Genomic DNA, 279,961 nt, shown 5'->3' with positions numbered 1-279,961 from the left:
CGTCTGAGCCAGGCATAGTGGCACACACCTGTAATCCCAGTGACTCTGGGAAGCTGAAGCAGGAGGATCACAAGTTCCAGGACAGCCTCAGCATTTAGCAAGACCCTGTCTGAAAAATATGGGTTCAAGCCTCAGTACTGCATATAAATAAATAAATAAATAAATAAATAAATAAATAAAATAGGGGGCTGGGAATTGCGACTAGGCGGTAGACCACTTCCGTGGCAGGCATGAGGCCCTGGGTTCAACTCCCAGCACTACAAAAATAAATAAATAAAGTAAATACAGTCACATCTCCCACCCTCTTCTGTATCCAGGGCTGGTTATATGATATAGTTCAGGCCAATGAAATGAAAGCAGAAGTTGCTGAACAGGGTTTACTAAAAGTTCTCTAAAGCCTCGTTACTCAAGTAGAGTATGGGGTACCTTTTTAGAAATTAATGTGAATCTTGGGTTCTAGCCCTTGTCTGGTGAATCCAAACCTGTATTTTAACAAGATGCCCTATTGATTGACACATGCACTAAAATTTGTTAAGTGTTGCTTAAGAGGGAACTGATATAGCTTCCCTTTTTTTTTTATGGTAAATGAACCTTTAATTTTATGTGGTGCTGAGAATCGAACCCAGTGCTTCACACATGCTAGACAGATGCTCTATCACTGAGCCACAACCCCAGCCTCTAGCTTCCTTTCTTTCTGTCTGGAATACAGATGTGATGGCTGGAGGTGTGGTTATCATTTTATTTTTTTTTTAAATATTTATTTCTTAGTTTTTTGGTGGACACAACATCTTTGTTGGTATGTGGTGCTGAGGATTGAACCCGGGACGCACGCATGCCAGGCGAGTGCGCTACCACTTGAGCCACATCCCCAGCCCCTGGTTATCATTTTCTGACTATGATGTGACCTTGAAGAACACATGCTGTGGGTGTGGTGCACGCCTGTAACCCTAGTGGCTTAGAAGAAGGAAGATGAAGAGTTCAAAGCCAGCCTCAGCAATGTAGCAAGGCTGTAAGCAACTCAGCAAGACCCTGTCTCTAAATAAAATATTAGAGAAAAGGGCTGGAATGTAGCTTAGTGGTTAAGTGGCCCTGGGTTTAAAAAAAAAAAAAAAAGACACATGGTAGGGTTGGAAGTGGGGAAAAAAGAGGGAGCCTGGAGCCACTATACTGTTTGGAACTGCTCACCTCTAGGCTTCTTTAACATAAGAGAACTTCTACCATGTCCATTACTACCAGATTTACAGACTCAGGAAGAAATCAGAAAGTCCAAAGCAGGAGCTGATGAACCTGCTGGTTACCAGGGTACACGCATGTAATTCCAGAGATTTGGAGACTAAGGCAGGAGGCCAGCTGTAGCAATTTAGAAAGACCCTGTTTTTGTTTTTTGGTACCAGGGATTGAACCCAAAGGCACTTAATTACTGAGCCCCGTCCCCAACTCTATCTATCTATCTACCTATCTATCTATCTATCATCTATTTATCTATCTATCTATCTATTACTTTGAGACAGGGTATCACTACATGGCTTACAGCCTCGCTAAATTGCCGAGGCTGGCTTCAAACCTGAGATTCTCCTGTCTCAGCCTTCAGAGCTGTGGGGATTACAGGTGTGTGTCACCATACCTAAGACCCTGCTTTAAAATAAAAAATAAAAAGGACTGGGGAGGTGGTTCTGTGGTAAAGCACGCTGGGTTCAGTCCCCAGAACCAAACACAAAAATAAAACACAACAAAAGAGAATCCTGCGGAGTTAACTGTGGCTCTACTTACTCCTTGGGTTGCAGCCAATGTGAAATATGATCTTTCCTCCCACTCCTGTATCATACCAGAGAGTAAGCCAGTAAAGGAAAATTCAGATGCCATTTTATTACTCCCAGCTGTGTTTCCCAATATGAGAATTGATATTAAGTAAAACATATTATTTTTAAACTATTAAATATTCCCACTTTATGTAACATTATTTTTTTCTAATTTTAGGTAAACCTGGACATATTTTTCATCTATACAGAATGTCAGCTATTTAAAATGTCCTAATGAGTCACACATACTTATATAAAGTTTTCTGGAGACATTATGCTTTTAAAATTTGTTTATTTCCAACAGTACCTTATGTCCCAAATTATAAACTTTACATATATCCCAAAATATGTAAATTTTTTTAATCACTGCATTCCTTTTGGAGTTCAGATAGCTAAGCCCTGGAGGTAATCTGCAATAGGTCAGATCCCAGACATACTGAATAAACAATGTGCTGCTCTATTTTTAGAAATGCTCCCAAAGATTTGTCACATAAAAAGTTAGCAAACTAAGATCAGAAGAAAATTTCCTTTACTTAGCAAGGATTACCTATCAAAAATCTTCAGAAAATATATTTCATGGAAAAACTCTAGACATACTTCTTTAAGATCAGGAACAAGGGCTATGGTGCAGCTCAGAGGTATAGCTCATTTTAGCATTCATGAGGCTCTAAATTCCATCCCCAACACACACACACACACACACACACACACAGGCACGCACGCACAACAATAAAATTAAAAAAGATCAGGCCAGGTGCGGTGAAAGCTGTCAAAATGTATATTTTCTGGCCAGACGTGGTAGTGCATACCTGTAATCCCAGTGGCTTGGGAAGCTGAGACAGGGGGATCAAGTTCAAAGTCAGCCTCAGCAAAAGCGAGGTGCTAAGCGACTCAGTGAGACTCTGTCTCTAAATAAAATACAAAATAGGACTGGGGATGTGGTTCAGGGGTCAAGTGCCCCTGAGTTCAATCTCTGATACCAGAAAAAAAAAAAAAAAAGATTAGGAGGTGCTGGTGATGTATTTGCCTAATATAATGAGGCCCTGGGTTCAATCCTTAGTGCTGCAAAAAAAGAAAAAGAAAAATCAGGAACAAAAGGTAACCTCTACGACTGTTACTAGTTAATATACTACTAGAAATCCTGGTCAGTAGTATTAGGAAAGAAAACAAATAAAAGGCATAAAGTTTTTTTTTTTTAATTGTTGATGGACTTTTACTTCATTTATTAATTTATATGTGGTGTTGACGATTGAACCCAGGGCCTCACACATGCCAGGCAAGTGCTCTACCACTGAGCCACAACCCCTGCCTAAACGGCATAAAGTTTTGGAAGGAAGAGGTAAATTTCACTATTTGTAGATGATTTAATTATCCACATGGATGGGGCTGGGATGTGGCTCAAGCGGTAGCAAGATCGCCTGGCATGCGTGCGGCCCGGGTTCGATCCTCAGCACCACATACAAAGATGTTGTGTCCGGCTGAAAACTAAAAAATAAACATTAAAATTCTTTTTTTTTTTTTTAATTTTTTTTTTTATTTTTAAGAGAGAGTGAGAGGGGGACAGAGAGAGAGAGAGAGAGAGAGAGAGAATTTTAACATTTATTTATTTTTTCTTAGTTCTCGGCAGGCACAACATCTTTGTTGGTATGTGGTGCTGAGGATCGAACCCGGGCCGCACGCACGCTAGGCGAGCGCGCTACCGCTTGAGCCACATCCCCAGCCCTATTAAAATTCTTGAAAAAAAAAAAAAAGAATACACTGATAAACTGATAATCATCAAAAGTAACACACTTGGGATTGGGAATTTTGGGTCAATGGTAGAGCGCTTGCCTAACACGTGTGAGGCCCTGGGTATTCAATCCTCAACACCACATTAAAAACTAAATAAATAAGTAAAATAAAGTTATAAAAAATATTTTTAAAAAATTATCCACATGGAAAAATCAACTAGAATCAATCAAAAAACTATTAAAGAAAACACTCTGTTATTGCTAATAAGAGACTTCACCAAATAAGCTAGATATAATATCAACCAATAGCACTTCTTTCCAGTTCAGCAATAAATAAAAAATCTTAAAAACAATATATGTAGCCAGGCATGGTGGTGCATGCCTGTAATCCCAGCAACTCAGGAGGCTGAGGGCAAGAGGATTGCAAGTTCAAGGCCAGGCTCAGCAACTCAGTGAGGCCCTAAGCAACTTAGCAAGACCTTGTCTCAAAATAAAAATTAAAAAGGACTGGAGATAGAGCTCAGTGGTAGTATACTTACCTAACATGTGTGAGGTCCTGGGTTCAATCCCCAGCATCACAAAATAAAAGAAAACAAGAACAACAAAAGAACTTAAATAAAGAAGAAGGCATATCATGTTTTGGCTGGACAACTTTCTAAGATGTCAATTTCCTCAAAAAAAAAAAAAAAAACAAAACCAAACCTATGCAGTTCCAATAGAAACTGATATATATTTATCAGTTTCAAAGGCAACTCTGCAAACATTTTAAACAAGTACAGCAAAATTCAATCAAGTTTATAGGATTCCAGGATCCTATCTTTGAAAGGAAAATGTTCAATACACATTTGTTTTCTCTCATATTTATGAAATACTGCTGCAGCCTGTCAACACACTACTCTCTCCTTTTCCTATTTACTCTACTTTCACACTCTTCACATGTTATAAGAAAAAAATTTTAAGTAAAACAAAACAAAACACCACTATTTAATCTGTCTCTCCCCCACCACCCAGTACTAGGTACTGAACTCACGACACTCTACCACTGAGCTATGTCCCCAGCCCTTATTATTTCATTTTGAAACAGTATCTCACTAAGATACCCAGTTGGCCCAGAACTTGTGATCCTCCTGCATTAGCTACATAAATTGCTGGGATTACAGGTGTGTGTCATCCCACCCAGCTTAAACTATCTTTTGAATCCAGCTATCATAATTCGTATCTTTTTTTTTTTTTTGGTACTAGGGATTTAACTCAGAGGTGCTTTACCACAGAGCCACATCTCCAGCCCTTTTTACTCTGAGATAAGGTCTCACTAGGTTGCTTAGGGCCTTGCTGAATTGCTGAGGCTGAGGCTGGAGGTGTGGCTCAGAGGTAGAGCACTTGCCTAGCGTGTGTGAGGCACTTGGTTCGATCCTCATCACTACATAAAAATAAAATTAAAATATTGTGTTCACCTACAACTAAAAAATAAATGTTTAAGGAGGTGTTCCAGTCCTTGGAGCTATGTCCTTAAAGTAGGACACTGGCTGGCCACCTCGCTCTCTTTTTTGGCAGTCCTGAGGATTAAACTCAGGGTCTCAGACATGGCAGGCAAGTACTCTACCACTGAGCTATATCTCCAACCCCTTTTTTCTTTTTTTGCTTATTCACCACGAGGTGACCAACTTTGCTCATCTATATGCTCCCCACTGTAATGTACTGTCTTAACACAGGGCCAAAGGGCATGGGCTGAACCTCCAAAACTATAAGCCAAAAATAAAACTTTTTACTTCATAAGTTGATTGTCTTTGGTATTTTGTTACAGTAATGGAAAGCTGACCAACACACCAGCTAAGTTAATGTCTATTAAATTATCTAAACCAGGAGATCTTTCTGGGAGCAATGGTGCATGCCTGTAATCCTAGCAACTCAAGAGACAGGTAGATCATAAGTTTAGGGCCAGCCTGGGAAATTTAGTAAGAACCTGTCTCAAAATACAATTTAAAAAATGGGCTTGGGATGTAGTTCAGTGGTATAGTAACCCTGGGTTCAATTCCCAAACCAAAAGAAGAAGAAAGAGGGCTGGGGATATAGCTCAGTGGTGGAACATCCTTGGGTTCAATTCCTAGTACCACAAACAACAACAACAATTGAAAAAACCCAAAACAAAACTGGCAGAATTCACACTAAATCTGAAACAAGAGAGATAAGTACATAGTAGTAATTGATGCTATACTGTAAAATTAAACAGTATTCATGTCACCAGAACATAAACTCATGAGAGAAAAAATTTTGTTTTGTTCACTGATGATCCCAAGCATCTAGAACAGTAACTAGCACATACAGGTGTGCAAGGAAAAAATGTTAAACAAACAAGTATATATATAGCAAAAAAAAAAAAAAAAGACTGTGCATAGTTTTAAAAAAATAACACATAACAAGGGCATGCAGTAGCATGCACCTACAGTCTCAGCCACTTGGGAGGCTGAGACAGGAGGATCATTTGATCCTAGAAGTTGGAGACCAGCCTGGACAACATAGTGAGACTCCATCTCAAAACAAAATGAAAGTAAGAAAAAATAACACATGTTAAATAAATTTGCAAATGTCTTCCCAAAAAAGGAGTACTGAACAGGTTTTCACTTAGCTATGTATTCATCCATAAGTGCACAAAGTCACTACACGGTTTGTCAATTGACTACTGAGATGATACAGGATAGGGATTCTTTCCATACAAGGAAATGAGATGTAAGTCATGGTGAGGAGTCTGCAGGGCAGTATGTACTCAGGAAGGTCAACCATGGGAGGTATTCAATGCCAGTCCATGGGATGATGGTAAAGGGCATTCAGCACTCTGAAAGTGGGAGGGAAGAGAAGATTAATCATCTGTAGAACCATTCACCTCAAGGGATCTCTAGATGTATGGTTGAGGAGATCTGGCATGTGATTCAGGGATTGTCTCTAATGTAACTTGGAAAGCTGCAATGTAGACAATCTTATTGAAATAGTCCAGATACATCAACATGCTGTCATATAGCTTGCTGATTTCAGTTGCTGAGCTCAATCAATACCCCTTTTTTGAATTCTATACACTTTGATTTCCTACATACTCTCATAGAGAAAAGAAGTGTGACAAATTTGCAGAATAGTCTTATTTGCTTGTCAGATATATGATCGTAAATTGGCATGCTGGTTAATCAGAACAGCTTGGAAGTTACATAAATGTCCAACAATAGGGAATGGTTAAGAACAAAATTCATTATAGTGCTCATGTATAATGTAAGACTATACAGCCATTAAAAAACTATGTAAATGAGTAGAAAATGCCATGGGAAAATGTTCACAATAGGCTTTTCCTTCTTTCTTTTCTTTTTTCAGAGCTAGAAATGGGATCCAGGGCCTTGCAAATGCTAGGCAAGTGCTCTACCACTGAGCTACACCCCAGCCCTCACAAGAAGACATTTTAAAAATCAGGTTGCAAAACAGATGTATCAAGTGATCCCAGCTAAGTTTAAATATACGCTTAGGGAAAAAAAAAATACTGACAGAACTCTTACAAAACATGGGGTTACAGCTCAGGATGGTATTAGAGATGACATGTTTCATTTTGTAATTCTGTGAAAATCATGTCTTTTCTATATTTCCCAAATTTTCTATAATGAACAATAATTATAATTACTTCTGTGGTTAGAAAATAAAAAGCAAGTTATAAAACATACATTAAAAAAGGGGCTGGGGATGTGGCTCAGTGGTCGAGTGCCCCTCAGTTCAATCCCTGGTACAAAAAATAAAACAAAACTTATTACTGATAAGCATGGTGGTGCACATCTATAATCCTAGAGACTCAGGAAGCTGAGGTAGGAGGATCACAAGTTCAAAGCTAGCCTCAGAAATTTAGCAAGACCCTCCCAACAACTTAGCAAGACCCTATCTCAAAAAAAAAAAAAGACTGCAGAAAGTTCAGTGGTAAAGTGCCCCATGGATTCAATACTCAGTATCAAAAAAAGAAGGTGGGGCAGGGGATGTAACTCAGTTGGTAGAGTACTTGACTCCAATGCACAAGGCCCTGGGTTCAATCCCCAGCACCACCAAAAAAAACCAAAAAAAAACAAAAGGTGGGGGGATGGGAGGTGGGCACTGAGGATGTAGCTTTGTAGCTCAGTGGTAGAACCCTTGCTTGGCATATATGAGACCCTGGGTTAAATCCCCAACACTGAAAAAATTTTAAAAAAGAAAGAAAGAAAAAAGAAAGAACACCTTCACAGTAATCCTAAATCAGAGCAAGATCTAAGATAAAAATCAAGAGGAAAAAAATAATTAAAATTAGTTTATGGGGCTGGGGATGTGGCTCAAGCGGTATCGCGCTCGCCTGGCATGCGTGCGGCCTGGGTTCGATCCCCAGCACCACATACCAAACAAAGATGTTGTGTCCACCGATAACTAAAAAAAAAAAAAAAAAAAAAAAAATTAGTTTATAATCTTAGCAAATAAATATATAACTCAGAACCTTTAGAATTATTCATTCCTGGCTGGGGTTTGTGGCTGAGTGGTAGAATGTGTGCCTAGCGCATGTGAGGCCCTGGATTCAATCCTCAGCATCACATAAAAATAAATAAAATAAAGGTATATGTCCAACTACAACTAAAAAATAAATATTAAAAAAAAATAGAATTATTCATTTCCCACCCCCAGAACTGGCGGTGGAACCCAGAAGCACTTTACCACTGACTTACAGCTCCACCCCTTTTAATTTTTTTGAGACAGGGTCTCACTAAATTGGCCTCAAACTGTGATCCTCCTCTGGACCTGCTGGGATTATAGGCATGCGCCAGTGCACTCAGCTAGAATTATTCACTTTAAATTCCACGTGAAAGCAGAGCAAACAGGAGCCCCAAATCCTTTCTACACTCACCTGCCTGGCTCTCTTGGTGCAACTAGTTGCAGTTTTGTCCAGCATGGATACATAAGAACTCTCTCCAACCAGCTGACCGCCACGTTTATAAGTGTTAACAAATTGGGTATTGAGCAAACTGCCTGCTCATTAATCCCTCTAATATGGCTCCACAAAAACTAGCCCCTCTGATTCCTACCCCTGGGCTCCTTCCCAGGGGCTTTAGATACCTAATTTGTTTCCTTCTGTGACAGAGCTCTCCCAGTAGATAATCTTGTAACATACTCTCTCCATGACTACTTACACAGTCCCCAGCACTCCATTTTCTTCCTAAGAGTCTAAGCTCACTTGAAAAGGCTTCTCACATCAAGGTGTTTATTTATTTATTTATATGTGGTGCTGGGGATTGAACCCAAGGCCTTATGCATGCAAGGCAAGCACTCTACCAACTGAGCTATATCCCCCTGTCCTTCAGATCAAGGTTTTTTGCTAGTCACTAAATGGGTACCTACAGCCTGGTCTGTACTTCTTGGGAATCTCCTTTCTACCCACTTCCATATCAAGTATTGAATTAAACTGTACACCATCCTTTCATAATTGTCTCCAACACTTAAACACTTGTCACTTTGGTTGGGGTACCTTTTTTTTTGGTACTGGGGATTGAACCCAAGGACACTTTATCACTGAACTATATTCCCAGCCATTTAAATTTTTTTATTTTGAGACAGGCTCTTGCTAAGTTGTTGAGGGTCTTACTAAGTCACCTGAAATTGGCCTTGAACATGAGATCCTCCTGTCTCAGCCTCCAGTCAGTGGGATTGATATTAAAAGCTTGGTTCTTGTCTCCATTGCCAAACTTGGTAAAGAGGAAAAGGTTTTGAGAAAAAGGAAAAACAGATTTATTGATTTGTCAGCAAAAGAGAAACATGCGAATTCTGTCCTAGAGGTTGTGATTCTCCCTGCCAGGGGGAAGAGAGGAATACAGCTGAGTGCAGTGGTGCACACCTGTAATCTCAGCAGCTTGGGGAGGCTGAGGCAGGAGTTCAAAGCCAGCTTCAGTAACTCAGGGAGGTGCTAAGCAACTCAGACTCTAAAATAAAAATACAAAATAGGGCTGGGGATGGGGATGTGGTCAAGTACCCCTGAATTCATTCCCGGTACCAAAAAAAAAAAAAAAGCAATACAAAGGCTGGAATCCAAATATTATCAATAGATATAATTAATTAGTGTCCACTGGATGTCCTTCAGACAGTCATTGCTCCAGTTTCCGGTTTTGTTTTGTTTTGTTGGGCAATGACACTCTTCCAGGCAATGGTATAAAGGTCAGTCATGTCTCTGGTTGAGAGGGAGAAGGAAAAAGGGAAGAAGAAAAAAAATGTCAGTTTTATAATCAGTCACTTGGCTGGGTGCATGCCTGTAAACCCAATGGCTCAGGAGGCTAAGGTAGGAGAATGGCAAGTTCAAAGCCAGCCTCGGCAAATTAGCCAGGCACTAAGCAATTTGGCAAGACCCTGTCTGTAATATAAAAACACAAAAGGAGGACTGGGGTTGTAGCTCAGTGGCAGAGTGCTAGTGTTGCATGTATGAGACACTGGGTTTGATCCTCAGTATTACATAAATAAAATAAAGGTATTGTATCCATCTACAACTAAATTTTTTTTAAAAAAAAACACATGCACAGGGGGCTGGGGATGTGGCTCAAGTGGGAGCGCGCTCGCCTCGCATGCGTGCGGCCTGGGTTCAATCCTCAGCACCACATACAAATAAAGATGTTGTGTCCACTGAAAAATATAAAAAATAAATATTAAAAAAAAAAAAACCACACATGCTCAGGGCTGGAGATATAGCTCAGTTGGTAGAGTGCTTGCCTTGCATGCACAAAGTCCTGGGTTCAATCCCCAGCACCACAAATAAAAAAAAAAAAACACCCACAGAAGGAAGAGTTGGGGGTGGCTCAGTAGTTAAGTGTCCTGGGTTCAATCCCTAATACCTAAATTAATTAATTAAATAAAACAAGTCATCTGGCTGGGCATGGTGGCACACACCTATAAATCCAGTGGAGATTGAGGCAGGAGGATTCCAAGTTTGAAGCCAGCCTCAGCAATTTAGAGAGACCTTGAGCAACTTAGTGAGACATTGTCTTAATGTAAAAAATACAAAGGATGGGCTGCAGTCCAGCAGTAGAGCCCCCAAGTTAAATCCTCAGTATATAAACAAGTCAGTCACTTGCAGTGGAGCAGCAAGGTTTGTACTCAGAGCATGAAGTGGACCAGCTTACAGGACCACAGGTATGCTCCACCTGGTGTGGCTTGGAGAGAAGGGGACTTCCTTTTTGTAACTATAAGAGTACAAAGAACTAGCAAACACTAAGTGGAAGTTTGCCACCCCAATGTCCCCCCCCCCATTTAAATCTAACTAAGTCATTCTAACACAAGATTATCATGATAAAAGAGCAAAAAAAAATCACATTTCACATATTTGAGGAAGTTAGAGAAATATGCTTTCTCGGTGGTGGGTGTATACTCTGAGGCCTGGAAAGCAATATGGTCCTAGTAGAAACTCCTCCTGTGTGTTGGTCATGGGCTGGCCACCCTAGAACTATAGATCAGCCCCAGGTCTGGAATCCTGCTGTGGGACCAGCTCCCCTTAGAACTGACTTTTTTTTTTTTTCCTGCCAGGGATTGAACTCAGGGGCATTCAACCACTGAGCCACATCCCTAGCTCTATTTTGTATTTTACTAGAGACAAAGGCTCACTGAGTTGCTTAGTGCCTCCCTAAATTGCTGAGGCTGGCTTTGAACTCGCAATCCTCCTGCCTCCGCCTTCCTAGCCACAGGGATTACAGGCGTGGGCCACCACCGCGCAGGGACTCATCCTGATTCTTATCAAAATACCCAGTTCCAGCTGGGCGCGGTGGCACACGCCTATATTACCAGCGGCTGGGGAGACCGAGGCAGGAGGATCTCGAGTTCAAAGCCAGGCTCAGCAATTATCGAGGCGCTAAGCAACTCAGTGAGACCTTGTCTCTAATAAAATACAAAATAGGGCTAGGGAAGTGTCTCAGTGGTCGATTGCCCCCGAGTTCAATAGCGGATGCAAAAAAAAAAAAATCAGGATGAGTCTGAGAGCAGAAGTATCTTGCCTCAGAGTCCGCTAGACCTCAAGGGGATCTGCAATTCCAGCTCTACTCAGCAGTGCCCTGCCAAGAGGACTTGCCCTATCAATAGGGGACACGGGCAAATTCCAAGCCTTCTGTCTGACATAAAAATAGTTTTAAATAACAAATAAATACTGAGAAGGTGGAGGAGTAGAGCTGGGGATACAGTTCATTGAGTGCTTGCCTCGAAGGCACACGGCCCTGGGTTCAACCCCCAGCACCACAAAAAAAAAAAAAAAAAAAAAAGAAAAAAAAAGAAAAGAAAAAAGAAAAGAAAAGAAAAAGAAAGAAAGAATACAAGGTGGAGACAAACTGCTTACTACGATAGACAGCTCAGGATCTATTCTGACACTCTGGAAGTTCTCCAGATCCTGACACTCCTCACCAAAAGCGAGATGGGGTATGGGAGAACCGCTTCCTAGGTTAGTAAGAAATGGTGAGCCTTCCGGTCCGAGCCGCTCGGGGTCATCATCCCTCGGTGGCGGTGCGATGACATTTCCACAATTCTACAGCACCGATCCCTGTCAGGACCCGTCCCGAAGCTTCCACCCTTCGTATCCGAAGCCCAAGGTGCAGACTCGAGGTAACCGGCCCCTGGGACACGAGGCTTGTCCGCTATGATTGGTGTCACGCCCCCTTGCTCTTCCAAAGACACACAGGGCTGGGGGCTTAGCGCGGTACACAAGGGCGGACCAGAGGCGGTCAAGCGGCACCGAGGTTCTCAGGGCCCCGACGGCACCGAGCGTCGGGAGAAGCACCGGCGGCTGGCGCTCGGGCGCGAGCGACTTAGCTAGGAGAGGAGGAAAGGACAGGCATGAGGTACAGCGCCGGACGACCTCTCTCCACTGCACAGCTTCCCACCAACCGCGCTGGAGCGGTGAAACTTCGCGGTAGCTGCCAACTCCGCCCCAGAGGCGCAGGCCCCGCCCCAGAGCCGCAGGCCCCGCCCCCGCCGCCGTCCTTGTCCCCTCTAGGCTCGCGGAGGACCTGCGTCTCTGTGCGCCGCTCCCTGCGAAGCTGGGTATAGCCGTCTAAGCGCATGGAACGCGGGGGGGGGGGGCCCCCCCCCGGACTTCGGGCCTCAGTCCCCGACCAAAATGAGCACCTTCTCTGCGGCTGAGGAGGCGCCATCTCCTCGGTGCTCAGGTTATGTGTGAACTGTCAAAATACCTTTTCCCCAAGCATCTCCCAGTGTTTTCTGTAAGGCGTCAAAAGAAAAGAAAGCAATTCTCCCAGTAGAATGGAAATCATTACTTCTACAGTTTAGTGAATCTTCTTCCAGTGTCAAAGGACAAAATGACACATTTAAAGTGGCTACTGGGCTTTATTATCCGTTTTAGAATGGGGCAAAAACCTCATCGCATAGAAATGTTCTAATGAGCCCAGCTGAAGTTGTTTTATAAGACAGAAGGCTAAATAAAATAAAATAAATAAATAAAATGAAAGCAGAAACATAAACACAAAACAGATGGGTCATTTCAAAGTTACTTTTCTTTGAAGGAGGGAACAGAGAAAACAACAAAAAAAATAGCAAAATGGTTAACATCAGATTACTTCAGGTTAGCTTTTTTGGTAAGGATTAAGGCAGAGGAAACTTCATCATCATGCCAATTGAAACTAGCCTTTTGACGAACTTTGGCTGTTATCACTCCTGATTTCCTTAAGGTCAAGTAAGAATTTAGAGTGCTTGGCACGGTGGCAGTGGAGCACACCGGTAATCCCAGGGGCCCCGAAGCTAAGGCAGGAGGATCACAAGTTCAATGACAGCCTCAGAAATTTAGTGAGGCTGTGAACGTTGAGTTCAGTCCCCATAACCAAAACAAACAAACAAAAACCTTAGTTTAGGTTTGGGGTTGTGACAGTGGACTCTTTGCCTTCTGAATATAATCATTGCTCTAATGTTTTTTTTCTCTCTTCTCTCTTTTTTCTCTCTCTAACAAGATTAGGAAGACAATCTTATCATGTTATCTTTTCTTCCAAAAGTTTATTGCCCTTGATAAACACCCACTATGAGAAGGAGAAGCCTGCAGAGGATCTTCGAAGTGAATTTCTCCCAAATTAACAAGTGAATTCTAACAGGCCATCAAGGTGCCCTGGGACCCCTTACCAGAGCACACCTGGAATGTAAACTTTGAAGAGTTCCTTTAAACACTCCACCACCACCACCACCCCCTCCCTGTCCCTCCAGATTGGGAGAGTCACAGCCTTTGGGACTGGAGTCCCCTGTGTTTCTCCTTTGCTAGCAAAGCAACAATTTTTCTTTTTTCCTTTTTCTCAAATCTGAATCCTCATTATTGTCATTGATTCTCTTTAGGGACAGGAACCCAGCTTTCAGTTACAGGGACAGGAAATTTTAGCATGATTTTGATTTTCAGCCTAGTTTATAGGGCCCTGTGCAGGAGCCCAGTCCAAAACCAATTTTTCCTGAAATGTTATTTAACATGATAAAAGACAGAGCCAGGTGAAAAGAGTTCTCAGGAAGGAAAACATTTGACAACAGAATAGTCATGTCTAGGTGGGTGAACATCCTAGGACAGATATTTGAGAGCAAAAAGGACTATTCACAGTTGCTTATGTTGAAATCAATTTTCAATTTCTTAAGTTTGTAAATTTTAAAGCGGATTTTCCTAAATTCTTTTTTTTTTTGAGAGAGAGAGAGATAGAGAGAGAGAAAAAAATTTTTTAATATTTATTTTTTTAGTTTTCGGCGGACACAACATCTTTGTATGTGGTGCTGAGGATCAAACCCGGGCCGCATGCATGCCAGGCGAGCTTGCTACCGCTTGAGCCACATCCCCAGCCCAGATTTTCCTAAATTCTTAAGGTTAATTTGCATACCCTGATTTATTTAGAAATCTTATAAATTTTGTATAAAAATAAGAGCAATAACTTGTTCCCTGATTAATGTTCAATTAGCCCATGGGCTTGACATATTAAATTTGGCTGAACATTTTTCATACTATTTACAAACCTAGTTAATTAAATTCTCTTAAATATTTAAGCTACATTTACAAATTTAACATACTTGATTTTTTTCCCAAGCACTTCAAATTCCTCAAAGGACAGATTTACAAGTCAAACGAGAAACAAAAAAATGTTAAACGTGTAAATAATTCTCATAAACCTAATAATTCAAGCTTTCAGATGTGGCAAACCAAGTCATCTTAAAGATTCCAATATTGTTTACAAACATAATCAAAATATCTTCAATGTTCAGCTTCCAGTCACAAGTCTAAAATAAATTACTAAATTCAATTTGATATCACAAGACTTACCTGTCAGATTCTTCAATATACCAGATTCTCTTGAGTATTATAACAAATTAAGAAATAGACACCTTAAGCTGGGTCATGGTGGTGCATGCCTGTAATCCTATGAATTCTGGAAGCTGAGGCACGAGGACTGCAAATTCAAGGGTAGCCTTAGCAATTTAGCAAGGCCCTAAGTTAGCAAGACCTTATCTCAAAATAAAAAATAAGTGTTCCCTCCAGCAGCACATATACTAAAATTGGAATGATACAGAGACGATTGGCATAGCCCCTGCCCAAGGATGACATGCAAATTCTACTGGTCTGGTGGGGTGAGCTGAGTTGGGTGGGCCCATTACCAAAATCTGGAACACTGAGAATACACCTCTGGGTTGGGGTATTGGGGTATAGTTTAGTAGAAGAGCATTTGCTTAGCATGTGTGAGGACCTGGGTTCTATTCCTAGTATTATTTAAAAAAAAATTAAAAAATAAAAAAGCTTTTTTTTTTTTTGCTGCTGAGGATTGAACCCAGGGGTACTTGAACACTGAATTACATCCTTTTTATTTTCTGTTTTGATACACATCTCACTAAATTGCTGAGGCTGGCTTTGAACTTGCAATCCTCTTACCTTAGCCCTGTGAGTAGCTGGTATTAGAATTGTGTGCCACTGCACCCAGACAGGTATAACTTATTTTGTAATACAGAGGATTGAACCTAGGGTTTAACCAGGGCCTGGTAGATGTTAGGCAAGAGCTCTACAGTTGAGCTACATCCCCAGCCCAGGCTGGAATTGAACTCATGGTTTCAAGTGACCCTCCTGTCTCAGCCTCCTGCATAGCTGGGGTTATAGGTATGCTCCACCACACCCGGCATAAAACAGGCATAAAACATTTAACTTAAAAGCCAGGTGTGGTGGCACAGGCTAAACATGCCTGTGGTTCCAGCTACTCAGGAGGATCATTTGAGTCTACAGGTCTAAGATCAGCTGGGGCAACAGAGTAAAATCCCCTTCTCCAAAAAAATAAAATAAAATAAAATAAAAAAACAGAGAATACACCCCAAGGCCTTTGCAGTAGAAAAGTGGAAATGAGAAGTCAGAGATAGAAAGATGAGTAAGGAACATACATCTGCCTCAGGGAGTCCAGAAGCAGAAGAGACACAATGACAAGAAACCTTGGTGCCAGGGCGGCCCCCAAGAAGCTAGGAGTCCAATGCAATAGGAGATCCCATCCTCCCCCTGACCCCCTTTGCTCCAGCTCTCTCCATCATCTTCTACAAGTTACTTTTCACTTAGAATAAACTGTTCTAGGTCTCTCCCTGTCCCACACTGGATTTGAGACAAATTATGCAGCATCACACAACCTGGTAATAGGCTATATTGGGTAAAGAGAAAACAAGTGGTCAGCCAAGCGTGGTGATTGCAGGCCTGCAATCCCAGCAACTCTGGAGGCTGAGGCAGGAGGATCACAAGTTCACACCAGCTTCAGCAATTTGGTGAGACCCATCTCAAAATAAAGAAAAAAAAAGGGCTGGGAATGTAGCTTAGTGGTACAGTGCCCCTGGGTTTAATCCTCTGAGATACACACACACACACACACACACACACACACACACACACACACACACACACGGTGTCAGGAGGAAGGGGGGCTGCATGGGTCCCTGACATGCTCTCTTCTTGTGGGAGGCCACCAACACAGCAGCAGCTGGGCCCACAAAGGGCCTTCCTACCATCCCTCTACCTGTGCATAGGGCCAGCCTGAGAGAGTGACCTTGTAAACCTAGGAACATCAGGCTGCTTGGCACTCCCCCCATAGTCTGGGGTAGGGTGCCAGCCCACTATGAGAACTGTCTGAGGCTATTGTCATTGAGCAAGGCTCACTGTCAGATGCATACAGGAGTCAATACCATGGCACACTGGTTTTTCTTTTTCGCAAAAATGTTTTTTTTTTTTTTTTTTTTATCCAGGGCCTTTTTTTTTTAAAGAGAGCGTGAGAGAGAGAGAGAGAGAGAGAGAGAGAGAGAGAGAGAGAGAGAGAACTTTTTAATATTTATTTTTTAGTTCTCGGCGAACACAACATCTTTGTTGGTATGTGGTGCTGAGGATCGAGCCCGGGCCTCACGCATGCCAGGCGAGCGCGCTACCGCTTGAGCCACATCCCCAGCCCCTATCCAGGGGCTTGTACATACTAGGTAGGTGCTGTATGTCCAGCCCAAAGAGGGATTGTGTGGCTTACTGGCAAGGAGAGCAGGAGCTATAAACTCAACTCTCCCTCCTAGATTGGATTAGTCAGTAGTGGGGGAATTTATAGGAAGGGAGGGAGGATAAGCAGCTTATTGGTTGAATGACAAGAAGGTACATATTTCTTGGGAAGGTTATGTTCAGCATGAAGGATTTCTTTTTTTTTTTTTCACCTTTTTGTGGTGCTGGGGATTGAACCCAGGGCCTTGTGCATGCAAGGCAAGCACTCTACCAACTGAGCTGTATCCCCAACCCTGCACGAGGGATTTTGAGTTTGTGATGTCATTAAATAGGACAAACTGGCATCTGCTCATGTCCATTTTTGAAAGACTAATTTCAAACCCCTAAGAATCTTTTTTTTTTTTTTTTTCCTTTGCAGTGCTGGAGACTTAACCCAGAACCTTGTACTTGCTAGGTAAGCACTCTATCACTGTACTACATCCCTAGCCTCAAATCCTAAGAATCCTTAGTAAGAGCCTGGAGGCTTTTCCTGGAAGACAGCTTAAGAACTTTTTAAGAACTTTGTTATTGAAGGAATTTATGTCAAATGTGTCTAGGCCTCAGCTGATTTCCATGCCAGCCTGGACACTGTAGGCCTGTGTTCAATGAGGGTAGGGATGATGCTCAGAGAAGGCAAAGCCATGTGTGGGATACTCAGAACAGTTCCCAGTCCTGTGGTAAGCTGAGTTTGGGAGCCTAGGTGTGGCTCCTCTCACCAGGAGAGTTAGGCCCTTGTTCAGGCCATCCAGAATGAAAGTCCAAGGTCATGTTAAGACAGTCTTGCTGGGTGTGATGGGGCACACCTGTAATTCCAGTGGCTCAGGAGGCTGAGGCAGGAGGATTGTAAATTCAAGGCCAGCCTCACACATTAAGCAAGGCCCTAAGCAACTTAATTCAAAATTTAAAAAAATGAAAAGGGCTGGGGATGTGGGTTCAGTGGTTAAATGCCCTTGGCTTCAGGCCCTAGTACCAAAAAAAAAAAAAAAAAAAAAAAAAAAAAAAAAAAAATTCCCATTACACATTATACTACATACACATATCACCAGGGGAATTCTCATAGTCCCTTACTAGGGAATCACTTGGGATTTAGTGCTGCCTATAGCCCTTCTTTACATTTTGTTGTTGTTTTCTTTTTGCAGTACTGGGGATTGAACTGAGGGGTGAATTACCACTGAGCTACAACCCTAGTCCTTTTTTTTATGTTGAGGTTATCCTAAGTTGCCAAATTGGTTTCAAACTTGAGATCTTCCTTGCCTCAGCCTCTGGAGTTGCTGGGATTACAGGTATGTGCCATAACACCAGGCTCTTGTGTTTGTGTATGAGAGAGAGAGAGAGAGAGAGAGAGAGAGAGAGAGAGATATTGAACCCAGGGCCTTGTGAATGTTAGATAAGTGCTCTACCACAGAGCTACATGCCCAGTCCACTGTTCATATTCTTAAGGAAGCCCAACCATCCACTAGAAATAAATTGGAAAAGATGCCTTCTTCTGGGTTTTCTTCGTGACTAAAACATGCAGGGGTTACTCCAGGGGAACTGGGCTAACTGGGCTGCACGAAATAACCACACAAGAGACACAAATACCTGTTTCTTTGGGGTTGCTGTAACAGCTCCTCGGCTCCTCTGACCTTAAGGGTCCTCAGAAAGAGAGAGAGCCTGTACGTGTTGACCCCTTTTATTGAGCAGAAGCCATTCAAATGAGGTAAGGGGTCAGGTTTCAGGGGGCTGAGTCTAGATGATGTCCACTGTCAGCAGGTTGACTGACATCTAGGTAGGCCACACCCAAGGGCACAGTAAGAGAAGGGGACACTCAAAGGGTGTTTTCATGGAACATTGTATCCCGAACAGGGAAAGGGGGTGATATTACAAAGGAACAGGTGAGCGTAGCTCCACCCATGGGGCTGTAGGAAGGCACGCCCACCATGCACAAGACACTGTCACTGGAATCCAAGAAGGGCAGGGCAGTCTAGCAGCAGCTGCTGCCTGAAGCCTCATCACCCAGGCAGGGAGTGACTCAGTCACGTTAAAGTTTGGTCTCCCAGGGGCTGGGGATGTGGCTCAAGCGGTAGCGCGCTCGCCTGGAATGCGTGCGGCCCGGGTTCGATCCTCAGCACCACATACCAACAAAGATGTTGTGTCCGCCCAGAACTAAAAAATAAATATTAAAAATTCTCTCTCTTTCTCTCCTCTCTCACTCTCTCTTTAAAAAAAAAAAGCCTTCAGTGGGATCAGAGGTCAGGTTAGAGAAAATTAAGTCAAAACATGAGAAGGTTGGTGAGTCCAGCTTCCATGTAGCCAGCTATCACATAAGTCTGTGCCATGAACTTCACAGAATAGGTTCACCTGGTGATGTCTTGGAGCACACAGCTTTGAGCTGTCTTTATGCTGTGTCCTTAGCCAAAGCTGACTGGAAAAGGTGGAGGCAAAGAAAGTGTTGAGAAAAATGGGGCTAAGAGTTGAATTGATTCCTATGTTGATTCTAACCATCAATCCCTATTCCTGTTACTCACCAAATGTCACACACTCACTTTCACGACCTCACATGCATACTCTTGGTGCCTACCCCATCCATTGCAAAGTCACATACTCCAGGTGTAGCAAGATTCTGTGGTTTCAATATTTGTGTCAACCATTATACCACTTCATTTTGATATGATTGAAGCTATCTTGAGTCATAGCCATCAATCCCCCAAGTAACCCTACCTGGTTTTTCCTGCATAGTTTCTCAGCAAACAATAAATAGATAAAACCATTTGGGTCATATGTGGGACTTGATAATCGGACCCTAGCTCTAGGTATGAGACTGCTTAAGATACACCAGGTTCATTCCAACCTAGATGAAGTTACCTTTTGTCCTAATGCAAATATGCCCCTCTTTCTAACCCAAATTGTGTGGCTCCAACTAGTCTCTCTGCTGCTCAGGGCCACACTTTCATCAGTAAGTCCTCCAAGAACTATGCAATCCAGGAACTGTCTGCCTTTCTTGGTCTCAGAGCACTCTGAGGCCAGTCCTCATAGTTATGAAGGGACTTTTCTCAAGTCTTGGTTTTGCCTGTTGTTCTCCATCACCTGATCTTGGTCATGCGAAATCCCCCCTCTAATGCATCATTCATCAAAATTTCCTGGGGATCTGCTTCTAATCACAGCTCTCTCAGTAGGTTAGTCCATTACTTTTTGTTCTATTACCCGGTGAACTGAATCCTCCTGGTGTCCACATCTTACTTTTATATCCCAGGAGCCTTGTGTTCATCTTTCCCCCTTATGTTTATTTTTAACATGTCCCAGCAGTTGGTGAGCACACCCCAGAAACTGGATTTTGCTGATCTTCTGATCCCTGACTTTGAACACCTCCAGCAATCTTTGGTAACTCCATATACACACATCACATCTCACACACACACACATCAGATGATGAGTATCTGTTTTGCTCAAACTGAATTAAATATGCATTTTACAAGTGTCTGGAATCAGGGGCCTCTGCATTTGATGTGTGTATAATTGGAACAGGATGTGGTGTTTCCATTTATTTTAATTAACTAAATAATTCATTTTAGTTTATTTTTATGGTATCCAGGTGGCTAGGACAAAAACTTGTTCAAATAAACTGAGTGGTTTTAGAAAAAGGATTTTTTCAAATAAAAGGATTTGAATGGACATTCAGTGACCTAAAATCTACTTTCTTCAGAGCAGATAAAATAAATACATGCCTGGCGCAGTGGCATGAGGATCCCAAGTTCAAAGCCAGCCTTAGCAGTTTAGTGAGGCTCTAAGCAACTCAGCAAGACTGTTTCTTTTTTTTTTTTTAAAGAGAATTTTATTTTTAATATTTATTTTTTAGTTCTCGGTGGACACAACATCTTTGTTGGTATGTGGTGCTGAGGATCGAACCCAGGCCGCACGCACTCCAGGCGAGCGCGCTACCAGTTGAGCCACATCCCCAGCCCCGTCAGCAAGACTGTTTCTAAATAAAATATATAAAAAGCTGGAGATGTTGCTCAGTGGTTAAGCACCCCTGGGTTCAATCCCTGGTACAAAAAACAAAAACAAACAAACAAACAAAAAAAACACATGAAGGTGCAACTTTGGGGGTAGGAGTTAGGAGAATGCAAGGCTGCTGTCAACAAGGAGAGATATTTATACTGAAACTGTAGAACTGAGCAGATGACAGCTAAACACTGCTCCTTTCCCATGGCTTTCCTGTGAGCTCAAGGGTACCAAACTACAAGGAATCAGACATATTGGTGGAAATAAGTCCCAATTTCAGAACAACTACAACTTTTGAGGAATAAAGTTCTACCACGCGGCCTGCGCAGTGGTTTCATTAATGAGGTTCTAGGCATAAAGTTAGTTAGACGAGATCGAAATAAAAACACAAGACTCAATTACCTTAATTCTATTGCTAGGTCCGAGACGGCTCCCCTCTCTGGTTCGCTCCTCTAGCCGCCCAGCAGGGCAGCAAGGATTACTCAGGGCTAGCAGGAGAGAGAGAGTGAGCACGCTGGGGAGTAGCCTTTTATTAGGGAACCAGAGATTCAGGGGAGAATTCCATCCAATGAAGGTTGAGGGGGGGCTGCACTCCAAGGTCAGGGTCAGCGATTGGGTCCCCGGGGTCAGTGGTCAGGCACACCCCCACACGGATGGGCTCTCTCATCAGGAGAGGGACGGGAAAAACTTCGACATTTGCCAAAGTGCCTCAGACCCTCAACGGGAGGCACCCGATCACGTGTGAGAATGGCGTCCCACATAAAGTAAGTTCACTTGTTCTTTTTTTTTTTTTGAGGGGGGTGGGGGGTTATTGTTGCTATGTTGACTGAACATCCCCAGATTTTTTTCATTTTTAATTTGGAGACAGGTCTCGCTAAGTTACCCAGGTGGCCTCAAACTTGTGATTTTCCTGCCTCAGTCTCCTGAGTCACTCAGATCACAGTCGTGCCTCACTGGGTTCCCGACCCACAAGTTTCGTTGATTCAATAGCCTTAATTCCTGCTCCCTTCTGTTCCCTAGCCCTTGGCTTATTCTGGCTAACCTAACTTTAATCCCCTTGGTTTTCACAACTCCAGAATGCATTGGATTTATGTTTTTGAAACTTTATCTTGGTAGCAGAATAAAGGGTGTGGAGGGTGCCAGGCTAGGCAAAGACAAAATAAAGAAAGAAAAGAAAAGAAAAAAGAAAGAAAGAAGAATGAAAGAAAGAAAGATGGATGCAACTCAGAGGAAGAGTCCCAAGAAGCATGAACATGGTTTTCGCTCACCAGCACCGCAGGAAAAAAAATCCAACCCAATTAGGTGAAGGCCAAAAGGCAAAAATCTTTTGAGGCTCTCCACGCCTTTCAGGATAGTGTTCCAAGTCCTTTCTTAAAGAAGCAGAGAAGATCACACAGTTCCTGCCACTGCCCACCTCGCTACATTCCCACCGGAAGTCATCCGCAGCTGTTCCCTCAGTGCCTCACGCTGTTACCATCCCTCAAACCGCAAAAGTTAGCGGAAAGGGACACGTCTTCGGAGACCCCGCCCACAAAAGGGTACGCTTGCGTGCTCGACGCAGCGGCGGCCATTTTGGTCTTGGGCAGCCGCGCACCCTGAGGCTCACTCTGTGAGATTGAGGGTGGCTCCAGCGCTGCACAGGGATAGCTAGAGGCCACCTGACACCCTTTGCCATGGCGGGTGCATGGCCGCGAGACCATGGGCTTCCTTGCCCTTCTGTCTCCAAGTACCATCCTTCCTGCCACTACTGCCCCAGCCTCTGCTTTTTCCTTTTCACCACTGATAGTGAAACAGACTATTAAAGCCCTCGAGGAGAGGAAAGGGGCTTGGCAAGTGAAACAAGTGAAGGTCACGGTCACGGGTCCTCTTGGACTCACATGTGACAGTTTTGGAAGGGTGTCAGAAACACAGACCAGGGTGCCCAGGACTGAAAAGACTTGGTAGATTTTGGAACATTTCAACGCCCCCATGCTTGTTATTTTTATCACCTCTGACTGCCTCCCTTTAGGGACTCCCATGCAGAATCAAGACTCCTAGAATGAAAAAAGCCGTGTGTGTGTGTGTGTGTGTGTGTGTGTGTGTGTGGTGTGTGCCTGTGGCGACATCAGGAAGGGGGAGCTGGGACATTGTGTCCCAGGCAGAACTAACGTGGGGGAGAAGAGCCTTTTGAGCCTGCATAGGCAGCAGGTCCAGGGAGGGAGAGGAATTCAGGCCAGACTTGGGGTGGCCTAGGGAGTCCTCAGTCTTGTGTAGCTGCTATACCTACTCAGTAGTCAAAGGGTGCCTGGCTTCTTAAAGGGGTGAGAAATAACCTGGAACCCAAAGGAATGGGAAGTCCATGGAGAAGGGCCTAGAGTTGGTGGGGAGGGACCAAGGTCTTCTAGTCAACGGGGTGGAGAATAACACCCAATCTCAGAATTCTGGAGGCTTACTGAGATCTTTTTCAATAATAAGACAGGTACCTGTCAGCATGCTCAGCTTCCTGCACCCCAGCCTGATGGAGAGAGGTAGCAGAGGATACAGAAATACCAGGTGGGGGATTGCACAGTTTATTTCCAAACACAGTCAGAGGACAGGGTGTCAGGTGGCCAGCAGTCTCCATCTGCATCCCCTCTCTGCATTTGGCTTAATCAACAACTTCCCTCCCCTTGTCCCCAAGTCCCTAGGCTGTGCAAGATAGAGAAGGTACTGCCACTGCCTCCAGGAGGAGCCTAGGCAGGCGGGGAGCATGGAGTGTGGGGTGGGGGTGGAGTTCAAGTATTCACAGTTCTCCCATTCAGATTACACTATGCCCAGGCCAGGAGGCAATTCCAGCTTCAGGATGGCTCCTGATGATAAAGACCCCCTCCCACTCAGACACTGACTGCCTCTGAGCTCTCCTTTTTCTTAAAATAAACCAAGCCCTAGGTCCTGCAACTGGCAAGCAGGGGGCCTCAGCACACCTGCTTACCCAAGAACCCAAGGGAGGGTCTTTACCTGTAGTGACTGGATTAGAAACAAGTGGTTTCAGGTGAGGGGAAGGGGAAGAACTGAGAGGACCTGGGGGTGGGTGGGTGGCAGGCTTGGAGGGTCCTGATGGATATGTTCAGAACATTCTAGTCTGCACTGCCACCTCCAATCCCACCTCTGCCTCACACCCCAGGCCCAGAATCCCTGAGAGTCCAACCACAAGGCCAACATGGAGTGGGGAGTGGGGGAGTGGGAGCAGGAGGGGAGCTGAGCAGGTCCTTGACCCCCTACACCAACCAGTCCTGTTATGGGAGCCATGTTTAGGGAGGGCCAGGACTGTACTCCAGTCCCACCTCTCAGGCTCTGATTTTCCAAAAGAGCTGAGTCTGGGGGGCACAGTGTTGACCCACTGACCAGCATACCCTAGATATCCTGACCCTGGACAGAGTGGTGGGAAAGGGGATGGGTCCTCCCAAGGGTATATAAAAAGCTAAAACCATTAGAACTTCCTGGGAAGAAGTGGTTCCCAGCCTCTTGCCTCCCTAAGGTATCAATCTCCCCAGCCCCCTAAAGACAGGACTAAGGGGGTCCCAGAGAACTGAGGAAAGAGGCTACAGCCTCTCTCTGACAGGATAGTGCCCAGAGAAGGGGCCCATTAGCACCATGCAATGTTGGGGCACCTGTGTGGCCTGAATGACCCCTGGACGGGGTCCACTGCTGGAATGCCCACTTGCTAAAGCTTCTGTACTCTTGGGGGGAACCCCTGCAGGGGAGAGGGGAGGGAGTTTTGGCTAAAATCCAGTCAGGGGTCCCCACTTGAACCCCAAAGGGCCCCCCAGGAGTCATGACTTGAAGAATCTTCGTACCACAAACTGGCCCAGCAGAACCACAGCCAGAACCACCAGCACATTCCGGATTGGGCCGTTGCCCAAGTCCAGGGCTGCCACCTGCCAGAAGAGACAAGGTGGTCAAAGAAAGGCTGATACCGGGCCCCAGGGCAACCCCAGCAGCAGGAAGGATTGGGTGACCCCCAGGCACTCACCCAGCCTCCTCTCTGTGCGATCCACCGGGCAATGCAGCGATGCAACATGAAGTCGACCACAAAGCGGGTCACCTGGCTCAGGAAGCCTGTCAGGCCATGCCGGTAGACGTGTAAGGCCAGGCGATAGCCAAAGCCCAGGAGAGCCACCACACGGCCCCAGTTGATGCCACTCTCAAACAGGCTGTGAGCAGAGCATGCCACAGGTCAGTGGAGAGCTCCTGGGGGCCCCTTCCACCTGCCCTCCCTCTCCTGCCTCCTTGTACCCCACCCCTCTCCCAGATGGGAAGCTAAATGGCTTAGCTGCGAATCAGGGCCGCAGAGGCTGCCTTAGTCTGGCCTTGATTTGGGAAAGGAGAAATCTCAGAGGGCATAGGAGCTACTACTGGAGTGTAGCTTCCCAAGGCCACAGGCCAACAAGGTACAGAAAGGGCAGAGGGTAGATGAGCGGACAGAGGAAGCAGGGAGATTACCTGTGGGTGTTGCTGCTGGCCTGGCAGCCCGAGGGGACAGCAGAGAGAAAACGACAGAAGAGAGATTAGGACAGGTCCCAGAATTACAGCAGCTTGGGGGCATGGTGACTAGACATTTTAGCTCTGAGCACTAATTGTAAGTCTATGACCTACTCGCACCTTTACCACCTTTACATTTCCCTGACACTCCAGGTGCGGTGATGCACTCCTGTAATCCCAGCGGCTTGGGAGGCTGAGACAGAAGGATTGCAAATTCAAAGCCAGCTTAGGCAACAGTGAGGTTCTAAGCAACTCAGTGAGACCCTGTCTCTAAATAAAATATAAAGTAGGGCTGGGGATATGGCTCAGTGGTTGAGTTTCCCCGAATTCAATCTCCGGTACTAAAAACAAAACAAAACAAAACAAAAAACCAAATTTCCTTGACACTGTTTCCCTAACTCATGTGGAAATGATGGCTGACACTTTGTAAAAGAGGACACTGTTCTAAGTGTATTTTTCCTACTTCAAAGATCAAGAGACCAAGGGGTAGAAGTTTCACAACTGCAGTTAGAGACAAAGCTAGGATGAGGCTGGGTGTGGTGGCACATGCCTGTGATCCTATCAACTCAGGAGGCTGATGTTGGAGAATCACAAGTTCAAGGCCAGCCTTAGCAATTTAGTGAGGCCCTCAGCAACTTAGCAAGACCCTGCTTCAAAATAAAAAATAAAAAAGGGCTGGGATGTGGCCCAGTGGTAAAGCTTCCTGGGTTCAATCCCCAGCACCAAAACCAAACCAAACCAAACCAAAACAAACAAACAAAAAACCACCACCAACAACAAAAAAACTGAGTGTTGAATCAGGATTTTTGTTTTTCTTTTTTTGAGGTTCTAGGAATTGAACCCAGGGCCTCACACATACTAAGCAAGCACTCTTCCACTGAGCTTTTGGTGGCTTTGTTCCCTACATGAGATTGCCTCTTAGGTACCAGATTATCGGGAGCCATTATGGGGGGGTTTAGTACCTTTAGCATCTCTGGGCCATCCTTAGATGGCCCATCTTACCCTCCCAACCCAGGGCCCCCCACAGTGTCCTGATCTAACCGGTCAAGTCCTTGGTGTCAGAACTCATAAGAGCTGTGAGCTTATGCCCAAAAGACAAATCTGGAACTGAGAGAGAGAGAGAGAGAGAGAGAGAGAGAGAGAGAGAGAGAGACGCCAAGACCACATGTGAGCTAACAGACACCAGGGACTGCACACATGTCCCCTGACACTGACAAGAAAGAGTGTGCCTGTCCATGCTGGGGAGACCATCACATAGGCAGGGTGCAGCACATTGGTGACAGGACGGCACAACAGAGTGACAGCCGGGTACCTGGAGGCGATCTTGGTGAAGAGTTCATAGGCATTCGCAGCTGTAGGTTGTAGTTGTTCAAGCATGCTCTGGAACTCAGAGTCGTAGCGCCGGTTGATGTCGTCACCAATCACAGCGAGCTGCCGACCCACCTGCCCCATGGTACTGCAGGAGTCGGAGGCAGTGGGAAATGGGCTTATAGCAGAGAGGTTCTGCCCAAGGGACCCCGGCCTTGTGTACCTCTCCTTGAAGGTCCCTGACAGTGTTAGCTGACATGAAGGCGGGGCTCAGGGACAAGGGGAAGGCATGTGTCAAAAAGGGTGCATGATCTTTTATGGGAGTGGGAACCCAAATGAGAAAGGCGTGGTAATGGGAGGAGAGAAGCCCCCCAGGCCTCCCTGGCTCCCAGGACCCACACATAGCCCCATATGAGCCTCTGTCCCCTTAAAGATGTCCCTACAGGGCTAGGGCTTACCTGGTAGGTTCTAGGGCCAAGACCATCTCTGGGTCAGCAGGGGCAGCTGCTCCCTCAGCCTCCTGCTCCTGCCGGTGACGGTAATAAACGTAGCTACGGAAAACCTCCTCCGTGTCCCGGACTACCTGCCGCTCTGAGATCAAAGCTGGGAGTCAGCAAGGGAAGACTGGACCCTAGCAGTGCATCCTTTGTGGGGGGCTCTGTGTTCCTCAAAGCCATGACTGTCCTCACCCGAGATAGAAATGTTCCCACTCCGGCCCCGTGGTGGACACCTAGTGCTCACTCTGGGGTCCTCTGCTGGGATATTCACTCAGTCCTCACAATCAACTGGGAAGGGGGAAGAGTTCCAGTTTATAGAAACCACAGCAGAGGGTGACCAAGTAATGTGCACAGGGTCACACAACTGGAACCAGCAGTGGAGCCAGGGAGTAATTCCAGGCATGTGGGCTCCCGAGTTTACCTGTGTGGGCATGAGGCACCCAGGCCTTGGGGAGAAACAGAATTCCAAGTGGTAGCTTTGGGCCAAGAAAAGTCACAAAGGGAGATAGAGTCATGAGCCCTGAACCCCAAGTCCAAGGAACAGCCTCTAGTGAACCTTCAGCTTGGCCTCCCTGCCATCCACTTGGAAGAGAGAAGGCAGGCAGCCATCTTACTTCCTCCCCCAAGTCACAACAAATGCGTTTTCGGCGGACTCCGCTCAGTGATAAGCCAGTTCACTTCCTTATTTCTCCTACTACAGGGATACAACAGCCAGGCCCCATCCTCCTGCCCTCCTTCCTCACCTTCAATCCCGCCCTCTGCGCAGGGAGGGCACTGTGCCCTCTTGCACGCTGGCTCCTGGGCCTCTCCCAACCTCTGGACCTTCCCAGCCCAGGCTCCGCCCACTCAAGCTTGACTCCAGCTCCAACTCCAGCTCCCATTTCTGAGCCCAAGGGGCCACCAGCCTTGGGCTGGGAGATACATTCCTCCTTTATTCAAGGAGCTGAGCTGAGGTAGGACCTCAGCCCTTAGTCCTCTCGGCCCTGCCCACATGGGCTCCCTCCAGCCTCCAGATAACCCTTGTGTCTATGGGAGTTCATGGTCAAGAAGACCCTTACCAGAATCGGAGGTTGGCTCTCCACATTCCTCACTGGGAGGACCTGGTCCTTGCCCGGATGCCATTTTTCAGGTCTTAGTAGAGGACAGTGTCAGCCTGTGGGAATGAGTGAGAAAAAGCAGAGATAGGGATGGGCTCTGACCAGGGACCCGAGAGAGGCTGCCTCTACCTTGGGTCCCAGCGGTATCTTCCAAGAGGAAAGAGAACTCACTGAATGACTCACTGGCCATCTTTCTAAGGAGATGGGGTCAGAAAGGTGAGGCAGTTGGGGCTGGGAATACAGCTCAACTGGTAGAGTGTCTGCCTCACATGCCCAAGGCCCGGGGTCCAACCTCCAGCACCACCAAGAAAAAAACAAGAAGAAAAGAAAGGTGAGGCATTAGGGAGAGACCGAGGGATCTAGGTATCTGTACTGGCAATCAGGACCTTTTGGAGGGGTAAGGTCACAGCCATGCCCTGGTGGCTCTTGTGTCCCATTTCACATCACTAGTTTCAGAGGTTGAGGTTTCTTTCAGTTACTCCTAGGGCCACCTGCAGGCTCTCTAGCCCACACTACCACATTTGACTCCTCCCAGCCAGTGACCCTTGAAGGCCCTCCTCAAGGGCCCACTTCCCCCTGGCTGGCAGAAACATACTTTTTTTCCAACTTAGGCCTTTCAGCAAACACCTCCTAAGAGCCTGCTGTGTACTCCTAAGTATTGAAAACCCACCTACCCCAGTGAGATAAAGCATCACCACCCTCAGGGGCAGGTGGGAAAAGGAAGGCGAGGTGCAGTTAGTGCCTGAGGCCATACAGCTAGTGGGGCAGGTCAGGATGGTTATCTGATCTCCAGGAGTGCACACACCGTGTATCTTCTCTTCCAGTTTGTGGATTTGGGATTTCAGAGGGTGTCCTTTTTCCCCCGGGGCAGCTCTCTCCATCCGGCAACTCCCCGTCTGTGCCCTCCCCACTCCTGCCCTCAGGAGGACCTCAGGAGTCAGCGTGACACAGCCCCCAACCTGCCTCACACCACGCAGCTCTGCCATACACCTGTGCTCCGGCTCCCAGCCCCAGTTTTCCTCTTTGCCCAGTCCGGGCATGGCCTCGATTCCGGCAGAGGGAGTATTTCCTGATTTCAACGGTTTCACTTTCAGTTTGCGCCCCTTCCAGAGTCCCACTTCTTTCCAAGTGTCCTCCATCACCCAGGCAGGAAGCGCCCCTCCTCCCGTCCTTGAAGAGGACTCAGCCCCACCCTGTACCCAGGGCTGCAGACCCCTACCTGGCCCCAGGCCCACATGCCCACACTCACCCTCCTTCCGCTTAGGCCTGGGATCATTTTTGAGTTACCTAAGAGCTCCCTGAGAAGAGGTAGCGGAGCGCTGACCCACCTGTACACTCAGTTTTTCCTACCTCTACCCTCTTAGGGACAAGGATGAGGCAAAGGCAGACCCTCCCCTCCCCCACCCCTGGGCGCCAGGCCTTGTACAGCTCTTTGCCTGCACACCTCACGCCCCAGCCTCTTCCTAAGATGCCCTTTCCTCTTCTCTGGTCTCCAAAATCTGGTCCCCCTGGGACAGCACTGCCAGGGGATGCTGACGGAATCGCCAGCTCCCTCTAACTCCTTCCTCCCCAGGGGCTCACTGCTGGAGAGCAGACGGAGTCTCAGAACAGCCCCCAAAGCCGGTGGCCTGTGCTCACCAGGGCCTCCGCCTACCCCCACCATCCCAGTGGCCTAACTTCCCATTCCACCCCCATCTCCTTGGCTTGCTGGGCCTACGAAGGATGTTCCCCAGGAAGATACGCCTGGCCTGGCCCCAGACCCAGTCTAGAGATCCCGGGGCAGCAGAAAGCTCTGTGAAAGTATTATTCCCTACCCTTGACCTTGGCTCTGACCTCCTCTCCCAACCTCCCAGATTGCTAAATTGCCTGGTTCTCTGGCATTCAGGGCCATCCAGGGCCGAGGCTAGAGGGGGAGCTATCTGGGAGAGGGGAGCCAGAGGTAGCCTGTCGAGATCAGACCCCCAGCGGGGCATGGGGACCTGCCTGGGCAAGTCTCGAGACTTCTCCTCCCTACCCGGCTCTCGGTGGGCTCTCTGCCCCACGCTGGGGCTGAAACTTGCAGGATTAGGGAAGATGGAGGGAACTGCCGGCTTACCTGTCCAGTCTCTGGTCCAGAGCCGGAAAGCTCGGCAGGGCCAAGGCCGAAGATCCCCAAGGGCTGGTGGCTGCTCCCAGCGGCAGGGTTTTGGGCTCAGCTTCCAGGAACCGGCGTCAGTGCATTCCTGGTGTCAGGATGCAGCCCTTGCTTGTCCTGGTGCGGCCTCAGGGACCCGCGCGGCTCCACCGATCCTAGAGGTGCCGGCAGCACCCAGCTGCAATCAGCTCCCTCTAGAGGAAGTTGCTTGGTGGCCACCGGATGCGGATGCACAGGCCTATAGCCTGGAGGCACGGGCTGGGCGGGCTGTGGGGGGAAGCTGGTCCTCACTCTCTCCCCCTCCTCTCTCTCCCCCTCCCCCTGCCCACTTCCCAGCCAGGCGGAGAGGCTTCCTGGGGCTCACTGCTTTTCCCTGTCCCTTATTCCAGTCCTACTTGATTTTCCCTCTCTTCCCTCAGTCAACACTAATAAAAAAACGCGATTGAGAAGTTTCTTAAGCACCTCAGCTTAGCAATGCAGTTCAGAAATCATTCTTTCCTCGTATCTTCTCCACACCTTTGGAAGTCGGGATGGTTGACTAGGCCCATTTTACAAATGGACCAAGTGAGGCTGGCTCTACTGGTTTGAGGAACTCTCCCAAGGTCACCGACCTGGGTTCATGGTCAGATTCGTGGGTGCTGCGGGGAATACCACTCCTAAACTGGGATTCAATATACATTCAAATCTGGGCAACGAGGCACCTTGGAAGTCTCTGGGATCCCAAATCTTGAAAGTGACCAGCAGGGAAGCAGAGATGTAGACCCTGGAGTCTGTGCTACCACCTAAACCTGCGCAGGCCAGTGGGGACAAGAGGGAGGACAGAAACTGTGTGGCTTCAGGAATGTTCCCAAGCACAGAATAAACTACAGAAGGACAGAAGTGTGTGCAGAGTCCCCAGCAGCCCCCGCCTCCTCCTTAGGGTCCCTTCCCTCACAGTCTTCCTGTCCATCCCCTGCCAGGCCTTCTGGGCTCTCAAAAACCTCTTCTCCGTCCAGTCTTGACCTGGACTCCAGCCCCAGGGCCACCCCCAGCTTGTCCCCCATGCTCCCTGGAGCCTCGTCAACCTGGAGCCCAGCTAGACTGCGCCCTCTCCTCTGCTCCGTCACCCGGTCCTCTCTGTCTCATCCCCCTTTGTGTCCCCCACCCCATACTGAGCCCCCACCCCCGCCTCATCTTTGCCTTCTAGAACTCCTGGAAGTCTCCAACTGGAGGTTTTCATTTGAAAACTCCCTGTTCTTAAGCAGTTGGTCCTGGGCTGCTGCGACTCTTCCTTGAGTCAGGGTCCCTCTCAGGATGGAGGCCCCGGCTCGAACCTCCAGATCACGGTCACGAATTTTGGGCCGTTCTCCTATGTTCCGCTTTTTCCGAAGCTTGGTGGGCAGCAAGGGCAACCCAAAGAGCTCGGACAAGGCCCTGGCCAGGGGCCAGTTGTGCCTGCTACAAGAACAGGACACCACCTCCCTGAAGACGGGCCTCCAGGGGGACTCCGGGTGGAGGGAGCCAGGGCCCCTTGCCTCGCTGCCCTGTACCTTCTCAGTGGCCGTGCCCAGGGGCTCCGCACACCTGTTACAGCACGAGGCCTTTGGGCTGGGCATGGGGGACATGGGCTCCCAGACCACTAACCCCAAGGAGGTCCTGAGGCTGACAGCCCAGTCCGTAGAAGTGAAGCCATTCCTTCCCGGAAGAAGCCTGGAGGTGCTGGGCAACACGTCAGAGAAGAAAGAGAACCCAGAGAAGGAAGAGGAGCCAGCAGGGGAGGCCTCGGGGGACTCAGGGGATAGGTGAGGTGCTGGGGTCAAGGAGGGTGGTTGTGTTGGGGACCCGGATGGGGCGGGAGCCTGAGGTAGAGGTACTGGGAAGAGGCCTGAACATGGGACACAGGTGGGCCAAAGAAGTAATCTGGGCAGGAAGGACTTCATTAACACTTCTTTGGGATGGGCTATCTTCAAATCTGCTGGGGCTGTTCATTAATATTTCTTTTTTGAACTGAATATCACATTTTATTTATTTAAAAAAATTTTTTTGTTATTATTAGTTGTTCAAAACATTACAAAGCTCTTGACATATCATATTTCATTATTAATATTTCTTTGGGATGGACTTTGGGCCTAGGGCTTTTCTGGGGACTTCATTAACATTTCAAGAGTTGCTCAACTCTTCCGGAAATTCATTCCCAGCATGGCCTCCATTTTAGATTTCACTGGATATTAGATCCGATTTACCTAACTACACTGACTACCTAACTTTAAATCTGGCTTCAGAGGCACATGCCTGTGATCCCAGCCACTCAGGAGACTGAGGAGGGAGGATCGCCAGTTGGAGACCAGCCTCAGAAATGTACGGAGGCCCTAAGTAACTTAGTGAGACCCTGTCTCAAAATAAAAAATAAAAGGGGCTGAGGATGAACTCAGTGGTAAATGAGTTCCATCCCTGGTACCAAAAAAAAAAAAAAAGAAAGAAAGAGTGGGGAGGTCTATAGATGACGGTTTGGAGGGGAGACCCATGGGGTCCTCCACAAGTACAGAGTTGTGGATGAAAGGGTGATGAAGGGTGCGGTTGGGGGTGTGGCTTTGTGGTGGAGGGCTTGCCTAAGCCCTTGAGGCCTGGATTTGGAGCCCAGCATTGGTAGGGAAACCAGGAGAGAGGGGGATGGGCTAAGGGCTGGAGGGAGTACACAGGGTGGGCTCCCTCAGCCTCCCTCTCCCGCTGCCTGCCCTCCAGACTCTCTCCTTCTGGTTCCCCACTCCCCCTGGGCCTGGGCCTTCTGAGTGAGAAAGGGGGACCACCTCTCTCAGTCTCCTTCTTTCCTCCACACTGACTTTCTTGGGGTGGGGGTAGCCCCTTCCATGACGAAGACCCCGGGGGGCCCACAGGAGAGGACTAATGGAGGGGGCCAGGCAGGCCTGTGGGAAAGCCTTGCCTGGGAGGTTTGGGGTGGGAAGGTCACTGCCCCTTCTCTGGGCCCACCTGCCTCCCCTAGCTGACTGTGCTTTGGGATTAGGAGCCACCTGGCCCAGGCCCTGGAGGAGGAGCAAGAAGGCCTGAAGTACACGGAGCTGCTGGAAGTCAGCAGGGAGGAGGAGGAGGAGGAGGAGGAGGCGCGCCTACTTGATGGTGAGTAATGGTGGCCCTAGGCAGAGGGGTGCAGGGCCTGGCAGCCCACAGGACCCATTCTGAGGAATGCTGAAGTCAGACTGCCTGGGTTCGGAGCCCCCTTCCGTCAGGCTGTGTGGTGGTGGTGTGTTGTTAACCTCAGCAGTTTCCTCATCTGTAAAATGAGAGCAAATCAGTTGCAAGGATTGACCAAGGTGGCTTCCTCGGGGGCCTAAAACGGGGCCTGGCGCACAGCAAGGGTTTGGTAAAGAACCCTTTGGTAACCCTGCCCTCAGCTCAGCCTGCCCCACCTCCTTGGCCCGGGACCCCTCCTTCCTCCCAGCCACCTGCTCATCAGTGACTGCTGTCCTTCCACAGGAGACCCCAGGCTGGCCTCTTCCAAGGCAGGAACTCCCTGGAACCGCCTCCTCGGTTTGTACAAGCAGCTCCAGAAATCAGCCATTGTCAAGGTCTGTGGTGGTGGGGGGTGGGGTCCTGGCTGAGCCCAGGCTGTGTGGCTCGGTCCCTTGGGAACAGTCTCCTTTCTTCACCTTCGGGGACTGTTGTTCTCTCCTACTTTCTGTTTTCTTGAGGGAGGGTGAGGGCTGCAGGCTCGGGGTCCTAGCCCTCCGCACCTGCTCAGAGACTTTCCTCTCAAGGAAGGCTTGCCCCTCCAGGAGAAAGGGGAGGAAGAGGAAATGGAGGAAGAGGACAATTCATTCAAGCTCTGTGTCCCAAGAATTATTGGCTTCCAGTCACCACTGCACAAGACTTTTAGGTCCACAGATACAGTGGGTAAGACTCTCCACCCCACCCCTCGCCTCCCAGATTGTTCCCAGACCCAGGAAGCCCCCCTTATATTGCACGAGGTCCAAGAGTACAATATAAGCATTGACCACCAGATGGCATCAGAGGACCTAAGATGACCAACAGGGATGGGGGACCTGTGTGTGATGGGGCTGGAGGTCTCTAGGTCCAGCAAGGGTCCCTCAGGGTTTCTGAGGCTGCAGGGTGGGGGTGAGGCCATTCGAGCACCATACTTTCTCCAGCCCAGAGGTTTTATTTTTTGGGAGGAGTCCCTGGTTCATGCACTGCTGTGTCTGAGCCCTGGAGAGTCCTCTCTCCTAGTACAGCCCCAAACATGAAGGACAGTTGGATCAGAATTGGTAAGAATGTATGACAGGGGCTGGGGATCTACTCAGTTGGTAGAGTACTTGCCTTGCATGCCCAAGGCCCTGGGTTCAATCCCCAGCACCAGAACCAAAAAAGAATATATGACAGAAATCACTGTTGGCCTGTAATCCCAGCTGCTTGGAAGCCTGAGGGAGGAGGATCGACTGAAAGAAGGATTGACCACAAGTTCAAGGCCGTCCTGGACAACTTATGGAGCCCCTTTCTCAAAATAAAATTTAAACAAAGCACTGGGATTAGAGATACAGCTCAATGGTAGAGGAAGCCCTGCGTTCAACACCCAGGACCACAAAAAGAAAACAAATGAAAGAAAAAAATTATTGAGCCAGGGTGTAGCTCAGTGGTAGGGGGTGTACTTAGCATTATGAGGCCCCTGGGTTCAATTTCCAGCACCAACGTTCACCTCCCAACCCCCCCCCCAAAACCCCCAAAAGTCATTGTTGACATTTACTTAGCCATTACTGGGTGACCAGACCCTCACATAAGCACTTTCATAAAATGGTAGATTACAACTCTGAAGTAGATCCTGTTATCATCACCACTTACAGAAGGAAAGCACAGAGACATTAGATAATATGTCCAAGGTCACACAGCTAGTAATGAGCAGAGCTGGAATTGAACTAACAGATCCAGGCTTTTGTGTGTGTGTGTGTGTGTGTGTGTGTGTGTGTGTGTGTGTGTGTGTGGGGTACCTGGGCACTTGACCACTGAGCCACATCCCCAGACCTTTTTATTTTATTTTATTTTATTTATTTTTAAAGAGAGAGAGAGAGAGAGAATTTTAATATTTATTATTTCTTAGTTTTCGGCGGACACAACATCTTTGTTTGTATGTGGTGCTGAGGATCGAACCCGGGCCGCACGCATGCCAGGCGAGCGCGCTACCGCTTGAGCCACATCCCCAGCCCCCCCAGCCCTTTTTAATATTTTATTTAGAGACAGGGTCTCACTAAATTGCTTAGGGCCTTATTAAGTTGCTGAGGCTGGCTTTGAACTTGGGATCCTTCTGCCTCAGCCTCCTGAGCCTCTGGGATTACAGGCTCCTGTCGCAGGGGCTGGGTCCAAGCTCTTTAGTTTGTGGGTGAAGAGATCTGCCCCCCTATGCTCTGCCCAGGAGCAGCCTCACATCTGGGCTTTGCAGGAGGAGCCCCCCTTCTTGGGGTAGGAGGGCCTGGCTGGCTCCCGGTAACTGAAGAGCTTTGAGGGGGCGTTCTTGGGTGGCCGAGCTGGAGTGAGGTTAGAAAAGCAGCCTCCCCCTCTTGGTCCTTGGGTCCCTGGCACCTGGTTCCACTCTGCTCCTGCGTTCTCACGCTCTGGGAATATTGGAATAGCAAACTCGGTTTCTCCTATGCTGTCATAACACAAAATACTGTGATACAGATGTGTGGCAGTACATCCCCACGCTCGAAGCCATGGAGCAGCTCCCCAGGTTCTGCAGAGGAAACCACCCAGGGTCCTCCAGTCTATTCGACTCTGACACTGTTTACCTAGAGAGAGTATCAGATCCCACGGGTTGAGGACTTAGTGCCACAAGACTGTCCTCCACATTATTTGCCATACTGGAGATCGAACCCAGGGGTACTCTACCACTGCACTGTACCCCTGGCTCTTTTGATTTTTTTACTTCAGCCACTGGCTAAATTGCCAAGGCTGGCCTGGAACCTCTAATCCTCCTGCCTTAGGCTCCTGGGTTGCTAGAATTATAGGCACAGGCCACCGTACCTGGCATGTCCCCCACTTTAAATGCCAATCTCAAGTGCCAGGTTGTTTTATCCATGCTTCTGACCAACCAGCTACCAGTCAGGGTTCCTGTGACCCCCTCCCCAAGCTCAACTTGCTTGAGCAGCTCACAGGACAGAGGAGACATTTGACTTACCTTTACCCGTTTATTATGAAAGATATCAATAAGGGTACAGATGAAGCCTAGGGCAGGGCATGGGGGTTTCTCACCCTCTCCTGGCCACCGGCCACTGCACCCCAGCTACCCAGCAGTTCAGCCACCCGGAAGTTCTCCAAGATCCATCCTTTTGCTTTTTCATAGGTATGACTGACTAAATCTTTGGCCACTGGTGATCCATTTAACCCTCATCCCCTCTCCCCTCCCTGGAGGCTGGATTTGCAGAGGTCAAAGTCCCAACCCTCTGAAACCACCTTGGTCTCTCAGGTGACAGCTGTCATCCCCAAGCTGCAGAAGGGCTGTCAGCTCTCAGTCATCCATCCGCATACCCAAAGACACTTACCACTTTGAAGATGCCAAGGATTTCAGGAGTTGCATGCCAGGAAACAGGATGAAGACCAAATATATATTTCACAATCTCACATATGCCCATCTCTCTGGCTCTCAGGTTTTGTGGAGTCGGAGTTGAAGAAACTTCTGGCAGTTCAGCGAGAGGCTCGCCTCTGGAAGATGGGCAGCCTAGAGGGCCGGGAGCTGCTGACCCGGCCGGAGATCACCCTGGAGGAGGCTGGCATGGTGGATGGCCAGGTATGCCTGGCCACCCCAGACCACCAAGGCCCCTGCCTGAGGGCGTTGGTGAAAGAGGCTTCCTACCTCCTCAGGGCTCAGCCCCCACTGCCTGGGTAGGGTTGGGGAAGACCCCTTTTTAGTTGTAGCATTTCTGAATTCAGGATCCTGCGACCTTGAACTCACATGCACAGGCACAGACACACATATGTGTGCATCCTCACCCACCCCCACACACTTCCTCAGTCATCTCTCACTTGAACCAGAGTCATGAACACTGAGGGGATTTGTCTAGACAGGCTGAAATCATGTTAGAGCACGATATTGCTCTTCTTCTATTCTCTCCCCTGTTCTCACCCACTCTCACAAGCACCCAGAGGCTCTAGGGAGCAACCCCACTAGGCAGACCAAGGACCATGAAAGCTTAGGCCTGTCTCAGCTCCTCTGCGAGCCTGGATGGATCTCTTGTTGGAACACGTGTCAGCGCTATTTTGAGTTGATTTCTCCCCTGCCATGTCCATGTGGCTTCCAGAAGGAATGAGCCCAAGGTTGAGAGGCCAACGTCTCTTAAGCAAAGTCTCAACTCGGGCATTGACTTGCTCAATGACATTGACTCTAAGCCTTCAAGGGTCTACAGTTAAAGGCCCTGCCGCACTGGGGACAGTGGCATATGCCTCGCCTCCTGGGGTGGTGGTTACCATAAACACTGGGCACTGGGGTCACTCTCCCATTGTCCTGAACCTCCCTGAATGCCTAGGTCATGGAGGCCCCATGTCCCCTCATCCATAACACACGAGTTTGCCAGGAGCGTTGGCTCACGTCTGTAATCCCAGTGGCTTGGGAGACTGAGGCAGGAGGATCATGCATTCAAAGCCAGCCTCAGCAATGGCGAGGCACTAAGCAACTCAGTGAGACCCTGTCTCTAAATAAAATACGAAATAGGGCTGGGGATGGGGCTCAGTGCTTGAGTGTCCCGGGTTCAATCCCTGGTACCCCCCCCCAAAAAAAAACAAAGAACACACAAGTTCCCCTTTTAAGGGGCAGGCCCCTCATTTTTTCCCCTTTCATGCTAAAGGGTTCTAATCTTGGGACTCCCCCTCACCTTCCTTCTCTCTTCTTCTGAACTGTCCCTTGAGCCAGGCTGTCCTGTCCCAGGGCTCCCAGTCCTGGGGCAGCCTGAGCAGCAGAGCAGTATGGAAGGACCCTGAGGAGATTCTGGGTGATACAAGTGGGGTCCTATCCAGTCCTTGCTTTGGGGCCAGAGTTGCATCCACAATGTTTCAGGGTCTCATCCTCATTACCACCCCCACTTTCTCCTTCTCTGCCCTTAGGGACACCAAGCTGAGGGGGAACGAATCACTTCCTGGCCTTTGGAGAATGCTGGGGGCCTGGGGGAGGGAAGGGTGCAGAGTACCTGGGTCCTGGGGTTTGCAGGAGAATGGAGTCTCCATTTTATGGCAAGGAGGTATAGCTCGGGTTGGTGGCACCCAGCCAGCCTTGGGATTCTGGAACAGGTGGCTCCGGGGTGCTTCTTTCCTGAGCAGGGGAGGGTCTTGGCGTGCAGAGCAGGGAAGGGAAGGAGCCCACAGGTGCAGAGGCATCTCCTTTTCTCCGTTTCTGCCCCTCAGCATCTGCTGCTCGAGGAGATCGATGAGATGGGAAACTGGCCTCCTCCGGAGTGAGGCCCCTGCTGGCCAGAGTCTGTCCCGTCCCACCCCCTGGGCCCACATGTAGTAGGAACACATCCGAGAGGCCCCTAGAGCCTGGGGGGCTTTGGAATGAACAGTGTCCTCGCATCTGGAGGGTGGTCCAACATACTGTCCCCACCCATAAGACTCGGGCCTACGATGTTATTAATAAAAACCTGGTTTGCCTTTGGCCTCCGTGGCTTTTGTCTTTGGACCTTGCCCCCTCATCTCTGACCAGTCTATTGGGGTCTCACTTGAGTCCTCAGTCTGTGCCCAGAGATGCTAGCACAGGGCTGGCTGCAGAGCCTCTGAGTGGGGAGAGCAAGGAGGCCTGACCTAGGGTGGGGAAGGACCCCCAGCCCTGGGCTCCCCGCTGCCTGCAAGTTCTGCCCGGTTAGGAGGAACATCTCTGAATTCCCTCCCTTGCTGCTCCCAGCCATGCTGTGGCCTCACAGGGAGGATCCGGGAATTCTCCAACAGGAAGTTCCTGCCCAGCCAGCTCAGGGACAAAGCCAGGAAAGGGGCCCTGGAACTGCGGGGACCAGCCTTAGGAGGACTGGGCTGGGGGGCAGGCGAGGGAGGGGGTCCCTGGGTTTGGTGTTTTTTTTTTTTTTTGTCCTGGGGATTGAACCCAGGGGCACTTAACCACTGAGCCATGTCTGCAGCCCCCTTTTGTGTTTCATTTAGAGACAGGGTCTCACTGAGTTGCTTAGGGCCTCACTGAGTTGCCAAGGCTGGCTTTGAACTCTCGATCCTCCTGCCTCCACCTCATGAGCTTCTGGGATTACAGGCGTGCGCCCACTGCACCTGGCTAGTCCCTGGGTTTGATATAGGAGGGTGACTCCTCAGGCTGGGGCACCCATCCCCTGCAAGTCCATGGTATGGGGTTAGGGTAGGTCCCACGCTGTGCCATGCTCACAGCTGGGCACCTCTGGGTATTCCAGGCAGGACAGGTCAAAGGGGTGTGGCATGGCCTCAGGAGAGGTCCAGATTGCTGGAGGGCCCAGTGCTGCCTAATTCCAGAAGTGAGGGGAGGCTTGGGATGAGGGTGCATCATCATGCGTCCTAATGGTCTATGGAAGGGTCAGGCTGGCTTCCCAGGATCCCATGGGCAGGAAGGCCAGGCCTTTTTTGGACACCAGGGGGTGCTGTTCTCCAGGAGGTCTTGCTGATCCCAGAGGGGCCCCAACTCTTCCTTTTCCACAGTCCCAGGCTCTGAGCATCCCCAATATATGCATAAGAAAGCTCAGTTGCCTGCATTCTTCCCAGAGTGACAGCTATCCAAGGAAGCTGGTCTGACGTTTCCTGTGTGTCCCCACTGTGTCCAGTCTGGGGCCTGGTGTGGAACTGAAGTTCAACACAGAACGAGGTGACCATTCTTTTTTTTTTTTTGTACTGGGGATTGAGTCCAGGGATGTTCTACCACCGAGCTGTATCGCCAGTCCTTTTTATTTTGGGGACCGCATTCACTAAATTGCTGTGGCTGGCCTTGAATTTGTCATCCTCCTGACTCAGCCTCCTGAGTTGCTGAGATTATAGGCCTGTGCCACTGCTTCAGGCCACCCTTAATAATCACTGTGATTGAGAACAACAGCTGTTAGGTGACTGGCCCTGTGGCCACATGTTAGGGTGGAGGGAAGGAAACTGCAGCAGCTGATGTCCTGGCCCAACCCAACCTGCTGAGGGTCCAAAATCCCACTTCCCATCCGCAGCCTGCAGGGGGCTGGGGATGTTAGCCAGGGTTAGTTTCTCATGGGTTGCAGTGTGTGGGGGTCTCTCTCCTGGGCTTCCTGGCCAGGAACCCTGGAGCCCTTGACTCAGAGTGGAGCAGGGCTGGTGGAAGGGCATCTGCAGCCTCTGAGTCAGCCAGGAGGCTGCCTTGTGACCAGATGACTCACCTGTGCCCTAATGGCCCTGCTAATCATTTCCTCCCAGAGTGCAGGCTCTCGGGAAGGGTGGAGGCCTGGAGGGCAGATGGTGGGTCCTCTGGAACCTTGAAGCCCTTTTCCTCTCTGCTCCTTGTTTCCCAGTCTGAGGTGCAGACTGTGGCACATCCTCTCAGTTCCTGAGATTCCCAGCTGTGGGCTGGGCCTTGTGGCACGCTGCGCTAGTGCTGTCCCTGCCGCAGGACAAGGATCTGTGTGCTGGTGCAGGAGCGAGGGCCTCCTCCCAGCCCCACAGGTCCTGGGCAGTTTTCTGTGAATGACCTGGCTTGGCACTCGTGGGGACCATGGCAGGGGTGACCTGGTGCAAGGACTTACTCTGGGGGAAGACCCCATGGGTGAGTGCAGAGGTTCAAGGTCAGTTTCAAAGTTGCCTTCCCCCGGTGTGCAGATAGCAGGGATGTCTTCTAGGCACACCATGTAGGTTGGGCCCTGGGCCAGGGTCTTGGCTGAAGGTCCAGGGGGCTCTGAAACCCAGTCCTCCAGGCTCAGCTCACCACGCCCTGCTCCCTGGCACAGGGCGGTGTCCTCCAGAGTGGTGCCTTTCTGATTTGCTCACCAGGGCCAACTGGGTTGGCAGTGGCCCTGGCCAGGTCCATGAGGACAGGAGTGTCCTCCTCGCTCTCCGGGTTCCTCCCTTCTCTCTCATCGTCCCCTACTCTCTCTGTTGGTCTACGTGAATCTGTGTGTTCCTGACTGTTTCTCTCTGTTGCCAAATGTCGCCCTCTCTCACGGCCTCACCCGCTGACATATTATGGAATGAGGGCAGAAAAGCCGCCCCCCACCCCAGTCCACTCAGAGGATATTTTGGGGACTCAGTGGAAGCTGAAAGAAAGGCTGAAAGGATTTTTGGAATGCATTTGGAATCGAGGGCCAGGGTGGGTCTTACTGGGGAAATATGGGTGGGATCAAAGGCGGGGCTGTTCACCCCAGGAGATGCACGAGACCTCTCTCTGTGGACGCCTGGCCAGGATCTACAAGGGAGACGGTGCCTCCTGCCCTGTGTGGGAGCCCAGCCAACGGTCAGCCTTGCCTGTCCTGGAGTGAGGGAGGGCATAGCCACCTGCATTATTCCACAGCTGGACAATGAGTTAGATGGACAGTAGAAAGGCAGGGGAGAGACTCAGTGGAGGCTCTAGACCAGTCTCTGAATCTGTTTCCACATCTGCGAAATGGGTGAATCACAGGCTTCTCATGTGGGCTGAATAAAGACTTCTTGGCTCTTTAATCCCCAGCACCAAAACCAAACAAATCAAAAATAAAACAAACAAAAATTGTTGCTTGGCTCAGAATGTTCCCAAAGAATCCATGGAACCAAAAAAAAAATGTTTTTCCTTAAGCGTCTGCTATATCTGATCTTATTCTGGGCACTAAACAAAGCATAAGAAACCTCTACTTTTGAGGTTGGAGATTTAGCTTCGTGGCAAAGAGCTTGCCTAGCACGCCTGAGTTGGGTCCCCAGCCCTGTGGTGGGGGGAACCTCCACTTTTCAGGGCCTTCAGTTATTGCTGGTGGGACAAACAATAAACTAATATGTCAGGGGGTGACTAGGAGGAAAGACAGGTGACTAGGGGGAAAGATGAGGTGGGGTAGTGGGATAGGGCTTTAGAGATGGTGTTTTAGAGAGGGTGATGGGATGGGAGGGTTTCTTTGAGGAGGTTGTATGTAGGGAGGGATCTGCAGGAAACAATGGAGGGAGCCCTGGGAATATCCAGGAGAAGGGCATTACAAGTAAAGGGGGGGGGAAGCAAGTGCAAATGCCCTGAGGCAGGAGGGGGGAATGGATGTCTTGGAGAAGCCTGAAGGAGATCCCAGTGGCTAAAAGGGAGTGAGTGGGAGAGGGAGGAATCAGGGGGGAGGTTGGAAGGAAAGTGAGGAGATGATTGATGTATTTTGCTAATCAGTGATTTGGGGGTTTCTTTGTTATCAGAGTAGGGCGATGTGGTTTACACTTCGAAAGCCTCCCTTGCCAGAGGCGGGGCCTGGATAGGGAAGCCAGTTAGGGTGGCATGGCTGGCCCTCTCCTCTGTGGTTGCTACTGTATGGAAAGGGGTTGGGGGTGCAGGGCCGTCCCTGAGGTCTTCATCGCTAGGGGGCAGCCCTGGGTCCGCACCTCGCAAGTGACGATCTGGTCCCCTCCGCGGTGGTACCTCCCACCCAGAGGGTGGGGCGGGGAGGTCCGGGGCGTGGAGTCCAGGAAGGGCTGGTTCAAGGCCTGTGGGCTGCCGGGTCACGCGTGGGTGCCCGCGGTGGGAGGCCGGGACCAGGCGGTTGGCACCCGCAGGCGGGCGGGGTATGTGTGCGCCCAAGCGCAGCAAATGAGTCCTGGCCACGCCAGTCTGGCGGCGAGGCTCCCACGGAGTGTGCGCACCTGGGACTCGCTGAACTGTGCGCAGTTTCCGCTCCCCCGGCCTCGTTCTCCGCCCGCGGCGGGGCTCCGCGCCTCCGCGGCTTAATGGAACCTGCCGGGATCCCAGGGAGGAGATCCGGGAGGGACGGTGCAGGGGACACCAGCCCGGGATGTTGCTGGAGCATAAGTTGGGGGAGCGCAGAGGAGGGAGCAGGGAGGAATCCAGACGGCTTCAAGGAGGAGGCGCCTTTGCCATGTGGACTTGCAGCAGATCCTTTGACAGGCGAAGCCCAGGGGAGCAGGGCCTGCCAGCCAGGGGAGCTGTATGATATGGAAAAGCCCCCAGTCTGCACCAGGACCCCACTTCGCACCTTCTTGGCCAAGGCAGAGCCAGCCCTGAGTCGGCTCTCAACCCGGGCCTCCTTGCTTGGTCCACCTATTTGTTTACCAATCCCGCTCCACACCCCACTCCGTGCCCTCGCTGGGGCCTTAAATCACCTGCAGAGCTTCCCTGTCCTCCCATACATCCGCCCTGTCCGGTGCCAGGATGCCCTTTGCTCTCTTCCGGGCTCCCCCTCCATCACCCCATCCTATGCAGCTCGGCTGCAGCAGCGCCCCCACCCTGGGTGTCCTTAAGCTCCCTGGCACCAGGGCTAACAGGACCCACAGCATGTGTTTACTTGCTCTCCCCCGGTGTGGACAAACAGCAGGAAGGCAGGTTTGTCTCCGTGCATGGTCCTGTCCAGCACAGTGGCAGGTCCAATGGATGGTACTAGAATGAGGGAGCAGAGTGGCTAGCAGGAGGAGGGGGCTCAAGGAAAAGGGTGAGTGGTGAGAATTAGGCAGGGACTGGATTTCATGGGGCCACTTCCGCCCATCTAGGTGGCTTGGCAGTTATCCTCAGGGCAGTGGGAGCCACAGAGGGCTGTAGATCAGAGCATGGTATGGTAAGGTGTTGGGTGGAAGACGGAGGAGCCTGACTTGAGACAGTGGCAGATGGGGTGGACAGGACACTTGAACAGTGGTTTTCAAATGGTGGGGGGAGGGACACTTTGTCTCTTGGGAAACATTTAGCATTGTCTAGGGACATGTTTGGGGTCACAGCTAGGAGAGTCCTGCTGACATTTACTGGTGGAGGCCTGGGATGTGGCTCACCATCCTACAATGCACAGGACAGCCCCCCCACCCCTCCACAAAGGGTCATCTAGCTCAACATGTCAACAGTGATGAGACATGCCACCCTGGAGGAAACCTGGTCCTCTGACTCTCCCTACCCCTTCAACCCTGTCTCCTGTTGGCACTCCTTCTTACTCCTCGCGCTCTGTGCACACTGGTTTCTGGGCTGTCTCCTGGGCATACTTCGCTCACTCCTGCCTCTGGGCCTTTGCACTTGCTCTTCTCTCTGCCTTGGAGACTCTTCCTGTAGGAATCAGTGTCACCCACTACCACCCCCCTGGATTGCTCAGCTGTCACCTTCTCAGGAGGATATTTCTTTTCTTTATTCTTTCTTTCCTTTTTTTTTTTTTTGGTACTGGGGATTGATCCCAGGAGTGCTTTATCACTGAGCTATATTGCCAGCTCTTTTTGTTTTTTATTTTGAGACAGGGTCTTGCTACGTTGCTGGGGCTGACCTGGAACCTGCGATTCCCTTGCCTTAGCCTCCTCAATTGCTGGGATTACAGGTGTGCACCACCACGCCCAGCTAGGATATTTCTTAACCACTTTTGAGGAAGGAAAGCAAGCAAGCACCTGTTTTTTTTTTTTTTTCTGCTCTATTTTTAATTTTAATTAATTTATTTTTGAGGTAGTGGCGATTCATTTTGGAATCCAGGGGCACTCTACCACTGAGTTAGATCCCAAGCCCTTTAAATTTTTTTTTTTTTTTTTTTTGAGACAGGGTCTCACTAAGTTGCCCAGGCTGGATTCAAACTTGCCATCCTCCTGCCTTGGCCTCCTGAGTTCCTGGGGTAACCAGAGGAGCTCCACTGTGCCCTGCAATTTTTATTTTTGTATTTTTTTCCCTGCTTTATTGTTCCTTGGATCACTTTTGTCATCTCACATGGTGTTTGTTACTCATGTGCTTTCTTTCTGTCTCTCTCAACTGGAACGAAAGCTTCCTGGGGGCAAGTGTTGTGCCCTGCTTTGTTTGCTACCGTGGGCCCAGAGCCAAGAGCTTTACCTGGCACCTACAAGACATTCCTTAAACATTGCTTGAATGGCTGGGCATAGTGGGGCACGCCTGTAAACCCACCTACTCAGGAGGTTGAGGCAGGAGGATGACAAGTTTGGGAGAATGCATGTTTATGTGTCTTGAAAAGCTCTACCAGGAGTCCCAGGTGGGAGGGGGATGGAGAAGGTGGGATTGTAGAAAGGAGGGGCAGGGTCCTCATGTGGCCTGGGGCACAGCCTTGCTCATCTCCCCCCCAGGGGCTCTGTTCCCTGGGGTTCCCTTGCCAGGGCCTGGACATGACACCTCCACCAGAGGCAGTGGCCGGGCCTGAACAAAGTGTCCTTTTCTCTTTGATAAGTTGCTCCTTTCAGGGGCTTGAAGGACAGGATGTGTTCTGCTGCTCAGGAAGTACCCAGAGGGCCTGGGTGGGCCTCGGGAACGGGCTTGGAGCTGGGCATTTGTCACCTTGGCAGCTACTCTGCATGGAGGCCAGTCACAAGGAAGCCAGGGGCAGGGGCTGGAACACATCCTGCCCCCACCCCCATTCATAAACAAATCTTTCTTGAGAGCTCTTGTGTGTACCTGAACAGGTCACTGCTTGTGGGAGGGCTGGAGGGTCAGGGGTCACTGGCTGCCGCCCACTGGGACACTGGCCTGCCTTGGGCTCTTTGGCCCTGGGCTAATGTGGTTGGGGGTTGGGCTGGCTGGGAGGTTAGAGCAGTTGGGAGTCAGCTGGGCAGGCTGAATTCTGTGAAGGGCTTGCAAAATGCCCCGGACCTCAAGGAGGGGACTGCAGACCATGTGTTACCAGGCCTTTCTGGTCCTCCAAGTCCCCCACGGGAAGTCTCTAAGGGTGCTTCCATGCCCACCACGGGCTGCCAGGAAGCCGCCAGTGTTCCTGGAGGTTGGCTGTGGCTTGGCCTCCCTTGAACCCGAGACCAGGTGCAGAGTCCCAGTCCCTCCCCTCACTTCCTTCCAGACACACGCTTCCGATTCTCCATGGCCCTCACTGTCCCCGACAGGTAGGGCAGGGCAGGGACAGGTGCTGGGGCCAGGCCTGGCCCTGTGGGCTCTGGCACCCAAATTGGAACCTGGAAGGACCTTGGAGGGAGACCTAAGGTCTCTTAGTGTCCTCCAAGCCACCAGGAAGGCTGTTTGCCAATGTGTTTGGCAATCTCTGCCTGAAGGCCTTTGATCTGGCTATGGCAAGTCCATTGGTCACAGCCATTAGCCTTGATGAGGGATGAGGGATGAGTTAAATATCTAGAAGCAGCCCTCGAGCAGTGACCGGTCACCAGGAGCTGGTGAACAAGCACCTGGGCTGGCTGGCTGTCGTAACCCTGCTCCCAGGTCCCAGAGAAGCGGGCTCTCTTGGCCACCATGATGGCGGCTTAGACAGCAAGCCTGTTCTGGTGTCTTCCCTCCGTTTCCTCCACCTTTGCATCTGGGGAAACTTAAACCAAGACCGAGCTAATGAGGTTAAGTCTTCAGTGCACTTATAATCGGGTGGGGAGGGGAAATCCATACAGCTATGATAAGGAAGGACCCATGAGAGTATATGTAAGGGGCTGGGGCTTAGAGACAGAGCACTTGCCTTGCATAGGTGAGGCCCTGGGTTCGATCCTCAGCAACACATAAAAATAAATAAAGATACTAGGCCCATGTACAAATAAAAAAAATATTTTTAAAAAAAGAATATATGTAAGAAATTAGCAATGGTGACCCTCTGTGAAGGGCCAGCCCTGTGCAACGGTGGGGTTTGATGTCTGCTGTCTCACTGAATATGCACCACATCTCCACACTTGCTACTTCCTCTCCCCACCTGGTAGATAAGGAAGCTGAGGTTTAAGGAAGTTATGTGTTCAAGATTAGGAGGTAGGAAGTGGCAGGGTGATCTCTTGGTTCCTGTGCTAACCATCTTGTGGGGAACAGAAAAGAGGTAGGCCAGAGGTCCTTGACCTCTCAGGAGTTGGGGCATTAAACCAAGCATCAGGGAGATGGAGAGTCTTGGAAGACTCTTGGGCCTCAGTTTTCTCATCTGTGAAGTGGGTATAACAGCACCCCTCCCATAGGGCATTTGGGGAGTAATTGAGTTGATACAGACATAAAGAACCTGTGGTAACTGTTCAATAAATGCTCATTGTTGCTGGGCATGGTGGTGCATCTATATTCCCAGCAACTTGGATTGTGAGCTAAGGCCAGCCTGGGTAATTTAGAACTGATCTCTAAAAAAAAAAAAAAAAAAAGACCCAAAACAAAACAAAGTAATTGTTATTGACCTTGAATGGGAACAGCTTGAGCTGTGGGGTGTGGTCCTGATTGGAGGTCTAAACAAGTTCTACAGGTGACCTTGCAGCTTGTGTTCCCACACCAAGGCTCTGAAAGCAGAGATCTGAAAAAAACAAAAGTTATAGTCTGGAGCCCCTAAATTTGGGATTTTACACAGGCAGCCGGGCATAGTCCTCTTTTAAAGAACTGCACAACTTCTGCCGCCCAAGCCTTCATCTCCGTTTCTGACAACTTGAAAGAACTTCTTGCTGTCTAACCTCCTTTCCTACTGCTGTGCATTTTGTCTCTGGGGATAAAAGAAGAAATATAAACTGCAGGGATTGGTGTTGGAATCTGCTGGAATCGTGCAGGTAGAACCTGTGTGTGGTTCCCAGACTGTGCCCAGAGAGCCCACCGCTGAGTGCAGAGGCCAAGAGTGTGCCAGGCACCCCCCTGGGAGGTGGAGCCTGAGGAAAAATCTAGATGGCTGTAGCTGGAGGATGGAGACACAGGCCTTGACTGAATCCCTGTCCCAACTTTGGGGCTCCTCCCAGCCACTGATAAGGAGGTGTTTGGAGCAGGATCTTGAAGGGCAGGAGAACCATGCTCTGCCTTGTCTTTGGGTATAACCCCTGAGTGTGTGAGACTCTCTCCTCGATTTCCTATCTGCCACCCTTCTGCAATGTGGAGATGAAACCTGCGGGCTCTGCCATCAGGCGGATCCAAGTTTGATTCCCACTTCTGTCACTAATTAATTTGAAACATTGAATGAATCCCTTTACCTCAGTGAGCTTTCCTTATGTGAAAAGCAAGAACACCTTACGAGCTGCCCAAACTTCACCAACCCGTTAAGTAGCTGAGTTCCCACCCCCATCTATGGAATGTAATGATTCATTAGCTGGTTTGGAGTGACTCTGAGTGCCTCAGTTTCCTCATCTGTAAAATAGGACTAGGGTGAGTGAAGACTGGTGCTCTAACATAGCCATAGGGGTGGCCACAGGGCTGGCCATGGGTGGTTCCTCCTTTCTGAATCCCTGCAGGCACCTGGCCTTGGGCAGCCTCCCTCTGCTCCTCAGGCAACCCTGGACAACTCCAGAGAGCCCACTGATGTGCCTGGGGCCACTCCTGGGAGTAGCTCTGCTTAGCAATAGAGCACAGGACCAGGGCAGTGCCACCCAAAGGAAGGAGCCATTGAGGTTCACTGGGTGCCCACCCCAGGTCTGTGAAAGGCCTTCAGGGGGTCAGGAGCTGAGTGGGGACTAGGGGCCAAGCAACCAGGGGCACGTAGGTCCTTGGGAAGACCTCATCTTCATGCCTTTGCTTTAGCTGGGAAGAAGTGGGGAGATGTGGCAAGAGGGTCCCAATGTCCTTTAGGGATTGGTTCATCCCTGGTCACACCTGAGCAGGGCAGTACTTGGTGGGAATCCACCTCCAGGAACATACCCCTTGGGCCTCGAGGAGGCTGATCACAGGTCCTCCCAGCCTCAGGACTCTCCTTCTGGGGACCCTGGGGTTCTACGCTCTAGAGTTTTCTGTAGCAGCATGTTGCCTGTCACACACTGGGCTGGCACCCAGCAAGCACCCAAAAGGGTTTGAAGGATGAATGATTGAGGAAAAAGCAGAGGACCTAGGCTGCCCTCGCCTACCTCTGACTTCTGCAGGCCCTTGCAGCACTCTGTGCTCCGGGCCTCCTCACTCTCCCGAGCCACAGAGAGGGCAGGAGTCAGTGGGTAAATACCTGCTCCCCACAGAGTGTCGCCAGCAGGTAAGTCACAGGTACCCGTGGGGCTTTCACTTGTTGGGATCTCCCCCTAAGCCCTGGCCTCAGGGTCTGCTTTAAGGAAACCCAAAGGAAGCCAGGGTCTCAGCTTGGTCACTACCCTCATGTGACCTTGAGCAGATTAAATGACTAATCTCTCTGAGACTTGATTTCCTCATCCATCAAGTGTCTCCATGGTGACCATTCTCAACGGTGGTGAGGATAACATCTCCCAAGAGGTGAAGAGCGCTCTGTGGGCTGGAGAGCACTGGCTGGAACTTGCTTTGGAGTCGCTCTCCCCGGGCGATGAAACCCTTCTGTGGGATACTGTGATGGCAGGACGCACGGCCTTCAGCATTTGTCCTGACCCCTGGAAATGTGCACCATTCAGAGGGGAGCCTGAGGATGGATGAAGTCCAAATCTAGAATTTTATTTTTATTTTTTTTTCTAAAATTAAGACAAGAGGGGCTGGGGCTGGGGCTCAGTGGCAGAGTGCTTGCCTAGCATGTGCGAGGCACTGGCTTCGATTCTCAGCACCTCATATAAATAAATAAAACAAAAGTCCATCAACAACTAAAAAATAAAAATTTAAAGCAAGAGTAATCTACACAATGCCTTTATTTTTATGTGGTGCTGAGGATCGAACCCAGGTCCTGCCTGTGCTAGGTGAGTGCTCTACCACTGAGCCACAATCCCAGCCTCAAAGCAAGGGTAATCTGTAGAAGTAATATATATAATAAGCAATTGACTTTTCCCATGCATGTAATGGAATAAAACTCTAAAAAGAGGGGTACCTGATGTAAATTATGAGCTTCAGTGAGTTAGTAATCTATCAATATTGGTTCATCACTGTAACCACTGTGCCACACGCATGCAGGATGGCAACAATAGGGAAAACCGAGAGCTGAGGTATATGGGAAACTTCTACATTATCTGCGCAATTATTCTATAAACAAACCGTTCTCCCAAAATGAACTCCATTAATGGAAAAAGAAAAGGAGCAACCTATGGGCTAGAAAGCAGAGCTGGAACTTTCTGTGGAATTGCCCGCCCAGGGCTCCACCCACCGTGGGATGAGGTCAGGACTGAGGAGGACGTCAGCAGGGCAATGATTCAACCCCTGGACTCTCCCCACCCCCGGGGCTCAGGATTCCAGAAGAGTTGAGTTGGGCCAAAGCAGGGACCCAGAAGCTTAGAATCTTCCTGTGAAGCAGGTGGACACCCTGTGAGATCCCAGGCCCCCGGAGGCTGGAGGAGGGAAAGTGAATGTGGAAGGGGATGGAAGCTCCCTCCCCCACTCACAATAGCCTGTCTGGTTGTCAGCTCCCATGTTGAGACATGTCCCACGACACCCTCAGGTTGGGGGACCCTGAGGGCAGAGAAGTCATCCTCATCTTCCATAACTTGTTAAATCCAAGGACAGCTGTCACTTACTCTGGACTCTTGCTGCTGTTTCTCTCTATTCTTGTTTCCCTCCCTCCTACCCAGCACCCAGCACCTCCTGCCTGGACCCCGCTGCAGCTCCTGTAAGCAGTGCTGCATTCAGATGCTGAGCGGTGGGTTCAAAACCCAGGTGCCAGTCTGTCAGCTAGCCCTCCCAGGGAAAGCCTCAACGGTGTCTTGCTTCTTTTTCTTTTCTTTTTTGTGGTGCTAGGGATCAATGCCTCACATGTTCCAGGCAAATCCCTCTATCACTGAACTACATCCCAGGCCCTTTTTATTTGATTTTGAGACAGGGTCTTGCTAAGTTGCCCAGGTTGGCCTCGACTTCCCATCTTCCTGCCTCAGTCTCCCAAGTAACTGGGGTCACAGGTTTGCACCACCATGCCCAGCCCCCAAAGTCTGAGGCCAGACAGTACCTTCTAAAAAAAAAAAAGCTGGTGCAGACCTGGAGAGGTTTTGCAGCATCTGGGCCTAGCAAGGCAGCACTTGGCTGAGCACATAGAGATGCCTGAGCACCTGGCTGCCCCAGCCGTCCTGGTAGGCTGAGGTGGGGGCTGCACTCCACCAGGCCTCAGGAAGGCCCCCTCTGTTCCTCTTAGACTGTCCCAAGAGCCGGTGGGGGTGTGGGAGGAAGAAGCAGACTCTCAATCCAGGCCGGCTGCTCTCCATCTGGCCAGCAGCCTCCCCTGCTGCCCCAGGACAAGGGCCCCAGTGTCTGCTCCACTCCTGTGCAAACAGCAGTCCTTTCTCTCCCTCCCTGCTCCAGAGTGCCTCAGCTGTGACCCCGTCGTGCCCCCTGAGAAGGGCATGGCACACCCTTCCATGCACAACCTCTTCCTTCTGAATGATCCAGAAACAGCCTGACCCACCCAGCGTGAGAGCTGGTCACGCTTGGTGGGTGAACCCCCATGTTTTAGCTGTTCCAAGCTCCGGCCAGGCAGCCTGGGCAAGGACTGGCTGTCCAGGCTTCAGGCCTGCCAAGGTGGGTGTGGGTGTGACTGGAGGCCAAGGTCCCGCCCAGGTAGACTTGACGTCATCCTCTTCATCTCCCATCAGACAGCCGGCTCCCTCCCGCCTGGCCCTGCCCGGGGGAGGTTTTTCACACTCTCCCTCTTTCCCACAAAATTGCGGGGTTGTGCTCCCCACCTTCTAACCCATCCTTCTTGTTAATAGGTGAGGCACCGGCCTGGGCACACACGTAGAGGCCTGCACGGCTTTCCCCCAGGGGCAAGGCCTTCCTGAGTCGGGAGCCCCCTGTCCTGCAGCTCCTGCCAAGCTGCTGACCTGGGCATCTGGCTGAGGTGACCTCAGAGGGGAACAGAGCAGCACTCAGCCTTCACTGCAGCCTGTGCCCCTCCCCCTCTGGATATTGGGGGTGGGGATTCAGCTCAACCCATCCTCCCAGCCAGTGATGGGAAAGCCTCTCAGGAACTGATCGTGGGGAGGGGACTTGGAGGCCTGATTTGTGGAAAAACTTGATAATCTTCTGCCTGGGCGGATTGCTTGAGCCCAAGGGTTCAAGGCCAGAATGAGTAATATCTTGAGACCCCATCTTAAAAAAAAAATCTTGTTATACATGCCCTATCCATGGTCATCCATATAAACCCAAATCCCACCATTAGATTGCCATTTCTTCAGATCTACTAGTACTTAGTACTTCTTCAGAAGTACTCAGGACCAGGCAATAAGGACAATCATGGAGAATATTTACTGACCGAGCCAAGTGCTTTGCAAAGTAGTTCCTTAGGCCACGTGTTTCCATTCTGCCCTGCAGCCCCACTGCCCTCTTCTGTTCTTGTACCTCAGGAGGCTGGCCTATGTGGCCTGAGTCACAGAGCTCCTTTGCCACGGGTTTCCCATTAGATTTTGCCAACCAGAGGCACTGGCAAGAAACCAGAGGGCTGGAGGAGAGAGGTAGTGACGTTGGTTCCATGAGTGTCCTCACCAGGGTGGCAGTGGGTGGGGCTGGCTCTTTGGAGACCTTACTGCCCTTTTTGACCTTTCCAGGCCTGAGTGGGGACGTCTCCCTACAGTTGCCAGCTCTGGGCACTGCACCATCCTTGCTGGTTCTGACCCTGCCCACACCACTCCAAGTTGGGCCGGTCCTTGGCCTGGCCCTCTTCATCACTCACTAGGGAGGTGTGGCCAGTTTCCTGCCAGGACCTGACAGGGCTGCTCTGTATTCTCATTTCACACATAATAAAACTGAGACCCAGAGAGGTTGGGAGCTTTTCCATCCAATCAGTAAGTGGTCAGAGCCGGGTCTCCAGAGGTTCTGCTCCGGGACTTGGGAAGGTGTGCTGGGTGGGAAAAGTCACGGGGTACCTACCAGCTCCTCAGCGGAGGGGAGGAGGTGATGCCTGGTGATGGGATGTCATCTGGAGAAGCCCCGGGGTAGAGTCCCCTTAGTTTCAGGCCCCTTGTTTCCAGAACCAGGGGCTTCACTCCAAGAAGGCCCACGTTTGAAGGCGAGGAAGCCAGGCCTTTTTCTGTGAGCCGTGGAATCTCAGTGGCAGATTGCTTTCATCTCTTGCTTTACTAGACCAGGACCATGTGGTCGGGTGGTCTGGCTGCTTGCCAACAGTCTGTTTCCCCTCCTTGCATATGGTAGGTGGTCAACAAATGTCTGAAATAAATAGATACGGCATCGCCGATGGGTGGGTGTGGGTGCGGGCCTCAAAGAAAACATGGCAGTTCCGGCTCCTTTTTAGGCTTCCCAGAGGCTGAGAGGGCGTCTCAGTGTGTGGTAAGAGGACAAGGGAAAGTGTCTGCGCTGAGCCGGGCGTGTGTGAGGGAGGGTGTGAGAGGGCTCCTGGGCCAGGCATCCCTGCTGCCTTCCTGGCTGAGGCTAAGTGGCTGCTGTGGGCTGGGGTGCCCGCCCAGGGCAGCTGATGGCATGGGGAAGGAATTCACTGGGAACCCCAGCGGGCCTGGGCTGGCACCCCACCCACAGTAGTGACCCGGCTGGGTGGCGGTGGCACTGAGTCAGCCTTTCTGCCTGACTCCACCCCACCCATCCTGGTCCTGTTGTCATCAGGAGTGAGGGGCAGAGGAAGCCCTTGGGAACTGTCTCTCTCTCCTCTGCCCCCAAGCACAAGACTGTCACAGCTAACATGAGGAGATGTTCCTGCCCTTCCCAGTCCCAGTCCGAGAGGGTCCGTGGAGAGGGTCAGTCAGAGCCTAAAGAACACTCAGAGCCAATGGTGAACTAGGACTGTGATGTGAACCCCACTTATAAGGAGGGCCCTGAGACCCAGAGAGGTCTGTGCTTTGTGCAAGTCACACAGCAGACCTGTCCCCAGGTTGAGGCTGAGGCAGTAGAGGAAGCCTAGGGTTCAGAGCTGGTGGCCCTTCTGCTTATATTACCCTCCCATCCCCGTGTACCCTTCCAAGTCCAGGGAGAAGTCTGAGCCCTACCACTCCTCCTTCCCTTGCCTCCCTAGGCCTGGGCTGGGTGCAGAGTGCAGGGCTGGTTTCTTGGGGGGTCTTTCTGATGGTATTTAGAGCTTGGGGTTGATACTTTGAACATCTTTATTTTTATAGTTATATATCACATTGTCTGAATTCAAAATTTGAATAAAGATATGGTGAGCTGGGCATGGTGACCCACACCAGTAATCCTAGCTACTTGGGAGGCTGAGGCAGGAGGATTCTGACTTGGAGGCCAGCCTGGGAAATCGAGTGTCTCAAAATAAAAAAGGGCTGGTTAGTGGTAGACTGCTTGCCTAGCATGTGCGAATCCTAGGGTTCAACCCCTAGGACTGAGCTAGAAGGAGAGAGAGAAAGTGAACAGTAATCTCTTCATGCAGTCACTGCCCCTCAGTTCCCCTACTGAGAAGTCCCTGAAGCCTCTGTTTTCTGGGGGATCTTGAGTTGGGGGTTTCTGGTCTGAGCTTTCCATCCTCTGTTCTCTCTCTGGGAGAGGCTTCCCTGGAGATGGGGTTAGTGGGTTCGAGGAGACACCCTCCCATTGAGGTTAGGGCCTGGGCCAGGCACACCAGTTGCTACAGGGAGGGTGGTGACCTCCTTCTTGGGCCTGAACTTGGCCTCAGCCTAACAGTGTCCCATTCAAGCCCCTCAGGAGAGGTGGGTCCTGTTGGTTCTCCTTCCAACTCCTTAGAGCATCCTCAGAAGCTCTTCATTTCCTGCCTGGGGGACTCAGGCACCTGACACCTCAAGCTGGGGCTCCCGCAGTCTCCCTGTGTATTTATTTCCTGGTGGAATGCATATACTTTCCCACTCTTTCTTCTTCACAATTTAATTTCACATAGATTTACTAAACACTTACTATGTGCCTGGCCTGGTCTGGGGATACAGTGAAGTAGACACAACCTCCTTCATCCAGGAGCTCACAGTCAACCGAAGTGTGGGAAAGCCATGATGATCCACAACTTGTACTCTAATAGTGGGGGAATAAAGAAATTGCATGTTCAGCTGGTCACAGTGGCACATGTCTATAACCCCAGTGGCTCAGGAGGCTGAAACAGGAGGATCTTAAGTTCAAAGCCAGCCTCAGCAATTTAGCAAGACCCTGTCTCTAAATAAAATATAAAAAGGGCTGGGGATGTGGCTCAGTGGTTAAGTGGATTCAAATCTCTGGTACCAGGGGAAAAAAAATAAAAATAAAAAAAGAAATTGCATGTTCAAAAACTGGAAAATATCCAGGTAGAGTGGTGGACACTGTAATCCCAGAAACTGGGAAAGCTGAGAAGGAGGATTGCAAGTTTGAGGCCAGCTTCAAATTTGCCATCAAGGTAGTTGACAATACTCTGTCCTTATGACCCAATAGTTCCGTTCTCTAAGATTTTACTCTAGATTAGGGGTTTTTGAACTTTTTGACAGGTATCCTCGGTAAGATATAATAACTGTGACCCAGAATATACACACAATACACCCGTGACAGACAACTTTCACCTTAATAGTGACTCTAATAATGCCTGACACATGTTGATATTTTCTAATGAATTTTGAGTTTTAAAAATGCTGATCTTCGGGGCTGGGGATGTGGCTCAAGCGGTAGCGCGCTCGCCTGGCATGCGTGCAGCCCTGGTTCGATCCTCCAGCACCACATACAAACAAAGATGTTGTGTCCGCCAATAACTAATAAATAAATAAATATTTTTTAAAAATGCTGATCTTCACCCACTCAATTAATTTCATAACCTATAAACTAGGCTTCAGTCCATAGTTTGAACAAAAGGACCCTTGGGACACTTATGAATGTACACAAGGACAAAAGAATGTTTACTCCAACATTGTCGAGTAGCAAAAACTTGAATAGGTCTTTTTTTCTTTTGGGGGTGTTGGGGACTGAACCCAGGGCCTTGAGCATGCTGGGCAAATGCTCTACCACTGAGATACATCTGCAGCCCTTAAATAAGTCTTTACCACCAGTGGAACTAATAAACAATAATGTGGTCAGGAAAGGGACTATCACATGGAGAGACACGTATCAAAGGCCGTACACAGAGTGATAGTGTTTATGTGAAATGTAGCCACTATAAAGTGATAGCAAGCATTGTTTCTAGTACATTGGTATGCTGGACAAGCATAAAAACCTACACCAACGGCTACTCAGCCAAATCAGGACAATGGCTATCTCTGGGGGGAGAGGGAGGGGAGGGAATGTAGCTGGAGAAGGGTATGCAAGGAACTGCAGCTGAACTGCAAAGGTTTAGTTCTTAAAAAAAAAAAAAATTGGAACTAAATTCTGCAAAATGCAAGCATTTGGACAAAGTTGGAGGAAAGGTACCAGAATATATATTCATGCAACACATATACATATGCACATACATATATACATATATGGCTATACATATATATAATATTTATTTATTTATTTTTGAGGTTTTGGGGAGTTGAACCCAGGGTCTCACACATATTAGGCAAGTGCTCTACCGGTGAGTTATACCCTCAGCCCAATTTATATATTTAAATTTTTTTTCCTACTGTACCCATCCTGGGGACTGGACCCAAGATGTCATAGATGATAGGCAAGTGCTCTGCCACTGAGGTACATTCCCAGCCCCCAATGTATTGTATCTTAAAATATTTATGATAATACTTACAGATTGGTGTCCAGCGCTTCAGGAAAGGAGGCTTTGTTCTGACCATGGGGAGTAGAAAGGGGTGATGGTAGAGAGAGAACAGGAGCCCAGGGCAGAGGTATGTGTGCAACTTGAGCCGTTCCTTCCTGGGGCTGTTGTGCTGATCTCTAGAACCTCCTAAGTGTTGGTGTGATGCTCTCCCCATTCAACAGGGGGGGAAGCCTGGGTTCAAAGAACTACCACTAGAACACAGCAGGACTTGCCTGCACTTTTTTGTTTTGTTTTGTTTTGTTTTTTTAACTGTGCATTATTGGGGATCAAACCCAGGGCACTCCACCACTGAGCTACATGTCCAGCCCTTTTTATTTTGAAACAGACTCTTACTAAGTTGTACAGGTTGGCCTTGAACTTGAGATCCTCGCTTCAGCTTCCTGAAGAGCTGGGATTACAGGCGTGTGCCACTGTGCCTGGCTTCATGCCTGTACTCTTGATCTGCCCACAGCATGGTTCTTCCTGAGGGAAAGACTTGTTATCTGCAGAGGGGAGAGGGGTGGGAGGGGTGGGGACAGACAGGCAGGCTGTGAGGGTCTGGCCTGCTGGGGTAGGGCCTGCAGACTCCTTCTGTGGGCAGCAAGGAGATGCAGGAGATCTTCAAGTAGCAGAGCAAGAGAATGAACTCACTAGAGTTGTACCATCTGTTTCTTTCTTTTAAAAATCCTTTTGGTTTTGGGATTGAACCTAGGGCTTCGCACATGCTAAGCACGCGCTACACCCCCAGCCTTACCATCTGTTTCTTAAACTTTTTTTTTTTTTTAACCAACTAAACTTTTCTTTAAACAAACTCTAACTCAGAACCCAGATATATAAAGAGCTTACAGTGGAGTTGACTTGGCAGAAGTAGGTGACTGGGACCTAGAACACAAGGGTGGCTTCTTGTGTTTCTGAAAAATTCCTAGAAGAAGGAGGCTGGCTTCTCAGTCGGCAAGGAGGGAAGCCATGCTCTCCATCTCTGAGTCCTTTTGATGGGCCTGGTGGGCACAAACACAGAGGCTGGGGTGGGAAGAACCAGGGAAGGTGCTTTGGGCACATACACCCAGAGTGGCGTGACCTCTGCTTCCTGGCTTGAGACCTTGAGTGAATATGGAAGCATCTACTTGAATCTTAGGAGAGAAAGGACATGGACCCAGGAGACATGGGGAAACAAAGGAGGCACAAGTCTGAGTATGGCTACTGAGTGTTTTTGACTCATCTCTCTTCATCTCATTGTGAAGGAGATAAGGCAATTAGGCTCAGGCTGGCACCTTGATCAGAGCCTGGTGCCCAAGAGAGGTCTGACACGTGGAAGGCCTTCAATAGATGCTGACTTGAGTGAATGCATACTTTCCCTTTCTAACCCCAGGGAAAGAAGGGGTGGCTTGAATCCTGGGAGCAAGGGAAACCACCTTCCCAGTGAGGCAGCTCAATCAGTGTTGGGTAGTGGAGAGTCCTGGGCCAAGAGAGGAACTTGGCTTCTGCCTCCAGTTGGGAGGAACCTTCTGTGAACTCCATAGTTGACACTCCTTCTCTGGGCTTTGGTCATCCCTTTTTGGTAGAGTAGAATGTGTAAAGTTTTTAAAACTGCAGTTTGCAGCTCTTTGAAACATTTTATTTTGTAAGTTTTTGCCCTATTGGGGATTGAACCCAGAGGTGCTCTGCCACTGAGTCTTATCCCCAGCCCTTTTTATTTTTTCATGTTGAGACAGGGTCTCCCTAAGTTGCTCAGGCTGGCCTCAAACCTGCTGTTCTCCTTACTCAGCCTCCAGAATCATTGGGATTACAGGCCTGGGACACTTGGCTTGCTTCTTTGATACATTTTTTTTTAATAAAAAGCAATTTAGCGGATTACAACCAACATTTAAAACAATTGAAAAAGAGTAGAAAATATGGGACTGCATCACAGGTCATAAGGGTAAGTATTGTTTTGTGAAACTATTGTTTTTCATATACATAGATTTGTTATTGTGGGCCCTGGTGGAAAAGCTATGAAACACCGGACTCAGCGATTCTGGAGTTGTGCTGCCTGCCTACATTTTAAGTTTTTTTTTATTAGAAAAAATACACACCCAAGGGGCTTTTCTCCTCCAGCCAGGGTCAGCAGCGGGTTCTTGGCTCTGAGTTGTCTCCACCCCTCCCTGGGTCTCTGTTCTTCCTGCTTCAGTCTCCGAGTTCCCACCTCCCTTTCTCCCAGGGATAAACGCCCCCCCCCCCACACCCCTCAGGAAATGGGGGGAGGGTCGGAAGGGAGTAAATGTGATCGAATGGGGGTGGCAGTGGGCACTCTATCTCGGGAGTTCAGATAAAAGCACTAGGAAGCAAACACCCCAGCATCCGCACGCACCACAGAACAGAAAGTAGGCGAGCTGGGGACGACAGTTTGAGGGCAGGACCTCTGGCGGAGGCGCCGCAGCCGGTCACTTCCAGAGGGCCGGCAGCCGGACTTGTCAGTTCAGCGCTTGGGTGCGCTATTAACTAGCCAAGGTAATTTTCTCCCCCTCAACTCCATTTTTTTTTTTTTTTTTTTTTTTTTTTAAGGAAAGAAGAAGCCAACAGTTTTGGAGCCAACTCCTGGAGAGGGAGCGGCTGAACTGATTCGGAAGTTGGATCCCTTTGTACACAGGAATGCGGAGAGAAAAAAACAAAACCCACCCCATTGCTTCATTTCCCCTCCAAGTCCGAGCACTTTCTATTGTGCAATGAAAAGTCTGTTCACGTTGAGAAAAACGAATCCCGATTTTCGCTTCAAAGGGATGAGCGCACCCGTAGGCGCTAGACGCCCCTCAGCTGGGCGCTCTGCGGCGCGTCCTCCGCGAGCCACTCGCTGCAGCGCCCGCGGGGGCGCTGGACTCCCCCTCCCGGGGGCGCCTGCACTGGTTCTGCGCTACCCGCGGGCCGAAGAGTAGTCAGTTCGGGAAACTCCGAGGGCGGAGAGCCCCCTACAACTGCTAGGCTTCCCGGGGACGGAGGTTCCTCGAGCCTGCAGGAGCTCCGGGACTCCCCAGAGTCTCTGGAGCGTCTTTGGGGGTCAGGAGGCAGGCGGTGCGGTCCTGGAGGCCGGGCCCGGACGCGCGAGGGACGCGGAGCCCGGGAGGCGGGCCGGTGCACATGGGTGCTGGCGGGCGGGCCGCGGCGGGGCGCGGGGGGGCCGGGGTGTGGCCTCCCCGCCTCCCGGGCGGGATTTGCATGTGTGTGTGACGGCCCTAGACTTCCTGCTCCTTCTACGCCGCAGGTACGAGCGGGCCGGGCCGGGCTGGCGGGCGGCGGGCGCGCCAAGACGCGGGCACCTCCTCACCCGGACCCGGGGCCGCGCGGCGCCTCCTCCCGCTCCCGTGGCCCCCAGCCCGCCCCGGCCGCCCGGAGTGCCGGGCTCTGAGGTGGGAGTGCGCCCCTGGTAGCTCCCCGGACGCCTCCGTCCTCGGCACCCAGCCTGGCCGCACGCCCCTGGGCAGTCCTGCTGCCCCGGGCCCCGGAGGGCCGCAGCCATGAGCGAAATGTCCAGCTTTCTCCACATCGGGGACATCGTCTCTCTGTACGCCGAGGGCTCGGTCAATGGCTTCATCAGCACTTTGGGGTGAGTGAGCTGAGCTGAAGTGGGGCGCGGGCAGGGAGGGGACGCCGAGGGCCCGGGTGCCAGCTGCGAGTGTCCTGCCGCCGCGGCCCGCTACCTCTCAACAGAGGACCTGGACTCCCCCAGCCTTAAGGAGCGAGGGAAGGGCTCGCCTCCTTTTACAGAAAGGAAGTGAAATGTTTGTTCAGGTAGGAGTCGGGCGCCCGGCGGGAGTTGGCAGGAGGCGGCCGGTCGGCGGAGCTTCCACCCGCGGGCGCACGCCTTTCTTCCAAGGGGCCAAGGTTTGCTCTCAGGTGGACCCGCTGGCGAGCAGGTGGGTGGCTGGGACGGGAGGTGGGGAAGGAATCGGGCCTGGACGTGCTCGGCTCGGGGGTGGGGCCCAGCTGTGGGGGGTGCGCCGGCTCCCCCTGGAAACCGGAATCCTCTAGCTACCCACCCAGTGGCGCCTTTGAGGGGTCGCACCTTCTGCTCCCCGCGCTCTCCCGTCCCGCCTCTTTCAGTAGGACCGTTCTCAGCCCTCCCCTTCCAGGCGACCCAGGTTCTGGCCGGCTGCCCACCTTCTCCCCGCCTCTACTCGTCAATTTCCTGTTCGGCTCATCTGGCGCCCCTGGGTCCCTGATCCCAGGTTCTCTAGAGAGCTTTACAAACATTAATTAATTCTGGTCGCCACCCCCTAGGGTCCCGGATAAACAGGGAATCAATTCTTGCCCCTGGAGACCTGTAGCAGGGATGATGCAGGGGCAGAATTAGGCAGAGAGAATGGGTTTATCTTTAGAGCAGTTGGTCCACTGTAACCTTGGGTGGGGTAGAGCAGTTTGTCCCCCTCTCCTGCCAGGCTCCAGGGCAGGGCCTGCTCCTTTTGTCCCATTTGCAGTCTGGGGGCCTGTGTTCAATTCTGTCGTCCTACCAGCCACACCCACCTATCCTTTACAGTCAACCCATTCTACTCTGCTGACCCCACTCTGCTGGACACCAGCCAGCCTCCCAGGAGGTGCCTCCTCTTTGTGCCCCTCTCTTTGGGGGCTTTGAAGTCAGTGTTGGCACCCTCAGTCCAGGGCTGGCTCTGGACTGGGCTTGGGTCAACCTGATGTTGGGAGGTGGGAGGCACCTAGCTCCCTTGGTATTTTCCAGGGTTGTTGGGAATTTAGCTTTAGCTCCTGGAAAGGGAATCCTCGAGGGCCTGCCCTGCCCGCAGTGAATTCTGACTGGGAATTCCAGCACATCCTGCTCCTTTATCTCTACATTACCCAGGCTCTCCTAGTCCCCTCCTGGGTCAGGTGTGATCTACCCACTTCCCACTCAGTTGGATTCCTCCAGTTCAATTCCATGGAGAATAGGGGTGGAGCCACATCTGGGCCAGCATTTGTGCAGGCCTCCCCCAAAGAGCATGACCAGGCCCTGGCTGCCCCTAGGCCAGGGCCTACACATATTAGGTACACAGTCGACACCTCAGAGAATGCTGAGGGAAGGACAGTGCATGGGAGGTGAGGGGGAGAGTGGTTGCCAGAGGTGGAAGACTCCCCCCTCCTAGCATCTGAAGGACTCTGGGGACCTCTGGAGACTTTTGGGAATTCACTGTCTCTTCTGTTGCTTAGTGCCTAACTCAGGGCGGACCACATAATGGGTGTTTTTAAAGTTTCTTGAGGATACCCTCCCCTTATGTATTTTGCAGTACTGGGGCCTGCATGAACAGTACATGAATCTACAGGCTCATGCATGCTGGGTAGGAGCTCTACCACTGGGCTACATTCCCCAACTCTTTTTATTTTGAGACAGGGTATCACCAAGTAGTTCAGGTTGGGCTTGAACTCACAATCCACTTGCCTCAGCCTCCTGAGGGATTACATGTGCACCACTGAGCCCAATACCCATGAGACTTAACAGAGACAAAGAAAACATCTTATTTTCCTCTCATATGGGGTTCCCTCTGTTATCTCTGTTACCCTCTGTTACCTCCTGATTTAACTTCCTCCTACCGTGACCCTTCATGCACCAGGAACAGCTTTTTCCAGTCCGCCTCTATCCCAAGGCAGGTACTGTGACCTGAGAGCCCTTCAACCCCAGGACCCCTCCCTCTGCAAACACCTCCAACATTGATGGACATCCACCCGACCAGCCTGGCCCTCTATCACCAGAACGTGCAGGCCCCAACTTACTCTGGGTTTTTCCTCTTCTCCCTCTACATATACCTGAGAGTCCAGGTGAAGTTCCTGGAACCTGTCCCTGTACTCTCTCTTTACCTTTGCTCCTGTGATGCTCTGCCATGCCATTCAGCTGCTAGTTTCCACCTGAGTAAGTCTTTCCCACCCTCTAAGACCTACTGCAAAGTGGCCTCTTGAAAGATCAGCTTCCTCACCCATTCCAGGGAAGAATTAACCCTTTTTCCTCTATGTTTTCAAACTGTTCTGTACAAACTGCTCTCTGGTGTTATTCAGATTGTGTCTGAGGGTTCCCTGTAGGCTCATCTAATGATGGGCACTTTGCCAGAATTAACTTATTAATTACACCATCCATTTGGCACCTGTTATGGGACAGGCAGCGTACTGGGTGCCAGAGACTTGGTGGTGAATAGGAAGCTGTGCTTCCCACCTTTTTCAAACTTAGAGTCAATGAAGGAATGGTTTGTAAGTGGTGTAAATCATGGATACCTTGCAGTTTTACCATCACTGAGAAACTTGGGAAATACTGAATCTCAGACCCTGCGCTCAGTCCTACTGAATCAAAGCCTGCATTTTAATAAGATTCCCAGGGGACTGGTGGGCCACAGTGTGAAGAGCATGCTGTAGATGATTCTTTGCTCCGTTCTCTCCACAATCTTTCTGCCTCCATTCCTAACTCTGGCCCCTGCTGCCTTTACTGGGGCTATTCATGGGTCTTGAACCTGGGAAACTGATATGACTGAGGTCCTGGGCTGGTGTGGTGCCCAGTGCCTGCTGTCTGGGAGATTGCATAAGAGTTGGGTGAGATGGATTTGTTGAGGACAGGGGTGACCTTAGTGGGTAGAGGGCTGGGTCAATTGGTGACCTTCGGTGGGGTAGGGAAGTTGAGGCAGCCTTCAGATTTCCACCAGAACTCTTCAGGGCAAAGTGAAGGTGACCAGTTACATTCTCCTGGATAATTTGAGCTCCGTGAAGATTGTACATTAACTCTGGAGGGAGGATGGGAGGGGTCTGGGGAGTGGATCCTGCAGTGGGCTGATACTGCTGGCCAGCAGGGAAAGCAGGCCCACACCTGTTCTTGGCAGGAACGTGTGGTCAGGGCTCTGCCTCGTCCCTCACCTAGGTGGAGGCAGTGGAGGCAGGGCTGGAATAGCTAATCAGGTCCAGCAAGTGGTGAAGGATTTGATGTGGCTCCAGGCCAGCAGCTAAGGAGAACTGGTCATAGGAATATAGGGTGGACCCTCTGTTGAGTGGCTAGAGGGGTAGCCACAGACCCTCAAGGAGTGAGCTGGGGGAGTGCAGGTGAACTTGGTCTTGAAGGTGAGTGCCCAGCACTTATCAAGGAGCTTCTGCCCACCCAGGGCTGGCCTAGAGCACCGCTGGGGCACTCTCGGGGCCTCTGGACCTGGATCACCTAGACTGGGCGACTAATGCGTAGGGTCAGAAGGGTCCCTGCCTCCTCCCATGGGGTTCCCTGTCCCTCTTCCATCCTGATCTGCTTCCTAGGAAGGTGGGTGCTGGAGATCAGGACCCAAGAAATGTGGGAGTAAATGTGGAGGAGCCCCAGGGTCCCCAGGGTTAGGATACTCACATAGGGAGCCCCAGGGCTTGGCTCTCAGCAAGGGGGTCTATTTCAGTTCTATCACTAACTTTTGCTGGATGTTTTTGACAAGGCCCTGCCTCCTCAGAGTATGTTTCTGTCATCCTGCATATCCTCTAGGGTGTTCCAGCTGTACCTGAGAAACTGCTGGGGATCTTTCAGAAAATTTTAGTTTCCAAGTCCCATGCCATATCAGCTGTATCAGCATCTCTAGGGGTAGGATCTGGGTGTTGGATTCTTTAAAAATTCCCCAGGTGATTTTAATGTGTACCCAGGTCTTGGATCCCTGAATGGAAAGTCTTCCCAGACTGACAGGCTATGATGAAGCCAGCCTGCTGGGTCTCTTGCCCTTTGAGTCCAGAGAGCCACTTCTGTCCTCATCAGATTTCATGAAGCTATTCAGTGATCAGTTATGGAGCATCTACTATTGCCAGACATTGTTTTAGGCACTGGGGAATCAGTAGTAATCAACCTGAGTGCCAGATTGTTGCATTCTGTGCAGTGGGGAGAGTTAGAGGATTCACAAGGGCCTTTGAGCCTAAAGTCTCTGAGACACATGTAATTCCACGAGGAGGGACTGCCCCTCCCAAGCTGACCGCATTCCCCAGGCAGATTTCAGACCTGCCTTGGCTTTCATTTAATTGTGATTTCACTGGAACAAGATGTTAGACTTCTGTTCTATAGCTTGAGGCAGGGGCTTGGCCTTGGCTAGCCCGATCCATGCAACTCGTTTTTTGAAAATATGTATTTTTTTCTGATTAAAAAATAATTCATGTTTCATGGAGAAAACTTGAAAAGCTCAAATAAAAAAATTACCTAGAATACCACTGTGACTTACACTAATATCCTATATAGATCTTCTAGTCTTTTATATACCCAAATAAACATTTGCAAACTTATCAAGCTGCACATACGGCTTCGTATCCTGATTTTTTTTGGATACAGCAATCTGTCTCTTCCCATGCCAACTCACCATTGTATGGCTGCGTACCATCCATGATATGACGTTCCTTAATTGATTTAAGCAACTCTCGCATTCAGAGTAGGTTTTCGCTGTTGTAGACAATTCGCCCTGAACATCCAGGTGCACATGTGTCTAGACACTGTTCAGTTATCCTCTGAGGGTAACATCTCAGGATGGAGATCAAGGAGGAGGCACATCTTTTGCCTCACAGGCTTCCGAGCTGCGTGTTTCTCTGGTGGTGGAGGGGGGCGGAGAAGGAACTCTGTGCCACCGAGGGTCTGACCCATTTCATGTCAGCGTTTGTGAGTGTTGCACTAGGGGGTGGGGAGAGAGACCAGCCTTGGCCCTAGGGGTTGGGTGTGGTGGAGGTTCTAGACAGCAGGATGGAGAGATGGGGAGAAGGAGAGCATGGGGTTGGCCGAGGATAAAAATGGTCCCAAGCTTTTACCTTGGACTCCTTGCCTTAAAGAATCCTGTTCTAGTCACTTGCCCACACTCTGCCCTGCCCTACATTCCTGACCCCACATCCCTTCCCTGGTTTGGCCTATGGGGCGGTGGCTTGGGTTGGGGGTGGGGAGAAACATGCTGGGTTAGGGTGGGGACACACCAGCTTTTGGCTCTCAGCTTGAGGGGAGGTTTCAGGGTTTCACAGTGCTCTCGCACACTCTGGAATCCTTGCATGGCCACCTCCAGCCCTGCTCTCTACACCTTATCGCAGGTTAGGGTTAGGGTGGGAGTGGGGCTGAGAGGGGAGGGGAGGAGTCCTGGGGAAAGGAGCAGAGCAAAGCCTGACTCTTCACTAAGTTCATCTCAAGCCTCTGAATAATGGAGCTCTGAGGCCCCCTCCCTCCCGCCAGCCCCCAGGGGTGCTTGACCACTGAGCCATACCCTCAGCCCTTTTTTGTATTTTATTTAGAGACAGGGGCTCACTGAGTTGCTTAGGGTCTTATTAAGTTGCTGAGGCTGTCTTTTCCTCCTGCCTCAGCCTCCTGAGTTGCTGGGATTACAGCACGCACCACCGTGCCTGGCCCTTCTGAGCTTTAAGCTTTCTGAGGTCAATGGTACCCAGCATCAGTGCTTGAAGTCACACTTCCCTGCAGTCAGGACCCCTGGGGTTACACAGCAGGGGTTCAGGGAGAGGAGGTTGTAGGGTCTTTCAGATCAGGGCAGGTGGGAGAGAAATGGTCTGAGCAGAAATGAGACTGGGCTTCACCACAGCTAGCCCCAGATGTGGGGTGGGGATGGGATCAGGTGGTGCCACATTGCAGAGGGGTTTCTCTTGGGGAGACCGGCAGGAGGAACTCATTGCAGGTGCTTCATTGAGGAAATCAGATGGTCACAGGGAGCACGGTGCTGGCTTTTTTTTTTTTTTTTTTTTTGGCCAGCAGGTGGGCAGGGCCAGAATGGGCAGCAAACATAAATCTCAGCTCAGGGCCAGCTGCAGGTGCTGGAGGCAGACACCTGTGCATATTTGGTTAGCAAATACCTTTCCTAGCCTCCGTCAGCCAGCCCATGGCCCTTCCTCCAGCCTGCAGGAAAGCCAGCATCTGAGTCTCCAGCATCTGAGTCCAGACCTTGATGACAAGAGTGATATGGGTCATGGCAAGGAGAATTAAGTCCATCTCAGAGAAGATAACGATGATGATGATGGTGATGACTGCCGTTGGAGTTTACAGATCATTTACAGGTGTCTCTGGCCTTCACCTATGCTGTCCCTTGGACTTCTCACCACCAGCTGAGGCCTAAGTATAATTCAGGAAAAGGACAGAGACCCACTTAGAACACTCATTTTTCCACCACCTAGTCTTAATAATTGTCCCCATATAGTTGCTACATTTTTTTTTTTGTAGTACTGGGGATTGAACCCAGAATATTCTACCACTGAGCTTTATCACTAGCCCTTTATATTTTCAATTTTGAGACAAAATAAGTTGCTAAGTTGCTCAGACTTGTGATCCTTTTGGCACTATGCGTGCACCACCACGGTTGTTATACCATTTTTTGCTGAAGTATTTTATAGTAAATTATATACATTCCATCTTTTCACCTCCAAATACTTCATTCAAAGGTATGCTCCTGTTTAACCACAGTGCTGTGACTATACTAGTCATTTCCTAATAGCATCTGGTGTACAATCTATGGTAAAATTGTCCCCAGTCTGTTTTTGATCACTGGTTTCTTTAAATCAGCGCCCTGTCAAGGTCCATTTGTTACATTTGGCACTTAAAACCTCTAGAGTCTCCTTTCATATAAAACAGCTCCCCCCACCAGCTCCCCCACCATGATTCTGAGTTCCTGATGAGGCGGGAACTACCCAGGCTGCTTCACTCTCTGGATCTGTCAGGTCACTTTGCTGCTCTGCTTCCCAGAGAGCTCTGTGGAGGTCTACAGCCAGGTGGCCTGGGCCAGAGGGTCTGCTCTGCTGAGGCTCATACAGTCTTGGTTCATCCATCAAGTGGCACAGGTTGAGTGTCCAGTCCTGGGTGGAGAGGCCTGGGCCAAGTAGGCCAGTATGTGAGGCAAGGGCAGGCTGAGTGGCTGAGTGCACCACCATGCCTGGCCCTTCTAAGCTTTAAGCTTTCTGAAAGCATGAGCCATGCCTTTGTTTAATTTCCATATATTCCCTCTGGTGGCACAGGGTGGATGCTGGGTAAAGATTCGTAGAGGTAAAGGGTGCTTTTATTGGGATGTAGAAATTAATTTCTTTTCTCTTGTGATCCAGAGAGAGACACCAGCCAGTGCATATGTTTCCTTTTCCCAGTATTCTGAGTATCTGGAGAGAGTCCCTTGGGCCCCCCCCCTATCTACCACCAGCCCATTAGTGCACTTCTGTTGGAAGTGAGTACCTTCCTCAGGGCTGGTCTAGATGTGTGGGAGGTGGCTGGTATCTCTGGGAAGTGGCCAGTGGCCCAGGCTGGTAGTCAGGAGACCTGGGATCTGGAATAGCTATTCCATCAACCCATATGACCACAGCTGGTCAGTACCTCCATGTCCCAGTTTCTACAGCTAGATGGAGGAGGGGGCTTTTCAGGGTCCCTCTGGATTTCCCCAGTCTGTGATTTCCCCTCCTTTGGCTGCTGTGATGGTGGCCAAGCTGGTAGGTGCAGGTTTTGAGTCAGGCTCTGTGATAGTCACCTATCCCACTTCTATATGGCTCCCTTCTTCCTCCTCCTTATCTAATCTTTCCAGACACACTGACCTGCCCCACCTCCTTTCCCAGGCTTTTACCTGGATATCAAAGTCCACTCTGGGTGGAATGGGGCCGCCCAGGTTCTGGGATGCATTTGTCTTCCTTTCTTCCTTCAGATCAAGGTCTTGGGGAGTGGACCATTTCAGGGACAGCACCCTCTTCCACATCCTTCTAGAGCATGCTATCAGCCAGCTCCTCTCCTTACCATTAGACTGGTCCTGCTCCCAGGTGATCTTCCAGGACCTCACTCACACCCCACCTCCATGCCCTAGCAGGGCCTGGACAGGTCAGACTCCAACTGGTCTTGTGCTTCCCAGTAGATGAAGGACTCACAATAGGGACTATCCTCAGGATTCTGAGTGGCTGATGTCCCCGAGTAGGGAAAACCTGATGCACAGATATAAACTTGTGGCTCATGTTCTCTGAGCACTCAGCCTGGTGGGCATTAGCTTTCTGAGGGTGGGAACCCCACCCAGCGCCCCAGGATCGCTGACTTGGAATAAAGTTTTATTGAATAGATGGAGTCTGGGTTGTTTAAGTGCCATCATCCAGTCCTCTGTGTGGCCCAGGTGGATCTTTCCACTTTGTGGGATTCACATGGGACTACAGTAAGAATAAAATGAGATATTGGATGTAAAATTGATTTATAGGGTTCCACACATAAGGGCGTGGGTTTTTCCTAAGCAATCTTGGTGGGGTGCCTGCGGCCAGTAAACAGGAGCATACCTGTGGAGGGAATGGCCAGAAAACCCTGCAGGAACCTAGCGGCAGTCGTTGAAGAGAGCTGGATGCATCTGGGGTTCCCAGCATGAGTGAAAGGCGAGAGGCAGAGGGTGAGACTGATGGGCGTTGGCCTTCTCTGGGACTTTGAGCCTAGGGACCCTGCAGGGGTGAATAAAGCATGTGCCACTTCACCCAGGAGATCTGGGCTCTGGTTACAGCCCCAGCGCCAGGTGCGCGCCTGTGGCAGGGCTATTTTAATAAACACAGATGCTCCCTAGGAGGCGAAATGTCGGGGGGATTACGACGGGAGGGGTTGTGCCCCCCCGTGGGTAGGGGTCCCCTGGGGCCTCCCTCCGCGAGTATCCGGGTATCCGAGGAAAGCGCGGGCGCGGGCAGCTAGACACCGCCCCTCTCGGGCGCGCCTGGCGGAGGCCCAGCGTCCCGGCGGCGGCTGGCAGTCGGAGGCAGGCCGGGGCGAGGCCGCGCTCGCCCTCCCTCGGCGGCGGCTACACGTGGGGCGGCGAGTTTCGCTCCGCCGCGGGGGCGAGGGCGGGCCGGGAAGAGCGCGCGAGGGCAGCGCGGGGCGCGGGCTGGAGGGACGCCCGGCCCGACTAGGGCTCCGCCACCGGCGGGGCCCCGGGCCGCTCTGACCGCGACCTTGCCCTCCCAGGCCCCCTCCATCAGAACTCACCTGGTCCGGGGTCTGGCAGCCCAACTGAAGAGGGCTTCCCTGTTTATCTGCCTTTGGCTTTATGCGAGTCCCTTTCCACCCTCGCTCACCAGGGCGCACCTACAGGGGATGCATTGGTCTTAATGAGTGCACAGAAGAATGAGTGCAAGGCTTGTGGAGGGCGCTTGGGCCACTCTGGGACCCTGCAAGCATCTCTTGAATGGCCACCTTCTTTGGCCATAACTAGGTGGGGGTAGGAGGACTGTGCCAAGTCCCACGTGGAGAATAAAAATAGGAAGGCAAGGTGCCACTCTAAGAGGGTCTTGGGAGGAGTACAGATTGGAGTCCCATGTGGCCAGGTGGTGGTGACTTTGCTCAGAGGCAGCTCTGATGGCTAGGTGGTCCTTTCTCTGGCCTCTCAAGTCTTCACTACTGGGCTCAGGGTAGAATGCTTGCCTAGCATGTATGAGACCCTGGGTTCCAGCCCTGGCACTGCAAAGAAGAAGAAGAAGAAAAAAAAAAAAAGAATCAAGAAATCAAGTCTTCACTACTGACCTCCGTACTCTTGGGGTCCTATCTACCCCTGTGCATTGCTTGCAGCTTGCTTTGCTTTTTGACCCTGCTCTCTCATACAGCCATGCCTGACTCTTGCAGCTGCAAGCTTGGCATTTTTCTTCCAAGCCTTGTCTGCACACTCTGGAGGCCTCACTCCTCTTTCCACACCTTCCCCTTCTCTAATTGAGTTCACTTTGCACTGTGGCACTGGATATGGAAGAGGGGACTTCAGAAGCTCTGCCAATCTGGGCAGTGGCAGATGAACATCCACCTAACCACCAGGTGGGTTTGTGCCAGGGAGGTAGGAAAAGCAGGTGAATATCCACATTTGCATGTCTTTTTTCCCAGGAGGAGTGATCCAGACAAAGGGCAACAGGAGCAGGCATGGAGGGGTCCTGGATTAGGATGGGTTTTCCAAAGACAGAACATCTCTGTGGAAGAAGACTACGGCCTCTTTCTCTTTTCCTCCTCCACAAGACCTAGTGTACTGGCCAGGTGGGGGGCTTGTGGGGTTACCCCTGTCTCCCCTCAGAGACAGGATTTCCACCCCTGGCAGGGCTCAGTCCCAGGCCCTGGGTCAGTGCTTTCTCTCCTCCCCACCAAGATGGATTCATCTTGTGTCCTCTCCTCTTAGATTTTGCCAAGAGAAAACTGATTCACTAATGTCTTACAGGAAATTCTATGCATTATTCAAGGCCCTGAGCTGCTGCTGCCTCTGTGCCTTGTCTGATTGGCCATACTCTGACCTCTCCCATCCCCAAATCTGGACAAAACCTACAGCGGTACTGCCAGTTGGCACCAATGCATATTCCTGATATCATTATTCTTCTGAGTATGTGACTTGTCTTCCCAATGAGATTTTCGGCTCCCTGAGGCAGGGACCTTATCTTTTGCTTCTCATGTACTTCCCTCCACAGCTAATAAAATGAATTAATTTACTCACTCAATATGTATTTCGTGTTGGCCGCTTGGCTCTGCTGGTCTGGGTGCTGCGGATACAGCAGGGAGCAAAACACACATCCCTGTCCTTGTGGAACTTACATCCCATGGGGCGGGAGTGAGGGACAGTAAGCCAAATAAGGACAATTCTATAGAGCTGGCTGAGTGGTGATGTAGATGCGGTGGGAGAACAAGGGAGCAAGAGGGGCCTGAGGAATGTGGAGGAAGGAGAGCACAATTTTAAAAGGGATGGAGAGGGAGTGTCCACATGGGTAGGGGTATCTGAGCTGAGATGTGCAAGAAGTGAGGGGGTCTAGAGGAAGAGGTTCCAAGCAGAGGAAAGAGCCACTCCAAGCCACCTGGGAGGTTTGAGGAGCCTGGGGGAAGCTGTGGGGCTAGGGCATGGTGGACCGGGGAGGGGAGGAGATGAGGTCACTGAGATGAGTGGGAGGATCATGTGCCATCTTTGGTGTCACTCTCAGATGGGTGGATTCTGAGCAGAGTGCTGTCCTTATTTTTTTTTTTTTTTAATTTTTATTTTTTGGAGCTGGGGATCAAATCCCAGTCTTTGCACTTGTTTAGGCAAGTGCTTCACCACTGGGTGCTTACTATGACTTATCATTTTTTTTTTTTTTTTTTTGGTCCTGGGAATTCAACCCAGGGGTTCTTTAACACTGAGTTACATCCCCAGCCCTTTTTATTTATTTATTTATTTTTATTTTGAGACAGGGTCTCACTAATTTGTTTAGGGCCTCACTACATTACTGCCTCAGCCTCCTGAATTGCTGGGATTACAGGCGTGTGCCACTTTAAAATTTGCCTTTTAAAGGGACCCCTGTGTTACTTTGTAGAGTTCAGGGTTACGGGGCAAAGAGGAAGCCCAGAGACCAGTGAGGAGGCAGTTACTTGAGTGCAGGTGAGAGTGTGGGGCCTGGCCCAGGAGGGTGGTGGAAGTGATGAGAAGTTGTTCTCATGTATTTTGAAGCCAGAGCCCACAGGGTTTCCCAGCAGCTTGAACGTGAGATGTGGGTGATAGAGGATTGGTCTGAGGTTTCTGACCCAAGCCCTTGGAGGGATGAAATTGCCAGACAGAGATGGGGACATCTTCAGGAGAAACACTTTTAGGTGGAAGATTAGGAGTTTGGTTTTGAGCTGCTAGTGGATTCCTGAGCAGAGATGTCCAGTAGGCAGTTTAGGGGAGGATGGACTTGGGAGTCATCAATGGGAATATTAGTAATACTTCTGAGCCCGTGAGTGTGGCCAAGATGTGCTGGAATGTGAGTGCAGATGAAGGGAAGAGTGCTGGAAGGGGAAAGGAGGTTGAGGACCCTCACCTCCCACCCTCCTCCTGAGGTCCCCACAGTACCTGCTGTCGCTGGCTAGCCTGGCTTCAGAGCCCAGCTCTGCAGTCTATCCTTTAACCTCTCCATGCTCTACTTTCCCTGCCTTTAAAATGAAAGTAATAACTAAGTAGATTTAGAAAATTAAACAGCAATATATGAAAACATTAGGTAACTTTCCAGTTCTTCGCAGACACCAACTGGATGTTCCACATTCAATTTAATTCTGACACTGTCTGCCAGGAGTTGGTGCCAGATCCCAACTGCATCCCAGGATGCCACTCAGGTCAGCCAGATGGAGGAGGTGCCTAGGATGAGGCAAGGGGAGGGGTAGAGCTTCCACCTCCTCTGGGCCTTACCACCCTCTGGAATTTCTCTGTGGTCATTGGGAAGTGCTCTGAACTGGTCTTGTGGATTTTCCTGGAGCTTCATTGCCCGTTGGTGATGAAGTCAACCTCCTGTCAATCTCCAGCTCCTTCTTCCACTTCAGAGGAGGTTGTAATGGCTGGTGGGGCTGAAGTTTCCACCTCTCCAATCATGTGGTTAGTTCCACTGGCAATCAGCACCTCACCCCCATCCTTAGGGGCTTTCCAAAAGGCCCCTCATTAACATAAATTTAGGTGTAGTTGAAAGAGACTTGAGATGAACAAAATTTATACCATTTCACCCTTATTGCTCTGGAACTATTCCAAGAATGGGAAACAGAAAATCCAAATATTATAACAAAAGATAATCTTATCTGTCTTATCACTTAAGAAGTTAAAAGGGTCTTAGGAGCTGTGGCCAGGAGCTGGGATGAAGCCCAAATGTCTATTTTTTATTGTATCATTATTTCCCAGGACTTTATTGTGCAAAAGATTCCAGATGGAAAAATACAGTGGTTCCAGCTGCATGGAACTCAGTAGCCAGTGTAGAAAAGTAGAGAGGCCAGGACCAAGTGCCGAGGGAACAGGAGAGCAAGTGGTGTCCCCCAGGAGGGGAAAGGACACCTTCACATAGTAGGAGGGAGGAATTGAGGGGGAAGGAAGGAGATCTTCTAGACTTAGGCTCTGGGGTTAGAGGGTTGGGGTGGGCATGAAGGCCTTGTAGGCTGTCAGAACTGCCTGTGGAGACATGAGAGCTCCCAGGAAGGGGACTTGGGATGACCTGGAGGTTTAGTACAGCTGCCTCAGGAAGTAGAACTAATAAGACCAGCTAAGAAGTGGAAGGAGGTTAGATCAGAAAAGACCTTGTTAGCCAGCCCAAGGGGGAGGTGTGGGAGGAACATGGGCTATCAGCCTGGTCTCAGCTCTGTGACTTCAGGCAAATTATTTTATATATATAAGTTTTTTTTTTTTTTTGGTACTGGGAATTGAACCCAATACAGGCCGTCCTGACACCCTACAAAGCCTTCAAGTAAAATGGTGCTAATGACTAGCCCCTTGCTGGGAAGTTGCTGAGAATTCAGGGGCAATGGGTATGAAGTGCTGAGATAGAGTGGGCCTTGGAGATGACTATCACATTATCCTGGAGACGCATTGAAGAATTTTAAATGCAGAAGTGGAGTAGATGAATGGGTAGATGGAGGGAAGGATGGATAGAAGGATGCAGAGGTGGGTGCGTGGATGGACGGATAGAGGGATGGATAAGTTCTTGGATGGATGGGCGCCCTCAGGGGCTGTGGGATTAACCCCAGCCACAGCTGTAAGGGGGAAATTTCGGGCCTTAGGGTAGGTCGAAGAGGACAGTCTGGAAAGGGACCCTGGGCTGGGGAGGCATGAGGCTCCTTGTCCTGTCTTGGAGACTGCAAGGCTCATGCTCCTGGCTTGGAGTCTTGTAGACTTCTCTCATTGGTTGTCTCCGGTCCCTTGCAGCTCCTGGGTCTTGTCTCTGTTTCTCTCTGTCTTGCTCTAATTCTCCTTCCTGTCTCCCTTCGCCTTTGTCTCCCCGTCCTTTTGGTCAGGGCAGTAGGGTCTCAGAGATAAGGTCTGCAGTGTGTGACAGCCCAGACAGGTGGCAGATCCTCACAGGAAAGCTCCAGTGCCAGTCAGGGAGCTGGGGTGGGCTGGGGTCTCTGAGTGCTTCCTGGAGGGTCTCTGTTCCAACCCAGGGGATCTTGCCTTTTAATAGTGGTTCCAGACAGGGTATGTCATGGTGCAGGGCAAGGTTTGTCAGGGATGGAGGGAGTTTCAAGGAGCCCTCACTGTTGCCCTGGAATCCCCCATTCCCAAGGGAAGGGTGCTGTGGAACCTCTTCTTTCCCACTGACTGAGCTGCCTTGTCCCCCAGGCTGGTGGATGACCGCTGTGTGGTGGAACCTGCAGCTGGGGACCTGGACAACCCCCCTAAGAAGTTCCGAGGTAAGACCACCTCTCCCACTGTCCTTGTCCCTCCAGGCTCCTGAGTCCTGGACCTGGGTTTGAATTTATTCAGCCGTATTTGGACCCTTTGCTCTGGGGAGTCCCCCTCGGCCTGCATGCTGCCAGCTTGGCCCAGTACCTTCTCCCTTTCTGCGGCCACGCCCCCTTCTCAGGCACACCCACTTCTGGATAGGGGCCCATTCTTTCCCCAAGTCCCTGCCAGCCACAGGGCTTTCTTTGTCTATGTGAGTGAACTTTTTCTGAGGGATTAGAGGTGGAAGAGAGTCGCCTGAGGCTGTAGGAGATCCGGGAGACGGCCCTTCCCTGTGCCTCAGTTTCCCATCTGCGTGGTAAAGGGATTAGACCTGATGGTTTCCAGGAAATTCTGACCCTGACTGTATCCTCCGGCCTTGGCCCTGAGCTCTGGGTGACTCCTGCTGGAGGGGCCTCCAGAACCCAGACCTGGCTCAGTGCTGTGACTGCCTGGGGCCTCCATGTCCTTCACCGTCAGTGGTCTTCTCAGGCCAGCCCAGCAGGCCCGGGGCTTTGTGAGGATGGAAGGATGTCCTGGCTGTCCTCGTGCCAAACTGTTATTGTGGTGATTACCTGTGAGTTGGGACAGACAGAGAGACAGACAGACAAATCCTGGGCGTGGTGGGCAGGGTGGGAGCAGGCAAGAACACGCCTGCCGGTTGGTTGCTCCTCTCCCCTTGGGGGAGGCTAGCTGGGATGCCCTCAAGGGGACTGCAGGGGATGGAGGGGACAGGGGTGAGACAATCGTGTTGCAGCCTTGGCTGGCGACTGCTGGGGGCTTTGCCCATCTGTTGGGGTGTAGGGACAGATGGAGGGGCTCCTCCAGCTCGCAGTGGGCCCCCATATCTGCTCTTCTGTTCCTACCATCATGGGATTCTGAGCGGGGGCTGTGCCTCGGGGTGGGGTCCTGGGTCGAGATGTGGCTGGACCGAGTATGTGGGAACCGCTGCAGGCTCGGCTCACTCCTCACCATCCGGCCCCGCTGCCCCCCACATCTGGCTCCACTGCCTTCTGCCTCACCCCCCACACCTGCCCCTGTCCCTCCAGCTGTGCCAGGCTCCTGCAGCCTTGCACTCCGTTCCCCACCTCTCCCACGGGGCTCTCTGTCAGCGGCCTCAGGTCTCATGGCTTCAGCGAGGCCTTCCCCGACCAGCCGCAGGAGGCTGCGCCCCGACCCGTCTTTTTCACCTGCTCTGTTTTGGTCCATAGCTTGACTCTGACCTGCTGCATGTACTTGACTAATTTTTAAGTCAGGGGTCTTCCTCGCTGGAGTGGAGCTCCACGGGGCAGGGATCTCTGAGCTTTTCTTGTTCCCAGTTTCATTCAGGGGCTGCTGCCTCGTTCTCTCTGAAGAACTCAGAGGCTGTGTGGTGAGGGTCCCCAGGGGGCCTCTGCCAGTCTGGAGGGGACTGGGGCTGAGAGGGGCAGGTGGTGCGTGAGTTGAGGAGTGACAGGCTGGTGGCAGGGAGGTGGGTGTGGCAGGGGAAGATTTGCCCTAGGCTTCCAGTGGGCAGAGTTTGGGGCCAATTTTTGACAACAAAAAGCCACTTAGCAGAACAAATGCTCCTTTGATTTCTTGCTTTTCTCCCTTGTTGCTTCTTCCCACACCCCCTGTCTCTTCCTCTCCATTTTCTCAAAGCCTGAGAGGTTCTCCCCACCCCCAGCCCCTGCCAAGGATCCCTGGGCCGTGTGAAGGTCTCCGTGGCCTCTGTGGGCCCATCCCTCAGAGTGAGGTAGAAGAGATGGATTCATACTGTCCCCGCCTCCCTCTTGTCTGCCCCAGGCTTTGGTGTCTTGATGAGGTGCAGAGGCCACTCCAGACTCCCCGAGGTCCTCTTTGGTCCTGAGAGGAGCTGAGGTTGGGCAGGTTCCTGTCCTAGCCCTTACACCTGGTGGGTACAAGTTCTAGTGCCTGAACTTGGGGCCAGAGAGAGACACGGATCCCAACCTCCTGTTCCGAGCCTGGAGGCCTCACTTTCATTGTTTCCGTGTCTTTCCCATAAATACCCTGACCCTGGAGGGGAGGACCCAGAAAGGGTTTGGGGGCTGAGCAGGCATTTTAGAAGTTGGCTGGAGATCATCAAAGATGGCCTTGCCCTGAGACCCCCCCAAGAAGTTCTGTCCCTGCTGTCTTGGGGGTAAGTCTGCCATTGCAGGGGACTCCACAGCTCACCATTCAATGCCCTGCCAGCTCCCCCTGTACCTGCTCTCCCTGGAGGTCCCCAGCAGGGCTGGCAAAGCTTCCATCAGCCAGCCCTTATTTAGTTTCTGGCATGTGGTTTCAGTTCTGTCCCTTTCTGATACCACCCCAAGCCCCAGCATGTTCAGGGAGTTCTTTCCAGACCTGGCAAGATCCTGGGAAGCCCAGGCTGCTGGTGCCTGAGTGTGTGGCACCCCATGCCAGCCCAGCCTCCTAACTCTGCTTTGCTGCAGGTTTTGGGGTATGGCTGCTGTGAGTCCTGCATGCTGACTGGGCCTGGGGTGGGGGCACACTGCCTTCTTTGGCCCTTTCTCTTCTCCTCCATGCTGGGGCAAGGGGAGACCCAGTGTGGAGGGACTTGGCAGCCCTCACCTCCAAATGTACCTTGGGGAAGGTGATGAGGTGGCCTCCCTCTGTTTGCACAGCTGGGCACCTCTTCTCCAGCCTCCTCCTCTGCTTAACCGAGCATCTTCCAAACCCAGCTTATTGCTGTTATAATTATTATTAAGACACGTTCCAACTGCATACAAAAATAAAGAGGGACTGGGGTTGTAGCTCAATGCTAGAGGGCTTGCCTAGCACGTGGGAAGCATTGGGTTCGATCCTGAGCACCACATAAAAATAAATAGATGAAATAAAGGTATTGTGTCCATCTACAACTAAAAAATATTTTTATTTATTTATTTAAATTTTTAATATTTATTTTTTAGTTCTCGGCAGACACAACATCTTTGTTGGTATGTGGTGCTGAGGATCGAACCCGGGCTGCACGCATGCCAGGCGAGCGCGCTACCGCTTGAGCCACATCCCCAGCCCCACTAAAAAATATTTGAAAAAAAAAGTAAAGAGAAAAATAACACACACCCATGGCCCCACTACCGAGCCACGTAAACCCTTTTTTGCTACATTTATTTCAGATCTTTTTACTTTTAAAGAAATAACATAGCTATAGTGGAAGTGCACCGTGCCTTGCTCCTTCCCCTTCTCCCTCACCCTCTCCAGAGGAAAGTAATGCTCAGGAATCGTGGGCCTGTTTCAAGGCATTTGCCATTAGCACAGAGGGAAATACCCATGAACAATGTAGGGTAGTTTCCGTTTTTCGAACTCTGCCTGTTAAAGATAGTCTTCTGTCTACACTGGTTTTTGAGATTTATCATGTTGATACATGCGGCTGTGGTTCATCTGTTTAATTGCTGGGTGACTCTCCACTGGGTGAGTCAACTTCAGTCCATGGATAGGTGCTCCTGGTGATGATGGACGTTTAGCACATTTCCAGTTCTTGGCAATCGCCCACGTTGCTGCATGGAGTGTTCTTGTACGAGGCTCCTGAGGCTTGTTTCTCTGGTATGTTCCCATGAGGGTCGTGCTGGGTGGGAGGAAGGCCCCTCCATCTAGTGAGAAATGACCTCATTGCCTTGTGCAGGGGCTGTCACCTTCACACCCCGCAGGCCATGGGTGCGGTTCCCAGGCTCCACCTGCACCCTCGGCAGGATTGCTTTTGTCCCACCCGACTTTCTTTCAGCCTGCTGGGTATGAAATGGCATCTTATTGTGGGTTTTTAAAAAAATAGTTTAATTTTTTTTCAGTGCTGGGGATGGAAGTTTCATGTATTTTAATGGCTAACTTATGGGAATAACCCAGAAATCAGACAAAACAAGTACTTGTCCTGTACTTGTCCTTAGGACAAGGCAGAAAAATCTGTAGCGTGGATGGAATCTCCTGTGGGGTAAAAGAGCTACAGACGCCCTCCAGTTGCCATCAGTAAGAAATTTACTTGTTAAAAAAAAAAAAAAAAATCCAGGCACTGACATTGTCCAGAAAAATCTAACAGATTAATTTACAGTTGTTATAAAGTTGAACTGCTGAAACTTGTTCATGGAAACATTTTGGCTTGCATGAATGGTTTACGTCCCTGCATTTATAGTTTTTAAAAATTCACATATGGTCGTCCAGGGAGGCGGTAGCAGCCTGTGCTCCAAGCTACTTTGAGGCAGGAGGATCACTTGAGCCCAGGAGTTTGAGGACAGCCTGGGCAATACAGTGAGACCTGTCTCACCCCCACCCCACCCCCCAAAAGAAAAATTCGCCCATGAAGGAAAAATGGAAAAAATGCCAACACCTGAATTTTTAAAAATATTTGTTTTTCAGTTATAGTTGGACACAAGAGATTTATTTATTTTCTTTTTTTAATTTTTATGTGGTGCTGAGGATTGAACCTAGGGCCTCGCACGTGGTAGGCGAGTGCTCTACCACTGAGCCACGACCCCAGTCCCTCCCAACACCTGCTTTCTGTCACTTATTTGATTTGTTCACTCATATCATACATTTAGGTATCTTTAGGCTCCATGGAGTGGCGGGGGGCTATGAATCTAATGTTCAGAACTATCAAGAAGAGCAAGAAGAGAATTTGTTAATTTTTTGAGAATGAAATATTTCCCATCATAGTGAATTTTTGTGTGTGTATTGGGAATTGAACCCAGGGCTTCACGCTTGCTAAGCAAGAGCTCTACCACTGGGCCACACCTCTGGTCTGATAGTGCGTTCTTTTTTGTTATTGTTGCTGGAGATTGAACCCAGGGGCACTTTACCACTGAGCTATATCTCCAGCCCTTCCCCTTAAAAAAATTATATTTATATATATATATAATTTTTACAGTGCTGAGGATAGAACCCAGTGCCTCACACATGCTCACACATGCTAGGCAAGTGCTTTACCACTGAGCCCCAGCTCTAGCCCCAGCCCCAGCTGTTTTCATTTTAATACAGGGTCCTGCTAAGTTGCTAAGGCTGGCTTCCAACTTTGGATTCTCCTGCCTCAGACTTCAAGTTGCTGGGATTACAGGTGTGCGCCACGGTGCCCAGTCAAACATAATTCCTATTGTGGTTTAATTTGAATTTATGAGGCCAATAGTGAGGTTGAGCATCTTTTTATACGTGTACTGGCCACTTAAATTTTTGTTCTCTGGTTGGGATTGTAGGCTCAGTGGTGGAGCATATGCTTTGCATATGTGATCCCAGCTCTGCAAGACAAAAACAGAAAAACAAAACAAAAGCCCTGTTTTGATTCGTTTTCTAAAAGCCATATTAACATATGCTGTAAGATCAAGATGAAAGCATTGTCCCCCACCTCACCCTGTTCCCATCCTCAGGGGCCCCCTATTAGAAAATGTGACAAGGTAGTTTATTTATATGATTAAAACATCAAAATGTTATGCAGCCAGGCATAGTGGTACATGCCTATAATTCCAGCGACTCAGGAAGCTGAGGCAGGAGGATCACAGGTTCAAGGCCAGCCTGGGAAACTTAGTGAGCTCTTGTCTTGAAATAAAACAATAAAAAAATAAAAATGGCTGGGGATGTGGCTTCATGGTAGAGCACTTGCCCTGCATATGTGAGGTCCTAGTTCCAATCCCCAATACCACAAAAGAACAAAAGCATTTATATAAATATACATTGAAAATCTTGTTCCCGCTCTGTCCCTGCCCACCCCACTGCCCCTTCAGGGAATTATTTTAGTTTCTTATGTGTCTTCTAGTGTTTATTTTCCCTTTTTGGTACTGGGGATTGAAACCAGAGGTGCTTCCACTGAGCTACATCCCCAACCCTTTTTTATTTCTTTTTAAATTTTGAAACAGGGTTTCACCAAGCTGTTTAGGGCCTTGATAAATTGTGGAGGCTGGTCTTGAACTTGCATTCTTCTTGCCTCAGCCTCCCAAGTTGCTGGGATTACAGCTTCGTGCCACCGTGCCCCGCTTCTGTATTTCACATTTCTTCTCTTTCTCGCACAAAGGCCCTGTTCTGTATCACTGTCCGGTTCTTCACTGCTTTTCCTTTGTCTGTCATACTATGACTAGAAGGCGGGAGCGGATATTCAAGATTCCCATCAGTACTACCACTAGCTGCCCCCACCTCCGCCCAAAGAGCTTGTGCCATCTTATCCCCTGACAGCTTTGCAACAGAACAACTCCTCTGAACTCTTTCATTGTTCTGCTAGCTAACCCCATATCTTCAAATGTTACGCTCATTCCACTGTTTCTTGATTTATCAATTTTAAATAGCATCCATCCATTCTTGTCTTTTTTTTTTTTTTTTTTTTTTGGTACCAGAAATTGAACCCAGGAGTGCTTAACCACATCTCCAGCAGGCCCCAATATATATATATATATTTGAATCAGGGTCTCACTAAGTTGCTTAGGGCCTTGCTAAGACCCTGAGGCTGGCTTTGAACTCTCGATCCTCCTGCCTCAGCCTTCTGAGTGGCTGGGATTACAGGTGTGCACCAGCATGCATGGCCTATTTGTGTCCTTCTAAGATAGATGAAGATTTAGCTTGTGTGCTTGTGTGGCCCACTCCTCTGTCCCCACTCCTGCATCCTCCCAACAGTATCCTGATTCATCCTTGTTACCTTTATAAATCCAAGTATCCCATTTACCCCCCTTTAAAATGGCCTGTTCCCAAAGGCTGGGAATGTATATAGCTCTGTAGTCGAGAGCCTATGGCATGCCCAAGGCCCTGGCTTCAATCCCAGCACAGGAAGAGAGAGAAGAACATGGCTAGCCACTCAGCTACGCCTAGCCAGTCCCCCACACTAGGGAGTTTGCGTTGTTTGCTGCTCCCCAGCCCAGGGATGGTTCTATGTGGTAGGCATGGGCTTTTGGAGTTGAACGCGTCTTGTTCAGTTTCGGGTGATTGTGGATCCTGCCACAGCCTCACAAGCTGTGCCTCTCACTCACAGGCACACGCAGTCCTCAGCCGTTTCTCTTGGCCTGATGCTGAGGCTCCTGCCTGCCCAGTCTCCTGGCTTCCCTTCCCCCTTTCCTCTGTCTGCCCTTCAGCCCTGCAGTTTGATGAGAAAGAAGCTTCTGGGGTTCTGACAGAGCTGCCTGTGGGCAAAGCACACAGCCCAGTAGAAGAGTGGAGATATTCGTTTGCTTATTTATTCCATAAGCATCTTCTGACATGTACCGTGGGAGGGCAGGGCTCTGAGCGAGGACCTGTGCAGAGGCCAAGATGGAGCTGACAGCTATCAGGCAGTGAATTTCCATGCGAGTGCAGAGAGGTGGGGAGCAGGAGGGGTCCCTTCTGGCCTCAGCCCTCTCCCTGGCATGCTGTGGGGCAAGTCTCTGCGTGCAGACACAGGCTCTGACCCTTCAGAGGCTTATCAAGTCCCTTTAATGGGGCTCAACTGGCCTTTAAAGAATCGGGTAGGATGGATTTAGAATGTACAGATCATACTCGGCTTTGCTGTTGCTTCATTAATTGTTCTCTTCATCTCTGGCTATTCTCCTTAAATATGTCCAGCGAGTTTCCAATCTTGGTTATTGGAGCTTTTTTATTTCTAGAAACTCCATTTGGTTCTTTTTTAGTCTGTGGTGTTACTTTTACAGTGCCCTGTGCTCTGCAGGGATCTTCAAGCTCTTCATTTATTGATGGAGTGGAGAAGGCCTCTCTGCTCCACAGGATGTCTTGTCTGAAGTCTCTGCACGTCTGTTTCTGGGTCTACTTTGCCAATTGTCTCCCTGATGGAGTCGGCTTCCAGGGGCTCTGGTTGTCTGATTGTTGTTATTGCATTTGAAGTCGGCTGTGGGTGGTGGTGGACCAGGACAAGGGAGCTGTCCTCCAGGGAGGTCTATCAGGCTGCCCACTACCACACCAGGAGGCATCACGGATCTGAGTCCACCTGAAACATAGCTTCAGTGTGGGGTTTCTTGAGCCATCCAGGGGATTCCACCTGGGCTGGTAGAGGCTGTTGGACTCTGGGCTCAGCCTGCTTATGAGCACAGCCCCCTAGGGTCTTGGTCTCCTGTTAGAACCTGGTCGTTCTCCCTGATGAGAGCTGTCAAAATGTGTGTTTTCTGGCCGGGTGTGGTGGAGCATGCCTGTAATCCCAGTGTCCTGGGAGGCTGAGGCAGGAGGATTGCGAGTTTGAAGCCAGCCTCAGCAAGGGTGAGGCACTAAGCAACTCAGTGAGACCCTGTCTCTAAATAAAATACAAAATAGGGCTGGGGATGGGGCTCAGTGGTCGAGTGCCCCTGAGTTAAATCCCTGGTACCAAAAAAAAAAAAAAAAAAAAAAAAAAAGTATGTTTTCTGGAATCTGCAGGTATCCTCAGGGTGTTTTCTCTGTCTGGTTTCCTACTTCCACCCCCTGCCCTCCATACTGAGGATTGAACCCAGGGGTGCCCTCCCACTGAGCTACTTCCCCAGCCCTTTTTACTTTTATTTTGAGACAGGGTCTTGCTATGTTGTCCAGGCTGGCCTTGGACTTGGGATTCTCCTGCCTCAGCTCTGGAGTGGCTGGATTTTGGTGTGTGCCACTGCTCCTGGTTTTGGTTCCCTTTTGATCATCGCTTCTGTCTGGAGAGTTCTCCACTAACTTGTCAATCCAGGAATTCTTAAAATAATATATATTTGAAAAATCCAGTGGTTTTAGTGATCTGGTTGGGTTGGTCCAGACAGATCGTGACCATGGATCTTAGCCCTTTCAGACTCTGACCCCATGCAACCAGGACAGGGAATCTGCATGCTGTTCTGTGGCACAGTGATCTCAAGTGTGTTTCTTAGGTGGGACAAAGTCAAAGAGCTTGAGACCCCTGCTGTGGAGCCTCACCTGTCTCTGCCCCTTCTCTCCTCTCTGGATCAGAGGTGATGGGGGGATGCGTGTGTACAGACCAAGGAGTGATGATTGACGGTCAAGGCCTTGGGCTCCTGGCTGTGCCTTCCCCTGGCTCCAGGTTCACCCAGACTCAGGGCCTGGACCTCTCCCACCGCCTTAGCCCAGGTCATCAATCTGATGGATGACCAGCAGGAGTTTCACAGTTTCTGCCACCTCCCCTGCCTGACCCCTGTTCCCATATGTGCTCCCTGCTCCTGCCAGGAGGGGCCTGTCCTGTTCCTAGACACGCCATGTTCTTCCCTACCTTTGGCCCTTATTCCAGTTGTAAAATCCATCCCTCTTCCTGTCTCTCTCTCTCTCTTTCTCTCTCTCTTTTTTTTTTTTTTTTGGTACCAGGGATTGAACCCAGTGGCACTTGACTGCTGAGCCACATGCCCAGCCCTTTTGTATATTTTATTTAGAGACAGGGTCTCACTGAGTTGTTTAGGACCTTGCTAACTTGCTGAGTCTGGCTTTGAACTCTCAATCCTCCTGTCTCAGCCTCCTCAGCTGCTGGGATTACAGGCATGCACCACCGTGCCCAGCCCATCTTTCTCTCTTAAAAGCTAACTTCAAGCCAGGTCCAGTGGTACATGTCTGTAATCCCAGCACCTTGGGAGGTGAGGCAGGAGGATCTCGAGTTCAAACCTAGCCTCAGCTACTTAGTGAATCCCTAAGCAACTAAGCAAGACCCTGCCTCTAAATAAAATGTAAAAAAAAAGGGCTGGGAATGTGGCTCAGTGGTTAAGTGCCCCTTGGTTCAATTCCCACTACAAAAAAAGGAAAAAAAAAAAAAAGCTTACTTCAGGATTGCCTCATCCATGAGGGCATCGTTTCTAGATTTATCTATTAATCTGGCAGACAATTGCTGAGCCCCAGGCTCAGCAGTTCAGTAAGGACCTGTCTGGCTGCCCCTGAGTCTGATGAGGGCATCAAAGAACACAGATCAGCCTGTCAGAACCAGAGCTCCCTTTAAAATTATGGAGTGGAATTCATAAATGATAAAAGATGTCCATGCTTATGTAATATGAAATGATATCAGTCCAGGGCCAGTGAGCTTAGAGCCAGAGGAGAAATGAGGCCAGAATAATGCCCTAGATGTGACAAAAGAGGAGAAAAATAAAATAAAGAAAAAGCAATTTATAATAAGATAACATTCCCCCCATCCCAGGTACTGGGGATTGAACCCAGGGGCACTCTACCACATTCCCAAGGTCTCACTAAGTTGCCGAGGGTCTGGCTAAGTTGCTCAGGCTGACCTTGCCCAGGCTGACCTTAAACTTTCCATCTTCCTGCCATGGTGCCTGGTAGGATAACATTTATTTAAAAAATAAATGTTGAAGGGCTGGGGCTACTGCACAGTGGTGAGAGCCCTGGGTTCAATCCCCAGCATTGGAGGGAAAACAAAACCAAAGAAGTAAATGCTGGGCACAACTAGAAGCCCCAGCGAAGCAGTCACACCCCTGCCTGAGTCATGAATGTGGGTGGCACCCACAATTGCACATGTATAAAAATGTTCTAAACAGCAAAAAACGACTGGTAACGCTCAAACAACGCAAAGGACAGTCTTCCCTGGTTTATAGTCTAGCCACCTTCCTGGAAAATTCAGTGTTTGTTTCTGTGTATCACTCCAGCCCAGAGCCCCGCCCACGGGTACCCCCCTGCAGGTGTCTGGGGCAGGACATTCATAGGCAGGACAACCTCGTGGCGCAGGTGTGCAGCATCCTCATCCTGCCCATTAGGTGCCAGCTGTGACCATTGTTAGGACAACCAAAATCCCTCTGCACAATTACCAGGGACCTGCTCACAGCCGAGCCGGGCTGCGTCAGGTCTGCGTATGGCCTGGGCCAGCTCGTCACCAGCACCCAGAGTCCTTCCTCTCTCCCACCACACTTGGCGATTGTCCAACTCGTGCTTCCTTTTGATGAGCAGGAAAATCTGACATCCTTTCTGGAGGTTGGGATTATGAAAATGATATGCATTTCGTCCCTTGGCCAAAATAAAAGTTGTCAGAGTGAATGAGTTTCTGGAATTTTGATTTGCCCTGCTGTGGTCAAGAGCCTAAGAAGCTGAGTTGCTGCAGGGTCTGGAGACCAGAGTGGAGAAGCGTCTTATTCTCTCATGTAGGGCAGGGGAAGAACAGAGCCGGGATCTGGTTCAGGGGAGGACAAGCCCTGTCTGACCCCACAGGGAGCTCTGGAGTGTGACCTGTCCTTCAGAGAGTCCCCTCCAGGGGCTGGGCTGTTATATTCAGCAGAATCCAGGATGCTCCATATTCTATGGGATTCTCCCAACCACTTGTCTAGTCCCGGGGGCAGGAGGGTGGGAAGGGCTGGGAGAACAGGGCTGCAGGCTGGGGGTTCTTCAGGGAGGCTTGAGCCCCAGATGAACCCTGTGACCCCCATCCCCGCAGACTGCCTCTTCAAGGTGTGCCCCATGAACCGCTACTCGGCCCAGAAGCAGTACTGGAAGGCCAAGCAGACCAAGCAGGACAAGGAGAAGATCGCCGACGTGGTGTTGCTGCAGAAGCTGCAGGTGTGTGCGCCCCTGTGGCACCAGGAGTCTGGGTGCGCATGTAGGGCCTTTGATTGTCAGAGCCAGTGGGGGCCCTGGGGCTGCAGAGTGGCTTTTAAAACCCCAGTGAAAGAGACTGGTGTGTATGAGGGAAGGCTGGGGAGCGGAGTGTCCTTCTGGTGACCAGTAGTGTGTATAGCTCCTTTGTACCAATTAGAAGGTGCCCTTTCCTCCAGGCTGGCGTAGTCCTATGCCAGGGCACATGGCTCAGGTAGTGGGTGCGGAGACCACAGCGCAGTGAGCAACATGTACAGCTGTACATGGACTTACCAGTGGCTCCTGGAGATGTAGCTCCAGAGAATCCTGTGTCTGGTCTTAACCTCCCACTATGTTTTATACAGCTGGATCCTGGCCCTTAGATGGGACCTGGCTGTCCTCAGCCATCTATGAATTTTCAGTAGATCCAAGAGTGTCTCCAGGTCTCTGACTCACCTTGGGTTTCTTGGACGCATGGACAGTGTCACCGTGCTGGGTCCTGATGGGCTCAGTTCACACCCTGGGCAGGCTTCTTGGGACCATGCTCAGTCCCCAGCCCCCCAAGTGCTGATGGCTGTGATTGGAGCTTTGTGGCTCTCCTGAGACCCTCCCTTGGCCTGGTGTCACGTAGACCTTGTTTTCCTCTGTCCCTTTCTCCTGAGCCCCCTGCTCCTGGCTCCTCAAGCAGCCCTTCTGTGACCTGGGCTGGCAAGAGGGACACAGAGGGGCTGCCTGAGCTCTGGTCCAAGTGACCCATCTCTCTTCTGGGAGCAGGACTGTCACAGACGCTGGTGCAGGCTGGGGCTGGCCCCGGGGTCTGGCCAGGGCAGGACATTCACACCTGCACAGCCACATACTCAGTCACACGTGCTCGAAGGCACACCTCGGCTCTGTGCAATGTCACAGGGTGTGTGGTGTGGCTCCCACTGATGGGAGGAGGGGACAGAGGGACTCTGCTCTCAGAGAGTGCCAGTCTGATGGAGACGGGCACCTATCCTCAGGCAGCTTTCCCTTTAATGGGATAGAAGTGCTTAAAAAGGCATCCCTAGGGCTGGGGACACGGCTCAGCTTGTAGAGAGCTCGCCTCCCATGCACAGAGCTGGGTTTAATCCCAGCACCACAAAAAAGAAAAAGAAAAAAAAAGAAAGAAAGAAAAAAGAAAAAAAGAACAAAAAAGGCATCTCTAATGGAAGGTCAGACAAATCCCTCCGGCCACCAGAGCTGAACGCATTGGAGTTGCATGTGGCCAGTTGGGGACACTCCCTGGAGGCAATGGCCTGGGAGCCACTCAGCCTCCAGGGCCTTGGTGGAGTGGAAATGGGGGGGGGGTCAGGAAATGGCACCAAACACGCCCCTGCCAGGGTCAAGTCTGGTGAGACGGGGGTGGTGGTGAGGTATAGTTTAAGTTGCTGGGGGTGTCAGGGGACATGAGGGGATCAAGGGCTTGCTGGCGTGGCCCCTTCAGGGGTGGCACAGGTGAGGGCTGTGGCTCCTGAGCTGGGTGCGCTCTGGGGCCTCGGGCTACCCTCCCAAGCCCTCATCAATCGTGAGTTAGGGGAGGAGTCTCTAGGGGCCCCGGGACCTGGGTGAACGTGCCCCCTTCACCTCCCTGTGTGTCTGTCCAGCACGCGGCCCAGATGGAGCAGAAGCAAAACGACACTGAGAACAAGAAGGTGCACGGGGACGTGGTGAAGTACGGCAGCGTGATCCAGGTGCGGCTGCGGGGGGCCTCCCTCCCTCCGAGCTCAAGAGGCAGGGCTGGGGCTGGGGACTGGTGCCAGCAGACAGTGTCCTCTGGGTGTGTGTGTACCCTAGTGGGTGGCTCCGGGACTGCACCTGAGACTGTGTGTGGCCTGAGCTCTGTGCCCAGGGAGCACATCTGGGGCTCCCTTGACTTCAAATCTTGGCTCTGCCACCTTAGTGGTGTGACCTCAGGCAAGTGGCTTATCCTCCTGGTGCCTCTGTTTCCCCGTCTGCTTGGGGCTGCTGTTAGACTGCATGTGCTATTGCCTGTCAGCTTTCCAGAACAGCGGCTTTTCTGTGCTCACCTGGCTGCACTGCGAGATGCGCACGTTTGTGGCCTCGGTCTGTGTTAGTGACAGTGTGTCTGACTCTATGTGCATTGAGGCTGTGACCCAGGGTCCAGTGGCCCCCCAGTGCCCTCCTTTCTGAGGGGCTGGCCTCCTGGGGCCTGGTGGCCTCACTGCTGCTCACCTGTCCCCAGCTCCTGCACATGAAGAGCAACAAGTACCTGACCGTGAACAAGCGGCTGCCTGCCCTGCTGGAGAAGAACGCCATGCGCGTGACCCTGGACGCCACGGGCAACGAGGGCTCCTGGCTGTTCATCCAGCCCTTCTGGAAGCTGCGGAGCAATGGGGACAATGTGAGCACAGCCTTGGGACAGCAGGATTCTGGGCCACCCCAGAGGGGCTGAGGAGGCTGTGCCCATTTCTTAGAAGGACAGACTGAGGCCCGGAGGGAGGTCTGGGGGCCTGGCCTTGAGAGATGCCCCTGTCCTTTCCACCCTCACCCTGCTTTGCCTGTCCCCCAAAGGTGGTCGTGGGGGACAAGGTGATCCTGAATCCTGTCAACGCCGGGCAACCTCTGCACGCCAGCAATTATGAGCTCAGTGACAATGCAGGCTGCAAGGAGGTGAGTGGGGCAGGGCGGGAGGGACCCCGCAACCCTGGGCTCTCCACCCCTCCCACCTCCACTCTGCCTCCTGGCTGTCCGCTGGAGGGGCCTCACTGCACCCCCAGTCTTGGCTCTGTCCTCCACCCCACAGGCTGGGCCCTGGGGGACTCTGGCTGGAGAAGCCACCCTGTCCTTGTGCTGTAGAGGAGGCTGGCTTGTTCCCCCTGCAGCCTGGCTGGGTTCTCAGCATTGGCCATTGCTGGCGGCGGGGTCTGGCCTGCTGTCATGCGCCTCTGTGCTCCCCAGGTCAACTCCGTGAACTGCAACACCAGCTGGAAGATCAACCTGTTCATGCAGTTCCGGGACCACCTGGAGGAGGTGTTGAAGGGGGTAAGGATGCGGACCCCCACATCCTGCTCCCCGGCCCCTCCCTGTCCGTCCCCCTCTTCCTTCTTCCTGCACCCACAGGCCCCAGGCCCCTGGCCACCCTGACTCTGCACCCCTCCAGCCTCCCTGCACCCACACAGCGTCCCAGCTGAAGCCCTTCCTTGGTCTCTGGCCACAGCTCTCCTCCCCTCCTCTCCTCCCTGGCTGACCTCAGTCTTCTGTTAAAGCTGAGTCAGTGGACTGCAGTCCCTCTCCCCCACCTTGGGGCAGCCCAGATCCTTTGTCCCCTCCTCTTCCCTTGCTCCACTATTCAGTCGGGTTCCCACCTGTGTCCCTCTTTGGCAAGGAGGAGAGGCTGCTGGTCCCCTGGTCCCAGACAGGCTGGTTGGGCTCTAGGAGAGGAGGGACTTGCCAGGCCCGAGGGGGATGGGCCTGCAGGGTCAGGGTGACCCAGGACATTCAGCATACAAAGACCAGGTGGGGCCAGCTCTGAGGGCGCAGAAACCCTGAAAATGAGACCTGGGGGAGGGAGGGGAGTGCACAGGGTCTCAGTAGCTGCAGGGGTGTAGCCAACCTGTGGGCGGCAGTTGGGAGGAGCTGATTTGGGGAACAGCAGAGTGTGGGGGCCCCAGCTAGGGAGTCAGACGGGTACTTCTGGCTGACACCTGGTAAAGGGACAAGTGACAGTCTTGAGAGCATGCCCATGGTGGCTCCCCTCTCCCTCCTCTGCTGGGATGCTCTTTTGGACTTCCACTTGCCCGCCCTCCTCACCCTCCCAGGCTGTCCCTGTCCACCTGTGCTCTGCCCAGATGCTGCCTCCCTCCCTCCCTCCCTTGAGTCTGCACACAGTCTGCCCTTCAGTCAGAGCCTGTCCCCTGCACCCCTCTCCCCAGAGCCCCTCTGCTGACCCCTCCAGCCCTGACCGCAGCCTCAGGAGGTGGAGCAGTGCTCAGCCTCACCTCATCCGAGCCCCTTCCGGGGGCAGGGGGGGGGTTGTTAGGACCCTGTGACTAGTTTCCAGGCAACTCAGAGACTTTCCCACCCCTGCACTCACCCTGCGCTCAACCTGGGCAAGGGTGTCACTAGATTCAGCCCCAGTGACTGTCACCATTCACTCACTCTACCCTCCCATGGCCACTCACAGGGTTTCACTGAGTATTTTGTGTTTAGTGCCACCTTCAGTGGAGGGGAGGCTGCTAATGCCATGGTGGCCATCATCCAGAACCTTGGGTGGCAGGCTCACGGGAAGAGAAAGTGTGCAGGAGGATGGAGGTGTGAGCCCTGGAACCCAGGAGGGACTCATGTCCCATTTGCCACTAGCTAGGGGGTCCTTGGCAGGACACTTATCTTCTCTGAACCAAATTTCCCTACCCATAAAATGGGGAGAATGATGTATTACTACCCAGTAGTTGGTATAGACTCAGGTGAGGAAGTGTTTGTACAGGGACTGCATGGTAAGGGACAGTGCTATTTCATTAACATCTAATCCTCATAAGGATTACTCTGCAAGGAGGGCAGAATAATCCTATTTTACACAAGAGGCAGGTGAGGTTCAGAGAGGTTAAGCTGCTGGGTGCAGTTGGTACACGCGTGAAATCCCAGCAACTCAGGGAGGCTGAGGCAGGAGGATTACAAGTTTGAGGCCAGCCTGGGCAACTTAGTGAGACCCTGTCTCAAAATAAAAAATAAAAAGTATTGGGGGGGCGGGGGCTAGGGAAGTGGCTCAAGCGGTAGCGCGCTCGCCTGGCATGCGTGCGGCCTGGGTTCGATCCTTAGCACCACATACCAACAAAGATGTTGTGTCTCTGTCGATAACTGAAAAATAAATATTAAAAAAAAATGTACTGGGGGTGTAGCTCAGAGATAGAGCATCCTGGGTTCAATCCTCAGTACTTAGGAAAAAAACAAAACAGAGGTTTAAGGAGGTCACACAGCTTTTATAAAAACAGAGCCAGGGTCTAAGCTTTGGTCTCTTTCCAAAGCTATTGAGATGAACAGGCCACACCCCCTGCCTTCTAGCTGCTCAGGGGAGGAGGAAACAATGGGCATGAACTGCCCAGATGCTGCCTCTCTCCCTCCCTTGAGTCTGCACACAGTCCACACTTCAGTCAGAGCCCGTCCCCTGCACCCCTCTCCCCAGAGCCTCTCTGATGACATGGCTGCCCTCTCCTAGGGCAGCAAAGGCCCTAGAAGGGGGCAGCCAATGGCCTGGGGTCACCAGGGGGTGGGATTCCGCCTGCCTTCTTGGAGAGGTGACTGGAGATGGCTGTTAGAGGCGAGGCAGGGCGTCTAGGGGGACAGATAGGGAGGGATGTGGTCAGGGATGAGTTTGAACATGGCTTGGGGGTCTGTGGGGGCTGTGGACAGTGCTGGCTGTGTGGCGCTGGGCTCAGGCGGTCTGGTGCTGGCCCTGGGAGCAGGAAAAGGGGCCCTGTGTCACTGAGAAGGCAGGGGCTGTGTCTATCCTAAAGCCACACCGCTCCGCCTGCAGGGAGACGTGGTGCGGCTGTTCCATGCAGAGCAGGAGAAGTTCCTGACGTGTGACGAGTACAAGGGCAAGCTGCAGGTGTTCCTGCGCACCACCCTGCGCCAGTCCGCCACCTCGGCCACCAGCTCCAACGCCCTCTGGGAGGTGGAGGTCAGAGCCCTGCACCCTCCCCTCCCCTCCCCTCTGCATGCTGGAGGCTGGGCTGCTCACCCCACCCCTCCTCTGAGCCCCTCTGGAGCAAGAGGCACCCACTTACCCAGCAACCTCCAGGCCTCCTGGGGTCTGGGCTCCCCTCCCTGGTCAGCCTCTCATCCCTGCATGTCCCCAGGTGGTCCACCACGACCCCTGCCGAGGAGGAGCTGGCCACTGGAACGGCCTGTATCGCTTCAAGCATCTGGCCACCGGCAACTACCTGGCTGCTGAGGTGAGAGGGGAGGCAGGGGCATTCTGGGAGCTCTGGCTGCGTGTGTGCCCTGGGTGCATGCCGGAGTGCATGTGCACACCTCTGCATGCACAGATGCCTGTGCCTGTGGGCCCTGGCGTGGCTGCATCATGCATTTATTTATCAAATATGATCAAAGAGATGTACAACTACAGGTGAGCCGGTGTGCGCCGGCCACGAACCAGGCACCATTCTAGACCTGGGGCTACCACAGGGAGCAAAAGTAACTGTCTGTCCATATGCTTGTGTGTAGGGGACACTGGTGTGTGCTGGTGTGTCTGTGTGTGTTCACATGTGTCTGTGGAGAGGGGCCATGAAGAGATCCCAGGGTGGCTCCTCAGGAGTGACATGGGCTTTGGGGCTGCGGTGGGCATTGTCTGCCCTCTGGGGATGACCTTGTTTTGGGTGGGGTCCTGGGAGTATAGCCTGGTGACCAGTAGCTCCCCGATCTTGTACTTGTGTCCAGGAGAACCCCAGCTACAAAGGCGATGCCTCAGACCCCAAGGCAGCAGGAATGGTGAGGACCAAGACGGGGCTGCCGAGCCGGGCAAGCGTGAGCCTGCCTGGGGGTGGACGGGGGCAGGAGAGGCCATGGTGCCTGGGCGACAGGCTGCAGGGAGGTCTCTCAGGTGGGTTCCCAGGTGACACGGAGTCCTCACCCCAGGGGCCCCAGGGTCGAGCAGGCCGCAGGAATGCGGGGGAGAAGATCAAGTACCGCCTGGTAGCTGTCCCCCACGGCAACGACATCGCCTCGCTCTTTGAGCTGGACCCCACCACGTTGCAGAAAACTGACTCCTTTGTGCCCCGGTGGGTGCGCGCCATGTGCTTGGGGGCTGGCTGGGCCATCCTGTCCCTAGGTCTTTGGGGCCTCTGGGGTCCCGGCAGGTCGTGCCTCTCTGGGGGTGCAGCTCTGACAGCCATTGCTTGCCATGTGCCCAACCCTGGGCTCTGCACACAGTGGGTGCTGCCCTGGGCTGGTTCCATTATCACCAAGCCTCCTCTCCAGTGTCACTTATCCATGGCCTGCCCCAGCCAGTCTGGGTGATCAATCACAGGCTGCACCATAGTTCATCCGAGGCCCAGAAGCACCGGAAACCCAAACACTGTCTGGGGAGGCCAGGCTTCCGACCTGCAAGATTCTGCCACCCCTGAGATAACAGGACATAACATTAAGAAACTTCCAGAGCACCAGATCAGGCCTTAGTATTTCCTAGCTCTATGCCCTCAGGCAGCTGACACATCACTCTGCCTCAGTCTTCTCATCTGTGAAGTGGGACTATCAGGTCTACCTGTCAATCAGGCTGCTGAGAGAATTAATTAATCACTTAATTAATCAAGTCACAATTAAGTAGACTCACATCCTTTACCTGAAACTTTTGGGGCTTGGTGCATTTTGAAATTCAAGTTATTTTTCATCTCAGAAGCATGACCTTATATATTTCATAATCAGAGACATGAGTAGTTGTATGAATCAAATGCATCTTACATTAAATGGGATAAATAGTCTCAATAGCCTCATTTGTCCAAGTGAGTTCCGGTCCCAGGTTTACCAGAAGGCTTTGGTTGGGGAGTGCAGTGAGGCCTGCGGGTCTGGGGGTGGACAGGGGCAGGAGAGGCTGTTAGCTTGCTCCTCTCTCCCCGGGGCCTCAGGCGCCCCCAGGGTCACTGGTGGGACCTGCCCCATGGCTGTTGAGGTGTGGAGTGAGGCGGGAGGTGACTGTCACACACTCCCGCCCTCCCCCCTTCCTGCAGGAACTCCTACGTGCGCCTGCGGCACCTCTGCACCAACACGTGGATCCAGAGCACCAACGTGCCCATCGACATCAAGGAGGAGCGGCCCATCAGGCTCATGGTGCGGGCCGCCCGGGGCGGGGGGGATGGGGACAGGGCTGGAGCTTGTCCCCAGCTGCCCTGCTGATCCCTGTCCTTGCAGCTTGGCACCTGCCCCACCAAGGAGGACAAGGAGGCTTTTGCCATCGTGTCAGTGCCCGTGTCTGAGATCCGAGACCTGGACTTTGCCAATGACGCCAGCTCCATGCTGGCCAGCGCCGTGGAGAAGCTCAACGAGGGCTTCATCAGCCAGAATGACCGCAGGTGGGCCACAGGGGAGGGTCTGGGAGCAGCTGGGAGTCCAGGGTGGGTGGGGCCTGGGGTGTTGGGGAGAGCTGGGGAGACAGGCAGCAGGCTGTACTTGGGACAGCAGGGCTGGCAGGTGACTCCAGGCCTTGGGAAGGGCTGGTTGCTGCAGGTGGGCCCTGGGAAGGCTGCCTAGACTCCCCACAGCACTTGTCATCCCTCTTGTCTCTCACCAGGTTTGTCATCCAGCTGCTGGAGGACCTGGTGTTTTTTGTTAGCGACGTCCCCAACAATGGGCAGAATGTCCTGGATATAATGGTCACCAAGCCCAACCGGGAACGGCAGAAGCTGATGAGAGAGCAGAACATCCTCAAACAGGTGCTGTGTGCATGCGACCGACAGGGAGGGGCTGGGTGGTGGGGACAGGATGCCTGCTTCATGCTGAGTGTGCCTTTTCCTGTTTCCACCTGTGGTTTCTCAGCCCCCACTTTTAAAACTGATTATCAGGCCGGAGATGTGGCTCAGTGGTGGAGCACTTGCCTGGCCTGCACAAGGCTTGGGGCCTGCACAAGGCGTGGGGCCTGCTTGAGGCACCAGGCACATGCCAGATGCTTCGCCGAGTGCCCTCCTGTATGGACTCACTTGGTCCTCCCTGCCTGGAGGAGGCGCTATTTTCATCATTCCCATTTTACTGATAAGGAATCTGAAGCACACAGGCTGTAACTTGACCTGAGCCCACAGCTTGGCAGCAGGGTCAGGATTTGAGCTTAATGGATGTTGGATCCAGAACTTTTAATATTTTTCTAAATTTTTACTATGAGAATTTTTAAATACTGAGGAAGTATAGTACAAAGTACAATATAACGAGCACATAGTACATAGTACAATGAGCACGGTACGTCCACTCCTGGCTCTCGTTGCATTTCCAGTTTGACTTTATGTGCCTCTGCTGTGCATCCTGCCCCCTTTCCATCCATGCATTTCCAGATAGATTGCTCTTTACCCCAAAATTGTGCACCGTGCATCTCCTGATGAGGAAGAACATGGTTCTCCATCACAGAACCATCATCACACCTGAGACAATTAGCAGCGATTTCTAGTCCACATCAAATGTCTTGTCTTTCCCAAAAGCTTGTTGTTTTACCCAGGATCCAACTATGGCCTTTTGCATTCCCTTTAGCTGCGTTGTCTCCTTCATTTCTCTTCTAGAAATGGTTTTCACCCATCCAGCCCCCAACTTTTAAAAACTTTTATAATTGCATTAATTTTCTTTTTGGCAAGGAGCGGGGGGCTGATGTTGGCAGTGGGATCTGGCCAGGAGGAGGGAGAGTTAGGGTGAAAATGGGGGTGATGGAGGGGGGATGGGATTGTGGTTCAGCTTGGAATCATTTGGGGTTAAAGTCAAGGGTGCCTTTGAGGACTGTCTGTTGGGGTTCGGGGTTCTTGGGGTGACTACGGGTGTGAGCCCATGTGGGAGAATCCCTCCTCATATTCTGTGTCCCCCAGATCTTTGGTATCCTGAAGGCCCCTTTCCGTGACAAGGGGGGTGAGGGGCCCCTGGTGCGGCTGGAAGAGCTGTCAGACCAGAAGAATGCCCCCTACCAGCACATGTTCCGCCTCTGCTACCGCGTGCTGCGGCACTCCCAGGAGGACTACCGCAAGAACCAGGTGCGCCCCGCCCTCACCTGGGTGCTCATTCATTCTGTGTTCACCTGGTGCACACATGTGTGCCAGGCAGGGCTGGCTTCATGGGCACATGACTTGGCAGGTGATCGAAGGGCTTTGCTCTGGCTTTAGTGATTTGTTTTCTCGAAATTCTTCTTCTTTTTAGAATTTTTTAGTTGCCAGTGGCTCTCTTATTTTGTTCACTTATTTATATGCATCGCTGAGGATTGAACCCAGGGCCTCATGCATGCCAGGCAAGCGCTCTACCACTGAGCCACAACTCCCATCTTGAGATTCTTAATTTTTGAACAGAGTTAGTACATTTTGCACTGGGCTCCACAAATTGTGTGCTGGTCCTGCCCTCCCGGAGGTTTCCCTCTGGCTGGGAGACAGACGATGAGCTGAATAACGGTACAGTAGAAAGCCACCCTTCTGCCTGGGCTGGCTGTTTCCGTCACACCTCCCCCTCCTGAGGTACAGGTCCCCTGCCTGTTGGGTCCCTCTATCTGGGTCCAGCAGTGTTCTTACCCCATGCCTTGTTGGTGGCTCCCCGTGACCCCTAGCTCATCTGTCCCCAGGAGCACATCGCCAAGCAGTTTGGGATGATGCAGTCCCAGATTGGCTATGACATCCTGGCGGAGGACACCATCACGGCCCTGCTGCACAACAACCGCAAGCTGCTGGAGAAGCACATCACCAAGACCGAGGTGGAGACCTTTGTCAGCCTTGTGCGGAAGAACCGGGAGCCCAGGTGGGACCCCTCCCCTCCGCTCCTGCTGCCCTCTCTCCCTTCCCCGCCCAGTGTGGAAAGTCGGCTGGTGCTGGTTGTTAAAATACTGAAACACTCCTGCAGTGTCGGTAAATCGCGACCTCCCCAGCCCCTCTCTGGGATCCTCCCAAATTTGGCCCAATCTAGCCACAGGAGGAGTGCCTCCTGGTGCAGCAGGAGGCTCCAGTGACACCAGTGCCTATACTGAGCTAATGGTTAAACATTTTGAATATTGCCACTGCCTTTGTGCCTCCCCCTGCCCCTCTAGACCCCCAAGTCATCTTCCCTCTGCCCCAGGGTGGTGCTCATGGGCTGTGGTCAGCTGGCTCCAGAGAGGCTGCTGCTTCCAGCTGGGGAAGGGGAAGGTTTTCTCCCTGTGACTGCTGAGTCCCCTCCCTCGTCCTGCTGTCACCACCCCAGGTTCCTGGACTACCTCTCAGACCTGTGTGTGTCCAACCACATCGCTATCCCCGTCACCCAGGAGCTCATCTGTAAGTGCGTGCTGGACCCCAAGAACAGCGACATTCTCATCCAGACTGAGTGAGTGGCTGCGCTGCCCTGTCCACAGCCCTGCAGCCCACCCAGCGGCCTTAGAGCTTGGGCCCCGCTGGGGTGCAGGCGAGAGCTGGCACCTTGCTCTCTGTGGCTCTGCCACACCCAGCTCTGTGCCTGGCACTGTGGGAGGTGGAATTCAGGCACAGAGGCGAACGAGCCACGGTCCCTGCCCTTGAGGAGCTCACAGGCTGTGCTGGGCATGGAGGTGGCATGGGCGCCTAAGCTGGTACTCAGGGGAGCAAGCTCCGTGTGGCTCAGGAGCCCTGCTTGGCTCCGTCTACATGACGGTGCTGTTGGTCTGCAGGCTCCGGCCCGTGAAGGAGATGGCCCAGTCGCACGAGTACCTGAGCATCGAGTACTCTGAGGAGGAAGTGTGGCTCACGTGGACCGACAAGAACAACGAGCACCACGAGAAGAGCGTGAGGCAGCTGGCACAGGAGGCGCGGGCCGGCAACGCCCATGACGAGAACGTGCTCAGTTACTACAGGTGCCCTGGCCCCTCCTCTGTCCTGCACCCGTGGGCGACGGCTGTGGGGGGTGGTGGGGTTCTCCTGCCTCCACAGCAGTGCCCTCACTGCTCACTACCCTCATGCCCCTGCCCTGCACACAGCCTTCCTCCCAGGACGGTGACAGAAGGACCGCTGTCTTCTTGAGTAGCCCTGGGTGGCCTCGAGGCCAGGCTTGGCACAGCGGCCAGGCTTCAGGGAAACCACATCTGTCTCCAAACATATGCACTTCATTATTATTATTTATAATTTTTTGTGTAGTTGTAGATGGACAGCATGCCTTTATTTTATTTGTGCTGAGGATCAAACCCAGTGCCTCATGTGCATGCTAGGCAAGCGCTCTACCACCCAGCTACAGCCCCAGCCCATGTACTTCATTATTTTTTAAAAATATTTTTAGTTGTATCAATACTTTTATTTATTTTATCGAACCCAGTGCCTCACACATGCTAGGCAGTCGCTCTACCACTGAGCCACATCCCCAGCCCACACATGTGGACTTTAAGTCATGGTGCTGGTGGCCCTCTGAGTGGCTGTTTGCAGCCCAGGCACTGTTCTGAGCACTTCCCTGAGCTCACATTTATGCCTCACAGCACAGGAAGTAGGTGCCGTCATTGCGCTCCGTGTACAATGGGGAAATGAAAGAGCAGAGAGGTAAAGGAACTCTCCAGAGCTTACATAGCTGTTAAGTGGGGAGCCTCGGTTCACACCAGGCTGCTGCCTCCACGGGAGGCAGTGTGGTCTCTGAGGAGGATGCAGAGGCCATGACCTCGCCCACTGCAGGGCAGAGCCAAGCCTCCTACAGTGCTGCCCTGATCTCTCCCCAGCTGGTTCCTCCCACTGCACTTCCCCACCCTCTCCAGCCTTCCCCCATCTCTCAGCCACTCACTTCCTGTAAGCACTGCTCCTGGCTGAGCCAGAAAGTCTTTTTCTTCCTTAGCCAAGAAGGAATTGCAATCCTCATCATCACAGATGGGGTTCCTTCCATCTTAAGTTGTGTCCTTTCTATACAGTGGCCAATGTCCCTTAGCCACTTTACGGAGTCCTCACCAAGCCCAAGTGCTAGCAGCCCCGGTCCCCACTGTCCTCACCATCTTCCCTATCCTGCAGGTACCAGCTGAAGCTCTTTGCTCGCATGTGCCTGGACCGGCAGTACCTGGCCATTGACGAAATCTCCCAGCAGCTGGGTGTGGACCTGATCTTCCTGTGCATGGCTGATGAGATGCTGCCCTTCGACCTGCGCGCCTCCTTCTGTCATCTGATGCTGCACGTGCACGTGGACCGGGACCCCCAGGAGCTGGTCACGCCTGTCAAGTTTGCCCGCCTCTGGACCGAGATCCCCACAGCCATCACCATCAAGGAGTGAGAGAGAGTGGCTGGGGCAGACCAGGGCAGAGGCCGGGGTGGGCGGGTCAGGGATCCTGATGCCTCTGCCCCTCCACCCCCAGCTACGATTCCAACCTCAACGCTTCCCGGGACGACAAGAAGAACAAGTTCGCCAGCACCATGGAGTTCGTGGAGGACTACCTCAACAACGTGGTCAGCGAGGCTGTGCCCTTTGCCAACGAGGAGAAGAACAAGCTGACCTATGAGGTGGGCTGGGGGCGCCCAGGGTTGGGGGTTACTGGGTCTCCGTCTGCACCCAGGGGTGGGTTGTAGAATCTTGGATCCCACTTTCCTCAGTGCCCCAGTAGATGGCTGGGACTCCCACAGCGGGAGCCTTCCGCGCTGATGCCTGGGGGAGGGCTGCCTCTTCCTGGTCCACTCACCTCATCAGCTTAGGGTCTGCCTTTCTGGAGAACCCACCCTCCTGAGGACCCGACCCTCATTATAACCTTTTCCTGTCTTGGCCACACCCTCCGTGAAACCACGCCTCTGCATGCATTGGCCCCGCCCACCCTCACCTCAGCCCCGCCCCTTCACAGGTGGTCAGCCTGGCGCACAATCTCATCTACTTCGGCTTCTATAGCTTCAGCGAGCTGCTGAGGCTCACACGCACGCTGCTCGGCATCATCGACTGTGTGCAGGGGCCGCCGGCCATGCTGCAGGCCTACGAGGACTCAGGCGGTGAGGCTTTGCCTGCGGGCCACCCGCTGCCCTTGGGTTCCTCAGCCCCCTCTGAGCGTGGGAAGTTCTCTCCAATCACCCTCAGCTGCCACCTGCTTCCTGTCTTTGCCAGGGGTGTCATAAACAGTGTGTGTGCTCTGCCTCTCCTGTCACGTGGGGACCCTGCTGTGCACACCCTGTGACTCCCTCCTGGGCACCCTCTGTAACCCACAGGCAAGAATGTGCGGAGGTCCATTCAGGGCGTGGGACACATGATGTCCACCATGGTGCTGAGCCGGAAGCAGTCTGTCTTTGGCACTCCCAACCTGCCTGCTGGGGCCGGGGCCACTGAACCTCTGGACAGAAGCAAGTTTGAGGAGAATGAAGACATTGTGGTGATGGAGACCAAGCTGAAGATTCTGGAAATCCTGCAGGTGGCTGAGCCAAGACCATGGTGGGAGGTGTTGGGAATAGGGACAGATGCAAGGAGATGCAGGGGAACCCTTTTGATCTCAGTATTTCATGCTGGAAGGTTCTACAGTGATTGCTGTCTAGCCTGGTGGTCCTCAGGGTTAGTCCCCTGGACCAGCAGCATCACCATCAGCAGGGGACTTGCTAGAAGTGCACGTTCTTAGGCCCCACTCCAGACCTACGGAATCAGGGACACTGGAGGTGTGGCCATGGTCTATTGTGACAAGCCCTTCAGGCGACTCCAATGGGCCCTAAGTCTAGGTTAATCCTCCCATATTATGGACGAGGAAAGTAAAGGGGAAGGCGACCTTCCCAAGGTCACAGGGATTTTGGAGCAGAGTAGAGGTGGGAGAGTCCGTTTCTCTGTGAGGTAGATATGGTCATGCCTGTTCTGGGTCTTGCCTGAGACTCCCCAACCACCCCAGGGGAAGGGGCTTATGGGTTTCTGAGGTCTTGTGGCCCCCGGAGGACAGGAGGGTAATGCAGTCATCGGCATGGGGGACCTATTCTAGCCAGGATCTGATTGGGGGAGTCAGAGGAGGGACTTCTGACTCATTCTGGAAGCTGGGGCTGTCTGCATCAGGGGTGTGGCCAGAGACTCTTCATCTTGGGGATAGAGTCCAGTCAGGTGAACCTTCAAATCTTGTCTTTGTGCCTCAGTTTCTCCTCTGCTTGGGAGCCCCAGGTCTGCTTGGCTGAGCAGGATGGGAGTGCAGGAGTCGGCCCTGGAGCTGGGGGGCTTCATTCTCTTTCCCGTCAGTGTCCAGCCTGGCAGGAGGCCCTGGGTGGGCTGGTCGGGCACTCGCTGCCTCTTGCTGGGGAGACACCAACCCTCTCACTTGGGCAAGAGCATCCCTGGGAGAGGGATCTTGATTTTTTTGTTGTGACATCCGAGAAGCCCTGGAGTGCCAGAGGCCAGTCAGGGTCGCCCTCACCCCTCACGGAGCAGGCAGGCCTCCTGACCCCAGGCTGACCCTCTCTCCGTCCTCTGCCTGTCTGCAGTTCATCCTCAACGTGCGCCTGGATTACCGCATCTCCTACCTGCTGTCGGTCTTCAAGAAGGAGTTCGTGGAGGTGTTTCCCATGCAGGACAGTGGCGCCGATGGCACAGCACCAGCCTTCGACTCCACCAGTGCGTACCTGGCTTCCGCCCCACCAGCAGGCAGTGGCCCAGGGACACATGGGGTAGCGCAGTGGACACCTGGGCAGCTTCCCTTCCCCGCCCTTTCCCAGCCTGAACAGGTGGTTCCTCTCCATTGTCCCATTTGATTGCCACCTGAGGGGAAGGGCAGGGATCCTTCCCTATTCCTAGGTGGGGAAACCGAGGGCTGTGGGGGGCAGGATTTGCCTAAAGTCACAGTTGACCGGACTGAGCCCAGTCAGATCCCAGTCTCCTCACTCCGTGGGCGACAAGCTGCTGTGGTCCTCCCCTGCGTGATTTCCATCCCTGGAACTGCACCTGTGCCTGGGAAGGGGCAGGCGGGGAGCCGCCAGCCAGCCAGTGCAGCCAGGGGGTGATTCTGCTCCCCACCCCTGTGCCCTGTGCCCCACCTGCTCCTCTTACTCCCCTCAGCTGCCAACATGAACCTGGACCGCATTGGGGAGCAGGCGGAGGCCATGTTTGGAGTAGGGTGAGGCGAGGGTTGAGTGGGGGGCTGGGTGGGAGTCGGGTGGGTGATGAGGACTCAGGCCTGATGCCTGCTCCTGGGGCAGTCAGGGTTTCTGGGGCTGGGTGCTGGCTGCTCCCTCTTCCTTTGCAGACCCTCACCAGTGTGCACCCTCTGACCCTCCCCTGCCTGCCCAGCCCCAGCCATGTAGGGACCACCTGGGTCTCAGTCATCCTGGTCATTCCCCTGCCTCCAATCAGGGCTGCTGTGCCTCTACTTGTGCATCAGGGATTGGGCCGGGTGACTGGCAAATGTCCTCCTGTCGCACAGCAGGGAGGGCCTCTGGGGGTTTTGCAGCCTGCCCCACCCCCATGCTGGTGGTCTGGGATGGGCCGAGACTCGGGGAGCTCCTGCCATTTGTGAGCCCCGCCCTCCTTGAGGTCTAGTGTAGCCCACGGGCCCCTTCTCAGGACAGTGTTTTACATTCATGAAATAAAGCACATTAAATTACAAAGGAAACCTATGGCAGTTGAGAAGCAGTTATCAAAATATTGAAGCAAACCAAGTTGAAGTGACAGTTATATATGGGCCTCTTTATTAACACATTAAATAGCACGCTGCGCCGGTGGGTGTAATTAGCGCCGTCACTTCGAAGCAGTGGTGAATGTAAACAATATTTCACAATTTCTGTTAACAACTCTGAGGTGATGTGAAAACATCTGTTGATTTTCATTGGTGACAAACTCACGAAATACGGCTAGTATTTCCTCATGGAAGGAAGTGTTCCATTTTGGTTAGAGATTGGTAAAAATCACGTTTTCCCACTTCTGTTCCATCTAAGTCCTCTTAGGTGGGGTGGTGAGGTCTGTGGGTCCCATTAGAAGGGTTCCCGGCTTAATCCAGGGAGGGCCTGAGGGTGCCCAGGGGACACAGATCCCTTGAGGGCCTCAGGCGGGGGGCTGTTTGCACACAGGCGGGAAAAACATCAGTATCTTGAACAAATGTCACACTGGGTGCTGCCTCTGCTGAATGGGGGTAGAGAGCGTGTTGTGCCAGGCCTGGGTCCCTCGGGAGGCAGGTGTGTGCCAGCACACTGACGCCCCGGCACCCTGGTGTCCGCAGGAAGACCAGCAGCATGCTGGAGGTGGACGACGAGGGCGGCCGCATGTTCCTGCGTGTGCTCATCCACCTGACCATGCATGACTATGCACCGCTGGTCTCGGGAGCCCTCCAGCTGCTCTTCAAGCACTTCAGCCAGCGACAGGAGGCCATGCACACCTTCAAGCAGGTGAGGGAGGATCCCCTGGCGCTGCCTGAACTGTGCCCTGGGCCGACCTGGGCAACTGGGGGTTCAGTGATTAAGGAGCTCACAGCTCAGGGGAACTTGGGGTGCACATTTGGGTTTCCAGCCTTGCTGAGCTCCTTCAACACAAGGACCGAGTTGTGGCCACCTTTGTCCCTCCCGGCCTGGCTCAGTGTCTGCCCCTTCTTATGCTGTGGGCAGTGCTTGACAGTGTGCAAACTCTATTACACACATAAGTGCTGATTCTCTGAACCCTGCCTGGCTCCCAGGCAGCCCTAGCCAAGTAAGTGCCTGGTGTTTGTGACTGACGTCACGGCCCCTTGACAGCTCCCCGTGAGATACCTGTGCCAGGTGGGGTTGGTGGTTGACAAGTGCTCACTTGACGTCTCATTATGTCCTGGAATTCTCACAGTAGCCTAATAGTATGGCACCACTGTCATCCCTTTTTTCGAGGGGGGTGGAAGTCCAGGCTCAGGGAGTCTTTCATCCTGGCCTCCTGGCCCAGAGTGAGAGGGGCGGGAGTTAGACGCAGGCCCCCCTCTTTCAGCCAGTGATCATCGATACGGATACACTTTGCCCTGCCTGTGGAAGGTCTGGTGAGCTAATGACAGGCCACAGTAATAGTGACATGAGTCAGAGCAGCTGAAGCCAGGTGACGTGCCAGTGCAGGCAGAGTGCCCTTGGCTCCAGAGAAGGCTTCCTGGAGGTGGTGGGCTTTGGCAGGGTGGCAAACAGGAGTAGGATTTGGCTTGATGGAGAAGAACAGGTGGTGGTGGGTGGCACTGGGAGAGGCATCACTAGGTGGGTGACACTAGGGAAGGCCCTGGGGTTCTCCAGGTGGACCTGGAGGTGCCCATCCACCAGCCAAGACCACCCCCCACCTTCAGGTGCAGCTGCTGATCTCGGCCCAGGACGTGGAGAACTACAAGGTGATCAAATCAGAGCTGGACCGGCTGCGGACGATGGTGGAGAAATCGGAGCTGTGGGTGGACAAGAAAGGCAGTGGCAAGGGCGAGGAGGGGGAGGCAGGCACCGCCAAGGACAAGAAGGAGGTGAGCCTGGTGGCGGGAAGCTGGGGCGGGGAGCCCGGGAGAGCCGGGCCTGGCTGACCCCGATCCTGTCTGTGTCCCCAGCGGCCCACGGACGAGGAGGGCTTTCTGCATCCACCAGGGGAGAAGAGCAGTGAGAACTATCAGATCGTCAAGGGCGTGAGTGGCAGAGGGTCCCTGAGGATCTGGGCTCTGCAGACCTCTGTGCCCCGAGGCTTCAGCTGGTTGGCTCTTCCGCCTCCGCCCTCCTGGCCCTCCAGATAGATATCTTCCAGCTTTTCTGGCATGTTCAAAACAACCCTGCCAAGGTCCAGATGGAATTATTTTAAAGCCGAAGGAATTTAATGAAATTCCATTTCACAGTCATATTGTTCTATTTACTTTTATGGGTGGAATTGGGTTTTTTAGTGCTTCCCTGGCTTGTTGTGATGGACTGATTCAACAGCTGTGACCTCCTTCCCCCTTCCTGTCCTGGATGAGGCTGGGACTTGGTCATGGAGGGCTGGGCAGAGGGGTCCTGGGGAGGGGCGAAGGGCTTTGGGCCCACTCGTCTCCCCCTACCCCAGATCCTGGAGAGGCTGAACAAGATGTGTGGGGTCGGGGAGCAGATGAGGAAGAAGCAGCAGCGGCTCCTCAAGAACATGGATGCCCACAAGGTCATGCTGGACCTGCTGCAGATCCCCTACGACAAGGTGACCCTGACCTCTGACCTCTGGCTCCAGGGGCAGCTCCATCCCGAACCCTGACCCAGTCTAAGTCGTGCGCTGGTCCTTACTGCTGACCTAACTCAGCCTCACCCTGACCTTTGACTCTGTCTTGTACCCTGACTTACCTTGACCCTGAGTCCACTCTTAGTATCCTCTCACCTTTGCCTTTCCACCCCTCATCCTGATCCACCTTGATGTTGATTTGACCCAGCCTCATCCCACTTCTTAATCTGACCCTGATTTCCTTCCCCTCTTCTAGGCTAACCCTGATTATCACAGTTCCATCTCAACCTTTGACCTTTAGCTCCTTAACTTCACTATATTGACCCTGGTTTGACCCATCCTCTCCTTGATCTGTGATATTAGCTCTGGTCTTGTCCCAAACCCTGCTTTTGATTTCCTACCCCAGCATCATCTGGACATCTTCCCCTGACCTGTCTCCAGGCCCACTGGGCCCCTGACCCCAGTCTTAGCCTCATCCTGAGTTCTGACCCTCACCTTAGCTGCTGTTGATCTTGATGGGTTCCTAGCTCCATCCTGATTCTGAGTATGACACCACCCGGCTCTTCTTGACCTTGACCCCTTTGCCCTCTCCCTGACCTCCAGCGGCACCTCCCCCTCTGCTCCTCAGCCCCTCACTCTTTTCCATCCTGGCCTCCTCGTGAGCCCCATCCCAAACCCTGACCACACTGTGCCTGTCCAGCTTGGGCTCAGGCTCCCTTGCTCCTTGGTGGGCCCAGCACCCTCTCCCCTTCCCACGCTCAGAATGACACCAAGATGCTGGAGATCCTGCGCTACACACACCAGTTCCTGCAGAAGTTCTGCGCGGGGAACCCCGGCAACCAGGCCCTGCTACACAAGAACCTGCACCTCTTCCTCACGCCGGGGGTGAGGGCACGGGGGGAGCACCAGGGCAGGTGGGGCACGGTGCCCAGACCCTTCCTGACCCCTGCCCATCCTGGCACAGCTCCTGGAGGCGGAGACCATGCAGCACATCTTCCTCAACAACTACCAGCTGTGCTCCGAGATCAGCGAGCCTGTGCTGCAGCACTTCGTGCACCTGCTGGCCACCCACGGGCGCCACGTGCAGTACCTGGACTTCCTGCACACCGTCATCAAGGCCGAGGGCAAGTACGTCAAGAAGTGCCAGGACATGATCATGACCGAGGTGAGGGCGGGCGCGGGGAGGTGCCAGGAAATGGGGTGGCGGGCTGCAGAGTTGGGAGTCTGACAGGGTTGGGAGGTGCTGGAGGGAGAACTAAGGCTGCGGGTCTGGTAGAACTCAGGCGTTTGATGCACAGTGGGTACTCAACAAATACCTGCTCACTGAAGGCATGCACCTTCGGGGCTGAGTCTACACCTGGGACAGCAGTGGTCTCCGCCCTGGAGCATCTTGCAGTGTGGGATGGGGAAGAAGGGAGTCACCGCAGCAAGAGTAGAGATGTCAGAAATGAGGCTGGGGGGCTGGAAGTGTTTGCAGTGCTAACTGCTAATTGCCATTATTATTTCACATAATTGTGTGCTCTGTGAGGGTTTTGATTACCCGCTGTGGGAGCCCAGGGGAGGGAGGGGTCAGCCCAGGGTGAGAGTAGAGGGGTGGTCTCTGAGACCAGCGTGGGTGGGGCATCTTTCCCACAGTGGGGAGGGGGGCTTTCTGGTCCTGGTGAGTGTTTCTGATGACCGAGGGCCTGAGCTGTCAGTCAGAGCTTCCAGAACGCAGGCAGGGGAGGGTTTTCCTGGTGCTGGGCAAATGCTGGGTCTGGGTCCCCGGCTCTCCCTGGAAAGCGCAGAGCGGGGCAGGGCCAGGGCCTGCTGGACTGAGGGGTCTGATGCCCACCCACCTCCCATCCACAGCTGACGAATGCAGGCGACGACGTGGTCGTGTTCTACAATGACAAGGCCTCACTGGCCCACCTGTTGGACATGATGAAGGCCGCCCGAGATGGCGTGGAGGACCACAGCCCCCTCATGTACCACATCTCCCTGGTGGACCTGCTGGCCGCCTGCGCTGAGGGCAAGAACGTCTACACTGAGATCAAGTGCACCTCCCTGCTGCCGCTGGAGGATGTGGTGTCCGTGGTGACCCATGAGGACTGCATCACCGAGGTGGGGAGGAAGGGGGCGAGGTAGACAGCCACCGAGAGGCCAGGGGTGGAGCGGGCATCGCACAGGCCGGAGGACCTGGGCCCGGCCTGCTCGCTCCTGACCCCTCCCCGCCCACTGCCCAGGTGAAGATGGCCTACGTGAACTTCGTGAACCACTGCTACGTGGACACGGAGGTGGAGATGAAGGAGATCTACACCAGCAACCACATCTGGACACTCTTTGAGAGCTTCACCCTGGACATGGCGCGGGTGTGTGGGGGCCAGGGGGCAGGGGCAGCCTCCCACCAGGGAGTGGAGGGACCCCCGTGAGGACCGTTGGGACCCCTCTCTCCTCCCCCAGGTCTGCAGCAAGCGTGAGAAGCGCCTGGCAGACCCCACCCTGGAGAAGTACGTGCTGACCGTGGTGCTGGATACCATCAACGCCTTCTTCAGCTCCCCGTTCTCGGAGAACAGCACTTCGCTGCAGGTGAGCCTCTTAGCGCCAGGTGGACGGGGCTGCCCTGGTGTAGGGAAGTGGGGATGAGAATGGAGGGTTTGGCGCATGCCTGTAATCTGTATAACTTGGGAGGCTGAGGCAGGAGGATCCTGAGTTCAAAGCCAGCCTCAGCAACTTAGTGAGGCCTTAGGTAACTCAGGGAGACCCTGTCTCCAAATAAAATATAAAATACGGCTGGGGATGTGGCTCAGTGGTTCAGTGCCCTTGGATTCAATCCCCAGTATAAAAAAACAAAAGAAAGAAAAAAAAAAGAAAGTGTGCCTTCTAAAGACCTTTAGCTTTTAAACTATGTAAATACATCATTTTTCCCCTTTAATTAACTTTTTAAAATTTTTTTTGTGGGGGGCTGGGGTTATAGCTCAGTAGTACAGTGCTTGTCTAACATGTGCAAAGCCCTGAGTTCAGTCCTCAGAATCACCAAAAAACAAATTAGTAAAAAATGAGTAAAAAAAAAAAGGAAATTAGTTAAAAAAAGGAACAAAAGAGTAAGTGATTCGACTGTGATCCTAGATTTGGACCTTATGGAGTAACTCAGCTGCTGTGTACGTTGGCCAGGTTGTGCACTGCTGAAGGGATTGGGGATGACTCTGTTTGGTATAGAAGTAGGTGGTGGCTAATGAAGGCCCTGTCCTTGGACCCTGGCCACTGGACAGGGGCTTTCCCAGGGGAGGGTGGCTGAGCGAGGGGTCGTGTGGCCTCTTGCAGACACACCAGACGATCGTGGTGCAGCTGCTGCAGTCCACCACGCGGCTGCTCGAGTGTCCATGGCTGCAGCAGCAGCACAAGGGCTCCGTGGAGGCCTGCATCCGCACCCTCGCCATGGTGGGTGAGTGTGCCAGGCGCGGGCCAGCTCCAGGCCACTGCTCCCTCCTTTTACCACAGGGGCACCTGCCTCACAGCACCTCACCCTAACCTCTCCCATCACCTGCTCCCAGGTGATTCTGTAAGTCCTTCTGGGTGTCTACCTGGCATCCCAGCAATTAAGAGAAGCTGTTTTCTCCTTGAGTCAGCTCCCCAGAGGAACAGCGCAGTGACATTCCCCAACTTGAGCTGTGTGTGTGCGCATGTGCAAACGATCTCAGGCAGAGGGAGCCAGTCTGTGGTTAGGAATAGGTGGAGAAGAGGCAGTAGTGGGCAGAATCAGAGACACTCGGGTGGGAGCCAGGGCGGGATCCTTGCACCTTGGTCTGGTTTGTCCTGTCCCACCATGTGGCAGCCCCTGGCAGCCCGAGCCTGGCCTCCAGCCCCTCCCCTCCCCCAGCTAAGGGCCGGGCCATCTTGCTGCCCATGGACCTGGACGCCCACATCAGCTCCCTGCTCAGCAGCGGAGCCAGCTGTGCTGCCGCCGCCCAGCGGAACGCCTCCAACTACAAGTCGGCCACGCGGGCCTTCCCCCGGGTCACCCCCACCGCCAACCAGTGGGACTACAAGAACATCATCGAGAAGCTGCAGGTGGGAGTGGGTGCCTGGCCTCCTATGAAGGGCCGCACCCTGTGGCCAGGACTGAGGTGTCAGCAGAGCCCAGAGACGAGTGGGTGGGGCCAGAGCTCCTGGAGGGTCGGGACCACCTCTCGACAGCACCTTCCTGTGTGTCCACAGTTCTCTCTTATTGTCTGCAGAGGGAGCACGGGGAGTGGGGTGGGGGTGGGGCTACTGTTTCCACATGGAGGGAGACTGAGGCTCAGAGAGGGCAAGGAGTTGATGCAAGGCCACACAGAACTAGAAGGAGATAAGCCAGGTCTTGGGGATCTCAGCCAGGCGCTCAGGGAATCTGGGGGTGCAGGGCCCTCCGACAGGCACAGGCCCATCTGCAGGGCTGTTTGGTGTTTGGGTGGGGGAGTAGTGGTCAGGCCCTGACCCTCTCTTGAGCAACAGTGACCCTGCCTGGCTCTTCCAGGACATCATCACGGCCCTGGAGGAGAGGCTGAAGCCGCTGGTGCAGGCAGAGCTGTCTGTGCTGGTCGACGTCCTGCACTGGCCCGAGCTGCTCTTCCTGGAGGGCAGTGAGGCCTATCAGCGCTGTGAGAGCGGGGGCTTTCTGTCCAAGTGAGTGGGACTCTGGGACACCGTGGCATGGTGGCCTGGGCCAGGGTAGGGTCTGGTGGGGACCGGATGGGCCCTGGTTGGGGAGGTGGCTGGAGGGAGGGAGGCCCCCTGAGCTGCCCTCACTGGTCCAGGCTGATCCAGCACACAAAGGACCTCATGGAGCCCGAGGAGAAGCTGTGCATCAAGGTGCTGCGGACCCTGCAGCAGATGCTGCTCAAGAAGAGCAAGTACGGGGACCGGGTGAGTGCCTGGCTGGGGCACCCCGGGGGGCTGGACACCGGCAGGCCAGGCCCAGGGTGCAGGGGTGCGGGAGGACCCTCGGGCAACCTCACTCCCGTCCTCCCCCAGGGCAACCAGCTACGCAAGATGCTGCTACAAAACTACCTCCAGAACCGGAAGTCCAGCTCTCGGGGGGACCTTCCAGACCCCATGGGCACTGGTCAGTGCTGCCTTCTCCTCCTGTGTCTCTGGGTGGCCTGTTCTCCCTTCCCCCACCACCCCCTGCCCACCAGCTTTCCCTCAAGTGAGTCCCCACCCCAGGCCTGGACCAAGACTGGTCAGCAATCGCTGCCACCCAGTGCCGGCTGGACAAGGAGGGGGCCACCAAGCTGGTGTGTGACCTCATCACCAGCACCAAGAATGAGAAGATCTTCCAGGAGAGCATTGGTCTGGCCATCCGCCTGCTGGATGGGGGCAACACCGAGATCCAGGTGTGCAGTGGGCGGGGACCGCACCTCTACCTCCTCTGGGTGGCACGTGCTGTTGGGGAGGCGGGTCACTGAGGCTTGGGGACTTGGCTGCAGGACTGGGTGCTGGTGGCCACCCAGGATGTCTCCACCTCCCCCATGTGCACCCCTTTCTCCCTGAACCAGGCCTGAGCACTCTCCTCACTGCCCACCCCCACGGTGTCCCCCCATCCTGACCTCTCAGCCTCTCCCAGGCCTCCTTGCCTCCCTCCTCTCCCACAGCCTCCAGGTCTGGCTCCTCCACAGGCCCTCCCCACTTAGCCTCACCATCCAAACACTCACCATTTGATACATCACTGGTGAGCGCCATCTGTGTGCCTGGCAGTGGTCTAGAACCGAGGGTTTATCAGCAAAGAGACAAAATCTGCATTCTCTTGGTGCTCGTGTCCTAGAGAGGCCACGGGTGATGAGTTAACTGCATGCAGGATGGAGGGCGTGGCTCAGGCCAGGGGCTCTGGGGTGCAGGCATGGGGTTGTGTTAAAAGGAGTGGCAGGCCAGGCCCCAGAGGGCACGGGAATGGGACCTAAGGTGAGCATGTGCAACCTGGGGAGACTCTGGGTGGAGGAGCACCTGTGCAAGGGTGGAAGAGGAGGAGGAGGGTGGGGCCATTACATGGGGAGGCCATGACTTTTCTTAGGGGGACATGGAGCCTCTGCTGGGTTTCAAGCACAGCAGGAACTTTACTTAGACTTCAAAGGGGAGCCCTCTGGCTGGCTGGTGTGGGGGTGGGAAACGAAGGAGCCACAGGCACTGCAGGACTGAGGAGGGGGTGTAGGCCTCCAGCAGAGCAGCCGTGGGGCCCTTCCCTGTCCCCCTCTGATGCCCCTACCTGCTCTGCGGGCCTCAGTCCCAGGGCAGGAGCGTCTCTGCTTCCCCGGCTTCAGTGTGCTGGAACTGGGCCTGGCTCTCAGTGGCCCTGGGTCTGGCCTCTGAGAGCCAGGCCTAGTGCTGAGGCTGCTCCCCTCCACTGTCCACCTCCAGAAGTCCTTCTACAACCTGATGACAAGCGACAAGAAATCAGAGCGCTTCTTTAAGGTCCTGCATGACCGCATGAAGCGGGCCCAGCAGGAGACCAAATCCACAGTAGCCGTCAACATGAATGACCTGGGCAGCCAGTCCCGTGAGGACCGTGAGCCGACAGACCCCACTGCCAAAGGTCAGGGGTGCAAAGCAGGGGCACAGGGTGCATTGTGGCGGGGGGCCCAGGCAAGGGACAGAGGTGAGGGCGAGGGGTTGGCAGCTCCCAGAGGCCCAGCCCCACCTGGTCTCCCCCGCAGGCCGCGTGGCCTCCTTCTCCATGCCTGGCTCCTCGTACCGCTATTCCCTGGGCCCCAGCATGGGCCGGGGGCATGAGGCGGGTGAGCGCGTGCAGAGCAGCGAGATGGGCCTGTCTGTGCTCATCATGCAGCCCATCCTGCGCTTTCTGCAGCTGCTGTGCGAGAACCACAACCGCGACCTGCAGGTGAGCGCCTGACCTGCACTTGCCCCGGTCCTCTGTCCAGCCAGCCCTTGGGCCCTGCCTGCTCCCTGGCCGTGCCCTGTGGCTGGTGCCCATCGTCTGGCTGGCCACCCTACTCTGTGCTGGCAATTCCCCTGCCCCTGTGGCACACAGGACCATGGTCCTCAGATGGGCCTCCCCCAGCAGCTGGAGCCCCGCTGTGCCCATCTGTGTTCTGCAGAATTTCCTGCGCTGTCAGAACAACAAGACCAACTACAACCTGGTGTGCGAGACGCTGCAGTTCCTGGACATCATGTGTGGCAGCACCACTGGGGGCCTGGGGCTGCTGGGGCTCTACATCAATGAGGACAATGTGGGCCTTGTCATCCAGACCTTGGAGACCCTCACAGAGTACTGCCAGGGCCCCTGCCACGAGAATCAAGTGAGCTGCCTGGCCGGGTGGGCGGCAGTTGGGGTGGCAGGTGAACGTGTAGGTGGGCGGAGTCGGTGGGGTAGGGAAAGAGGCTGAGGCCACTGAAGCCACCACAGTTCCTAGAGGTCTGGACCCTGTGTCTCCCACTGCTTCCTTTAGACCTGCATCGTGACCCATGAGTCCAATGGCATAGACATCATCACAGCACTGATTCTCAATGACATCAGCCCCCTGTGCAAGTACCGGATGGATCTGGTGCTGCAACTCAAGGTGAGGCCCGTGGCAGGCTCACATGAGCATGCCCAGGTGGATGCCTGTGCATATGTGTGTGTGGCTTAGCATTGAGTGTGCATAGTGGAGTGGAGTGGGGGCATTGTGTGTGTGTGTGAGCGTGTCATGATGTGCACACACATGCCTATAATATGTGCATGTTTACATTCCTCAAGAGTACTCGTGAGCAAACATGCTGGGTTCACACTTAAGAGGCAAGCGCATTCTTGGTTCACCCAAGGACTTCCTATGTGCTGGCTATTTGGGGGTTGGTGTGCATTTTTCACAGGGTGGGGTGAGCACAGGCCTGGGTGGGGGATTGGAAGGGCATGGCACATCTTGGGGATTGGCTAGTGTGAGGAAAGGTTTTGGGGGTGTGGAGGGTGCTCTCAGACTGGGGCCTGCTTCCCTGGCCTTTCCCACCCAGGACAATGCGTCCAAGCTGCTCCTGGCTCTGATGGAGAGCCGCCATGACAGTGAAAATGCCGAGCGCATCCTCATCAGCCTGCGGCCCCAGGAGCTGGTGAGGGGGGCAGGTGGGATAACAGCCCTGGGCAGGGTGTGCTGGGCAGGAGGAGGGCCTTCAAGTGGATGCTGCCTCTCCAGGTGGACGTCATCAAGAAGGCCTACCTGCAGGAAGAGGAGCGGGAGAATTCGGAGGTGAGCCCACGTGAAGTGGGCCACAACATCTACATCCTGGCCCTACAGGTACTGACTCCACCTGGCCCCACCCCTGCGGCCAAGCCCCCATAGACCCTGCCAATAACCATGCTGCCCTCTGCTTAGCTTTCCAGGCACAACAAACAGCTGCAGCATCTGCTGAGACCCGTGAGGCGCATCCAAGAAGAGGAGGCTGAGGGCATCTCTTCAATGGTGGGTGTACTGGGAAAGTAGGGATGAGTAGGCTTAGGCCTAGGAATTGGGACTCAGGCCTAGCAGGTTGGCCTGGCGGGAGATTGGATGGCCTCTCTCTGGGGGCCTGGTTGGGGTGAGGGCAGAGGTGGGAATTTGGGAAGAGCAAGGTATAGGGCCTGGAACCAAGAGGAGAGGCTTGGTACTAGGGAGGAGCTTGGAGCCGAGTTGGGCTACAACTTGGGGTCAAGGCTTGGGATGGGAGTTGGCCAGATAAAACCTGGATTTAAAAGTAGAAGCAAGCTAACACCATGGAGCACCAGTGTAATCCAGTGACTTGGAAGGCTGAGGCAGGAGGATTGCAAAATCAAGGCCAGCCTCAGAAATTTATAAATAAAAAATAGAAATGTCTGGAGATGTAGCTCAGTGGAATAGCACCCCTGGGTTCAATCCCAGAGCTGGAAAAAAAAAATTTGCATGCAATACCAGGGTGGATCTGGGGTGGGTCTGGTCACACCTGGACATGACTGAAGGTGCCCATTGTCCTGTAGGAGTCTCTGGCTGTGGTTCTTTTACCTCTAGATGCTCTGAGCTGGATCCTAGTTGGGAAGGCCTGGTCTGGGCTGCTGCAGGGGCAGGGGGCATTCCTTGGGGTTTAGTTGGAACTGGGACTCAGGCCTAGCAGGTTGGGGTTGGTGCCAGGCCTGGCTGTGGGAGCTTTGGGGCCTGACCAGGGCACCCTCCCTGACCTCAGCTCAGCCTCAACAACAAGCAGCTGTCACAGATGCTCAAGTCCTCAGCGCCTGCTCAGGAGGAGGAGGAGGACCCCCTGGCCTATTACGAGAACCATACCTCACAGATTGAGGTGAGCCCAGAGGGCACTGGGGCTGGGCTGAGGGAGGGCCTCGCTCAGGTGTGACTCGGGGCCTGTGTGCACCCAGATTGTGAGGCAGGACCGCAGCATGGAGCAGATCGTGTTCCCAGTGCCCGGCATCTGCCAGTTCCTGACGGAGGAGACCAAGCATCGGCTCTTCACCACCACAGAGCAGGACGAGCAGGGCAGCAAAGTGAGCGACTTCTTCGACCAGTCCTCCTTCCTGCACAACGAGATGGAGTGGCAGCGCAAGCTCCGCAGTAAGGACCTGGCGGGGCAGAGCAGGGCAGGTGGCCCCCGCGCCCCTTGCTGAGGCTCCCTAGGCCCCCCTGGCACCCCACCCCCACCCTGGAGAGGGGCTCTTCCAATCACAGCTCTCTCCAGAGTGGGGCCTGGAGCTTGGAGGGCTCCACGTGGAACGGGGTGGGCAGGTGTCAGTGAGAGACCCCCTTCCACCAGCGTGCTGCACCCTCCCCAGGCATGCCGCTGATCTACTGGTTCTCCCGCCGCATGACCCTGTGGGGCAGCATTTCCTTCAACCTGGCGGTGTTCATCAACATCATCATCGCCTTCTTCTACCCTTATGTGGAGGGGGCATCCACAGGTGAGGACCGGGGTCAGTCAGCAGGGCCTGGGAGTCCACCGTGGCCCTCCTCGGGCTAGACCAGAGCCTCAGGGCCAGCCAGGCTCTGAGGGGACCAGGTGCAGACCGGGAGGAAACGCCCTGCACTGCCCTCTGGGCTCCTGGGCCATCCTGGGGAGTCAGGTGTGGCCCGAGGGACAGGCAGCATCTTTGGTCTTCTGGGAGGTGGCACATGGACATGCAGGCATACACACAACCATGTGAGCCTGATGTGGAGGCTGCAGCTGGATAGGGCACCTCCCCTGGGCCCAGAGATGCAGGAGTAAAGGAGGCTAAAACCAGGCAATGGGAACTTAAAAGGAAAGGCTTTCAGAACCGGGAGAGCCTTGGGTTCCTGGGACCTGCGTCGGGCCGGAGTGGGCGTGCGCGAGCCCTGTTCACCCCTGCTGCGCCCCCAGGTGTGCTGGGTTCCCCGCTCATCTCGCTGCTCTTCTGGATCCTCATCTGCTTCTCCATCGCGGCTCTGTTCACCAAGCGCTACAGCGTCCGTCCCCTGATTGTGGCGCTCATCCTGCGCTCCATCTACTACCTGGGCATTGGGCCTACGCTCAACATCCTGGGTGCCCTCAACGTGAGTGCCCGAGGGAGCCCCTCCCTGAGTCAGACCCGGGGCTGGCCTGCTGTTCCCAGGCATGCTCTGCTCCACACCCCTTCTCTGTTGGAGTCCCAGGCTCACTGCAGACCAGTGGTTGGGTCCATTCTGTACCTTTTCTCTCTCCCTCAGCAGCTGGGGGAATCTGGTACTCAGAGACAGACAGACAGACAGGAAGCACTTTGGAGCAGTGGCTTCAGGGCTGTCATGCATTGTGCTGGCTCTGCACAGCCCAAAGCCACTGCTCACAGATAGCCATCAAAATTTATATATTATGTCAATTTCCTGACATACATACAGAAAGAGAGAGAGAGAGAGAGAGAGAGAGAGAGAGAGAGAGAGAGAGAGAGAGAGAGAGAGAAAGAAAGAAAGAAAGAAAGAAAGAAAGAAAGAAAGAAAGAAAGAAAGAAAGAAAGAAAGAGTCTTAAGCAAGGCACTAACCCAGTCCCTGTAAAGGCCAGGGAGATCTTCTCTGCCCCTATCCTCCTTTACCTGAACCTCAGTTTCCTCCTGGAGCTGGAGCACCCAGGGGCTTGTCTTCTGCTCTGAGTCCCAGGATCCCATCATTTTTGGAAACAGTTCCATTAATGCCATGCCTCCCATGCTGAGCAGGGTCAGCTCCTGTTCACCACGCTGGAGGCCCAGCCTTTGATTTGAGCATGGGGTGAGCTGGGGGCAGGGGTAGAGAGTTCAGGTAAGTGGTGGGCACTGATCTTCATCCCCTGCACTTGTCCCCAGCTGACCAACAAGATCGTGTTTGTGGTGAGCTTCGTGGGCAACCGTGGCACCTTCATCCGGGGCTATAAGGCCATGGTCATGGACATGGAGTTCCTCTACCACGTGGGCTACATCCTGACTAGTGTCCTTGGCCTCTTCGCCCATGAGCTCTTCTATAGCATCCTGGTGAGCCTGCTGGGTGGGCGGGGACTGGACAGCGGTGGGGAGCAGTTGAGGGGCTTCTCATGAGCTGCTAGGGGGTCCCCAGCACTCATCTCTCTGTCAGCCGTTTTGCTTCTGGGCTGGGAGGATTTTCAGAGTCTTCCGCACCCGACTCCAGCCTGGCCCCCATCTGCCCCCACTCTCCTGGACAAGGAGGGTCAAGCCTGGACTTGGGAGCCAGACCATGGGTCTGCATGCCAGCTTGGCTGCTCCTAGCTGTGTAATTTTGGATAAGTTTCTTATCTGCCCATAGCTCAGTTTCCCTATCTGTAAAATGGAGGTGATAGCCTCTACTTTCTAGAATTACTGTGAGAATGCACGAAAACAAATTAATCCTTGAAAAGCACTTAGAGTATTTCCTAGTGCATGGCGAATGTATTCTGTGTGGCTGTCCTTCTCCCTCTCTGGCTGGCATCTGCCTGCCTGTGCCACCTTCACAGTGTCCTTGGGCCACTATACTTTCATGGTCTTAGGACTCCAGGTTCCTTCCAGAAGCCTCCCCTGACAAGGCCACTCAGCTCAGTTACTCCTGCCTGAGCCCAGGCCCCACTGGCAGGGCCGGTGGGAAATCATCCAGAGCCCAGGCAGCCCTTGGGGGTCTGGCAAGGTCCCCAGGGAGATTCTCCCTGCCCTGCAGCTCTTTGACCTCATCTACCGAGAGGAGACGCTGTTCAACGTCATCAAGAGTGTGACCCGTAATGGCCGCTCCATCCTGCTGACTGCCCTGCTGGCCCTCATCCTTGTCTACCTCTTCTCCATTGTGGGCTTCCTCTTCCTCAAGGATGACTTCATCCTCGAGGTGGACCGGCTGCCAGGCAACCACTCCAGAGGTTTCAGGGGCTTCCTCTGAGGGCAGGGATGTGTGAAGGGACTGGGCCATCCAGGGCAGGACAGACCTGAGGTGCTTATGCCCACCAGGCTCCCTGCCTTTTCCTGCTGATGGATTCTGGGAAGGTCTAGCTCACACCAATCTGATCGATGGGGGGGGGGGATAGCCTTAGGAGGCACTTGGTTGAGTGCTGAAGCCCCTTATGACCTGTCATTTGTGTTAGGCCTGTATGCAGGGGCTCCCTGTGTGCTAGGCTCAGGGGTACAGAGATGCCTCCCTGCCCTTAGTGAACAGCCCAGTCGGGGCAGAGGCATGAGGACCCTGCAGCGTGGCCAGACATAGTAGGGAGCACACAGAAACAAGGGAGGTCTTCTGGAGGAAGTAATGCTGGGGACAGACCCAAGTGGCTAAGGCTGGGCATTTGGACTTCCTTATGACGTTGTCCTTATCCCCTATAGCCAGTCCCCTAGGGATGCCACATGGATCGGCTGCATTTATGGGCACGTGTCACGCGGACCAGGTGGACTGTGTCTCTGGGGTGGCAATGCCTGAGGCCCTCAAAGGTGAGGGAGGTATGTTTGTGGAGTCTGGGTGGGGGCTGGGCAGAGGCAGGTGGCCTGGGTCTGAGCATGCTCTCCATTCACAGAGGATGAGGAGCTGGATAGCACGGAGCGGGCCTGTGACACTCTGCTGATGTGCATTGTCACTGTCATGAACCACGGGCTACGCAATGGTGGTGGCGTGGGTGACATTCTCCGCAAGCCCTCCAAAGATGTGAGTACCCTCTGTCCCACTCCTGAATTCATGAGGCCCAAACCCTGTCCAGATCACCATCTGTGAAGAGTCCTGCCTTTGGGTTACAGCCAGTCAGCAGCCTGGCTCTGCTGGAACCGCCAGTGGTGGCCGCCCCCCCAACCCCGCCCAGTTCTGTGCCAGTTTCTCTGCTTTCTGTGACCGCCAACTCCAGCTACGCTGTTCCTGAGCTGTCCAGTTCCCACCTCTGCCCCGCTCCCAGCTCACTGTAGATGCCACAAGGAAAGACCTTGGCAAACAAACTTCGCCCCAGGGCTAGGGAAGGTGTGAGTCAGGCTGTGGCCTCTGCTGGGCACACTGCAGGCCGGCAGCAGGGGTGGGGGCGGGCGGGGACACAGGGAAGCTGAGTCGGCTTCATCAGGAGGCCTCATGATTTGGCTCAGGCAGTCAGCCTTGAATGCAGTCCACCCCCAGCTGCTTGGGAGTGAGAAGCTACCTCCCAGCCAGAAAGAGCTTTCTAGAATGTGTGAGGCCAGGCATCCTGAGGGTGGGGCAGAGAAGTGCAGAGCTGATATTTTTCTTTTTTGCAGTGCTGGGGATGGAACCCAGGGCCCTGCACATGTAGGCAAGCACTTTATCACTGAGCCCCAGCCCCAGCCCTGCGGAGCTGCTTCTTTCCCTCACTAAAAGTTAGGGGCAGAAACAAGCCTAGACCTGCAGCCCCCGCTCCCTATGCCAGCCTCCTTCTGCAGGGCTCCCTCCTGCTGTCTTGTCTGGGCCCGCTCTTCCCAACTCCAGACTCAGGGCTTCTACTTGCAGTTCTCACTCCACAGAGCGGGATGGGGGTCCACTGCCATCCATCCAGCCTCTGGGAGCCAGAGACCTTCATTTCCCCTGTCGGTCCCCCACTACCACAGCCCTGACCTGGTGAACTTGGGGACTACTGCCCCAGCCTCGCTGTCTCGCCTCTGCAGGAGTCTCTCTTCCCAGCCCGGGTGGTGTACGACCTCCTGTTTTTCTTCATTGTCATCATCATCGTGCTGAACCTCATCTTTGGGGTGATCATCGACACATTTGCTGACCTGCGCAGCGAGAAACAGAAGAAGGAGGAGATTCTCAAGACCACATGCTTCATCTGTGGTGAGGCCTGCTTCCTGCTGCGGTGTTGCGCAGCTGGTGGCCCAGGGGCTGGGTTGTCTTCTGAGGCTGCTGGCAGCCTCAGTTCTACCCCTCCTGTAGCCACTGGAGAGCTTGTCACAAGCGGATGGCCTGAGGCTGCCTCTTAATCCTGAAACTGAGAGCTGGCCTTGTCTGCATTAGGAGTGATAGAAAGGAATGAAAAGGGGCCCTAGGAGCCATTGCTTTAAACCTTAGTTAACAGATGAGGAACCTGAAGCCATCAGTGACCTTGATCTTCTGATTTCAGTCCAGTGCTTTTCCCCTCCCCAGCCACCTGAGACTGAGGGGCAGAACACCTGCAGGACACATCCCTTACCCAGCTATTTCTGCTTCCCCTGGGCTCAGGGATTCTGGCATTGGCTCCGAATCTCCAGCGGCCACTGCTGGAGGGCTGCAGCTGGGCAGGGGAGGATCTCCATGGATAAGTGGCTGGTGCTTTAAATAGAGTGACCTAAATAGTCCAGAGTGGGCTGCTGGAAGTGTTTATCACAAGAACTAATGTCCCCACTGCCTCGAGAGGCCCTGTCCCCTCCACAAGGTGACCCCACCATGGCTCTTGGAGGATGATGGCTTCATTCTCACTCTCTGCACCCTCCCTCAGGTCTGGAGAGGGACAAGTTTGACAATAAGACAGTGTCCTTTGAGGAGCACATCAAGCTGGAGCACAACATGTGGAACTACCTGTACTTCATCGTGCTGGTCCGTGTGAAGAACAGGACGGACTACACGGGCCCTGAGAGCTACGTGGCCCAGATGATCAAGGTGAGAAGGAAGGCTGTGTGGGGCAGAGAGGTCTCTGCCCCAGGGCTCCAAGCCAGGCTTTCTAGAGTCAAAATGGCTATGCACCAGAGGCCCTCCTGGCCACACGGCTTCCCATGGCCCCCAGGCCCTGGAGAGGAGTGGCCACGTCTGATTGCACTGTGCTGGGAGGCCTGGAGGGTGACAGCTGTAGACACTTGTTGGAAGGCCAGCAGGGAGCAAGGAGCAGCTGGAGCCAGCCCTTGGCTGCACAGAGCCCTGCCAGCTGCCCACTGCTGTGAGGGACCTTCTCACTCTCTGGTGTCAGGAGAAAGCACTCCACGGCAAACCTGTCCACCCAAACAAGGACAAGTGTTGCCCTAGGCCCGGGGTTTGGTGATACTGAGCAGCTGTGGGAGTGGGAAGACTTCCTGGGGCTACTGCTTTGTGGGTCACTCTGAGGAGGACTTTTTTCTTTTTTTTATGGGTGGTCCTGGAGGCTGAACCCAGAGGTGCTCTATCACTGAGCTTCATCCTAGCCCTTTTTTTTCTTTTTTGAGATAGGATTTTGCTAAGTTGCCCAGGCTGGCCTCAAATTTGTGATTCTGCTTCAGCCATCGGGAGTTGCTGGGATTATGAGTGGGCCTTTTCTAGCTTGGCAAGAGGGAGGGCAGCTTCCTTGGCCCCAGGTCATGAAGGAGTAGGGGAAAAGCTCAAAATAGCAGGCTTGGAGGAATCCAATATTGTTCAATTTCCACAGTCACAGGGGAGTGCAGACAGCAAAGATGGGAGTTCTATTTGTCTCTTGCGTCCATGGTGTGAAGGGGGCTTGGAGTACAGGTTTATCTGTTAGGCTGAGAATTCACAGCTCGAAACAAGAGCCAGAAAACTGGCTTGCTCCCCTCCCTCCCCTTTCTCCTGTCCTGGACGTGGCTTTGCCTGGCACGTGTCTGATGCCAGCCCTTCTTAGCAGAGCCATTTGCTCCCTCAGTTGGCCATTTGTCTGACTCGAATCTTCCTGGGGCCTGGGGTGTGTATGTCAGGAAGGAAGGAAGGAGATTCGGGCTCTGGGTGCAGAGGCCTTTGCTGTACCCTCGGGTAACAGATGGCACCGATATCAGCAAAGGACTCAGACTGTCAACATGGCTAATGGAAGGCCGACTGTCATGGTGGCAGAGGTTCACTGCTGGCTCCCTCTGGCTGGGGAGGACCGAGGTCAATTCATATTTTCCCGTGACACATCCCTGGCAAACAATTTGTCCAGGGTGTGGCAAAAGCCTCCTGTGGAAACACTGTTTTCCTAGGCGAGGCCTCGGCACCAGGCTCTAGCCTGCTCACCCCAGTGGTGGTCTCTTCCAGAACAAGAACTTGGACTGGTTCCCTCGGATGCGGGCCATGTCCTTGGTGAGCAACGAGGGCGAGGGGGAGCAGAATGAGATCCGGATTCTCCAGGACAAGCTCACCTCCACCATGAAACTGGTGTCCCACCTCACAGCCCAGCTCAATGAGCTCAAGGAGCAGGTGTGTATCTGCCCTACCCAGCTCTGGGGTCTGATGGAAGTCCAGCCATAAAGTGGGTGGGGAGCCAAGTGTCGCAGCGCCTCCCCAACTTGGGATGTGAAGGTAGATCCCAAATATTCCTTTGTGAATTGGCTTGGGGTCACCCTTGCCCCACGACCCTGGAAGACAAAGCCAAGTGGAAGCTTGGGGCCCTTCCTGGTCCGTCCTCCTCCTCCAGCAGCCAGTTCCTCCCAGGGTCAGCTGGTGAAGGGGTCTGAAGCACCTTAGATGTCCCCTCGCCCAGAGCTTTCTCCTCTGCACCTGGCAGTGACTGCACGATAAGGCAACGCCTCCTCCAGTGTGGGGTGGTCTCCCAGCTGCACCAAATCAGGGGTTTGTGACACACTAATTGAGAACGAGGGTTTGAAAGCTGACATCTGTGCAGCACCCTGAGCGGCCCTGGCCTGTCACCAGTGTTGAACAGCAGCTGGGCCCACAGTGGGAGGGGCGTTGGGCGGCCTGACCAGGCATCTGTTTAACCCCAGATGACAGAGCAGCGGAAACGCAGGCAGCGCCTGGGCTTCGTGGACGTCCAGAACTGCATGAGCCGCTGAGAAGAGCCGTGGAAGCCCCAACAGGGGATCTTTGTCACTGGAGACTGTGTCTGGGAACAACACTGCCCCTTCCCTTGGGTCAGGTGCCTGATGGGCCCACCAACCTCTCGAGGCGAGGTGCCCACCCAGCCTCCTGCTCCTTCTCCGCCAGTTGCCCCCTCTCTAGCCCAGGCTTTGACCAGCAGGAGGGGAGCCTAGAGCTGACAGTCCTGCCTAGAGCCCATAAGAGACTCGGAAATTCACCGGGACTCAGTTTACCTTAATGCCTTAGGGGAAGTCCTTGAGACCTCTGTTCCTCAAAGCAATAACTGACATTCCTTTGTAGTCCTCTTTGCGGGTTAGCAGTGGGGTCACCTCTTTATCTCCAAGCACTACATTTTGGTTGCTGCCTGCCTGTGCGGGCAGTGATAGCAATGCTGTTCCTAGCAATTTTAGGGCTTTGTTATTTAACTTATTCCAGGTGTGTGTCCAGCCCAAGTGGCTGCACGGCTCCCCCTGTGCCTTGATTTGCTGGGACAGTGTGCAGACCTCACAACCCTGTCTGGGCGGCCTGATGACTCAAGGATGGACGGCCTTCCTCCTGGGCCTCACCCTGAGCTTCCTAGGGAAGTTGTGTGCAGGGGACAAGGTCGGACCTGTGTGAGTGGCTGTTTTTTGACTGCTTGTTTTTTCTCCTTTTGGTGTAATGTTTTACAAAGCCTTTATCCCAAGAACTAATATGTTAATTTCCTTAAATAAATTAATAGAAATCTAGTCAATTGAAAAGGATGTGTTTGTTGTACTCACTTGGGGACTATGGGGATTAATTGGCAGAGGACAGGAACATGATCTGTTCTCTTGGGCTTCTAGGAGATGCTCTGAGCGACATCTGTGATTTCTAAAAGGGCTCCCCGGACAAAACTATATTTCTGGTTTCCACTGGGATTCTTTGTAACTTACTCTGTGTATTTCAAAACACCCCAAGGTCTCTAGGAGCCCAGTCCTGTTTTGTACCTAGAGGGGTGCTACTCCCTGCCTCGCCCCTCCTCTCAGCAATGGGAATGGGAATGTCTACTAGTACAAGCCAAGATACCCTGGGGTAGTACAGCCTTCTGTCCATAGCCTGCAGGGCCTCTTCCTGTGGCCTTCCACAGAACCTGTCCTGTACTGAATCACAACCTGAGGCTCCACCTGGCCATGGCGTGTCGAGACTTTGCTGTCCCTTATGACGACTGAGTATGTGGGCCAGGGGCAGAGGTTTGTGCTCCGTCCTTCTCTGAGCCAGCGGGTACACACAGGATTCACATCTCTTGGCTGTCCCCCTCCCAGCTGCTGTGTCTGCAGCACGATGCCCTTTTAGATATTTGCTGCTGGTTTTGGCTTCCTCCCAGCAGCTCCTATAACAACAGGGAAACTGAGAACCCTACTGGGGCCACCAGACCCTGCTGGCAAGTTGCAGCTCCCAGGGCTGTCAAGAAGCACCTATGTGGAGGCCTTGCCAGCCCCCTCCCAGGCCAACGAGGGACCTGCACTTCCTCTCCCCAGGAGCCCTCCCTCCCCGTCCCCTTCTGGTGGACACTCACACAGCGTTTCTGCTTGGGCAGAAACCTGCCTTACTATGGAGGGGTCTTCCTTTTCGTGACAGCTGAGTGAGAGTTCCAAATTGTGGGTCGGGGGAAGTTGGGTGGTTTTATTAACAATGGTGACATATGAAACTCCACTTAGGTACGTGGGCGAGATAAGACCCGGGCCCAGGTCTTGTGCTTCTCCTCAGGACTCTTGGGGGCAAACTTCTCCTGCAGTTTCTTCCACATGCCCTTATTCATCTCCTTAAACTCTTCCAAAGTGTCTGCACAAGGAGGTAAAGAGAGAGAGAGATGCTGAAGTCTACAACTTGATTATGTGGATGGCCCCTCGTGCTTTCCTCGAAAAGCACACACTGCTTCCACAGAGTGTGTTCCTAAAAAGAGAAGTGTGGACCAGCCTCTGAAGGCCAGGTTACATGGGATTAAGAAGGAAATGACTGCTCATGGTGACTGAGCATAGCACACACAGTGGCCACCTGTGCCTCTTCACCCTCAGAATCTAAGCAGGGCATGCCTGTTCCACAGGAGGCAAAGAAATGGTACCGTAGTGTCAGCTATGCAGCCCGTGACTTTATTGCCACACCTGCCTACTCCACATAGACCTTGCTATCGCCATACTTCAGATTGGAAACTGAGGCAGAGGGAGGATAAGTAACTCGCTCAGGTCACACAGCTAGGAAGTTGGGCAGCTGAATCCAGCCCTGGAGGTGTGGGTCCACTGCATGCTGTGGAGTGAGCAACATGGGGAGGGAAGTGGACTTGGACCCGAATCCCTGACTGTCATTGACCTCCGGGGCCCTCAAGCAAATCCCTGAACCCTCTGAGGCTCGGGTTCCTGATCTATAAAATGAGGACAAAGCACAAATATCAAAAGTTGTAAGGATTAAAGAAATACTGGAGGCAACGACTCTAAAAGCAGGAGGGCTGGCGAGAGCTGGGGGGACCCTTGTTTGAGAAGACCCCCCCACACTCACACCTAGCAGGGTCTCAGCCTTCATACTGTTGACTTTTTGAACCGGGTAATTTTTTGTGTGTGGCTGGCTGTCCTTATGTTGTAGGATGTGTAGCAGCATCCTGACCTCTACTCACTAGACGCCATTGTATCCCTGCTCTCACCAGCTGTGACAACTATTCTCCCCCAGCAGAAGGTCCCTGGTCTATGGTGTCTTCAGGACTGTTTCATGATAACTAGTTTCACCTGTATTTTAGATTTAGGTACCCTAATTCCCATAGTATGCTTTGACTCTCACAGTCCAAATTTTCATCTGTTAACAAAGCTTCCAGAGAAAAATAATTTCTTTTTTGAACAAAAGAGGCAACATAAATATTCATTACCATTTGTGGTCAGTGGGCTCTTGACTAAACTGGGACATGCACTATGCTTCAGCTGTGAGTACAAACTGTCCCCCCGGGACTTTTGGTGACACTGCAGGATCCCTGACCACCTACATGGCTGCTGGGCCCTCAAAGTCTATCACTATTCGATGCTACAGGTCTCTTCTTGTCCCATCAGAAGAAACATCTGATAAACTTACTCTAAAAAGTTGCAACAAAAATATGAGGCTTGCCTGAAAACAAATTATCAGCAAATTTCCTAGGGCCGAATTCCCCGCCAGAACAGGCTACAGCTCAGCGGGAAGCGGCATCTCCCAGGCCTTGTTTCTGCCTGTGGCCCACTCGGAGGCCTCCTGAAGGCTAACGGGCAGAGGCAGGGCCTCTGGAACTTATTCCCATCCTAATTTCAAGCTCAAACTTTGCTTAAGCTCTCTGGGCCTTCACAGTGACAGTGGGCACCTGGTAATTATATGGACAGGGACATAGAAGTAAATTTAGAAATTAAGGGAAAAAATGCCAATAAAGAGATTCTGCCTGGTCAAAATTACCCTGATTTTTCTGAGAGTCAACACACAACAAACAGCAGGTGACACCGCCAAATTTTAATCTGCTGCAAAGGGTAAGAGTTTTCTAGAAGGTCAAATCCCCAAAACTTAGTTTCTGAAAGCTGCCAGAAGAGAAGGAAAAAGAAATTTCTAGAGTACCAGATGGCAAATGTTTCAGGGCCATGCCCTCCCAGAAAAGGTTAGCCTATTTTTGTATATAATATCCTTGGCAATAAAAATAGTAATTTTCCAGTACCTGCCTACTTTGACCCTGGCTCCCCCGCCCCCACCTCCTTTCAGTGACAATGGATATGGGGAAGTAGGGAGGGGCTGGGCTGGGCAGGGGGTTTCCTTTCTTGTTAACTGGGGTCTATCAATAACTCCAAAACATACAGTCGGACCCCTATCTAACCCACAGATTGTGTCCCCTGGGTCAGATAACTCATAAGCGGATATCCCCATACACGTTTATTGAATGGCTTTTTGTTTTAATTAAAACCCTCATTGTTTATAAGACCCCCTTAGGACCATAAAAATAAAATTATTTTCCTTCCATCCTGATTTCAATGACTTCCATTTGGCAAATAAGTATTCCCCTGCTCTCTGCTGCCCAGCTTTGAAATTAACAGCACTAAAGATAGATTTTCTTTTCCAAATCATGTCTTTGACCTTCTTTACATTCTATAGCCAAAAAGCGTGGGCCCTGTAGCTTCAGAATTTCCTCTGGGCTATTCCACAAAGGCTTTCCATCACCTTGGCTTTGTCTTATAAATAATTCCTCTAGGCATCTCAAACTCAAAAAGAATCACTTATAAACCAACCAGAAAGGGTAACTGTGCTTTCAATACCTGTGGACAGGATCAGTTTGTACTCTTCCACGGACAGGCCACTGAAGGTAGTGTCTCTGGGGCGGGGATACTGGCACAGGGGCAGGAGAAAGAATGGAGGGAGAAGATTAGTTCGGCAGCACACCAGCTTTGCTCTCTGACCACAGTTCATCAGGGCCCTGGACATCCAGAGGCAAGAAGAGCAGCGCCACCTTGAGGTCAACACTAGTTCTTGCTAGAACCAGAAGGGTCCTGAGCAGGCAGCTTGAATGTACAAACAAATCCCCTAGAAAATGCATTCAACTCTTTGGGTGAGGCCCAGGGTTCTGGGTGGGGCCCCTGAATCTGCTTTTCTAACTCATTCCCAGGTGATGCTCAAGTTGCTGCTAACGGATCACATTTTGAGTAGAGAGGATTTAGAGAAGAATGTAGGCTTTCCATTTGGCCATGTCTATTTGTGGAGTTACTGAACATATTTTTCAAGTCTGGGAAAACCGTACTAAGTAGAATTCGACAGTAGTCACATCAGGGCTGAGCAAAAGCACAGCTCTGTCTGCTGGGGCTTTCCCAGCCACCCCATCTTCATCACAGAGTGTGAAGTATCAGTTCCATCAACGTGGATGGGAAAATACGTAAGAGATCCAATGGCTGTCACATACTCCCAGGAGCACACAATGGCATATAAAATATATGGCTGTTATTCATAATTTTAAAAAGCTTTTATTTAGGTGACCTAAAACCTCTACTAGGCACCTTTGTTAGCCTGGTTGAAATTGCTGGTTACATTTGAAAGTAGGAAAACCACCATTCTTTACAAAACATTGTATAATCAGATTTTCAATGTTCTTGGCCCACCAACAGAGGCTGGGATGTAAAAGCCCGCAGCCCACTCACCTTGTGTTTGTAGTAGTTTGAATGGAGTCGTGCTAAGCTCTCGTACATCTGATCACAGGCCTCAGGCTCTGCAATCTGAAAGACAAAGAGGCCCAGAGAAGTGAGCACAGGAGTCCAGCCCCACACAGGTCTGTACCTGGAAGGAGGGCCATAGGTAATGAGGTATTCATAGGAAGCTGCCTGCAGTTGGCACAGCCTCTCTGCTCTGTGGGGAGCACAACTGGCCTATAGCTCCTGTTGTTCGGAGTCACCTTTCTGGAAGAAGGGCTCCACCTCATCAACTTCCCAACCTCAGAAAACCCCCATCAATCGACCAGCAAACAAACATGTGCTGAACATCTGTGGCTAGTGACCCCCTAGGCCAGCACAACAAAAACCCTAGGCTTGGAAAGACAAACTTAACAAAGGGAATGCCAGGGGCAGTGTGGACTCCGGGAATCCTGAAGAGAGCCTAGCAGGAATGAGGGAGGCCTCATTGATGGAGGGGAGGAGGTTAGGGAGGCAGGATGCTGGGTACACCGCAGACCAGTCCAGTCTACCTGAGGTCTAGGCTGAAAAAAGAAAGCTTTTTGCATTAAACCTTCAATATGAAATGTAGTAAACAGAGATTCTTTAATAAAGAAGAAAATAGAGATTCTTTAATGAAAGACAAAAAAAAAAAAAAATCACCTTTACTTCCATTGGTGGTAAGTGGAGCTCCTGAAACTATGAGGGAAACCTGCAGGAGGCAGGATTTCAGATGGGACAGTTGAGCTGAGGGGGCCCAAGATGGAGACTCCAGCTGGGCTCTGCCAGAAAGGATATGGTCCAGGACAAAGGCCTTGAGGACAGAGGGGAGAAATTACAGGTCCTCTGGGTGCCTGAGGCAGCGGTGCCCCTGCTGGAAATTCCTGGAAAGATAGGCAATGTACTCAGGAAAAGATGGTTCTCCCCTCATACCTCTTTTAATCTTCCCATTCCTCTACCTTTGCTCCTATTTATCTATATAGTTCCTTACATTTTTTTTTTTTGGTCAAGAATTGTGAAAGCTCCCTAAAATAAAACTTTCTTTTATATTTTTTCCCAGAATTCAAATGATGGATTTTTCCTAACTTGCATTCTTTCTTGAAGACGACAGTATATGAATAAGTCAGGAATTAAGTGTTTTAATAAGGCCGCTTTGCTTCTGCCTCTGTGTGCATGTCAAATGAGGTTCCACTTTACAGCAAATAAAGACAGCCCATCATTTCGTTCCGCCCGACCCACCCTTGGTTCAGGCTACTCAGTCAGGAGAAAGCCCAGGAAGTTGCATGACAAGAAGGATGATGGCTGCGCACTGGACAGTGTCTATTGAATAACAATCAAAGGCAGGATCTGGGTGTACAAAACTGAGCGAGGTGTGAGGCCAGTGTCTGCCAGTAGGCATCTGGGTGGGAAGGGCCAAGAAGACAGAAGTGGGCAGCCACACCTTGGAGGAACACCTTTGGCACATTAATTCTTCAGGAAGCACACACAGCCAAGGGCCTCTACAGACAACAGAACTCCAGGTTTGGTGCACACCTGTAGCCAGCTGCTTGGGAAGTATAAGCAGACAAGGTTGCAAGTTTGAGGCCAGACAGGGCAATTTAACAGCCCTGTCTCAAAATTTAAAACAGCGCTGGTACTGTAGCTCAGTGGAATGAGCTTGCCTGGCATGGCAGGACCTGGGTTCAATCACTAGCACCACTTTCTCAACACCAACATGTACTTTAAAAATAATAATTGCCACATTCCCTTTATTGCTCTCTATCTGAATACATGTATTTTTCTTTGGCAAATCCATTAAGAGTAAAAGCATAAGGCCAATTGGCCCCATGATATCTTCTAAGAACAAGGACATTCTCTTATGTGACCACAGCTGGATGATCATACTGAGGACACCTGACACTATTATCTAATCCTCTGTCCACATTCCAATTGTGGCCAACAACTCCATCCACCTCTTGCAGAGCAGAGGGCCCCCTACTGCATTCCACTGTCATGCGCCTCCAGCTTCCTTTCATCCGGGACAGGTCCTCAGTCCTTCTTTGTCCCCATTTGTTGCCATTTTTGAGGTAGGCTGGTTGACTTAACCTTTCTTTTTAAAGAAAAGATAATAATAGCCCCTACTTTCCAGTGTGGTGTGGGGGTAAATGAGGTAATGCCTGGACTGTTCCGAATTCCAGGCCTGGAACGCTGGTGATGGGGTAGTGTTTGTTACCATCATTAGCAGTAAACAGCTGTAGTAGCAGACACAGGTCCCTACCTCACAAACTAAAAGGGGAAAGAGGCTGTTCAGAACAACCCTGGTGGTGGTGCATAAAGGGGGGGGGTGTATGGGGTGCCGTGGGCCTGTGCAGGGGGCACCAATCCTGCTGGAGAGCCAAGGGAGAGGTGCTAGAGAATGGCCAAAAGGTACCAAGAAGAAAGGGTGCACTCCAGGCAGGGACCAGGTGAAGCAGGAGGCAGCAGTCAAGGGTCAAGGCAGCAGGGCGTGGGTCAGAGTGGCTGGTGCACACTAGAGTACTGCACTGGAAGAGGGAGTGAAGATGGAGGAACCATGGAGGCCTTGTATGGACCTGACCCAGACAACTCCTGGTGGGCCACTGGGTACTCCATGGTCAGACCCGAGAGGCTCATGACCCCTGCTGTCTGAATGAGCAACTGTCAGCTGCTCTCTGATGGCCACTCATATGCACCTTCCTATCACTGTCCCAGCCCAGTACTCAGGAAAGGCATCCCTTGCTGCCTGCCTTCTTCCAGCACTTCCGGGGTTCCCATCCCCCGCTTCCTGATCAAACTCATGTTCCACCAGATCTGTGCCTCAGCAATCTTGACCGCGGAGGTGCCCCTCTGCTCCTCCTTCAACTGCTCTGCTGGTGAGGTGCCAGAGGGCTGCCTAGCTCCTTCCCTCCACACTTTCAAGATGCTGAAGAAGGTGTCATCCTTCCCACTTCTAACTGGTGGCAGTGCAGACAAGAGGGACGCAAGGGGGGAGGGTGCACCCTTACAGATAGCTGTTCCTGTGAGAGAAAACTGCAAGAAGGTCTAAGTGCAAAAATAGAGGACCCTCTGGACTCCCTCAACCTCTTAAAGGTCATCAGTGTCTTCTTGACAGTTGACATAATGCCTGGAGCTCAACTCATTATCTGAGAAGGAGCTAAACACCTCCGAGTCCTAAAAATGGACTTGTCATCCAATGTACCATTTGAGGTTAGAAAGTGCCTACATGAAGCTTTAAAAGTAGCTCAGAGGAGATGATGGGACTTTGAGGTATACCAATTTCTAGAAGTTCTTGTTGCCTAAGGAGAGATGGAGCCATGGCCACACTAGCCCCAGGTCAGCAACTAAACAAGTCTCGTTTCCTACTTAAAAGGCTATCAATGGAGACACCTGATTCCAGAAGCCTTGCCACACACATACATCTTACACTTTATTCAGACTCTAGCACAAACACTCCTGAATTTTGAAATATACAGTTTTCTGATATATTCTGTACTCTTATTGACAAGGTTTAAATTACCTGGTTTTGCATTCACACCTAATGAGATTACAGACATTTTTAGGACTAATAGCAGTGCTGGGTCTGAAAAAGGTAGCAGTAGGAACATTATGAAAAATTCAGCACTGCTCCCTAAATGTGAATAAAATAGATGTTCAACTGACAAAGTGTCCTTTATAGCTCTATTTTTGCTCCTTTTGCATTTCCCCTGCTCAGTCGTCAGTAAATTTCTCTTTACCATATTAAACTTTTATACATACAAATCTACATCAGTGCCGCAGGCACTGATTTCGATTTTCAAAATTGAATTTTGGGTGGTGACAGCAATTGGTACAGCAGACCCTATTCTAGTCACACAAAGGGACACATAAGCACTTTTGGGAAAGGGTGTTGCAAATTGCTTTGCTAATTAAGGTAGAGCTGGATTTGGTCCAGGAGGATCTATGAAAAAAAGGTTTTCATGACTTGGTAATGAACTTCTGAAATGAGTTCATTCTGTTATGGAGCTTACTCCTTTCAATTCAATTGAATTATCTATTTCTTGAGTACCTACTATGGAGAAAATATTCTGCTTGGGGACTGTAGGGGACACAAAAAAGACCTAGCCTTGGCTCTAGAGAAAGCCGAGAGTCAAGTTGAGGATAGAAGATGCATATACATAAAAAAATCAGCCATGCCCTGGTTATGTGGAACTAAGTGGTACAGCTACACAACACTGGCACTGCATATCTGGGGGTGGGACAGGAGCTGTCGCCAGGCCAGGCTGACTGGGCAGGTGGGTGGGAGGGATGGAGTTTGATCACAGCATAGAATAAGGGGTATGCAGTCCTTATCTCTGGACTTCAGCCTGAGTGACCTGTGGATCAGAGAAGTGACTGGGAAGACAAGGCACAAAGAGGCTCAGGACAAGGGCCAAGGTAGGCAGGGCTCTTAAGTGGAATCCAGGGAGGACTTCAAGGGCCTGAGATGCCACAAAATTCTTCTTAAACTTTGTGTGTTTGGGTTTTGGGCGTGTGGGGTAGAGTGGCTCACAGGTACGAGTCTCCAAGGTTAAGAACCACTTGTGTTACAGCCAGTTTAGGAGACAATGAGGACACCTTTGCTGGGGCTTCTGGTGGGGTGGTGAGAAGCAGGGCTGGAAACAGTCTGGACCCTTGGACATTAAGGATCAGAGGGCACTGAAGGCTCACAAAGTTGCCTGCCACTTGTCTGGGAGGCAGCAAGCAGATGCTAAAGCTCTTTTGAGTAAAGTAGTGACCACTAGAAGCGGTCAAGAATTCACCCCTTTAGGAGGTGCACCTGCATCTTTAAAGATGCACAGATGAACAGAGCTTCTTGGTCTGAATATTATCTTACTCATTCTGCCCCCAGAGTTGGAAGAGAAAAATGATGGAAATGGTTCCATTCATTCCTAGAGATGACTCTTCTCACAATCCTACTTTGTAGTGGCCTCAAGATCTAACTACAAACAGTATAACCTGTTCTTAGGCCACTCCTCAAAAACCTGACTTCAGGGGCCAATATATAGGAGTGAGCAACACTGAGATGGCTTCACTACAGCCAGCACGTGCCAAGCAGCTGGGGGATAAGTTCCCTGCCACTTTGAGATGTCAAAGACTAGGCTTCCATTGGATAGCTACAGAAAAACCTTTAAATTCTCCTTTGAAAAGGTGGAAGTATCATTTATATTGCTAGAAACTCAAGACAAAGTTTAACTTCTTTCAAACAGCACCAATTATTTAATCCTGGATATAATACAACTGCAATGGCTCCACGCCCTCTCTGGACAGCAGTATTTCCGGGCTGTCTCCAGAGCTGGCCTGTGCTGAGGTTGGTGTGCAGTAAAGATCTTTCAGGAAGCTGCTTGTGCGCATAATAAACTCATTAGAAAGATCTGCTCCTTTCCCTGTTGTTAAATCAACAATCACAGTTGTTCTGCCACCTTCCCCCATGTTGTGATTCTTTTATGATGCTCTCAGTGCTACAGGGAACATGTATTCTTTTAAGGAAATTGTATTTAAAGGGGGCAAAACCCATAAGCATGCACTTTAAAAACTGAACAATAAGACAAAGGGTGTAAGAGGTGTTACATGTGCTCCAGCTTCCCACTGCTACCCCCCTTCCTGGTGGGTCAGGGTGGACCATGAGACTCCCCAAAGGGCATTCTGAGGTGGAATAAATGGAGGCAGCGGTATTCGTGCATTATTGTATTCTAGTAGGCCTGTCTTTTCTTCACTGGTGTCCCACTGAGGTCCATCTTTCTTCTCATCCACATTGGGGAGGTAGTAGGTGTGGCAAAGAAAAGCAGGTGGGCAAGGGCAGGGAGTTGTTGAATTTTGTCTAAACTAACCGTGGTCCAAAATGGTTTGAGCAGGGAATGAGGGGAAGGCAGAGGCCTGCTGCTCATGGAACAAGAGACTGTTCTAGCAAGATATAACTCAGGAGAAGTGGCAGCTGAAGAATGGCCAAGCTCAATGGAGACACTGCCAGATCAGTGCTAGGACACCTGGCCCGTTTCTTACTTGACCAGCTACAGGGGGACCCCAAGTGGTTTATTTTTCTGATTTTGTTCCCTTCTCTATAGAATGGGAATAGTAGTAGCTACCTCAGATGGCTACACGAAGGATTAAATTAAATCTTTTTCCATGTCTGCACCTCTGAGTTATGCAGGAAGTCAGGGCACCAAGAAGAGGCCTGCCTGCTTCTTTCCTCAAAAAGATTGCTTCAACAGAGCTGCCCTCCCCAGGTGCAGTCTTCTTCTTGGCAAGTGGCATAACCAAGGTGGGGGGGACACATACCTCCACTTCCTACCAGTTTCACGAAGAGTCAACCAGAACCACCTTTCTTTCTCAAGGTCTTTATATATGACCTGGGGGGTGTCAGTGAGTGTGTCTCACAGTACTGTTCTCAACTCCAGCAAGGGGCTGTTTTCTCCAAAAATGATCACAAAGATTTACTAAGCCCAGGCGCATTTTTCAGGTGACATCAGGATGAGGTACTATGACAGCAGTTCTGAGTAATGTGCCTGCTGCCATCATGATGCACTGGTTCACTCTACCAGGAACGCATTCATCAACTGCTAAGGAACTATCAGCGGAGCCATGACTTGCATCTAGAGCTATGACTCAAATCTGTGTGGGCCTTCAACTGATCAGGAACTGTCTTCCTGGGTGATGTTTAACTCCTGAAGAGAAAGCTCTCCCCTCCTTGCTGGCTGCTCTTACACTAACAATCAAATAGATGACTGTTATACTCTTGCTTCCCCAGGAATCTAGCCTCTGACTGCCCATCTATAAGATCTTTGTTCCTAAGGATTAGGTTGTCCCTCTTATGTAGTTCCTGCAGTTCCACATGAAAGTTCCAAACTGATTCTTTTTTTTTTTGGGGGGGGGGGTGTAACAGGAATTGAACTCAGGGGCACTCAAGCACTGAGCCACATCCCCAGCACTATTTTGTATTTTATTTAACGACAGGGTCTCACTGAGTTGCCTTGCTTTTGCTGAGGCTGGCTTTGAACTCACAATCCTCTTACCTCACCCTCCCCTGCTACTGGGATCATAGGTGTGCACCACCACACCCATCCCAAACTGATTCTTAATACTCATGACACAGAAATAAATATTCCTTCTCACTCTTCACTATTTCTTTCCATCTAGTTTTGAGCCATAATCAATTATTTATTTATTCAGACATTTAATGATTTTTTTTTTTAATGTACCAAAAACCATACTACACATTGAGGGTAAGGGAGATAAAAATGGCATCCTGGGGCTCGGGATGTGGCTCAAGTGGTAGCAGTGTGCTGGCCTGGCATGTGTGAAGCACCGGGTTTGATCCTCAGCACCACATAAAAATAAAGATATTGGGTACACCCAAAACTAAAAAATAAACATTAAAAAAAATGGCATCCTTTCTATTCTCAGGAAGTTCACACAAAAAATATATACGGAGCCAGTGAAACCTAGATGGTGTAAGGATCCTGAGTGCAACATGACCCTCTCTACCTCCCAGAAGTCCTGGGCTAAACGTTCCATCCATGCCACAATTCAAGCAGTGTGCTCTTGCTTCATTAGGTGGCTGGTTTGGTTCTGTATAGGGCTAAGGTGCAGAAAATCATGTCCTGTTTTGACAGGCCAAGCTCCACAAGTCATTTCTTCCAATTATATGTGTTATATATCTCACTTCATACCTCTGACCTCTTGCCTGAGTCCAGGCTCAAGTATCCCATGGCCTACTTGACATTTCCAATTGGAAGTCAATCCACTTGGCATCTCAAGTTTTATGTTCTAACGTCAAACTGGTGATGTTCTTGCCACACCCCACATGTTCCTCATCTAGTCTTTCCCACTTTAGTAAACGACACCCAGATGCTCAGTCCAAAAAAAAAAAAAAAATCTAGATGTTGACCCTTGTCCTCTCTTTCCTTTTATCTCACATGGGATAAGATAAACAAGTGAATAAGTCCCATTGACATGATTTGCACATTACAACCCAAATCCTCCTACTTCCATTTCCTGGGCTGCCATCTTCATCTAAGCCACCTCCATCTCTTGCCTAGGGTCCCAAAGTGAGTTTCCCTCCAGCCTCAGTGTTTTAGTCCTTGCTCTCTATAATCCCATACAACCAAATCAACCTTTTAAAAAAATGAGTAAATTAAGATCCAGGTATGGTGGTATACGTTCACAATCCCAGCAACTTGGGAGACTGAGGCAGGAGTATTGCCAAATTCAAGGCCAGATTCATCAAGTTAGCCAGGGCATGGCTCAAAAGATTATTTAAAAAAAAAAAAAAAGGGGGGGGGGGCGCTGGACTAGGGAATGTATGTAGTTCGGTGGTAGAGCACCCCTGGTTCAATCCCCAGTACTGGAAGAAAAAAAAGTAAATTAGGTCAAATCAATTCCAGACTAAATGTCCCCAATGATTTTCCCTTCCCTGTGATAAGACCTAACTCCTAATCAGAGCCTTTAAGAAGCTCTAGTGCCTGGCTCCTGATCACTTTGGACCTCAAAATCTTACCCAAGTCCACCTCACTCACCACTCTCCAGTCATCTGGGCTTTCTTTCTGTTAACATGCCCGTCTAATTTCCTTCTTCCCAGTGCCTAGAACGCCATTCCCTCCCAAGTGCACACCATGGCTCATCCTCCTTCCTTAGATCTCACCCATGTGCCACCTCCTCAGAAAGACCTATGGAGGCTAATATTACCTTTATCATGCTACCTTATTTTATATCCATCACAGTACTTGTCTGAACTGTTTTATTTAGGTCTACTTGTTCACTGTGTGCTGAACTAGATTGTAAAATCATGAGGGTAAGATCCTACCTAATTCACTGTTGTCTCCCCAGCACTCAGGATAGTTTCTGGCACATGGTAGGTGCTCAATGCTGTATTAATGAATGAATGAATGAAATCCAGAGCACAGCACCAACCTGGATGAGAGCAAGAAGGCCTACTACTCACAGACAAGGTCCTGAGTAGAGAACCCAAACCTGCTGCACAGGCGTACAAGGGCTCAGGAAGGCAGCAAAGGTCTAGTGGAGATCATTGGGGATCGGCTAAAAAATGTACACATTACGAAGTAACCGCACCATATTATGAAAACTGCATCACCACCTGAGACAGGTGCTGTGGGGTTTCAAACCTGATAGCATCTTGAATCACGTGGGGGGCTTTTGAAAAATACCAAGGCCTTACCCCCAACTATTCTGATTCAATAAGGGCATCTGAATTTTTAAAATCCTCCCTCGGTAATTCCAAAGTGCAGCTAGGTGGGAGCGCTGAGTGGAAAGAGGGGGCGCTTTACTCCTAATTCCAGGGCTTCAGTGGACCGCACGTGTGCTCAGTGGGAGGAACGCGCATGCGCAGGACCGCCACTCTCCCGCCCCTGGCTCGTCCTTTCCTCCCCTCGCCCCAACCGTCTCCCGACCGGTCACCTGAGTGTTTTCTCCCTCCCGAAAGGCCTGTGCTACCCGCTGCCGCAGGTAAGCGCCCAAGTCCCGGCCCCGTTTGGTCTCGTCCACTGGCCATTCCTCACAGAGCTTAAGGAAACGGCGATAGCGGCTAGCCGCCATTTTGGGCGCCGCTTGTCCCCGCCCCTAGGGGAGGAGTCAGCAGGCCGGTTGGCGCTTGCGCACTAAAACTCGCCGGTCTGCCCCGGTGGGCATGCGCAGCTCTGCGGTGGCTCGCCGCTCTCCGGGAAGGGGCGCTGCTTCCCTGTTATCTGCAAACTCAACCAATTCAGTCTTCGTTCTCCTGGAACTCGCCCAGCTCCCAGGGGCGAGGCAGACGCGGAGTACCCTAGGGACAGCTTTTCTTTTCTTTTTCAATGACTGCACAAGCTTGAGACTAAAGAACTGTCCTCAGAGACCTCTGCTGTTTTGCATAAGCGAATACATTTGCATGTAAATACAGGTTGTTATTGGATGAAGATGTGTTTGAACTTAATCTCGTAGCGCACACATGCTGTTCGTCCCCCTTCCCTTCTCCTCACTGCCCCCTCATCGGTCAATACCACTTGGAACTCTGCCACAGTTCCTTCTTCTGCGAATCTCAGCTACCGCCCCCACACCGCCCCATTAGTAGCCTTTGTAAAACGCCGCCAGCCCCATCTCCCAAGCCAGGCGCTTTTTCCTGGAATGAACAAGTTTCCTAACAGCAATGTAAGCTAAGTTGCTTAGGTCTGGACAAACTTTTTTTTTTTTTTTAATAGTCTATTATTTTGATTGTGGTGAAATACCTATAACATAAAATTTACCATCTTATACATTTTAAATATATAGTTCAACGGTATTAAGTAGATTCCTAATATTGTGCAACCATTACACCGTCCATCTCCACAATTCTTTATCTTGTGAGTTGAAGCCCTATACTGATTAAACAATAACTCTCTATATTTCCTCCCTCCCCCCACCCCACCCGGCCCCTGGCAGCTACCATTCTATTTTGTGTCTATGATTCTGACCACCCTGGGTACCTTATGTAAATGGAATCATGTATTATTTGTCTTATTTTTGTGTCAGGATTATTTCATTTGGCATAATGCCCTCAAAGTTCATCTATGATGTATCATATGTCAGAATTCCCCTCATTTTTAAGGCTGAATAATATTTCATTTGTAGATGTGGATATGTGTTTGCTTGTCATATTGCTTGGATAATTCATTTGTCCATAGATACTTGGATTGCTTTCATATTTTAGCTGTTGTGAATTATACTATTGTGAATGTAGATCTACGAATATCTTGTGGAGTTCCTACTTTCACTTCTTTTGAGACTATATCCAGAAGTGGAATTGCTGGATGATATAGTAGTTCTATTTTTTTATTTGTTGAGAAACTTCTGTGTTGTTTTCCACAGTGGTTTCACCCTTTTACATTGTCACCAGCAATAGTCCACAAAGGTTCCAATTTTTCCACATCCTTACCAACATTGCTTATTTTGGGTTTGTTTGTTTGTTTGTTTGTTTTGGGTAGTAGCCATCCTTTTGGGTATGAGTTGGTATCTTTTTTTAAAAAAATTTTTGATTGTTGATAAATGCATATTTTATTCATTTATTTATATGTGGTGCTGAGAATCGAAGCCAGTGCCTCACACATGTCAGGCAAGCGCTCTACCACTGAGCCACAATCCCAGCCCTGAGTTGGTATCTTATTGTAGCTTTGATTTGTATTTCTATAATGATTAGTGATATTGAGCATGATTTCATATGCCTATATGTCATTCGTGTATCTTCTTTGGAGAAATGTCTCTTCAAGTCCTTTGTCCATTTTTTTGTTTGTTTGTTGTGGTACTGGAGATGGAATCCAGGGGTGTTCTATCACTGAGCTGCATTCCCATCCCATTTTATTTTTTTGTCTGAGACAGGATCTCACTTAATTGCCCAGGGTAGCCTCAAACTTACCATTCTCTTGCCTCAGCCTCCTAAGCAACTGAGTTTATAGGCACACACCACCCTGACCAACCCTTTATCCTTTTTTTTTTTAATACTTGGAATTTAACCCAGGGGCACTTCACCACTGAGCTACATCTCAGCCCTTTTTTATTTTTTATTATTATTTTTTTTAATTTTAAGATAGGGTCTCACTGAGTTGCTTAGGGTCTTGCTAAGTTGCTGAACTTATAGTTCTCCTGTCTCAGCCTTTCAAGTTTCCGGGGTTCCTGGCATGTGCCACTGCACCTTGCTTGTCCATTTTTTAAATTGGATTTGTTGTTGTTATTCAGTTTTAGTAATTCTTATCTTCTGGATATTAAACCCTTTCAGATATATGATTTGCAAATGCTTTTTCCCATTAAGATTTGTTTTACTAAGTCTTATACATCTCTCGATTCATCACCCACATGGGCTGATTTTTCTTTTCAAAAGATTGCCCCACCATCCAGATTTTCCTCAGGAAAGTGGGCAGGTACTGAATCTTCACTGTCCTCCAGTGAGCCAAGACCATGCATTCAACACTTTGCCTCCCCCAGGCCTCTCCCTTCTTGCCCCTGAATCTCTGTACAGGTGAATCTAGGAGATTCCTGCTTCCAAAGAGTTGGCTGTTAGCTGAGTGCGGTGGTGCATGCCTGTAATCCTGTGGCTTGGAGGGCTGATGCAGGACGATGGAGAGTTCAAGGCCAACCTCAGCCATTTATCAAGGCTCTAAGCAACTTAGTGACACCCTCTCTCTAAATAAAATACAAAAAGCCTAGGGATGCAGCTCACTCAGTGGTTAAGCACACCTGGGTTTAATCCCAGGGACCAGGGGGAAAAAATGAGTTAACTGTTGAATCTTTGCATAAGCAAAATGCAAAGTTAAAGGGACAGTTTCTCTTTAGTACAGTCATGGTCTGTATAATGATGTTTCAATACCACATATACAAGGGTGGTCCTGTAAGGTGCTATTGCCTGGTGATGTCACAGCTTTCTTAGTTCGTGAACCTGCACTGTATGATGTTGACACTATGAAATCACTGTGTGATCCACAGAATGCATCTCGGTTATGAAGTAGCACATTTGGGCACATGGAATTTGGAGAAAGAAATATTACTGCTAGCTATTCAGGGAAATAGGGGGACAAAGATCAGGGGTGGCTTCAGGAGCATCAAGAGGCTGGCCTGGATGTGGAGGACTGGGAGAGAGGACAAGGGAGGAGTTTATGGGTGTTTGTAACAGGGAAGGACTTCTCACTGATCTGAAGGTGTTAGGAGGGAAGGCAGTACAAAGAGAACCTGCAGGCCTTAGGGTGTTCAATGCCCACCTAAGGCGAGGGAGTTCTGGGATGGAAAATGAGGTGCTGAGGGGTGGGGGAAAGGCCTCCCAGGAAGCTGCCCTGCTCACCCAGCGAGATTCCCAGCCCAATCACAGCCTTACTTCAGCTCTATTTATAGCCACAAAGTTTTGGTGGCTTTCTTGAGGCCCAGAGGGAAAGGATTTGTCTATCTGCTGTTAGACCAGACACCTAGGGCTGTGTTGGGGTCCCCTGAGTCCTTACGCTGCCTGAGGCCTCACCACAACTGTGGCTTTGAAGAGCATCCAGCTGTTTGCCAGCTGTCCTGGGAGGTAGGGACAGTTTCCTCTGTCTTAGGCAACAGGAAGAGAAATGCGAGGTGTCAGCAAGTGGTTTTCACTCCACTTGAGATACAAGTGCAAGAGAAGTTGAAGAGAATGACTGGAAGCCAGGGAAGCTCTTCCTCCTTCCAGCTCTTCCTCCCCCACCCAGCTTCAGCTTGTGTTTATTTTGTCTCAGGTTCAGACCACCCTGTCCACCTGTCTTTCCCCATCAGGAGGCTTGTTTGGCTTTGGAATCTGACAAGCCTGGGTTGGAATGTGGGCTTGCTCCCTCACTCACCCATTCATCCATCCATCCATCCATCCATCTAGGACCATCCATATAATTTCTGAAGCATGGGGAGAAAGTCAACCACCAAGCAAACATACAATAACAATAGTGCACTCTACATATCAACTCACTTACTGAGTGAAGAAGGTAATTTCAGATGGGATAGGTGCCAGGGGAAGATCAAGACAGGGGGCCGGGTCCACACAGATGGGAATGGGGTCTGGAAGTCATCCCAGAAGGGCCTGTGGTTGACAGAGACCTGAGTCACCAAGGAGACAGCCACGTGAAGGTAGGCCAGGGAGGTTGTCCAGGTGGAGGGCAGCCGAGGCCCTCAGAGCAGCCAGCCTTGGGTGGGTGGGCGTCTCAGTCACTCTGAGCTCCATCTTGCTTCATCTTAAAACCCATTAAATCCCATTGTCCTACATATAGGACACCTATAAAAACTTAATTTGAACAATTTTATAGGTCTCCCGTAAAATGTAATAGGTCTTTATAGGTGTCCTATATATAGGCCAATGGGCCATAATGGGTTTTTTAAATGGGACTTATAATGATAAATTAAAACCGGGTATTCGCTCCATGCCAGTTAGTGTTATAAATGCCTTACACAAATTGACTCATTTAGTCCTCACGATGGCTCAAGGACCACTATTACTCCCATTTTTATAGAGGTGGAAAAGGTAGGACTTGTCAGGGTCACCAGCTGGGGGGAGGTGGCAGGGCCAGGATTTGAACCCAGGCTGGGTGGCTCCAGAGCCTGCACCCTTACCTCCTCCTGTCTTGCCGTGTTCCCTTGCAAACCATCAGCATGTGTCTCTAAGCCTGTTACAGGGCTTAGCCACTGCTGGCCAGGAGTAGGTCAACAAATTATAACGGCTCTTATTTGTCATTTCCAAGGGGCCCTGGGTTCCTCCTGGCCTTGTTTTACCCAGGCCCCCTCTTCCCCTCACTGTGCTGTGGGTGGTTTGAGCCAGAGTCTGGGCTCACTAGCTTGTCAATCACCCAGTGCCATTCTGGGCACATTAATAGGCACTGCCTGGAATGCTGCTCAGTGGTGCCAGCCCCTCGGGGAGTTGATGACCATTTTAACGCCCACCTGCAGGCTGTCACTCATTCCACTCTGAATGCAGCCTCCTCTGGCTTATTGAAAACCCCCACCAGGGCTGCCCCTCCCTAGCCATTTGGAATGGGTATTTGGGCTTTCTGGAGCCCTGATTATTCTTTAGAGAAAGGAGGCATTCGCAGGGAGAGGAGACAGGAGGGAGGCGCTGCTTCTGTTTTTTAAGTTATAATGATCCTAGTAATTGAGACACTAAATTGCACATTTAAATCGCTCGAAAGTAAAAATATCGTTTTGTAATGCTGGTGTTAATAATGTAAACATTAAAAGGGAATTAAATACTTAGCTTCATTGTGGGGCACGATTTCCTGATTTTTCCTCTTTCAACTTATTCAACTGGAGAGACTCATTGGCTCCAATACCTGGATATGTTACCAAAAAGTGTGGGCCTGGACTTGAATCAGGATAGTTAGTCATTTAATGACCTGGGGGCAAAGGTAGCCAAGAGGGTAACACTGAACACTAGACCACTGCCTTATTGTGGGGTGAACTTTTTAAAAAAGACATGTAAGGGTTTGAGGTAAAAAAGACATGTAAGGGTTTGGACAGGCTTTGTGGGGTCTTTTTTATGTTTTGGGTACTGGGGATTGAAGTCAGGGGCATTCGACCCCTGAGCCACATCCCCAGCCCTATTTTGTATTTTATTTAGAGACAGGGTCTCACTGAGTTGCTTAGTGCCTTGCTTTTGCTGAGGCTGGCTTTGAACTTGCAATTCTCCTGCCTCAGCCTCCCCAGCCGCTGGGATTATAAGCGTGCACCACTGCACCCAGTTTGTGGGATCTTTAAGTGGCTTCATATATCTGAAGACCCTCAGCTGTCTTGAGATACTGAGTCCATCTGCCCCAGGGATCTGCCTTCCTCTCTGCACTTCATCTGCCTTGATGTCACTGCAGAGAGGCTCCCTGACCCCACTGGAGGCAGCAGCAGGGACAAGCAGTCACTTGTCCTCTTTTGCATCGAAGCACTATTGGACAGCAGGGCCTGGTGCACAGTAACCTCTCATGAAATGTTTGTTGAGCAAATGAATCTGAAGAGAAAGACATTAGAACATAAAGCCAGGTCTCCTGGCCACCTGTCCCTGCCATAGCCCTGCCTCTCTAGCTGACTCATCTTGGACGACTGAGGGAGAAAGGTTTAGGGCAAACCAGGAGCAGAGAGCTTCCTGGAGCCTGTTGCTGGGTTAGCAGTCCAACTCTCTATCCCATTTCTGGGCAGCTTAGCAACAGAAGGGGAGGTTCTGAGAAGAGCCTGATGAGAGGCCTGGAGCCTGGCTGCGAGTCAGCCCGCTGGGCTGGGCTCTGCTGTCTGTCCCAGGGCTGCCCTTCCACCCCCGCCCTCCCCTCTACTTCTTGGCACCCGTACTTTCATTTCAGTTCTCTCCCTCATCTTCTGTTTTATGTTTTTGGCCACAGAGGATGCAGATTTAAATCAAAAGTCAGAAGTTTAGATCATTTTGAAGAGCTGCTGATGAGCGGTCTCGCCTTGCCATTTGTTTTATTAGACTGCCGCCTGCCCTTTCCTCCGTGGTCTAAAAGCTCTGTGCAGCTGGGAAGAGTGATGGCGCTGCCAGGGCGCTGCCCAGAGGCCCAGGGCTTGCTGATGACATTGCATTATGGAAAAGCTGTAATAACATTCCACTCTTTAGCCTCCTCTTTAATCACACAGGGGACACCAGAGGGTCGGGGACGGGGCGATGACAGTCTCCCAGGCTGCCCTGTTCCTCTGCTGACTCTGGTGGTGGTGGTGGCAATAGATGAGAAGGAGAGGTCAGGCCAGGAGCAGGCTGCTTCATTGGGGGGTGGGCAATGACCCCTGTTTGCTCTTCCACGTCACCTGTCTTAAGGACAGGTGTAAGATTCCCATGGGACTGATGAGGGGCTGAAGGGGGAGACTCCAAGCCCATCTCCCCGCACTCCCCAGCTCACTGCCTGTCAGAGGACACGGCCAGAGGGAGGATCTGGTCAGAACCTGCAGCAAAGACGCTGCCAGGCCCCTGCCGCCCCCTCATGCTCACTGTTTATTTCTCTCTTTCCCCCTCCTGAAGCCAGGTGTCATATTGACATGAGGATTATAGAGACATGTTATTGCAGAGGCTGACTAGGTTCTCATCAAACTCATTTCCTCTTTCCGGGCCCGTCATTACATTCCATGTCAGCCCCTTGACATCTGGGGAAGGGCCACATGACTAATTCTTGCTCGTAGGGCGTGGGTGTGCCTTATCCATGCTGTCTAACTTTTACGTGTCACCAGCAGCTGTCAGGATGGCGTGGCCTCTGAAGATGGAAGGAGTCAGGGTCCTGGTGACAGTGTGGGGAAGAGGCTCTCTGTTGACCGCGTTGGATTGTAATGCTCTGCTACTGATACTTGGGGATTATTTATTATAGCAGTTAGCATCCTCTAATAGCTGTGTGTTCCTCAATTCAGGAGGAGAGCTACCCAGTGTGGGTAAGGGAGGCCGCCATCAGGCTCCTACAGTCTCCTGGGCAAGAGACAGCAGCAGGAAGAAGGTCCAGAGGCCCTTTCTAGTTCTCTGGTTCATTGTCATTTCCCTTGGTGCCCATGCACACCCTCCCCCTGTGGCCCCCAGATCATTCCCTGTCGCCATGGTTATCCATCCACCTGGAACACCTGCCCTCCTTCATCATCGTTAGACCTGACTCCCTTTCTAGGCACAGCCTAGCATCACTTCTGGGACATGCCATGCCACCCTCGCTATGTCCGCTCTGCTGGGTGGCACTGTGCACATCTGATCACATGGCCCCCCCTGCCCTATTAAAGCACCTATGATACTTTTGTCTGGGATCTTAACTCTCTTGTGGCATCTTGGTGATGACGTCATGATCCTCACACTTCCTCGTTTCCCATTCAGGCCTGAGCATGGTGCTGTGTGTACCAGGAACTCAGTCAATGGGAGAAGGAAGGAAGGAAGGGAGGAGGGAAGGGAGGGAGGGAAGGACAAATTAATGAAATTACAAACACATGAATGAGCTCCTTGGCCAGATTTTCAAATATCTCTACCATCTGGGCTCTTTTCATTTCTCCATTCTTCATTTCTACTCTTCCCAACCATGGCAACCTCATTCTGAATGGGTGTGTCTGTCCACAGGCACATGAGTTTGCTGGACTCTTACTCTCTCCTACTTCCCCTCCCTCACCTAGCCCTAGTCCCTTCTCCATTCCTATTACCTTTCAGGACCCAGATGAAGCCGTTTCCTCCAACAATCTCTGTGGTGACTACGCTAACAGCAAACTCCTATTTTTTTTTTTTTTTTTTGGTACCAGGAATCAAACCCAGGGGCATTGAATCACTGGGCCACATCCCCAGCCCTTTTAAAAAATATTTTATTTAGAGATAGGGTTTTGATAAGTTGCTTAGGCACTCCTTAAGTTGCTGAGGCTGTCTTTGAACCCAGATCCTCCTGCCTCAGCTTCCTGAGCTGCTGGGATTACAAGCATGGGTCACCCAGCTAAGCCTCTGTAGCTTAAAGGTGTTATAGCAGTGATTAACTGCACCACACAGATGCATCCTCCATATCATTGAGAGCAAATCCTCTTGTGTGGTTCGTTGTCAGTTCACATGTGTTACTCTTGCCTCCTCAACTAGAACCTAAGCTCCCCATGAGCTGCATCTTCCCTAGCATGAATAAAAAGACCAGAACAAATAGCTTCCGATTGCCGCATTATTTAGAGCTCCCTCACGCCTTCTGCTGTGGTGTGTGTGTGTGTGTGTGTGTGTGTATTTCACTGGGGATTGAATCCAGAGGCACTCTATTACTGAGCTACATCCCTAGTCTTTTAATTTTCTATTCTAAGACAGGGACTTGCTAAATTGCCCAGGTTGTCCTTGACTTTGCAATTTTCTTGCCTCGGTCTCCCCAGCACTGGGATTACAGGAGTATGCCACCATGCCTGGCCCTTTTGCCTTTTTTGAGTAAACTTGGATCTGTGACCCAAATACATGAATATCTCCTATTTTCCTTTCTCTATGTACCTTGACCTTGTTTTGGTACAAGGGACTAAACTGGGTGCTTACCCACTGAGCCACCTCCCCAGCCCTTTTCATTTTTTATTTTGAGACAGGGCCTCACTAAGTTGCTGAGTCTGGCATTGAACTCAGATCCTCCTGCCTCAGCCTCCCGAGCAGCTGGGACTTCCGGGGTGCACCACCCCACCTGGCTCTATGTACCTTTCTGTTGATCTCCTTCTCCCCAGATTGGAATCAACTGGGTGAGCTCATTCCTCAGAGATCCCAAATCTGCAGAGCAGATTCCAGACCACAGTGGCCCCCTTTGGGTCCAGTAAGAACCACCTAAGACCATTAGCAACTCTCCTCTTCTTACAATAAAGTGCAGTTTTGTTGGGGCCATCTTCAGGAGGAGATGGGAACTCAGGCCAGGCCTCAAATGGTTTGGAGAGGAGGGATTAGCCCTACAGGGGAAGCAGACCATGGGGAGAGGTGAGATGAGAGGGGCATCACGTGGAGAGGAGGAGGACACAGACAGCAGCTGTGGCATGTTGTGACCAGGGTGGACCAGCCATAGATTTAGATTCCAGCTGGCCATCCCTCCCATCTGTGGGCAAGTCCCACAACACCCAGAGCTAGGAATGCGTGGGGGTGAGAAGCTAAGCCTGGGAGCTTTGAACTTGGTTGGTGCAGTACCAAGTTCTCAAGCAAGAAAGGGTTCAGGGCTCCGTTTTGTCATAGGCAAATATTTAGTTTGAAGTTGGCTCTCTTTTGCCACCTAACATGCTCTGGCTCCACTTTCCCCCGGAAGCACAGTCTGCAAAAATAATTTTGTCATTACCTTGGCCAAACATAATTTGGGATTTTTAAATCCTACTTTAAAATCCAGGCAGTGTAATCCAGAACTAAAAATTTTTATGATCCAGGCCACTCTTTTCCTTCTGAGTATGGAAATTTTGGAAACTTGACGGCAGTTATCCATTAGAATCCAATAACTATTTAATTTTGCATTATATAAGTTTCAAGTGAAATGAAAGATCTGGTGCCTGCCTTGCAGATACATGCAAATATTTTATTAGCCACCATTTCCACCCGAGTTCCCTGAAGGATTGCAGGAAATCAGGGAGCTATTCTTGCTGTATACTCTAGTCGCTCATAAATTGGAACTACCATACAGTGTGCTGATCAGAATAAACAAACAGAAAGGGTAATAAGGCCCACCAATAATCACAGGTGACCTCAGCAATTTTATTAACAAATTTATTTCCCTAATTGGGGAACGTATCGCAGCGCTTGACCCAAGGGCATTGTAATAGGTTCCCACACTGCAGAAGAAGGAATTAATTAGAACTGTTTGCTCTTATTTTCTATTTACACTTGTCCACCCGTCTTGTAAACATTTCTCTGGTTTCCTCGGTCCTCTAGTTTCTTTTCTTTGGACTCCCCCAACCCCCCCTTCCCAAATAAATAAACAGAAAGCAGAGAGTAGAGTTTGACACCAGGAGTTCCTCCTCATGTGCATTCCACCCCCACTGGAAGTTGCATTTCATGGTCACAATCATTTTGTGGTCAGAATGTGGCAGAGTTTTCATCTCCCGTAGGCAGTGGGAAGTCTATAAAGAGACCCTTCTCTCCATAGGCAAAGATGGAGAGGCAAGGTCTTGGTTTACTAGTGCTCATGCCTGGGCGTGTCCTTGTCCATTTATTTAGATGATTATTATCTTGGTGCTGGGGATCCAAACCTATGGCCTTGTGCATGTGAGACACACTCTCGACAATCAGGGTGCACCCCCAGCCTGTGTCCTTGTCATTGAGAACCTGGGTATAGAGCAGGTGAGACAGGCAAATGGATCTCACCCAAACCCACTCCTCTAGGAAGGTAAGAGGCACTGGTTGGCTCTGTGTGCCCGTGGAGCCGGCAGCTCACACAGGCAGAAAAATCCTTGAACTTGGGAACTCATTCTTCAAGACTTCTTCCAGGAGGGTTTTTTTTTTTTTTTTTTCCCTCACAGCCGGAAGGACTGCAGCATGACAAGAAAGCATTTGTAGATGCAAATGCTCCAGACTCACTGCAGTGCTGGCCTCTGCCTCTGTTGCTCCTCCACGGTGCTGCCGACAGACGACCAGCATTACAGGAGGTGCCCGGCATGTGGAATTGCCTCCGGGGCGTATTTCTTTAGCAACCGTTAATATAGTCTGCCATGTATAGAGATGGCCTCTGAAGGTAGATCTGATTATTAGAAAAGACATCTAAGGGGTATCTACCCTATCCTAGCTACCAATAGGTCCCTTTTCAAAATCTGTAGCCTAGAAAATTCCAGATAGTGCCAAGAAGTTTCATTCTCCCTCCTGGATATCCTGCAGAATCCCAATGAGGTTTTCCAGGCCAAAAATATAGCCAGGATCTGGTCCATCGTAGGTGGTCTGCTCATCCCAGGAGCCCTTGTATGTCGTGTGGGCAAAGTCGATCATCCGAATGTCAACTTTGGCCAGACCTCCTGGAGCACTGCCACGGGCCTTCTGAGGAGCTTCCTGAGGCTGCAGGCCACCTGGGGTTCTTTCTGGGAGCTCCTGCCCATCGTAGATGATAAGGAGAGAGCTGGAGTAGAACCGGTATGAGCTCTGGCTCCGGATGACGGAGAGGAGGGCCTGGAGCTGGTGCAGAATGGGTTCCAAGAGCTCCGTCCGGAGGCGGGTTCCGTTGTGCAGGAACTGGTAAAGGCTTTGTCTGAAGCCCTCCACGGAGAGCTTTCTTCCATAGTACTTGTCTTTGCAGAGAAAGTGCTTCTTATCCGTTTGATAAACCTTACATTGAAAAGAAGAAAGAGAAAATGTGAAGAATTGGAATTGTAAACTTTAAAAAAATTGCCCCTTCTACAGTCAAGTTTCCATAGTCTATGAACAGATTTCCAGGAGATGGGGGGAGGGGGAGCAAGAGGGACTGAAGAGAGCAGAAAATGATATTCCATCTCACCCCAGTGTTGCTTTTACTTTTTAAAATGCTCTCTCTGCAAGTCTTTAATAGTAATCCAAGGTCTAAAGATCCTTCACCCTACAGGGGTGACCCTCCACCCACGAGGCAAAGATTTGGATCTCTTCTCTGGTGAATTTCCGATGTCAACCTCCAAATGATGATTTAAGCCCTGGCTTCTGGCCTTCTTCAATTTAGATATTAGCAAACCCAAGCTAGAAAGCTTTAGTAGGAATCCGAAATCACAGCCAATGGCCTTGGAAACCCAACTAGATTAAATTCTTCCCAACAAAGTTTATAAGGCCCTTTCTCTGCAGATTTTAAGGAAACAGTATTGGTTCTTGAGGTAGAGTAGGGTGAATTGTCTGCAGATGAGAAGACAGGCTAGGTCAGGTGTGGGCGGAGTTTGCAGGCAGACAGTGCAGCTGCTGGATTGGGGGGGGGGGGCGAGGCCTGAGTGGAGGAGGGAAGCTTATAGCTGCTCTGTGCGGCTGGTGGTGCCTATCCTTGGCACCATCTCCCCTCCCCTCCCCTGTCATGTCTTGGCCACCAGAAGGGAGCAGATGGAAGAGAGATGCTGATGGGGGACCATGGCAGCCACCCCCATTTCATTCAGATGGCATAGGCAACAGCAGAAACTGAGCCCAAGCCCATGGCTGGCACCGCCAGAGGACACTTGGCACACCTGGGCAGGGCCACCCGTACCTGGCTAAGACAGCGTCTCAAGTCTTGCTTGCCCTCAGATTACATGATATGTTTATTGAAAACTAGTGTTGGGGAAAAAAAAAATCAGAAAGATCTGATAAGCTTGGTGTCGCCTTTGAAGGGCTGGAGATCGGCTGCTAAATTAGCCATCATAAATACACGACAGGCATCACTTTCTAAATAAATCAGATCAATTTCAGAAGGTTTGAGGTCCAGAGAGAGATTCCATTTACACCACAAATCATCACACTCCATTCTCTTGAGGACTGCGTTCCAAGCCTTCCCAGGGACATCTGTGCAACGAATTTATAGACTCAACTTCCAGCTTCAAGGGGTGGCAGTTTCAATTAAGGAAAGCTATAACGTTTACCGTCAAATCGGTGTCTGGTTTTGCTTGGAGTAGACAGACTGAGAGAGTGAAGGAGTGCAGGCAGTTTATCCCCCAGCTCTCTGCAGCCCTGCCATGGCCATACTGGAACAGCAATGATGAAACGGGGGGTCTGGGCAAGAAGGAAATGAACCATCCCTTGGTCTGGGCTTGGCAGGTTATGATCTGCTCACTTTGTTATCCAAACCAGGCATCAGAAGCAGAAAAGGTGGATGCAGAAGAGAGAATGGCTAATAAGAATTCCAAGAGTGGACTGAGTCCCATATGGAGGACAGGATTCTGCTTCATCATTCAGAGGGCACGGGATCAGGAAGGCAGAGTGCACCCACTCTCAGTTCTTTCTGCAGTCCCTGCCACACACTGTCATCAAAGGTCTCTCTCAACATGGGCAGGAACCATGGGGCCACTGCAGAAGGTTTCAGCTGCCAAAGATGGAGCTAAAAAATGGTGGGCTTCTGACATGACTATCCTGAAGGATGCTCTTAATAAAACGCAGCGTGTGGGCTGGAGGCAGAGCGCTTGCCTTGCATGCACAAGGCTCTGGGTTCCATCCCCAGCACTGCAAAAGCAAGACCAAAACAACCAATGTGCCCCAGACCAAGAGATGCATGTCCTTGTTGCAAAAGTGGTCTCTGGCCTCCTCGGTTGCTCCCTAAAAGTGATGGGTTCTGTAGGGAGGGAGGGGTATGGGGAGACATACTCATCCACAGCAGACATGCCACCCCTGCTCTGCACCTACCTGCATGCCGCAGATGCGCACGCCCAGGCAGGCCGAGGTGCTCTGTGCACACTTCCTCATGTGACGGGCCTTCTTCTCCTCGGATGCATCGTCTCCGTGCTGCCGGGTCCCCATCTTCAGGTCCAGGATACAGGGATGTGTGTACTGTGACACTACGTTTTCCAGCAGCAAGAACCCTAGTCATGCTAAGTTAAGGAAAGACTCTGAGGACATCAAGGCTACTGCCCCTCTGAGGCAGTTAGCATGCCCTAGAAGCTGTCTGGAAATGCCTGCTTAGACTGTCATTCACTCACTCCGACTTCCTCCCTTACAGGCAAGCCCTTGCTATTACAAATGCAAGGTATTAGCTTTGCAGGCTGCTTTAATAAGTCCATTTATTTAGGGGGAGTTTATGAGTATGTGAGCCTTTTTTCTCTTTTCCATTTTGCTCTGAGATTGAAATTTAAATGCAAGCGTGAAATCCCTGGCAGGCCATGCCCAATTTACATTTTATGGCAGAAAATCATAAGGCTAAAACCTCCAGTCACTGAATGGGCCAATACCTTTTGGGAGAAGTGGGTTGATGTTCGCTTCGGAGATGAGTTGCAGGAATATTAATTTCAGTGGAGTAATTATCCTGCAAAAGCTTCTTAGGGATTAAGGTTGCAGATGTGTCTTAGTAAATACTGTGAAACCAGCCGCCTGTTTGCAGGCAGCAGCCCAGTGGTGATGGAGGGGCATTTCAAATCTAAATTTGCTCACTGAGGATATGGCCTGTGTGTGGTGGGGGAGGGGTGTCTGCCTCCTCTCAGAGTCCACCCCATGGGCACTTCCCTAAGGGAGGACCTACATGCCCTCCTTGCCCCAGGGGCCTGTGGGAAGACACCTGCAGGGAGGATTTGGATGGACTCAGCCAGCCCTCTGACCCCCTCCTACCTCCACCCATAGTGGTGTTACTCATTCCTTCTCCCTATGGAAACCCCATCCCTATTCATCCTACTGCCTAGGTGACAGGAGACATGTCAGTAGCCCTGCCAGGAACACTGCATTCAGCTTAATTCCCAATCTAACGTCTCCATCCTCTTGAATTTTCTTTTGGAGGGATCTGATCTCTTGTAGGTCCTAGGTTTGTGGTCTTGGCCTTCAAATGGCCCCTCACCTCTGTCTCTCTCTCCCTGTCCCAATCCCTTGGCCCTGGGTGTGTCTGTCTCCCCTTTCTACCCCTGGCCCATGTCCCTCTGTCTCCTCTGTCTCTGCACCTCCTTCTCTCTATCTCCCACTGCTCCTGCTGGGTGTGTTTTCCTGCCTGTGGGACCATGTGTGGTGCAGAAGGTGGCAAGGATACGGTGACACTTGTCTTCTGGGTACTCAGCGCACAGGCGGGTCAGATGCGCCTGGTGGCAGTGCAGGCCCCATGGGTTGAAGCTCCGCCTCTCAACCTGGTTTCCATTAGCATCTTGCACCAGTGAGGAGACTTGGGTGTTGAGGTGGAACTCAGGCCTCAGGAGTGCCTTGGCGGGGCTGCAGGCGTGGGGAGCACAGGATGACAGTCAGGGCAGCCACAGCCAGAGGCCAGGGATGGATGCCTGTGCGGACTGCCCAGGCTCTCTGGGACAGGTTCTGACAAGTGCTGTCCCCAGCTGACTTCCAGGACGTCTCTCACCAGATGCCAGGAGACAGCTGCAGGGTCCTAAGTATTACCCTCTTTGCTCAACTCAGGTCCCTGGCACCAGATCACACCACAGTGCAATCCTCTCAAGCCCCAGGTGGCTCCTCAGGTGTGTCACCCCTCAGAAGGCTGAGGTGATTCAAGTTCACTTGTAAGTGATCTGGTGTATTAATGATCTCACTTTTGAGGCACACAGTATGGGACACTGACACCCCCTCCCCCAACCCAGAGTCAGGCTGGCTTCTACACCCTGGCATGTTGTTATCTCCTGGAGGTCTCAGAAGGCCATGGGGAATGGGACTGGTGGGGGCTGTGGGAGACAGGAGCCTTGGTCTGCCCTCCTTCTCCTGGCCTCTCTGCATCTTGGCATCTCCATTTGAGAATGGAGATGTGTGCTGCTTCCTGCCAAGCCAAGAGGCTTAATTAGATCCACTGGGCTCCTTGGGGAGGGCCATATTGTCACTGCATTAGCTCCCTTTTGTTTCCCATAAATGTTTTTAAAATCCCCAGGGATCCCTTTCTGTCTGAGACAGGCCAGCACACATTATCAGAGGCTCTGGAGATCTCTGCGAGGCCCTCAGGCCCCTGGGTCTCTGGGGTCCCTAGGGACCGATGGTGTGCTGTGTGGACTTCTCTCCTTTTTCTGTCCCAACTGCTAAGGAAAGAGCTGACTTCTGAGAGAAATTAGCCACACTTCCTTCCTATAAACTATTCCAGGGTTTCTATTCAGCACATTCCCCCCAGAGACACTTCATGGTCTTGGTGAAACAGATATTTAATTAAACAAATAGTTACCAAATACCTGCTCCACAGCACATGGCTGTGCGTCAACCTCTGAGGTAAAATGCACGGTAATCCTCCTTCTAGAAGCAGCATTAGAGAAAGCCCGTTCCTGTCTCTGGCCACATTGGTTATTCTAGAGAGAGCCTTTATCTGAATTTCTCATTTTTTTCGGTGCCAACCCCCCGGGGGAGAGGTTGGCCTTGGGCACAGGTGGGCACTGTGCTGGTCCCTGCCAAGGGACAAGCGCCCAGCTTTCTGTCGTCTGCATGGGAGCCCTCACCTCTCCTTGAGGGAGTGCGCCAGCTGGGCCAGGGGCCGGGAGCCACCGCCACTGGTGGTCTGCTGAAGTGTCTGCCAGATGGCCACTGCTGCAGATTCTGGGGAGACCTTGAAGGGCTCCCGGTTCTCCTTGAGTGGGGGGGCGACCAGGCTGAGATGGCCCCTGCTGTCTCTCCAGAGGTGCACTGTGATGGTACCTGCAGGACCCGGAGGAAACGGGCGGAGATCAGATGGAACGTCCCTCTGAGCAGACGTGGGCACTGACCCTCCTCCCCCTTTCCCAACTCCTCTCTCCAGGAAGGGCCACGGGACTGGCCTGCTTTCCTGTAAACCTGATCCTATCCCTGAATGGGCCCCACGTCAAGGAGCCCGCAGAGCATGGCGTTGGGCTGATGTCCGCACGTCACTGCTCTATCCCCATCTCTGCCCCTCCTGCTTCAAACAGAAGCCAGCCCCATGCCTTCCCTTCTGGAATTCCTGTCCCTTTCCATACAGTCCCACCTTCCCAGGCATGCCACAGCCCAACCGTGTCCAAACTAGGGGGCCCCAAGGCTGGCCCCTCTTCAGGGGACGGCAGCGAAGGGAGGCCGGGCTCTCCCATTGCTCCCTTGACTCTTTGCCTCTTTCATCATCCTCTCTTTCCCCTCCATTCTCCTAATCTGACCAGCTTCTTCCAGGAATCCTTCCTCCCGCAGCCTTCTAGGACTCAGGGCTCCTCTTTCACTCTGCCCGACTCTCTGCCTTTTACATAGACACCCTCCATTTTCTTGGCCAGAGGCATGGGCACACGGAGGTCATTGGTGGACATAGTCCCCTGATGAAACCAGAGACCTGTGAGAGTTCCCCAACCTGTGGCTCTGGTGGTAGAAGCCAGGCCTCTTCCCTGGAGCCTGGCATCCGGTGGTGACTGTCATTACCCAGTGCAGGTAGCAGCACAGATGTGGCCGGGTGGGCAGTTCTCTGAGAACAGGCTTGTTCCTGCCCCTGCTTCTTGGGTCTTCTCTGTCAGCTCTCCAGTCCTGACACTCTGTACTCTCTCTGCCCTGCCTTGTGTGGAGGGGCTGACCCTATGCAGGGCCCCAGTGGCTTCCCTGTGCTCCTGTTTCCTGGTGGCTCTGGCCAATAGGGGACCCTGCAGGCATGGGAGGGTGGGAGGAAGAAGGCTGGGCTCTTGTGCCATGGCTTTCTCCCCACGTCACTGACCAGGTCTGTGTTCAAGCATTGCTGGATTGGTGACACTATTCCCCTCTCCCTGCCCTTCAGACCTGGGGCTTCAGCTTTCCCGAGTTGCCCACGCTGGGTGCACTCCACTCCCTGGTAGCACCAAGCTGAAGGCACCTTGGAAAGATTCTCCCAAATGCACCATTTGCTTTTTGCCTGGACCCTGGCTGAGAGCGTGGTTAAGCTGCACGTTTGTATGTGCTCCACGCTGTCCGTTTCCTCCCCCAGCCCCTTGGTCACCCCCAAGTGTAAGTGGTGATTTCTGCTGAGCTGGCAGTAAAGGCTGCTGAATTCCCTGCCCACGTCCCTGCCAGGCCCACCAGGGCTGCTGGGTACAGACCCTTGTTCCCAGGGCTGCTCTATAATTCAGCAAGTCACTCTCCAGGGCCACTGGTGCCTAGCTCAGCACTTTTTGGGTCTATCCTGTCATCTCAGATTCCCAGTTCCCTAATTTTTGCAGCCCTGGGAGGGACATTTTCTCTCCAGCTCCTGCAAAAAAAATCTTTACTTTTTGCCATCCCGTCCCAGGTTCCTGTCTGGTGAAATAATCATAAGGATAATACCGTTCCTGGGCCTGGGGTTTTGCAGCTTGGTTAACACCAGCCCTCATCCTGGAGCAAGCCCACTGTCACCACTCTGCATATGAGAGCATCGGGCTAACGGCAGGCTAGGGACATAGTCACAACAGTAACATAATTACCATGTCTTTCTGCCTACTATGTGTGGTCCCGAGATGACACTGTGTGCTTTTCATTTGTGATCTCAGAGTGGCAACCTGCCTGGGCGGTGGTCGTGGGTGCACATGGAGGCCCAGGAGGCTGAAGAGCCAAGTTTGCATGGTTGCTGTGGGATGGAGCTCTGAGAGAGCCACGCCAGACATGGGCACAGAAGAAGGGACACACCGTTATACGGAGGCAGAGATTCTATGGGGAGTGTTCATTGTTGTCACACTGTGTTTACCGTGTGTGCATAAGAAGCATTCCTGCTGTGTCCCCAGTCACATTGGCTCTGGTCATCCTGTTCTGTGATCCAGAACAGAGAAGCCACGATTTCACCCCCTCAGGAGAGGCTGTCAGCACAGAGGCCTGGGAGCATCCGGAAGCCCAGGACATGGGGTTTGCATTTCCATCCCCGTGTCCTTCGGGAAGGACATCACTGTGCTTGTTCTAGGGAGGAGAACTGTCCTGAACCCATTCCTCCTCATGTGACGGGGAGAGAGTAGGCTGGCCTCTGTGTCCACCCTGTCCTTGGGGACCTCCACCTGCCTGGGGAACCCAGAAAGGTGTCCTGGCTCAGAGCAGGGCTCTTTCAGATTTTGTAAAGTTCAAGCTAGCAACCAGCAACCCCCTGACCTTTTGCACTTTAGAGGCTGTAGTGACAGGTCTGTCAGAAACCATGGTCCTGGGGAGCTTGGACCCTCGAGGACTTTCTGGAGGGACAAGAAATGTGACCTTCACCCACTTCTCCAGGCTCCAGCTCTCGCCTGATCTCATCGGTTCCGAGTGTCTGACTAAATGGAGAGCAGCGGTGTAGATAACGCAAAACCAATAAAATGCAGAAGGCATTTCCATCTCTCATGTTGTCAGCGCTACGCTGCCAGATCTGCGTCCTGGCCTCTCTGTCTTTGAGTGTGCCTCTGATGGGCTCAGCGTCTGTCTCCCCTTTCCCTCCCTGTCTCTCATATACCCGTCTGTGGCTCTGCTCAGCCCTTCCCCTGAAGCTGGCCCTGCTGGGTGGGATCCTTAGCAGAGAGCTGCCTTGCACAGTTTGGAGCTGCCTGCACTTGACTGCTCTGCATGACCATGGACTCCAGGCTCCTTAATACTTAGGTTATTCTTTTAATCAAGAGCCAGAGCAGCTCAGCCCAGCCTCAGCTTGTCAGGTGTACCTATGGGGATTAGGCCCAGGGACTCCCAGACCTCTGTGGCCACTGCCTGGCCAGGAAAGTTGGGGCCCAGCCAGAGCCCCCACCACCACACCTGTCACCCCACTCATCCGTCCTCCCCACGCACCTCAACCAGGGTCCCTGCCGGCTCGGCAAACAAGAGTGCTTACTACCACGATTGGCACACGCAAAGCATCTCAGCAATTTGAGTTTGGCTGAGCAGCTTCCTGAGTCTTGGTGAATATTCTGTCATGTATTTATTTTTAAGCTTATGAGGACATTTGCTCACCGCCGTCTGTAATATGAATCCGGCTGAAGTGTTAGCCAACTGGACTTAGGAGTATGTCCCCATCCGCCCAGGGCTGACGGGTAGACTCAGAGGTAGAGGGGTGCAGCCCCAAGGCCCGGGGAGCCCAGCAAAGGTCCAGAGTGAGCTTCTGGCACAAGGAGGTTCCCAAGGAACCTGAGGTTCCCCCGCTGCCATGGCTGCAAGGCAGTTAAAATGCAGAGGGCATATTCTGTGGCAGGTGGCAGCCACCTCAGAAGTGGCCCCTCTTTCTAAGGGGCTGTTCCTATTGAGGAGAAATCGGGAAATCACAGAGAGAGCCTCATGAGCATTCGCCTTCCCCTCACATGAGATCACTGGCTGAGGAACTCCCAGCAAGCCACATCTCCTCTCTCCTTGGGCTAGGTGACCTCCTGAGCACTGACACCCTAAGTCCCTCCCTTTAGTAACAGTGGAGCTTGGTGGAGTGGCCCTTTGTGGCCAAGAACCCATCCTTGGGAGCCAGGCCTTGGGGCTTCAATTCCGACTCTGCCTGTCCCTGGCTGTGTGGCCTCAGGCAAGCTAGGTCACCTCTCTCTGCCTCAGTTTTCTCATCTGTGCCAAGGGGGTAATGAAGGAACCTGCCCCAGGGGCTTGTGAGGGTTATATGAATTAGTGTCCAGAGACCATGTGCAGGTGCCAGGCACAGAGCAAACACTAGAGTCAGCTGCAACGACTTCTCAGATTTGGAGAAACCAGCAGCCTGCAGGACCCAAGAGCCCTCAGGACCCGCCCTGTCTGCAACCTGACCTCAGCTTGTGGTCTTCCTGCTCCATCCTGGGTGTATGGGGATGAATCCCATGGTGCTCCTGGGTTCTGGGCCTTTTTCTAGTGTCTTCTTTTGTCTTGTGTCAGTTGGTGTTTGGGCCCTGGCCCTGCAGGGATGGTGAGTGGGCTCTGTGTTTCTGCTTCATCAGAGCCTCATGTTTGGGGGTCACCCCAGCGCCTGCGCAGGTAGGTGGGTGGTCAGTTACTGTCTCATCTCAGTGTCCTCATCACTGCTGTGTGAAGTCACCTCCCTGACAAGTTGGGAAACACCACCTCCTGTCAGAAGCCCTGAAGGCAGGACTGGGGCCTTGATGCATTCAGCTCTGACTTTGGCTCAGGTTACAGAGGATCCCCAACACAGGGTGGTTTGACTTACAGTTTTTTGACTTTATGATGGTGCAAAAGCCACATACACATTAGAAACTACACATTGATGTTTGAGTGTTGGTCCTTCCAGGGGCCACCCCGAGGTGGCATAGTACTCTCTCTGATGCTGGGCAGTGGCAGTGAACCGGAGCTCCCAGTGAGCCACATGATCATGAGGGGAACAACCAAGACTCCTGTGTGCGGTGTTGCTAAGCTCCAGGGCTGGTAGACTCCGTGTACTAAATGCATTTTTGAAAACCTTTTAGTCCTGGGGGTTGAACGTCAGGTGTTACATCCTCAGTCCTTTTTTAAATTTTGAGAGAGTCTTGCTAAGTTGCTGAGGCTGACCTCAAACTTGTGCTCCTCCTGTCCCAGCCTCCTGAGTCACTGGGATTACAGGTGTTTGCCACCACACCAAGCTTATTGAATGCATTTTTGAATTAATGATATTTTCAATTTACAATGGGCTTATTGAGATATATCCCCATTATAATTTGGGGAGCATTGGTAATTTCTGAGTTATCAGAGCCCCCAAGTTGGTGTCTCCAGGATGGCCTCACCTGAAGGGGAAAGCCTGGCTGAGCAGAGATCTGGACCACAGAGCATTGCCTGGGGGTCCCGAGAATGGTGCTGTCTCACCAGAGGTGCAGGGTGGCGCTGGGCTGTGGTCTCTTGTAGACCAGAGCAACCCCTTTCCCTCTTCGTCTCTGCCCACAGGGGCCCTGTCGTCCTCCTCAGCTGCCCAGTTGTGCTGAACAAGCATGAAATGCTCCTGGCAGGAGTCCGCCCCATGCCAGGGCCTGCCACCCCTTGGCTGGGTTAAGTTTAGTTGCAAAAGGACAGACATTAATTCCAGTGGGTGCTCTGACAAGATGAACAGTGACCCACAACCAGCCAGGCAACGCTGGCCTGCGGCCTTGGAAGACTCTGCCCAGCCCAGCGGGGGGAGACAAGGGGCCTGCAGAGGTGGCTGGTTCTGTCCTCTCCTGTCTCTCAGGACATGATGATGAGCTATCTTGTCTCAGATTCTCGGGAGAACCTGGCAGCCTAGACTAAAGTTCAGGCATGTGTGGAACAGTGCTCAGAAGCAATACCTGGGCCTGAGGCCCTGGTCACCCCCTGTCAGTGGCTCTCAATTGGGTTCATGCTAAATATGGATTCCTGGGGCCTGACCCCAGAATTCCAAAGATTCTGATTGACAGGTCTAGGTGGGGCCTCACCCACACAATTGTGATGAAGTTGATTGACCCCAGATGGTGTTCTGAGAATCAGTGTTGTACTCTGGGAATGACCACCAGTGTTGATGGTCTTATCCCCTGTGTTATCTTGATCATTGACCCACAAGTGGGTTTCCTCTGAACTTATTTGGAGGTCATGACTGTCTTCTCCATGGACCCTTTGACAATAGGGCAGCCGCTTGCAGTTGTGAAATCTAAACTTCAAAGGAGGTCTTCCCTCTGACGTTCAGCCCAGCACTGCGAGAGCCACCTTGTGGAGTCCAGCCTGTGAACCTCATTTACCAAACACCAGGTGTGGACAGACACCTGCCCTGGGATCCTGGCAAAGGGCAGCAGACAAGGAGACCAGCAGATCCTTCCACACCCAGCTTTCTCTCCCCAGAGTCACTTGGTGCTCAGACCTGTGACATGTGCTGCATCTGTGGGTTTCCCCAGCTACTCTCTGACACTGGCGCATCTCCTGGCTTTGCCTTTCCTAGATAAGAGCAAAAATTCTGGTTTCCTAAACGAGTATGTCCCAGCTTCTCCAATCCCTGACTCAGCCTCCTGCCCGGGCCTCCAGAGGGAGGTTAAGGAGGCATCAACCTGTCCTGTGGTTAGCCACAGTCCTACGACCAGCTATGATGCCCCCAAGGCACAGACCAGCATGGCAGGGACTAGTGCAGCTAGGGTATAATTTAGTCCATTTTCGATTTCCCTGAAGCCTGGTGGCTTAGGCTAATGCATAGGGAAGCCAAGTGGATCACACTCCAGACCTGGAGGCATTGAAGAGCTCAGAGAAGCTAGGACAGTGAAGCCTGGCCCTGCGAGGAGAGGGGCACATCTCCATGGCAACCTCACACTCCCACGGCATAGCACACGGAAAGCATTGGGGCCAGCAGAGGAGCCTGCCCGGTATGGCCTGGCTGCCTGCGCTCACCTTTGTACTGTGGGGTGAACCGCTTCATGGCCAGCGGCAGGGATTCGTAGAACCTCTGCTCCTGGGAGATGAGGGGCTTGCACACCGTGTGCTCGTCATACTTCATCACGCTCAGGTGCCCTCCGACCTGATGCAGGAAGGGCTCTAGCCGCACGCCCACCCTGATGTCCCTGGTGTCCACACTGCCCTGCACAACCATGGTGCCCGAGAATCCTCAGAATCCGGCAGAAGAGGCTGAGGTGGGTGCTCCTGGACACGTTGCAGCCTGGCCGTGGGCCTCTCCTTCCTCCTTCTTGGCCTTGATTGATGTCACAACACAGTGATCTCCCTGGCCGTGGGCTCTCTAGAAAGGAGAGGAAAGTGGACATTATGTGAGGGAGAGAGTGTGCTGGGGAGGCAGTACCGGGAGAGTCCACAAGGTCCCCAGCCTCTGCCAGAGCAGGTTCCTCACGGTAGCTTACACAAGTGACCAGGCGCCGTGGTGCACGCCTCTAATTCCAGCGACTGAGGCAGAGGATCGTGACTTCAGAACCAGCCTCAGCAACTTAGCGAGGCTCTAAGCAACTTCATGAGACCTTGTCTCTAAATGAAATATAAAAAGGGCTAGGGCTGGTTTGTGGCTCAGTGGAAGAGCACTTGCCTAGCATGTGTGAGGCAGTGGGTTGGATTCTCAGCACCACATTTAAATAAATTAAAAAATATTCCTAGGAAACTTAAAAAATTTTTTTTTTTTTTTTTAGAAAAAGGGCTGGGGATGTGGGTGAGTGCTCCTGGGTTAAATCCCCAGTACCAAAAACAAACAAACAAACAACAACAAAACAAGCAAACAAACAAAAAGACTATAAATATGCATTGATTACTTCTGAAGTGATCAATATTTTGTTTATTTGTTTTTATGTGGTGCTGAGGATCGAGCCCAGGGCCTCACATGTGGGAGGCAAGTGCTCCACTGCTGAGCCACAACCCAGCCCCTTTCTGGAGTGATCTGTCACGAGAAACTGGTCACCGCATTTGCTTCCATGGAGCAGGGGTGAGGGAGGGACTTTAAATATTGTTTTGTGCCTTTTGAATTAAATATGAAAATACTATTGAAAACTCAATCAACATGCACAGCTGTAAGTTTCCAGAGTACAGAGCTTGGGTCCTAACTTGTCTTGTCATGTTGCCTTCCTTTGGGGACATTGACCCCAGCCGACAGGAAGCAAGTAGAGCCCCTGCAGTTTGAGGAGCTCGCTGCTTTGCAGGAGGGTTTTATTTTTGTGCTGCGCAGCTGGGCACCATCAGTTCCCATCACGGCTCCACTACATCCCTGCGTGACCTTGAGCAAGTGAGCAGGAGAGCCTCTCTTGGCCTCAGTTTCCCCATCTGTAGAACAGGATGATGATACCTGCCCATGGGGTCAGGGACAGAATTGAGATAAGGGCCATGGAAAGGTTAGCCCAGTGCCCAGAGCAAAATGCTCAGTATCGTCCTGATTTCTGGCATTGCTGCTATGGTGGTCATGTCCCCCGTAGCTCTGAGTTGTAGGAGAGGCAGGTTTCATGACTGCCACTTTGCAAAGTGTCCCTCCAGCCCCCCCCCCCCATTGCTCCCTTTACCCTCCCGATCATGGGCAAGTGCTGGGACTCTGGGCTACAAATACAGCCCCTAAAGTTGTTCTGACTTTGTCTCAGGAGAGCGCCAAGGAGACACTTGGAGGGGAGGCTCTTGCCGCTGTGTTTGTCCCATCTGAGAGGACATTCCCACAGCGGTGCCCGTCACCACCGAGTTATTAATGTCCTCTCCCTCTGCTGGACTCCTGGCTGCGGATGTGGCTGGACCAGGCAGCACTGGGCATGATCAACCCTCTAACTGACCTTCAGCCCAGGCCACGGGCATGGCTGGCTGGCTCTGCACAGCGGTGATCATCAATTTGCTCAGGCACCAGCCTGCTGTGGCATCGAAAGCCTCAGCTCTGTCCATTCTTTTCCCCAAACGGGACCCCTCATAGGCTCCCGTCCTACAGGCCACAGAACGCTCCCTCTTTTTGGTGGTACTGGGGACACAAAGTGCTCCTTTGGGAAGGGAGAAGCATGGATACTGCTGGACACACGTGCATATGCTTCCTGGGTGGGGCGTGGGGTGGGGAGATCTGAGGCCTCAGGTGGGGGGTGGGCCTGGGACAGCTGGGAGGCCCCTTCTGCTTCTCTGCTCTGAGGCAGCCCCCTGGGGCCTGTTCCAGGAGAAGCTGGTGGGAGGTGGGAAGAGAAGCAGCCCTCAGGTAGGTGACATCTTCCACTGCGTGACACCTAGGCTATGGGACCAGATAGCACCATGGTGTGGCAACCTGTTCCTAACTTGCAAATTTGGAGAAGACAAGAAGGAAATGAGAAGGAAAAAACCAAAGCAGCCTGACGTCCCCTCTCCCTGGGCTCACTTGCATATCAGCCTTTGCCAGCTGACCTGTCCCCAGACAGAGGAAGGGCTTCCGTTCCTCACACTTGTCTCCCCAGGGCCCTGTCCAGTACTGCCCAGGCCTGGCCTCTCCAGATGCCATCCCAGAACACCCACATGTCCGAGCTGGCTCCAGGCAGGCCCTTAGGCTGCTGTGCTGGGCAGCCACCACCCCTCCTCTTTCCCTACACCCCTGTCTCTCCAAAGAATTCTGAAGACATAGTTGTTACCCCACAGTGTCAGTGCAGGGAGCAAACAGTAGCCCTAAGTAGTAGCACACGCACAGTGTTGGTGTATGTCAGGTGATGTTCCAGGCGCTTTATGTAGATTAACTAATTTTAGCCTCACGACCACTCTGTAAGGTAATCAGTATTATCAGCCCATTTTATAGACATGGAAATAGAGACACAGAGAGGTTGAGTCACTTCCTATGTGTGTCCAGATAGTATGGGGAGAGCATCTTGCTGGGCCGGGTGGATGGAAGAGGGAGGAGTGGTGGCTGCAGCCCCGGCATGTCCTGAGCCTGGCAGGATGGGCTTTGCTGCCCCTCTGGATGCTTCTATGGCTTTACCTTGACACTGAGGTTGACCTTGGACTCCCAAGAAAGCTTGAGGCTTTCTGTTTCTACCTTTGTGTGTGGCCTTCAGCTTTGGGAGGGGCGGGTGGTAAGCCAGGGAAGGCCTTCATTCTTCCCACTGCTCTGTGGAGTCTCAAATCACTGATCCCAGTTGACAGGGCTTCCTTTGGCCACATGCGGACACTTCTGCCATCGGCTTGGGCCTTGGCCTTGGATTCACACCCCTAGGCCCTGCTGTTTCCTAGGAAGGTGGAGTGAGGATTCAGGAGCTGAGATCTGTCCCCACCATCCCACCAGCGTGCGGAGGCCCCGGATGAGCTGGATGACCACTTGAGTCGCTTCCCACCCACCGCCACAGCTTTGTCATGAGGCTCAGATGACAGAATCACAGAACTCCTTTGTGAAACTCTCTTTTTGCACATCTCCGCCACTTGGGGTTTGTCACTGCGTGGGTTATTCTCAGGATAACTCTGTGAGTCAGCTGGGGGGCTGGGTAGGCAGGTGGAGGGCCTGACTGAGGGGGGCCTCCGCCCCCAGCCCAACACATTTGCAATTCCAGTGCTTTGAAGGGAGTCACATGTCCCTCTCTCCAGGCCAAACCTCTTCCTCCAGCTTCACAGCCCAGGCCCCTTCCCCGGCCTCCATTCCCAGGGCTCTGTGGGGAGGTGTGAGGGGGGAAGCTGAGGCTGGTGCGGAAGGGGAGAGGCCTCCAGATGGGAGAGCTCAGAGGGGCTGCCTATCATCCCTAGGAAGTGGGCAGACGGCCCACACACCAGGTCCCCATGTCCTCCTACCCTATCATCGGGTCATGTTCTGGTTAGGTAACTCTGGGTCTCACTCCAGGACACTCAAGGCTAACTTCTGCTGATGGGGTATGGCCATGGAGCGGTCTGTGTCAGGACACAGGACACAGACTGTCTCTGCAGCCCCATGGGGCCTGGGTGACGGCCAGCCTGCTGCTGGCTGCAAGACACTCCCTGGTGGAAAAGGAGGCTCGTGGACATCAGGGCCTTGGCTGTACTTGGCAGATGGGACAGGTGATAGCACCAGTGATTCTGAGACCTGAGACCTTACTGATGCAGACACAGTGACAGATGCCACCCAACACGCAAGGCGGACGGGGACACCCTGATCTGTCGCTACCCGTCCACATGGCTTATTTCCAGAGAGCCTTTGAATGTACAGTCACTACCCACATGCAGAACCCGGGCCCATCAAAATCGTGGGAGATGCACCTCTTAGGACTCATTGCTCCCTTTTCCGGGAAGGTGGCAGGTGAAACCACAAGCCACACTTGTAAGGGTGCAAACTTAACACACCAGTCATGGACAATGTCTCATCAAAGCCTTTGGAAACAAACTGGCAGTGGCCGTGTCGGGGCTGTTCACAGACGTTCTTCTGTACCCTGTGGGCATGTGGTCTGACTGCAGCTTTGAAGGTAAGTGCAACTTGCTTTGGCCAACAAGACAAGGAAGGAAGTGCAGGTAACATACCTGGGTGAAAGCTGGAAGAGCAGTTCCCCACGTTCTCTGTCCCTGGCCACAGGGATTTGGGGAGCATATGATCTGCTGGCCTGGGTCTCTGAGTGCCTATGCATATCAGATCTGTAGCATGACAGGAAATCTCTGCTGTGTTCAGCCACTCAGATTTGGGGGCATTTGTTACACAGCACAAACCAGAGTCTATCCTGACTGATTCTATCTGTCGAACTCATAGCCAGTACCCAACGTGGGGCTCTTAAGTTGAAAGCGACTTCACATGAGTCACATGCTCACATATAACAGCCGTTCCTATTAAGTGTTGACTGTGGACCACTGGCTTTATAGTCACCCTGCTCCTCAAGGTAGTTGTTTCCAGAAGGAGAAATCAAGAGTTAGGAAACTAGAAGAGCTTTCTCAGGGGCCAGGGCTAGTGAACTCCAGAGTTGGGACTCAGATCCAGGGCCTACTGTTTCAAACTTGAAGTCCCACCTTGCAGTCCTCCTTGCAGACATGGTGCCTACCAAGCGTTGGGCTCTGTCTGGGCATCCTGAGACACACATCATCCTGAGACACACATCATTCTTTTAGGGCCAGGTCCTATCTGAGGCCCTCTCTATGCCATAGGCCACTGTGACCCAAGCCTCCCCACAGAGCCCTGGGAAAGGAGGCCGGGGAAGGGGCCTGGGCTGTGAAGCTGGAGGAAGAGGTTTGGCCTGGAGAGAGGGACATTTGTCTCCCTTCAAAGCACTGGAATTGCAAATGTGTCGGGCTGGGGGCGGAGGCCCCCCTCAGATCTGCCCTGGCTGGCAGCAGAGTGCCACTCCCGGGAGCCCCATCAACAATGTCAAATCACAGGCTGTGGGTGAGGGGCTCCCACCTGTGGGCTGGTCAAGACCTACCCACGTCCACACCCTCTCAAGCACTGTCGGCAGAGTGGAAAACCGTACCCCAGGAGCACGATGATTTCTCAAATGTATGCAAGCATTCTGGTGATTACCAAAATACAAATTCATTTAAAGGCATTATTGAATTCCTAGAGGTTTTTGTCATCATCTATTTTCTCAATCAACAGATAGTAAAAGCATAATGAGTACCGCACAGGGACTGGTAGGAAAAAAATTACGTTGAAAAATGAGTCCTAGAGGCTAAGGCTGAATGGCAGAGCGCTTGCTTGGCATGCATGAGGTCCTGGGTTCCATCCCCAGCACCCAAATAAGTAAGTAAATAAGTCCAGGCGGGAAGGTTAAGAGAGATACTTCCCCCTGCTGAGATGGGGGTGGTTTGTGGGGTCTGGAAAGGGATCTGGGAGCAGGAGAGAGGTTGGCTAAGCCTCGGGAGTCCACTTCAGGGAGCATGTGTATATGAAATGATAGGAAAGGGCAAGGCCGGGGCAGGATGATGCCCTGCAGGAGAGAGGGTGCTGGGCCTGGGCTTGTCTGGTTTTACACCTGCCCCCAGGTGTCAGGAGAAGCTGGCCCAGGTCGCTGCTCAGCCTGGGAAGGCGATGGTCTCTTGAGATTACTGGAGCCTTCCATACCACATCCTGATAAATCTTCAATGATGGGGGGAGGGCATTCTGGGGAGAAGATAATTAAGAAAGAGCTCGTAGCGAAAGAAGACTGCAATATAAAATCTGGCAGGCTGCACAATTCAAAAGCAGCATGGTTTATGGCCTGCCCTCCTCTCGCCTCTGAAGCTCTGACGTACATTTCACAGGCCTCTCAGAGCCAGAGGTTTGGGACAAGTACCATTCAATGTCCTTGTGATGCCCAAGGGAACATTTTTTAATCTATTAGAGCTGAGAGGACCTGAAAACCATTTAAAACTGCTTAGGTCGTAATGGGCAGGAGAATTTTGGAGTTTCTCTCCTGGCTGAGGGTTGTGCATCATCTGGGGCCATCCAGGCTGGGAAGACACAAGCTCATTTTCTGGAGGGCGGGGGAAGTGGCATTTTGAAATCCATTCTAAAAACGACTCAAGGGCCATAGAATTGTATGCCTTTCCCTGTGCGGCTCCCCTGCTCGGTGGGATCAATACCCAGCTCTGGGGGACTTCACACATCACCTTCGCAGCCGTGGCTGAAATATGTGCCTTTGGAGAGCATCTATTTTCTGGGGAAGGCTGGATTTCCAGAATCACAGAGCAATACTTCATGTTCCTCAGTCACAGAAACTTATTTCAAGGCTGATTTTATCCTTTGAGAGGGGGATTTTTTTTTCTTCCTTTTCTCTTAACATTTAAAAATCTCCCAACGTTTTTCCAGTTTGAGGACCAAATACGATTTTAATGCAGCGATTATTAGTTTAGAAGCCCTTCAGCCACTGACAAATGTACTTAGCGGCACCAGCAATGTTCTGATTTTGCTGTCAAGGCCGGAGAAACATGGGGGAAAGATGACTCAAAAAGCCAGGCTCCATTAGAAGGTCTGGTCTGGGGGAGGCAAAGTGGGGCTTCTCCTTCCCTGCCTCTCCGTTGATCCTGCCCTTGGACAGCATCCGAGACATGGGTGCTAGCAACAGCTCCTCCACCCATGCTTTGCTCCTCCTCACCTTGCCTCTTGAAACTGTACCCAGGATCTTGGACATTTCTAAACACCCAGCGCCACCTGCACATTTCCCAACCTCCGGCACCCCTCCCCACACCTCCCACCTTTCTCTAAGTAATTTGATCCGCCACCTGACTTGTGCAAGAGCCCAGACACATATGGTTGCAAGAAAGGAAGAGCTCTTTATGGTCAACACACAATCATGAGGCAGAGCTGAGCGTGTGCACGTGCATCTGAGTGCACGTGTTGGTGAGTGTGCATGTGTGTGTGTGTGTGTGTGTGTGTGTGTGTGTGTGTGTGTGTTTGGGCTCCTTCACACCAGAGCTGCGCGCGCCAACTGTGAAGAGTGAATCTCAGGGAGAACACAAGCAGGGCCACTCCCCAGTAGAGGGCAGCAGCAGACACGTAGAGATCAGGGAGGCCCAGAGAGGGCTGAACTCCATCTCAAAACCAAAGCCGGTGCCACCTCCACACCCAGCCACCAGGCCACTGCTCTGGGTTTGCCCAGGCCTGTACCCAGGCACCCAGATGGCAGCTTGAGCCAAGTCTGAGCACAGCAGATTGGTCCAGAGTGAGCTCCACTCTGACGGTGCCTCCCACCCAGGTCTACCCTGGAGCAGACGCACCCCACGCCCTGTTCAGCTGCCTGCTGGGCCACCCCCGTCCTAGTATGAGACAAAGCAGCACAAATGCAGCACCTTGTGCAGCCCCTCCCCTGCCGGCCCCTCCTTTCCCACCCCCACTTCCCCAGCCAGCACACAGGTTTCCTTCCCTGAACAACCCGTGCTCATAAAGTTTATTGCTGTTCCCTGCGGCTGCTGGCGAACAAGATAGCAACCATATGGATTTCTGCCTGGGAAGGATTTATGCAAGTGCCCTGCAGAAGGAAGCAGGGGCTGCTGCTGGCCACAGGGTGGGCTCAGCCTGGACTGGCCCCAGGATGCACTAAGATGGGATGGGGAGAGTTCCAGTGGCCACAGGTCCTTTGCAGAGGAGGATTGGTTCAGGTCACTGATAAGGAGCACAGTGGGGTGGGCATGCAGGGAAACAGCATAGGAGGGGACCAGGAGACTTGATCTTGCTTCCAACTCCTTGCCTCTTCCTCTCTGGACCTGTTTCCCTGTCTGTACTGAGAACAGTCACACCCAGCCGTGTCTTTATCCTACAGTGGGACAGTGGCCCTTCACTTCATTACCTCAGCGTGGAGGAGGTCACTGGAGGAGTTGGGGGGGCATCTCCAGATTGACCCAAGTGTCTTGATGAATCCTGGTCTAACGCAGTGTTAATTAGGGCACTAACAACACGGCTGGCTGCAGGTGTTCTTGGGAGGTGTTCATTTTGTCGGCGGGAAGTGGCCGTGGGCTATGGAAGAACCCACGAGGTGCTCTGTGTGGGGAGCAGTGCCGTGACGTCCATAAATCACTTCAGAATCCTTGAGCCTTAGCATATTTGATGAAGCAAATATGGAAAAACTCAAAACAGCTGTTTAGACCCAGGTACGGGCTCTGCGAGTGTTTACGATTTCATTCTCTCTATTTTTCCCTGTAGGGTTTTCCATAATAAAAAGGTAAAGGAACTGGTAGCTTTAAAAAAAAAAAAAAATACAGAAGCCTGAATCCCACTCCATGGATCTGAATCTCCGGGGAAGGGACTCATCATCAGCTTATTGTAAAGCCCCCAAGAATCCTGACGACCACAGGGTCCCCCACCCCAGTTCACTGAGGGGCCTAGAAGAGCCCGAAGGAGGTAGAACCCCAAGACTCTGCCAGGGCCCAGATACTCCCAAATCTCGGGGGTTTCCCACCTCCACCCTTCTCCACAGGACACTGTGCCCCAGGGACGCCCGGCACCCAGGCCCCAGGTCACTGCCCACAGGCACTGATGTCATCCAACCCCACAGCCCCAAAGGGCGGAAGGGTGGGGCTACTGGGTCAGGACATGCCGATCCCAATCCAGGGCCCAGGGAGTGCTGTGGGCTTCTCCAGGATACTCACTAAGGGGTTAATCCAGCCCCAAGTGGGATTCCATGGCTGTAAGGGGGAAGGGCAGTCACACAGCAAGGTGTTCTGTCCATCTGGTCAATCCGGTGTCTGTCAGCCCCAGCTCACCCCCTGCCCTCCCTGCCTCCATCCAGGGGCCAAGCTGGAGGACTCCAGCACACCCCAGGAAGGGGAGGCTTGGAACTACCCTAGGGGATGGGGGGGGTTGGCGGGTGAGGGGGGGATGGAAGAGGAACAAAAGCCAGAATCTCAATAATGCTGCGCGCAGCCCCCCAGGCGCGCACGCACCCACACTTGTGCAGACACATGGAGGCGCCTCTCAGGGGGGTGCTGGCCAGCCCTGGATGGAGACGAGACCCTTCGGCGTGAATGAGTTCTAAGGCCAGGAGACCCCTCTCCTGCGCTCAGGCACTATCATGGGCTAACATGCCACCCCTGTCCCCACCTCTCCAGCAAGGCAGCACTCACCAGGACCTCCTCCAGGGGACAGCAGGGATGGCAAGAGGAAGATGTGGAAGGGAGGGCTCAGGCAGGCAGGAGTGTGGTCTCTCAGTGCCCACTATCTGCAGGCGTTGGGCAAAGACTCAGCCCAGAGCACTCTCCACTGGAGCCCGGGGTAGAGAGGTCTGCTCAGGAGGGCTGGGCTCCCAGTGGCCTGAGAAGGGAAGGGTCACCTGACCTTCTGGGGAAGGGCTGGCAAGTCCAGCTGTCAGCTGGGTGTTCTGTTGCTCTGGGGCAGGGCCAGGGGTCTGGGAGGGAGGGGGATGAAGAGGAGGAGAGGGAGGGAGGAGGGAAAGGAGGAGTGGTCGGCAGGGCGCTCAGCTGCCTGGGTGGATGCCAGGCCCGGGCACGAGGGCCAACGGTCTCAAGAACCCTGGTTATTTATTTGTTTATTTGGTTCTGGGGCTGGAACCAGGCCTAGGCATTTACTCTATCGCCGAGCTGCATGCCCAGCCTTCCTGGTTATTTTTTGATCCCTGCTCAGAAGGAAAGGGGCGCATCTAGGGTGGGGACCATGCCCTCTCTTTCCCTGGGCTTCCTGCCCCCACATTCCCAACAACCTCGCCACAGTGTGCCTGGCGCCATGGCTGTAAGAGGGAGGGGCAGTCACACAGCAAGGTGTTCTGTCCATCCGGTCAATCAGTGCATGATGACCAGTTCAACAAGTCGTTTTCTGAGTCCCTCGTGTGTGCCAGGCCCTCTGCTAGGGCTGACCCAGGACCCTCTGTTCAAGCGCTTGAGTTGGGCTCAGCAATTCAGAGGGAGATTTCAATATAAGTGTTTGGTGGGAGAAGAACATGGGACTTAGGAGGAGTCCCTCAACCTGGGGGCAGCGGGAAGTGACCAACTGAGGACTGAAGGAGAAATGGGGTCATGAGGCTGAGTGGGGGAGGGTGGCAAGAAGAGGGCTCTAGCTAAGCCAAGGGTGTGCGCAGAGGCCAGGGCAGGGCGGGGCAGGGACAGAGAGGTGGAAGGAAGATGGGGCCAGGTGATGCGGGATGGGGCAGGAGGCCACCTCAGGCCCCTGTCCTTCAGTTCTGGAGCTTGGCACCAGGAAGTCAAGCTCCGGTTTGTGTATAGAGTGCTGGCTTCAAATCAAAGGTGGCCAACAGATGCTGTCACCAACAGGTGAGCCCTAGCCTGGTGGGCAGAGGGGACAGTGGGGCCGGAAGGCATGGGGTTTTACCTCTTTGGGGCTCTTCTAGGTCCCTCCGGGAGTCAGGCTTGATGAGGTCTGGTGACTGTGGATGGGGAGAGATAGGGTGGGGGAAGGACAGGCGCAGGGCCAAGGGTCTGAAGCCACTCTTTGGAGCTCAGGCTAACCTGGACACCTGGCCGAAGTTCCCCTGGGGTTAGGGGGCCACCTGTCCCTTCTGGCTTCTCCCTGTGGACATCGGCCTCCAGACTCTCAGTGTCAGCCTCCTCTTGGGATCAGAGACGCCGCTCACCCCTCTCCAGCCTCTCTCTGACTTGTGCCCCAGGACCCTGACCCCCATCTCCTGGTCCCCCAGACCTGTTGGGGCAGCACCAGGCATGCCGGCTCTTCCATGAGCTCTGTGGAGCGCTCATCCTGCACAGACAGCCTCCCCTCCCTCCCTCCCTGTCCACCCTCAGGTGGAATGGGGGACAGCCCAGGCCTCCTGGTCCTCGTCACTGGATGCTGCTCAGTGTCCTCTGCACCCGCTCCCAGGTCTGGCCCAGCAGGAACTGCTCGACAGGTGACAGGTATGTTCCCTACAGGAAAGGCTGCAGCAGGTAGGGCACCTGGCCCCTGACTGACTCCCTGTGACTGCCACAGCAAGTCCTCACTGTGGACAGACACAGGCCTCCCACACCCAGACAGGGCCGAGCCTGCTCCGTGATGGGGATTCAGGGTGCCTTGAAGCCTGGTGTGAAGTGGGACTGGGGCTCCATCAGGCCACAGCTGCTCCCCTCCCCAACCAGGGTGACAGATCACATTCGCTCATTGAGGGAAGGCAAGTGGACAGGCTGCCCTGCTTGTCCTGATCCTGGGTGGCCCTCCCCCCTGGGGCTCTGGTTACTGGCCCTGGAGGAGGGTGTGACCTGCTTTCCTCAGCTCCCCTCTCGTCCTGGTCTGTACTTGGATCCCTGGAGCCACCACAGGGCTGGGAGGGACACTCTCAGGGGTTTAGAGGGGAAGGGACTTCCCACTGGAGCAAGGTGGCCAGTGAGTCTTGAGTCTGGACTGGAGCCGGGTCTCCCGAGGGCTGATCACCTCCCGCCGCCCGCCTTCTGAGCTTATGTTGTTGTTACAGAGCCAGTTTCCACACAGACTTCTTACTCATCTACTTATTTAACAACATTTTTTAGCCCCTAATATGTGACGGAGGCCCACAGCAGTGACACAACACGCTGGAGCTGGCACTCGGCCGCTTTCCGTTACGCAATCAGAGAGGGCACTTCATTGCTGTTCTCTGTCCGCGGCCAAGTTCTTTCTCTGGTTATTTTTCCGAAGCTCGGCTTCCCTTCCAAGATGCCTGCTGCCAAGCCTTTCTCCACAGTCACGTCTAGGACCACCTCTGCCCACTCCAGCGCCGCCCGCCCTCTGGTCCTGGCTCTCACCCCTCCTGCTCCAGGAAATCAGCTCTGACCAGCATGGCGCTCAGTGCAGAGTATCCTCGGCCAGTTTTCCCTATTTGGAGGCTGGGACGCACATGTTCATGCCTATGGTTTGGGGACTGTCCCCTCAAGGCACAGGGGTGGGCTGGTCCCTCCCTGGCTAGCTCCCCCTTTCCCTCCCTTGTCCCAGCCTGTTCTGACCTTTAGGACTCCCCTCCACTCCTGCCTTCCCCAGCCATTCACCCATCGCCAGGACCCAGACATTTCTCTAATTGATCCCCTCTCTCCATTTCCACAGCCCCCCCGACCCACCACACGGCCATCCCCTGCTCCTCAGGCTCTGCCCACTCTCTTCAATCTGCTCCTACAGCCCATTTTCCCCTGAGGGAGGCTTTGCTTACCACTCTTCAATAGTTACTTGTCTTTAGAATGAAGTCCAGAGCCCTACCCAGGACCCGCCCCTTCCCATCTGGGCAGCATCCCCCTCATTCCCTTGGGGACTAGCCACACTTGTTGTTCCTTCCGACCTGGATGCCCATTCCTCACCTCTCTCCTGGGCTAACTTCTTCTCACCCTTCATTTGGCAGCTCGAATGTCACCACTTGCAGGAAGCCCTCCTTGACTTCTCTGGCAGAGCCCACCCCTCCCTCCCCAGTGCCTTTCTTTATGGGTGATGATGCTGGATGTAGTTGCCCTCTGATGTGTGTGATTTGCTCCTGCATGTCTCTCCTCTCCAAGGTGGTGACTTGGCTCATTTTGCTCAACCCTCTGTCCTCGGCACCTGTCCCTGCACCAGCCGGCGTTTGGTGAATGAGTGAATGAGTGTGTGTACTCACTCGGGGCCTCGGACTTTCCCTCCCAGCCTCTGGATGTTGTGCTTGCATGACTGGGGCTTCCTTTCCTCCTCCGGGTAATGAAGGCCCCAGGCTGGTCACCATGGTTCTGTGGCATCGTTCTCAATAGCTGCCCCATGCCTGCTCCCTTGACCCTGTGTTCCGGCTCCGAGACAACAACACCCTCCTCTCTCCAGGGCATGTCATCATCCCCTTCCTGCGGTGTAAACATGGGTGACTGCCACCGATGCTGCTGACTGCCCAGGTTCCAGTAAAAGCCCCTCCTTCCCCTGCCGGTTTCCCTCTCATCACGCCCAGCTTGGCTCACACCCTGTCCTCCTCCCGCCACCCAGCCTGCTCCCTAGAAAGCACCGGATGGAGCGCATCCTGAGCTCCCGCATGGGGGAGGCTGGAGGCCATCAGTCTGCGGTTCTCCCAGGGTCCCATCCACATCTGTCAGGCCTGACCTGGCCCCGGGGCCCCAGTCCCAGGTGGGAACTTCTAGCTTGGGTGTTGGATCCTGTCCAGGGCTCTGTACCAGAGCCCGCCTGGGTTCCTGCTGGGCTTCCAAATGACTGCAGAGCGGAGACCTCCAGGTCCTAAGCCCCCCCAGCCACTCCCCGTCTCCTTGCCTCGCCTGTTCTAGGGAACCTGGGAGGGTGAGCCATGAACCCACTTGCTTCAGAATCAGGAGGCGTGCGGCCTGTAATCCCAGGGACTCAGGAAGCTGAGCCAGGAGGGTTGAAAGTTCCAAGCCAGCCTCCGAATCTTAGTGAGGCCCTAAGCAACTCAGTGAGTCCCTGTCTCTAAATTAAAAAATGGTCTGGAGATGGGTCAGGTTAGGCGCCCCCGAGTTCAACCCCTGGTACCAAAAATAAAATAAAATAAAATAAAATATTTTTTTTTTTTTTTAAATCAGAGGTGTGAAACTCTCCTTGTAAGTCTGGTGAACTCTCTGCCTAGGAAGCAGTGGGATGGCTTCCCTCAGGTCCTTGGGACAGGCAGTGTCAGTGCCCCTGGCCCACAGGCCAGGTGTGGGGGGGGTGTGGGGAGGCCAGGCTCCCGGTGGAGGCTGGGCAGGAGAGGGGCAGTGTGGGGGAGCCACGCTTCACAGCCATCATCTGTCATGCCGTGGGTGCCACATGCAGGACCTCACTTGACCTTCCTCGAAGCCAGTGAAGCGGGGACCCTTCTCACCCTCCTCCTGCAGCTAAGGAAACAGAGGCAAGAGGCCCCCTCACAGCTGGGCCCTGCCCTGGGCCCCCAGTCTCAACTCCCCAGCAGGAGGGTGGTGTGGGTGGCCATAGCCAGGTGCTGGGAGCAGGTCTCTCCAGCTGCACTGGGCAGGGATCTACCACCTGTAGCTCAGACCTAGGGAGAGGACACCCGGCCAAGGGCCACCAGAGGGTAGGGACGCAGAGGGCCTGAATCTGTGTCCTCCCCACCTGAGCTGGCTCTTGGGAAAGCAGGTACTTATGGGCTTTTACTCCATGAAAGAGCCAACGTGGGGCTCTTCACATGCCATCAATGTCACACCTTGTGTCTCCTTTGCCCCTTAAACTATCGGTTATGAGGCCTTCTTGGCGGCCAACCTCAGAGGCCATCAGAGGAAGCTACCCAGTCAGGGAATCTTGCCCTGCCCTGCCCTGTCCTGCTGCTGATCCTTGGAGACCTGTGCTTTCTGGGGTCCAGGTTTCCTCCCCCTCGTCCACAAACTGCCACCTGCCCTCCTGGCATGGGGGAGGGGACTGGGGGAACCTACCCCCCCAGCATCTCCCCAGGGGGGTCTGAGCCCACCCATCCTGCCTTGGTTTTAAGGGCTTTGTAAGCTCTGCTGCCAGCAGCAGTGCTCTATAGAAAGAAAGAAAACCCCAGAACATCAGAGCTGGAGGGACCCTCAGAGGCTGCTGTTATACTTCTTTCATTTCATGGGATCAGAAAAAACAAATGGGGCTGCAAAGAGATGAAAGGACCCGCCCAGAGATGTGTGGTGGCCAGAGGAAGAGCCAGCCAGGCACCCAGAGCCCCAGTGGCCAGTTCTTCTTGCTGCACAGAGTCAGGGGCTGGACTGTGGATGTGGGACACCTGGGTTCAAGTTCTAGCTCTGTCACTTTCTGACCGTGGACCAGCAGCTTAGCCTCGCTGACCCTCAGTTTCCTTGTCTGCAATGGGGAATAACTTTCTTGGGGTCATTGTGACATTTCAATGCCATAATGCAAGTAAAAAGCACTTGGCACAGTGTCTGAGACAAGGTCCCCCAAATCTTAACTATTATAATTAAAAATGGTGAGTCAGGTCACCTGGGGATGGGCCACCACGGTAGCTACGCCTTCCAGTCCTGAATTCAGATTCATGAGTGACATGGTTGTGTTGTGGCTTCTAATTTGATTCTGGGATTGTCCCCAGATCCAGGACAAATAGGCGTCACAGGGGAGGCTAACCTGCTTGCCATGGGGCGTTGCGTGCAGGCCTCCCAGAAGAGGTGGCATATAAGCTGGGCCTGGAAGGGTGTGTAGGAGTCCCCAGACAAGAAGGAGACTTCTTGGAGGAGAACAACTCCTCAAAGACACAGGGGCGCAGAAGAACCTGGGGTTTCTGGAAGACTTCAAGGTGGCTGAAGCTGAAAGGAGTGGAGGGGGATACCCTGCCTCTCCTCCCTCCTGGGGTGAAGCCAGGATCGTGGCCCTTTTTGAGAGCAACACCTCACAACTCTCATGGATGCTCACGCTTTCTCTCATTTCACAGATGAGGAAATGGAGGTGCAGGGAGGGGTGGCCCCAGGAGACCACCCAGCTGAGCAGGGTCGACCCATGTGTGCCCACTGGCTGGCAGCGGGTTGGCTGGACTTTGAGACGTGTGGTGGGAGCTGGGGAGGGTTTACTGGGGATTCACCGGGCGGAATCCCCTTGCTTGACGCGGAGGGTCCAGGCCGGAGCTGTGGGACAGGGCCAGGATGACAGCCCGGGGGCAGCTGGCGCGTGTTATTTATGGCTGTTTCTTTGAGAGTCCTTCAGGGCCGCTAAGGTAATTGAATAAGTGAGCGTGAGCAAACGCCGAGATCATTTAATTGTGGCAGAAAATGGAGTTGGCTGCAGCTGGGGGCTGCCGGCCCATTACCGCTGGCCCCGGTTTCTGCTGAGCTGGACAAGTGGGGCTTCTGTGGCCATCCATCCTTGGCCTGCCTCCACCCTGTCCCCTGGCAGCCACCCCCACTCCTGGGGGAGGTCGGAAGTCTAAGAAGTCCCTCTCAGGTGGCCCCCTTCCCCATGTCCCATCTCTGCCCTAGGAAGGCCCCTAGAGAGAGTGGAGGGGACTGAAGGGACCTGGAGGGCAGCGGGGTGCTTAGGGCCCAGTGGCCAGAGCCAGGATTCAAATCATGACATTTGTAACAGCAGCCGTCGGCAGACACGTCAAAGCCCGTACCACGAATGTGCTGACTGTTCTCACCAATAATGCACATCCAACTCTTTACCCTCCAGGAACCACGTGGGGACGGCTCCTGCGATCCCTGGGTCCCACAGGCCAGGAACCAGGACTCCTGATTGGCTGCACTGATCTGAGAAGCCCCCGAGGGGCTCTGGGATTCTGTGGGGTGGGGGCTCTCCATGAGGGGCCGCAGCAGCCATCAGGGAGACGTGAGAGACGTGGCTGTCAGGATCCTTCCTGAGCCCCAAGGACCCTGAGTGGCCCTGCCAGCTTCCTCCCTGTCACCTCTGGTCTGATTTTAGCCCCGCCGCCTACCTGTCTGGCTGTCTGGGTCAAGGCCAGAATCCTGGACCCCCAGTGCTGAGGCAGGAGGAGGAGCTCTCGGGCCTCCAGCCCCCATGGCTCTGGCACCCTTTCCAGGGCTTCAGAGGAAGGGATATAATTAGGCCTGGAGCACTCGCAGCCAGTCCACCTTCCCGGACGGGACAACCACCACAGCCCGGGGCCAGGCCCACAAGGGCAGCTGGGAGCTGACGGGAAGGGCCAGGCAGGAGTGGGGGCTGGGTCTTGACCCAAACTCCAGGTGACCTCAGTAGGGTCCCTGCGGAAGGTGACCAGACAGCAAATTAAAATTCAAGATGCTGGTTACATCTGAGTTTCAGATACATAAGAAATGGTTTTGTGTAGGTATATCCCATGGGCTCAGATTGAAGTGGGGGCCTGCATTTCCATGGTCACCTGCCCCGGGGTCCCAGGCCTCAGGATGCTGTAGCACCTGCAGCACTCTTGGTTGTCCCTGTGGAGAGAATCTGGAGAGGCCTGCAGAGGGGCTCTTCTTTCCTGAGCACATACTGTGTGCCCAGCTAGGCTCTGGGCTTCTGTCATCTCATCTGAGGCTCGCAAGGGGACTGGCATGGTTCAATCGGTCACTCATTCCTCATTAACATACTGGGTCCCCTCTCTATGCCAGGCACAGATCTGGGGGACAGGAGCAGAGCAGAGCAGAGCCTTCACTCCCACGAGGAGGACACACTTACCTTCTCTGAATCCCTGGCCTCTCTCAGGCGCAGCCTCCTCACAGCCCCACCCCAGACAGTGGTGGTCCCCCCCAGCACTGAAGCTCCCCTCCAGGGGTGGAGCCTGAGTACCCCTCCCCCTCCCTCCACGCCTGCTCCCTGAGCTTGGCCTCTGGAACATCCCCATCCAGCGGCTCCCTCCCTCCATCTGCTCCTCCCCCTTCCTGATCAGCAGGCCGCCTCCTCCAGGGAGCCCTTCCTGCCCACACAGCTAGTACACTCCACTCGCCCTCCACTGAATTCCACGGCATGATGGCCACTGCCACCTTTGGTATTTGCCCCATGGTGAGTTCTGATGAGGCTAATTGTACATTTGTCTTCTCTTCCTCCCAACCTTCAACCTCCACCCAACTGGTTGTGAGCTTTTTGAGGGTAGAAGCTCATGTCTCTCGTTATTCATGCAGAACCTGCTTTGTACTAGGCACTGTGCTGGGTCTCGTGGAAGCATGAGAAGAAATGAGAGATGAGCTTCCAGTTAGTCCTTGAGGTGGACTAAACACCATCCAAGAACCCAACTCAGAGACAGCAAGGGAGCGGGCATGGTGGTGAATGCTTGTGATCCCAGCAAACCAGGAGGCCAGCCTCAGCCAATTAGTGAGACCCTAAGCAACTTAGCGAGACCCTGTTTCAAAATAAAAAACACAGAGGGCTGGGGATGTGGCTCAGTGGTTAAGCACCCCTGGGTTCAATCCCCAGTAAAGAAAAAAGGCAAGTGAAAAACAGCTGTGTGCCCACAGGGACAGAGTGAGTGAGAGATGGCAACTCTGGGATGTGAAAGGGACCCATGGATGGTGACCATCCTCCGGCTTTCTCCACCAGGGGAAGGATGGCTATTGAGGGGTCCAACGAGAACCGAGATAGAAAGCTCTGAAACTGGAGGGCCCTGGGCTGGATCCCCAGCATAATCAATCAATCAATCAATCAATCAATACATCTGGGGCTGGAGGATCCACTGAAGGCCGAGGAGTAGGGGCAACCAAATGCCCCGAACCTGGGCCCCTGGGCTAGCAGTGTCCTGCTTCTAGATGGTGACTGATGGGCTCTGCCTGAGGGTCTCGGCTGGCTAACCACCATGCTCAGGCTCCCGCAGACAGAGAGGAAGAGGGAGAGCAGGAGGAAGCCAGTGTCTTGGCACCAAGTCCAGAGCTGCAGTTGTCTCTCTGGCGTGCATCGCACTGGCCAGCTCTTGTCCCAACCCCTGGACCATGCAGGGAGGTGAGGAACCAGCCCAGCTGTGGAGCTGCGCCCTAGCGCCACATTAGGAGGGAGAGTGGGTTTTGGTGGCTAACAGCAATTCACCACAAAGGTGACAAAAGATCTAGCTGCCGGCACCCTGTCTCAGAAGCTCCTGGAGGGTGCTCCCCCATGATGACATAGGCCAGGAAAGAGTAATCTAGTGCTGGGGGGTTATGGAGGGGAAAACCAGGACCTCTGGGTTCTGCAGACCTGGAGAGTTGGCCAGTGTGGGAAGATGTGGTCAAGGTACCAACGGAACTGTTAGACAATCAGATGCCCTGCAGGGTGTGACCGTGGAGGGGAGGTTTAAAGCCTGGTCAGAGAGACTGGGGATAAAGTGACAACAGGTACAACAGGTGGAAGTCACAGGGAATAAGCAAAGACAACCAAAGGACAAATTAATTACTGTTAGGAAACAAAAAAGTTTTACATGAAAGGAAATGTAATCCTGATACACTACGAGGCTCAGCTCGAGTAACATTTCCCTGTTGTGACAGTAATGTAAACATGGAGTGCTGACTTAATAAAAACCGTGAGACAAGGACGGAGGCAGCCGGGGAGGCGGAGAGGGTGATGGGGTAGTCAAATCCTAGCAGGAAGTTAAGATATAATCTCCTACACTAAGCGGTAGATGGATAAAATCTAAAACGGAAGAAACACGGGTTTGTAGGCATCTTGCGTAGAATTGAGATGGCAGGGGGAAAAAATGGCCAGGGGAGGTGACATTAGGCCTGGGTTGGGGCGGGGGACAGCTGCTCTTTCTTCATAAGCCTCCTGAAGGACTTTTTGACTGTTAACATTTTTGTCCATGTGTTACATTTATAAAAGTTAAGCTTCCTTTATTTTTAAATTTTGATGGATGGATGGATGGATGGATTGATTGATTGATTATGCTGGGGATCCAGCCCAGGGCCTTATGTAAGCGCTCTGCCATGGAGACACATCTCCAGCCCCTAAACTTACTTTGGAAAAAAGGAAGGGAGGAAGACACCCTACGTATATTTCAAAGGAAGACACCCTAAGTATATTGGCTCCATGCACTAAAGTGGCCCCCCACCCCCAGCCAGACCACCCCAGTCTTGGTCTTGCCTCGCTGAAGCCCACAAAGAGGTGCCTGCGGCAGGTGGATCCAGCAGGTGGGCCAACTCAGGACTCAGAGAGCCCCGACTGCCTGCGGGAGGCAGAGGCAGATGTTAATGTGGAAATGAATCCCGCTAATGGGTTAATCGCTCCTCCTCTCAATCACTGCAAGGGCACTTCAGAGGCCTCCTGCAGACACTCCATAAATATTCACTGGCTGACAGCTCTGACCCTAAATCAGAAGGCGGCTCTTTCCGTGGGATGGAGCTCCTGGCGTCCTGGAGCTCTTGCAGAGGCTTTGGGAATGGACAGTGGAGACTGCACCTCTTCCCAGCCCCTCTGGTCATTGAGCCCAGAATCTTGTCATGGGCATGAGTTGGAGGGTGAGGGTGTGGGTTCGCATGCATAGTCTCTCATTCGCGTGTGTGCATGTGTTCATGCACATTGGAGCATGCGCAGGTGAGAATGGTGTCTTTGGAGGGGCAGGAGTCTGGCATGTTCCAGGATTCCTCCCTGCACACAGGACCGGTCAGCACTGAGCCTGAGCGTCCCCCTCCTGCAGAGGGTTTGGGCCTTGGCCACAGGGGCACCGGCACCGCTGCCTGCTCTCTCCTCAGACTCCCCACGTTTTCCTTCACAGGGTGCTCTGCATTCTCTCTCCTGTCCTTTGACAAACCTCCTTGTAGGTGAGACTTTGACAGGTTTGCACTTTTTAAAAGGATGAAGTGTTAAGCTAAAGGAATGAATCATTAAGGTGGAATTTCAGCCTCCTTCTCTTAGGAGAGGGCCCCTTTGTTTGGCTTTGGTTTGATTTTGCCAGGGAACTTTTCCTGTGTCCCTGGCGCCACCCTGATGCCTCAGGATCCCTCCCAGACACTTGGCTGGGTCCCTCTCCCCATCAGTTGCCAGAGCACTTCCTGGGGTGGGGCTGGAGGTGGGGATATCAGCTTCCTCCAGCTCCAAGATGGGTGACCTATCAGGGACAGTAGTTTCCCTGCTCCTCTGCTCCTTCCTGCCCACCCTGCCCTGGCACCCTCCCCAGAGGGAGGTGGAGGTCACTCCAAGGGCCAGGAGTGAACAGCTGCCCGTCCTGAGCGTCAGGGCCATGGCTGGCTCTGGGTTGGCAGTGTCAGGTCTTACCTGGGCTTAGCTCCCATCTGTCTCTGGGGCTCTGCTGCTGACAGGCAGGTCCCAGAGGGTCCAGTGAAGGGCTGAGCCCCTCATCCGCCCTCCGCCCCAGGGCGTGCTCCCAACTATGGGCCCAGGGCTCTCTGTATATCAGGGCAGTCTGCAGGGGTGAATCGAGCTCTCCCCTCCTCTCCAGAGTTGGGGGGCTGCTCCCTTCCTTCTCTCCCAGAGCAGCCTTATCTCCATGGGGTAGGGAGGGGTGGGGTGCAGTGGGCCCTTCTATCCCCAAATGTAGAAGGGGAAAAAGATCTCACCTCTTGGGTCTCAAGGGCAGGGAGGCTTGTGCTCAGGTGGCCTGGTCTCAGCTACCTGCGGGACTCTTCTAGGGCCTGGACCCAGACCTTCATCTCCCCGGATGCCAGCACCCCTGGCTGGAGCCCCCTCAGGTCTGCCTACAGTGAGCTGCACCTCTGGCTCCTCACTGGAAGCCTCTGACCCCGGCAGGATACTCTTCAGACTCTCCCAGCCTGGGTCCAGGCCTGTGGCTGAGAATTCAGATCTGTCTGTCCTGAAGCAAGGCAACCTGACCTGGTCACTGCTGTCCCCGGAGCTGGTGCCCTCCCTTCCCTCCTGCTGTGCTGCTGACCCCTGCTGGTTATCCGCACACACTGGCCTCCCTCTGCCTTGGTGCCTGCCCACTTTCAGCACAGGGCGCTCACCCCTCTGCCCCAGCCTGCCCCAGGCAGGGGCACTTGGACCTCTCAAAATGTTTTTTGGAAGGCAGTGCAGTGGGACACACTGTGGTCCCAGCTGCTTGGGAGGGTGAGGCGGGAGTATCACCTGAGCCCAGGAGATGTGGGCCAGGCTGGGTGGCGTGGAGAGAACCTGTCTCTGGCAAAAAGAAAAAGAAAAAGAAAGAAAAGAAAGAAAAAAAAAAAACCAAAACACTCTTTGTAATTAGCTGTAGCCTCAAGACTGGGTCCTTCCATCTGTTTATTCTCGGTCACACTTCTGAGAGCCACACAGGTTCACAGCAGCAGAACTGTCTACGTGCCAGTCCATGCATTATGCCACTTAATCCTTTTAATGAATGTGAAGCTGGTGCCAGCGACATCCCTATTCTACAGATGGGAAATGTGAGGCTCAGAGGAAGTGTGCCACCTAAGGCCACCCAGCCAGGAAGGCCGGGAGTCAGAGTCTGGTTCAGGTCCAGAGCCCTGTCCCCGCTGGCTGTGCTGTGGACTGCATCCATCTGCATGTCCCCTGGCAGGCTGGTTCCTCCACCGCCGCCAGCCCCCCTGCCCCAGGTACACATACACCTTCCCCCAGCCGCTACAGGGCTGGAAATCTTGGGGGTCAGCCAATGGCTGGGGAGGGAGCCATGGAGGGGCAGGGACAGAGGGGATCTTGGGGCTGCCTCTGCCTTGTGGGTGGGTTCCTGGCATTCCTGCGGCTTCCTTCACTCCAGAAAGGGCTTTGAGGGAGGACATGAGCCCCCATTCTGAGCCTGGGCTGGGCCTGGTCTCCCCTGCAGCAGTGAGGGGCGGGCAGGCATTTCCCTTGGCTGTGGCCTGGCCCTGCCCACAGACACCAGGTTCTGGAAGGGCTTTGAAGGCAGAGCAGGGCCCCACGAGAGGGACTTCCACTTCCTTCCTCCTGGGATCTTCCTTCCTCCCCATTCCTCTGCACATGGAGATGGGGCCCAAATAAGTAAATGAGACGAAATAAACACGTTTGTCCCTGTTAAGTTTCATCTCGTTAGATCCACCCCGTTGCTCCAGCCTGTCAACTTCTCTTTAGACTCCAGCTCTGTCATCTGGCGAATTTGCCATCATCCCCCCAGCTGTGTGGCATCTGCAAATTTGATAAAGTACATGGAGCGTGTTTGTCTCAGAGGAAGCCCCTCCCCCTGCTTGGTGGCTGGAGCTTGTGCATGCGCACGCACACACACACACACACACACACACACTCTTCCTTTCCTCTGCCCAAGCTCATCACCCCTGTACCTTCCAGATCCCACTGGAGATCCTGGGGATCAAGTGCTCAGCAGTTGTGTGCAATGTCCCTGTGGGGGATGGGACACTCGGGGACTGCCACACACTGCTGTTTAAGCAGACCTGGCCTGGCCATGGCCCTCTGGCTTCTTCATTACAGAGCCACACTGGTGTCTCGGCTTTGCTGGAACTGCAGCCCCGCTCCCCTTTGTGGCTGCTGGGAGAACAAGCTCTACCTCTCACAGGGTGAGGACACTGCCTGGTCCATGTGCCTGCTGGGCGCTGCTCCTCTGATCCTTCTCTTCAGGGGACCTGGGCCTTGTCTTGGTAGTAATTGCACAGACAGATTGGAAAGATCCAGCTTCAACCCTTACTACAGAGCTTGCCAGATGCTGTCTCGGTCTCTGCACAAGGACTAGCAGAGCCAAAATCAAAACTAAAAACAAAACAAAACAAACAAAAAACCCAAGGCTGGTCAGAACCTTTTTTTTTTTTTTTTTTTTTGGTACCAGGGATTGAACTCAGGGGCATTTGACCACTGAGTCCCATCCCCAGCCCTATTGTGTGTTTTATTTACAGACAAGGTCTCACTGAGTTGCTTAGCACCTCGCTTTTGCTGAGGCTGGCTTTGAACTCGAAATCCTCCTGCCTCAGCTTCCCCAGCTGCTGGGATTATAGGTGTGTGCCACCATGCCCTGGTCAGAACTTCTTGGACTCTTCTAGTCTACTCCCCCAGCCTCCAGGCTTTGGATGTTGAAGTATGAGAATTCAGGCATGTCCCCATGTCTCCCCTACTGCACAGTGAGCCATTTGTTCTTCCTTCAGGGAAGACAAGGGTGATAGTTACCTGTAGTCAGCATGGGCTAGCCAATGCTGCAGTAACAAATAATCCCAGGTTCATGGTAGTAATATAGGTTGATTTCTTGCTCACATCACTACCTTGTGGGGCAGCGGGGGGTTCTGCTCCATGTTGTCACCCTGGGACCCAGGTTGAGGGGGCAGCCTGTGCGGCATCAACACACTGTGGCCAGGGAAAAGAAGTGGCAGATCCTTTAGGGGCTCTTAATGCTTCTGTCTTGAAGTTCTGTTTGTCACTTCAATTCACATTTCACTGGCTAAAGCATCACACTGCTGTGCCAAATTTCAAAGAGAGTGAGGGAGTTTAATCTTATGCCAGAATTTTGGCAAACAGTCTCAGTGGCTATTCTGCATATTAGCTGTTCCTGTCCCTCAGGGCCACTCTGAGTTCCCACCATACCTTTATGTGCTCATTCTTTGAGACTCACATGGAAAGTTCTCCACTCCCCCCTGGAAGAGCACACTGCAGTCTCTCCTTTGCTCTGAATTCTTATCTTTCCCCTCTTCTGCTGGCCACAGTGCTCCACTCCTTTGTTTGAGAGGGACTTTGAGGGGGCTTCCAAGTTTGGGATTCTGAGCAAGCACATATATTATGTGTCCTGACTCAGGGATGCCTGGAGCCCAGTCCTGACCCCTGTAGTGCTCCATGCCCCAGGATGGGCCTAGAGGAGGCCCAGACTCCCATGGGACTGAGACCTTCCCTGCTCTGCCTCCTCTCAGATGGGTCCTCAGAGCTGTGGCAGCCATCTGACGAGCCCTCTGAAGACATGGCCCACACCCAGGTCTTCGGGTATCCCCGTCCCTGGATCAGGCCACTCCAGGCCTCCCTGCTTCTCAGAGGGTGGGATTATGCGAGCTGACAAAGTCACCCCCTGCACAAGTTCTTCAGAGCTGTGTTTCTGTCTCATTCAATTGAAGAATGCAGGGTAACACACACTCCTGGGGGAACACACCTCTGCAGGGATTGTTCATCTGTCGGGGGTGACAGACCACCCAAGCCCTAGTGGATTCCTCAGATGACATTTCTTAGGACCCTCATCCCCTCATCATACCCAGACCTACACACAAGTGCAGAAAAAGATGGTGAAACTGAAGTAGGTCCCATTCCTGGGTTGACAGTACAGTATCCAGGCCAACTTCCTGGGTGTGACAACGTGCTTTGGTCCTGTGGGATGTCATCCTTGAGACAAGCAGGGTGAAGGTTACCTGTGAATTCTGTACTATCTTTGTGTGTCTTCTTGGGAGTCTCGGACTATTTCATATAAAATATGAAAACTATTTGATATTATTAATCATAGTAATAATAATACAATCTTTTATTTATTTATTTTGGTACCAGGAATTGAACCCAGGGCCACTTAACCACTGAACTACATCCCCAGTCTGTTTTTATATTTTGAGTCAGGGTCTTTTTAAGTTGCTTAAGGCCTCACTACATTGTTGAGGCTGGCTTTGAACTTGTGATCCTCCCGCTTCAGCCTCCTGAGCCATTGGGATTACAGACATTCACCGCCACACCTGGCTAATAATATGATCTTAGTGGCTTAAGATGACTCCCATTTATTTATCTGTGATTCTTGGGCTTGGAGCAGGGCTTGGGGGCATGCTTATCTGACCACTCAGAACAAACCTGATACCAGGGAACCTGGCCCACATATCAGATGGGATGCCTTAGCAGCTCTCCAGAAGGTCTGTCCCATAGGGTGGCCAGACCTCTTTCTGTGGTGGCTTGGGAACCCCAAAGGGCAGAAGTGACAAAGCCTCTGAAAGGCCCGTTGGGAACTGGTCAGTGTCTTGCTGGTCATATTCCATTGGTCAGAGCAGTCACAGGGCCCTCCCGGATTCAAGGCAGAAGAAACAGACGCCACCTTTTGGTGAAAGGGGTGGCAAAGGGTGCGTGTCATTGCCAAGCCATCACCAAGGTGCCAGAGGCTCCTGCCACTACAGCTGGGGTCCAGTCCAGCCTCCTTGCTTGGGAAGGGGAGATGGGAGCTGGAAAGGAGAGGGCTGGAGCCGCACGGAGGGGGTTGTGGAGGAGCAGAGCAGACTCCCTGCCAAGCCCTGGTCTCCGTGGCTGGGCCGCTCATCAGCCCGCATGGCTGCCAGACTGTTCTACGCACGCTGCTGTTTGCAATCAGAAAGTTCAGCGGTCCTTCCAGTGTGCTTAAATTAGTCCCATGAAAACCAAATCATTTCATTTGCAGAGAAGGGCTTAATTGCAAGGGGAACGAGGCAAAGGGAATTCTGTTGCCTGTTTTCATTGAAGAAAATTACTGTACTTTCCCCTGTCTCCTTACGGAATGAAGCAGCTCAGAAGCTGGGCTGCCATCACCAGCGACGAGTCCTCTCCCCTTCTCCTCAGAGCTGTTCTGTAGCTCTTTCCCATTCCTCTTCTTGCTCATCTGCACACCCCGGGACAGCCCGGGCCTGGACCCTTGGTGGGCAGCACTTCCATGATTTGCAAAGCAGCTGCCCACACTGGAGTTTCGCCACACCCCTGAGACTTTTAGATGCTTGCCCTTGACTTCATGGAGGGGCCTGCGACAGAACTGGAGCAACTCTGAGAGAAAGATCCAGTTACTTTTCTTAGAAATCAAGGAAAATCTGCTCCAAGCTGTCACTCACAGGCTGGTGTGAAATCACGCTGTGGAGGCCTCATTCTGGACCTTGTCTCAATGAGTGCTGGGCAGAGGGGAGAGGCCTGGCCTGGACCCTGCCCATGACTTCCTACCTGGTCCCCTCTGCAGCCAATGCGGTGCTGCTTCTCTGGGGCAGGGAGACAACCTGCCCAGGGAGCATCCTTCAGGGACAGGTGCCTGCGGCAAGGCAGTGGAGCATGCTGGGGTTCATGGCAGGTCAGACAGTGGGGATGTCCTCAAGTTGCTCAGTTTGAAAAGGAAAAACAAACAGCACTAATCTGAACAGAACTGGAGGAATTCAGGCCTTTAAGACTTGAGACCTGGCTCTCCCTTCTGAGATGGACGTTTCCATTCATTTTTTTTTTATTCGATATTTAATGAATGCCTATTGTGTGCCAGGCACTGTTCTAAAAGCTGGTCAGACAGCAGTGCATGGGCCAGACAAATATTCATGCCTCGAGGAGCGGAACTGCCATTGGAATGGTGACGGCGAGACAGCAAGAATAAGTAAAGTGTGTAATGGGCCAGGTTTAGGGGGAGAAGAAAGGGTAGGTCCCTAGAGGACATGCAGGGTGGGGAGCAAGTGCAACCTTGCATGGGGACAGAGACAAGGACAGAGAGAATGAGCCCTGTGGATGTCTGGGGGATGCAGAGCAAATGTACAGCAAGCACAAATGTCCTGAGGCAGAAGCTGGCTGGTGAGGGTCAGTGCAGTGAGGGGTGTGGCTGGGCAGTGTGGGAAACAGCAGAGGAGAAAAGACCAGAGGAGCCCTGGGCTGCGGGCAGACCACCAAACCTCCCAGAGCCTCTGAGAGATCCTGGCTTTTCCTGTGGAATGAAGCTTTGTGATGTTCTGGCAGACCCATAGCAGCACAGCAGACCTGAGATCAGCTCTCCTTGCTACAGGGACAGAGTGAGTTGCCCAAGGACCCCAGCTATTGAAGGACAGAGCTGGTCTTGGGGATGCTGAAGCCCATGCTTTGCCACAGCCGGGTGTAGCATCAGCCCTGAGACACATGGAGTTGCCAGGTGGCACGGTGCCCATGGAGCCCTCTGCTTTCCTTGTCTTTGGTGCATCGTGGGACCCTCTGTCCATATTCTGTCCTTGTTGCCAGAACTTTCTCTGGAGACAAGCTGGTCTGGCCACCCCAGGGAGGACTTTTGGAACAGTTAGGTGACTTATAGCTGCTCCTCTGCCCCTTCCCTTTGGAGGAGGCCAACAGGATAATGAATTTGAGTCCACACCCGTGCTTCAGCAAAGGGATTTTTGAGGCTCAAAGTCGATGGTGCATTAATTAAGGGGGAACAGCTGCTACCGCAGCTCTTATGATAAGTCAGTGACAAATGGCTGTGTTTACCTTCTTCCCTAGTAGAGCCTCAGGAAGGTGGCTTGGAGCGCCTGGGTGGATGTCCATAGCTGAGATTTGTGGGGTACAGCTTCTCCCTTCCTCACTCCCCAAGCTTCTTTATGGTGCCCACCGGGGCCCAAGAGGGCTGTTTGTCACTGAGGAGAGACAGATCTGTGACCTGGTGAGCACTCCGAAGGGCTTCTGGCAGAGCAACTAAAACTTCTCAGCAAAGCACCCGTCCTAGGATGCCCTCAGAGCCCCCCTCAGGCAGACCCTGCCACCCTGTGTCATCCTTTGAGAGCTGCTTAAAAGCGAGGCTGGGCCCTCAAAGCTGAGGAAACCTGCGAAGTTGGTTCAGAAATGTCTGCAGCTCTGCATGAGGCCGAGTCTGCCCCGGCGGCTGGGCTCAGATGCCACTGCCTACCGTAGAGGAGGAGCTGGGCGGAGGGGCCTTTGGTGTTCCCTTTGTTTTGATCTGGCTTCTGCTCTCCAAACAGCTTCCCAGCAATAGAGCCCTGCACTGGCTCCATGATCAGCTTCAGATTAAAAACATGGCATGCCGACGGGACCATAACAGGTTGGGACACATGTGGACAGGAAGGTGGCCACAACTGGCTACAGACCTTAGGAGGCACAGCTGGGAGGCTGCCTTCCTGGGATACTGATCTTGGGCCCTTGCAAACAAGAAGGCCCTATCTGAATCCTGATGCCAATCCCCAAGCCTTGAAGGAAAATGCTTCCAGCCCTGCCTCCCCAAAGCACCAGGCCGCACATGCTCGGCACACTAGCCATTTGGTAGTCACCCCAATGGCTGGGACCAGAGGTAAGAGGCCTGCTTCTTAACGGACGTCATCAGCTGCTGGAGAGCCCACCCAACCTCTCTGCTCTGCCTTCCTCCCTTCCCTGCTAGTGCAGAGAGCCCCAGAGGAACCTGGGGGCCTTGAGGAGAGGCAGCGATGGAGCTAAAGGAAAAAGGCCTTATTGATCCCCTACTCCTGGCCACCCACTGGGATCATTTGGGCCCTGCTGAGTTCCAATCCTATAGCTTCCCTGCGGAGAGGCGGTCACCCAGCTTTAAAAATGTGGAAACAGGCTCCCAGTGCTGCGGCCTGCTCAGGACCTGTCACTAAGCAGCGGAGGCCCTGGAGGAGCAGGTGCCTCTCCCATCGACCCTCTCCAGGAGCCAGGCTTACCTGCATTCCTCTGGGGGAAAGGCAAAGCACCATGGAGGAGAAACACATCCATTTTTAATAAATAGTTTATTTATCCAAGTTTTACCCTGATACTGAAGCCTGTGACAGTTCTTATTCTGGCTGGAGCCTGATTATGAGAACAGGGCCTGGTCACCCGGGTGCTGGTGCCAGTCCTGCCGATCACCTAGACATCAGAGGAAATGAGAGTATTGCTCAAACCAGGCAGACTGGAGCTTTATTAAGAAACAAACGCCAGTAAGCCCAGAAAGGGGCAGTCGATGTCTTCTGCAGGCAGCAGTTGTCTCCTCTGCTTGCTCCAGTCTCCTGCCCAGCACCAATGAGGACGTAAGGGATGAGCCTCGCTGGAGAGGCTCCGCACTTAACTAATAAGGCCCCCCACCGGGTGTTTCTGCAGCCGCCCTCCTGCAGGCGGGCGCGGGTTGACGAGCAGTCGGCAGCGCGGTGGCCACTCCGGGGCGGCCAGCAGGGGGCAGTGTGCGGCCGCCGCCGGTACAGACTGCAGGCTCTGGGTAAACAGCCCGCCCTGTGGGGAGGCGGTGGTCACAGTGAGACAAGGTGATCTTGGCCCGCAGGAGGCTCTCAGCCCTGATGCGAGGCTCCCAGAGTCCTGCATTCTCAGCCTGACACGACCCCTGGCTGCAAGTCTGCTCTGAAACAGCAACTTCTGTGAGAAGCAGCACTGAAGAGCTAACTGATGGCTGCAGGGCAGACCCACCCTCTGTTCTTGTCCTCTAACCAGACTCGGCTCCTTCCTGGAGGCCATGCCAGCAGCTCCCTCCTCCCCCCCTGAGGCCCTGAAGACCAGGGCCCAGTGCTTCTGGACAGTTCCTCTACAGTCACTGGTTCTAATTTCTAGCATCTTCCCCTTTTAGGACAAAAGCAGCCCACCCAGTCACAGGACAGGCTTTCTCCCTCACCCCCAAGGCACATGGACCAAGTCACTCCCCTACGCCCCTGCTGCCCCATCCCACCATCCCTGACCCACTTCCCAAGTCAAGCAGACTCACTGGGCATCTCCTGGCCGGGCGCTCCAGCCCACCAGCCTCAGGCTTCCACAGGTCTCACAGCGGCTGCCCTTTTGTTTTCTATTCATGGAAAACAAACCCTCCTCCCCCTTTCTGCCAAAAACCAGGCAGAGAGGATGGGCTGCACTCCTGGCTTCGCCCCTCCACCCTTAAAGGAAGCCCCTGTTTTCCTGACAAGCTAACACCTCCGAAATCTTTCAGAGAGGCCTTGGGGCTGGAGTCAGGAGGGTGAATAGTCAAGGCAAGTGTGAATTCAGCACCGGCAGGTCTGGTGACCCTCGCCCTGGTGTGGGCTGTCCTGGGACAGGCTGACTGGGAACAGACCCCCTGCCTGGACTTATCGCTCTGAGTCAGAAAAGGAGGAGGGCTTAGTCCATCTCCACACCAGCATGTCTTCTCCAGCCACGCGGTGGGACTCTGTCTGGATCCGGGATTCATTGGAGGCCAGGAACTCCACAGCGCGGTCCCATACCTGCTTCATGCGTCTCCTACAAGGAGATGGGCAGGGCTCAGCAGGCCAGTCTCACCCCAAGGGAGCAGGCCTGTCAAGCCCTTTCTACAAAAGGGGACAAGTTTCCAAGTTCCAGTGCAGTCTGGGGAGGAAGAGCCGTTGGGTACTAATATGACAAACCACAGAGGACAGAAATTTCCTGGGCCACACTCAAATAACTCTTCGATCTTCTCGGCTACAAAAGCATCCAATTAGAGGGAGCTGAAAGGGGCCGACTGTATCTGGGGCCCCCAGGTCCAAATGTGAGGGGCTGTGGTGGGCTCGCTGCTTCTAGCTGGGCCGTGACCGCAGCGGCCCTGGCCAGGCAGGCTGTACTACTGTGCCAGCTGCATCTGCATGCCAAGTAGAGGGGTCGCTGAGTCCAGATTCCACAGCGATTGGGGGATAGGGATGAATACACACCCGGACCAGGGAGGCCCAGAAGAGAGGGATCACAGCCACCAGGGAGGGTTCCTTCCAGGGGTAGAGCTCCTGCTGGGTCCCTGGGGCCTCCCCCGCCCCCCGGGGCCTCCCCCCTACCCCCCCCCGGCCCCCAGCCCCTTTCCCATCTCCTCTTCCCCAATGGAGACTCGACAGGGCTGTTGAGGAGGCTGCTTTCACATCTACCCTCTGATGAGCTCCAGTGTCACACAGGCCTCAGACTGGAGACCATCTCCTCAGGACTCCATGTGTAAGAGAACCAGGGAAGGGGCACATGTGTGGGGCAGTAGGGTCACCCAGGAAAGACAAATGTGAGGGCAGGGTGGCCTTGGGGTGCAGCAGCTTTCTTCCCTGGGGGCCAGGCGTCACCACAACCCTGATCGGCAGCTTCTATCTGGTTGGTCTGGCCAAGGCCACATACACCCTGGGGACTGGGCTCTGAGTCTGAGCTCCCATTGCCTACTGGGCCTGAGGAGGTGGCAGTCCACATTGAGCCCACCAGCTCCTCACCCAGTCCCCCTTCCAGGCTCACCATTAACGGGTAATGAACAAGCCTGGCCTGAGCTGGCTGCTCCAGTCAGCAGCCCTGCTTTCTCACTAAACAAGCTCTTCCGCTCTCCCTCTGGCTCTTGAAGCAGGCCCTCATCTATCTATGGGGAGGTCTGGAAGTACCGGGTGCCTCAGGAGATGGGTTGAGAGCCACAAGGGGAGTGGGCCTCCTGGGGAGCAGGATGGGCTTACACTCCGCAGGGCAGCAGCTCTCCACGTCTGTGCTAAAATACAGGAGCTCAGGCCCAGGCGGCTGTAGCTGCAGGCCAGCTGCCAAGCCACCTCATGTTCTTGTTGAAGGGAACGTGCACGTTGGGTATTAGTTCGGCTCAAGTACTAATGGCTACCCTTGGATAAGCTTTAAGGCCACCTCCTTGATGTCCCTGGCCCCTTCCTCTTTGGGCTTTTCACTACCCACACCACACAATTTCCTTATGCTTCTTGTTATCTGTCTCCTTCTCTAGAACAAGAGCTCCAGCAGGGCAGGGATTCTTGCTTTTCCCTCATCACTCTCTCCCCTTGGTATCTGGCACTTAGTTGGTGCTCAATAAACATTTGTAGAATAAATGAATGCAAGAAGGACGGACTTTCCTCCCCACAATTCTCTGAAAGGTCATGGAATCCTGTTTTATCATGAGGAAAACATGGCTCAGAGAGGTTGCGTGAGTTGCCCAGGGTCACAAGATGACTTCTGGCAGGACCAGGAATGGGGCAGGAGCTTGAGTGCACCGAGTGGCCCTTCTGTGAGTTTAAGAGCCGTGTGACTGCCTGAGAACCAACAGCACACATGTGCACACTCAGACATCTGCTCTCCCTCAGCTTCCTGACTGCCACCTCTGCCAGGGGCTGGAAGGGCAGGAAGGCTGTCAAGCACCTTCGTGTTTAAAACAGACCCTTATTCTCTTTAAAACTATTTCTCCAGTTCCTCAGGGGTTGCACAGAGAGGGGTGATCAGAGAGTCTGGTGGTGGCAGTGACAGAAGCACCACTGCTGTGGGACTGAGCAAGCGCCTGTGCTTCAGCTGTCAAATGGGGCCCTCCCTGTGGTGAGGCCAGGTGAGGGGCGTGCCCCTGTGCAAGGCTCAGGGCAGTGGCCTCTTAGTGACATCCAGCAGGTAAGTGTGCGACAGAGATGGGGTCACTCAGCTGTGCAGGAGCCACCATTTGAGGTGATACTGTGGTGAGCCCTGGTGGCTGCCTCTTCAGATTCTGCCCCTGATGCCACCCGACGCCAGGACTGTCAGGAGCAGGGAGCACCACCCCAGCAGCCACGGCCCTATGGAAGATGCCCTGCAGTAATGTATGACCACGGCCCTGCTGGCCCTTTCTAGCAGCCCTGTTTCCTGGGAACTAACCCTATGGATTGTTGTAAAACTGCTTTCGATTACATATATGTGCATGTGTGTGTGCACATGTGTGTGTGCACATGCGTGTGTGGGAACTGGACCACGGTATTGTAGCTGATTTCTGATTGTGGGGTCATGGTCATAAAGTGTGAAGACTACCTCTCCCTCCTCACCAGTGACTGACTTAAAGATAAGTCAAGGAACCAATTTTGGTCAAAGAGTCACAAGGAGTGTGTCCCAGGAGGCCATTGGGAAAGCTTTCTCTTACTTATAAGAGTGACAAGAAGCCCACTTCTCCACTGCCAGCTGTGACAAGATAGACTTTGCTCTAGCTGCTGGTAGTCACCACTTGTGACCACAAAGGACCAGCCCTCCAACTGCATCTATGGGGAGATGGGACTATGAGAATCACAGAGCAGTGGAGCAAGAGCTGGCCGCTCTGCCTTGAACCCTGGCCGCCCTGGACTTCCACCTACAGAACCCTCACCATCACACACTGTGAGCAGAAGCCTCTAGAGGCAGGGACCCTGGGGCCTGCAGCACTGCAGTGGCCTCAGCACTCAGTGCACCTCCACAGAGGGGCAGGCCCAGGCTCTGTAGGTCTGGCCTAGCTCGTTCCATCCTAAAGAGCAGAGCACACTCAGGAGCAGGAGGAGGTGCGGACGGCACCCCACTCGCTCAGGACGCTGAGTGGAGGTGCCCTCAGTTGATGCCAGGCTCTGGGCTTCCTTTCCATGGGGCTCAGCAACCCCAGAGAGGACTCACCGACTCTGTGGAGGGATGAGGGTGTCACGCACGTGCAGGATGCCCACGTACGGGTAGCGCTCCATGTCTTGCTCCCAGTCCACGTAATGGTCCTGGACTACGTCTGCAGGAGAGAATGCAGAGTTCAGGGCGCACGGTCCGTGGGCAGGAAGGGGCAGCCCTTCCATAGGGGCCACGTACCTATGATCTTCTTCACCATCTCATACATGGCCTGTTCCTCCTCTTCTAACTTCCTCCACCGGTACTTCAGGAGAATCAGGAGCCCCCACAGAAAAGCCAAGCCTGTGAGGGAACAAAGCCCCCGTTAATCCCTGGCATGTCCTTTGGCTGTTCTGACACTCAGCCGGTGTCCCTGTGGGCAAGATACTGTGCTGCAGAGCAACCTGCCAATCCTGTTCCAAGCACCTACTATGCATCAGGGAGAGGACAAGCACACAGGAAGCAAGCACGCAGACACGCAGGGGGAGGATGGCTAGGAAGTGATCATCCTCCTCCTGCTACTGTCACCAGAGGCGTCCCCAGCTATTCAGCTCTCGGCCCCTCCCCACCTCATTCCGGGCTTTCATCTCCTCCCTCGTGGACCTGAACACGGCGATTCATACATATATACATGGCGGCCCTTTGTGTTCTGGGCTGCTGCTGCCGATAATGATTTCTGGCCTGACGGCGCAGGAGGGCTGGTATGCACGGAGGCCTGTGGTTCGCAGCTCTGGCTATCTCTGGAGAGCCGTGGTCTCTGTGCCCTGGCCTTTTGCTTCCAGAGACACCCTGAGGTCCCTGCTCAAAGGCAGTCCTGATGCCAAGAGATGAGACCCGCTTTCCTGTCAGCGCAGCGCTCTGCACGTCCTTGCTGCTCTCATCGGGTATCTGCAGCTCCCCAGGAGCTTACATTTTTCAGGAGTAGAATCAGGCCAAGTCCCCACTGTGCCTCCCGCTTGGAGCTGGTCTGTACAATGGGATCCTGGCAGGTGCTAGAAGCGGCACCACCTGGACGCCAGCCCCAGCTTCCTCTCAGGGAAGCTGACAGTCCCCCGCCTGAATCAAGGACATTTCTAGTTATCCTAATGCTCTAGCCACCAATCTCCAAAGGTAAAGACAGACCAGGGCAGAGGCCGACTTGTTCATCTCCTCTGTTTTATTAGACAGACCTCAAGTTCACCAGACAGAAACGAGTCTCGGGATGGGATTCCTACACCTCATCACTCACGCCTACGAGGGCACCATGCTGCGCTCCCAAGGCACTGTCTGCAAGTGGCATGATGGCGGGGGGAAAGGGAGCGCAGGGAGGGTGGTAGAGGACTTACACCAAAAGAAGATGAGCACATGGGTGACCGCAGTGAGTAGGGCACGACTCAGGCGGCAGCCAACGCCCATGCGGGGGCGGGCAGACTCCAGGCAGACCACCTTGTCCACAGTTGTCACCAGCTCAGACGGATCTTCCCCTTTCAACCTGGAAGAGGACACAGGGCTCTAGACACATTCCAAAGTCCTACTTCAACAGCGGGGGGCCAACAGGGGAAGGACAGAGGGACCACAGGCTTCTGTTTGCTTATAGAACAGGCTCGGTATCCTGGTATCCTGGTTGTGCTCTTTCCAGAAATTTCCCACATTGGCTACTTAGAATAAACCTTTAAAGATGGCAGCAAGCTTGAACCCCTACCGCTAAAGTGACGTCCCCCTCTGTTGGGTCTTTGACAGCCTTTCTCAGCGTGTGGAAGATTAAACTGTAAATTGGATTCCCACCTCCCAGCACAGATAGATGGAAATGTTTACTGAATCACTGGCTCTGCAATTGCATGGCAAGAACTCAAAGACAGGATCCAGGAGGTTGTGCTTCTCCGTGATGAGCAGGCACATAAGCTGTTTAAGGGTAAAGATCATGGGGCATTGGTGAGGCTCTGAGATGGGAGCCACCAGGCTCTTCAAGACCAGTCCCCTGTTACTAAGCTCCTGCCCAGGTCCCAGGCAGGGAGGCGTCAAGACTTGTGGGATATGAACACCTGACCCTTCTTCCAGCCAGTGAGAGGGCATAACATCTAGCTCTGGAATGCTGCCACCGGAAGTGACCCATTTTCAACACTGGTCATCTGAGTAGCTCAACCACCTGCCCAAGTGTGCAAAGGCAGGTGCTGTCATTCCAGAGTTGGGGCTTCAGTGAGCACTGTGGGGGAGAGAACCCGGATTCTCCTTTGCCTTTTCCAACACAGGAAAATCGCTCAGCCACTCAGGGCAGCACTTTCTCTAAGCCAGTGAATTTTAATCGGGCCATGCTTCCAGTTATCTAGCTCTAGGCTGCACTGCCCAAGGGGCTTCTGCTGGATGCACTGCTGATGGAATTAGTAATTTGGGTGGATTAGAGAGGAAGCCAACAGAACCCTAGAGTGTGTTTTAATATGGGGAGCTGGAGCCCGAACAGAGATCCTCACAAACACAGAGCTGAGCAAGGGACTTTGTGACCGGCTCCTCTGGCAGGGGGCTCCAAGGGGCATGGCTGTTGGCTGGTGCCCCTCCCCCTGGCTGAGCAGACACATCGGCCCTTTCAGCCTCCTGAAAGGCTCACTATCTCCACTAACAGTGGCCAGAGATAACAAAGAGGCGGAAACAGACTGGCAGAATAAAATGCAGTATTTCCCAAGCAATTTCCATCTGAGTAAAACCAACACACAGAATCATTTCATCTAAAATGAAAACTCGCACCAAGGAGAGGCAGGGCAGCAAGAGGCCTGGGAGGTGAGTCTCCTCCTGAAACTGCCTCCTGCTCTGCAGCCCCAAAGCCTCATCCCTGGGCCGCCAGACTCAGCTGGGACATCCTGCCTCTTACTTCAGAACCAAGACCTCTGTGGGAGCAAGGGAGTTAGCTGTCAGGTAAGAACAATGGCAGCAGCCCGTCAGCACCTTGTTAACCACCACCCCCTGCCCCGCCCCCACACTCACCAGATGCCCACGTCCTTGTTGCTGCTCAGTATCCAGGTCAGCGCTGCTTCAAACTTGGCAGAGGAGCTGCTGGTCACATTCTGGCGGGGTGGGGGAGGGGGGATTAGTTCTGCCTCTGGGCGGAGCAGCCGGAACTTTGCTGCTGGATTAAGGAAGCCGCTCCGCTCATGCTCCACACTCCCCAAGGCCCCGTTCCACTAGATGCCCAGCAAACTGGCAGCAAGGAAATCTGCGGTGATGAGAGCCATGAAGAGACTCTGACCAGGGGAGGTGATGCGGAAGCACATCCAGGAAAACAGCACAGGCCTGAGGCCGCCAAAGGAATAGCATTATCTCAAAGGCTGCCACATTCAGCCAGAGAGTCGGTGGCTCCGTGTGGTTGCGCTGGTGTGGGAGCCACACAGAGACGCAGCTCTGTGGCCTCAGATAAGTCCCTGACCCTCTCTGGGCCTCAGTTTCCTCGTCTGTGAAATGAAAATTGAACTAGATGACCTCTGAGGTCCCCGCCAGCTCCAAAGTTTCAAAATTCCCCCAGCCAGCGGCCACACAGAAAATCAAATGGACCCTGAGCAGTCTGAACGGAATCACAAAGGGAGAGGATGGACAGGTTAAATTTGTGCCCTGAAAGCTGCTGAGGAGTGGAGCAAAGTTAATGAAAGGAGAAGCAACAGGCCCCTTAGGGGAAGCCTGCAGTGGCCACCTAGCTAGGGAAAGGCAGTGGAGTGGTCCCCACCACGGTGGCTACCTTAACTCAAGGTGGACTAACCTCCACTAGGTTAAAAAAAAAAAAAAGAAAAAAAGAAAGAAAGCCCAAAAGCCACAAAGCAAACAAAAAACAAAAAGGGTAAAAAGCCCGTAGGGCTTGAAGGATCAATGGGAAAGCGCCAGCCCTCCTGGGAATGGAAGAGCGTAGCCTACTCACTGCTATATATTCCTGGGCTTCCAGAACAGGAATGCATTTGCTTTTTAGCTTCTCTGGATTTCCACACTCAAAATTACCTAAGAGGAGGGGAAAAAAAGACAGATTCAAATACAGAGAAAAGGTGAAAAAAAATTACTCTGAAATTGGACTAAAAATACAGCAAAAATCAAGCCATCAGCTCTAATCAGGAGCATGTGGCCGACGGTTCCCTGGCTTCTGTGGGGCATCTTCACTCTGCAGCAAGATCAAAAGCCACTTAGCTTGGATCGATTCCAGATCATTAAAACCTGACCTGCAAAGCAGTGCAGCGATTTGCATTAAATGACTAAAAAGCTGCCCAATACCAAGGCCTGTTTGCAATTGATCCCTAAAAGGATCCGACACATAGCCGGGAAGGTACAGGAATGGCACTATAAATAAACAGCCTGGGAAAAAAGGCAGGAGGCTGTGGGCACCACAGGGGTTCTGATCATGACACAGGCTGGCAACCTGGATAGACACAAGTCCATTGTTTTGAGGGTCCTAGGGAGAGATGTCCAAAAGGGTCCCATGGAGAAAGAGGGCGGGGTCTGTACTAGGCAGTGGGGCCTCCCTTCCAACACCTGGGAAGCCAGGAGCTTCCCCCATAGTCCTGCCCAGTCCTCCAGGTAGCCTATGGGGCCTCTCGTTTGGCCAACCTGCTTCAGACCTGGTGGCCTGCCACAGCCCTTGGCCCTCCTTCAGGTGGCTGTGGTTTACTGCTGTGTGCTGTGTCCTATGGGTCAACTAGACTCCCTGAGAGTGGGGACAGTACAGGCATCACAAGATGCTTAACACTCACACAGCCTGGCTGCCCTCCCTGGGCACAGCCAGAGGCCTCAGCAGCCAGTCTCTGCATGTCTGCGTGCAGGGAGGACCCAAAGGCTGATATTCAGTTCATTCTTGAGCATGAACTCAAGCCTGTCCACCCACCCCCAACCAAATCCTCCCACTTCATAGTGGATCGTGACTGTGTCTCCCAAGACCAAGGTGGCTTCTTCTGTCCTCCTGCCCTGCCTGGACTATCCTTGCCCTGGCTAGGTTGGCCTGACCTGTCTCCTGATTGGTTTTCTCCTGTCCCCTTTCCAACCCACGTTTTATCAATAAAGCTTTAAAGTGCTTCTGCTTAAATGACACTGCGCCACTCAAGCTGTTGTTGCTGCATTTGCCTTCTTGGCACCTGACTCTGCACATCACTCCCCTGCTCAGAGCCTCCCTGGCCCTTACTGCCTGATGGGTGGCCTGGCACCATTGCTGTCCCCTGTGGGGCCCAACTGACATTTCTAAACATCATTCCCTCCCATTCTCTTTCCTCTGAGAAGCAGCTGCTTTCTGGCTCTGCCTGTCATCTGCTGCCTTTTGGCCTGCCCCTCCCCCACATGCACATAACCAGTCTTACCTGGGCTTCAGGATTGGGCTCAGAGGCTCCCTCCCCTGTGACACTTTCCTGACTGTTCCAGCTAAAAGGCACTGTGCCTCCTGGACTCATGCCCTCTCAGTTCTTGTCGATCACCCAGTGGCCAGGGAGGTAGGTGGTCTCTTCTACTAGACCACGAGCAGGACTCTGGGCTGAGTCATCTCCTATCCTGCACAGGCAGATCAGTACCCAGGCTATCTCGGATCCCCAGTGGGAGGGCAGGGTGTGGCCTTGTGGAGAGCACACATTTCCCTGTAGCCTATCTATGTGAGACCTTTGTCCTCCCAGCTGCCCTTGCCAGGCTGGCTAGGGGGCAGCAGGTGCCAGGGCTTGATCACACAGGCCAGGACCAAACATGGAGAAAGAGATGGTGGCGTAACATCTACTAGCACCCAGAATAGGGCAGAGCTTCTCAGCTTCAGGATACACACAAAACCCAAGACTGTTGTAAAAATACTGGGTCAGGATGGGTCATGGAATTCATTCTGCATTTTCAACACAGTCCCAGGTGATGCTGCTGCTCCGGTCCTTGGACCATGAAGAAGATGCAAAGCTCTGCAACATGCATTTAGGCCAGAATTTACATCTCAGGCCCTGGGCCCTTGACTTCATCGATGACTGTCATATGTGGCCCCCACTTCTCTCTCCCCTTGAGAGCTCTCAGGTGCTCCCAATCATCTCCAGTCTCCCAGGGTCAGGAGAGCTGATACCGTAAGACTGACCCTGAGGACAGAGGGTCCAATACAAGTCCATGTGACTTTGACTGTCCAGTGAATTCTCACACAAGAGCGGATCCCACAGGCCTCAGACGTCCTCTGACCTCTCGGGTAAGAGTGCTCTTGAATGTTCCTCAGGACTGAGCTGCTCTCCCTGCCTCCTGGCTTGTCAGAGCAGAGCAGCTATCCCCTGCCATGCCCTTTGGCCATGGTGTGCTGCCTCACCTCGGGCGCAGGGCTACAGAGCCAGCTGACCATGGACTGAACCACTGAAACCAAGAACAAGATAGCTTTCATCCCATTGTGAGCTGGGCCGTCTGTCCTGAGGCTCACAGACTCGGGTGTGAAGGAATCCAGACACTGGGGCTGGCACCTGCAGATCTGAGAAATGGCTGTCCAAGACTACAAAAGATCCCTGACTCTGGAAGTGCCCAGCTACAGTGTGGCCTTTGTATCCCCACCTTAAAAGCCCACTCTTCCCTCTGGCAGTTAGAATCACAGCTTCTGGGTCAGGACTCCACTGTGTATTCTCTAGTAAACCAATAAAGTGTCTTTTTCATTTTTCTCAAAACAACAAAAAATAAACAAACAAAATAAAAAGAACACTGAACTGCTCCGTCCAGTTCAAGTACATCTAACTAAGGCTTGAGCCTCACACCCTCCCCTGTGCTGCCCACAGGTGATTTTGAGAACTTCCTAGAAGCTAGGTGTTGGGGGAGGACACAATAATGTAGATGACCTCTCTCGTCTCAAAGCACAAGTTCACCAAATGAAATGGTAGGGGACCCTTATGGATGAGTGGGGCTACTGAAGGACAGTGCTGGACTCTCATTTTGTAGAGAAGACAGATCCAACATTACCCAGTTAGACAGGAAGACTGAGGCCGTTAGAGGATTAGGGACTTGCCCAAGGTCCTGCAGCTAGGAGGCATGATCAGGACCAGATGTGACACCATGGGCAGCCATGAAGACCATCTGCTGCCTACACAGGCAAGAGGCCTTTCCCCTGGCCCAGGCAACTGTCTGGCTCAGGTCAGCCCCTAGGGGGCGAGCCTGTGAGCCGGATCCTGAAGCCCAGCTAGGACAGGTTATGTGCATGTGGGGGAGGGGCAGGCCAAAGAGGCAGCAAATGACAGGCAGAGCCAGGAAGCAGCTGCTTCTCAGGGGAAGGAGAAATGTCAGTTGGGCCCCACTGGGGACAGCGATGGGTTACAGGCCACCCATCGGGCAGTGAGGGCCAGGGAGGCTCTGAGCAGGGGAATGACGTGCAGAGCCAGGTCCTCAGAGACTCTGAGAAGACCTGGGCCTGGCCCCTTCCAGTGCCAACACGAACCCCCAGAGCATCAGGCATCCCAGAAAAGCGGGAGGATCTTGCTGAAAGATTTGTGCTTGGGGACCCTGGGGAACTAAAGATGCACCCCACGGCATCACCAGGGGGAGGCGGGAAGCTGAAGCTTACCCACTAAAGGTACTTTCTGGGGATAACCATGGCTTGGTGGCCTGAGTAACCAGAGTGGTGCCCCCCCACCCCCCTCAGGAGGATGGCGGGCGTGTGTGGCCGACTCACCGGCTTGGATGGCCAGGAAGTTGTACAGCTCGTGCAGCAGCTCCAGCAAGGCGGCCTTCTGCTTGGCTTGGCAGAACTGAAAAGGCACAGGACACTGGTCAGCGGGCGACGGCGATGGGTGTGCACATCAGTGTCTACCTCTCCATGGCCGCACTATCAGGTATGTCTTGACGGCAAGGAACATGGTATTATTTTAAATAATTGATTTCTTTTTGCAGTACTGGGGATGGAACCCAGGGCCGTGAACATGGTCGGCAAAGCTCTACCACTGAGCTCTCTGCTCTTTGGCCCTGTTATGCTACCCTCAGCCCTGGAATTCTTAAAACAGAAATAGCTGGGTGCTATGGGGCACGCCTGTAGTCCCAACTACCCAGGAGGTGGGAATAGGCGAACCCCTGAGTCCAGGAATTTGAGACCAGTCTGGGCAACATAATGAAATACTGTCTCAAAAAAGAAAAAAAAAAAAGGTAGAAATTTCAGCCGCGCGACCAGCACGCTGGCTTCATACAAGAGGTTCGTAGCATAGAAGTTAACCAGTGAGATCAAAATAAACACACAAGACTCAATTACCTTTTTCTTTGACCAGGTCTGAGACGGCCCTCCCTCTGGCTCCTGCCTCGAACCACCCGGTGGGGCAGCAAGGCTTACTCAGGACTAGCAGGAGAGAGAGAGAGAGCACGCCAGAGGGTGGCCTTTTATTGGGGAACAAGAAATTCAGGGGTAAATTCCATCCAATGAAGGTCGAGGGGGACAGCATTCCAAGGTCAGGGTCAGTGATTGGTCTCAGGGTCAATGGTCAGTCACACCCCCACAAGGACAGGCTCTCGCATCTGGAGAGGGTGGGGATTAGTTCCCACACAGTTTGGCCAGAGTGCCTTACACCCAATCAGGGAGGTGCCCAATCACATGCGAGAATGGCTTCCCACAGAAATTCTGCAAAGTGCTGTGTCTAGGAATAGAGGTGATAAATATCAGGTGAAGCTCCTGAGAAGGGTGCTGTGTAGCAGAAGCAGACACAATAGCGAAGGGACTGTCATCTGCAGTGCTCCTTGGAATAAAGGCCAGTAAGAGGGATGATGAACCCAGCAGCCCAGACTCCTCGGAGAGTAAAGGAATCACTGCCAGATCTCGTAGGGCTCAGAGGACACAGGGCAGAAGGTCACCAACCATGGGCTTGCCTCCTACAGGGTTAGGTGGGACCTCTGCATAAGGACTGTGGCGGAACTCTTGCGAGCTCACATACAAATCACTCAACATAGGCTGACACCACCCAAAGGAAACAGGAAGGTACCAGACGACGAGATGGCCTGATTAAGACAACACACCCACTCCCAGCCTGTCTCCACATTCCCAAGCATAAATGCAGAAAGAAAAACACAAAGTGTCACAGTCCTCAATGGTGGAGATGGAAAAGAACACTTATCAGATACTCAAATGCCTGTCTGGATGAGACTGGAGCCACCCAAAGGAGACTTTAGCAAGAATCCCAGGAACCAAGAATTATGTCCCCATCTGCCAGCTCCTGAGTCTACCCTCTATGAAGGCCATTTCATAAGCCCATGAAGTTGACCCAACAAGCCTGTGTGGATAAGGCCCAGGACGGGCTATTCTGTGCTCTGATGCAGGTTTGGGAATATGGAATATTCAGCATCTGAACTGCCACCCGTCAGGTGAGAAAAGCTGTTTGGTTACTGAGCACATCTTTAGTGGGGACCTGGAGGATGTACTAGGGCTCACTCTGTTGGGACGTGAGCATGATACTCACAGAAGGCCAGGGAGCACATGTGCCATTCACTTGGGGTCTGACACACTTAGAGATGTGAAAGACTGAGAATTAGAAACCAGGAGACCCTTTTCTAAATAAAAGACAGACAAAACTAACATCACCATACAGAAAAGTTATTTTTTTCCTATTTCTGCTTCCAGTCTTCAAAATTCTAGTTTCTCCTCTGGCCACCTCTGTTTCTGCAACACTTCTGATCATTACCTGCAGTATTTACAATGGGGGCAGAGTAAACTTATTATGAATCTGTTTTTGTAAAACATCTGGGAAACAATGGTATTTGGTGGATGAATACAACAAATGAATGTTATAAAACACCCCAAATATGACGCATCGGAAGCCAAGGGAAAATAAATCTGGTTATCTGCAGCAGGATACCCTTCATTAAGTGCGGAAGTCAATGCAAGGGTGTCCCGATGACCATGCGTCATTTCTTTCTCAGCCCCCAGGCTGCGGAGGCTTGGCATGGTACACTTAGTAATTAGACTACTAAGTCATGCCCTCCAGCAGCACAAGACACCTCCTGGTAGGATTTATAACCTGAAAATTTACTGCCTCATATCTTCCCCAGACTAACACCAGCACCAGCATCCAGGTTCCGTTCCAGTGCTGCTTCTGCATGAATCATAAATGGGTGGGGCTGCTCGCCTCCCCCAAATATTATTTGTAGGAATTATCAGGGCTTCATAAAACAAATCTAAACAGACTAAGAGGGCTAATTCCGCTCACAGTGTTTCAAACAAGCCCCTCTGATGCGTCCAATCAGAACAGTGTTTTCAGAGCCACAAGTGCACACCAGAGAACATGGAATTGAGAACACAGCTCCTGATGCTTGGAAACTACCAGCACTTCTGCCAGATGCCAGAAAGCTCGAGGCCCTTCAACAACCCACTGCATCTCCCTGGATCAACTCAGGCAGCAGACCAAAGTCCCTGGTGCTATGACTGATGGGAGGCCTCTGTAATGAGCCCAGAACTGGACCTTGGGACTCAGTTCTCTGCATTTCAAGTCCTCTTTCACTGCCACAAACATCACAGAGTGTGACATGATTCTGGTACATTACAGGAAGCTTTCCCTGAAAATGACCTTAATATGATCTTTGCTGGGGAAGTTTCCACCTGATGGAGGAGAAATATAAGAAACTCAAACTCACCTCGTCTGTTTTCCTCTCACAGTCCACTGGCAATAATTTCACTGAGACCAAAAAAAGAAACACACAGGAGATTAAAAGTCACTCTCAAAAGTTGGGAGAAGTAAAACATTACAGATAAGGGGATTAGAAAGTTGCCATGGAAGTGTGGCACTTAAAATGGAGAGACAATAAAAAGTACACATTTCCCAACCATGGATTAGTAGTTTAGATAATTGGGTCCTCATCCCAGTGGTCACAGGTTCTCAAGCAACTCAACAACTTATCTGTAAAATGGGATCAAATAGGACTTCCTTGCTTAACCCAGGGAGTTAGGCTCCAAACAGACAACATGTGTGACAGTTTTATTAACAGTAAACAACAATATGTTAAATAGGGATGAATACCATCTGGGTGGGGAAATCCAGGTAATTCCAGTACATGCTCCCAAAACTGTTGTGTTAAAGCACTTTGGTAGTGAGTGGGCACATGACACTGTATGACACAGCTACCATGGCATTCAGTTCTGCTTAATTTCTTTAGCAGGTTGATAAACTACTCCCAGAATTGGTCAACTGCTCTCACAGTGGAGGAATCACTTGAATGTCTGCCTAAGTCTGTGATCCCTAAGCTCACAGACTTGCACACAACCAAACATCCGTTTGCCATAATACCTAAGACTTAGCTTTTTCCTGTATTTCAACTGAAAAGGTGTGGCCTTGACTCGAAGCTGGGAATAGTATTAATCACATTCATGCTTTGCAAAGAATATTAAAAGTTGGTGAACTATAGTGTCATTTTTACCTAAATTTATACTGAAATCATGTTTGTTTTTTTTTTCTACTAGAGCCCAGAGTAAAGGGACAGTCAAATTTCCCATTTGGAAAGCATATAAACCCTCAGCTTTTCAGGAGACATACCATATCCTGCAGACCTCTCATTGGTGTGTCTACCTATGTAACTTAAGTGTGGACAGAGGATGTCTGGAACCCTCCTTGAATCACAGATCCTCTCAACTCCTTATTCAAACACCTCAGTTGGGATCAGTTTAAGCCCTTCAAAGGCTTCTTCAACAACTGTTCCGCAGGCAGGGCTAGCATAAACTTTTTGACAAATGAAGGTCCCATGGGTCCAAAATAGTCTCTTTGGCACTGCAAAGCTGGGACCCCAACCAGATCCTCTCTGTGGGCCAGTCAAATCAGGGGGTGGCCTGGGGGGGGGGGAACTTTCAAATGGGACTAAAGTGTGAGTGAGCAAGAGACCCAAAAGGAAGAACCAAAAAGGGACGGGGTCGATGTGTTAGCGGGGGTGTGGCTTTCTCTCCAGAGGGAAAACCAGTGGTTTGGAGAACTCAACCCCCGGCCAGCATGTGGCAGAAAGGGAGGCTTTAGAAGGGAGGGCTAGGTAAGAAAAGAAAGCGAAGGCAGAAGACACTGCAGTGCCGGGGAGAAGGGAAGTGAGGGTTTGGGAAGGCAGAGGCACGACAGGGCGCGGGGCTGTGCGGCCTGGCGCTGGACCCGCGGTGGCCCCTGCGGACTCGCGCCCCCCGGCCCTCCCCTGTGCCGGCCCGGGACGTACTGTTGTCCTCCGCCTCCTGCGGCGCCGGGGGCTTGCCCATCTTCACCCAGAGGATGCCCAGGAAGACGAGCAGCAGCCCCAGGCTGGCCCAGAGCAGGAGCCGAGACAGACAGCGCTCCAGCCGCCGCCCCACTTCCGGCCGGGCCCGCGCGGCGCCCGCAGAGCCCGCTCGCGAGACCTTCAGGCCTGGGCGCGGGTCGGGACTGAGGAGGGCAGAGGGCGGCCGCGCCAGGGACGGGGACGAGGCCCACCAGCGGCGGGCCGGGCCCAGTGCGGCCTTGTCGGGCGTCCGAGCATCCTCGTCCTCCTCGGAGCTGCCCCGGACCGAGGCGCGTCGCCGGAGCGGAGCAGGGCGGGCGGGGTAGGCCAGGCCGCGGCTCCCGGCCCAGGAAGATGCCGAGGCTCCGAGATCGCCAAAGGCCCCGGCAGTTGTGTAGGCCGGGCCCGAGGCCGGAGGGGAGACCCAGGGCTCGGACCGCAGAGAGGCCACGGCTGGCCGGGCGCGTAGCGGCGCCTCCTCGCGTAGCCGGGCCTCCTCCCGCAGCCGGTCCTGACCCCGCTGCCGGGCCTCCTCCCTCAGCCGCTCCTCGTCGCGTAGCCGGGCTTCGCCCCGCAGACGGCGCAGCTTGTTGCGGTAGACGTCCCGAGTGGTGTCGGTGATGGGTCCTGGCTGGAAGCCCAGGGCCTGCAGCTCCCGCCGCAGCTCCAGGTCCGACAGGCCGGCCATGGCCAGGACACCGCCCCCCACCCACCCCCAGCGCGCAACGCACCCGGAACTGCTCCCGCCAGCAGCCGCGGCGGAGCGGGCGGGGCCCTGCGCCATGATGGGAAGGTCGGCCTCGGATGCCATATTGGGGAGGTCGGCGACTGGCCTATGCGTCGGCCATGATGAGGAGGTCTGACTCGGGTTTGGAGCCGCCATATTGGGGAGGTCCCATGAATTTTAATTTTTTGTTTTCTCCTGTTGCTCCGCCCCTCTCCTTTCCTCTTGTTTGTTAGATCTAGCGTTGTTTATCTCAGAGTCCTTCATCCCCAGAGCAGTCCCTGGCACGTGGAAGGTATTCAGTACAGTCTGGTTGATTTAATGGATGAATTGCTTAATAGTTCGAGACAAGCCACTGCCAGCAGTCAGGAGGCAAAATCATATGCCACCTTCTGTGCTTGAGGACCAATGTCTGATCGGGTTTTGTTTGGGCAGTAGCATGCCCTGAGAGTTTGTCCCTATTTCAGTCTGCTGTGGGCTGGCTTCTTTTCCTGGCCTTGCACTTGGCCGAAGTTAAGCGCCAAGTGCATGCAGCACTGCCCTAGGACAGATTCTGGCCTCCTTGCGCTCCAGCCTGGATAGGACACCCCACCCATCAGAAAAACAGAAAAGCCAAATGCCCTGATTGGGAGTCGGCAAGGTGAGGCTGCTCAGAGGAGGCCGCGTGGCTGCATGGTAGGATTCTCATAAGGGGAGATAGGTAAGGGGAGACCCCAGAGACTCCCAATCTTGATGCTGTCCTTGTGGTTTAAGATGTAGGCTCTTGATCTGAGAGTTTGATTTTAAATCCCAATTCTACAACTGTTAGATGTGTGATCATATCCAATTAACATTTCTAGCCTGTTTGCCAATAAGCCTTATAGGGTTGCTATTTAAGGATTAGAAGAAATAATTTGTGTAAGGTGCTTAGGACAGTGCCTGGCACACTCTCTTACTTGTTTATATTTAACCCATATCTTCCCTGCCAGTGCTGTGTAGACCCTCCCACAGGGCAGGCGATTTGGTTACAAGAAGGCTCTTAGCAGGAAGCCCCTAAGGGAAGCATGGGAAGTGATGGCAATGGAAGTAGAGCTGTAGTTCATTGTCTTACCCACCCTCCCTTGCTCACTTCATATTCCTTCCACATCCTTCATCAGCTCCCTTTCCCAGCATTTATTGCGCGCTTAGTGTTTCCAGCCCTCCCATTAGTTCTTGCCTTCCCCAGCCCCCCTCCCTGGTATCTCCTTGTAGCTTTACCCAGCAGTCCTACATCAATCCATCCCCTCCCTGGGACCCTGGGCCATGCTCCTCTGTGAGGGTTTTGCATTCCTGCCACTTGCTGTACCTCAGAGGTATTCAACACTGGCCACATTGCTGGGAAAATTACAGCCTCTGCACGGTCAGGCTTCCGTTGTTAGCCTCCCCATCTCCCCGACTTAGCTGCTCCCATGTGGTGCGATTTCTCTCACCAAGTGTTGTTTTCCTTTTCTCTGCCTGTGTTTGCACGGAATGCCATGGATTTGATATAGTGATTGCCTAACACATATACCACATAATAGTATTTTATTTCTTTCTGAAGCACTGTTTGCATGACAAATGAGTTGGTAACATTTGTGCTACTCCTTGCAGCTGTGCAGTTCAATATATAAAGAATGAGCCTTTCGGCATCAATACTGGCCCTGTGTGTTCTGAGAGGGCTTGAAACTGATGCTTAAACAAAGTGAACGTTGCAGTGTTTCAGAGTTATGGTCTGTTCCATCACAATGGATCTCAGGGTGCTTTAAAAATGTAGACTGATGGGAGCCACCCCAGTAGTGGGACACAGTGGGGGCTTTGTTGATCTTCTTTGTATCCAGAGATGCTGCTGCCACTTCTATACACACCTATGGCCAAATGGCCCACAGCTCTTCCCCCACATCCTGTCGACTTTCCTCTGGCCTGGAACCCAGCATGTTTGTAGTGGTGGTCTCCAGCCACCCAGGTCCACCCATGGCCCCCACGGTGGCTTCTGGGTCTAACAGGCCTTGGTATGGAGCATCCACAGGTTCCCAGGCTCCCAACTTCTTAACAGTGGGTGCCAGGCAGCACCCCTCTTCACCAGCTCTGAGAGAAACCTTGTGGTAACCCACTGCCTCCCAGGGCTCCGCCTTTCTGCTTGCCTCCTGAGCTCCCAGCTCTGGCCCTGCCCCTTTCCTGGAATTCTGTGGTCTCCTCTGTCCTCCATTGACATTTTTCACCCCCAAGGCACCCTTTTACCCATTTTAGTGGGGTTTGTTTGCCTGTTCTTTACTTTGCCCTGCAGAACCTTCCACATGCTGCCCCTGGGATGGGCTTGGCCTCAGGGCTCCTCAGCCACCGCTGTCCACCTGGCTCTCCCAGGGGCCTGTCGGGTGAGGGAAAGCATATTTTAAAGAAAAGGAAAACACTGTAAAAGTTCATGGCTGCGCCCTCCTTTCCATCGTTAGTGGGAGTTTGGTAAAGGTGAGTGGCTCAGGCTGCTGTCAGTCTTCTGATTTATTAAAGGCAAAAGAGGAAAAAGAGGCCGCAGTGTCTACAGCTACTTAGTAACCACATCCACACATTTAACAGAGGCGAGGGCTGCTCAGAGCACCCTCTGGATTCCTGAAGGGCCACCACACTGCCTGCCTTCCTGCTGGCCTCTCTGTCTCTGCGGAGCCTTATACTAATAATAATGGCCATAAATCTTTTAGTGGGTTCCATTCTCCTCTTCCTGCAAAAAGCCCTGCACACATTTATCAGATCCTCTAAGATGCTCTCCAACTGTGGACTCGTCCTTGTTCCACCTCGTTGAGGTCCTTAGCTATTTTTTTTTTAAAGAAGTAGTTGGACACAATAGCTTTATTTTATTTATTAATTTTTATGTAGTGCTGAGGATCAAACCCAGGGCCTCCCAGGAGCTAGGCAAGCTCTCTGCCACTGAGCCCCAGCCCCAGCCCCAGCCCGGGGTCCTTAGCTATTCTAGGCTTCCTCTCAACCACTTTGCAGGTGGCATCACACTGAGGGGTGGGGAGTGAGTGTAAGCTGGGTGTAGTGGCACAGGCCTGTGATCCCAGCCACTGGGGAGGCTGAGGCAGGAGGATTGCCGTTCGAGGGCAGCCTGGGCAATTTAGTGAGGCCCTTGGGAATTTGGTGAGACTCTGTCCCAAAAAGGGCTGGGGATGTAGCTCAGCAGAAAATGCCCCTGGGGTCAACCCCCAGTGCTGCCAAAAAAAAAAAAAAAAGCGAAGAAGAAGAAGCCGTTTGGGGCTTAGATTTGGACTGGGATGACCTGTGGAGCTCCCAACTTCTTGCCTCCTTGTGTCTGCTTTGTGCAAGAGGAAGCCACCGTTTTCTCTCCAACTCTGGGGATGTGTCAGTGAAGGGGATGAATAGTCTCAGGAAAATACCAGAACAGGTTTAGTGGACACTTGTGCCACCTGCTTTTCATAATCTGTTGGAAACGAAATCAAACGCTGACCCTTTTGGCCACGCTTCCACTTTGGTATGCGTGGGTTAGAGTTCCTTTAGACGCATGGAATACATTAGCCGATGTCAATAATAAATGGTGTATGGAGAAAAATGTAACGCTTTCAGAGTGTTTTCTTTTGGGCTTTGTCCATGATTAGATTATACTAAATTACAGAGTACAGATATCAGGCAATTACTCTTTGCTTTTAACTATTCAATTTCATGGCAAATCCACGTAGCTCGGTAATTATGAAATCACACCAATGTGGTTACCGAGAAAATACTTCATCATCTCCATCTTGTGAAGCCAGGTTCAGGTTGCTTGGTAATTACCCGTGGTCCTGTTAAGTGTAAAGAACATTCCAGACCACGCAGGCTAATGTACCTGTTAACCACAGAGGTTCTTGCAGATTGTGCTGGATACACCTTTGGGAGTCCGCATCAGGGACGGCCCCCTTGTCTCCGGATTGTCCTGGGCACCCTCCCATCTCCGACTCTGACTGGTTTCTGTTTGACACATTCAAAAGCTTTAACCAGGAGTGTCATCTCTTTTCTTGTTTTGTGACAACATGGTCTTTTTCTCTTGGCTCAGCTTACCGATTCCTCCCCCACCTCCCTCCGATTTTCATTTCTTCCAGGGCTGCACATGTCCCCTAAGCAATCGAGTCAGCTGCCCTGGAACCTGGAGGAGCTTGTTGGCAAAGAAGAATTATTTGCGCTGTTTTTGAGAAATCGAAGAGTGGCAGGAGGAGGAAAACGAGGGAAGAAAGGAGCCGCCACTTCTAAGCAGGCCGCAGGGGCACTGTGCATACAGATGTAGGTGGTGGCTGGGTCCCTGCTGTGACTCATTACTGAGAAACACATCAGAGGCCTCAGGGTGAGGGTCGTGGACAGCCAGGCTGCAGCGCTGAACAGGGTTTTTCTGCAGGAACACACAGGGCCCAGCCCAGGTTTTATGCTTGCAGAACCAATTCCCATTTCAAAACTAGACCGCCTGGGGTGACATTGCCTAGAGGTCCCATTTCCTTCCCTGGTATGGGTTTCAGTGCTGTTCTCCAACCCCTGTCCCTCATCTTAGGGAAAATTCCCCAAATGGTACAGGGTGGGGTAGGAAGGAGCACCACCTGCTGGTGGAGGGGCAGATTGCAGCATAGGGAGAACATGCACTGTTTTTTTTTTTTGTTTTTGTTTTCCTGGAGAGACCTGAACCTCTTGTTTTCCTGCTTCTTGGAGGATGTTACAAATAATTGGGTGAACTGACATGGGGGAAACTCTGTAGGGCGAGGACAAGTCCCGGATGCAGCTCCTCCCAGAGTGTGCGGTGGGGATTCCTGTCTTGCTCTGCCTTCCCCTGCAGCATGCCCCTGCAGCAGCCCTCTCCATTCAGTACCAGATTTTGGCAGCATTTCCTGGGAAATTGCAGCTGCTCTGAGGTTGATTAGGACGTGTGACAGAAATGTGTGGGAACCCAAAGTAGGGTAGGGCCTGGGTCCTATGGAAGGCTTAGGTGTTCCTCAGGAGAATTCAGAATACCCCAAACATGGGCCTTTTGGAAAGTCGGAGTCTTCTTGCCCTGGTGACCATTATCCGTGGCTGAGCCCTTGCTCGTGGCGGGTGGTGAGTTGGCAATACAGAGTGGACACTGCGTCTAGTTGCTGGTAACCTATGGGTGGAGGGAGCTGCGATTCCTGTAGGGCCCCAGTTTATAAATAAATGAACATTCATTAATGTAAAATTAAATTAGAATGAAATTTCCCATCCGGTTTTGTTTAGAAGGCAGAAATAAGTGGGTTGGCTGTGCAATTTTGCTGCGGATGCTGGAGTATGTAGTCACAAGGTGATAATAATAACAGTAATTTGTTCTTTGCTGGTGCCTCAGTCCCCAGATCTCAAGGCAGATATTACCACCTTGCTTTTGCAAAGGCTCATTGAGGTTAAAGGGCTGGTTGGAAGTTACTCAGCACGGGGTTGATGCAGAGGTCCTGAAATCCTCGGGCCCATCAGACCTTTAGCTTGTCAGTACACAGAAAAAAGACCAAGATTCAAGAGACCTGGATTCCAGCCCTTGCTTTGCCATCTCTCTGGGCTTCAGTTTCTTTGCCCATAATGGAAGGGCCAGACAGATCCTCCCATTCCACCAACCCGAGTTAATATTCGAACTTGATACTTACAAAAGGCACACATTTTGCTAATGTATGCACCATTTATGGCCAGTTCCTCAGCCCCCCTCCACTTTGCCTCTTGACCTGAGTTTGCCCTTTGGAAATTAGAATATTAAATAAAGGAGTCATCTCTGTGTATTTCATGCTTTATTTGCTCGTGAGGGATCTGCTTTGGAGAGGGCCCTTGGCTTCAGAGGCCAGCTGTGGGTGGGGCAGGATTTTCGGCTCATCCAGGTGTGTAGGGCTTCCTGGGGGGGGGGGGTCCACCTTTCTCCTAGGAGCTTCATTTGGCTGCTGGGGAAAAGTACGGAATTGCTGCTCTGTAGTGTCGGCAGAATGCCTTCTAAAACCTGCTGCAGGTCGGGGGAGGAGGGTGACTGGGGGCGAGGGATGGGCGTTTTGGAAGGCACTGGAAGCTCTCTCTAGCCTGGGGCAAATCATTTAACCTCTGGGTTTCTCCCTAACACCACTTCCTCTAGTCTCTCGCCTCTCCTCCTGAACAGGAGAAGTAATTAGTGGTTGTTTGTCAGACAAGATCTAGCTTTGCACAAGTATCTTGGGCAGACCTTGAATCGGCAAGGCCAAATGGGGCGCAGGACTTCGATTTGCAGAACAGATTAAAAAAAAGGAAAAGCTGATCCAGAGTTCCCGTTGCAGCAGCCTCCAGGCCTCGGTGGTACTTGGGAAGGAATGAGAATATCTGGAGCCTGGGAGGCCCGGGGTTGATTTGTCGTGGCCCTCTGCCAGAGGACGTCTGGAACCTGCCTGAGCCTTGGAGGCCGGGGCTTGAGACGGCCCCTGAGCTGGAGGATGGGGCCACTTGGCCACCAGCAGCCATCAGCTTGCCCTGTGATTGAGTGTCCTTCCCTCTGAGATGGGGCTGTGCCCCAGGAGAGAAGGCAGCTCAGTTCTCAAGTGCGAAGCAGAAAAACAAACAAGCTGTCCTCAAACCCTGCTGGGGGGTGGGGATGCCTGCTACAATAGACCCCCAGGGAGCTGCAGAGACCCCGTTGCGCTCCGCCCGCCGCCCACCCTTACCGGGCAGTGCCTCACTCAGCAGCCCTTCCAGGGCGGCCCGGTACTTTTCCAGCTGCTTGGAGTTCATCCTTATTCCAATTTCCACAGGAGCAGTCAGCTGTGAAATAAGGCAGCGTTAACAAGAAGAGAGAGGCGTGGAGAGGGCAGTTAACCCCTGAGCGCCCTACAGGTGCCTGGAGGGCTTAGGGAGCCGCTTCATCCTGCTGGTGGCCTATTCCCTGGGCCTCAGGGTCTCACTGAGAGTCCTGTCTCCCGTCCCAGTTCTAACCAGGGGGCAGAGTCCTGCTGAGACTTCCCCCTGAGGTGGAAGCTGACAGCGGCTGGGTGGGGCTCCAGGAACCCCGCCTGGCTTTCCACAGGGAGGGAACCCACCTCCCCTAACCAACAGCTAAGCTCAGCAGGGCCCAGGCTGTTTCCAAGGGGCTTATCTATATTAAATGACCCTGTGAGGTGCAGCCTGTCAGAGGGCCCATTCTGCAGATGAGGAAACTGAGGACAAAGATGACGAGTACTAGCTTCAGGCCACACAGATAGAGCAGCCCAGGAAGAAGACATTATGGGGGCCTGGCTGCAGGGTCTGTGCTCTCTACCCCCAAGTTTCTCTTGTAGGTGGGGACACAGTGGGACCTACAGGAGCTGTCCACCAAGAGGGGTGCTTATGGCCTTGAGGCAGAGCTAGGGGTGCTGGCCAATCTTGCCCTCACCCCCTGCACTTCCTGGGTCAATGGTTTTGCTGCACAAAGCAGCTCACAGACATGAGATCCCTGGTTTCTCCGGGGAGAGTGGCCCAGTCTCCTGGGGTGTGGGAAAGAGCCGGCCTGTGCTCTAGGTCCTCAGGGCTGAGGTTCCTCATGGGTGTCTCTGTGGTCCTTGCTCCAAGATGAGGAGGTTGTACTGTAGCCCGGGAAGGACCTCCCAGCCCTGAGTAGCATGGATGTCAGGAGACAAAAAGGGGTGTGTGTGGGGGGTTCCTTACCCCACGCCTCCCCAGGAAGGACATCCGTTGGCTGTATGTGTTCTGTGTCTCAGGTGAAGTTAGAGACCATTCAGAGGTGCCCCTGGCCCGTGCCAGTGGCCTGATTCACCCCCGTATCCTCCGTGACCGTGACTTTGGTGAGTGCAGGGAGGAAAGGAGTCCCACCCTGCTGAGTGCCGTGAGAACTTGGAGGTCCCTCTCTGGGCCACACGCCAGTCAGAACTGGAAAGCTCCCTGGGCCTTGTCCAGAGGGAGGCATGAGGTGAGGAGCCTGGCTCACTCTGCCCCACTCCTGTGTGACCCAGCAAGACCCTCACCCTCTCTGGCTTGGGATTCCATCTGCTCCCTGGTGACTCCCACGTTACGTCTCCAGCCCTAACCTTGCTCTTGAATCCAGACTTGCACGTCCACCTGCCTGTGCAACATCTCCACCTGGATGCCAGCAGCAACTACAGTTCCCAGGTCCAGCCTGACCTCCTGATCTTCTCTCTCCCGCTCTCAGCCAACAGAGGCTTTGCTCTCTTAGTTAGAAGCAAATCTGCCCTTCTAGCTGTTCTGGCCACAAACCCTGAAGTTGGTTTTTATGTTTCTCTTTCTTCATATTCCAAAACCATTCTTTCAGAAAATCCCATGGGCTTCTACCTCTAAAATATTTCCAATATTTCCAAATATTTCCAAAATTCAGCCACTTTGTCCTTCCTCTACCGTGACTTCCCTCCAGTTTGGGCTCTCTCATCCCCCTCCTGCCTTCTTGGTGGTCTCCCTAGTTCTGCCTTTGCACCCTAGGTTCTCAACATAGCAGCTTGGGAAAACCCTTTAAAGTGTAAATCAGATTATGCCCCTTCTCTCTTCAAAGGTCCCCAAGGGCTCCTACCTCAGTGGAGTGGACTCAGTCTAAACAAAGCCCAGTCAGCCTCCTTGCTCTTCCCGAATGCACCAGGTCCTCCTCTGCCCCAGGACCTTTGCATTGAGGTTTCTTTTGTTTGGACAGCTCCTCTCCCAGACATCCCCAAGGCCCACTGTACCTTCTCTTTAAGTCTTTGCACTAATACTATCTATTCATGAAGCCTGCTCTGCCCCCCTATTTAAAATTGCAACTCGCCTCGCCTCCTCGTCCTGCTCCATCTTCCTCCATATAGTGCCTACTGATACCGACCATGTTACAGTGTTTATTTATCTTGTTTGTGGTGTTTCCTTTCAGTACCTTTTGCTTCTCCACAAGGGGTGGGGGGTTATCGTCTGTTCTGCTCTCTACTCTGTCCCCAGTGTACATTGTAAAATGTATTTGTTCATTGCCTGAATGAAGGGGTCTGTGAAGCTGGAGAGCTGTCTGTGCGGGGCAGTTCAAGGCCCCCTGCAGGCCGGACAGTCCATGCCTTCCAGGGTCCCAGGCCCTGGCCAGCTCCTGTTCCTGCCTAGGAGGGGAGGGAGGGAACTGCTGCCCTCAAGATCTCTCTCCTGAGGATGCAGCTGCCTCTTGACTGTCTCTGGTCTTCATTTGCGCTGCCCTAGATCTTTCTATGTTGGTCAGGTTGCTGCTTTGAACCCCAATTGCACTAGGCCCTGCCTGAGCTGTCCCCGCCACCTCTTGCTCTTCCGTAAGCCCAGCCTTGAGGCCGAGGGCCCACAGTGCTCCTGAGCCGGGCCTGTGCACTGCTGCTCTTTCCCAAAATCCTTTGCTTCAACTCTGCCTGGGTGGCTCCTTCTCTTCACCAGGTTTGAAATAGATGTCGCCTCCTCCAAGAGGCCTTCCCTGCCCCTCCCCTGCACAAGGCAGTGCCCCAGACTGCCCCCAGCCACTCCCAACCATACGTTCTTCCTTGGTGCCTAAAATGATTAATTTGTCTCCTTGGTGGTGGCTGTGTCCCTCTACCAGGATGGAGCTTGCTGCTTGGATGTCCTAGAACATTCCAGGGCTGGCTGAGGTTAGTGGGCCCTGCCTCCACGGGGCTCAGTTTCTCTTCGCTGTTCTCTTACCTTGATCATTTTGTTTTCTTCCTCCTCTGAGGTCTCCTCGGGGTCTCGGGGACCTGCCTCCTCAGACCTCTGCCACACGCTCAGGGATTTCTTTTGTCCTTTGTTCCGTTCCTTTTCCTAGGGGCACAGCATGACGTGGCACATAACTGCCCTCCCTCAACCCACTAGAGGCCCCCATGCCCGTCTCCAGTCGCCCAGCACTGGCCTGAACTCCCAAGGACAAGAGAACCTTGTCACCAGGTGTCTCCTGCTTGGGCAGTTGCAGGTACCTGAGGCTGAGGACCGCCCTTGGAACTGCCCGCCCACAGCCCGGCTCCAAGGGGAGCGCGCTCCTTTGCGGTCAAAACACTGCACCCAGATTGTTACTGTTAATTAAGTTAAAACGCTGAGAATAACGGCCGCCCTCGGTGCATATTAAGTGTGAAAATGTCTTTCGTAGCCGAGAGCCTATAAAAAAGGTAGCAAGACAGCCCAGCCTGTGAGGGCGCCATGGGGTGGCCCAGAACTCGGAGTCCCTGGGAAGTGATTTATAAGAGGCAAGACAGGGAGATGAATTATGGAAGAAGGAGTTTGCAGCTTCTTCATAAAAATCCCAGCGCCTGGCAATTACGGGAAGGAAAACCGTGCAATGGATGAACACGTCGCGTCCTTTGGTTACCAATTTGCTGACTTGTGTTCCACCGAGTTTGTCTATTTCTATCCAACCCCAAATCTTACCTGGCACGCGGAGTACCAGGTCCCCAGGACTGAGATCAGACACACCCCACTCCTCTGGTGTCTCTAATGGCACTCTTGGGATTCTGCTAGGCACCTGCTGAGGGGGTGATTGGAGGAGATGCGTTGTCCTCTGGGGAGAGTGAGCCGCTGGAGGGTGTGGGAGGAAGGTCTGTGGCGGGGGGCGGGGGGATATCTGCCCTGGTGGGGGCAGCTGGGTTCAGCCAGGTCTCTGCAAAGGGCCCCATTCCTTGGGAGTGTGGAGACCTGTCCCACATGGTGTGTAGGCAGGGACAGGCCGTGCCACAGAGCCATGAGACCCCTACAGAACTAACACACACCTGGCCCTGCTGGGGCTTTGGTCTCAGAAGGGCTGGGGCACAAAAGTCCCATTTCTTCCTTTCTTGGTTACAGGGAGTCAAATGTCCACACAGACACCAGACAATTGGGGGACAATTCATCTCCTCTTGCCTCGTGATCTCTCTTTGCCTTCGACTGTTAATTTTCCATGATTTGTGGTTTGGGTCCCACCTCCGTCTGCTCCATGAGAGCAGGGATGGGGCTTAGATTTCCTGCGTGATCAGGCCCCTCACCAGGGCAGCCCCTGGCACAGAGAGGCCCAGGAAATCGTAATTGGCTTGTTAATTGTCGGTCTGAACGACAGGCAGGGATGGGAGCCACTGACATGGAGGGACCACTGGCCTTCAGGTTCTCTGGTCCTGACACTCCTTGGTGGCCCTGGCATAGGTCATTGAAGGTGGAGAGCTTGCTTCAGAGATGCCAGCCCTGACTCAGCCTGGGCCGCTCAGGGACTGGCACAGCCATGTAACCCGCCCCCAGGGCTCCTTACCTGCATCCTCTGGAGGTCACTGTAGGTGAAGATGGGCATAAAGGCTTCTGTCTGGGAGGCCAGCATGGTGGCTGCGTGTACCACCAGCAGGGCAGCCATGGCCTTGTAGGACACCATCCTGGAGCTGGCCAGGGACAAGGGGCTCCTGTCACTAGATTTAGGGCATGGTGGTAGACTGCTAATCTGTTTTGGTCCACACTCCAGCTGTGTGACCCTGAGCAAGTGGTTGGCCTCTCTGAACCCAAGCTTTCCCTGATGAACTCAGGGTACCCTCCCTGCCCCAGAGTGGTGGCCGCTGACCAAGCTCTTGGGAAAGACCACCCAGCCTGTGCCATACACTATGCAGCCCTTCCCTTGGATAGGTGAGGTCTCCTGGGGTCAGCTGGTCTCCTTGTGAGGCAGGAGGGACCTCATTGCACAAAAAAAGAACTCCTAGATTATCAACAGAACCCAGGCGGCACCCCTGTTCCATGCACTGCTTGGGACGCTTAGAGACGATCCAGGCTCATCAACTGCAGCTCTACCTGGAAGCCTCTGACCAAGACCCCAGGTGCACAGGAGAAAAGGCTGAGACCTTCACCCAGGCAGAGTAAGAGCCAGGTGGAAAAAAAAGAGTTCAGTGGGGTGAGCATTGGCACTGGAACACGTCCCTCCCCAGCTCCAGGGCATCTGGCTGCCTGGTGGCCACCATCCAGAAGCAACAGTGTGAGGGCCTCCTCCTTGCAAGCTGCGAACACCCCAGGATGCTGAGAGGGTGGTGGGGCGTCCTGGAAGTGGGTGTGCCTGGAGTGGCTGGCAGGAAGGCAGGCTGCAGGGGACCCCGGTGCTGCCAGGGAGCAGGTGGGTATGGGACTGCAGGTGCTGAGACTTCGAAAGGGGTCAGAATGGTCCTGGGTGGCACAGCCGGGCACATTCCAGCTTCCACCCAGCAGCACCCCCCTGCCTTCTTGCCATCCCTGCTGCCTTCCTCGCCCACCCTCAGCCTCTTCCTCCCTACTTTCCTTTCTCTTCTTTTGGTACCAGGGATTGAACCCAGAGGTGCTTAACCACGGGGCCACATCCCCAGCCCTTTATATTTGTATTTAGAGACAGGGTCTCAATGAGTTGCTTAGGGCCTTGCTAAGTCTCTGAGGCTGGCTTTGAACTTGTGACCCTTCTGCCTGGGCCTCCAGGGCTGCTGGGATTACAGGCCTGCGCCACCACACCCAGCCCTGCTTTCTTCCTCCTTTCCATTTTAATACCACGAGCAGGAACGCAAGCACTCAAACACCTGAGCCTCCATCCTAAGTGCCTACGAATTCCCAATAGGTTGGGGAGGACAGTGGCCCATGGAAGGTCACCTCTGGGAAAGCCCAGGCTGGTCAGGGGCCCAGGGACAAGAGCTGCTCTGAGGATGCTGGAAGTGGCGGAGCCCCCACCGCCAGCCCCTCCGTCCTGTCTTTTCCCTGTGGAGTCCCCAGGGCCCTGTTTTCCCTCCCAGCAGAGACGGATGTGTCACATTTGTGGGTCCCATTTCCTTCACAGAGGTGCTTAGATCCCTTTCCATTCTGCTGTTCACATTTAATTCACTCCATAAGAATCAATAAAAACTTTAAATAAAAAAAAGGCAAAATCCAATTGCAGCTCATTTTCTTGAGCCACTGGCAGCGGCACGTCAGCTGCGTTCACTTGCGCTGGCCGCTGGGAGGGGGAGCTGGGCAGAGCGGAATCCCCTCCCCCACCGCCAGGATGGGCTTCGGCTTTCAAGGCTCTGCGCTGGATGAAGGGGACCAGGGGACCGTCCCCCTCCCTGGACAGCTGCTGTCCCCAGCCAAGCCTGTCTTGCTTAGCTGTAGGGTCTGCCTTGGGACTAGATTGTTCTTAACTTTCCAGAGCTAAGCTGCCACACCAAGAGGAGCCTGGGTCCTGCCGAGCTTGGACTTGGGTTTCTGGGCTGCTGTGGATCTGCTTGGAGCTGCCCCCGGCTGCCTCTCTCCAGCCCCCAGCCTCAGCCCTGCGGCTGCCCCACCCCCGTGGGGGACTTTAACACATTCCCTTGGGAGTCAGCGCAGGGCTTTCCCTCTGAACCCAGCTAGGCCTCTGAAGGTGGCAGAGGGACCCAGGGCGGGGTCAGCTCCCCCACAGCCCTGCATGGAGCTGGCTCTGGCTGGAACCTCTGTGTTGGCAAGTCCCGCCCTCTTCCTCTTGTGGTTACTCACCAGCGAGTTCTGATGGAGGCTGGAGGGGTCTTGGCTTGTCCTCTGGTGTCCCACTAGTCTGACGGGCCCTTATATACCTCCCTTCTTCCCCTTGGGGCCCATTAACCTTTGCCCACACCGTTGGGGGCTCTGGGTGGGGAGCTGGATTCTTGAGGCTCATGGAAACCGTGGGCAGGGCCCGCCATGCCCTGGGCTTCTGGGGGTTTCCTGGAAGGCCTCTTTGGTCAGCCAGGGTTCTGTGTAAGCCAGCCACGTCCAGGTGGCACTCGTGGGTCCACTTAAAACTCAGTGCCACTCAGAGGGTCATTTTATCAAAAGTCTTTTTTCCCCCCTTAAATATGTGGTGTTTTGAGCATCCCCAGGCCAGCTCTTCACTGATGAGATTCTCTGTCAGCTTGTCAGAGCGATGCATCAGAAAGAACTTCTTTTGGGTCTTCCTCCTCAATCCCCTCATGAAAGACAGGTGTGTGTGTGTGTGTGTGTGTGTGTGTGTGTGTGTGTGTGTGTGTGTCGGGGGAGGGGGTGTTTCAATCAATTAATGAAGATGACTGAGTCCAGACCCAGGCCTGTGCAGGGCCAGACTCCACCAGGGAGCAAAGGTGACATAGAGGGTGGGGGCACAGAGGCTCTGGATGTTTGCAGCACTGGGGAGGCCCGACACCCAGGCAAGAAACATCTTGTGGTCATTGTGTAGTTCACACAGTAAGGGTAGAGATTCGAAGAGGGAAGGGGTGACTGTGACCCAGGGGACCCCACTTGCTGCTGCTGCCGGCCAGTGTCATTCCCAGAACAAGATATTATTCAGGGAGTGCTTGACAGACATGTTCTAATTAAAATCAGCAACCCCATGAGGTTGTGTTTCACAGATAAGGAAACCGAGGCACAGTGAAATAGCCCCTCTGTGACCCTGCTGCAAAGTCACTTCATATACGGGTCAAGGCTGGGTGTGGCCAGGTGTGGCACAGGGTGGGGTGGGGGATGCAGGGCATGCACAGGTGGGAGGATCTCACAGAGGGTGGGAGCTGCACAGGAGGTCCCCTGTGTGGGCTGGGAATCCTCGGCCAGGCCCACGGGTGGGATCCTCAGGAACCAAGCAGAAGGATTTGATGGAGGGATACTGGGTCCTTAGGGTGTCTTGAAGCGTCTGTAGTGAAAGCGTCATGCTGGAGGCCACTGGAGATGGGTGAAGGCTTTGGAGCTGGGAAAGGCCGAGGTGGGGAACAGTCTGGGTGTAGAATCCCGAGGCTCCGGTGGGCTGTGGCCACTTCCCCAGGGCCACCATGCTGACCATTAGCAGCTCCCGAGGGGCTGCCTCAAACCTCCAGATGGGGCTCACTTCATGCCCAAGAACTTCTGCCCTCTCAGTCCTCTGGCTTTTCCCTTCAGAAAGAAACAAATGTTCACAGCGCTTCAAACCCAACACAGATAACCTCTAAATTCCCCACTCAGCGAAGCTTAATGGAAACAGATGGCGGAGGCTTGCGGCTTGCTTCCTGCCAGCAGGGTCTCTGTGCGCGGCCATCTACTCTGCATCCCCAGTCAGACCTCCTCCAGCACGGTGGGCTGGCAGAGTGGGCGGATGTGCAAGGAAATCTCTGGAATCTCTGGGATTTATCTTGAGGAATTAGAACTCTGAATGCTCCGGTAGAGCTGAGCCCCTTAATCTGCCTGATGGGGGTCTCACTGCCCCAGTTTCAAGAAGGGCTTTTAAGATGAGGTCACTGTCATGGGCTGGGGAGGTGGGGGGCTCCACAGATACTGTGGGTTGTTAGGGTGAGGCGCAATAACACCTGCGTCTCTCACACCTAGACCAGAGCTGCCACCTTTTTTACACCAGCCTGTGAGCTAGCAATAATTTTTTACACTTTTTTTTAAAATTTATTTTTTAGTTGTAGTTGAACGCCATACCTTTATTTTATTTATTTTTATGTGGTGCTGAGGATCGAACCCAGGGCCTCACACATTCGAGGCGAATGCTCTACCACTGAGCTACAACCCCAGCCCTACACTTTTTAATAATTAAAAAATCCAAATAATATTAAGACACATTGAATTTAATTTTCAAGTTTGTGAGTAGTTTTCATGGGGCACACCCACTCTCGTGTTCAGTGATGCATTATCTATAGGACCACAACATCAGAGTTGGGTCACATGACAGAGACCTCATGGCCCACAAGGCCAAAAATATTTAGTCTCTGGATATTTATAGAAAACATTGCTGGTTCCTGACCTCAACAGCAACTGGAGTATATAATAAACAACAGCCAGACATTAGTCAGCTTTTTAAAATCTCACAAGAGGTCAGTATGGTTATCGTCCCATTTCACACATGGGAAAGCTGAGGTAAAACAACCAGCCCAAAGTCACACAGCTATGTCAATGGCAGCACCAGGATTCCAACTCAGGGTATCTGGCTTCTGAATTCAGGTTTTAACTCCTGCTTTTCAGCTTCTCAGCTCTGGGGAGTTGACCACATCCAGGTGTACAGCTGGGGAAGATACGCAGTGGCCCCAAGTGAGTTCACCAAACCTGCTGTGTCTTCCTGAGCAGCCTAAGGCATCTGAGTGCACCACAGTCCGCGAGCTGCCCAAGCAGCCGAGGGCATTTGTTCCTGTGTGTGCTTCGTCTTGGAGAAGTTGGGCCTGGGCTCCAGGGAGGACCGGTGGTGGGCCAGGCCTATTTGTGCAGCACAGGAGAAAGTCCAGGCTGTTTCCTGAGGCCCCTGCACACCAGGGCTCTGAGATCTGCACCCTGTCTCTGCAGGGCCAGTTTGGGTTCTGGGCCAGGGATACCTTCCAGACCTTCTGTCTGAGAGAGGCCTAGGAGCCCCGAACTCTGAGATGGGCCTATGGTGAGGTTCGGGGAGAAGGGAAGTGCTGGAAACACTAAATAACCTGGGATCAATTTTTCTGAGCATGAATAACATTATCGTGGGTAGTGCTGAATCTCCCATGATTTAGATTTCAGATCCAAGTAATTTGCTGTACTGCAGTGTGATATCTGCGGTTTGGTGAGGAAGGCAGGCAAATTGGGGTTCACAAGGAGCTGCTCACTGTGAGGCAAGAAGAGAATGTGGGCTCACTGGGGCTCAGGATCTGCTCCTGGGCCACCCAGTGTGTGCAGCATGAGCCGCTGGGGTGAAGCGAACTCTGTTCCCCTCACTCTGGGCTGAGCCCTTGGGGTCTGCCACCTAGGAACCTGTTGTCTCTGCCTCTCTATCTGACACCCTGGTCCCCGCTGGGCATTTCCCGCCGTGGTGGTTTCTGCCTTGGAGAGGGAGACTAGGCTGGGTAACCAGTGATGGCTGCTAGTCTTTACTGTGTACATTGTCTCTGCCTAAAATAATGGATGCCTGTTTCTCCTGCTACAAACTGGACGAGAATAAAAATAAGGCATAATCTCCTGTTCTTCATTTTCCAAATGACAACCACCACAGATGTGCAGTGGCTGGGGCTGCAGGAGGTGCAAGAACCTGCCCCGAGTCCGAGAAAGGAAGTTCCCAAAACTTGGAGGAAATGGCTCCAACCACAAGCATTAGCAGTTCAGCTCCCATCTCCTCGTGACCTTGGAAATATTGTTTGCCGGGTGCCGCCATAACATCTTCATTAATGGCCTGGAACAAGGAGGCGACGGCATGTTAATTAAATTTGCAGATGATACTAAATTGGGAGATGTAGCCATCGTCAGGGAGGACAGAGACCTAACACAGGAAGGCCGGGGAGGTTAGAAGTCCAGGCTGGAAATGGCCAGGTGAACTGCCGGACTGTGTCACTAAGGCCCCAGGGACACAGGATGGAGGATGTGGGTGGGAGAGAGGGGCTGACAGAGAAGGAAAGCTGCGGGGGAGGAGGGGACCTGGGGGAGGTGGGATGACTCAAACACTGCCTTGTTTTCTAGATGGTTCCCTTACAGAGGCAGAGGCCGGGAGCTAGAGGAAGGCAGGGTTCAGATGGACCAGATTAGCCTGGGGATTGCTGGAAGTGCCAAAGCTGAAGGCATAAAAATGAAAAATGGTAGGTGGCAAAAGGTTGCCTTGCTCAGAGTCCTGGTAAGAAATGTGCGTGGCCCGTGTTAGGCAAAGGACACGGAGGGACGAAGAATCTGACGCAAGAGCCGGGGGAGGAGCAGAGAGTGGTTAAGCCCTAGTGTTTAAAGTCCCTGACGTCCCCCACAGAGCCGGAGGTGTGCAACTGGACTCATGAGTTGATGGCATTTCAAACTGGGTCAAGCAAAACACTGAGAGATGTATTTTGGGCAAGGATGGTGCCCCAGGGGACATGGGCTTTGGTGACCTGTGGGTTTTTTTTTTTTTATTCTTTTCCTTCTATGGCTCAGGGTCTTTTTTTTTTTTTTTAACTCACAGATGATTTGCTGAGAAATGATACACAGCAGAAACCATACATCCAGGACCCCATGATAGAGACATGGTGCAAATGGAGAGGAAAACAGACACAGAGCGGGTCCATCCAGAATTAATTTCCAATTTGCAGAGCTGCTTGTTTGTGTGTTACATCTGCTACTCAAATTAACATTCCTGCATCTCCGATTTCCTGTGGCGTCCACTCAATGTACAACGACAACCTGGACCCGAAACAATCCGATAAAATGCATTCCTTTTTGGTTCAGCCTCGTGGTCTATTGACAGCGTGCAGGGGACTTGGGGACTCAGCTGAGTTTTACAATAGCATCCCTGCCGATTTCCTGGTCAATATTTCTCCGGGTGGTTAAAATACTCCTCGAAATGTCCCAGTTGCCAACTTGCTTCTGGGTTCCCTTTCTATTTATGGAGGTTTATCACAAAAGCGGCTGCCATAAAACTTCAAGAGGAGGCCACATAACTTTTTTCCCAAGGACAGGGGATGGGTACTAAGAGCAGGGTCTGTGGTTTAGATGTTCGCTGGGGTTTGTTTTTTCCTGAACTTTCTGTGAATTGTGCTGGTGATACCAGCTCTTTTGAATTGGATTTTAAATGTATATGTGTTTATATTTTTTATGGAGATGATGGATAGGTTTGAAGAGAGAGCAGATGGCTTGGGAAGTGACACATTAATTATAAGGAAAGCTTGGCCTCTTATAAGCCAAAGCCTCTCCTTTCTCTTTCCATCCTTTGGGGCAGGCAGCTCCTGCCTCCTTGATCGAGGGCACCGGGCGCTAGAACAGGGATCCTGGCATGTTTTCATAAATGATTAAGGCAGTCCCTGGATGAGAAAAGTTTGAACTTTCATGTTTAAGAAGGAAGGAGTCTCGGTAGAGAGTGTGTGCCTGTGTGGATGGGAGCCAAATTCGCTTCAAATGTCAGCCTAATCCGGGGTAGACTCGGGTAAGAGGCGCGGGCTGTCCAAACGTTTTCTTCCATTGCACCAGTGAACTTCAGCGGTTGACTTCCCCACAGCTGCTGGGCTGATGGCTGTAGGATTTGGGGGGCTGCCAGGGCTGCAAATGGAAACAGCAGGCCCAGTGCAGCCGATTCCGTTGACAGCTGTGGGTGGCAGTCACACGGAGGCAAGTGGTAGGGAAAGAGGGGGGATCTCTTTTCCCCTGCACTGCAGGGCTGGGGCTGCAAGACCAGGTGAGGTCTGGGGAGGTGTGGGGTCTGGGGGGGAGGGTGAGCTCATCCGGGAAGGAGTGGGGATTGTTTGCTGGTCAGGTATCAAGGACCATTCACAGTTCTGGTTCCCTTGGGGGGCTCAGGCTCCAACCCTTTCATCGGTGTATTGATGTCCAGCTGAGCAGAGACCTGTTCTGCCACCATAAGCCAGCATGTTCTTCTGGGTTCCTGATCCTGTGGTTGCTTGGGTGCTACATGCAGCTGAAGTGGGCACCCCATGGCTAGGTCCTAAAAATCTCAGACAGGATCCTGGAGTGAGCCAGAGGCACGATCCTGTGTTCACACCACAGCATTCAGGATGCAGGCAGGATGGCACCGGGGAGAGTGGTCCAGGTAGTGGCAAGGGTCAGCTTCTCTAGATCTGAAGCAAGAAGGAGATGTCCAGGGCAGTTCTGAAGACAGAGGGCCTTAGGGTTCACCTTCTCTTCCCGAAGAGCATCCATCCTCACTCGTTCCACCCCCCCCCCCTTTTTTTTCCTTCTCTACTTCTTAGAATAAGATTTTTCTAGAAAGAGCAATCAAAGTATTGGGAAACATTGCTGGACTTTGAGGGAACATCTCCAGATCTCAGGCGAGGCCCCATCACAGAGATAATTCCTTTCATCATTATTCACTCAGGGCCTCATCTGTAGAAGTTTGACTGTCAGAACTGAATTCTATCCCAAAGAAAAGCTGTTCTCAGAGAAGATTTGCAGTTGTTCTTCGCAAAAAGGAGAGAAAAAAGAGGGAATTTATTTAAAATAGACACGTGTAAGCCCCCGAGGGACAGGAGGCATAAATTGCAAGAAGAGCTCCCATCAAACCTGAATCCTCCCAGTTTAAGATTTTACTAAGAAGGACGGCAAATGAAAGGGAACGGAGGATCCCCTCTCACTTCCAAGTCACATCAAGGCAGCCAGCTCATGACAGGAAGATTACCTGCAGAAGGGCTTTATTTGATGTGAAAAGGGTTAACATCATCTCAGTAGATTAGAAGTTCTCTGACTCACTTAGGAGTGAGAAGCAAAGGCAGAGTTTGACACCTAGGGTGTGCAGAGGTCCTCTTTAGACCCCCCCGAAGCAAAGGGGGGAATGGTCAGACTGGCTTTGTGGTTAACTGGCACTTGCAAGGATCTTGAGTTTTATTGTTGTTTTGGGGGATGACCTTGCTGAGTTGAGGGGAGGCCATGGGGGGCAGGAGTGGGATGGTGTTTAGTTGTGGAGGGGGAAACGCCGTGGTCAAAGATCCCACCAGTGAGCAGCTAGCTAATGTCAGCTGCCCAGCATTCAGCTAAGTGCTAGGCATGGCTGTGTGTGTGTGTGTGTGTGTGTGTGTGTGTGTGTGGACTGATGAGGGAGCACAGCCTGTCCCTGCAGGAGCACCTGCTCTGGCTGACAAGGAAAAACGACCTGCCAGGAATCAATGCTGAATTCCACAAGGTGGCACTTAGCATGGGCAGAAAGCTGCAGGACTTCAAGGCCAGAGCCATAGCAGACTTCCAGAGGGACTGACGGAGCAGGTTGGCCGTGTGGCCAGAAGCCACAAGAGCCCCAGAAACTTTCTCCTTGCCCCAGCTACCCTCTTCTCCCTCTCTGCCTCTCTTTCTCTTCCCTCCGGGACACATTCCTCTGCCCTCGGCACCTCCCCATGCCCCACCTCCACTCTCCCCGGGGACTGAGGACACATTTCAGGCCAGCCATGTTATTGGATTTTAAATGATGTGATGGCTTTTTAATTCTGGCTCTAATTGCCTTTCCGTGCAGGGCACTGAGAATGGTTGATTACCAAGCAACTGGGCCCGGCGGTGACATTCCTTCTCCTATGTCCCTTCAAGCTGCAGTGAAAGGGACATTGCTCTCAGGGCCTTGAGACTGGGGTGCTTAGTTGCAAGCCCCCAGATTCCATCCTGCAGCCACCTGGAGGCCCTCTGGGACCTGTGCACTGTGCTGACAGTCCCAGCTCTCTGGCCACCCTGGGGCACTCAATCATGCAGCTTTGGAACTTGGAGGGCTGAATAATTTAAACAAATAGACGTGGACATATTTCCCTTTTCCCCAAGGGCAGAAAAGTTCCCCTGCTGAGTCCCTGGAATAGTCACCCCTCAGTCAAGGGTACTCAGGAAAGTCAGAGCATCAGGAAGCTGGAGGAGAAGGGGGCTGGCTCTGCAGCTGTCCTGCGGTCAGCTCTCAAGGGAAGGCACTCCTGAGAGAGGAGCCTGGTCCCCTGGCCCCCAGTCGCTGGGCTTTCAGGTCTGTACAGGGCATCCCATCGTCCTGCACTGTTTTTCCTCAAAGCTCATGACGACAGGCCCAGTTGTCTGTGCAGTCCCGAGGAGAAGGCCTCATTTTGTCCTAAACGACTGTCCACTAGCTTGGTGAGGCCAGGTCCCTGCAGAGACCGGCTCTGAACAGAACCACCAGGGCAGATGCTGCCCAGGGATAAGACAGCTCACCAGGGACCACCCAGCCTGGGCAGGGCAACACTGACCACAGAGTGGGCAGCAGGTATTCCTTCACCCTCCATTCACAAGCTGCCATCCCCAGGGCTTGCATGACCCCCTCAGGGCTATACTGGATGGGTCAGGAACAGGGGAGGGCGCCCAGCCTCCCCTCCCCTCCCCCACCAGCCTGCCCGCCTCCATGGCTGCTGCTCCGGGTTGCTTTTCTCCCCTCCACGTTCTCTGTTCCTCCATCACAGCCACCTCGAAGCCTGGCAGTGAGCAGTTACACCTGAGGGCCCCTCTTCACAGACCCCAGTCACCTCTTTCTCTCCCCTTCTGTGCCCTGAATTCTTAAGATGCTGACTGGCTGGCCCAAGGTCATAGGCCAGCGACTGTGAACACGGGGCCCTGGGAAACAGGAATGTGGCTCCTTGAGGGCTAAACTTGAGGGAAGGGGAACCAAAGGGCGGCCTCCCCTCCAGGAGCTGAGGGCCAAGGAGGCCACCATCAGGGAGTTCTGTCCTCCAGCAACATGGCTGAAGTGCACGTACTGGAGAGGGAGAGACCTGAGCCCAGGCCAGAGGAGAGTGGAAGGGGAGCCTGGAGGGGGAAGCTCAGGGGCCCGCAGGCGGGGGGTGCTGACGTCAGCCTCCCAGCCTGGCAGCCCCCTTCCCGCTGGGCCTGTGTCTCCCACCGCACTGTCACTGTCACAGTGCGGGTATGACAGGCTCCACCCGGCCTCCCGCTTTCATCTCCGCAGTTCAATTCGCTGATTTAACATTTCCCCGGAACACAGAGTTGGTTTTTCCCCTCTTGCTTGATTTCCTGGGGTTTGTCTCTTCATTGTTTTTCTTCTTAAAAGAATAAAGCCAAAGACAAGCACCTGTCTTTTATGCTCGCCACTGAAATTTTGCAGCTGTAGGTGCTAAAGGAGGTGGTGGGAGGCGGGAGGGGAATGTGTGGGAGCTGGGACGACAGGGACAGGATTTCCGCATCCGCTGAGGACAAACCTTGCATCTGGAAGAGACCCCCCTCTGCATATCAGGACGGGGTGGGGATATTGTAGCTGGCACCAGAGGACAGTCCCTTGAGGGAGCAACCTAGAGCCCTGGGCGACCCTGATGACACTCAGGGTCTACACAGGTGCTGGCCTCAAAGGCTGGATTAGGGTCACTCCCATAGCCAACTGGGTCATGCAGAGATAGGGTCAGCCCTGCCACCTCTGCTGCGGGAAGGTCAGAGCAAACAAGAGGACCCAGGCAGCAAGGGCCACAGGGCCTGCTCCTCTGTCAGCCCTGCCCTGATTGCAGAAGCGGGGGAGAGTTGGGTCATGTCTGGAAACCGACAGGTCTGAATGGCATGCATGCCCTGGGGGCAGGGGACCGGATCACACAAAGCCCCAAAGCTATGTGTGGACGTTTATCATGGTTTGACTCTTAGTGAACACCCCTGCTCCCATTGGGAGCAGACAGGAAAGACAGAGGGGCCAGATTCTCCGTGTCCGTCTCCGTCTCTCTCATGGCTAGGATCCGTACACATCTTGGCTGGGTCAACTGCTCTCTCTTGCCCTGGACTTGGAGTCTCAATTGCCAAAGTCGGGTAGAAAATCAGGCTTCCTCTCAGTGGCAATGGGGGCCACCTGGCTTGTTCTGTCTGGGTCGTTCCTGCCAGAGATGCTTCCTGCCTGTTCTTCAAGTCTAGTCTCCTGTCATCGGTTCCAAGCCCTCAATATACTCCAGTGGACCCTTTTCCCCCTCTGGATAGCCCGTAGCAGGTGGCATTACACATGAATGACGCATACCCATCAACCCTGGGTAGCATTTGAGTGGGATACAATATTGAGGACATGACCTCAGTTATGTCTTTAAAAGATCATTCTGGGTACTGCAGGCAAAACAGATTGTGGGGAGGCAAGAAAAGAAGCAGGGCCACTAGTCAGGAGGCTACAGGCCAGGAGAGAGATGATGGTGGGCGGAAACCAAGGATTCAAGATATATACCTGGAAACCGGTTTGGAGAGAGATTGGATATAGGGAAACGGGAATCAGGGACGGTGCTGGGATATGACTTGAGTGCTGTGTGGATGGTGGTGGCGCTGACTGAGCTGGAGGAAGCTGACGAAGGAAGGGGTGATGCTGCGGGAGCTGGATGGTTCCAGTTGGGTGTGAGAGGTGGTCCCAGTGAGGGTCCCAGCTGGGAAAGTGGACTTTTTCCAGGGAGTTCACTAGGGACACCTACAGTGCAGAACTAGTTAGAATGGGGCTGAAGAACTGAAGCAGGATGTGGGAGAGCCCCACCCCAGGATGGAGGTACAGGGACAGAGCCCAGGAGTTGGGCTGCCTGGTGGGAGATGCATTGCAGAGAAGGGCCTGTCCAGGGTCCTCCCAGGCTGGAACAAACTGTGGAGAGGATCAGCTGTGGAAGCCCATGGATGGCCACTGAGGGGACATCACAAATCAGAGGGGAAAAGGAACCTCTGCTTCTCCTCTTCATTCTCCCACCAGTCTCCAACCAGTGGCTTCCATTGGCCAAAGCTGCTGGGAGCAGAGCCTGGATGGGCCAGCAGGCGGGCAAGAGTGTCCCTCAGAAGTCACTCTGAGTTCCAGGAGTCTCCCTTCAGGAACATTGATCTTCACTTTTAACAAGATCTATGCCAAGGGAGGAAATTCAGTCACTGGGGACAGAGTTGGGGGCTGTGAGGTCGTAAGGTGGTCTCTTCTCGTTCTCCAGCAGTATATGGCCTCCTGATGAAAGATGGGTGGGCCTTGGCGTCAGAACCTCCTCATTTTTATTATATTTTTTAAAAAATATTTTCAGTTGTAAATGAACACAATACCTTTATTTTTATGTGGTGCTGAGGATGAACCCAGTGCCTCACACATGCTAGGCAAGCGCTCCACCATTGAGCCACAACCCAGCCCCTCATTTTTATTCTTTTTTTTTTTTTTTTTTTGTACCAGGGATTGAACCCAGGGGTGCTTAACCACTGAGCTCACCCCCGCCATTTTTTTTTTTTTTTAATTTTGAGACAGGATCTTGCTAAATTGCTCAGGGTCTCGTTAAGTCGCTGAGGCTGGCTTTGAACCTTTGATCCTCCTGCCTCAGCCTCCTGAGTTGCTGGGATCACAGGCGTGTGCCACCACACCCTGCTCCTTGTTCCTATTCTAAGAAAGCCACCCCACCCCTCACCAACCGCAGTCTCATCTCTGTGACGTCTTTCTGCCTGTTCTGCAGGAATGGGGAGCTGTGGATTTGTCAGAAGTCTGCCTCCCGGATAAAGAGGAGGAGAAATGTGATCAGGAGAGCGTGAAGCACCACGACAGCAGCTGCTTCATATGGAAAGAGGGGTCCTAATTATTGCCTGGACAGGCGGCAAGTAAACAGCCAGTCAGCGCCACCCGGAGGGCACATGTGCATGTCAGAGAACTCAGTGGAGGAGCCTCGACTGTGGGGCAAGGGGATGGTGACCAAGGAGATTGGGCAGGAGGATGGCCCAGGTGGAGGGGAAGCCGCTCCCAGGAGGGCAGAGGCCGGGAGCTGCACTGTGTTCCTGCTGGGGAGCAGGACTTCAGGGGAGCCTTGGGTCACAGAACTGGGTTTCCTCACCTGTAGGAACCCAGATGCCTCCGGCTTCTGCCGCCCGAGCACTGGGCTTCTTGGATTGCCTACCACTGGTGGAAAGTCTAGTCGTTTCCAGGTTCTCCTCCCAACCTGGGAATCCCCAAGGAATTCTTGCACATCTCCCAAGCCCCTGGTGGCAACTGGCCACCACCTTACTCTGGTTAATGGCTGCTCCTGGGCTCTGCCTCCCCCTGGGGCCATCCTCCCTCCTCACTGGGACACTGGCCTAATTCCCTTAATTCACAGCATCTGGCTAAGACCAGGCTCTGGGGTTTAGGCAAGCTTATCCTGTATTAAGGGACCTGAAGGACCAGTGCCTCTGTGGCGGTCCCCAAGCTCTCTCTCTCTAGGCGGCTGACTGCCTGTACCTTTAATGAGAGTGCCTTTGGCCATGGCCCTGTGACCCAGAGTCCTGCAGAGGCCATCATGTGCTCCTCAGCAGACCCCCTCCTCTCCAGTCCAGAGGAGGGGCTTGGCTGTACTATCACACACAAAAACCTGCTAAATCATTTTTCTCAGAACAAAAGAGCTGTCTTTCTACAGCATGGTTCAGTGACGGGCTGGCAGCTTTGACAGCTAAGTTTGTTCCCATTTTTGGCCATTAACGTTCCAAAAATATTGGGGCTCAGCTTGGCTAGAGCCCCTTTACATGTGAATAATGGGGGTGGTACGGTCTGCCTAGCTGAAGTGTCATTAAACAGATGATGGATGTAAAGAGTCTAGTGTATATAGTAGGTGCACCATAAATGCTGAGGCATTCCCCCCCTCCTAGCTCAGTGACAATGATGAAAATCCACTAGAGATCCTGGGATCTGGATGGGTGTGGATGCGTTTGCATTTTATTAATCGCAATAACATCTTCAGACGTTTGTAAAGTGGCAGTGCAGGCGTAGGAGACGGGGTCAGACGGCAGACTACATCCAGCTGGGGAGAGATGCAGGGAAACTTTGATGATCTGGAGGCCATTTGAGGGCTGGATGGAAGGTGGAAGGAAAGGGACATGGTGAGCCAAGACCCTCAGAAGGTGATGGGCGGCAGGTGTCCCCGCTGAGCACCTGCCACCCCTGGTTGCTGAGCAAGGAGTCTGGTGGGGGTGGCTTCATCTGCACCTCATAACCCAACTCCACCTGCTGCGTCCCCTTCTGCAGACAAAGAGCATTCTCCAGGCCCAGGGGAGAGCAGGAGGTTGGCTCTTCCAGGTCCCTGCCCTGATACCAACCCCTCCCCATGGGCAGGTGCCAAAACTTTCTCAGCTTCTCTAATTTCCTGTTTCTTTGTCTGACTTCTCCCAGTGCAGGGCTCAAGGAGGCCAAGTGGGAGGGGGAGGGAGATGCTGTCCCCTCCCTCCCCTGTATTCTCATCTGCCTTCCGGGGGAGTCAGGGAATCCGCTGCTCCACCTGAGAACTTCCCCAGGCGCCTTTAAAAAGAGGGCGCAGGAGGTGCGGGGGCCTGACCCCAAGAAGCAGCCCTGCATGGAGGCAGGTGGCAGAGACGGCAATATCTCCTCCTGCCACCCAGGCAGGAGCCGTCACTGGACTGGGGCCTCCTTAGGGGAGAGACTCCAGCCGCAGAGTCCCACCCTGCTACAGCACAATTATATCCATCAGACATCTGATGGGCTGAGCCCCTGCTGGTCCCTGTTGTCCTTCCACATGGTCCCCACTACCAGGGAGAGGACCAGAGCACTTGGCCTGGTCCCAGCAGGGCCTCTTTTCTCCCGCTGTCCACTTGTGGCCTGGCAGCTTGTGGCTGAAACTGCGAGGAAGAGTTTGGAGCAGCCCTAGGCCCAGGCCAGGTGGAGCAGTGGCCTGAGGCTCTGAGGCAATGACCCTCTGCCCGCAGGGCCTGCCTCCTCGCCTGGCTGGGAGCAGCGCACACCAGGCCCTGCAGTTTCCCCTGGAGCAGGCATCCTGTGCCCCTCATGCCATGGGAGATTTCACCCCATGGAGGTCTGCCCAGCTCCAGCCACCCCAGAGGGAAGAGGGCTGAATTCAGGCTCCTGCAAGGCCACTAACTGGCTCTGTCAGCTGAGTTGCTGCTCTCCCTGGGTGCATTTCTTCATCTGCTGGGAGGCCATGCTCCCTGCCAGAGCCACTTTCAGGGCCCCAGACCAGACAGGTTGGCCAGAAACCAGAACCTCTGTCCAGAGGTAGGAGGCTGCTGACTGGGCTCCTCCCCTGAGAGCCCTGGAGAGGGAAAGATGGCCTTTGAGGACCTGCCTGGTCCGGTGCTCCTGCTATGACTTCCCTCCCTCCCTCTGCCCGCCCAGCTCTCTCCTCCAGGAAGTCCCCCGAGATTGCCCTAGCCCTTTCTGCCCTCCTTTCCTCAGAATGCCAGGCTGCCAGACCAGGGAGGTGGAGGGTCAAGGGGGAGCCCTTAATTTTACGTATTTTGCAAGGATTCTCCAGAGCAAGTCTCTGACAAAATCCCAGCAACCCCCTCCACAGTAGCCCCACCCAGGTGGATCACTCTGGAGCCTTCGGAATCACCTGTGGGCAGGGAAATAGGACGGGATCGCGCGCCACATCCTGTGGCCAAGCTAGGGCCCATGCATCCTAGAGCATATGGGTCCCTCCTGCTCCCTGTCTGTTCTCAGATAAAGCCAGTTCTCCTTGCCCACTCCACTGTCCTCCATCCCTTACCCTGCCGCCCCTCTCCGGGGGACATCTGCACCTGCCTCTCCCTGGTCCCAGCCTCCCTTCTCCAGCCATCCCCCCTCTCTTCCTGCAGAGCCACCAATTTGCCCTTCCAGGTTCTTCTTTCCGCTTCAGGTCTTCAGGGCTCTTTTGCAAAGTCACAGTCACTTAGACAGGGACTTTCACCACCTGCCCACCACCTGCTTTTCCTGGCCTGCCTCCAGGCCTGCCAACCCACTCCCCTCCCCAAGGCCACAGCACCCCAGGCTTTTGGTCCAATTTCTTAAAAATGCAGATCCTGCCTTTCTCTGGGCTCTGTTCACACGTTCCTCTTGGCTGGGATCCTTCAAGGCTGGGCGAAATGCTGCCCTCCCCTGCCTGCTCTTCCCGACTCCTCAGGTGGAATGAATTGCCACCTGTGTTCCTATTGTACCTCTAAACACCGCTGGCAGTCATTCCTTCTCCTTTCTGTAAATGCCATTTTATCTGTCTCCTCCCCATCATGACTTTTAAGTGTCCAGACAATGGGGACCTCAGCTTAGTTATTAAAAACTTTACTCCGCACACAGTAGGCACATAATAAATGTGCATTAGGTTGAATAAATAACTGCCACTCACACTGTGCATTGAATCGCTTGCTTTCTTTTAAAACTTTAAAAATTATAACAAAAATAATCCCCGAAGAATTTAACAGTTCCTGACGGGCCTAAGATGGGGAGGAGCAGTCCCTACCCTCTTCCCCTCCAGTCCGACTCCCCAGGGTGAGCCTGGGGACCGCTGGGAAGCTTTTAGCTAGGCCAGTGGTTTTCAAAGTGGGTTCCTCTCCAGACAGTACCAGCGTTAGTTAGAAATGCAGATTCTGGGTCCCAGCCCTGATCTGCTGAATCTGGCATCTTGGAGCCCAGTAGTCGGTGCTCTAACGAGGTCCAGGTGAGGACACTGGAGTCCCCTGTTTGTTTGAGAAGCAGCTCCATCTGTAATAGTGCCAGGTCAGGACCCTCCTCCAGTGCCCCCAGCCCAGCCAAGACTGGGGTGCTGCCTTCGACCCTTGAATTGCCTACTTGAGCAAAACTCCAAGTCCACTCATTCTGGTCTCCTGCCCTGCTCAGGCCTGAAGGGTATCCTCTGCCTGGGTGGGTGGGGGGCAGGCGGGCAGGCGTCAGGGCAGGACCTGGCCTACCCCTAACTTACAGACTGACTTGGGCAAGACACTGTACTTATTTCTTCTGGAAAAGGCAAGGGGCTGTTCCCTGAATGTCCTCCCCTGTGTCCAAGCAGAGTACCTGAGCTAAAAATGTCTGTGCCTTGTGCTGTCGCAGGGTTGAGCCCTGGATAAAGAGAATCTTAGGGGAAGACACCGCGGAATTTCCAGGGGAAGAGGTGAGACATCCCGGATGGCAGGGAACTCCCTCTCCCCTGCGCGCTCCAGTGCAGCCTAGGCCGCCCCCGGCAGCAGCTGTGTGCTGTGGATCGAGGCTGGGCAATCTCCACTGCATACATCCACTTGGTAAAGAACCAGGGCAACAAACATTCATTAGGTGCCCACTCTGGGCTGGCTCTGTTCCAGACGCTGGGGGAACAGCAGTGGAGAAAAGGGGAAGAACAGCCACCTGGTGGAGTTTCCGTTCCACTCAGGAAAAATGGGCTATAAACAAAAAACAGAAGTAAAATATATAGTAACAGGGCCCCAGAGAGAGAAGCAGAGGCTCTCAGAGCCCAGGGCCGTGGTGGTGTGTGGGGTGCCTCCTGAGAAACAGGAAGAGGGCACTTCAAGGTCCCTTGTGTGAGTAAGCAGAGCACCAGCTGGACATTTAAGGGGCTTCTTGTGTGTTCAGAGAAAGAGACAGACGGGGACCGACCATGCATGCTGGGTGACTCTTCCAATGACGAGATTCCCTTAGGAGCTGGCTTTGGGCATCCGGGGAACGTGGGAGACATAGGTTGGAAAGTTCAAGGGGAGCTTCCTAGAGGAGGTGGCCTCTATAATGGTGCTTGGAGCCTGAGTTAACTCACAACTGCACTAGAGGGAGAGGGCACTGCAGGCCTGGGGCAGTGGGAGCCGGGAACTGAGCTGCGTCCGGGGCTGCCCACCTTGGTGAGGGCATGGAGCCTCCCCCTTCTACTCGGCTCACAGCTGCAGCCCGAGCCCCACAGACGCTGCGGGGCCGGAGTCCTTCCTCACCACACCTGTGCAGAAGATGGGCCAGGTACCTTCTCAAGGCCTGGGATGAGCTGGACACGGTGGCACATTCCTGCAATCCCCTCTACTTGGGTGGATATGGACACGAGCCCAAGGACAGCGCCAGGCCCTGCAGGGCCCTGAGTGGGCAGGAAAACCAGGACAAACGAGTCTGTCTGATGGTCTAGAAATGGGCTGAGACTCTTCCAGCTCCTCGGTTTCCCCACTTGGGGCTGAGTTGTAGAGCTGTGTGTGTGTGTGTGTGTGTGTGTGTGTGTGTGTGTGTGTGTAAAGCCTTGTGAATTCTGGATCTGGCACCAGAAGGTCTCGGCTGGCCTGAGGTGGCCCATGGTGGGGGTTTGACATCGACTCTGCAGCTCATTAGGGATTACAGACGAGCCTGGGCCGCAGGCCCTGGGGTGAAATACAGCCCCAGAACAGAGCCTGTGGGCGGCTAGGCTTGATGAAGGCCGCCAGGCCATTACTTACCCATCCTGAAGGGCTTTATGCTCCCAGTGGTGACATTTTTGCTGCAATTGCTTAAAAAAAACAGTAGCGGCGCCTCCCCCATCATTTTTCTACTTATTCCCTATAAATGAAAAGGCAGGACATGTCCCAGGAGGGCTGCGCCAGAGCGTCTTTTCTCCCTCGTGCCTTACGGCTTAGGATGAGACCAGAGATGCTGGGGCTCCTTTGGACCCACCCTGTCCTACCCACCTCCCCGGTCTAATACCGTTGTCCCTGGCCTTGTCCTCACACCTCTCTCTCCCCTCCCCCTCCCCCTCCTCTCTCTCCCCTTCCCCCTTCCCTCTCCCCCTTTCCCCCTCCCCCTCCTCTCCCCTCCCCCCTCCCCTCCCCCAAGCCCTCCTTCTCTCTTGCACTTTTCAGGCCTCTTCCCATTTTGCAGATGAGCAGAGACCCAGAGAGATGAAGGAACTTCCTCACCCAAGGGCCCAGACCTCATTGCCCTGAGCAGTGCGGCTCCACAGCTGGCTCTTAGCACTGACAGTCTAGGTGCTCAAAGTGCCATGGCTGTGATTCATGGCCACTGTGATGGTCGGGGTTGACCCTTGTCCCTCTAGCCAGGTTGTCTGCGTTACAGTCCCCTAGAGTCTCCCCGGGAAGCTCAGGGCTGGCCAGACCCAACCCTTGCTCTGGGCAGCCGTTGGTTGGAAGGCAGAACCTTGGTCCCAACACAGACCTTTGGATCAGATTTGGTATTTCCTGATCTCTCGGGAGATTCTTGAGCACCTGAGGGTTTGTGCAGGAGGATTTTCTTTGAATGGGGACAGACCACATTCTGTCAGTGTTACCTCCAGGAGGGGGACTAGATGACCTTCAGACGTTCCGGGCGTGTGTGCAGGGTGGCCAGAGCTGTGTGCTCATAGACACCGTCGGTGATTCCTTCCCTTCCCCGTTTCTGCAGCAGGGATGGCCTGCGGGCGGGCTGACCGGCTCTGGGCTCCTGATGCTTGATTATGCCCTGATAAATACAGGCTTGGAGATGCCCGGAAACCATACCATGCCATTAGTAGGCTGGGCCTGGCCACCTCTTTCCTGAGTTAGGTCACCATGGGGAGCTCGGGCCTGGTGCCAGCCTGCTGTGGCAGGGAGGGGCACATGCTAACCCAGCCTAGAGCCAGAGGCAGGGCATGAGGGGCAGGGCAGAGGGCCAGGACCTTCTCTGCTGTGCTTCCCAAGCCCAGCTGCCTTGGGCCTCCTCATGGAGCTTGGGAGCAGCTGCTGGGAGGAGACGGGTCTCCTGGGGCCCACAGGGAGGCTGCTCCACCCTGTGGCTCGTCCACCAGGGCTGAAGGAGCAGCTGTCTTCTAACACAGGCCTGTTATTGGACCCGAGGAAGCAGGTGGAGGGAAAGGGCCCGGGCGAGCTTGTGCAGCTGCCTCTGGCTGTAGCTGGCATCACCGCTGGGACGTGCCAGTGGGATGTCCCGGGGTCCCCTTGGCAGCCTCCTCTCTCTCACCCCGTGGCAGATTGATGATGGTCTCATAAGATGATGGAGTCTAACCCCCTCCCCTGGGGTCTATGGCCTCAGTGACTCTCTTGAGCAGTACAAGGCCGTGGGTGGGACGTCCTGAGAATTCTGAGGCTGATCAGAGGAAGCCTCGCCACTTCCCCCGCACCTCCCCCTGCACCGGGTTTCCTGGGACACTTGCTCCTGGAAGCCATTTGCTATGTCACAAAAAGCCCAAGGAGTGCCCTGAGAGGCCCACATGAAGAGGGGCCGAAGCCTCGGACCCTGGCCCGGATAAGCTTCCAGCACCGGCAGCACCCACCCGCCGGCTGTGTGGGTGACCTGGCCTGGAAGTGCCACACTGAGGCCACCACTGATGCCCCGGGGAGCAGAGAGAACCCCCTGTCCCCAGCCCTGCCTGAATCTGCAGATTCTGGAGCAAAACAAATGACTGTGGTCATTTTAAGCCACCGAGGCCTGGGGGCGGTTTGTTATGTAGCAACAGATCCTGGAACACATCCCAAAGCCAGTCTGTCAGCAAATCTTGTCAGCTCCGCCTTCTAAATATACACCACGCACTCCTACTGCCGCATCTCTCTCCTCTTTCTTTTTTTTTCTTCTTCTTTTTTTTTTTTTGTACCAGGATGAAACCCAGGGGCACTTAACCACTGAGCCACATCTCCAGCCTTTTTTGTTTACATAGAGACAGGGTCTCACTGAGTTGCTAAGTGCCTCACTAAATTGCTGAGGCTGGCTTTGAACTTGCAATCCTCCAGCCTTAGCCTCCTGAGCCACTGGGATTATAGGATTGCACCATTGCCCCAGATCCACCAGCATCTCTTGCTAGAAGATTCTGACAGCTTCCTAACAGGTGTCCTTCCTCCTGCCCCTTGCCCCGACTGCCTGTTCTCCTGCAAAGACCAAAGTTACATCTCCCCTTCTGCTCAGTCCTTTGTAGTTCCCCTTCCTTTCAGAGCTCAAGTCTTTTCCATGACCCAGGAAGCCCCACGGGATCTGATGTGCTTACCTCTCAGCCCTCCCCTCCCCTCTCCTCTCTCATGGGCTCCCTTTACTCTAGTTCTTGTTAGTCCTTGACCATCCCAAGTTCATTCCTGCCCCAGTGTCTTTGTACCTATTTCTTGCTTAGCCTGGAATCTACTTCCTGTAGATTCCCTCCTGGCCCACTCCTTCATTTCCTTAAGATCTGGCCAAATCTCCCCAGAAGGATTTTCCTGTAGTTTCTACATAAAGCAGTATTCCTATCCCTCTCTTGCCCCTCTATTCTGTTGTAATTTTCTCTATGGCACTTGGTACCACTGTCATTTTATAATTGGTTCTAGCTAAAAGGCCAAGAAGTGATAATTCTGCTTACCTTAATATATCTCTCCTGAACTAGAAGGCAAAATCCTTAAGAGGAGGGAGTTTGGCTTCACAGCTGAGTCCCCGGCTCCTAGCCCAGCGCCTGACCTGCAGCGGATGCCCAGCATATATCTGTGGAGCAGAGCGATGCAGAGAGCAGCCCGCAGGCCAGCGCACCACTGACCTGCCCTGCAAGCTGCCCTGCTCGCTGCCCCAGCTGTGGGCATCCCAATCAGGTGGGTGGGTGGGGAGTGCAGTGCCTGGCGCAGCAAGCTCGCAGGCTCTGCTGCCCAGAGGTTCTCAGCTTCCCCAGCACCTGCTGCTCCCCTCTGGGGTCACCTGCTCACACCTGCCCCTGAGCCTGGAGTAGCTTCCTCCTGTCCCTGCTGCTTGTTGAAAGAAGCTCCAACATCAATGTCCTCCTCCCTGAAGAGTCTGTCTAGATGGCCATCTAATGTCCACCAAAGCCTCCAGGGAGTGATGAGAGCCCTGGAAGCAGAGTAGGACAGGGCAAGGAAGCTGTCCCAGGGAGTCTGGCTGAGGGGTATCCCCACTGCGGCCGGGCAAGGTCCAGCATGCGCCCCAGCTCTGCCTGCCGCCCTCACCCTGGCCTCTTCTTCTCTGAATTCTCTCTGAATTCCCAGGCTTCTTACATGTATGTGGCCACCTCACAGGGCCAACTCCCTCCCCTGGGGACAGTGCCAGGCCCAGCAACACTTGAAGAGGCTGCGTCTGGAGCCACAGACCCAGCCCTCCTCTCCGGGGTCTGCACCCCCGCCCTCCAGCTGGGCCCTGCACCAGCTTCTGGGCGCTTTTCTTTAGGTTCAGGAGGTGGTGACTTCCAGCAGGTGAGGACTGCGGGGCACTGGAGGTGAACCTCTGCCCCGAGGCTCCAAAAATAATTTTTGATTTGGCTCCAGAACTTGGTTCTGTTCTTCATGTGCCTGCGGGAAGCTCGGGAGTGGCCAGATGCGGAGCTGCACGGTGAAAACCTGAGCAGGACACGCGGGGAGTAGCTGGGCCTTGGTCCTTCCCTCCTCCTCCCCAGGAAGAGAGGACCGCGTCACCTCCCAGGCAGAGGCAAAGCATCCATCTCAACAAATCCAAGAAAGCATTGATTTGAAAAGGATCCATTATTTTAGGTACCACCAAGGGGAAAGGGCTGCTGATTAAACCAGGGTACGCACCGGCTGTCAGGCAGATCCCCATCCCAAGGTCATTAAGATGCGGACATCTTAGGAAGGATGAAAGGCTGTCCGGCCTGGGGAGCAGCTCCTTCTCTCACCTTCCTGGGAGGAGAGGGAGGCCCTGGGCTCCTGTTCAGGACTCAGTGAAGTGGACCAAGATGGTGGCCGTGTCAACAGAGGACAGAGGTACAGGGGAAGGCACCTGTGGGCAGCAGTGGAAAGCCACCTCCCACCCACAGAGCCTGATGAGTAACAGTCGCAAGCCTCCCCAGTGTCTCCTCAGCTCAGAGTGGATCGTGGCCTCAGCCCTTGCCCAGCTGATCTGAGTCACCGAGCACAGGCCTGGGGTTGTCCCAACCCCTTCTTTGGATGACTCAGCTCCCTGCATTCAGGGAGGAGCCCAGGCCCTGGAAAGAGGACAGAGGGTGCCAGAGAGACCCTCGTTCCCTCCAAAGCCAGGACCTGGAGCTGTGAAGTCTAATCCAAGGAGATGGGATGATGTGGAAGACATGGGCATGGGAGCAGGCCCCGAGAAACTCAAGAGAGGAGCATCAACTGCAGCAGGAGGGCCTCCAGTGAGACCTGCAGTAGGAAGGGTGTGGGGGACCTCCTCCTCTGGAGACCATAGTGGACCCGAGATACTGTCCACTTACTTCCTGTCAGGACTTCAGTGCCCATTGTCCAGCGGGGGCAGGTGTTGATGGGTGTCAGCTCCACCCTGAACCCCTCTTCCCTGTGACTGCTTGTGGCTGAAAAGCACTTCCTCCTTGAAGGTTGCCACCTCTCCAGGGGCAGCCAGAAGCCAGCAACTGGTAGATGCATCAGCATAGAGGACAGTCCCCTTTTCCTGTGAGGGACACCCTGCGGGGCCATCCCCTCTACAGCTCCCTGTGGGGTGGCGCAGGCCTGTGCTGTGCCTTATGGCTGCAGCGCCTCCCTGTGCCCAGCCCGGCCTCCTCCACTCCCCCCAGGCGCTGCGCCCAGGAGCTCTTCCCAGACACCTGCACGTACATCTCCATCTCTGAGGCTGCTCCTCAGGAACCTGACCTGCCACAGACACCTTGAGCCAAGAAGAGGGAGGCACCCAGCAGCTGCCCAGGATACCGGGAGAGCCTTTCTCCGAGGCTGGGGTGGCCCGCAGCCCTGGAGACTCATCCCCAGCCTGTAGGACCTCTGTGCTGAAGGCAGCCCTGAGGAGCAGCCCTGTGAGTGTCCCTCAGCGAGATACATCAGGAAGCTGGACCGTGGCAGGGGCCAGGTGTCCAGGTGCAGCCCAGGCAGGGGGCTCAGGGACTTTTGACAGGAGATACAGCTGCCTGTGGACCAAAATGTGGCGGGCGGTGCAGGCTCCCCTACCTTTGTGCTGAGTAGATCTTATTTGAGCTACATACAAAGCCCAGGCCTGGCCAGTGTGTGAATCTGCAGGTACACATCTGTGCACACACGAGGGAAGGAGAACACTTGTGTTGCTTACACCTGGCCTGTGAGCACGTGGTTTCGGGTGTGCATGGTTGCGTAAGTGCTTGTAGGCATCTCAGCATGGCTCCTTCTTCCTTCTCTGCATCCTCCAGGAAGCCAACACCAATTTCCAGTCACCCTTTCTTTCGTTCTTTTTTTTTTTTGCAGGTGGGGAGGGGCAGGATTGAACTCAAGGGCACTTGACCACTGAGCCACATCCCCAGCCCTATTTTGTATTTTATTTAGAGACAGGTCTCACTGAGTTGCTTAGCGCCTCACTTTTTGCTGAGGCTGGCTTTGAACTTGAGATCCTCCTGCCTCAGCCTTCTGAACTGCTGGGATTACAGGTGTGTGCCCAGTCACCCTTTCTTTTTCTCACCAAAATAGGATGTTAATTTTCTCTGCTCCTCCGATCAGAATTTTTAGGGGCACCCATTTGAATTTGTCAGTGTCTCCATCATCCTGGAGCCTCCCGAGGGGTCTCTACGATGGTAGCTGCCTCTTCCTTTAGGCCAAGATCTTTCCAAGGATGGAGTCTGTGCCTCCTTCTAATTCTGTCTCCCTGACTGAGCTCAGTAAGCCGTAGTGGTGCCGTGAGAGGAGACAGAGAGCTGAGGACCACACCCCAGTGCCAGGCTCAGCCCCTTCCTATGCACAAGGTGTCAGGTTCCAAGCTTAGCTCTGAGTGTGATATGGGAAAACAGATGCTTTCTGGGCTCCTGGGTGACTCAGGGGGTCACACAGATAACCCTGGGGCCCCTCCTTGTCCTACCCTGTGCTTTCACAGCTCTGCTGATGTCCACTCCCCAGGGTCCTCTATGCACTTGTTCTTGCTCATGACCATGGCCTACCTGCCCATCCCCATTTTAAGCTGATCAGTTGACCTGGCTACCAAGGGTATCCTCCCTGTCAGCCATGTGGAGGGAACGAAGAGGTCAGCAGGCCACCAGTCTTGGGTTATTACATTGAATAAACTGACAAAAGCCATCAGAAGATATATCGTTTAATAGGAGATTAAAAACCAACAAGAGCGGCCAGGGTTCTGACCCAGAGTCTCTGTGTTTCTAATTTAATTTCTTTTGCTGTTCAAATCAGAACATTCTAAAATGATAAAAGTAGCTGTGTTTGCTCAAGGGTTTTATCATTAATTGATTTGGCTGAAGTTTTCCCATGAGCCACATCTTCTGGAACACACTTCTCCTGTTAAGCCTCCAGTGAGCCTCCGTGAGAAGGGGAGGTGCAAGACCCGAGGGGCAGGAGCTGGCCTCGGGGACCTCTGGGACCCAGGACAGCCGCTCCCCACAGGTCAGCAGGCCCAGGCCCTGCGAGGGCTGCTGCTCCAGCTTCAGAAGTGAGGCTCTCTGCAGCCCTGAGTCTAGACGTTTCCAAGGCGCTGGGAAGCCAGAGCCAGGGCAGGGGGAGGGGGTGCAGAGGCTGGCGGCCTTCAGTGGTAGGGGCAGGCCTCCTCTTCCAGGTCTGTGGTCCCAGCTGCAGGGGACTGTGCGCCTTTGGGAGGGCTGGTGACCTTCAGGCCCCTCTGTAGTTGCACTGGCTTCTTCCCTCCCCTGGTTTAGTGGTTTCCTGGTCTCAGGCTGCCCCCTCTGCTGTGAAATGCTGACCTCACATTCTCCTGCCTTCATGATCAAGGAAGAAACAGTGCTCTCTTCCACTAGGGTTTACAGTCCCAGGTGTCTCAGTCTGCTGTTGGCATGCCACACAGGTTATAAAGAGGGGAGGTTGATTTGGGCTCACAGTTCTTATCCAACCAAGGTCAAGGGGCCACATCTGGTGATGGTCCTCTTGCTGGCATGGTCCTGAGGTGACATAGGGCATTACATGGTGAGAGACAGGAGCACACGTGTGTGTGTTTGTCTGTCTGTCCTGGTCTCTCCCCCTTCCTTTAAAGACATCTGTATTCAATCATGGGGACTCCAGCTCCACCTCAATTACTTTATCATTTTTTTCCTTTTTTCTTTTTTTTGTACTAGGGATTGAACTCAGGGGCACTGAGCCACTGAGCCACATCCCCAGTCCCCTTTAATTTTATTGTGAGACAGGGTCTCACCAGATTGCTACAGCCTTGCTAAATTGCTAAGGCTGGCTTTGAACCTTCGGTACTCCCGCCTCAGCCTCCAAAGCTGCGGGGTCTACAGGCGTGGGTCACTAAGCCTGGCTTTACTTAATCTCAATTACTTCCCAAGTGCCCCTCCTCCATAGTTGGATTAAGAGTCTACCCTCTTATTTCCTCACAAGGAGGATGTCCCACAGTGAGTTTAGGGGGGGACAAACCATATTCAAACAGGGGAAGGCCTCTGATTGGCTTGGCTTGGGTCACATGCTTCATCTTGGGCCAATCACTGTGGCCTGTGAGGTGGGGTTGGGCAAGGGGCTGGCGATTCCCCTTCGCACCACGTGGCTAGAACAGGTGTGTGGGCGGGTGGCTGCCGGGTGAGGTGGTGTTTCCAGGTGGGAAGACAGGGCCACCTCCCCAAATGACTGTTACCTAAAGAAGAAAATAAAAGTTGCTAAAGCACTGTTGCCATCTGAGCGCAGTTCTGCATATACATTTCCATTCAAAAAGCAAATCCCGGAGTAGAAGAGTGGGCAGCGACCTTTCATAGAGGAGGAAAGCGAAGGGGACGGAGCCAGTGGGAGGATGGTAGCACCATCAACAGGGAAATGCACATCAAAACCTCACAGAGAGACACAGTTTTCTACCCACTGAATTGCAAACAGGGAAACATCTCCCCGTGGGAGAGGCAGAATGCCAAGTCTTTACTCACCCTGGGTAGCAGCTACTCAGCAATCCAAGCAGCGGCTCCCCAGAGGGAAGGACCCCAACTGCTGCACTTTGGGGTATAAATCCCTGGAGACAATCTCACCCGTGTACACCAGGAAACATAAGAGCTGCTGCATTTTAGAATCAGAAATATTGTCAATAACCACAGCATTTATTAACCAGAGAAGCAATAAATAAAGTGTGGGGTACTCAGAAATGGAATTCTTGACAGCAGTGAAAATTAATGAACTAAAGCTACAAGTTATCAAGATGGATTAAGCTCACAAACGTATTGTTGGCTGAGAAAAAGCAAGATGCAGAAAGCCTCATACTATTTATTAAAATGTAAAAATGTACAAATATCGTTATGTGTTACTTATGGATGCACACGTAGGTAGTAAATATTTAAAAGGCCTCATGGGAATACCAGAGTGTCGACTGTTGGAGGGGGAGGGGTTACTGGGGGAAAGTGTAGAAAGGATTTCAACTGTATGTGTATTGATCTTTTAAAAAACATGTTCTAAAGCAATTTTTTAAAATGGGGAAATCTTGTTTATATACAAAACTATAAGGGTGTACATGTGTGCATATGTACATATTTTTTAATGTCCTGTTTTTCACCTACCATTTTATAATAAACATGAAGATCTGGCTTTTAATGATTACATAGTTTCCCCCATAGGGATGACCAGAATTTATGAATGCATCTCCTGTAATTGCATATATTGACTGTTTTTATTTTTTCTCATTGCAATGACTGTCCTTATACTGATTATTTTCTTGGAGCAGAAAGCTGGATCAGTGGGTCAAAGATTTGAGCTATTTTTAAGGCTCATGATAATTATCAGGGGAGTATGATTCTGTTAGTCAGAACTCTTTGGGTTGCAAGTGACAGAAACCCAGTTCAAACTGGCTTAAGAAAGAAGGGAAAAGTGTTGGCTTGTGTTGCTAAAAAGGCTGGGGAGGGAAGGGCTACCTTCAGGGGAACACAGTGTCCTGAGGCTCTGCCCAATCCCCTGTTCCTCTCTCTCCCTCCCTCTCCACATGGCGCCAGATGGCCCCCAGCATCCTTTGGGACTCAGTATCTCTCCCTTTACCCCAAATTCTTATCATACTAGGAGAGACTGATTAGGTTACAGCTCAGCATCTATATTCAGTTCCTGATTGCTGAAACCAATTATAACAAACTTGGTGGCTTCAAAAAACAGAAATTTATTCTCTCACGCTTTTTGGAGGCCAGAAGTCCAAAATCCAGATGTCAGCAGAGATGTGATTCCTTAGAAGAATTCTTTCTTGCTCCTCTGTCTTCTTCTTCTTAGTCTTTATTTTATTTTTGTTCTGGGAATTGAACTCAGGTCCTTGCACATGCTGGATCAGTGCTGTACCCTTGAACTACACACCCAGCCCACTTCTCTCAGCTTCTGTTCATGGACAACACATTTGGGCTCATGGGGGCATCTCTCTCTGTTCAGTTTTCATGTCACCTTCTTTGCATGTCCACTCTCTCTGCTCTCTGTGCCTAAACTTTCTTTTTGGTATTCTTATGATGGCATAATCCAGTAGACATCTGTCTTTTCCGGATCCTTAACTTAATCACATCTTTTGCCATAGAGGTAATGGTCATACTTTTGGCATATGAGGTCACATTCACAGGGGCTGGGTTTAGGAGTGAGTATATCTTTGAGAAGGAGACAGTTTTCAGCCTACCACACCATCTTTACGACTCAGAACCCAGAGGGGGCTCTGATTGACCAGCTTGGGACACGTGCCCCTTCCTAAGTCAATCCCTGTGAGCCAGAGCAGGCCTGGCTTGCATTCCCAGCCCAGCAGCGGGAGAGTGGGGCAGTCCCCCAGGTCACCTGATGGATTTGAGCAGAATCATAGGGTGGGGAAGGGTGCTCCCTAGGGATGGAGGCTGGGCAGGTAAAGCCCCTGTCTCCTAGGGCAGGAGGGAATGTGATGGGCATTCTAGACAGGATATAAGCAAAGGTGCAGTGTGTGTTAGTTAACATTTTGTATCTGTGACCAAAAGACCTGACAAGACCAACTGAAAGGAAGAAAAGTTTATTTTGGGCTTACGGTCAACTCCATTGCTTTTGGCCGGCGGTGAGGTAGAACATCATGGTGGAGGGGCAGTGAAGAGCCTCTTCACTTCATGGTAGCCAGGAAGCAGAGAGAGGGGAAGGTGAACCTTTTCAAGTGACCCACCTCCTTCATGCCCCACTTCAGGTTGCTGTCACCGGAGAAAACATGTCTCCAGAAAAGGATTCCAGGAGTTCCCAGAGAGAAGGGGGATCTCGACTCAGGACCAGTGGGGTTCTTGGCATTTGTGCTGGAACATAATTTCATCATGTGCCAGCTGAAGGCATGGCCAGAGGTTTATTTAGGAGTAGATCCACATTCAAGAGAGAATGGGGCAATCTCAAGAGAGACACCTTTGGGGTAAAGAGGAACATGCACTCAAGGGAGATGGAGGGCTATCTCCAGAGAGACAGCCACCCATTGGGGTGGGTGATACTGTTTGCAGAGGGACAGTTGCTAGGGTCTGCACTAGAGGTGAGCCAGGGGAGAGCTCACAGTTACACTCCAGTTTTCCCTGCGCTTGCACGTTGCCTACATCTTATAAGGGCGAGTCAAGGGCGCCAGCCAAGGGCATGTCACTCAGGAGTTGCAATTGTTCCTGGGCACTTGTTGCGTCTCAGTGGTTCCTAGATCTTTCCTTTGGGACTCAGTGTCTCTCCCTTTACCCCAAATTCCTATCATACTGGGCTGGACTGATTAGGTTACAGCTCCCACATTCTGCTCCTGTCACATCTGAACGTTCCTGCATTAACACAGGGGCTTTTGGGGGGGGTAGATGGGTGGGGGACACCTCATATCCAAACCATAACAAGCTAATAATGGCAAAACCACCCACAGTTCTGATGTGCTAGACGCAGGTGTTGTGTTCTGAGTGCGCTAACTCATCCAGTTCTATGACAGAAATGTACTCTTGTTGTTTTACAGATGAGGAAGCCGAGGCACAGGGAGTAAGTAGCTCCACAGTCTGAGTAGTGGCAGAGGCAGGCCTTGAATTGGGGCAGGTGCTCCTGACCGCTCTTCTCCAAGTGACAAGTGGTTTAGTTCGGTAAGAGTGGAGGGAAGCACAGGGGAGTCTGGAAGGGTTTGTGGGGGTGGCCTATGGAAAGCCCCAGAGCCAGGCTGAGGCCCTGGGCCTCCAGGAGGAGGTGGGGCCATCTGGGATGTTAGAGCAGGGAGTCCTGGGACCCAGACAGTCTGAAGCCAGAGGAGAGGGGAGCCTCACAGAGGGATGGGGAAAAATGCGTGGATGATGGTGTGGTCAGGGCAGAGGAGGCCTGCAGGAGGGTCTGAGCATGGGGTGGGAGTGACACAGAGGGTCCCCTGCATCCCCCTCTGAAGCCACCTCAGGGACTGCGCAGTGGCTGTTCTCAGAGCCTGGAGGTGGGGATGTGTGGGGTAGGAGTCTCCAGGAGGTTGGGAGGAGGGGCAGAGGGAGGAGGCTCATGCCCTCGGGACATCCCAAGTTGGGATGATGGTGACCATGGTGAGGTCCTTTTTTAGCCTCCCGGCCTCTCCTCTGGGAGGCCCTGGGCCAGGTTGTCCTGAGGCCCGGAGCTCTAGACATAGGGCAGGAGCAGGCCACACAGCAGAAGCAGCAGGTCCTTCCCTGGGTGGCATGCCTCCTGTCCCCTCCTCCTGTCCCCACCACTCCCCTGCAGCAGCAGCCCCTTCAGCTCTTCAGGGGTCACAGCAGCGAGCAGTGTGGACAAACTGACTGCTTAGTGAGTTCCAGCAAGGGCCGTCCTGGGGGCTGGGGCTGCAGTGGCTGCTGGCTGTGCTGCTCCTGGCTCTGGCCTCCCTTGTCCTCTTGGTCCTGGCCTGGGCCAGTCAGTGGCCTGCAGACGTCTGGTCCCCGTCAGGGGCTCTGAATCCCCATACCGTGTTCACTCCATCAGAGGTTCCCTTGGGAGACCTGTGGCCCCTGGGTTCATGTCACAACTCTGTTTTGGAGGGAGGGTCACTCTGGATACCCTGATTTTTGAAATTAGGGATTCTGGGACACCCCCAAAGGGTAGCTTAGGGAGAGACTTCAGACTCCCTGTGAGCTCATATGTCAGTACTGACCAGGGCTGGAGTCAGACACAGGAGTTGGTGAGGGCACTCCACCTCTGACTTTGCCCCTTGATTTTTGACTACTGGGCTGTTCCTGTTATCAGTGGCCCAGTGAGGATGTGGGTGGAGTCCCAAAGATTCCCTTGCTCCTCTTCCCAGACAGGCATGTGCGTGCGCACACGCACACACACACACACACACAATCAGGACATACTCATAGGTGTATAATACTTAGCTCTCCAGCCAAGCCCCATCCCACCCCAAGGCCAGATACTCATTCTGTGTCCTGTATTTACACAGCTTTACCCAGGCCAGGCCCACCCAGGCAGTAAAAGATGGGCACAGTTGGGCTGGGGCTGGGGCTCAGCGGTAGAGTGCTCACCTGGCCTGTGGGAGGCCCTGGGTTCGATCCTCAGCACCACATAAAAATAAATAAATATCATAAAGGTATTGGGTCCATCTACAACTAAAAAATATATATTTTTTTAAAAAGATGGGCACAATCAGCCTGTGGGGGCCTTGGGAACCTGGAACTGGGCTCCAGTGTGAACTACACTCAGCATGCCTTCTAGGCCTTCTGGCCCTGCAGAGGCCAAAAGCTATGAACTGTTCCCTGAACTCTGGTCACCAGGGACTTCAGTCCATGGGTACAGCTCCTCTGAACAGATGCATCTGCGTGTGACAGAGACCGAGCCCGTTTCCCCATCCTTGGCTATTTGCCAGTGGCAGGCCGTGGGTTTTCCTCTGGAGCATTCCAGTGGCCAGTCCCAGCTCTGGGGGACCCAGACACAGGTGTGATGGTGATGATAGCTCCAGACCCTGGGGGGCAGCTTCAGCGTGGCCCCTGTTTGACTGTCTTCCTGAGGGGGCAGGGCAGCACCTGCTCAGGTGGTTCAGAGCAGTCGTTCCTGGGCGCCAGCTGCGGCTCCTGCTGACTTCGTGGGCACCAAATTCCCCATCTGGATTTTCTCTCTGCTTAAACCCCTCACATTCCTCCTGATCCCTGCACTGAACCCCAAGTGAAAAACACACAAGAGCACTTTGTGTGAGCAGTCTGACCTTTCAGTACTAAGGTGGCATCCCAGGACCAGGGCAGCCAGGAAGGGCCACAAAAAGGTGACTCTTGGAGCATGGAGGCCAGCAGAAAAAGGTCCAGGCAGACAGACAGACACATTGTGGGAAGACGCAGAGGGAGCTCTCTCCCTCCCTGATGCTCCAGGGTTTGGGGTCCATGGGCACGTGGTGCCTTGGGTGGAAGCACAACGTGTCCAGATGTTGATTCGAGTTCTGTGGCATCCCCCGTGCCCGCCTGCCTTGGCTGTTCCGTGGTCAGCAGGACAGCTCAGCTGCTGTCCTGGGGGAGCGTGGACTCCACAGAAATAGAGCAATTTGCTGTCAATGCCTGGTTCCAGGCTCAGTCCCAGCACTCTGGGGAAACACAAGGACTCCTGTGGATTAACAGTTCAGTAGGTTGGGACCGTCACCTCCTCACCCCTCCCTCTATGCCCATGGAGTTTTCTAGACCAGGTGCTGGGGAGAGGCTGAGGACCTCCACAGTTTGAAATCCTTATAGCTTAGCTCCCTCTGCCACCTGCCTGGGTTGCCCAAAGTCCCAATTCCAATTCAGTCTGACTGCCTTCTTCAACCAGGCCCCAAGTCAAAGGTCAGTGACCCAGCTATGAGCAGATGGCCACTGGCTCAGGTGACCACCTCTGCTCTCCTCTGCTGTGGCTAGGAGCTGGGGAACACAACAGAGGCCTGGGGTGTGGAGGTGGAGCAAGGGAAGTATTCCCCTAGAAGGGTCTCAGGTGGGAGCAGAACTCCTTGCATAAATGGTGAGAGCAGGGCTCTTGTGACTCCTTCACCTTGTGGGTCCACAGTGAAGCCACTGAGGGGTCGTCTTCAGAAGCAGTTGTTCCAGAAGGATGTTTGTTTTTGAATATTATTATTATTTGCCTTGATTTTTTAGTGCTGGGGGCTGAACCCAGGGCCTAGCACATGCCAGGCGAGTGCTCTACCACAGAGCTACATCCTACCCCGAATTCTCCCATGTTGTAGGACCACTGCATTAAGGATTCCAGGTTTCCAGGGGCCAATTTCATGCCTCAGTTTCTGCTAATACTATGTGAGTTTGAGCGTGACACCTGGTTACTCCATGTCTCAGTCCTCCAATTTGTAAATATACCCACCTCTTGGAAGACCTATGTGAAATTCATCAGCATGAGAATGCCCTGTCTAGTCCAGAGTAGATTAATAAATGTCAAGACCGTGGGGAAGGGTGATCTGGGTCCTCCTCTTCCCCGCTTCTCCCTCCATGTCCCCTGTGATTCCAGGTATGGAAAGGAGGAGGTTCCCTTACCCAGAGTGTGGGCAGGTGAGGGGCTGGGCTGGTGGCAGGGTACTAAGGGCCTTTCTCTCCATGATGGATGTCTGCTGGCTGAACTGCTGTTCCAATTTGCTCCCAATTTGGACAGTCGCTTTACCCACAATTCAACTTGTCAGGGCCACAAATCACTCTGCACAATCAGACCCAGAAGGTGGTGGGGAGATAGGAGGCAGGGGCCCAGTGGCTGCTGGAGGAACCCAGGCTGGGGAGACAGGTTGTGGTGCTGGGGTGCAGACTATAGGAAGCTTAGCTCCATCCGAGCTCCTCATTTCCCACCTACGTTGCCTCCCTCAATCTCCAGCCACCCCCACCACTCCAACCCTCCTGCCTGCTCCTAGTTCCTTGCCAAGTTCTTTCATCCCTTGGAAACCACTTCAGTGAGCCTGTGCTTATTGTCCTCCTGCCTCACCCTGTCCTCTGCCCAGCACAATCACTGTAGCTCTGCTATGGTTCAAGGTCTCCAGGACCTTCTGTGACCTCCCACCCCACTCCAGGCCACGAGAGCTCATGTGTGTGTGTGTGTAGGGGGTCTTTTGTTCATTCAGATTTTCATTTATTTGTTCCAGAAGCAGACTGAACACTGATTATGACACAATAGTGAGCACAACCATGGTGTCCCCAGTTCAATGAGGACAGCAGACTTTAATGGTGCAATGAGCCTGGGAAGGGTCCAATCTCTGACTGAGACAGCAGCTGGGGGAGGAAAGATCCTGGTGGCCACGAAGGCCTGGGGCCGAGGGGTCTGTCGGGGGTCTGCAGTCTCTCCCCTCCTTCCTTCAAAGTTCGGCTTCTGTCGCTGCCTGGGTGGGGGACCCTACCTGGGGGACCCTCCCTGGTTGCCTCACTCCTAAGCCCCATTAATGGGCACTTGGTGATGGGCTCTGGATTGAAGACTCCTCTTGGAAGAGTCTTTTTGTTTTGTTTTGCTATGGGGGATTAAATCTAGGGGTGCTTTTCCACTAAGCCACATCCTGGCCCTTTTTATTTTCATTTTGAGACAGGGTCTTGCTAAGTTGCTGAGGCTGGCCTTGAATCTGCCGTCCTCCTGCCTGGGATTACAGGTGTGTACCACCAAATCAGCTCTCTTGGTAGTCTTTTCCTTTGGTGAAGACCCCCACAGATGAAGACAGTCCTGGTACCAAGGGCTGGGAGTCATTTACTCAAGTGTGGCCAAGGTACCACCAGTGCCTCCTCGGGGCTCAGTTTGGATGACTCGTCCTCCAGGAAGCCATCCTTGGTATGTGGCTTGAGCCTGGGGCTCCTTTTCTGATCCCCACACCTGAGCTCAGAGGGCATTGGAGCTGCACCCTGTCTTCCCCCAGATGCCTCTGAGACGCCCAGGTTTACTCTAGGGATCAGGAGAGCTCTCCTGCAGCCTGCTCCTGCCCCTCTCTGCCCTCTGCTAATGATGATGTAGCGGCCAGCTTTGATCTACAGTGGCTGCCACCCTCCAGGAGGAATTACCAGGCTCTGGACATCACTCTCCCTGAACTGGCCACTGTGTCCCTGGATTCATCTTACCAAAGGATTCGCTGCCACTTAGAATAAACTGGGAGGGTGACTCCCCACTGCCCACAGACCAGGCCCTGGGAAGTGGCTGGGAGCAAGAGGTCATGCCACACAGACAGAGCTGGGCCCAGAGCCCACAGGTTGGGAGATCTGGGCTGGAGAAAGGGAGGGCTGGTGACCAGCAGCCTGAGTGGTCTCCGAGAGCCCTCCATCAGTTCACCTCTTTGCAGAATGGGCTGAGGCACAAGCACACTCCTTCCCCCAGTGAAGTGTATAGCAAGCTTCCCCAGCGCTGGGGGCCTTGGGGACAGACACCCATTGCCCTTCCTGGCCAGGCAGGACATCCCATGATGAAATCCTGTAGATGGCAGGTCCACCTCCAACCCCTCTGGTGTGTGAATGTCTGCCTTTCGACAGAAATCAAGTTGGGGACAAGGGCTGTCTGCTGGAGGAACTACTCTAGGATCCTCAACGATGCGCTCTCCTGGTGAATTTCAACGAGGGCTCCTGCGCCTGGCATTGATTTATGCTCCCAACCTTCCCAGCACTCGCGGCTCGCGGGAGGGAGGGGGCTGCGCACATCAGAGCCGGTCTGCTTAGCTGATCTCAGCAGCGATCCAGCCGCCCACCAGATACGTGGGAGCTGGCAGAGGTGGAGAGGGGAGGAGGCTGCGCTCTCCGCGGGGCCGCGGTCACGTGACTGCCTCCCAGGGCCGGCTGTTCTGAGACTTAGCGATCTGGGTTGTTGGGGCCGTGGCAACAACCCCGTGCATCTAGAAGGGCTGAGAAACGCTGCTGCTTCCACCCCTGGGGCTCTACTCCTCTCTCCTCATACTCCTTTCAAGGTCCTCCCTTTTGATCATCCCCCTTCCTTCTGCAGACCTGCCCTGTGCTAGACAACTTCCACTCACCCCTCACCCCACCTGCCCAGTGCATCGCAGCTCCCTGCCCCGGGGCCTCCATCTGGGGCGAAATCTGGAGGGAGCAGATCAGAGGGTAGGAGGACAACAGATGGGTGGTTATCCCTTGGATTCAGATCTGGCTCTGCTGCGCTGACGGTGCCGAAATTCCTGGCAGCCAACCACCCCGTGTCGCCATGCACCCCGCCTTTCCGTGCCCACTCTCTCCCTCGACTCTTCAGACTAGAGGTCGCCGTGGTTCTCCCCGCCGCCAGCTCCCGGGATGCGCCATCCTTGCTGGTTTTCCAGAATCTTGCGCACATCTCTGGCAAACAGCCTCTTGCCTAGACCCTCCTCATCCTCTGTTTGAGGGTCTATCTGTCTCCCTTCCTTCAGTCCTTCCCTGCCTCTCACCTTTTCTTCCTAGTTTCGTCCTGGCTTTCTTCCTGCTGCTGGTGGCCGGGAGCAGGTCAAGGGCCAGAGTCCTGGGGTCTTGGTGGCCTGCTGGACCCTCGAGTCCTGGGCAATGCGGGTGTATTCAGTTATAATCGATTCATCCCGGGGTGCTCAGGCCCAGGAGATTTTCTTTGGGCTCATCAAACCCTCAGGAAAGAGATTTATAAAACAGATTCCTTCCCTCAAAATATCTGACAAGGGGTCATGTACCCAGTGGGCAGGACATTTCCAGTTATTTGCTCAGGACACCCCCTTCCAGGGAAGCTCCATTGGGGTGAAAAGGAGAAATTGGATTCCTTGCAGCACTTTCCATAAAACATCAATCCTATTCAATGCTCCGTACAAAAGGGGGCTCCACGGTCACGTAAGTTAGAGAAACTATGTTCTGTTGAGTCTCACTGTGCACCGTTCCATCAAAGGCTCTGAAAGCCCTACAGTAAAGAATATCCTGCTTTCAGGCTGGGGGTTGTAGTTCAGTGGTAGAGCGCTCGCCTAGCACGTGGGAGGCCCTGGGTTTGAGCCTCAGCACCACAGAAAAATAAATAAAGACAAAGGTATTAAAAAAAAAAAAAGAATGTCCTGCTTTCATGTGCTTGGAACAGTGTTCCCAAAGCTGGGTCAGGAAACCAAATATCCCTTCCTCCCTCCTTCCCATCCTTCTTTCCTTCCTTCCTCTCTGAATCATTCCTTGAGCTCAAGGTTCTATAGAACACACTTTGGGAAACCTTGATCTCAGGCCTAGAGTCCATGGCTCTGTGCTGTAGAGAAATAGAGCAGAATTTTAAGCCATGCGGGCTGAGGCTGGACCCCGGCTCTGGCTCCTAGTGGCTGTGAGATTTTAGGAAAAGCATTTCCTAAAGCATCATTCCAGTCTCTGTTTCTTCATCTCTGAAAAGAGAAGACTCCACCACTCAGAGGATTCAAGATGACTGTCATTTCTTAGCTAGGACTCTCCGTTTCAAGAACAAGATTCACAATAGTCAAAAAGGAATTTACTGGAAAGATGCTGGTCATCTTGGGACCCCTGGGCAGGATCACAGCATGTGGGTCATGATCCAGGAAGCGGTTGGTAACGGACAGTGTCCATACTCCACCCCTCCTCTCTGCTTCTCGAGTGGCCACTCTCTGTCTTCCTCTGTAGCCTGTATGTGTAGCTGCCGGGGAAGCAGGGCCATGTGTGCCCACAGCAAATTCTCACGGCAGCCCCCAGGCCCCAGCTCCTGTCTTACTCTCTCTTGCTACAGTCTGGACTGACTCTAGGACCCCCTCAGGACAAATTCCCAATCCCCCAAAAATAGAGAGACAGATCAGATCGACTCAGCTTGGTAAGGGTCTGTTTCCACCCAATCAATCCTGGCTAGGTCACCGGCGTCCCATACCGCAGTTTGGGCCACACCATGGGTCATCTGTCCCGGGAACATTCTCACAGACAGGGGGCAGTTGGGCTGCAGGTTTGAGCAGGTGCCCACAAGGATGTCTGCTACGACGTGTCAAGTGCCCCAGCATGGCTAAGCGCTCAGGAAGCATGGCCCATATAATTTAGGGAATTTTGTGTCTCTGGCTGAGAAGGAAGTGGGAATTGGCAATAACAAGGATTGTCATCCATCTGGAAGAATCTCACTCCTACTTTTCAAACTTTCATGTGTATAAAATCATCTGGATATAGGACATAAAAAAATGTTACACAAAAGTGAAAACATTTGATTATTTGACTTTTTTTGGTGTGGTACCAGGGATTGAGCATAGGAGTGCTTTATTACTGAATACCTTGGCCCCCCTTTTTTTTCCTTTTGGTACCAGGGATTGAACTCAGGAGCATTCAACTCCTGAGCCACATCTCCCCTATTTTGTATTTTATATAGAGACAGAGTTGCTTAGCATCTCACTGTTGTTGAGGCTGGCTTTGAACTCACAATCCTCCTGTCTCATCCTCCTGAGCCACTGGGATTACAGGCACCGTGCCTGGCTCTTTTTATTTTTAATTTTGAGACAGGATCTAGCTAAATTGTCCAGGCTGGCCTTAAACTTACAATCCCCCCACTCAGCCTCCCGAGTCATTGGGATGGCTGCCGTGCCTGGTACTTATTTGATTATCTTAAAATTAAAACTTGCTGGGCATGGTGGCACACACCTGTAATCCCAGGGACTTGGGAGGCTGAGGCAGGAAAATTGCAAGTTTGAGGCCGGCCTTGGCAACTTGGCAAGATCCTGTCTCAAAATTAAAAAAATAAAGAGTTGGAAGCTTAGCTCAGTGGTGAAGCCCCTCGGGGTTCCATCCCCAGTTTGCTCAGCTGAACGAATGAATGAATGGATAAATAAATAAATAACATTTAAAACTCTGCTTACCCAAAGCCATCATTAAGAGTAAAGAGGCAGACACTAAGTAGAAGAAGATAATTGCAATACGTACATCCAAGAATGCACTAAAGTCCAAGATATATAAAGAACACCTAGAAATCGATAATGAAAAGACAGACAATCTGATAAAAAAAATTAGTGAAAGTTCTGAAGAGGCATTTTCACAAAAGAGGAGGCCCAGGTGGCCAATAAAACTAAGAAAATGCTCCACCTGCTTAGTCATCAGGGGCACGGAGGCAGAAGCATCAGATGACGTCTCCACACTCCTGCCCGAATGGCCACAGGAGGAGAGGGGCACCAGCCATCGATAAGGCTGTATGTACATCAGCTGGAACCAGGACATTGCCAGGGGGTCTAAATTGGTGCAGCCATGCTGGAAAATTACTTGGCAGTGTCTGTTGACCCTGAACATGGCAACCCGTGCGGTGCAGCAGTTCCACACACAGACATTGGAAATGTCCACAGCGACACACATAATGAGATTTTCATAGCAGCCCTCTTTTGACACAAAGCTGGAAAAAATCCGGTACCCATCAACAGTCGAAGGCTTACAAATAGTGGTACAGTCATAAGCCAGGCTGCTGCTCAACAGTGAGAGACAAACCGCAACTGCAAAGGTAGGAACAGGCCAGCAAACAGCCAGGCACGGGCGTCTGCCCTTGATCTTCACCAAAAGGCAGAGAAGCCATCACAAGTGTCTGGAAAATTCCCTACACGTGAAGTTCAAAAGTAGACAGCACTGAGCTACATGGTTAGAAGTCGGATGGTGGCCCTGTTCAGAGATGTGGGGAACTGGAAGGGGCGCCAGTGGGTTTGTGAAGGCCTCTTCAAATCTATTTCTGGACCAGGGTATGGATGAAACAGACGTGCAGTTTGAGGCAATGCACTGAGCAGTTCGCTTGTGACTTCTGCACTTTTCTGTATTCATGTGCCCATTATTAAAGTTTTGGGAAAAAAAGCCCAGAGAGCTTATTTTAAAATGCAGCTGCCATGGCCCAGTCCCAGGGGCTCTGAGTCCTGAGGTCCTGTGTGGGACCATTTTAACAAGCTCTCTGGTGCGTCTGGAGCAGGCTGTGCTCTGATGCTGAGGGTGGCCGAGGGTCCTGAACGGGGGGTGGGGAGGGAGGCTAGAGGAAGCTGTGCACCCGAGGGAGGCTGGGAAACCAGAACTCAGTAGAAAACATAGTGTGTGATTGGGGCGAAGCTCCCTGTAGGCAAATGACCCTCAGAGGACCAGTCCTTCTCAGGGTGGGTGTAGGCCCAAGAGGGCTCCATATAGTCCCAGTTAAGTCTCTCTGGGCCTCGGTTTGCCTTGTTTAGCACGGGGAGGTATATATTCTTTATGGGGTTCCAACCCAGAATTTCATTCTGGTCCTGACCCTGAAGAACCTGTGGTGTGGGGCCAGTAACTTGGTCTCTCTGGGCTTTGGATTGTTCACTCATAGAACGATGAGTGGGACTGTAGGACCCTGACCCCTGGGTTCACCCTGCCATCTTGGAGCAGCTCTCGATACCCTTAAGCTGAGATCCTTCTTCTCAAATTTCTTGGAGGGTTCTGCTCTGTGGACAGGACTGGCTGCAGACAGCTCTGGTGATGGCCAGTTTCCTGTCTGTTGGTTCCCCTGACAGCACACGTACAGCCACCCCAACACAGCTGACCATGAACTCCCACTGGATGGGGCTGGGGTCTTATTCATCTATGTTCCTGGTACCACTGTGATGAACAGAGTAAATGGAAATAAAACTTCTCAGGACCTCCTCAGGAATTCCAGAGGAATGCTGGAATTCTGGTTCCTTTTCTTTCTGGGCCTAGTACAGAATGCTCGGCTCCCCAGGGGCAAGAGGGATGGTGGCCATCCTCCTTCAGCGCCTCTGCTGCAGCTCCTGGTGGGTAAGGGGATCCAGCCAGACACCCCATCCTTCCCTCTTGCCTGGAGCCCAGGCAGGCGGGCAGAGGATGGGTGGGTGGTTCTGGCTGCTTCTCTGGCGAGTTCATTAGAGGGTGAGTTATTAACTCCTGGCTTGGGCAGGGCAGCCGGGGCCCTGGGCGCCCTTTGGAGCCGACGGGGGCAGGCGTGCGCTAATTGAAGGCTTAATTAATTTTCCCAGCGGAGGCTGCAGCCGGTGCCTTCCCTCTGCCATCTGGCCGTTTGTCTTCTCCTGGTGGGATCCCCTCTGCCTGCCTGGGGAACCTGGTCGCCATCTTTCTGGGCCCTGAGCACTGCCTGCTCCCAGCCTGGGTGTCCAGCCCCTCCCCACCCAGGGGACCCTTCCTCAGCCTCTCTGCCAGGTCCTGTGCCCCAGGGTCACTCCAGCAGGGTCACTCTGGGTTTCAGTGTTTGTTCCACACTGGGACCTGGGCAAGACACACTGAGTGGCCAGCAGAATGGCCTAGAAGTAGACAGGGCTGCACGCGACCAGCTGGCCCCCCAGGGTGCTCCTAGGCCTCAGGGTGTCTTGAAGCAGATAAGAACTGGCTGTACGGCCCTAAGGGGTGTGCTGGTTACCGAGGCAGGTGGGGTGACAGGGCTGCCCAGGATGACCCTTCCTAGAAATGGGGTGGTGTGGGCAGAGGAAGGAACCAAAGTTAGGGAATGGCTACAAGTCAGGGGACAGAGATTCGCGACATCTCCACGTAGCTCTATGGCCCCATTTTACGGATGGTAACTGGGAGAGCAGGGGTTAATCCTTTTGGTCAGTACCCCCACGTGGGCAGGTGGGGACTCCAGATAGCCAATCTCCTGCTCATCTGCATTGGCACTGGCCACTGTGGAGCTGGAAATGCTCGCAGCTCCTCTCCAGGGATGAGGACAGAAGTCAGTGCTCCTGCCCCCTGCGACCTGGTGTGGTTCCGACTGGGTTCCCCCCTCCACGCCCGACTCGGCTGCCCAGCCCTGTGGAGTGGGTGGAGGGCAGTGTGGGCAGTGGGGAAGCCCTGGGCACACTGACAAGGAGTTTGGCTTTTACTCTGCTGCTACTGGCCTGATGGGTGACCTTGGGCTTGGCCCCTGGGCCTCAGTCTTTTCATCTGTAAAATGGAGATGAACAATCCCTGAGCTGCTGCCTCCTGAAAGGCCTTGGGGCTCCTATGAGACCATGTACTGTCAGGGGTGCCTATGGAGGACTGGGGTGTCCACCACAATGTCCCTCCACCCTTCGTACCTCTCAGGCCTCCTGCTATTCCACCCCCACCAGGAAATCCCCAAATTTCATGGTTCCTGCAACTCATTCTCTATGTGACCTCGGATGCACCACCTAACCTCTCTGAACCTCACCCTGCCTGCCCAGGGAGGGCTGTGGGAACCACCCCCACTCCAAGTACCCCTTCCCTGCTCTGCCGGCCCCCAACAGGCCCCTGGAGACCCTTTCTACGGCAGCTCCATCTGTGAAATGGGCCAACTGAGTCCAGACTCTGAGCTCCTGGCTCTGCCCTGCAACTGAGCTCCAGCCTCGCTGTCCCCTCTGCTGGCCGCGTCTAGTGGCCCCCAAAGTGTGAGGGGAAGATGTGCGCTGGGTGCTCCCCCGGCACTGGGCTTGCTATAGCACGATGCTGAGCCAGGAGCCTGCTGAGCTGAGTCAGAGCCGAGGGCCCTCAGGGCCATTTCCTCAACTCCTCTGGGCCCTGAGGGCAGGTGACACTGGCCACAAGAGAGGCAGGGCAGGCGTGGGCGGGCGTTTCCTTCTGGCCCTGGGCCTGGGATCTGGGTGACACTACATCTAATAGCCTTCTGCTCAAGGGTTTAAAAGTGCCCTTCTCCTGACAGGGACGGGTGACCCTGGGTGTGGAATGACCTTCCCCTCACTTGTCTAGAGGCCCCTTGGGGGACTTTGGTAGCATTACTCAGATGATAAGAGGGCAGCATGAAGCCCCCAGGAAGAGAGGTGGGGCTGGGGACACAGCCTGTTTGGGACCATGGAGTGACAGCTTTTCCTAGTGGGGAGCCTGGGTTGTGCTCTGGGAAGGCAACAGGGGACACCTGGTCTCATGAACTTGGCCCAGTTCACATTCTGGAAAAGGCCAGTGGGGAGGGGCAAATTCAAGTTCTACTTTTCGGGGTGGGGTGGGCTGGGGGGTGGGTAGCAATAGGTGACCTGCACAGGGGCCTGGGCCATTCCTGCAGGCCTTGGCCAACCCTTCTCCCAAATCTGAGATTTTTCAAATCTTAAATTGCATGAGGCTCATGAACTGAAGAGGGATATTGGTTTTGCTTTTGGGGTGAAGCCATTTGAGAGATGGAACCAGATGCCCAATATTGGCATTTCCAGGGCACTTCAAGCATTATGGGGACAAGGGGTGGCTACTGAGGGACACAGCTCTCCTTTCAGGTGCAGCATCCTGCGCAGTGGACCCTGTCCACCTCGGGGGAGGCCCTCACTGCAGGGACCAGGACCTTGCTCGTAGGGAACAGGAGGGAGGTGGTCCCAGGTGTCACCTCCCCCTGCAGAGGACTGCAGGGTCCACACTCCTCCTGGAGGGAGATCGGCCAGGCCCAGCACACCCCTCTGTCCACAGCCAGCAATGGCTGGGTGCCCGGGGTCCACTGAGGCCTGATACCAACGGCCCTGGCCCAGGGGCCATGGCTTCCTAGGGGACCCCCAATTCCTTGCTCAGCGCTCTGTCTGCTGGCCCTCGTCCGGTGCTCGGACACCTTCTTTTATCCCTCTCTATGGGGAATTCTCTCCCTAAGACAAGGCTGATGGTCCAGCTACCAGGAAAGTATTGCTGCCAAGTTCTGTCCCCAAGCCAGGGGACACGCTGAGCAGTAGGTGCAGAGAGGCCCTGGGGTCAGACTGCCTGGCTTGAGCTCTACCACTGTGTACTGGGGCTGAGGGCCTCCATGTCCTCCCCTGTCAAGGGGAGAGAATTGGAGAAGCGCCTTCGGGCTATCGCGAGGACCCTGAGATCACGTGGGAAGGCCTTGGCAGAGTGCCAGCACCGCAGGGTACCTGGGGGTGCAGTGGTGATTCCTAGCAGGCCTGATGGTGGTGGAGAGAGGCACAGACTCTGACGCCAGACTAATCTGGGTTTAGTTCTGGTTGACACCTGTTGGCTGTGAGACCTTGGCCAGGTCAGTTACCCTCAGCTTGGTCTTCTGTAAGATGGGTCTAAAAGCGATTTTCGGGGCTGGGGTGCAGCTCAGTGGTAGAGGACAGGCCTGCCTCCCTCCCTGCCCCCAGCCGAGATCCGAATGTGGCCTCCCCTGCTCTCTGTTAGCTACGGTGCCCCTGCCCGAGTCACTGTCTGGTCTCTGGGTCTGGCCACACTTGTCCACTCTTGAGCTGCCATAGATCAAGAATGTTCCCAACCCCTGCCCTCAGATGCCGGAGTCCCACCCCTAGGCCCGACGGGACTCACTCACTGCCGACCTCCCCGGGGCTGTGTGGAGTCAGGTGAGACATCAGGTGGGGAGGCTCTCTGCCAGCTGTAGAGGCTGTGCACACGGGAGGCGTCAGGATGCTGGCTGCCTTTGGCGATGAAGAGCAGAGAGGACGAGCCTGCGGCCCCCTCCCAGCATGGCCCTCTGGAAGTGCCATGTCCTTGGCCCACCACCTCCTCCCGAGCTGGTCTGGAGGCTGCTTCTAGCCAGAGCTCCTGCCGCTCCATCCTAAATGCCATTTCCCCCATCTAAATGCCATTTCCCCCGTCTGGGCCAGAGCTGCTGCCTGATGTCTGAGGCGGCTGGAAATTTCTCAAATGTCGCTTTGATTTATGGCTCTGGTTAATTCTCGAGGAGGCCCGTGAGAGGCCCTGAGCTCCGGAGCCTCAATGGGATAAATCATTTAACAGGTGGTTAAATATTCTCTGAGGTCTGGGGAGCACAGCGGGGTACAGATTGGGGGGGAGGTGGGCTGGGGGGATGCGGCAAATTTCTAAAAGTAAAAGGGAAATGACAGGGCTGCTTCGGAGCTGAGGGCACAGTGTGCCCCAGTTGTGTCTGGAGGCTGCTCCTGCGGGCTCCTTCCTGCCTGGGTCCCAGCAGGGGGCAAGTTGGCCCCGTAGGCTGTGTGCTCCCGTTGATGTCCAGCCATGTGGTCTCCCAGTCAGAAGGGGCCTTGAGGACCCGGCCCTTCCAGGTGGGAGTGAGGTCTCTGAGCCCCGCAGACCAAGGGCCGGACACCAGGGCAGATGTTCAACACGTCGGCTGGTCTATCGGGTAGGGGGGGGCGCAGGGGGGAAGGGCCCGAGCAAACTTGACATCCTGCCTGCCTCGAGACATTCAAGTGTGAAGTGGTCCTGGGCCAGCCAAACGGGACACAGATGGGCTGTCACCTCAAAGTGACTCTGGAATTATGCAATGCTGCTCTACATCTGCAGGGTGCTTGAGGGCTTCAAGACACATTCCCAACCTTGACAGCACTGAACTCCTACAGTGGGCTCCTGGATCAGTAGGGCCAGAAATATGATCCTGTTGTACAAAGATGGGAACAGGCTCAGAGAGGTTGAAATCCCTCCCTAAGTAGCACAAGTTAGTTAGAGGCCAAATGGAACCCAGCATAGGAGCCAGGAGGATGCGGCTCACCCAGAGCTCCTAAAAGAGGCTTCTGAGGACTCAAAAAGAGCCACAGAGGTCACCTAGCCGGTGAGGAAGATCGCAGCTGAGGGAGCTGCAGGTGTGGGGACAAGGACAAGGCCTCCCATCCTTCCCGGCTCTGACCAAGTCCTCAGGGGCCCTGGAGCTGCCATGGACAGGGCTGGGTGGGGCAGGAGGTGGGAGATCCCTAGGCCATCCCTCCCCATCCCTGCAGCCCTGTGTGGGGAGGGCTGGAGGAGAGGGTGACAAGCGAGTGTCACAGCTCAGCAGCCACGTCAGCCGCTCCAGCCAGCTCTGCGGTCGCCTGCTGCGGTCTGTGGGCAGAGGGAGGATCCTTGCGGTGCGGCGGGGTCTTGGGCTCCGGAGGCCTGGCGGACGCTGCCCAGGTCTAGTCCAGGAGTGGCCAAGACCAGGGAAGGCAGGAGGGGCCCAGGCTCCCCCAGGAGAGGTGCCAAGCCCCACCTGGGCCCAGGCCAGGAGCCGTCCTTCTGGTGTGCAGTGGGAGGTGAGGGGCCCCTTCCTCGGAGTGGCCTCATCATTTTCCCTCTTATGACAAATGGAGGATGAATAACTCATGGGCGGCTCCGGCTTTATGAAGTATTCATCGTGCCCGGCCTCCAGAGTGATTAACTCTACACGGGCACAGCGAGCATCATCAACAGCCCATTAGCAGCTCCCTGCCCTCCATTGAGCTGCCTGTCTGAGAGGCAAGGCTTTCTGGTAGGCAAGGGTGGGTGGGGCCTGGGGTCCATGCCAGGTGCTTAGCCAGAAGCAAACTGTTTCTCATATATTTTGCAATGAGCTGGAATGGAAGGTTGCAGGTTAGACACTTAGGAGAACTTACAGTAAACATGGTTGAGGTTAAGAAGGGTCTTCATCCTCTGGTACTGCAGAGACTTTAGAGATATTTTTCTGTAGCTAGAGGGGTTCAGAGTTGTGAGGCCGTCGACTCCAAATGTCACAGCCAGTCAGTGGCAGATAGGGACTTCCAGTCCAGTGCTCTTGGCACTAGTTAGGATTCCCGCCATCTTCTGCTTGCCCCAAGCCGGGAAATGTCTGGTGGGGTTCAGAGAGAGACCGGAGGCCACCCCTCCATGCTGCCCTAGGCCATCCACCCAGGGTGTCTGGGGAGGGGTCTGGCCTGGTGGTGGGGGGCAGAGGTACAAGAATCCAGGGGCTGAGACGAGGGACATGAGGCGCGGCTGCCCTCCAGGGCCCCTGGGCCCATCCCTGTCCTATGGAACGCGGGCAGACTGGGCAGCTCAGAGGTCCAAAGCTCTGGTGGAGGGGAGCACGGGGGCCCATGGGTGCCAGGGCCGGGCCAGGAAGGCAGCTGGGGGCCAACACCCTCGCTCAGCCTGGCTGAGCCCACAGTGGCTGGGAGCTGCTGGCTGTGCTGGGAGGTGCCCCTGCCCAGCCTGGAGCCAGAGAGTAGGGAGGCGGTGACCTGAGCACACGCCTCGCCCTCCAGTGACATCCGGCCTCAGATGAATTAGCACCTCTCCAGGTCCCTGAAGGCACACGCAGGCCCCCCACCTGTCCCTGCTGTCATAGTGGTGTCCCCCAGCACCATACACGACAGAGGCCCCTCCTCCAGGAAGCCCGTCTTGATCCCCTCCTCCAAGTCCTCCCAACTCCTAGTCCCACCTGGTACTGGGTGCATGTCCCTCCTCTGTGTGGCAGAGTGGCTTCCGAGTTCCGAGTCCCCTTCTGAATCCTGCATGGTGCAGGGCTCAATCATTTGATCAGTCTCTCGGCCTGATCCTCACGCTGCTTTCTTTTCTTCCTACTTTTTGGAATTTATTTGGTTATAAATGCATTATCACAAAACACCAATCAAAACAAAATCTTGACTAACAGAATTTAATCTAAAAAATAAAAAAAAATACAACTATGTGTAACATACATGGGACTCTAAGGACACAAGTAGACTGAAAGCAAAAGAATAGAAGAGTGTCACATACAGGAGTGACCACAGAGGGCTGGGCCGGGGCTCAGTGTAGAGGGCTTGCCTAGCATGTGTGAGGCACCGGGTTCCATTCTCAGCACGGATGAAAAATACACAAATAAAATAAAGGCCTTGTGTCCATCTAGAACTAATATTTAAAAAAATATTGTTAAAAAGTGACCAAAAGAAAGCTGGGAGGGCAAAATTATGATATGCAAAAACAAAGTTTGAAACAAAAGTAATATGAAATAAAGTGTATTTTAATTTCCTTATTTGTTCTTTTTAGATATACATGACAGTAGCGTGTATTTTGACATATTATATATATATATGGAGCATAGCTTCCCGTTCTTGAGGTGGTACATGATGTGGAGTTCCGCTGGTTGTATATTCATATGTGAATATGGGAAAGTTGTGCTGTATTTATCCTACTGTCTCTCCTATTCCCATTTCTGCTCCCTTCTCTTCATTCCCCTTTGTCTAATCCAATGAGCTTCTATTCTTCCCTCCCCAGTTTACTGTGTGTTAGCATCTGCATATCAGAGAGAACATTCGGCTTTTGGTTCTTTGGGATTGGCTTATTTCACTCAGCATAATATTCTCCAGTTCCATCCATTTACCAGCAAATGCCATAATTTAATTCTTCTTTATGGCTGAGTAATATTCCATTGTGCATATGTACCACATTTTCTTTATCCATTCATCTGTTGGGGGCACCTATGTTGGTTCCATGGCTTAGCTATTATGAACTGAGCTACTATAAACATTGATGTGATGAGCTCAGGATGTCCATGGTCATGACCAGCCCCGAGGAAGACAGAACAGGACCATGCAAGGAGCTAGGTCTGGATGCCACTGGACCAGGAGCTAGCACAGTGACCTTGAACTCCACAGAGCCAAGTGTGATGGATGCTGTTGGTTCTGCTGGCCCGATGTCTGTACTCTGCCCTTCACTGACAGCCTCCACTGACAACTTCCACTGACAGAGAGTGGTTTTTCTTTGATGAACTATTCCTTTGCTTCTGTGTGGGTTTTTGTAGGTCTCTCTCTCTCTCTCTCTCTCTCTCTCTCTCTCTGTCTCTCCATGGCTCATAATTCCATCTGTGGTTTCAGATTCCTGGTCCTTGTGATTGCTTCAGGGGTGAGCATGTGACCTGGTGGCACCCATGAGGGGCTTGGTTACTGGGCTTCTGCTGAACTGTCGGGAAGACACCATTTCCTTTCCAGTGGAGCCTTGAAGCTGGGGCCTCTAGGATTGGGGACCACTGGCGACCATCCTGCCACTCCAGGAAGGACCAGGCTATAGGACAAGAAGAGACAGTCAGAGCCCCATTGACAGCATTTGGGAGCCCCAGCTGGTCCTCTCCTGGCCAGCCCAGTGGCACCAGCCAATAACTGTCCCAATACACCTTGGTGGAGCGGAGTGAGCAGTCGCGTGCTCACACTAGTAGGGAGTACTTTCCTGCGGAAAGGCCCCGATGTGTCTGCCAGTCCCCAGGGTGTGAACGCTGTCACGGCTGAGTCAAGCACTCACTCAGCGTCACTCAAGTGGGGAAGAGACGCACACAGCTGGCCCTTGCTAGTCCGGGCACACCAGCTCCCGCACCTGTGGGGCGGCAGCCACCCCTGCCAGGTTTTCTGCTGTTAACAGCCAGAACCACCTGATCTGGAAACCCCTCCCTCTGTTGTGGGAGGAGCTCCTTCTTAGTTCCTCCTGGGCTCCCGCCTGCGCCCTGCAGTCAACTGGTGTCTGCATTCACTGTTACGTGGGGGTACCTGTGGCTCTGTTGATTGGGGCTCTCGGGGGGGCTGTGACCCCTTGCAACCTGTCTACAGCCTGACAGAGCCCCCACCTCCCCTCCCCAACCCCTACCCAGTACTAACTCCCATTTGAGCTCAGGCTCTGAGAAAGGACAGAAAAATCCAAACCTTCTGGAAGCTTCTGCTCTCCACCTCCACTACCTGAGACCTGTCTATCAGTGTTCTATTTTGTTGTGAAGAAGGAGTGTAAGGAAGCCAGGGCAGAAGAATGCAGTGAACGGCTCAAGGGGATTTCTGGCCACTGGGGTGGAGGGCTGGGGGGATGGTAGGGGCCTCCTGTGGTGTTTTGCAGCACTGAGGGTTGAACCCAGGAGTGCTCTACCACTGAGCTCCACCCCGGCCCTTTTTACTTCTTATTTTGAGACTCAGTCTTGGCAAGTTGCTAAGACAGGCCTCAAACTTGTGATCCTCCTGTTTGAGCCTCCTGAGTGGCTGGGATTCAGGTTTGTGCTGTGGAGCTCCATTCTTACCCTCTCCATTATCATATCTACATTACCGTCATGTCCCCAAACCCTGCCCTGCTGTTTCACCCCTCCCCCAAACCTAGCCTGCTCCTTTTGAAGCTTCTCCATCTCATTAAATGGTGGCTGTATCCTCCCAGTTAGACTCCCTTCCTTGGGCTGTCCCTGGGTCACACTGCACACCCAATGTACCAACTACCCATCAGCTGAAGCTTCTCACCACCTGCACTGCTCCTGCTCCGGTTCTTGTGCCTCTGTTCCGTGACCCTCCTGGAGGGCCACGCTGCCAACTGGCCTCACTGCTCCTGACCCTGCCCCACACCCCAGCGCAACACAGGAGCCAGAGTGGCCTTGCTAAAGCCTGAGCCACATGAGGCCACTCCTCTGCTCTCACTCCTACAGCACTCTCATCTTCAGGACAAAGTCCTCACCACGGCCACAGAACGTGGCCCTACAGGACCTGGTCCCTTCAGCCTCTGGCTTCTCCTCTACCTCTCTCCCCTTCGCTCAGTCACTCCATTCTGGTCACACCAGCCTCCTTCAAGCACCCCAGCTACATCCCTTCTCTGGAACATGTTCTCCCCGGAATCCCCCTTAACTTGGCCCCTAAGTCATCTGCTCAGGGAGGCCCTCTCTGAGTCCCTAGTTACTCCGACTCCATCCTGCCTCACTCTGCTTTATTTCCCCTGACCCTGACCCCCATATCTCCTTCATTTCTTTGACAAATCATTCTATTGGCCTCTCCCCCAGTGTTACCGCTGTTGACTGGTGACGAGTTCTTGCTCCCCGATGTTGAAGAATAACACCAAAGAAGCACGCCGAGGCAAGGCCAGAGTAGAAATTGGAAATTTATTAAAGGACAGAAGAAAAGACTTCTCCCGGAGGAAGAAGGGGACCCAAAAGGTGGAATCCGTGGAAGTGCAGTTGTCTCCCCTTTTTATAGTTCTTTCAGTGATGGAATGTAGGTTGGAAGGCCTGAGGGGTGGACACAGGTGGGCCAAAGAAGTGGTCTGAGCAGGAAGGACTTCATTATCACTTCTTGGTGATGGGCTATCTCCAAATCTGCTGGGGGCTATTCATTAATACTTCTTCCAGGTGGACTTTGGCCTAGGGCCTCTTTGGGACTTCATTAACATTCCATGAGTTGTCCTGTTTTCCCTGAGTCATTCCCAGCATGGCCTCCACTTTAGATTTCACTCGGTATTAGACCCGATTTACCTAACTACACTGACTACCTGACTTTAAATCTGGCTTCACCAGGAGCACAGGGAGTCCACAGTGGCTAAGTCACTTACCTTGAGGGCACCTCTTGCTGAGGTGGCAGGTTCCTAGCTGGCCCAGGAGGTGCTGGCCGGGACCTGTTGTCCTCCTGGTCTGTGCTCAGGGCCTGAGGGAAGTGCCCATCTTGGAGGTGGTGTTTGGGGCCTGCAGGTTTGTCTGACTGGCCGGCTCTCAGGAGAGGCTCTCTGCAAATTGCTGTGCAGGTACTGAGGGGGTCCAGTGTCCACACAGGCCGAGGGGTGGAGATCCTGACAAGGACAGGGGAAACACTGCCCCAGTCCTTCGCAAACTGCTTTCTGCTCAGTGCAGCTCATGCTCATGAGCCGAGCAGGACCCTGACAGCTCATGTGCCACATGAGTGGTCCCATGCCCAGGCTTGTGGAGGACACAGGACCCGTGGGCAGAGGAGTGGGGTGCAGGCTCCCAGGCCCAGCTGACTGTACTCCCCACACCTTCCCTGAATTCACCGTCTGTGTCCTGGTCTTTGTCTCTACTATCCCCATTCACATCTTTATTCTCTCCTCTCTGGAGCACTAGTGTCCTCCCAGCCACCAGGCAGGTCCCCTTAATCGATTATTTACACAGCCGCCAGAGCTCTGTATATAGATTCACAGGCCAAGCCTGTTGCCCACCGGGTTAAACCTCTGCCACCACAACAAACCTTCCACTGGTGACCTGAAAACGGAGCATAGCCCGAGACCACAATGTGTCAGGACCTCTGGGCCCTGGCTTGCATAGTATTTCTGAGAAATTTAAATAAATTGTTGACCTTTTAAAATCAGGAGATTGCACACATGAATCTAGGTCTCTGGATTTACTTGAAAACCAAAACCAAAACCAAACCAGATGAGCCCCCATCGGGTCCCTCTCCAGGTGGGAAGGCCAAGTCGGGGAGGCTCCCATTGCAGTCTGTGCTCTCCGCTGGCCGCAGTCACCACCACTCTCTACTGCCCCACGTCGCCTCCAGGCTGTCTCTGTCCTTCACTCACATGGCCTGTGCCCCTCAGTTCGGTTTCACATTGGGCTTCTTTGACATTTGGGTTTCTGATCCTTGGTCCAGAAGATGCAGTCCCAGCGCCTCCTGGGCAAGGTCTTCTGTGCAGCCTCTCTGCACACCTCTGGCCTCAGCCGCGGCTCTACTTTGCTCCTCTGCCTCCGATAGCAGCAGGCCCTTGTTGGTTCCTACGTCAGAGGGGCATCACACCTCTCGGGGCCTTTGTCACTTCCCTTTCTCTGTTAATCCCTTCTCACCCCCCTGCCCTGAGGCTAATCTTTTAAAGCTTAGTCCATCGTGGTTGGTGCTGGCGGGAAAGGGGCATGAGGAAGCTTTCTGAAGGGAACATTCTGGAGATGATGAAAATGCTCTGTACCTTGGGCTGGGGATAAGCTCAGTGGTAGAGTGCTTGCCTTGCATGCACAAGGCCCTGGGTTCAATCTCTGGCACCACAAAAATAAAGGTACTGTGTCCACCTACAACTAAAAAAGATATTTTAAAAAAAAAGTTCTGAATCTTGATGGGGTTGATGATTGGCCAGGTGTGTACATTTGCCAATGTTCATTGAACTGTTCATAGGTGCATTTTAAGATTTAAAAATTATACCCCTCATGAAGTAAATTTAAACAAGTGTCATCACCCTCCAGGAAGTCATCCTGGGTGCCCAGGCTGGGCTAAGTGCCCTTCCATCAGCTCCAGAAGGACCCAGGATCAGCTATGCCTCCTCACGCACGAGCCGTCTGACTGTGGCTGCCACGAGGTCTGGGGCTCCTTCTCATGCTGGGATCCTGAGCCATCAGCATACTGGGCCTGAGGAGGCACCTTGGTGCTGCTGAGCAGGTGGCACGGTTTGGCTTGAATTCCTCCTCTTTTGCTGGGGAAGAGTAGAATCAGGCAAGCCCGAGTTCACTTTCACTACTTATGCTAACTGCACGACCTCAGGCACCTGACTTCTCTTTGAACCTCAAGGAGAGACACTAATGAACTTGCCTCCCAGACAGGTGTGAGGCTTAATGATCTTTATGCAAGTGTGTAGTGCTGCCCGAGAGCCACCACTTAAAAGTACCTGTCCTCTCTCTGTCAGGCCCCGTTCCAAAGGCTTTTTGTGTATTAACTGGTGTATAAGCCTTGTGTATTGTTGTTACCCGGCATTGTTCCGGGAAATTGAGTTCCAGGGTGGCTGAGCACCTTTCCCAGGGCTGATCTGGTGAAGGAGGCAGGGTGCAAACACAGGAAGTCTGACTCCAGTTGGTTCCCTGACAAACGGCAGCTGCTATTTGGATTGTGTTATTATTTCTCTTCCCCCTCCTCCCCCAGACACCAGAACCATCTCCAGTCTTTAAGGTCACAGTGACAGTTAACAGAAAGCTTGCAAAAGCAAGACCTTACTCTCCACAGCGTTTCTGGATGGAAAGCAGGGCGGCCCGAGCACCAGGCCTAACCCGCACTTTGTTGACAGGAGCCAGGCGGATTAACCACGCACACGGTTCGGCTTAATCCACAAACATTTAGCCAACACCCACGAGGTGCCAGTCAGCATGCTGGCACCAGCGAGCAGAGGAGGGCTGAGGAGAGGGAGAAGGACGCACGCGCAGTCGGGGGCAGGAGAGCATCCAAGTGGGCCTGGGTGGGGGGCTGCAGCAGGCCCACCCTGCGCCCCCGTGGCCAGGTTTCTTGTTGAACCCCGTTTCTTGTTGAACTCCGTGGGGTCTGCGCTTTGGAGGTTTGGAGGTGATGTTTCTTTGGCTACCTGGACCCTGAGAAGTTGGGAGAACCTCCAAGTTACCTCTCAAGTCTCTGTCTCCCACTGTGAAATGGGAATACTTGCTTTCCCAGAAGCCCCTGCTGCCACTCAGAGGCATGTGACTCACGTTCCACCAATAGGAGGCCGCAAGCCTGAGCAGCTGGGGTGCGGGGTGGTAAGGGCGGGGCGGGCAGGCAGCACCCAGGTTGGTGGTGGCCGGGGTTTGGTGGATGTGTCCTCAGCGCTGGTGGGGTGAGATGCGATGCCCCGCGGGGCAGGGGACCTGGAGCTCTAGCTCTGCGGTGTGATCTTGTGCCACGTTCCCCGTCGTACAGCTGCCATATGCAGGCTCTGGTCCTCTCAGTGACTTACCACACATCCCATAATAAATCCCCTTTCTGCTTAAATTACTGGGAGGTGTGGGGGTGGTAGCTAAGAAGCAGGAATGATAGGTTCAGTCGCCATGGCGCTAGGCACACGACTGCCTTACACAGAGCCATTGTGCAAGTCCCGCCAGGGGTGCAGGTCCCCCAAGGGTGCAGGTCCCCCCGGGGTGCAGGCCAGGGGCTGATGAACCCGTGGGGCCCTCTCCTCCCCCGGAACCCCCACAGGACTGACAGGAACTAGGGGTCCGTGGAGGGGTGCGTATTGGGAACCCAGGAAGCTAAAGCTACAGGGATGCAGACCTGTTGGGATTCTGCCAATCCGATCACCAGAGATTTTAGTTTGGAACTGAGCTAGGAGGGGAAGATGCCACAGGTGGCATCACATGTAATGGCAGCTTCCTGATCCTGCAACTTCTGCTGGTGACAGGGGCAGCCACTCCCTGGGAGCCCGCTTCTGGAATGTGGTGTTGGTCATTGTTCTTAGCGAGTCTATTTATCTGGATCTTCCAGTGCTTTTGTAAATGATGTATGCCCCATTATAAATACCATTTTGCCTAAATAAAAATCATGGGATTCTGTCACCTATAGCTAAGAGCCCTCCCACCTTGCCCAGCAGAGCCCCCTCCTCCCCCTGTCCTGCCTTGGGCTGAGGGGTGTGTCTCCTACTGCCACAGCTCCTGGGCCCAGACTTCCTCACAGCTCTTGCTGATGCTCAGCTATTCTCCCAGAAACCTTCTGGAGACCAGAGCTGTACAAGGTCATATATGCTGGACCCCTGATGCTGTTCCTACTCATATGAAGTTGAGAGTGCAGTAGAGAGCTCTCTACCTGCAGTCGTGACTCCCTGTACTGTTCAAGATTCCAGTGAACAGGACAAACTCCTGTGTAGTTCATTTAGGCAGAAAGGGATTTATTACTGTATATTAGCTTACAGAATTGTCAAAAGACCTGATAAAACACTCTTGGTTGAGCTTCCAGGAGCAGTTCCTGAAACCTCGCTGCAGAATTGGGTTGCCAAGAGATCTGTTGCCTCTCCGGCAATGAGGAGGCTTGCAGAGTCTAGAAGCTTCCCCAGGTTGTTGGCGCCTGGACCCTGCTGTGTCTGCCACAGTAAAGAAACCACGTCAGGAAACCACCTGCTGTATCAAAGCTAGTGCTGCAGTTGCTGGCTCCTATAGGACACCGCTTCTGTATTATTCATTCCTAAAGAATGGGTAACCCACACCTTCTTTCCCCACCTGACTCAGTTCCAAATCCAGATCTCATGCAGGTGCCTCTAAATTGGTGACCCTAATCTACATCTGGTACCCTTTTTTCACTTAACCTTTACTAACATCACCTAGGACATCAACTTGCAAAGATGCCTGTCACCTGGCCCCCAAGTCCTGACCTGTAGAGGGGAAGGAGTTTGTCCAAGGCTGGGGTGAGTTAATGGCAGAGCCAGGACTGAATACAGGGTTCCTGACCTACAGCGCAGGGTTCTGCATTCCTTGCATGTGGAATTTCCTCAGGGATGTGGTGTGCCCCCGTCATTTCCTCATTCCAGCTTGCTACGTGCCCTATCCCTGCCCTGGACCATAGAGATTCTGTGATCCAGCCCCTTGCATTTTCCTTCTGCCCAGCTGGCTTAGCCAGGCAGAGCTATCCTACATGGTGTCTGGTTAGATTAGGTTTGCCATTAGCCAAGGAAGCAGCCTTTTTGGATAGCTCTTCCTGTCCCCACTCTGTCCTTGGGAGCAGATGAGGTATGCTGTGACTTACTTGTGTGATCTCAATATAGGGCAGGCCCTGAAGCCTGAGCCTGGAGAAACAGAAATAAAGCTTCCAAGCCATGGCAGAGTGGTAGCCTCCCCTGTGGGGTGGAGGGGGCCAGCGGGAAGGGTTTTCCCCTGGTTTCCCCAATGACGATGCCATTCAGGGCCACTCCACAGTTACAACAAAGATGACTTCTGAAGCACTCGGGCTGTGTTTGTCTGCAGGAAGAGGCTCTTGGTCTCAGCATTGCTAGCCAAGGTCCTAAGACACAGCAATTGAACAGATACAGGTCACATGACCACTTCTGAGTCAATCACTGTACCCAGAGTTCAGTGCACCAACAGGCTTAGTGCCCAGGTCACGTGTTCTGTCCCAGGTTTGTCTCCCCCAGACACCCAGGATCCCCAAGAGGAGAGCAGGGGCTTGTAGGGAGAGAGGAGGAGGAGAGGGATTGTGGGAAGAACCAGTGCTCACTACAAGTGCCCAGAGGCCGCTGTCTGGGGTTCCTCCTCTCCAGTCTTTCCTTCTTCCTGGGGGTGGGAGTTTGGGGAAGGGCTGGGCCCAGATCTTTAGGGGAAATGCCCTTCAGGCCTGCACCAGGAGCACTATGACCTTCTCCCCTCAGTCTGCCACTGTCTCCTGGGCTGGAGGTTGAGCAGGGGGTGCTGCCTGGGCCCCTCCCCCAGTGACTTTAGCCAGGGTGCTGAGATTGGGAGGAGGGACAGGTTAGGAGTGCTGGGTGATGAGAAAACTTCAGGGACTAAAGCACCCTGGGGAGGTTCCTGTCTCCCCTTTGGGCTCCTCTGGATCACGGGGGAGCAGTCTCATGGGGGGGGGGGCACCTTGTTTCTTGCAGATCCCTTCCTACAGTCCAGGGACTTGGTCCACACTCAGAGTATCTCACAGACACCTGTTCTTACAGGCCTGGCCCAAACTCCGCAAGCTGTGGGCAGCCGCTCCCCACCCCCACCACCCCTCCCTGCCACACTCCAGTCCCTTCACTAAAGTCTCACTGGGGATTCCTGGGGCCTCTGTCAGCCACACCACCTCTTGCACTCCATTCTGGGCCTGCTGAGCCTTTGTGTCCACAGCTGTCCTTCATCAGGAATGTTCTTGCACCTTCCCTTCCCTCCTTGGCTCCCAGAACCTGCCTGGAGCCTCCCTCACACTCAGCATCTGCATTGTGCCAATTACCAGGTCTCGTCTGGCCTCCAGACGAGACACCTAGAGGCCAGAGTGCAGCCAGCTCCAAAACTCCCCATCCCTTAATACAGTCATGTGGCATGGTGGATGCTTCCCACAGATTTCTCGACTATTGAAGGGATGCAGGCAGAGTGATACAGTGGTGGTTCACTGTCCCCTGAGCCCTCCAGGTGTCCCTAATGGCAATGTGATACATCAAGTCCTCCCACCTGCACAAGTTCTCAAGGAGGGAAGGTCTGTTATGGCTCTCTGCTTGTTTGTGGCTCTAATGAGCATAAGCCAGGGGCCTGGACTGTTTGTTTGCTCGGCTAACTTATGCAGGCGAATGAATGTGCTCAGAGACCGGAGGATGAAGCCCGGATCTCAAGCCTCTGCTGGTCTATGTGTGAGTGTGGAGGTGTCCGTGGTTCAGTCCTGGCCCTGGGAACAGGTCTGGAATCAAAATAGAAATTAACAGGGATATTAGGGTGGAACACACCATTCCTGCCACCACCACTGTAGAAATTGATATGGAAATGTGAACACCCAGACAAAACCCTAGAGCAACAAGCAGCCTAAAAATTGTTTTGAAAAATAAATGTTACACAGGACCTGTATGTATGTCCATGCCCACACCTGGCTTAAGTTTCATAGAGACGTACCCTCACCTGCTTGCCATATACTTGGATACATTTTAACTTAATATTTTTTTATTTTTGATCATGCTGGTCGCAGCCCATGAAATTGATTTCATTACCCACCAAGGGTCCTCACCCTGCTGCTGAGAAAGCACCCTCTTGGAGCTGCTCCTGACTACAGGGTGCTGGAAGGGTGACCACAAAAGGCCAACTGTCCCCTCTGCTTTGTGGAGAAAAGGGGCCCTTGTGACACGAGGAGATAGGGGAGCGGCTATCCTTGGTTAGAAACAAGTGGCTCTTCCTAAGCCATCAACAAATGAAGTCCCCAGAAGCTGGCAGCTGCCCTAAGAAAAAGGGAGACTGGCATTTGGCCACTGGGCTGGGACCGCAGCCTTGTGGCCCCAGGGATGGAAGGACTCCCCAGGCCAGCAGGAGACCTCCCCGCTTCCCTCTTACCTCTTCCTCGCTCCTGTCCCCTCTCTTCTCTTTCCCTCCCTGCCTCACTCTCCCCCCTCTCCTCCCTGCCTCACCCTCTCCCCTCTCCTCCCTGTCATCTCTCCTCTCTCCTCCCTGTCACTGGTGAGGGCTCTTGGCCAGTGGCAAGGCAGCCACTTCTCTCCACCCCAGCACCCACGTTGGCTTTCTGTCCACACCCTGCCAGCCCACCCTGGTCATGGCCCTGGTCATGGCCTAAGCTCTGGGGCTCTGGTCCTTGCTGTCCCTATCTGCTCTGAGAGGCCAGTGGGTGGCCAGTGGGTGAAGAGCCCAGAGGTTGCCTGCTGGCAGTCGGGTCATGGATAATGGGGTGGGCTGGGTGATCTGCAAATGGTGTTTTAGCGTGGAGCACAGCTCATCCCAAGCATGTAATTTTCATTATATGATATCAACATTTAGCTTCAGCAATAGAAATGTCAACTTTAATTATTTTCAAGGAGTCTTGATGGCTCTGGGAATAAATCAATATAAATAATGTTTTCATAAACTCTGAATCATGCTCCTAATAGCATTATATCTATAGTTTTAATATTCAGAACAATTTTTCTTCACATCTTAGCAATTAATTGTTGCCAAGTGCTCATTTTTCTGTTCCCTATTGCTGTCAACTCAGAGATAGGGATGACATTAACACCAGGGCCATGTCCCTGACTCCAAAACCATTCTTAGCTCTATTGCCCAAAGGGTTATGCTTGGTAGGATGTCTTCCCCTGTGCTCTCAGCCCCTGTGGTGCCTGCTCACCCCGGGCCACCATCTCCAAGATGCCTATTCTGGTCACAATACCTCGCAGTTTCTCCCCACTCCCCATGAACGTGTGGCACTCACCAGCTCCCGTCTAGGACTTCCTAGGCAGATGGCAGGGCAGGCGGGGTAAAGCGAGCTGGGACATGTCCACGATATGCCACTCACCATCTGGGTGACTCTGGATGACCAACAGGTGGTGGCACTAAGGGTCAGCTCCCAGGCAGGTCTCTTACTTGTAGATTGCAGAGAATGACTCCAATGGATATGAGCAGAAATGAGGTTTATTAAAGGACACCAGCAGGTAGCAGAGGCAATAGCCCAGGGACGGTGCCTGAAGTGTTGCTGCAGAGCTGGTCCAGAAGATGCCACTGGCCCTCAAAAGGTCCTGGCTATGAGGGAGCTGCTGGATGCTATTGTGAGAACAGATGCTTTTGGAAACTGGCCACGGCCATGGCATGGCCACGGTTAGTGCCATCATGGGAATGGACGCTTCTTTGGCCCTCATCCCATGCTCAAGGCCCAGGGCACTGGGCACCTCGGCTAAGCTGTGAAGGAGCATGGGAAAGTGAGATCGGCTATTTTGCATTTCCACTTAATACAGGACAGGGAGGGTCCCCAGAGCTTTGGAAGCTGGGAGTCAAAAAGAGGGGCCATCTGCCCCTGTGACCACAAGGTTCCCTCTGCCTGATTGCCACGGCCCCTCCCCAGCTGTTGTGTTTGAGGTGGACATTTTTCTCCATAAAGAGCTACACAGATACGGCTCTCAGCACCTCCCGCTCCACTGTGATTTCTGCCCCAGGCTTCCAGATATGATTCACCTTCCTGTGTCAAATAATCTGCAGAAGAATGTGCTGATGGGTCCAACATGGGGAGGCTTGGGTCCCCAGGACAGTTATATTTCTCAATGTGAGTAAATCATTGACATTCTGGGTTTAGGAACTAGTCTATCGTGAGGTTGCATCCTCTGAACCGGGCCCTGAAGCTGGGGGCCCTTCTGAGGTACCAGCCATTTCTTTTCCCTTTTTCTCAGGCTGCTTCCTGTCTGGACTGCTCCTGGCCCTGCCTGTGACCATAAACCCTTTCCATTCACACAGGCCCAGGTACCCTCCCCCCGCAGCTGCCACACTTTGGAGGCAAAAATCAGAACTTGTACTCTTGGAATTCATTCACAGAAAAACTTTAAAAAATCAAGCCTGCAAAAGGATTTATTGAAACATCTTCACTTTAAAAAATGAAATTTTGGTGGGGCTCTCTGGGACATTGCAATAGCCTGTGCCTCCTCAGTGCTAATGTCCTAAATACTGGGCATCTAATAGTTCACCACTATGGGATGGACTGATGAATGGATGGATGGATGAATGAATGAATGAATGAATGAATGAATGGAGAGCCTGACCTCCTAATCCAACAGTCTGGGTGAGGATTAGGAGTCAATGAATCTTTTTTTTTTTTTTTAATATTAACATTTATTTATTTTTTCTTAGTTCTCGGACACAACATCTTCGTTTGTATGTGGTGCTGAGGATCGAACCCGGGCCGCACGCATGCCAGGCGAGCGCGCTACCGCTTGAGCCACATCCCCAGCCCCAATCAATGAATCTTGACTGTGGAAAATCTTTATGCCCAAGATTATTCCTTGTTTTTCTGCTGGGGCTTAGAGAGTGGGGAGGGAGTTCATGAAGGGAGGGGTTCGTGAGGTGACTTCCTGGGTCTTTTGGGACTGTTCTCAAAAGATGTCCAAAGAGTCAGGACTGCAATAAAACAATGGAAGAGGAGAATGAGACAGGCCTGTCCTATCCCATGCACGTGGTTCTAAGGGATCTAAAAAAGACATCAAATTATCTTCCTTTTATGCATGAAATGATAGGAGGAAAATTTGATAGTTCTTTTTTCTAACAAAGAAAGGGTACAAGTATGTACTGTAGAACTATCTGGTTACTCTACCCAAGGCAACCAATTTACATCTCTCCTGAGCAAGGTCTTTAGAGATTACCTTTGCATCCCATAGGCCTTCACCTGCACCATGCAAGATCCAACCACCAGTGTGCCATACTGCATGACCAATTCCTCCTGCTTCACTCCTGCCCCAGTTCTCACCACCCACCCACTGTCCATAGGCTTGATCACATAGGCCCTCCTGTCTGCTTCAACAGGGGGAGAGAGGGTAGGGAAGCAAGAGGGGAGACCACAGCAGGAGGGACCGAGAAAGCAGGAAGGGCAGACTGCAGCTAGCACTGGGCAGCAGTGCTGGGGGTTCAGGAGGTACAGCAGACTGCAAGTGTGTGTGTGAGTGTGTGTGTGTGTGTTGTGTTTCTGAGCTCAACTGAGAAAGAAGCTACGTGGGGGTGGGAGTAGGATGAGATGAGCAGGAGAAGGCTGTCTGATCCTGAGGACAAAGCCCTTGACTCCTATCTGCACTCCCCTGTGCAGGGGGAAAGTTATGGAGTAGTGGGGAGGTCCTGCCAGGGATGGTGCCAAGGCCTGGCTTGGGAGGAATCTCTGGGGCAATGTAGGAAGAGGAGCTGGGGAGGGAGTGGAAGGCCTGGCCTATAGCCCAAAGTAGCTGACAGATACTCCAAACAGAGGATGGCCTCCTTTACTCCTGCCAGCATCAGTGCTGGCCCTGGGGAGAGGCGCCTGCTCCCTGGTGCTCCTGGGCCATAGCTACGTGGAGGGTGAGGCCCAGCTGCACCTGTGGCAGCAGGTGTAGGCATGGGCACCAACTGTTTCTGGTGTCTGCTCCACATGGGATTCTGGAGGTGGAGTCCCCCAGGGGTGCTAGGATTGGCTGCAAGGTGGCTGTGCTAGGTTTAGCTTCCCCCAGGATGGGGTGGGATGCTGGACAGGCCAGTAAAATTCTGGGCCTCCTCAGCCATCTCAGGCCCTCACCAGGCAGCTGCGTCCTCTGGAGCAGGGATCATCCTCACCGGGCCAGGCCTTTTGCAGACCTCTCCACTCCCTTTCTTGGGACAACACCCCAGAATGCTGTCCCCCGGCCCACCCTCCCACACTACTTTCCTTCGTCTCCCCAGCCATTGCCCTCACTCGGAAGCCTGTAACAGGGTGCTCCTCTCCTCTCCAGGCCCCAACCACAGCCAAGAGGCTCCCAGGTACTGAGATTGGGGCTCCTTCCCCTCTGTAGGGCCATTGGGACCACAAGATCTGTGCTGATTCAGCCCCCTCTCCACAGCTGGGCAGATCCAAGATGG

The 279,961-nt window shown here is 52.8% G+C and overlaps 7 protein-coding genes, 1 long non-coding RNA gene and 1 pseudogene across 9 annotated transcripts; 4 read left to right on the top strand and 5 right to left on the bottom strand.

The window, feature by feature from the left end:
• Positions 1-15,034: 15,034 nt before the first annotated feature.
• On the top strand, positions 15,035-15,123 carry LOC113179242 (U6 spliceosomal RNA; annotated as a pseudogene).
• An 8,446-nt stretch (positions 15,124-23,569) lies between these two features.
• On the bottom strand, positions 23,570-30,728 carry Bak1 (BCL2 antagonist/killer 1). The gene is made up of 6 exons (XM_026383648.2): positions 30,527-30,728; positions 28,393-28,487; positions 27,296-27,428; positions 26,842-26,985; positions 25,021-25,201; positions 23,570-24,925 (listed from the first exon to the last, which is right to left on the bottom strand). The coding sequence occupies exons 2-6, from the start codon at positions 28,454-28,456 to the stop codon at positions 24,821-24,823; spliced, it is 627 nt and encodes a 208-aa protein (XP_026239433.1). The 5' UTR covers positions 28,457-28,487; positions 30,527-30,728; the 3' UTR covers positions 23,570-24,820.
• Positions 30,729-31,858: 1,130 nt separating this feature from the next.
• Positions 31,859-38,995, top strand: LOC113179089 (gametogenetin-binding protein 1-like). Its single transcript, XM_077801500.1, has 6 exons — positions 31,859-32,346; positions 33,567-33,679; positions 34,037-34,128; positions 34,270-34,453; positions 37,195-37,334; positions 38,942-38,995. The coding sequence occupies exons 1-6, from the start codon at positions 31,859-31,861 to the stop codon at positions 38,993-38,995; spliced, it is 1,071 nt and encodes a 356-aa protein (XP_077657626.1).
• Positions 38,996-60,361: 21,366 nt separating this feature from the next.
• On the top strand, positions 60,362-122,959 carry Itpr3 (inositol 1,4,5-trisphosphate receptor type 3). The gene is made up of 58 exons (XM_026383607.2): positions 60,362-60,589; positions 74,994-75,064; positions 86,365-86,486; positions 88,127-88,213; positions 88,726-88,884; positions 89,055-89,153; positions 89,442-89,525; positions 92,014-92,160; positions 92,339-92,434; positions 92,919-92,969; positions 93,117-93,259; positions 94,205-94,304; positions 94,386-94,546; positions 94,765-94,906; positions 96,035-96,196; positions 96,772-96,944; positions 97,383-97,502; positions 97,822-98,004; positions 99,134-99,385; positions 99,472-99,616; positions 99,949-100,090; positions 100,304-100,503; positions 101,543-101,672; positions 102,114-102,171; positions 103,270-103,435; positions 104,338-104,502; positions 104,584-104,658; positions 105,066-105,191; positions 105,972-106,094; positions 106,174-106,374; positions 107,061-107,312; positions 107,435-107,560; positions 107,652-107,777; positions 108,513-108,633; positions 109,069-109,259; positions 109,705-109,853; positions 109,985-110,093; positions 110,202-110,292; positions 110,394-110,563; positions 111,582-111,756; positions 111,878-112,062; positions 112,280-112,480; positions 112,631-112,741; positions 113,169-113,264; positions 113,348-113,449; positions 113,528-113,614; positions 114,348-114,458; positions 114,535-114,727; positions 114,946-115,071; positions 115,509-115,681; positions 116,441-116,605; positions 117,279-117,471; positions 117,929-118,033; positions 118,117-118,244; positions 119,198-119,363; positions 120,004-120,164; positions 121,500-121,661; positions 122,186-122,959. Exons 1-58 carry the CDS (start codon positions 60,501-60,503, stop codon positions 122,252-122,254), a joined length of 8,016 nt encoding a protein of 2,671 aa, XP_026239392.2. The 5' UTR covers positions 60,362-60,500; the 3' UTR covers positions 122,255-122,959.
• Positions 122,960-123,903: 944 nt separating this feature from the next.
• Uqcc2 (ubiquinol-cytochrome c reductase complex assembly factor 2) lies at positions 123,904-137,024 on the bottom strand. The gene is made up of 4 exons (XM_026383610.2): positions 136,853-137,024; positions 127,421-127,495; positions 126,548-126,617; positions 123,904-124,082 (listed from the first exon to the last, which is right to left on the bottom strand). Exons 1-4 carry the CDS (start codon positions 136,988-136,990, stop codon positions 123,955-123,957), a joined length of 411 nt encoding a protein of 136 aa, XP_026239395.2. The 5' UTR covers positions 136,991-137,024; the 3' UTR covers positions 123,904-123,954.
• An 11,099-nt stretch (positions 137,025-148,123) lies between these two features.
• Ip6k3 (inositol hexakisphosphate kinase 3) lies at positions 148,124-169,765 on the bottom strand. 2 transcript variants are annotated; one of them, XM_026383609.2, is made up of 7 exons: positions 169,560-169,765; positions 163,060-163,306; positions 160,056-160,398; positions 153,335-153,530; positions 151,948-152,123; positions 150,624-150,799; positions 148,124-148,625 (listed from the first exon to the last, which is right to left on the bottom strand). In XM_026383609.2, the coding sequence occupies exons 3-7, from the start codon at positions 160,252-160,254 to the stop codon at positions 148,158-148,160; spliced, it is 1,215 nt and encodes a 404-aa protein (XP_026239394.2). In that variant the 5' UTR covers positions 160,255-160,398; positions 163,060-163,306; positions 169,560-169,765; the 3' UTR covers positions 148,124-148,157. The 2 variants fall into 2 exon arrangements, with proteins under 2 accessions (XP_026239394.2, XP_026239393.2); XM_026383608.2 differs by lacking the exon at positions 163,060-163,306.
• Positions 169,766-170,571: 806 nt separating this feature from the next.
• LOC113179226 (uncharacterized) lies at positions 170,572-173,863 on the top strand. Its single transcript, XR_013344206.1, has 3 exons — positions 170,572-170,720; positions 171,207-171,317; positions 173,203-173,863. It is a non-coding gene; the product is annotated as an uncharacterized LOC113179226 (long non-coding RNA).
• Positions 173,864-189,034: 15,171 nt separating this feature from the next.
• Positions 189,035-206,468, bottom strand: Lemd2 (LEM domain nuclear envelope protein 2). Its single transcript, XM_026383652.2, has 9 exons — positions 205,684-206,468; positions 204,130-204,170; positions 201,194-201,269; positions 197,477-197,553; positions 196,555-196,634; positions 194,925-195,070; positions 193,801-193,902; positions 193,621-193,723; positions 189,035-190,518 (listed from the first exon to the last, which is right to left on the bottom strand). Exons 1-9 carry the CDS (start codon positions 206,408-206,410, stop codon positions 190,368-190,370), a joined length of 1,503 nt encoding a protein of 500 aa, XP_026239437.2. The 5' UTR covers positions 206,411-206,468; the 3' UTR covers positions 189,035-190,367.
• Positions 206,469-211,476: 5,008 nt separating this feature from the next.
• On the bottom strand, positions 211,477-217,727 carry Mln (motilin). The gene is made up of 4 exons (XM_026383503.2): positions 217,611-217,727; positions 216,047-216,163; positions 213,094-213,190; positions 211,477-211,556 (listed from the first exon to the last, which is right to left on the bottom strand). Exons 1-4 carry the CDS (start codon positions 217,725-217,727, stop codon positions 211,477-211,479), a joined length of 411 nt encoding a protein of 136 aa, XP_026239288.2.
• Between the last annotated feature and the right edge of the window lie 62,234 nt (positions 217,728-279,961).

Source organism: Urocitellus parryii, chromosome 8 (assembly GCF_045843805.1).
Source record: "Urocitellus parryii isolate mUroPar1 chromosome 8, mUroPar1.hap1, whole genome shotgun sequence".
NCBI classification, from domain to species: Eukaryota; Metazoa; Chordata; class Mammalia; order Rodentia; family Sciuridae; genus Urocitellus; species Urocitellus parryii.
This window is presented reverse-complemented; position numbering and strand designations above follow the sequence as displayed.

Coding starts and splice junctions, on each gene's coding strand:
- Ip6k3 (XM_026383609.2), bottom strand. CDS start 160,254: ATGGTTGTGCAGGGCAGTGTGGACACCAGGGACATCAGGGTGGGCGTG. Junction 153,531..160,055: donor GTTCACCCCACAGTACAAAG/GTGAGCGCAGGC, acceptor CGGGTCCTGCAG/GTACCATCACAGTGCACCTC. Junction 148,626..150,623: donor TGCGCATCTGCGGCATGCAG/GTAGGTGCAGAG, acceptor TTTCAATGTAAG/GTTTATCAAACGGATAAGAA.
- Uqcc2 (XM_026383610.2), bottom strand. CDS start 136,990: ATGGCGGCTAGCCGCTATCGCCGTTTCCTTAAGCTCTGTGAGGAATGG. Junction 127,496..136,852: donor GGGAGGGAGAAAACACTCAG/GTGACCGGTCGG, acceptor TTTGTCTTTCAG/ATTGCAGAGCCTGAGGCCTG. Junction 126,618..127,420: donor CAAACTACTACAAACACAAG/GTGAGTGGGCTG, acceptor CCCCTGTGCCAG/TATCCCCGCCCCAGAGACAC.
- Itpr3 (XM_026383607.2), top strand. CDS start 60,501: ATGAGCGAAATGTCCAGCTTTCTCCACATCGGGGACATCGTCTCTCTG. Junction 96,945..97,382: donor CGGAAGAACCGGGAGCCCAG/GTGGGACCCCTC, acceptor TCACCACCCCAG/GTTCCTGGACTACCTCTCAG. Junction 112,481..112,630: donor GCCCCTGCCACGAGAATCAA/GTGAGCTGCCTG, acceptor TGCTTCCTTTAG/ACCTGCATCGTGACCCATGA.
- Lemd2 (XM_026383652.2), bottom strand. CDS start 206,410: ATGGCCGGCCTGTCGGACCTGGAGCTGCGGCGGGAGCTGCAGGCCCTG. Junction 193,724..193,800: donor GATGGTGAAGAAGATCATAG/GTACGTGGCCCC, acceptor TCTCTCCTGCAG/ACGTAGTCCAGGACCATTAC. Junction 190,519..193,620: donor CTCATCCCTCCACAGAGTCG/GTGAGTCCTCTC, acceptor ATCTCCTTGTAG/GAGACGCATGAAGCAGGTAT.
- Bak1 (XM_026383648.2), bottom strand. CDS start 28,456: ATGGCATCCGGGCAAGGACCAGGTCCTCCCAGTGAGGAATGTGGAGAG. Junction 27,429..28,392: donor AGAGCCAACCTCCGATTCTG/GTAAGGGTCTTC, acceptor CTTTGATCTCAG/AGCGGCAGGTAGTCCGGGAC. Junction 24,926..25,020: donor TCGCACAGAGAGGAGGCTGG/GTGAGTGCCTGG, acceptor CTCTTCTGGCAG/GTGGCAGCCCTGGACTTGGG.
- Mln (XM_026383503.2), bottom strand. CDS start 217,727: ATGGTGTCCTACAAGGCCATGGCTGCCCTGCTGGTGGTACACGCAGCC. Junction 216,164..217,610: donor GTGACCTCCAGAGGATGCAG/GTAAGGAGCCCT, acceptor CTGTGCCCCTAG/GAAAAGGAACGGAACAAAGG. Junction 213,191..216,046: donor AAGAAAACAAAATGATCAAG/GTAAGAGAACAG, acceptor CTTATTTCACAG/CTGACTGCTCCTGTGGAAAT.
- LOC113179089 (XM_077801500.1), top strand. CDS start 31,859: ATGGAGGCCCCGGCTCGAACCTCCAGATCACGGTCACGAATTTTGGGC. Junction 32,347..33,566: donor TCGGGGGACTCAGGGGATAG/GTGAGGTGCTGG, acceptor CTTTGGGATTAG/GAGCCACCTGGCCCAGGCCC. Junction 33,680..34,036: donor GGAGGCGCGCCTACTTGATG/GTGAGTAATGGT, acceptor GTCCTTCCACAG/GAGACCCCAGGCTGGCCTCT.